The 209,823-nt window shown below is 41.5% G+C and overlaps 6 protein-coding genes across 9 annotated transcripts; 2 read left to right on the top strand and 4 right to left on the bottom strand.

Moving 5' to 3' along the window:
- Positions 1-607: 607 nt before the first annotated feature.
- akap1b (A kinase (PRKA) anchor protein 1b) lies at positions 608-44,566 on the bottom strand. 2 transcript variants are annotated; one of them, XM_060944043.1, is made up of 11 exons: positions 44,397-44,566; positions 28,452-30,091; positions 10,864-10,997; positions 7,054-7,180; positions 6,830-6,957; positions 6,444-6,621; positions 6,196-6,346; positions 6,045-6,112; positions 5,858-5,931; positions 5,704-5,769; positions 608-3,119 (listed from the first exon to the last, which is right to left on the bottom strand). In XM_060944043.1, the coding sequence occupies exons 2-11, from the start codon at positions 30,064-30,066 to the stop codon at positions 3,057-3,059; spliced, it is 2,604 nt and encodes an 867-aa protein (XP_060800026.1). In that variant the 5' UTR covers positions 30,067-30,091; positions 44,397-44,566; the 3' UTR covers positions 608-3,056. The 2 variants fall into 2 exon arrangements, with proteins under 2 accessions (XP_060800026.1, XP_060800027.1); XM_060944044.1 differs by lacking the exon at positions 44,397-44,566 and adding an exon at positions 43,389-43,983.
- A 9,955-nt stretch (positions 44,567-54,521) lies between these two features.
- On the bottom strand, positions 54,522-152,156 carry nf1a (neurofibromin 1a). 2 transcript variants are annotated; one of them, XM_060944048.1, is made up of 57 exons: positions 151,900-152,156; positions 148,756-148,899; positions 147,893-147,976; positions 146,645-146,835; positions 143,858-143,964; positions 143,650-143,717; positions 143,469-143,544; positions 140,674-140,831; positions 137,805-137,978; positions 137,592-137,720; positions 137,230-137,304; positions 135,701-135,832; positions 135,033-135,161; positions 134,690-134,803; positions 134,501-134,580; positions 134,274-134,397; positions 128,456-128,702; positions 127,449-127,522; positions 127,284-127,367; positions 126,778-127,122; positions 125,448-125,587; positions 125,123-125,245; positions 124,872-124,955; positions 124,664-124,780; positions 123,546-123,727; positions 121,801-122,012; positions 121,556-121,717; positions 110,588-110,691; positions 110,285-110,420; positions 108,871-108,933; positions 105,387-105,545; positions 105,205-105,302; positions 104,501-104,647; positions 103,730-103,876; positions 102,682-102,792; positions 77,933-78,365; positions 77,481-77,821; positions 76,867-77,069; positions 76,568-76,761; positions 76,269-76,409; positions 74,583-74,862; positions 74,133-74,347; positions 73,937-73,998; positions 73,686-73,827; positions 71,223-71,324; positions 70,694-70,834; positions 70,346-70,472; positions 69,910-70,041; positions 69,687-69,822; positions 68,737-68,894; positions 68,336-68,458; positions 68,100-68,218; positions 66,874-66,974; positions 65,216-65,358; positions 64,839-64,885; positions 64,229-64,445; positions 54,522-57,431 (listed from the first exon to the last, which is right to left on the bottom strand). In XM_060944048.1, exons 1-57 carry the CDS (start codon positions 151,957-151,959, stop codon positions 57,289-57,291), a joined length of 8,280 nt encoding a protein of 2,759 aa, XP_060800031.1. In that variant the 5' UTR covers positions 151,960-152,156; the 3' UTR covers positions 54,522-57,288. The 2 variants fall into 2 exon arrangements, with proteins under 2 accessions (XP_060800031.1, XP_060800032.1); XM_060944049.1 differs by lacking the exon at positions 108,871-108,933.
- LOC132901564 (mucin-2) lies at positions 81,061-89,073 on the top strand. Of its 2 annotated transcripts, none has more exons than XM_060944045.1 (2): positions 81,061-81,274; positions 85,058-89,073. In XM_060944045.1, the coding sequence occupies exon 2, from the start codon at positions 85,085-85,087 to the stop codon at positions 86,933-86,935; it is 1,851 nt and encodes a 616-aa protein (XP_060800028.1). In that variant the 5' UTR covers positions 81,061-81,274; positions 85,058-85,084; the 3' UTR covers positions 86,936-89,073. The 2 variants fall into 2 exon arrangements, with proteins under 2 accessions (XP_060800028.1, XP_060800029.1); XM_060944046.1 differs by having other exon boundaries at positions 85,065-89,073.
- Positions 92,222-95,168, top strand: omgb (oligodendrocyte myelin glycoprotein b). The gene is made up of 2 exons (XM_060944047.1): positions 92,222-92,235; positions 93,631-95,168. Exons 1-2 carry the CDS (start codon positions 92,222-92,224, stop codon positions 94,781-94,783), a joined length of 1,167 nt encoding a protein of 388 aa, XP_060800030.1. The 3' UTR covers positions 94,784-95,168.
- Positions 152,157-155,521: 3,365 nt separating the features above from the next.
- LOC132901567 (galectin-9-like) lies at positions 155,522-164,814 on the bottom strand. The gene is made up of 8 exons (XM_060944050.1): positions 164,732-164,814; positions 162,745-162,833; positions 160,199-160,406; positions 159,389-159,508; positions 157,209-157,238; positions 157,025-157,113; positions 156,570-156,726; positions 155,522-156,413 (listed from the first exon to the last, which is right to left on the bottom strand). The coding sequence occupies exons 1-8, from the start codon at positions 164,762-164,764 to the stop codon at positions 156,267-156,269; spliced, it is 873 nt and encodes a 290-aa protein (XP_060800033.1). The 5' UTR covers positions 164,765-164,814; the 3' UTR covers positions 155,522-156,266.
- An 11,561-nt stretch (positions 164,815-176,375) lies between these two features.
- Positions 176,376-194,783, bottom strand: LOC132901569 (galectin-9-like). The gene is made up of 10 exons (XM_060944051.1): positions 194,598-194,783; positions 187,528-187,616; positions 180,810-181,017; positions 180,413-180,532; positions 179,527-179,556; positions 179,267-179,296; positions 177,919-177,948; positions 177,728-177,816; positions 177,241-177,397; positions 176,376-177,043 (listed from the first exon to the last, which is right to left on the bottom strand). Exons 1-10 carry the CDS (start codon positions 194,634-194,636, stop codon positions 176,897-176,899), a joined length of 939 nt encoding a protein of 312 aa, XP_060800034.1. The 5' UTR covers positions 194,637-194,783; the 3' UTR covers positions 176,376-176,896.
- Between the last annotated feature and the right edge of the window lie 15,040 nt (positions 194,784-209,823).

Consider the following 209,823-nt stretch of genomic DNA (forward strand, 5'->3'; position numbering starts at 1 on the left):
AGATGCTGAGGTACAAACTTAAAGCATCACAAAAAGAGAATGATGAAGAAGCAAAGGATATGCAAACAAAGAGTGTCATTTATTTGAAGAGACCCTGTTCCAATACGACTTCTCACCTAAACATTGCGTGGTCTGCCACCAAAGGTGTCATGTTCCAAGTTGTTTAACACATCTAGATGTAAATATCAGGAAATGAAAGGTGAAATTCCAATCCATCATCTCATTCATCTTTTAATCTCAGACAGAAATGGCTACAGTATATCGGGAGGGGGACAAGAAGAAAAAAAGGGAAAAAGGAAAAACACCCCACACCCAAAAGAATTGGTCCTGCCAATTCCGATATTCTCTCTTTTGGAGGGAATTGTATTTAACCTCACAGTATTATGTCAATACATTATCCATTAACAGAATAAAGCCTGTATTATTCCTCCCCCAGTGACAGAAACTTGCATCCAACACTTTAAACCCCCCCCCCCCCCCCCAAAAAAAAAAAAAAAACTCCCGCATATAAAAAGTTAAAAAAAAAAAAAAAGTTACAGGTTTTGCAAATCATCAAAACTATATTTAATGAGTCTGTTAAATGCTATGTTACACAAAACACAAGGTGTATGTTTTAATAGTTTTATTCTCTTTTTATGTATATAATATATATAGAGAGATCTGTACAACCAAGATTCAAACCTTTTCATGAGTCTAGCAAAAACTGACCTGTACATGGTTATGCTGTGGGCAGGATTGCTTTGCACTCAAATAATTAAATCAACTAGCCAAGCAAAACACTTCAAACCAGTCCTATAAAACAGAAAAATGTAGTCGGGGTGAAGAGGGGGAAAAATATGATCCCTTTGTTCTCATACACGCTTCTCAGTGTCGTACAAAAGAACAGCAAACCTTTATTTACACAGACTTGAACAAGTATTCTGTTGAGGGGAGTTGATGAAACATGGCAATGGAAAAGCATGAGAAGAAAAGGCCATGAACATCAATCGTTAAATAACAGAACAAATGGTCAGAAATTTACTGGGAATTATGAAAATTGCAAACAAAGAGGCAGGGTGGGGGTGTTGGAAACCAAACAGTTCCTGCATTTAAGTTGCTGTGCTGCCTTATTTGTTTGACTGTATAGTGCAGAAATACCTTTGAATACATTCTCTAGTACATCGCTGCCTGGTGTGTTAATTTCTTTCTGTACAGCTTCAGACAATTACACCCAACAACCTGAGCTACAGGCAGGAAAAAAATAATTCCCATTCCACAGATATTACAGATCCGATAGTATTTCAGAGAGAGGAAGGTTATAGAAAAGTGTCCACCCCGTTGCAGTCTACAGAAACACATCGTCTTAACAGTTTACAAGGCTGCTGGGCTCACACAACAAATCTTTTTAGATCAAGAAGAAAAAAAAAAAAAACAACCCACACAACAAAATAGATCAAGGGAAAACACAATTCAAGTTTTTGAAGTTAGGTTGAAACCAGACAGATGTTGTCTTCAATTACAATAGCAGCACAAACATAACTGCATAAGAGCAAATCATTACGGGGAATTAATGTTCATGTAAAAAGAAAATCAGACCAAATGAAAAACAGCTTGTGAAATTCTATCAGGATCGGAATTGGCAACATTAGGATGGAAGTGGTATAGCAGCAGAAATCTGGATGAGTGAGCCCTGAATGCAACATACTCTGTGACACACAAAAAAACTTTATAATTTAAAAAAAAAAAAAAAAAGCACACACAACCTGAATGAAACTTCTTAAAGCTTTATCTTTTACAACAAACCAGTATTAGGAGTGCTTATTTTAGCAGCCAGCGTAATGGGACTGATTAAACCATGGACATTCCAAACATTTCACATTACAGACATTCGCTATTGACCATGACCACCATTTTGATCTAAGGAACCTGACTTTGGGTACAGTAGACTACAAACAAGTGACCAAACCTCCTCTGGTGTTTATGCAAAGCCATACGAGATAGTGAAGTGTAGGTTTATGTGACGTGTGGATCAAAGATGTGCTCTGAACAGGACGGCATGCATACAGATGACACAGCACACTAAATGCAGTTCATCTACCCAAACGAGGAGCCTGAGCTCTGATAGATACACCTCAGTGCTCTGATGTGGAAGTGTCATCACAAGTCAGGATAAACATGTAGTGAAGCCATGATCAAGTGAAGCACAGGCCAGTGCTTTAGGGTTTTCCTTGAGATACATGAGAAACTCTTCAATAAATGGACTTCAATAAGAGCAACAGAGAAACAAGCTGCATATGGAGGATGTTCACACTGAAGGCAATTTGCAGGACATGTCCCACAGACTGTGGGCAGCAGAGGGCAGGATTTTATTTCCCTCCATAAGGCCACATTGATGAACAAGACTCTGTGGTAGAGGATCGCACGCGCACGCACCCGTGTGCGCACACATACACACACCCCTTTGCACAGTGTGTTTCTTAGGACAAAGATGAGTCCTGTTCTAAACACTGAATGTGCACAGGTGTTTGGGACTTTGGGCCTTGCAGTAGTGGACCACTTGGAAATAAATCCAATAAATCACGTGAACTTGTGAGATAGAGCTACAAAAATATACACAAGTCGCTGAAATTAGTCCCAAACCCGAGCATCAACAGTCTTTACAAACTGCACCATTGTTACATTTTTAATGTACACCTTTTTTTTTTTCCTTTTTTAAATACAATTATAGCTCATAAATCCACAGTCTGATTTGTGCCAAAGGAGCCTCGTTGGACAGAAAACACAATCAATTTGATTTCATTATAAGATTTCCTTCAATTTACACCACCGAAGAGATTTCTTTTTTCAGTTTTTCTTTTACAAGACATTCTTTGATCAAAACTTGGCCATCTCCTTGTTTATTTCTGTCCTCCGCTACAGTACATTAATTGATTTTGAAAGGGAGTAGAAAGCAAAACCTTAAAAAAAAAAAAAAAAAAGTAATTTTCTGCTAGCCAGTGATGTGCACTTCAGGTAGTGCGGGGTCTAAAAAGTGAAGGAGGGGACGGAGGGTGAGAGAAGAACAGGAGGGCAAGGGATCAGAAACTGTCCACCCACGTAGCTAAACCTCGCTCTGCTAACGTACGATTCAGAAGAACCAGCTGCAAAGAGGAAAAAGAAGTTAAAATCAAAAAACAGGTACACATTGCTAAAATGTAAATCCTAGCAGGCAGAGAAAAGGAGGGAAAAAAAAAACACACACACACAACATCCAAGGACATGTTCTATTGGTTTGCAAAAATAATCTCACGCTGAATAAGAACGGATTTATTTGTAAATCATTCATAAGCACATTTAAGCAAGTAATTTGTTACTCGTAAAAAAAAAAAAAATCCTGGAATTTTTTTTGGGGGGGAATTTGTATCCTACTCATGCTCCTGTGTGCAAATTTGCACACAAGATGACGAACGAAAACCTTGACTGATCTGATCAAATCATAATCTGAATGAATAGCTGCACCTTTACACATGGAATACACCAAGTTTCAACAGATTATTTACAGTTACAGCATTTAGCAGACGTCCTTATCCAGAGCAACTTCTAGAAGTGCTTTGTAGTCTCCAGCAAAAACACCTCAGGCTAATTCGCCAATCCAGTGACCAACAACACAGTCGAGAAAATTTTACATTATTCTAATTAATTTTATATTACTGGCATTAATTAAAGATGAAAAAGCAAGTAAGCCAACACAATCCAGTAGGTTAAAACAAAAACTAGTCAGTCAGTCATTCAATTATGACTAAAAAGGCCGCCATATCAACAGAGGACGGGCCGGTCTGTCTGAGCATAGCTGTAAACAAACGCCTGAAGATTTCGCACCAGCTGCACTAACAAGGGAAAGGAGGTTTAAAGCCTGTATGCTTTTTTCCTCCCCCCTCCACCAGATGATAAAACCTGGATTATAAATCTGTTCTGTTCATTACTGCATCCTCTTATACCATCTTTTAATACAATTAATTGCATTTAAATGCACTAGATCCAGCAAATCAGCCGAGACACTTGAAACAACTTTATATGTAAAAAAAAAAAAAAAAACCTACACCACAATCTCACTTTGCAGTGTGATGTGCTTGTGATGCCAGGCACAGCGTAGCGCTTTTTCCTCCGCCGTTACTTTTTACAGCCATAGAAGTCAGTCAAAATAATATCCACGTCTGTCTTTCACCAATTTGTGTTTCCAGCTCTCTGTACTCTACTTTTTACAGAGTTTTGCGGGTGTCAATCCATGAGCAGTATCGGGCTTTGCACTTTACAGACGATCAACATACACATACCAGTACAAAAACAATTAAAAATAAATAAATAAAATCGATATTTTCTAAACTTTTGTAAATTTGGTGGAAGTTTTTACCTGGCAAACATTTATATTAGTGCTGTCAAGCGATTAAAATATTTAATCACGATTAATGTCGCGACTGTCATAGTTAACTCGCGATTAATCGCACATTTTTGTCACACGAAAAACCATTGTAATTCTCTTACCAGCATAAAAAAGTGAATGGGCTTGTTTTGTACCAATGTTTTTCTTATTGCAAAGCATAACACGTCTTGACACAGCCACTGCAAACTGAAACCTAAGCTGAGCACCGGGGCTCTTCGTCCCGAGACTAACAAGAGAACCATGAGTGAAGTGATCTACTGCTTGAGTTAGTCCATCAGAGAGACAGGTTACACAGTGACGGTAGGCTTGACATGCTTGATTATAATATAAAGTACACTATTATATTAACTTTAAGTTGTTCGTTGATAAATATTGCATTGAATCTGATCTTTACTGTTTCAGCTCACTTAACACATTTTGTACTTTTACACTTTCTGCCTGTTGATGCGTCGCGCTGTCCAATCAGAGGCGGCCAAATTTGCATATTACAGGAAGGATTTCTGGGATAGCATTGAGTTTACAGTTCAGAGGGATCTGGCTTCTTTAGACGCTGTCTTCTTAAAACTGAATAAATATTTAAAAAGAGCCAAATGAGCCAGTCTTTTGAACGGCTCTTTTCAAAGAACGGATCACAAAGATGCGGATCCCATCAAAGAGCCATAAATCCCATCTCTACTAGCGCGACCTGCCCACGCTGGTTCTTTGAGGGAGGAGGGTAGAGAACTCTGGCTGTGCGGGGTGTGGCTAGCTGCTATCGTTTTTCTAAGCAAAGTCTCTGTTCCAAGTTCCTGGCAGTTTCAAAAGCTTATGAAAAACCTACATCATGTCACAGAGCGTTAATCTCGCGATAAAAAAATTATCGCCGTTAAAATTGAGTCAAGTTAACGCGTTAATAATGTGACATTTTTGACAGCACTAATTTATATATAAAAATTTACGGAGAGAGAAAAAAAAAAAAACGCTAAATGAGGCCCAAGGTATGCAAACGCATGTGTCAAAGTTCAACAAGATAAAAGTTTACTTTGCATCAAATATCCACAACTGGGAGCAGAGGAGTTCGATCCTGTCCTTCATGTCCCGTTTTCTATGCCGGGCACATTTTAGTCTGAACACTGCCAAACCCTTCACCATCACCACCACAAAAAAAAAAAAAAAAAAAAAAAAAAAAAACCCACCCCACCTTTGGAAAAAAAAAAAAATTTTGAAGGAGACTTTTCTCTGCCATAAATTCAGGACAAATTAAAATTGACATTAACAGCATAAGTTATGAATGAAGAGCTATTCTCTAGTCAGAACGCACTCACCTCATCTCCAACCATGTTCCACATTTGTACTAATGGAAGGCCTGTGTTATTGTCATAATTTGTGACCTAAAACAAATGAAAAGTTTCTGGTAAGAAAAAAAAATAAATAAAATAAAATTACCAAATCCAACAAACCATGTTGATCAGCACTTGCCTGTGCAAGCAAAGGTAGCCCTCGTGTCATCTCCTCCAGTGCGGAGTTGGCTTCAGTTGAAAAGCTATCCTCTCCTACAGAAGGTCAGAGAAAGGCACGAGGCAGGTTATACAATGTGGGTTTAAAAAAAAAAAAAAAAAAAAACCCAAACAACTATTTATGCAACCGTTGCGATAAACACACCAACCGGGAAGAGGAGCGATGTTGTCCAATAACACTTCTGTCCCTTGGAACGGTAACGTCACAAAGTCAGACCTGCAAGAAACAAATTATTCATTAAGAGGAAAGCTAAAAACCCGGGGTGTTATACTTTAACACCCAACAAAAGGAGCGGTAACCTAATCTGACGAAGAGTATCAATCTTCACTCGGTCGTAGCCGCCGTAGTCCACGTATCGGATCTCCACTTCATTGGAATCCTTGTAGAAGGAGATGACCTGCGCTCGCCACCACGCTCCCTCCACTGCAGGAGCCGCACAGATCACACCGACTGGCAAACAGGAAGACCGGAGAGCAGACGAAATGCAGATTTGTCAAGAAGAAATGCACAGTGGGAGTCCACGATTGTGAAACGTCGCATTTCTTACTTTCAGCAGGTGAGGGCAGGGCAGGAGTGCCAGGCTGAGAGTAGCACAGGAACATCTGCTGGTCCAGACTGCGCAGAGCGTGGTATGTAGGGTGCGTGTGCTGCTGGACAAACACGTGGCCCGCAGAGACGATGTTCACCACTATCACCTCCACCGTTACGCCGTTAGGAAGCAGGAGCTTTAAGATGAACAAGGAAAAATAAAATTGTGCTGCACATGCAAGTTATATAGAATGATGAGAAAACCAGTTTTGAGAGCAGAGCGGGAAAATTATTTTTAAAGAAAATCCTGTTCGAGTGACTGACACTCCAACCCAACAAAAGACAGAAGGATTTTCCTGCCTGGGAAATTTACTAGAAAAACAAGAGAACCTGAATGACTCTTACCCAAGAAGTCATGGGCAGAGAGGGGAGAGAGAGAGGCAACGACGGAGGAGCATACAGGTTGGTCAGGTCCAGGTCTTTAAACTTCTTACCAATCAAGCCTACTGCTTTATCTACCTGCTGCTGGGTGCCTGAGGGGAGAGAAGATATTTGCCACACAGCACAATCCAAAGGAAACACCTAACAAGCTTGGTGGATCTGCTCATCTCATGGATCTGCACACTCACCCTCTATATGGCAGATCTGGAACTCTTGAGTGTAAGGCAGAGTTGAGATGTAGATCTTTGCACCAGAGCTCTGCTTCAGAAAGCTCACATACCTTCCCTGTTTTCCAATTAATCGACCAACTAGATGCTGAAAATGACAGATGAAGACATCAGAGCCGAGTGAGCTTTATCGATTAAGAAATAAGGGGTGTTCACACGGCAACTTTTACTCCGGTGTAGCACCAGGGCTGCCCCGGTAGAGCGTTCACACGGTACAAAGTTATACCGGTGTAGCCCCTGAAAGCTGCTTAAACTGGCACAAATCTAACCCTGCTCGGGAGGTGGTTTAAGAAATTTACTCCGGAGTAAATGCTAGTTTGCGGGGCAGCACCGATATAAAATGGGACGTCTGAACGCTACAGGGGTAGACTCGCTACGCGTGAGGAGAGTTGATTACATACGGGCATTGCATAATTTGCATCCTGGTATTTTGCGCTTCCAAAATGGCGAATATCAACAACAGCAGAACTGCGTGTCTTCCAGTGTTGCCAGATTGGGCGGTTTTAAGTGCATTTTGGCGGATTTGAACATAGTTTGGGCTGGAAAACGTCAGCAGTATCTGGCAACACTGGTGTCTTCATCCACGTTGTTTTCCCGGCGCTTGGTGATGCCATGACAACCGGGAAAAGGAAGTACATTTTCACGCATGCGCATATTTCATTTCCGCATTATTACTATCGTATAGCACGGTCGCAAAAACTGCCGTGTGAACGCAAGTGGGGATGCACCAGTGCCAACACGCTTCTCTCTAGTAAGCAGGTTTGTGACGTGTGAACGCTCCACAAAATTTACACCGGCGTAAGATATATCGCAACAAAATACATCGGTGCAGCATCGATGCAAATATGTGCCGCGTGAACACCCCTATAGACAACAATCTTCAGACTGTTACAAACACGTGCTTTATTTGGCACGTGCACTCAGCCTGTACACAGGTACAAAATACAATGAAATGAGATGTACAGTACCAGTCAAAAATTTGGTCATACCTAATTAATTTTAATTAAAAAAAACAACCCACACCACACTTCCTTTCCTAAATTAATGATGGATATAATTTCTCTTTATGCAGTTGAGCGGTTCTCAACATATCAATTACTACAGTTGTGGAATAGGCATATTTACTGTATTTTTATTATTTACTGTTTGATCTCAAACGCATCAAGGCAGCACGAAATTGCACTAATTAACTTTTGACGAGGCACCTGTTAACTGAAAAGCATTCCAGGTGACTCCCTCATGACACTGGTTAAGATAGATGCCAATTCTTGGGTTTCAGTCACATGACTTTTCTTGGCGATTTCACTTCCGGTAAAACAGCTGGTGGTCTAACAAACCAAAATGGCTGCTGTAGTGCAAACAACTAGCGATAAGTTATCAGAGTATGCTCGTAATCTTGAAGCCACTGCTCGCTTTAGATATATTCAGAAGATCGCTGTGTGCAATGGAATCGACCTGTACAGTCTGGGAGAGAAGGATTTGTCATACGATCTCGAAAACTACCCTTCAGTCGAGTTCCCCGACATCTCGAACTGTCTGGTGTTGCAGACGTTCTTCTACACCGCAAAACAGATGAAAGCGTGGAAGAGTATGGAGGCTTATGACTTTTTTTGTATGTGGCTGGGTAAAGGACCTCGATATCAAGTCACTGCCGAATGAATCCTGTATTGTTTTTACCTGTGCAAGTATGTTTTTTTTTTTTTTAAAAAGCTTTATATTCTCGTCTTTACAACGAAGCACTGCAAGTTGAAGTGTAAGCAAACAATTTGCTTGATTCTCACTTGTGTTGGCTCTTATCTCTCAGGTAAATCATTCACAAAGATCATCAGAAACCCCTTTAAAACCTGGATCTTAGTTAAACAAGACGGAGAAGTGATCACGGCGCATTGTAACTGTATGGCTGGGGAAGAATTTTGTCGCGACCTTCATGCATGTGGACTTTGTGAGGAGTAAACAAAAACAGCTGGGGACTTTAGCACTTCATGACTAAAGAAGCATCATAAAATAACGACACATAGCAAGAAAAGTCCTTGGAAAACACTAAGGACAGAGCTGAGAGGGAGATACAAACCTTTCACCAAGTGATCACTGCAAACTCGAGCATGCTTCGACTTGGCTCCCTTCGATTTCAGTGAGAGGTTCAAAAGCCACCTTTCTCGACGTCTTTTTGTGAAATCCTGCGTTCATTCACCTATTTTTAGTTCACAGGGAACCCTGAAGAAGCTCATCAGTTTCACGGTTTGATTGATTCGATCAACCTAAAACAACGCAAGCGTAAGGCATTTATCATGCGAGCAGTGTACCTTCTCCGTACAAATGCTTTGTCAACTGAGCTTTGGTAGACCACCAGCTAAAGTTTTGAATAACTAATGAGGCGGATGTGACGTCACGTGAAACCCAGTAAGTGTGCAAAGCATCAAGGTAAACGGTGGATACTTTGAAGAATCTAAAATATGAAACATTTAATCTTGTTTACCACATAATTCCATATGTTGCACATGTTCTTTCATAGTTTTGAGGTCTTCAGTATTGTTCTACAGTGTTGAAATACAGAAAAACCTATGAAAAAGCAGGCATACAAACTACATATCAAGAACTATAAAAACACTATCCAGACAGACAATATATGACCTGGGTAATGCGCACAAAACAAGAGCATACAACACACATCCAGCATGTATTATACAGACGCCCATACACCAAAATGACCTGTGCGTATGTGCTCTGTATGTATGTGTGTGTGTGTGTGTGTATATATGATGTCACTTGTAGAAGAGCTGAAGTGAGTTGGTGTTAATAAGTTCAAGCAAATGTACTGAGGAACACCGCAAAGACAACTTGCACAATAACAGCTTTCTAGACTTTAGAATAACGCTTGAAGAAACTAAATTATTCCATGAAATCGAGTCGTACATGAGCGGATAAGGCGCGTAGCGCCGAGTTGGCTATAAGCCATGTACGATGAGATTGAGTAGAATAACTTGCATCCACATTTCACTGGATTTTGAGAAACAGAGCATTTTTATTTTTGTCAAATTTGATAAATTAAAAACTTTATACAAAACGTCCAACAAAATTTCCACTCAGACTTAAAAACCAAATCGATGGCTGCATGAATTGACTTTAGTGGGTTTTTTTGTAGAAAGTGCCGTATTGCTGTCGTACCAAAGTATAGAATAGCTTTAGACATTTATTTAATTCTTCCTTGGACATTTCAGTTCAATAATTTTCAAACTTCTTTGAGCTTTTGAACCAAATCTCTTTTATAAAAGAAAAAGAACCCAAAAAATAAAAACAACTAATGCTTAAAAGATGAAGAATGTAAACAAGCCAGCGAAATGACAGTAGCACTTTGTGAAAAATGCTATAATTTTATTTTTTTTTTTGGGGGGGGGGGGGGGGGGGGGGGATTGATGTTCTTACCATCAAATATTTTTATTCCATATTTTGTTTGTATTTTTTTTGGGGGGGGGGGGGGGGGGGGGGGGGGTTCTTCAAGGTTGTTTTTGTTTTTTCATTTTGTCCTTGGCTGGTTGAGCAACACGCTCCGCCATTTTGCTTTTCTCTACTCACGGTATAGGAGCCGATATCCTAGTAGTAGAGTAGCCAATCAGAGTGCACGATTGCTCATATCCAGTGAATGTGGATAGAATAATACTCGTTACGCTTTTTTGACACCACTATCGTTATGGTTGAACAAACTATGAAAAACGTACTAACTTTGCTTTGTTACGACTGTTCAGAGTGGAACTTGATTTCAGCACCACTCACCTTTGGCACCTCTATTTCCCACACAATCAGCTCGGAGCTCTGGGTTTGACTGGCCTGGCTGCCACTCTGCTGACCGCTTCCTGTCCTCAAAGCGGAGCAGCTGTCTACTGAATCCATACTGTTTACATCCGAACCTACATCAAGACAAACACAACATCAAGTTTAACATTCCAAAGAGTCACGAGTGACAACTGAATTAAATCATTCATTCCATATTTATCTTTCAGTAGGCCTGACTCTTTTCAAGGTGATCCCAGCCTAGCTCTCACACACTACATTTTGCATCAGTAACTGAAGTTCATCTGGCATCCTCTGCATAGAACATGTGGATTATTTACATAAGTTTGCTGCAGAGGTCCGTGTTACACTTTTTTTGTTTTGTTTTGTTTTTTTTTGGGGGGGGGGGGTTTAGAAAGGTCAATCACTGACCGCTTCATAACAGCATACACATGATCTAGACGTATTCCACAGATACTCGAAACACATCAGGGCTCCAGAGGATGTAACTGGTAAATCTCTGATGCAAGTGTTTCAGCTGGTAGCTGTAGACTTGTGTACTGATGGTCTGTAAACAGCATTGTAGCCAGTGAGGCTCGCTCACTTAAAGGGGAACTGAAAGAATTTTGCTGATAAAATTGCCATTTCTCATTTCATAAAATGTAGGAATGCATTTCTGACAGCTATTTTGTCACTGCTATAGCAAGTTATGAGTGTTTGAAATATGCTCTGTAATATATCAGTCCATATGTCAAAGCAACGGCCGTAAACAAGATTCGCTAAGACCTGTGCGAGACATCGTAGGACGGAAGTAAAACGTACAGCAGAAGTCAAAGTGACCAACATGTGCCAACGCTGTCAAAAGACACATGCGCCCTCTTTCAAACACTGTTTTCGAACACTGTCATCATCAAGCCGGAAGTTTTCCCCGTGTCTGGAATCGCTCCCTACTCACTGTATAGTGTGAACGCCATTTTGTAGTGCTGTCCGAAACCTTAGTGAGGATTATGTGGGAAATGCGCTCAGTATAATATGGATTTATCACAAAAATACATGCACGCATTTATTATTTTGAAAACCCACCAGCCGTCTGATCTGGCACATTTTACTTGTGCGACAGTAATGACGTAAATACCAGCGCGACAGACTCGTCCTTATTCTGTCATCTTTCCATCTTTTCTCTACTCCACGTTGGTTTGAAGTCGTATGGAATAATCCCAAATCACTGATGAAGCTGCCAAATCTTGAAATTAATCTAAATTGGAATCATCTGGCCGCTGTGTAAACAGCTTTCAAAATGGCAGCGCTGACACTTGACGTTTGAAGTCTCGCACAAGTCTCGTGAAAATCGCGCGGACAAACGACGCCTGCTGTGGACCAAACGAACTACATTCAACATAGCTAAAAAAAACGAAAGGCCAATAAGTATAATATGCCAATACGAGTCATGATATAAGGTTAATAAAACCGAAAACGTAATTGAATAACATGTTAAATTAAGCAAGTTTAAAAATGACTTCAGTTCCCCATTTAAAATAACTGCATGAACTGGAGCTCATCAAGTCCACCAACCAGTCAGAGACCACCAGTTAACTACTTATTACATTGATGCATTCAAGGATTTGTTTAGATTTACAGTGGTATTAAGGACAGGTTGTAAAGATGACGCCAAGAAGGTGGAATATAAATAGCATTTACAGTTCATTTCTGGGTTCAGGTTTTTTGGGGCGGGTCAGAAGTCATGGCTTGATAACTCACTGGAACCAGACCTAAAATAACCCCTTTTAATGTTTACTTTGGATAATTCGCCATGTTGTATTTTCAAGTTCACACCCACTCGCCATTATGGATCGCTTATGTTTTCTTTCAAAATGGCAAGTTAACACTGGTTTCCATGGAACCACAGAAATAAGACTATATTGTTTGTTTTAATCTAATGTTTTTGTTAATCTAAATGTGTGCTGTCGTTTTTCCAAGTTTAGCTGCAACACTGGTGCGTCCTGCTCTTGTGCTGTGTTGCTAAACACCGGTTGAAAAAGGATTCATTTCACTGACTGGTGAGCTTCAACCGAAAAGACAAAAAAAAAAAAATAAAAAATTATATATATATATATATATATATATATATATATATATAGAGAGAGAGAGAGAGAGAGAGAGCTTATGGGGTTTTTTTCAGGCATGATTGAAGTTTTTGAGGCAGTCACCTCCGGTTCATAGCGATCATGTGCAATTCCGGCTGTTACAGGGGCCTAAAAACAGACCTGGCAAGGCTGATTGAAATATCAACTCCACTGAGGAAAGGTAAGAGAATTTAGCTGGTTTATTTCCTGCTTTTCCCGTTTGCAGAGAGTGAGTGTGATTTTGCTTGCTTTTCATGGTTGTAAATATTGGTCTCATGTCATTATTTTGCTTTTCAGAGCCGATTGGATAGTTAAAATCAAGCTTAACCTGCATTTGTACAACGCCCTCAGCGAACCCAAATCTTAAGCCTAAAATGAGTCATATATTATTGGACATCTTTCCATGACTGGGTGTGGTTTCAGTGCCTTCAGCGGCAGCGGTCTCAAAAGTAGCCGGTCACCGGCGGCAAATCGCCGGCTATGGCTTGTTATGCCGCCGGCTATTGTCAGTCGAGTCACAAAATTTAATATTAAATATTTCTGACAGCAAAAAAAAAAAAAAAAAAAGTTGTGAATGTAAATTACATCCACTATGTCATGTATGTCCGTTGCCGCGTCAACTGTGTTTACATCCTCGACACGAGTGCAGCCATTACTGCCGCCTGTGTTGCCAGATTGGGAGGTTTCCCGCCCAATCTGGGTGGTTTTAAGTGCAGTTTGGCAGGTTTTGAACATATTTTGGCCTGTAAAATGTCAGCAGTATCTGGCAAGATTTTTTTTACTTAATACAAGAAATTAATGGATGCCAACGTTTTTGCCAAAATGGTATTTTATTTTCCATTGTTTAGGCAGCTTCAGCATCATACTGTGAGATTCTGTTCAAATTGTTTTTTTTCTTCTATGAAGCCTGAGCCATTTATTTTATTAGTTTATAATTATTGTTTAATTTAGTCTTCAGGAGAGACTGCCTGCACACAGTACTAGTATTAATAGTTTTTTTCTTACATGAAAGCTGAGGCATTTATATTATATTTTAAGGTAACTTCATGTTGTGCTGTGAGGTTCTCTGCACTTTAACTTTTGAACCAACAGGAGCATTTGGATAAGTAAAGCCCATTTTTCTGCATTTTTGTAGTCCTGGTAATCTTTTATACTGGTCAAGTTGTTTATAGGACCATTTCTCAGTGTCTGTTTTTTTTAATCAATAGTTTTTCAGTAATAACTTAATATTTAACATATCACTCAATTTTAAACAACCCCCGCGCCTCCCCCATAGTCTCCAAAATTTCTGTGGGAAACACTGGCGTGCGTAACAACGCTAATCAAGCTTAAGCTAGACGACCCGCCTCAAATACCCGTCCCGGGTAAATGTTATCCCAATTTTAGATGGCCTGTTCCAAACCATCCCACCCCATGAAAAATTCGTACTTGCATATCTCTCTCTCATTCATATATATATATATATATATATATATATATATATATATATATATATATATATATATATATATATATATCCCTGCATGCTTTGCGTGCATTATGTTTGCCGCTGGCAGACATTTTACCATTTTGCACCCTGCTGTAAATTATTTGTATCCTGCTATTCTCCCAAACTTTGAAGCCCCTGCAGCGGACACGTCCCCAGCGTCACAGAGCTGAGAGCGCTGCTCATTTCACAATTCCATAAAACAGTAGATTAACAGAAAAATAGTTGCAATAGCACTAATAATTTAATGTTCATACAAACAAAAACTGCAAAGTTTGTGGTTTTGAATTAAAAAAAAAACTTGGTGAAATGACTTCAGTTTGTGCATCAGTCCTTTCTGAACATTCAGTTCATTAACAGTAATTGATACGTCACAATTATTGAAACATCCAAGTTTTATACTGTTATCTCTATATCCCACAGTGCATAAACAATTACCTCAGCATTTCCCACCGATACTCAAGCAGTGTACAATACAATAAAAGGCTTATATAATCAAATCACAACTAACAAAGACAAAATGTAAACAAGTTGTGTATTCACTGAGAACTAATGATTCAAGTTCATCAAAATTACAGGCACCAGAAAAGCGACGCAGTTATTAAAGGAGAACTGAAAGCAAATATTAAAATTCTTATTTTATTAAATATAGGAGGGCGGCACGGTGGTGTAGTGGTTAGCACTGTCGCCTCACAGCAAGAAGGTCCGGGTTCGAGCCCCGGGGCCGACGAGGGCCTTTCTGTGCGGAGTTTGCATGTTCTCCCCGTGTCCGCGTGGGTTTCCTCCGGGTGCTCCGGTTTCCCCCACAGTCCAAAGACATGCAGGTTAGGTTAACTGGTGACTCTAAATTGACCGTAGGTGTGAATGTGAGTGTGAATGGTTGTCTGTGTCTATGTGTCAGCCCTGTGATGACCTGGCGACTTGTCCAGGGTGTACCCCGCCTTTCGCCCGTAGTCAGCTGGGATAGGCTCCAGCTTGCCTGCGACCCTGTAGAAGGATAAAGCGGCTAGAGATGATGAGATGAGATTAAATATAGGAATGCATTTCTGACAGCTATTTTGTCGCTGCTATAGCAAGTTATGAGTGTTTGAAATATGCTATGTAATATACATCAGTCCATATATCAAAGCAATGGCCGTAAACGAGATTCGATGAGACCTGTGCGAGACATCGTGGGACGGAAGTAAAACGTACAGCGGAAATCAAAGTAACCAACATCTGCCAACGAGGTCAAAAGACGCGCGCGCCCTCTTTCGAATGCTGACGTAATCAAGTCGGAAGTTGTGTTTGTTTTGATAGTAGTCAGGAAAGTTTGGAAAAAAAAAAAGTCGGCAGTCATCGTTATTTAAACACGTTTTTGTGCAATATTTAATTTTGAAAACAAACAGTTTTCAAAATGGCGGCACTGACACCCGGCTGACTCTTAACGTTTTGAAGTTTCGCACAAGTCTTGTGAAGATCGCGCGGATAAGTGACGCCTGCTGTGGACCAAACGAACTCAATTCAACGTGGCTAAAAATGGAACAGGCCAATAAGTATAATATTTAAATTACAGTTAGTTGCCAATACAGGTGCGGCACGGTGGTGTAGTGGTTAGCGCTGCCGCCTCACAGCAAGAAGGTCCGGGTTCGCGCCCCGTGGCCGGTGAGGGCCTTTCTGTGCGGAGTTTGCATGTTCTCCCCGTGTCCACGTGGGTTTCCTCCGGGTGCTCCGGTTTCCCCCACAGTCCAAAGACATGCAGGTTAGGTTAACTGGTGGCTCTATTGCCGCTTTTCCACTACCAACGCGGCTGAGTTGGGCTGAGCTGTGCCGTGCTGAGTTGGGCTGAGTGGGGCTGTTGGAGTTGCATTTCGACTACAACCGCGCTGAACCGTGCTGGCTGGAAGTGGGTGGACACATTGGGTGGAGTTAGCGAAAGTGGGTGGACGTCACGTGATGTTGTTAGGCGGCGCAAACAGTGACATCAGTGAGCTTTTAAGCGGTAGTCTCACGACCCAGATAGTAAACAATAAACATGGAGGACATGGAGTCGTTAGTGTTGCTGTTCTTGGTGCTGTGGCTTGTTGTCACCGACAACGCCAACAGATACTGGCAAGAGCGTATAGATGAGGCGAGGCGCATAAGGCTTCAGAAATTCTCGTAATTCTTCTTCTTCCGGGTTTACGGTGTTTATAGATCCCAGCGTGCTCGCGGGGTGTGTGTGGGCATGTGAGGACACGCCTCCTCACCAATCAGTGCACAGGGGAGTGTCTCCTCACGCCCCTAGCCCCACTCGGCTTGGTTTGGCTCGCTTCAGCCCCACTCCAAAACCGTGCGAGTTTTGGGTGCTGAGTAAGGCTGCTCTGAGGTAGTCGAAACGCGAGCCGTGTCGGGCTGAAGTGAGCTGAAAAAGGGTAGTGGAAAAGGGCCATAAATTGACCGTAGGTGTGAATGGTTGTCTGTGTCTATGTGTCAGCCCTATGATGACCTGGCGACTTGTCCAGGGTGTACCCCGCCTCTCGCCCGTAGTCAGCTGGGATAGGCTCCAGCTTGTCTGCGACCCTGTAGAACAGGATAAAGCGGCTAGAGATGATATGCCAATACAAGGTTACTAAAACTGAAAACGTAATTGAACACCACATTAATTAAGAAATAAAAGTTTAAAAATGACTTCTGTTCTCCTTTAAAATGATGCATTGCTTTGATAGTGGTCTAGCAGCCAAGACTGGCCGACATCAGAGAGAATCCACTACACTTTCCAACCCTTCATGTAGTTTATGCTGAGGAGGAGGAGGAGGAGCGACCTGCATGGCCAATCTTGCTCATGACCATAACGTCTGTCATACCATCAGTGGTAACAAAAAATTGCAGACTTTGCATGATGACTAATCAAATGCCAGACTCCACAGTTTCTGCGGACAGCTTTGAGATCAGGATCACTTACTGCGCATCCCTAAACAATTGGTGCCGAGGTACCTTACTGTCAGCTCCTATCATAGCCCTGTGTACGAATTATACATTTAAAAACAAGTGCAATTACGTTTAACAGTGAATTTTTTAAATCATTATCATGAATTACTGCAACGAACACTGTACATGATCCTTTTTCATGTACATACAAAAGTATAGGACCAGATGCGGAGATCTTAACTTTAGTCATTTTCACAGCTCAAATGCTCAGACAAAAAAAAACAAGCAAGTCCATTAACTCCTCCGGGCTGATCACAACTTCATAAAGTTGTGTTTGTGGCCTCGACGAAACTTAATGGCAAGAAATGGTTGACTTTTATAACAAAGTTGTGTCGGCTCTCTCGTCCTTGTTTTCACTCTGCACGCATTTAAACGTGAGGCGATGGAGCAGTTAACTTCTCAAAGCTCAGTGAAGTGTTCTAAATGGCATCACTTTAATAAACACTGATTTTAAAGCACAAAGACAAAGCAGCTTCCTGGACTTAGAAAGGGCAAACAGAATATTACTTTTGTTTTAGGTCAGAAATTATGAACCGAGATACTACACTTAAGTTCACGTGTTATATTTTTCATGAAATTTGCTGAAATACTCTAAAGCTCGTCAGTGTCCTGATGGATTTTAATAAATAAATAAAATAAAAATATTAATTCCGGAATTGGCTTTAAAGGTCACAGATACAACATCGTTCTCTGCGGAGGATTTTGTGACGCATCTGTGCATCAATCAAATACACCAGTAATTAAAAGTGCAATCAGGCAGCACTTTCCTCATGATCATTCATTCACAAGGGCAGTTCTCAAACCATGAGTGGAGATACTTAGATGATGCTCATAATTCTAATCAGTTCCCCTTGTGACATAGAAAGGGGAGCCAAATCTGAACAGGCAGCCCCAAAAGAAACCGACTGCGTTGTCTTATTTCCGAATTTGTGGGTTGGTAGATACTCCAGATATTCAAACGTGTGTCCAAGCAATTAAAAAAAATAATAAAATAATTTCATAATACATGCCCCCTTTAAATTCACAATAAGTGAGAAAATGACAATGCCAGGGTCAGATCCCTGCATTATAAAGTCTTCCTCTCAATAGTCAAAGATCCTTGTACTGAGCTTATCTTCATGTTTACCATGTTAGATGCTGCATTAGGAGAGCAGTGTGATGGGTTGTCTTCTCTTTAGATATGACATCCAAGGACATTTTACCAAATCAAGCCAGGGTAGCCTGGGCCCGCCCATCCTAAGTGTGACGCAACACGGGGGGCTGTTGCGAACTTAGTCTGACAAGGCAAGCTATCTCCAGCTCTTCCAAGCTCCCGAAAAATCAGGAGCCAATCAACTTTGAGCATCTCCAACAGCCCTGGGTAGAGGCGTGTTCAAGGCAGTGACGTAGTAGAACTGCGACCGGAAGACATAGGTTGTTTACAGAATCTATGCCGGAAGCGCTTCATTCACTAGAAACATTACGAACATGGAGCAGCGGCAAGCCTTTGACAGCGGTAGATGCTCTATTGAAAGCATTCAACGGGAAGTTCTCATTGAAAACGGAGCAAAGAGCAGCCCTGGAGGTATTTATTGAAAGGAAGGACATTTTCGCCTTGCTCCCGACCGGCTTCGGTAAGAGTTTAATCTACCAGTTAGCCCCGCTGGTAGCCAAATCAATGGGGCTCAGCGAGAATCCTATCGTTGTGGTCGTCTCGCCTTTGATCGCGCTATTATCGTCCTCTTCAGCTCCTCCTTCTTCTTCTTCCTGTTACTCAAGCAGTTTCCGTCGCATCACATACGTCAGAGGAGAGAGTGATGTGATTGGTTTAAGCTTCATCACAGCCTTTTCTGGCTTCGACCAGTAGCAAACTGAGGCATTTCAGGGAGGCGGGTCAACCACGCACTTTGGGAAACGGTTGGGCTTAATATCTATGCCAGACCAATGCTCGCAGAGCTTTGAAGTTGTGTTAGCCAGACTACAGCCAGGGTGTTTAGGAGAAGAGAGTTTTTTTTTTTTTTAAATAAACCCAAAAAGTAAGAAACATTTTCAGGTTCCATCATCACATGTAGTCAGATCTTCGGGCTGGGTATTGGCACAAATTCCCCGATTTGATTCTGATTCACAGACTAATGATTTGATTCAATCTGAAGTGATTCAGATATCGATTCAATAGCAATGATGTGAAATGCCATATAACAGGTTTACATATTTGGAGAGATGCTTACATTTGCTTTATGAATTCACAGGTCCTTAACCTTTAAAAGTTAAACATCGGGGAGGTAATGATAGTAACTGGTTTCAGATTCAAAAGTGAATTTACCCATTACATATTACACTTAGCTCCTTGCCGAATCGAATAGTGTAGATCTGTAGAAAGGAGAATGTGCTCACTCATACTACTCCCAATGGGAAGGGTTTGAAATCAGAGCTGCCACAACACACATGCTCAGTCAGAAACACAGCTTCTAATTGGTCGACACGCTCAAAACAAATGCATGACGGGATCGCAAGTGGCTAATAGCCATGCTAACCATTTTCAGCACTGAAAAACTGATTTTACAAAGTCCCCCCCCCAAAAAAAAAGCACAGTTCAAGGCTGGATTTAAAAGCTTCCGAAAGGGATCATCTTTGCACCGACGTGCTCATTGGAATGGTACAATGCTAACCTTCTGCACAAAAAAAAAAGTAGGTCTCTAGCGCACACAGTTCCTGAGATGATTAAAGAGCGACGTCATTTTCTGTCATATATGACAGTCAAGTTCAGTTAGAGCCCGTCTATTTAATTCTCTGGCCATGTTTACTCATAGCAGAAATGAACCTTGAAAAGCATAAAAAGTATTTAAAAATGCATATCACCCTAAAAGATCGATCCATACATTTTACAGATCTCATCTCATCTGTAGCCGCTTTATCCTGTCCTACAGGGTCACAGGCAAGCTGGAGCCTATCCCAGCTGACTACGGGTGAAAGGCGGGGTACACCCTGGACAAGTCGCCAGGTCATCACAGGGCTGACACATAGACACAGACAACCATTCACACTCACATTCACACCTACGGTCAATTTAGAGTCACCAGTTAACCTAACCTGCATGTCTTTGGACTGTGGGGGAAACCGGAGCACCCGGAGGAAACCCACGCGGACACGGGGAGAACATGCAAACTCCACACAGAAAGGCCCTCGCCGACCACGGGGCTCGAACCCGGACCTTCTTGCTGTGAGGCGACAGCGCTAACCACTACACCACCGTGCCGCCCAATTTTACAGATACAGGGGTCGAAATTAACTTTTGAATGTACTTGCCCTCAGGGCAACCAACCCCAAAAATTTACTTGCCTGCATGCATGTATCAGTTGCCCTACTTTTTTGCAGGTTGACTGGGTAAGTAATTTGCATAAAAAGCAATCTGGATGTATATTATAGAGTATGCAATAAAATATTTCAACTTGTTTTGCCATTGTTTGATTACTGATTGATAGAAATAAAGTTATAACACTCGTATGTGTTTGGTGTTTATTTCATCATGATGAACAGTAAAACAACTAGGTATAACTACTAGTATCTTCTATTAAACATGTTAAACAGTCAGAAAACATCATGTCATCATGGTCAAGTGTAACTGATCAAATCAGAATTAAAAATCAGTCCAAAAAGACGCTTCGTTCGTTCTAGCCTACATGACAGTGGCGCCTCGCATGAATAATCATATCATGTAGCGCCATCTCACAAATGGAAGCGTCAACTACGGCAATGAACCAAAGTCAAGGACAAACGAAAGAGAAGATGGGAAAAATAAAAAGTTTTCGTTCTGTTTCTGTTAGGAATCACAACAACTTAATTTTTCTTGGTAAAACAGACATTCGAACAGTTGTCCGACGGACAACTAGTGATAATTTTATTGTTGCCCGAGTATGAGAATGACTTGCCCATGTCCGTCGGTACATGCTTAATTTCGACCCCTGAGATATATATCAAAAATCACCCATATTTAAAAAAAACAAAACGATATTTTCACAGCCCTATCAAATACATTAGATATGGAACGATACCATGATACGATTTTTTAGAAACACTTTAGTGTTTAACACGAACAAAAACCAGAAAAAAATCCTCAATTACAAATAAAAACAAATTGCACAAAAATGGAGCTTCTATTTAATTAAACTAACCCACTCCCATGACAAAAATGCTAAAGTATTAATAAAATAAAAATAGGTTCTAAACAAAAAGAATAATGTCTCTTGATATATCAACACTTCAAGGTGCAAATCCAGTTCCAACTTTCAATTTCTTACAAGACCAGACCACATATCTTTCCCTGCAAGTTTCAGTAGAAATCAAGTTTTGCCCTTCAGCCAGCCCCAAGGTCAATACATACATGCAACACTCAAGTTACCAACCACTCACAAGTAACAATGCTGACCGTGTTGACGTGCACACTGCAGACGTGACAAATAGCACGGGTCAGGTGTATGGCTCGAATCTGAATCCAGAACCCGTTACCAAAATGAATAATGGCACTCACAAAAGGAAATGCTCAAGAGATTGTGGGTTGTTGACTAGTGATCGAAAGACAATAGTGTTTGATAAGATGAAGCATTTCATAATAAAGCTCTTCATCATTTGTCTACTGGATGGGGCTCCTACTGAAAACAGTCAAGTTTACAGTAATGCTAATGAAGGTGGCAAAAACAGTCATGTGTGGCAATACTTAATCCTGAAGGAAACAAGTCCGAGAATTTTAACAACAGAACTCCATCTCCACACCTCTGTTTGGCACACTTGGTACCATGTACTGTATGCAAAGGGTAACTAAATTCAGCACAGGTACTTAGCTACAGTACTTGTTAGCAGAAACATCAATGTGCAGGGTTCCCGCTGGCGCTCGTCACTGACGAACATAATCCATCAGTGACGAAGAGAAAATTACTAGCAGTCGTCACAGTGATGAATGGGTCACACCATTATCATGTGTCATCTTTTTTTAGAAATCCCTTTCTAGAAAAAAACCAGTGTAAACAATGAGCATGTGCTTGTGACCAATTAGAAAAAAAAAAAAAAAAAAAAAAAACCACACTACACAATGACCAATGAACGCCAAGCTTTTGACCAACCGCAGTGCGTCTTAATCAGCCTGGTGTGGTGGTGCAATTATCTCTGTGTGAACCAATGGTGCAGTCCAAGCTGATGAAGTTTTTTGGGCGGACTTCAAGCACTGAAGAGGATTTCAGGGCTGAAACAGCCAGGGGGGTATGCTCAGAGCCCCTACTGTCCCCAAGCACATTGGATAGCATCAGTAATACAGGGGTCGGTTTAAACCCCCCAAAAAAGTCAAAGTGCTGTCAGCCAGCAAATGACTGAAGGCCTCCATGTTTCGGGGGTTGTGGCGTGGCAAACATATGATGTAAAATCAGGGTGTCTGCAGGCTTGAACAAGTTAAATTTAAGACTTTTTAAGACCTTTTTAAGACCATAGCAGGTTAAATTTAAGACTTATGCCGCACAAAAAAAAATAAAGAAAATTGGGAGAGCCTGAATTACTTTCGAAATAAAATGTATCATCATTCACCAATGAACTCATTACATCCCTAGGGTGCGCTCTTGCATTAATGAGGAACTAAGTTGCAGTGGAGCCAAAGACATCCCACAAATCACTTGAGGATGAGGCATTCGATTCCGTACGGTTTGCGTGTTGTAGCGTTACAGTTTGCACGGAGTTAGCTGATACACCGTCTCGAGATGTGCTTGGACCTGACAACGGTGAACAAAATTGAGTGATGGTATGCGATTGTTGCAGACTTTTATGGGCAGCCTGGTGCTTCTCTGCTTTCGCGTGCGATTCCAGTGCCTTTACACCCAGGGTGCTGAGTTTGAGTGTTCTTTTGCACAATGTGCAGTACGCCTCAAATGGATTGTTTGGTACACGTTTTAACCAGTCTACGAAATCATTGCGTTCAAGCCAGCAGTTGTTCAACTTGCATTTGCCCATTTTGCTACAAACCGTGACAAGAGGGCTGTGCGATATGGGAAAAAAATGAATATCCCGATACATTTTCTCCATTTCACGATATACGATATATATCTCGATATGTTTAAATCTTCTCTAAAGGACCCCATGAAATCTAACTTTTACTCTTTACTGTTTTCACTACAATCCCTGCAGATTAAATAACATTCTTGGTTAACTTTACAGGCGGTTTTCAACAACACATTTTAAATTTTCATGTTAGTGATTAATCACAATTGAGTTGAAATAAGACTATTTTTATTCAACAAAGATGAGGCACAAACTGCAAAAACAATCTTGAAAATTGCAACAAAGGGGCAAAACAATACAGAGCTGCTCAGAGCTCAAACCAATAAAGTGCAGCTCAACACTGAGAAAGACATTTAGCCTAAATAAGAAAAGTGCTCATTCATTAAATTATTTTTAAAATAGATCTCCAAGCTATTAACCTGACTACTGAGAACCACTGGAACATTCACAATAGAGAGAGAGAGAGATTGAGAGAGATCTGCAAAACATAATTTCTCTCTTTGCACACTTTTGAACTGAGTGTTTTCTGGCTCTGCCTCTCAGATGTGTATAATTCCGGTATTGCCTTCTCTGTAAAATGTCTGCGACCAGGCAACTCATGTTTGGGATCGAGTGTGTTTAGTAATTTTTGGAAGCCTGGTTTTTCCACTATACTAACTGGGATCATGTCTTTGGCAATCAAGTTAGTGATTGCATCCGTTATAGCTCTCCATCTCTGACTCGTTTTCTCATATGGGGGGGCTTTGGAGAATGAGGCCGCTATGGTCATTTGTTTAGCTTGTGTGTGTGTGTGTGTGTGGGGGGGGGGGGGGGGGGGGGGGGTGTTTAGCTCGTGGGCAAGTAGTTCGGAGTTTAAGAGACTCTGCATACTGTACCGGGGAGTTTCAGGTGATGGAACATATTTGTCGTGCTGCTGCCTTTCGTGATGACAGGTTTTTTTGCACACTTTACAAACTGGCATTTGCTGTTCCACGTCCTCCTCGCGATATCCAAAAAAATGCCAGATGACTGCCCCCTTACTAGTTCTTTTAGGAACCAATTCGTCCGCTTCCATTTTTAATTTGTCGCTGAAATTGACAGAGCTTACACGGTAGCCTACGCAACACCAGCGATTGCACAAACTGAGTCAGCGCTGTAAACCGGAACCAGGAAATCTTCCCGCCGGCAGTGTTGCCAGATACTGCTGACGTTATCCAGCCCAAAATATGTTCAAAACCCGCTAAAACGCACTTAAAACCGCCCAATCTGGCAACACAACCGAAACTAGAAAATCTTCCCGGAAGTTCCTTTCAGCACCGAGATGCCAACCAATCCCGGGTGACATCTAGGTGCTGAAAGGAACTTCCGGGAAGATTTTCGACGTGCAGAATAATTCTGCACGTAACCTAGGTCTTAAAATTACCCAAATGAGATTTTAGACCAACAGTGCAAAATATCTCTGTATTTTAGACTTTTTTAGGCCTAAAATTGAAAATGTGTAATTTTAGACTTTTTTAGACTCCGCAGACACCCTGTAAAATGCAGTGTCATTCTGCGTTTGGTTCGTAAATCGATGGGAAATTCAGATTCCTTCACTGTTTGTTGGTCCAAGATTCTTCTCAACTTTGTTTAATAATTGTAAATCAAATTTTGTGCTGAAGTAAAGGGGAGTCCTAATACCTCTTTTGAATCATTCCATGCTAAAATCACCTTAAGTAAGCTCAAACTAAAGAGGTTTATTTGAGCTTGATGGTGCACAGGTTGCCCAAAATCAAGTCTCTCAGAGGCTGGAGTGGAGCCCAAATCTTATACGTAATGAAGAGGCCTAGCTGTATCTGTACAAATATTTGAATTGTGCCAGTTTGGTTGGTATAAACCTGTATTAAGTCCACTTTGATAAGTCGGTAACTGGGGGGGGGGGGGGGGGGGGGGGGGGGGGGGGGGGGGCAAAAGTGAAGAATATTTTTCAAGGAGAAAAAGTAGAGAATTTTTTTTCAGAACCCAGGGGGATCCTTGAATGTGGGATCACAGATTTAATCACCATCTCTTGCAACATACTGTGCAGTACAGCAAAAGTGCTGCATTAAGTGTTTCAACTTTTAGCAGTTAATCGAATAAAACAGAATGCCTTTAGGCTAGGTAAAAGATTAGAATCATGTAGCATACTTTCATGCTTGGCACTATAAATCATCCTAATGCAACATTTCCCATCTATGAGAAGAGACTACAGTGTTGAGTTTGGCGTGGCCAATCATCCTTTCTTGCAGCTGAATTATGAAGGACACAGCTCAACATGGCCGAATCGAAGGCATACAAAGGCGCCGCTGGCAGCCGCCATACTACTCATACCTGACCACGGAACACAGCTCAGATATTCAATTTAGGAGTAGCCAGTTAACCCAACCACATGTCTTTGGACTGTGGGGGAAACCGGACCACCCAGAGGAAACCCACACAGACATGGGGAGAACACATCTGATGTAAATGGTGATTTTCCTAGACATACGGAGGTAAAGTTTGGTGTTCCACAAGGTTCTGTCTTAGGTCCACTGCTTTTTTCTTTTTTATATATTACACACACACACACACACACACACACACACACACACACACACATTTAGTATTAGTTTCCACTGTTATGCTGATGACACACAGTTGTATGTTTCTGCAAAACCAGATGAGAGACACCAGCTTAACAGAATTGAGGAATGTGTAAAGGACATTAGACACTGGATGCTTATTAACATCCTTCTGCTTAACTCGGACAAGATAGAAGTACTTGTACGAGGACCACATGCAGCTAAAAGTAGGTTTTCTGATTACACAGTAACTCTGGATTGCCTTTCTGTTTCTTCATGTGCAGCAGTAAAAGACCTCGGGATGATCATTGACTCCAGTCTTTCATTCGAAACTCACATTGATAACGTTACCCGGATAGCTTTCTTTCATCTCAGAAATACTGCCAAGATAAGAAATTTAATGTCACTACATGACACAGAAAAACTAGTTCATGCTTTTGTTACCTCCAGGTTGGATTACTGGAATACCTTACTGTCTGGATGTTCCAATAAGTGCATAAACAAGCATTTTGAACTAACTGGAGCAGCAGCAAGAGTCCTTACTAGAAAATATGACCACATCACCCCCGTCTTATCCACAATGCATTGGCTCCCAATCAAATTACATATTGTTTATAAAATACCACTATTGACCTTTAAGGCACTGAATGGTCTCATGCCACAGTACCTGAGCGAACTTCTGGACCTTTATGACCTGCCACGCCTACTTAGATCAAAAGGTGCAGGCTATCTGCTGGTACCTTGTATAGTGAAGGCTACATCAGGGGGCAGAGCCTTTTCTTACAAAGCCCCACAGTTGTGGAACAGCCTTCCAAGTAGTGTTCAGGAATCAAACACAGTGTTTAAGTTGAGACTGAAAACATATCTGTTTAGTCAAGCCTTTTGTTAATAGTGCTTATGAGGTAAAGGAGTAGATCTGGAGGGTCCTCAGACAGTGTGTTTTGGTAAACTGGGATGTATGGATGCTGTCAGCACCCCCACTCGCTTGCTCACTCAAGTTTGTTGACAGCATAGTGGCTGCTGCCCATGTCCCAGGGTCCCTCATGCCTGTGTTACCTTCTGGCTCTCCCCTTTTAGTTATGCTGTCATAGTTAGCTTTGCTGGGAGTCCCTGATTGCACTCAGAGCAAAACGTATACTCTTATCATCAGGTGACATTGGGCATACCCAACAACCCAACCCCCGTCTGTCCCCCTGAGTTACATGTCAATCCTGAGACCGAGATCCTGACGACCTCTGCTCCTTGGACCTGCCTGACCCATCCTGATGCCCTACGTCTGGTTGGAGTCTCATTGCATTGCTCCTGTGGAGGACGGCTCCATATGGACAGCTGAAAGTCACACTTGGAAGATGCTCTGGACACTTACAGTAATGCTTTTATGGCTGAGGACTACAGTTGACTTGCTAACTTTAGGACTGCAATTATCATGAACAGTTTTGCACTCAAGTTGCCATTAATGAAGAGTTATAACATCAACAAAACTGACTTCATGTTAAAACTGTTAATGTTATAATCACGTTGTCTGTTGTCACCCAAATGAGAATGGGTTCCCTTTTGAGTCTGGTTCCTCTCGAGGTTTCTTCCTCATGTCGTCTGAGGGAGTTTTTCCCTTGCCACCGTCACCACAGGCTCGCTCATTGGGGGTAGATTAGGGATAAAATTAGCTCATGTTTTAAGGTCACTAAAATTCTGTAAAGCTGCATTGCAACAATGCCTATTGTTAAAAGCGCTATAAAAATAAACTTGACATGGGGAGAACATGCAAACTCCACACAGAAAGGCCCCCCGTCAGCCACTGGGCTTGAACCCAGAACCTTCTTGCTGTGAAGTGACCGTGTTAACCACAACACCACCATGCGCCCCAGTGGAGGCAGAAGGAGCCAGGCAATTTGAAATAGGACAAACGACTAGGTGCTTCAAGCATCAATGTGTTTAAATGCCAATTTGGTCACAGGAGCATCATAGAGCAACAGCAGCTGGAACAATACCAGAACACAATAAATCATACCTAATAGTCAGTCAAACAAGTGCTTCCTTTAAACCAGAAAGCACACTACCCAAGACGCCTTCATTCACACTTTAGCTGAATCCTGAGAATCCCAGAAACAGGATTGAGAGCATGAAGACACAGTAGATGGGGCACCAAACCTACATTCATTCACACCCAAGGGCAAATTTACTGCAGCCCATCCAACTACCGCAAGGTCTTTGGGAGGTTGGAAGAAACTGGAGAACCTGGAAGAAGCCCATGTAAACAAGAAAAGGCTACGTCATGCTTCCCACCCTATCCTAAAGGGGAAAAGGACTTAACTTGCCGGTGTGAGCAATAAACTTCAGAAGGAGCAAACATTTTAATAATGTCTATGCTATGCAGACTTTCTGGAGAGTTTTTTTTTGCTAATAAGTTATTAGGAGAGCCATAAAAGTATTCTTTATACATCAGAAATAATTCCTCACCTCCAGACTGATCAGCCTCTGCTTCACTGGTTCCATTCCCAAGAGCTTCCCCGTTCACCTGTGCTCGTTCAGAGGTAGCCGTTACGTGCTCTGTGCTCAGCACAGTCTCCTCCTGGACTGCTGAATCAGAGCTTTCCTGATGCCCATCACCTTTTCCCTCTGAAGTCAAGATCCCTGAAATCTGAATCAAGTCCTCTTTGCTGTCATGCACTGCTGATGACAAATCTGTACTGATGACAAGGTCCTCGTTGCTGATGCCATCCTCTGACTGGCAAGTGCTACACCCAGAATCCTCTGTTCCTATCACAGCCTCCTCTTTGGCCTGAACCTTGGGCAAGATCCGAGTCGATTCGAACTGTCCCTGATGGTCACCGAGAGCAAACCTGTCCTGCAGCTCAGACTTCTCCCAAACAGAGGGAGTGAGGCAGCCATTGATGACGTCCTTGGCAATCTGTGCTGCGTGCTGCTCTACATGATCCTGGTCGCCTTCAGAAGACGAACCCACCTGAGACACATGCTCATCGTCTTCCCTGACCATTTCCTTTCCGTTTAAAGTAGATGTGATGCTGTGAGCAGCCTCTGGACCCTCGCTGAGCTGAGATGTGGAGCTGCTGACTGCCATGACCTCCTGGGCAGCTGCTGAAATGACTTCGGTGATGAGACCAGTTGCAAGGCGTTGCAGCTCCTCCATGCTGTCGCTGCTCTCAACTGGACGGCTCAGGTCTCCGTTCTCGTGGTTCTGGACTTGTATGAAATCATTCAAGACAGGTGAACTGGTGGAAATTGGAAATGAGTTAGGAAGCAGTGGACTATCATGACCAAGTGACTGCTGTGATGCGTCTTGAGGACACTGATCCTCAGTTGTTGGTGAAACAGCTGCCAAGTCATCTTTTGTAGATAGACTGTCTTTTGCCAAGTCTGCTTGGAAGTTCTCAGCAAATGGCACAACCAATACATCATCAGCCACCTCTCCTTCAGGCTCTGGGCGCTCTGCTTTGGACAACTCCACAGCCTGACATATAAGTGGCGGCATTTCCTTAGTGTCATTCTCCTGTTTGACAAGTGTTTGATCCCAAGACTGGCTGACTGAGCCAGAAGTGTCCAGCTCTGCTTTAGCAGCCAACAGGCTTGACTCATTTTTTAGAACAACCGACTCCGGTCTCTCATATGGAGGACTCTCCTCAACGAGATTTGACGGCATTGAGGATAAGATGGGAGATGTTTCCACGACCACTTCAAGGCTGCTCTGTTTGGAGTCTGTAGTTGCAATGCTACAGGGAGGAGGCATGGCCAGCTTTTCCACTACCACTGGGGAGCTGACTGGTTCTTCTACAGAGGTGCTTGTTGCCATTGTGTGAATCTGTGCTACAGTTTCCTGCTCAACAGACACCGGTTCTTTGGCACTAGGTTTATCCAAGCAGGGTCTGCTATGTGGGGTCTCCACCATTCCATTAGTGCCCTGAGCAGGTGAAGCCAGCAGGCCCACAACTGGTTCCTCCTTGCGGTCATGGCTGGTGATCCGTGCTTTCTTGCGAGAAATGTACCACCACCAGCCTATGAGTGCAAGCACTCCAGGAAGCGTGTATGGGACAAAGGACCGAAACCTGAGTGGCATCTCCTGTGGTTCCTAAGTACTGCTCCTGAGAACAAAAGAAGACAGACTTAAGTTAGTGCTCAGCAGGTTGCTGCATAAATAAATTAGCATAACACTGTAGCATGCATTACTGTTATTAACACAAGATTTCATGTGCATGGCTGCTCAAAAACGTCACTTAATACTCATGAAAGCATAAACTGCAGCTCAACTACAACACCCAGTCCCATCATAAGAGAATAAGTTATGATTAAATTAAGAATCCATACCATATCCATGCAATTATCTAAATAGCTATTGCTAAAATGTTTTATCTGCATGCTTTGCTAAATGTATGCTGCTAAATAAACTGAAAGGCAGCTTAATAAATCAAAATTGTATCCTAAAGTCATGTATCCAAGTCACAATAAAATAACATTTGGAGATTGCCAATGAGACATCACATGAAAACCTGACAAAACTTGACTACAAAAGATATGAAGCACTGTGGAAACACTAAATCGCATAACAGACAAAATACATAAAATAGCATCTCTGTTCAAAGGGCCAATCTACACAGTACTAACAAAGCTCCTCCCCCAACTTTTCAGAAAAGCATCAAAATGGAGACGGTTCATGCCAGCCATCATGCCAACCGCCACCAGGAAGATTTGGGGAGGGTCCATGCTGAAGCAGTACTAGCAGGTTCCCTCGTCTATAATTTAACCTAGCAGGCTGATTGGACTCCATACTGTGCTCTCTGGCCAGCAGTCAGTCCATGTTAAAAAAGGATACCCAGGCATGCCTTTCCTTAACTGAGCCAGAGAAGGCCAACCTGTGATCAGAAAGGAATGCAGGACAGGGGGCAATGTGTCTCCTCTCTGTATGGCTTCCGGAGACACAGCACTACAAAAACAGACACTGTGTTTATACTGTACATTATAAACTTGGACTAGGATCCCAGACAGATTTGCTGAAATGGGGAGTGTTAATACCATGGCACAGGGAAGGACACATGCCATGTGTCATATCAGCACGAGTGTGAAAGCAGACGACAACATGCAAAACAAACTAATTTTTCATCAAGCTTAAACTGGCATCATTGAGCTTCTATAATTCAGACAGTTAATAAACGACCTCTAGAAATGGAGACAAATATTGAAATAGTTGCCAGCCTTTTGTGAGGCAAAGTTATGCTTATCAAAACAAGTCAAACTGAAAATGCCAGGTTCAAACCCCCTCATCCAAAATAAATAACCCCACCCTTCCTCTCACTGGTCAAAGATGACTGTACTGAGCTTATTTTTCACATTAGCTATGATTAAGAGAGCAGGAGGATGGTTGACCTTTTTAGAAGACACCCAAGGACATTTTACCAATCAAGCCAGGGTGTTTAGGAAATTAATTAACGAAGATCAACAAACTATGTCCAGAACATGTGCATGCAAATGACTTGATTGACAGCTTCTCAACCAGTCTGAGGTTAAGGCTACATCCACACGACAAAGATTTTTTTTTTTTAAATATCGCATCCACATGGGCAACGTATCAGTAAAATATCAGGTTCATATGGCAACACAACGCTTGCTGAAAACGATGCAATACACATGCCACACCTCTACGTGCGCTGTAAGACAGTCCCATCGGAGACACCAGAACAATAGAAGAAGTAGACGCATGCGCATAAACCCCTTCTTCTGTAGCATCAGCCACAAAGTTTTGATTATTAATCAGTAGCGTAAAACAAAAGACGCGGAAAGAGGAATGAATGGGGGTAGATGGAAGCCGGTACGCCAACATTCTGATATCCTCCAGAATTCTATAATGGTCCGGAATAAATTGAATGCTACACGTTGATGGATTACTTTGTTCTTCTACGCCCTTTTTGAGGAATGTATTGTCAGACTTAAACCAACATCTGAAGAGGTGAGATCGCTCCTTTTTTTTCCCCCATTTTTGCTGGCGGGATTGTTTTTGGAAAGGGCACAGGCGGTGCGCGGTCTGGTTATACTCCGTACTTCCGCAGTGTTTGGACTAAAGACTCTGCCCTAAGGACTATTCTTTCACTTTGCACCATTACACAATAAATATTCACAGTGAAAATATTTTGTAAGCGCGTTTCATGAAACAAGTTATAGGATTTGTTGACAACTCGCATCAAGTTCGTTACACTTCTACCCGGCGTGGAGCACTGACAGTCATGTGGTTGTGACGTCATCGTAAACAAATCCGTTCTACTCATCCAGACGACTTCGCAACGGGGCCATTGCCAGATTTTTCCACTCTGGAACCCGTTCTCAAAAGATTTCGTTTTGGGGCACCCAAAACGCCGGTGCCATGTGGACGCCAGGCCGAAACGATAAACAATTTTATCAGATTCACCTGAATCCGTTGCCGTGTGGACAGGGCCCAATTCACTGGGTCTATTGAATTTTGCATATAGCCATTGAGACGTTAACAAAGCAAAAGGGCAGCACTGGTTGGGTGGGGAGAAAGGTGGGCAATCACATCTGTCTGAGCATGTCCAACCATTTTCCTCATCTGGATTCAGATCTTCATAAAATAGTACATCAGGGTCAATCCTGCAGCAACGATTAGGCACTAAACAAGTCCTGGCTCACCAAAACAGAATCCAATTACGTTAAAATGTACTATAGGTCAGAGGTCATCAACTGGCAAACAGCAGCCCTAATCAAAACCGGCAAAGCATTTCAGCAGATGAATCAGAGTCCTTGGGAAATATACTATAGCAGAGCAGATAAACTTATACAGCCGTAGTTCAGCAACTAGTTTTCTATCCATGAACAAGCACAATTTTGCGAACAGATCATCTGTTGCTGCTCATCCATTCACATGCATTTATTGTGAATTATTTAGTTGAAGGCAGTCTATGAAAACTCTCTGGTCTGATTAGAGAACTGATATGACTTTTAAAAAAAAAAGTCAATAGTGTGCTTAAAGGGGAACTGAAGTCATTTTTAAACTTGCTTTAATTATTTCTTAATTAACATGTTATTCAATTACGTTTTCGGTTTTCTTAACCTTATATCATGACTCGTATTGGCATATTATATTACACTTATCGGCCTTCTCAGTTTTTAGCCACATTGTAGTTAGTTTGGTCCACGGCAGGCGTTGCTTATCCGCGCGATCTTCATGAGACTTCAAACGTGAAGTGTCAGTGCCGCCATATCATTCCAATTAATTTCGAGATTTGCCAGCTTCAGTGATGATTATTCCATACGACTTCGAACCAGCGTGGAGTAGAGAAGACTTGGAAAGACGACAGGATAAGGACGAGTTCGTCACGCTGGGGTTTACATCATTACTGTCGCACAATTAAAACGTGCCAAATCAGGTGGCTGGTGGGTTTTCAAAATAATAAATACATGCATGTATTTTTGTGATAAATCCATATTATACTGAGTGCATTTCCCACATAATCCTCACTAAGGTTTCGGACAGCACTACAAAATGATGTCCCCACTATATAGTGAGTAGGGAGTGATTTCAGACACGGGGAAAACTTCCGGCTTGATTACGTCAGCATTCAAAGAAGGGCGCACACGTCTTTTGACAACGCTGGCAGATGTTGGTCACTTATTTCCGCTGTACGTTTTACTTCCGTCCTACGATGTCTCGTACAGGTCTCAGCGAATCTCGTTTATGGCCATTGCTTTGACATATGGACGGATACATAGCGTATTTCAAACACTCATAACTTCCTATAGCAGTGACAAAACTCTCAGAAATGCATGCCTATATTTTATAAAATGAGATAAATAGAATTTATTTTTTAAAAATTGCCTTCAGTTCCCCTTTAAATACAAAACAGAAATTTGTCTTTTTTTGTCCCCATGTTTAAAAAAAAAAAAAGTCTCATCTGTTCAAGTCAAGTTTATTTCTGTAGCGCTTTTAACAAACATTGTCGCAAAGCAGCTTTACAGAATTTGAACGACTTAAAATATGAGCCAATTTTATCCCTATGTTTAGAGATCATGACAAAAAAAACTGCAAGATGACATAACTATAAAAACCAAAAGGGGGGTGGGGTGTTTCAACTTGTCTTATAGCCATAAACTAAACTTACTGTTAAAGAAGAAACCTTTGTCACATGCACACTTCAAGCACAGTGAAATTTATCCTCTGCATTTAACCCATCTGAAGCAGTGAACACACACGCACGCGCACACACACGCAGAGCAGTGGGCAGCCACACTAGAGCGCCCAGGGAGCAGTTAGGGGTTAAGTACCTTGTTCAAGGGCACCTCAGACCAAGGCCGCCCCACATCAACCTAACCTGCATGTCTTTGGACCGTGGGGGAAACCGGAGCACCTGGAGGAAACCCACGCAGACACGGGGAGAACATGCAAACTCCACACAGAAAGGCCCTCGCCGGCCGCTGGGTTCGAACCCGGACCTTCTTGCTGTGAGGCAACCGTGCTAACCACTACACCACTGTGCCGCCCCAAAGTGCATATCGCGGGTAAATTCAGGAGCAAGATCAATATAATTCTCCTATTTTATATTAAACTTTGGTCAAATATCTGTAACATCCTGCATTTTGTGCAATTTTTTTTACCTTGCACAATACCAGAAAAATTAAGTTGAAATGAAGCCATTTGAGGCGAATTGGTCCGCCTCTGAAAAAACTCGGCATTTGGATTTCCCGGCAAACATTGATTTTCATGACGTCACATGCGGGACGCCTCCCTCTGAATCCTACGTCAGCGCAGGTTTGTTTATGAGAAAACGACCTGGTGGTTTTCTGCAAATTTCTTCAATGTTATCACGTAATTGTTAAAATGGTTAACAGATGTATCGTAGGAGGGTGTAGCAACACCAATCTTGATGGGATTAGTACTCATCGTTTCCCAAAAGACCGGACAATGAGAGAGAAATGGGAGCGCTTGGTCTACACAGGCTGTGCACTGAAACCGTGCAAAGCTCACGCAGCCTGCTGGCGCTTCCGCAGGTGACGTCATGAATCTGGCTCCAGACTCCCTTTGTTATTTTATTTTTTTCTGCTGTAGACAGATGGCCTTGTGCAAAATTACCCTTCTGGACGAGTATGTAAAGGGACATACTTTCATATAAAAAAACAAACAAAATTGGTCCAGAATATGCACTTTAAACTAACTGAAAGGTAACCTTTCACCATTAGATCATGTTAACTGCTTATGCCAGGATTAGACTACAGAATATATTTCTCTCTTTCATAATGATCACTCTGAGATTACGTCATCACAGTGCCATAAACTCTTGCTGTTTATCAGAAGACTGGCAAGACAAGTTTGACCCAGAGCAATCTTCGTTCACATGCTGGCGTGTTGTTGGGGAAGAGGGTCAAGAATTCGTTGCTCATGGATATTAGGGAACATACTGGAGGAGTCATTGAACTCAGGGTGTTGTGTGATGTCCACACACTTGAACACCACATCGCTGTTCTTTGATTACGTCACACTACAAGGCCTGTTCATCTTCTCCAACGTTCATATTCGAGCCTGACGCTGGAAAATGTCATTCACAACAAAACTCTCAAAATCCGGCTGAATTTCTGTAGTCTGTTCCCAGCATTATTTGGACTTTTGCAAGTAAGGAATTTTACATAGCTGAACTTTAAAAGGTAGACTGCCTTTCAGATTTTTCAAGCATAGGTCTTAAAAAGACCCCCCCCGACACCCAGTTATTTTTGTTTCGTAGACCGAAAGCTACCAAATTCGAAATCACAGACTTCCAGTTTCATTAGTTTTTTCCCCCCTAATAAAACATCCATCCATTATCTGTTGCCGCTTATCCTGTTCCACAGGGTCGCAAGCAACCTCTGCGACCCCTAATAAAACAATTAATGAATTTAGAGCCACGTGGCCCTAAATTCCCTGCTATTTTTTTCCTGCTTCACTGTGACCCAATTCAAGATACTACGTCATGCATCACGTGGTGGGCTTTCCCCGTTCGCGGGGCACGGTGGTGTAGTGGTTAACACTGTCACCTCACAGCAAGAAGGTCCGGGTTCGAGCCCCGTGGCCGGCGAGGGCCTTTCTGTGTGGAGTTTGCATGTTCTCCCCGTGTCCGCGTGGGTTTCCTCCGGGTGCTCCGGTTTCCCCCACAGTCCAAAGACATGCAGGTTAGGTTAACTGGTGACTCTAAATTGAGCGTAGGTGTGAATGTGAGTGTGAATGGTTGTCTGTGTCTATGTGTCAGCCCTGTGATGACCTGGCGACTTGTCCAGGGTGTACCCCGCCTTTCACCCGTAGTCAGCTGGGATAGGCTCCAGCTTGCCTGCGACCCTGTAGAACAGGATAAGCGGCTACAGATAACGGATGGATGGAATAAATATGTACATCACAAAAATACATGCATTAATTTTTTTTCATGGCCCGGCTTCCATCAAATCGTGTGCTCTGATTGGCTTGCGAGCAGTCCAGAATCCTACAATCCAGACCCCGGTTACGGACCTTTGGCAACTCGCTTGTTCACAACAACAAACATGGTAGCAATTTGTCGTCAACATTTATTTTCGCATTTCTCAGTATAATAGCATAAATTTTACAGCATGGATAGCGATAATGACAGTTTTCACAGCGAAAGCGAGTTTTACTACCCTGATGGTTTCCCTTTCGGGCGCTCTCATTTTCTATTAGAATTTGGTAAAGAAAAAAAAAAAAGTGTCCATTTCAGGTGGAGTTTCACTGACTAGCTAGCTTAACGTTAAACCACCATGATGGCACAGCATGAACTACTTCGTCGCACCATTATTTATGTCATTACTGTCACACAATTAAAACGTGCCAGATCAGTCAGCTGGTGGGTTTTCAAAAAAATATATCATTTACCAGCTTAAGGTCGGTCCGTATCGTGAAATACCGAGTTTTTGTAGGCTGCGATGTAGTTTGTTTTCGGCAAACATGTAAAACGAAACGAATATTTATTCCTTTCAGAAAACTGAAACATGGGTTCATGGGTGCATGCATTCTCCAGAAGAACCGCCTCTTTCTATTCTATCATCAACTGATTGTGTTCAAATAATGTTGCTGAGAAATCGTCGAACTTGAGTTTATACAGTCTATGGACGTGACGTGACCCTAGTGATTACTGATCGGCTGTCTCGGTGTCACCTGTGAAAAAAACAATCATGTTTTATAAAAGAAAAGAAAAAACATCCACTTTCAAAGCTGCTTCATAGTAACAGTCAGTACGTTTACATGCACATCCAAATCGAGCTGCTGTCGGTAATCGAGCAAAGGGTTCCAGCAGGGGTGCCAGAGAAATCCAATCCTACATGCACACAAGGAAATCGAGCTATTGTGTGAGGTACATTGTGCACCCGAGCCACAGGTGGCGCTACACGCCCCATCGTGTTGGTACACTTCCGGTTGTCGTCACGAAGAAGAGCTATTCAAGAGTGTAAACAAAGTTATCAGTTCCGTGTTCTCCATTGCGCGTTTTTCTCCCGTCCATGAATTTTAATATATTCAACTCCTTAAGCTGAATGAGCATGAACTCTGTCTCCTCATTGCTCCAGAAGTGCACATTTCTGCTCGCCATTTTCTCTTCATTTGTTCCTCCTGACCTCTTCTGCTGCTCGCTACTACTGTTGTCATGCCGACCGAGGCTGTCGTGTTTCCCGCTTGTGGTCTCGTCACCCCCGGAAGGGGCAGTGCTGAAGCAAGTAGCTCGAAAGGGTTTACATGCACTAAGTAGCTCGGCAAAAATCGCATAATCTAGGTTGTGTAGCTCGATTACGAGAAATCAAGTTCGATTCAATTTCAGCCTAGCTAAGGTGTTTCCATGGCATTTAGAACTTCGATTTCAGTCGAGCAACGGCAGAAATTCGATTTTCTCTATGTGCATGTAAAAGCACTCAATGACCTTGATAGAAATGTAGTGGAGTGAAAAGTACGATATTTGTCTTTCAAATGTAGTGAAGTTAAAGTCATAAGTTTCCAAAAAAAAAAAAACAACTCAAGTAGAGATACTCAAAAAGTGTACTTAAAGTGCATATTCTGGACCAATTTCATTTTTTTTTTATATGAAAGCATGTCCCTTTACGCACTCATCCAGAAGGGTAATTTTGCACAAGGCCATCTGTCTACAGCAGAAAAAAAAAATAAAATAAAACGCGTCTGGAAAAATCCCAAGGGAGTCTGGAGCCAGATTCGTGACGTCACCTGCGGAAGCGCCAGCAGGCTGCGCGAGCTTTGCACGGTTTCAGTGCACAGCCTGTGTAGACCAAGCGCTCCCATTTCTCTCTCATTGTCCGGTCTTTTGGGAAACGATGAGTACTAATCCCATCAAGATTGGTGTTGCTACACCCTCCTACGATACATCTGTTAACCATTTTAATAATTACGTGATAACATTGAAGAAATTTGCAGAAAACCACCAGGTCGTTTTCTCAAACAAACCAGCGCTGACGTAGGATTCAGAGGGAGGCGTCCCACACGCAACGTCACCAAAGTCAAATCAATGTTTGCTGGGAAATCCAAACGCAAAGTTTTTTCAGAGGCGGACGAATTTGCCTCAAATGGCTTGATTTCAACTGAATTTTTCTGGTATTGCGCAAGGTAAAAAAATTGCAGAGAATGCAGAATGTTACAGATATTTGACCAAAGTTGAATATAAAATAGGAGAATTACATTGATCTTGCTCCTGAATTTACCCGTGATATGCACTTGAAGTAAATAAAGTGCATATGGTGAGGGCGGCACGGTGGTGTAGTGGTAGAGCTGGGCAATATGGCCTAAAAAAAAAAAAACTTCGAATTTTTCACAAAAAAATCCGATTTTCATCGATCCTCCCCCACACACACTGAAATTGCTTTCCACCGCGCCCCATTCTGATCATAAGGCACACAATTCGAAAATGTGTCAGGGACAGTTGCTTGCTTTACTTTGGATGGTGCGCTCGTGCTGCAGCTGTTTTCATTCCGCTGGGAGCAGCACTTCTCCTGCTCCGCTGCATGCTTCTGTTTAAGGTGTTGGAATAAATTCATCATGCTGCTTCCTTCGGAAGCAACCGTTTTCAAAAACACACCTTACAACGAGGACTTGTTTGGTCTGCGTCCGATGCCGCAAAACCAAACCAATTCCAGATCACGGAGGAAGTTACTCCTTTCTTGGGCACAAGTTGCGGCTTTCCCGACAATCGCTACCATGTTGTTTGTGTGTGTCTATGACAAGCGTGCGGGAGGAGGGCTATAGTGTCAGTGCCCGATCCGTCCCTGCTGCCCGATCTGTTCTGCACATGCACAGAGGGGAGCGTCGGTGGCGGAAGTTACAACTGAGAGAAAACCGATTTTCATAAAAACACATCGTCCTTAACTGTAAATTCGAATTAATCGATAAAATTGATTTATCACCCAGCTCTATGTAGTGGTTAGCACGGTCGCCTCACAGCAAGAAGGTTCTCAGAAGAAGAAACCTTTATTCGTCACATGCACACTTCAAGCACAGTGAAATTCATCCTCTGCATTTAACCCATCTGAAGCAGTGAACACATGCACACACTCGGCGCAGTGGGCAGCCACACCAAAGCGCCCAGGTACCTTGCTCAAGGGCACCTCAGCCCAAGGCCGCCCCACGTCAACCTAACTACATGTTTTTGGATTGTGGGGGAAACCGGAGCACCCGGAGGAAACCCACGCAGACACGCGGAGAACATGCAAACTCCACACAGAAAGGCCCTCGTCAGCCGCTGGGTTCGATCCTGGAAGCTTCTTGCTGTGAGGCGACCGTGCTGCCCAAGAATCTGGGTTCTAACCCAGCAGCCGGCGAGGGCCTTTCTGTGTAGAGTTTGCATGTTCTCTTTGTGGGTTTCCTCCACAATCCAAAGACATGCAGTTAGGTGAACTTGCTGAGGTGCCCCTGATTGCTGCCCGGGTGCTGTAGTGTGGCTGCCCACTGCTCTGGGTGTGTGTTCGCTGCTTCAGATGGGTTAGACTACTGTTCAAAAGTTTGGGGTCACCCAGACAATTTTGTGTTTTCCATGAAAAGTCACACTTTTGGGCGGCACGGTGGTGTAGTGGTTAGCGATGTCGCCTCACAGCAAGAAGGTCCGGGTTTGAGCCCCGTGGCCGGCGAGGGCCTTTCTGTGCGGAGTTTGCATGTTCTCCCCGTGTCTGCGTGGGTTTCCTCCGGGTGCTCCGCACTGTAAAATATAATAAGTTGACTTTACTTAAAAAAAATATGCAAAGTCGTTGCCTCAAAAAAAGTCATTTATGTTGATTTAGATAAATTAGATTGGGTTAACTTATTTTTTGTGAGTTTGCAGTACTCAAATTAACTTAGATTAGTTTGATTACATTAACTTATTTATTTTGAGTTTGCAGTACTCACAAACTTATATTAATTTGATTACATTAACTTATTTATTGTGAGTTTGCAGTACTCATCTTATATAATTTTGATTACATTAACTTATTTATTTTAAGTTTACAGTACAAGTTAATGTAATCAAAATTATATAAGATGAGTACTGCAAACTCACAATAAATAAGTTAATGTAATCAAATTAATATAAGTTTATGTGAGTACTGCAAACTCAAAATAAATAAGTTAATGTAATCAAACTAATCTAAGTTAATTTGAGTACTGCAAACTCACAAAAAATAAGTTAACCCAATCTAATTTATCTAAATCAACATAAATGACTTTTTTTGAGGCAACGACTTTGCATATTTTTTTTTAAGTAAAGTCAACTTATTATATTTTACAGTGCGGTTTCCCCCACAGTCCAAAGACATGCAGGTTAGGTTAACTGGTGACTCTAAATTGACCGTAGGTGTGAATGTGAGTGTGAATGGTTGTCTGTGTCTATGTGTCAGCCCTGCGATGACCTGGCGACTTGTCCAGGGTGTACCCCGCCTTTCGCCCGTAGTCAGCTGGGATAGGCTCCAGCTTGCCTGCGACCCTGTAGAACAGGATAAAGCGGCTAGAGATAATGAGATGAGACGAGTTGTAAAATGAATAGAAAATATAGTCAAGACATTTTTCTGGCCATTTTGAGCATTTAATCGACCCCACAAATGTGATGCTCCAGAAACTCAATCTGCTCAAAGGAAGGTCAGTTTTATAGCTTCTCTAAAGAGCTCAACTGTTTTCAGCTGTGCTAACATGATTGTACAAGGGTTTTCTAATCATCCATTAGCCTTCTGAGGCAATGAGCAAACACATTGTACCATTAGAACACTGGAGTGAGAGTTGCTGGAAATGGGCCTCTATGGACCCTTTTCACGTGACGTCACGACAAACGCGGCCGCCATTTTGGACATGTACTACCAGTAGTTTACCACAGCCAGCATTGAGGAACGGCAGCAAAGAAAGTGTTTATTTTCAGCAAGACTTCCATCATGCCACTATATTGTTGTGCAACTGGATGTAGTAACCATCAACAAACAAGGCAAGGGTTATCATTTTATCGGATCCCGATGGAGAAGATGGATAGCGGCCATTAACAGATTGGCAGCCCTCGGCATACCAACGCTTGTGCAGTGACCACTTTGTTGGAGGTAAGACGAATAAAATTAGCCAGAAAAGGCATTACATTGCTGTTAACATTCTGTGGCGGCGAGTGTGTAACCAAATAGGTTAAAATAACCCATTGTAACCTCTTTGTTCTTCTGTAGTAGCTATTGTTGACTAGCTAATGTCAACAACATAGTAGCTGGTATGTTACTGTAGCAATGTTTACGTTCAGTCATTTGGATGACTGTTAAAACCTTTCAGTCTCAAGTTTTTCCTTTACTGGATTTACTAGTTTACTGTAATTATGATCCGGCAGCTATTTACACCGGATCCAGTGTAAATAGCTGCCGGAGCCAACGTCCGAGAATTAAGCAGCGCGGTCTGGCTTGCTCGCCCTCAAATTAAGCAGCGCGCTCCGGCTTGGTCCCGGAGTGCTCCGGAGCTCGCTCGCCCTCAAATTAAGCAGCGCGCTCCGGCTTGCTCTGGAGCAAGCCGGAGCGCGCTGCTTAATTTGAGGGCGAGCAAGCCAGACCGCGCTGCTTAATTTGAGGGCGAGCAAGCCAGACCGCACTGCTTAATTTGAGGGCGAGCAAGCCAGACCGCACTGCTTAATTTGAGGGCGAGCAAGCCGGAGCGCGCTCCGGAACCTCGGCCGGAGCACTCCTGGAGCAAGCCGGAGCGCGCTCCAGAACCTCGGACGTTGGCGTGTATGTGTATGGCGATGGGTTTTTAACGACATAGGTATACAGATCATGTGGGCCGAAGTCAGGTAAAGACGAGGGCTTCGTGTACTTCCGTACGTCAGTGAACAATCCTGGTGGAAGCAGGTAAACGTCGTTCTCTAAGCCTGCTAACCTCAATTTTTGCAAATACCTCTCCCTCTGCTCGCCCTGTAAATGCCCTACGTCGCTGGATAGCGAAGGTGTTTTCTGCATCTCGCTCCTTTTTCTTTTATGTTTTTCGTTTGTCGCCTTCCTCGCATTCAAACTGATCCGAGCCGAAGTCCACTACATGTCCAAAATGGCGGTCGCGTTTACGAAGGTCACGTGACTGAAAAGGGTCTATATACCTATGGAGATATTGCACCAAAAACCAGACATTTGCAGCTAGAATAGTCATTTACCACATTATAGAGTGGATTTCTGATTAGTTTAAAGTGATCTTCATTGAAAAGAACAGTGCTTTTCTTTCAAAAATAAGGACATTTCAGAGTGACCCCAAACTTTTGAACGGTAGTGTAAATGCAGAGGATGAATTTCACTGTGCTTGAGACAAATAAAGGCAGGGTTTGTAATAGTTCTGATTCTATAGAATCACTGCAGCTGTTTGGATGGTGAAAGGGTGACAGTGTAAACACTCAGGAGAAAAATTCGCCAGAAACAGGTGAGACTCTCAACACCTGAACTGGCCAGCTGCGCATGCGCGCGCATGCGCACTTACTGTAAGATATCTATTCATAATTTTGGCAGCTCGCGCTCGGTTCACCTTGGCCGAGGTTAAATAAACGCACAGGCGGCGGAGGGGAACATGGAGCCCGCTGGGGCTTTACAGCGGCCTGCACACACCGAGGCAGGCACCGCGCCGCCGCACGACCTTGGCGACAGATAACCGTTACCACCGGGGTCACTGTATATGTCTATAACGCGTTATAACGCTGCTCACTGTGCACACTGTGGCGTGCAGTGAGATTATCACACAGCCCGCATGCCGAGTCTGAGGTAATGTTAATAACATGCGCACACAAACACTAGCGGCTGAGCTAGAAAAAACACACATTCACACGGATTATGTTCACTACTTGCTTTCCAAGACGATTAATAGTTCACCTAGATATGTTTCTAAGCCTTTGAAATAACCAAACACTCAAAGTAATACAAAGTGGGTGTGTGAAAACTTACCAGATATAACCCAGTCAGTCAGTCAGTCATGTGGCGCCTGGTGTAGCAGCGTACTGGGACTCCATACACGCACTAACACACTAGCCGTCTCATGCTAACACTCTTAAAAATTGTACTTTCAAAAAAAGAAAAATTTTAACACTAGATAGCGGACACGAAATCTGCGGTTTGACTGTCAAAGCGCAGAGTTAAATACATGCGGCTAAGCTAACCTGATTTGACCTAGTGCAGGTTTATTGGAGTAGACCAGGCCAAAGGCACTGCGCGAGTGAACGCTGCACGGCAGCCAAGCAGCCGCCTACCTGCCCACTACCACTCACCCAAGTGTCCTGACTTTCAGTTAGCCATCATAGCCTCTGGAGAACATTCGTGGCGTCAGGTTAATTCTAGACGAGTTCCTAAAGTGTAAATAAACCCAGCCTTTCTGTAAAATGCTCAGTTGTTAGAAGATCGTCGAGATTTGCAGCATTACAAAAGGTTTGCTCTGATCGTGCAGCGTTCCCAGGCGCAGCTGCAAAGTGTCTTTTTGAATTACAGCTTCATGGAACACGAGCTGGAGACATGTCGATAGCACCATGTTCTTAAAATTTGATAGAAAAAATAAACAGTCGCTGTCTCGAATATCACCTTTGTATTATTATTATTATTATTAAACTCTAAGACTAGCTGGCTAGTTATCCAAATTTGATTTTTTTTTTTTTTATTGTGGCACCTAAAACTAATCAAGGCTCAGAGGGGGGAAATAAAATTCCTTTAGAAAGCCATACTTATTTAGTGCACATAAACGCAGTATTGTGAATGTTCCTGATGAGTCTAAAATAGCAGATGAAAGAAAGAAAGAAAGCCATGAATATGGTTAATGCTACATTCCGGACATAGCCACACTGCTAGCTAAATAGAGGACAACACTGAGACACTATCAGAACCTAGCTAGCAGGTTACCTAGCCAGCTAACAGTCCCATGTTCCGAATGAGGGAACAAACACTCGGTCCAACACAAAACCTCACCGTGTCTGTGTGTCCTTCCCACCGCCACTGTGGACCGCACAGCCGTGATAAAGCTCAGCAACTAATCCTCTACTCCAGGACCCAACACCATCCAAACGCGTCTCTGCTCGAGGTCTCTTTCTCTCCTCCCCACGTGTTGACCGACAGAAAGCACGCTAAACAGAGCCGGATCAGCTGTTCAAATCTCGCGATAACCGCGCTTTTCCCTGCGACTCGGAAGATCTCGCGTTATTTAGTTCCTAACTTCACGTCAAAGCTGCTCATAATAATAATATCTATAACAAGGACAATAATATCAATAAAGATGATACATTCTTCCTTTTCTTCTTACTCTTATTTATTATTAGTAGTAGGAACATTCATGAGAGTGTAGTGAAGATGCAAGGAGTAAAGTAAGTTGGTGAATTCAAGTACCTGGGGTCAACTGTGCAGGAATAGAATAGAGTGCCTTTATTGTCACTATGCACATGTACAATGAGATTAAAGCATCTCCAATAACAGTGCAAACAGCGCGGAGAGAGAGAGGAAGGGGGGCAGGAAAAAAAGGGGGGGTGTAAGGTGCACAGTCTGAGGTGTATGTGTTGTGTTACACATTATGGAGTGAGGTCTCATTCTCATTATCTCAAGCCGCTTTATCCTGTTCTACAGGGTCGCAGGCAAGCTGGAGCCTATCCCAGCTGACTACGGGCGAAAGGCGGGGTACACCCTGGACAAGTCGCCAGGTCATCACAGGGCTGACGCATAGACAACCATTCACACTCACATTCACACCTACGGTCAATTTAGAGTCACCAGTTAACCTAACCTGCATGTCTTTGGACTGTGGGGGAAACCGGAGCACCCGGAGGAAACCCACGCAGACACGGGGAGAACATGCAAACTCCACACAGAAAGGCCCTCGCCGGCCACGGGGCTCGAACCCGGACCTTCTTGCTGTGAGGTGACAGCGCTAACCACTACACCACCGTGCCGCCCCATGGAGTGAGGTATTGCACATATAAAGTATTGCACAGAGACAGTCACATTGTAAGATAAAATATTACACTTTTTTTTGTATTGCAAGGTAAGGTAAGGTAAGGTGCACAGACTTGGTGTATGTGTTGTGTGTAAGGTGCACACAACACATACATAAGAGAGTGCAGGCAGGGTGGAGCAGGATTTCAGGAGTCATTTGTGATAGGAAAGTCCCAGCAAAAGTGAAAGGTCAGATGTACAGTGGTGCTTGAAAGTTTGTGAACCCTTTAGAATTTTCTATATTTCTGCATAAATATGAGCTAAAACATCATCAGATTTTCACACAAGTCCTAAAAGTAGATAAAGAGAACCCAGTTAAACAAATGAGACAAAAATATTACACTGGGTCATTTATTTATTGAGGAAAATGATCCACTATTACATATCTGTGAGTGGCAAAAGTATGTGAACCTTTGCTTTCAGTATCTGGTGTGACCCCCTTGTGCAGCAATAACTGCAACTAAACGTTTGCGGTAACTGTTGATCAGTCCTGCACACCAGCTTGGAGGAATTTTAGCCCATTCCTCCGTACAGAACAGCTTCAACTCTGGGATGTTGGTGGGTTTCCTCACATGAACTGCTCGCTTCAGGTCCTTCCACAACATTTCGATTGGATTAAGGTCAGGACTTTGACTTGGCCATTCCAAAACATTAACTTTATTCTTCTTTAACCATTCTTTGGTAGAACAACTTGTGTGCTTAGGGCCGTTGTCTTGCTGCATGACCCACCTTCTCTTGAGATTCAGTTCATGGACAGACGTCCTGACATTTTCCTTTAGAATTCGCTGGTATAATTCAGAATTCAATGTTCCATCAACAATGGCAAGCTGTCCTGGCCCAGATGCAGCAAAACGGGCCCAAACCATGATACTACCACCACCATGTTTTACAGATGGGATAAGGTTCTTATGCTGGAATGCAGTGTTTTCCTTTCTCCAAAAATAACACTTCTCATTTAAACCAAAAAGTTCTATTTTGGTCTCATCCGTCCACAAACCATTTTTCCAATAACCTTCTGGCTTGTCCACGTGATCTTTAGCAAACTGCAGACAAGCAGCAATGTTCTTTTTGGAGAGCAGTGGCTTTCTCCTTGCAGCCCTGCCATGCACACCATTGTTGTTCAGTGTTCTCCTGATGGTGGACTTATGAACATTAACATTAGCCAATGTGAGAGAGGCCTTCAGTTGCTTAGAAGTTACCCTGGGATCCTTTGTGACCTCACCGGCCTATTATACGCCTTGCTCTTGGAGTGATCTTTGTTGGTCGACCACTCCTGGGGAGAGGAACAATGGTCTTGAATTTCCTCCATTTGTACACAGTCTGTCTGACTGTGGATTGGTGGAGTCCAAACTCTTTAGAGATAGTTTTGTAACCTTTTCCAGCCTGATGAGCATCAACAATGCTTTTTCTGAGGTCCTCAGAAATCTCCTTTGTTCGTGCCATGATACACTTCCACAAACATGTGTTGTGAAGATCAGACTTTGATAGATCCCTGTTCTTTAAATAAAACAGGGTGCCCACTCACACCTGATTGTCATCCCACTGACTGAAAACACCTGACTCTAATTTCACCTTCAAATTAACTGCTAATCCTAGAGGTTCACATACTTTTGCCACACAGATATGTAATATTGGATCATTTTCCTCAATAAATAAATGACCAAGTACAATATTTTTGTCTCATTTGTTTAACTTGGTTCTCTTTATCTACTTTTAGGACTTGTGTGAAAATCTGATGATGTTTTAAGTCATATTTATGGAGAAATATAGAAAATTCTAAAGGGTTCACAAACTTTCAAGCACCACTGTATAAGACCAGCTGTGATGTATGGATTGGAGACAGTACCCTTGAAGTGCATATTCTGGACCAATTTCATGTGGTTTTTTTTTTATATATGAAAGCATGTCCCTTTACACACTCATCCAGAAGGGTAATTTTGCACAAGGCCATCTGTCTACAGCAGAAAAAAATAAAATAACAAAACGCGTCTGGAAAAATCCCAAGGGAGTCTGGAGCCAGATTCGTGACGTCACCTGCGGAAGCGCCAGCAGGCTGTGAGAGCTTTGCACGGTTTCAGTGCACAGCCTGTGTAGACCAAGTTTAGCAGCTAGCGATTTTGCATTGAAATATGGAATTGTCATCTGAGCGCAATGTTACTTCACCTTTGGATGAAGAATATAATGAGATGTCAGAATTATTTCTTACCCTGGCAACAGTCAACTTGCGAATCGACGATTTTCTTGGTCTTTTTCTCAGCTCTGCTTTGGTCCTCGGCTTCCGGGTGCCTCGCACGAAGCGTTCCCATTTCTCTCTCATTGTCCGGTCTTTTGGGAAACGATGAGTACTAATCCCATCAGGATTGGTGTTGCTACACCCTCCTATGATACATCTGTTAACCATTTTAATAATTACGTGATAACGTTGAAGAAATTTGTAGAAAACCACCAGGTCGTTTTCTCATAAACAAATCCAAATGCTGGGTTTTTTCAGAGGCGGACCAATTCGCCTCAAATGGCTTGATTTCAACTGAATTTTTCTGGTATTGCGCAAGGTAAAAAAAATTGCACAAAATGCAAAATATGACAGATATTTGACCAAAGTTTAATATAAAATAGAAGAATTACATTGATCTTGTGGGGCGGCACGGTGGTGTAGTGGTTAGCGCTGCCTCCTCACAGCAAGAAGGTCTGGGTTCGAGCCCCGTGGCCGACGAGGGCCTTTCTGTGCGGAGTTTGCATGTTCTCCCCGTGTCCGCGTGGGTTTCCCTCACAGTCCAAAGACATGCAGGTTAGGTTAACTGGTGACTCTAAATTGACCGTAGGTGTGAATGTGAGTGTGAATGGTTGTCTGTGTCTATGTGTCAGCCCTGTGATGACCTGGCGACTTGTCCAGGGTGTACCCCGCCTTTCACCCGTAGTCAGCTGGGATAGGCTCCAGCTTGCCTGCGACCCTGTAGGACAGGATAAAGCGGCTAGAGATAATGAGATGAGATGAGACATTGATCTTGCTCCTGAATTTACCCGTGATATGCACTTTAACGAAGAGACAGGAGGCAAAGTTGGAGGTGGCGGAGTTGAGGATGTTAAGGTTTGCGATGGGAGTGATGAGGTTGGACAGGATAAGGAACGAGCACATCAGAGGGACAGCACATGTGGAGAGCTTGGGAATTAAGCTAAGAGAGATGAGACTGAGATGGTACGGGCACATCCTGAGAAGAGATGCAGAGCATGTTGGAAGGAGAATGTTGAGGATGGAGCTGCCAGGCAAACGAAAACAAGGAAGGCCAAAGTGGAGCTACATGAAAGTGGCAGGTGTGATAGAGAAGGATGTGGAAGACAGGGAGCAATGGAGATGAAAGATCCGCTGTGGTGACCCCTAATTGGGAGCAGCCAAAATAATAATAATATTAGTAGTAGTAGTAGTATTCATTCGTTTTCAGTAACCACTTTATCTCCGTCAGGGTCATAGTGGATCTGGAGCCTCTCTGGAACACTGTGCAAAGCAGAAACACATCGAGTAGGAAGCCAGTCCATCACACACTCCTTCACAATTCTGGACAATTTAGCCACCAGTGGACATGCTTCAGGAAGCTGGAAGAGAACGAGGTCGAAACACGGAATTGGAGCTGTAAGGCAGTAACAGTAGCTGCTACACCAGCATGCTATCCTATTATTATTATTAACTGGTAAACATCAGTTGATTTAAAAACATGAAATTCTATTTGAAAATTACATTAAAGTGGCATTCCACCATTGGATGTATTTTTTTTGGCATAAAATACAATATATTTTATGACAACATGACTAGACAGAGAAATCTTTTCGCTTCAAAATGATATATCAAACATAATTTTTTGACAACGACAAGTATATTAATTTTGTGACCAAAGTCACCTACCCTTTTAATTTCCGCGTGGTAGTGAAACGTTATGTCATCGGCAGGTTCCCCTTCTTGTGTACCACGTCACGTGTGACGTGCCACAGATTATCAGCAATGGTGGATAGAACGCGATTGTCAGCTTCGGAAAAGAAGCGAAGGAAAATAGCAAGTGATGCCCAAAGGAGATGGTCGATGGTGAATATCGGCACAGCAATCGACAAGTGGAAATCGCGTTCTATCCGCCATTGCTGATAATCTGTGCCACGTCACATGTGACGTGGTACACAAGAAGGGGAACCTGCCGATGACATCACGTTTCACTACCGCGCGGAAATTAAAAGGGTAGGTGACTTTGGTCGCAAAATTAATATACTTGTCGTTGTCAAAAAATTATGTTTGATATATCATTTTGAAGCTAAAAGATTTCTCTGTCTAGTCAAGTTGTCATAAAATATATTGTATTTTATGCCAAAAAAATACATCCAATGGTGGAATGGCACTTTAAGGTTTTTTGCCCCAACTATCAGTATTGCTCAAGTTCCTTAAGGAAGAGCAAATACATTTGTCAAGTTTGATATATGTAGGCTATGTGAAATTTAGCACCAGACAAGATAATCTTTTAATGAGAACAACTGGTTTGAATGGAAAATTTTATATATACACAGTGGTGCTTGAAAGTTTGTGAACCCTTTAGAATTGTCTATATTTCTGCATAAATATGACCTAAAACATCATCAGATTTTCATACAAGTCCTAAAAGTAGATAAAGAGAACCCAGTTAAACAAATAAGACAAATATATTATACTTGGTCATTTATTTATTGAGGAAAATGACCCAATATTACATATCTGTAAGGTGGCAAAAGTATGGGAACCTCTAGGATTAGCAGTTAATTTGAAGGTGAAATTAGAGTCAGGTGTTTGCAATCAATGGGATGACAATCAGGTGTGAATGGGCACCCTGTTTTATTTAAAGAACAGGGATCTATCAAAGTCTGAGCTTCACAACACATGTTTGTGGAAGTGTATCATGACACAAACAAAGGAGATTTCTGAGGACCTCAGAAAAAGTGTTGTTGATGCTCATCAGGCTGGAAAAGGTTATAAAACCATGTCTAAAGAGTTTGGACTCCACCCATCCATAGTCAGACAGATTTTGTACAAATGGAAGAAATTCAAGACCATTGTGACCCTGGGCGGCACGGTGGTGTAGTGGTTAGCGCTGTCGCCTCACAGCAAGAAGGTCCTGGGTTCGAGCCTTTCCGGGGCTTTCTGTGTGGAGTTTGCATGTTCTCCCCGTGTCCGCGTGGGTTTCCTCCAGGTGCTCCAGTTTCCCCCACAGTCCAAAGACATGCAGGTTAGGTTAACTGGTGACTCTAAATTGACCGTAGGTGTGAATGTGAGTGTGAATGGTTGTCTGTGTCTATGTGTCAGCCCTGTGATGACCTGGCGACTTGTCCAGGGTGTACCCCGCCTTTCGCCCGTAGTCAGCTGGGATAGGCTCCAGCTTGCCTGCGACCCTGTAGAAGGATAAAGCGGCTAGAGATAATGAGATGAGATGTTACCCTCCCCAGGAGTGGTTGACCAACAAAGATCACTCTAAGAGCAAGGCATGTAATAGTCGGCGAGGCCACAAAGGACCCCAGGGTAACTTCTAAGCAACTGAAGGCCTCTCTCACATTGGCTAATGTTAATGTTCATGAGTCCACCATCAGGAGAACACTGAACAACAAATGGTGTGCATGGCAGGGTTGCAAGGAGAAAGCCACTGCTCTCCAAAAAGAACATTGCTGCTCGTCTGCAGTTTGCTAAAGATCACGTGGACAAGCCAGAAGGCTATTGGAAAAATGTGTTGTGGACGGATGAGACCAAAGAAGAACCCTTTGGTTTAAATGAGAAGCGTTATGTTTGGAGAAAGGAAAACACTGCATTCCAGCATAAGAAACTTATCCCATCTGTGAAACATGGTGGTGGTAGTATCATGGTTTGGGCTTGTTTTGCTGCATCTGGGTCAGGACGACTTGCCATTGTTGATGGAGCAATGAATTCTGAATTATACCAGCGAATTCTAAAGGAAAATGTCAGTACATCTGTCCATGAACTGAATCTCAAGAGAAGGTGGGTCATGCAGCAAGACAACCCTAAGCACACAAGTTGTTCTATTAAAGAATGGTTAAAGAAGAATAAAGTTAATGTTTTGGAATGGCCAAGTCAAAGTCCTGACCTTAATCCAATGGAAATGTTGTGGACGGACCTGAAGCGAGCAGTTCATGTGAGGAAACCCACCAACATCCCAGAGTTGAAGCTGTTCTGTACGGAGGAACGGGCTAAAATTCCTCCAAGCCGGTGTGCAGGACTGATCAACAGTTACCGCAAACGTTTAGTTGCAGTTATTGCTGCACAAGCGGGTCACACCAGATACTGAAAGCAAAGGTTCACATACTTTTGCCACTCACAGATATGTAATATTGGATCATTTTCCTCAATAAATAAATGACCAGGTATAATATTTTTGTCTCATTTGTTTAACTGGGTTCTCTTTATCTACTTTTAGGACTTGTGTGAAAATCTGATGATGTTTTAGGTCATATTTATGCAGAAATATCGACAATTCTAAAGGGCTCACAAACTTTCAAGCACACCTCTGTGTGTGTGTGTGAGATATACACACACAACTCATTTCTCATACTACATCCAGGACATGGAGAAGTGACATCTCTGTATGTCACTCATAAGGAAATCAATTAAATGTTTTGATAAATTTGGGTACTTTGTGAATGTATCTAAATAATAAAAGGAAAAATCACACATTGGATTGAAGAAATGAAATTTATCTTCAAGTGGTGAAGAACCAATATTTTTCCTACAAAATACATCGTGGATCTAAGTGACATTTTCCAATATTCCACGCCAATGACATCAGTCCCACTGTTTTCCCGCTGACTAGATGCACACTGTCAAACTGGTTCAAAATTAAAATTCTTTTTATTAATTTGTGGGGGTTTTGTGGATGTGTCCACATTTATATCTTCATGCCACCATGTGGACCAATTACATGGTGGCATGAAAATATAAAAGTTTATCTTTTTGTGTTGGAAATATTTTCACTCATTCACTTTGCTTACTCGTGAAATATACATTCACCACGCGAACACAAACCGCATATCTTTACGCAACCATGTAATTTCCCATCCATCCATTTTAACATATTAGAATATTGTGAAAAAGTTATTTTTCATCATTTAAATAAAAAAGGTAGACTTTCATATATTCTATATTACACAAAGTGAAATATTTCAAGCCTTTTTTTGATTATGGCTTATAGCTCATGAAAATCAGAAGACTAGTATCTCAAAATATTAGAGTATTTCATAGAGTTTGAGTAAAACAGTATAAATACCATGTATCTTTCAGTCTAGTTCAGCACACACAACCACAATCATGGGGAAGACCGCTGACTTGATAGTTGTCCAGAAGATGATCGACACCCTCCAAAAGGAGGGTAAGCCACAGGAGGTCAAGCCACACGAGGTCATCGCTGAAAAAGCTGGCTGGAAAAAGTGCACAAGCAACAGGGATGACCGCGGACTTGAGAAGATAGTCAAGAAAAGTCAATTCAAGAACTTGGGAGAGCTTCACAAGGAGTGGACTGACGCTTGTGTGTCAGTGCATCAAGAGCCACCACGCAGACATCTTCAGGAAAGGGGCTACAACTGTCGCATTCCTAATATCAAGCCACTCCTGAACCAGAGAGACCATCAGAAACATCTTACCTGGGCTAAGGAGAGAAAGAACTGGACTGTTGCTCAGTGGTCCAAAGTCCTCTTTTCAGATGAAAGTAAATTTTGCATTTCATTTTGAAATCAACGCCCTAGAGTCTGGAGGAAGAGTGGAGAGGCACAGAATCCAAGGTGTTTGAAGCCCAGTGTGAAGTTTCCACAGTCTGTGATGATTTGGGGTGCCATGTCATCTGCTGGTGTTGGTCCACTGTGTTTTATCAAGTCCAAAGCCAATGCAGCTGTCTACCAGGAGATTTTAGAGCACTTCTACGCTTCAATCTGCTGACAAGCTTTATGGAGATGCAGATTTGCTTTTCCAGCAGGACTTAGCACCTGCCTACAGTGCCAAAACTACTACCAAATGGTTTGCTGATCACGATATTATTCTGCTTGATTGGCCAGTCAACTTCCCTGACCTGAACCCCATAGAGAATCTCTGGGGTATCGTCAAGAGAACCATGAGAAACACCTGACCCAAAAATACAGATGAGCTGAAGGCCGCTATCAAAGCAACCTGGGCTTCAATAACACCTCAGCAGTGCCACAGGCTGATCACCTCCATGCCACGCCGCATTGATGCAGTAATTTGTGGTAAAGGAGCCCCAACCAAGTATTATGTGTAGACATGAACATACTTTTCAGAAGTTGGACATTTCTGTACTGTAAATCCTTTGATTGATCTTAGGAAATATTCTAATAATTGGAGATACTGGATTTCTGATTTTCCTGAGCTATAAGCCATAAATCAAAATTTAAACAAAAAAAAAACCTTGAAATATTTCACTTTACGTGTAATGAATATCAAATACATGCAAGTCTACCTTTTTGAATTAAAATTACGAAAGAAAAACCTTGTATTCATTCTTTTGAGATGCACTCATATTTAAAAAAAAAAAAAATCTGAATAATTTTAAATGAAACTTCCTTTCATGTCAAACTTTACATTTCAGTTTTGTACTGAATTGTAGGCTTTTGCTGATCTGCACAGATCTGACCTGAGGATGAAAACATGCAAAAGATAAATCAACTTTCTGTAAGGCTATAAAAAAAGTACAAGGGGAAAATATAGTGAATTTCAAACCTGTTAAAACACTTAACTACTTTAGACTTCTGAGAACGGCATGAAAAAAAATCAATCAAACTGGAAATACAGATATAGGTGCTGAAACAGAAAATTATTCTTAAATACATGCACCATGAATTACTTCACAGGTAAACATTTTTACTTATGCGAAGATGCCATTCCTTAAATCTGCCATCTTCTAGAGACTGGTTTTATTATACTTCCCAGATTATGAAAATAATTAACTGCCTGACATGACTTTACAGAAACAAGAAAATCTTCAGAATTATTGTTGTTCTTTTAGAAAAACAGTCAGTCAGTCATTATTTTGGTATTACTAACCTGAGCGGACTCAAGCTCAATTAGACTGAAAATACAAAATCGGCAAAGAAAGAAAAACAGTACATTTAATGCATTTACTTGATATCACTGTGACAGGGTAGTGGACAACTTTTATTATGAACACAGGTATAATTAAATTGCCATGTTATACATGTACAGCAACTAACTGCTTTACAAAAAAAGCAATACAATGTTTTATTTACAATCATATAACTTCCAATTTTACACAAATATATTTACAGATGACTAATGTGCTGTTTACAGATGATAATTAAAACGCAGTAAATGCTTCAGACGAACACAGTTTTGCATTATAAAATACACATTGTTACTTATTTTCAATGTACGTAGAGTTCTTTGACCACAAATCGGGATGGAAATGAGTAAAAAGTTTGTTAATGTCATAGTTTAAACACATTTCAAGGGCAAGCATGCTACCAAATAAGTGATGTGCAGGCAGAAAATATCATTCCTGCATCTATAGCTTTAGATATTAGACTCCTGTAGATCCTGAGAACTTGTAGGTTTCAGTTTTGCTGTGTCCTATCAAATAGATGTCTGGGATTAATGAACTTGAGGGACAGAGTGGGAACGTCACAGGGTTAAACCAACTCATCCTTACCTACGTCAGTCCTCTGTGTGGAAATAGACATGTTCTAATGTATTCAAAGTGACCCTGCAACTGATATTACCAATCCGTCAACAAGTGAGAAAAAGGACAATGGTGCAAAACCACCAACTGAGAAGAGTAACACTATCACCTTTAAAATGGCCGCAGCTTTATATAGACACTGGTATAACACATGAGAAGCATAAAATACTGTAGTTATAAAGGTTAAACAATCAGACCAGAAAGATTAAAAAAAAAAAAAAAAATCCCACAAACTGATGAAAATAACTGCAAGACAGGTTTGGTCCCAATTCAACAGCAAAGCATGAGGTCACGGTAGGTAATTAATAATGACCAACACATGTATGACATGAGCAAACCATTTAAAGCCATTTGTTCAAGGCTGAGTGGTTGAAAATGGGTATAGTGGTTGAATAAATTTACCACAGAATCTCAATCAACAAATAACTTTGGTTTTCTTCAACAAGAACTGGGTAATGCATTTATAGGTTTCCTTTTTAGTGTTAAAATTTCCCTTTAAAAACAGTCAACAAGACACTGTCCTTCTTGGAGGAAGGGGGGGAATAGGGGGAGCTGGCAAAAATTATTTTCACCTTAAAAAAAGGGGGGGGGGGGGGGGGGGGGCTGTCAGAATATGTTTGAGAATATTGCACATAATCAGCAAACCTCCTCAGGCCTTGACCTTTCCGTTTATAATGCACTGTGGATTCTTCACTGTAGTGGCATTTGTAGTTAAAAGTGTAAGTAAATGGCACGTTTGTCCTCATATGAGGACAACAGACATGTATGCATATGTAGATAATGACGACATGTAACAAGCAAAAGAAAACAGGCCATAGGAAATGTTAAAGACATGACCAACAGTCATGAAGGAAAGCATGTCCTACTCTCCTTATTGCAATCCAAGTCACCATGACTCGCTCGCAGATCTGTACCGTTTTGCTAAATGCTTTCTGACTGAAGGGGTACCAATCGCAGAGTACACACACCCCATGTCAATTCTCTCTCTGTCTTATAAACGTAAAAACAGACAATACTATATATTCGCAAAGTCAGTTCAAATTACTTTTGCTCCCTAATGTCATTTTGCTATGCTCAATATTATGGGAATTTAATCATATAGCACTTGTTAATATAACTGTTCTTGTCAGCATAATTATTTGAATGACAGATGGTTAGAAAGACAGACATCGGTGATTATAAGGGACACCGTCACTGTGAGTTCGCTAACTTCACATAATAAATATGTACAGTAAATGCAGCAAGTAATGATACCTATATATTTGAGGATATGATTTTTTTTTTTAAATACACTGCAGCAATGTATGGACATATGTATAACATGAAGGACATTTCTCAATAATTAGTACCTGTTTTTCCCCTTCTTCAGCTTATCTTACAAACTATACACAGCTGGTAGACCTGACAAAGGCACACAATGGACAAAACAACAACCCAAAATGTGTGAGCGTCATTGTCATCATCATACACATCATTTCCATATATACATCTGCTCGGCATCAGAACGATGTCCGATCGCAGTCCAAATTTCAAGCTTGTTGATATCAGGGTCTGAGGACCTGCGCATTCAATCGTCCAGGACAAATGGACCCAGGTAAAATTCCTGCCTTTGAGGCCTTCGTTCTCCACAGTCAGTTTGGTCAGGTGTCGTAGTGGCTATTGAAGTCCGCCACTGATTTTATCGTCTCTTCAGACTCCACTCACCATGACAGGCCTTCAGATGGTTGGCCCCAAAATCTCAAAAGATGAGAGCAATCTGGTTCTACAGTCTGTATAATCTTCTGCTGATACTAAAGATTAAATTAGCAGACGCCGTCTTAACCATGTGGGTTCCCTCTTGTTCCCCTGACTTTCAGAGTAGAAGCTGAAAAGTCAGTAGGGTGTAAAAGCATACGACCTACAGGTTTACAACTTTTTCTCTTCATGCACCTGTAAAAGCATCTCGATTGATTCTAAACAGCACTGCTGAGATCACACTCCGCTCATGCAAACATCCTGCACAAGTAAACACTAGTCTTCTGGCTTCCACACCAAACTAAGGTCAAACTAAAGCAGTTCTCTTACGCAGGAACCATCTTAGACTGGAGAACATGGAACGGAAACAGTTTGTGAAGGATGGTGAATGCAGCCTCCTGAATGCCCAGTCAGGTCTCAGAGTGTGCTCAGACGATCTTCTTGATGCTGGTTCGTTTGAAGCTGCCAGTGCTTCGTTGTTTCTGGACCTGACTGGCTGATCCGTGGCGTGCCCTGCCACTGCTGCACAGGCTGGAGGTGGGAGACAGCTCCACGTTCTCCTTATCAATACCTGCAGGAGATAGACAGCGGTTCAAGACACATGCCTTCAAAACCCAGAAATGGCGTGCGTGCGCACACAAACTAGACTCAGATGGTTTAACTTGATATCATTTAAGCAGCTCTAGGTTTGCGTGGTGACCTAGGGAAACCTTTCCTGATCATGTTTGGAAATTTTCTACTATATATATATATATATATATATATATATATATATATATATATATATATATATATATATAGTTCTGAAAACTACAAGATTTCTTCAATTGAAATGTTTCTCTTTTGAATGAATCTCAAATCAGATGTTCCAGCATGTTAAAGTCGGTCCATTTATGTGCTATGGCATGTAACTATCCAACATCTTGATCAATGCATGACAGTGTGAGGAAATCCCACCTAGCTAGCAAAGGTTTAGACCTCTTTAAGCCTCGGTCACAACCGGCCATACGTGCTCCTACGGTTGGTCTACGTGCAAGAAACGCACAGAGGGTGCGCGCGTGACGTACGGAGGGTGCGCGCGTGTCGTACGGAGGGTGCGCGCGTGACGTGCTGATTTTCGAGCCGTAGACTGGCCGCAGAAGTTCGTCATGTCAAACTCACTCTACGGGCGCTTACGGTTTTTTCAGGTTGGAAGACAAACTTACGGCCAACGTACATCTTTCTCCATGACCAAAAAACCGCAGTGATTTGGGAAACGCCAAAAATTGCACGGCCAAAAAATCGTACGTCCGGTTGTGACCTAGGCTTTAGGCAGTCTGACTGCATTTAAGCTCACTTCCTTACCCAATGTCATCTTCGCAAGCAGACAACCAAGTCAAGGTTTAAAAAAAAAAAAAAAACTAAATAAATACCTTTCCATGGTCATTTTGGTAAAATACTCTATACTTATGTATTCAAGTAGAGATGTCAAAGGTGTATTACTGGCAGAAAAATCTATTTTGGTCCAAACCAGATTTATCACCACCACTTGTTTTCCAGAATTCAGCCACAGCAACATCAACAGGTTTTCCACACTGAGAGAAAGGTGTGTGCTGTTGAATCCCAAATGCTTTGAGCAGCCTAGTGCACTAGAGATACCCAAAGAATCCCATTAGATTATTCCCTACACAGAGAGCATGTGTATTAATAGGAAGCCATTTGGGATTTTACCTGATGCTTGGAGAGGTTTAACAAAAAGAACTCAGCATAAACACACAAGACGGATTAACATTATGGATAAGCAGATTAAACAATAGGATAAAAAAGTTGATCTCAATATTTTCTTTAAGACAGCAACAGTTTTTAATTTTTCAAGGTCCACCAAAGCATAAGACATTTACATCCCATATAACGTAATAATTTTAGTTACATTCGTTTAAAGTCCATAATGTAGACTGAACTTTACCACTGCTTGTGTTGAAATGTCAGCTACATGAATAGTTCTCAGGAGATACTTTCTTACACAAGTTATTAGTAGGATTTATTTTTCTTCAGGTAATGTGTTTGACTTATCACTTCTGTTTACAACTAGTACCAAAAAAATTTGATTACCGGAGTCTTGAGAAACATGATATTATTGACAAAATATTTCTTCTCACAAGTATCAGATTTCTTTATCAAATGTGTGTTTACACAATCCACAAATTGACAAAATGAAAAAATAATTGAATACAAAAATTTAGTTAATTTAAAAAAAACCCCACACTTATTTCCTGAAGTGTCAAGAGAGTTTTTTTTTTTTTTAAAGGAATACAAAATGTAAAGTAAATACATGCATGGGTTGGTAGCTTGTAAGAAAAAAGTTTCAGGCATGTTTGACCATTTATGAGAAAATTGAGATCGTTTTTGTATCACTGCCCTAATGCCACCAGTAGGCTGCCATGCAGCCTGTTGGAAGGGTGATGCATGATGTCACTTGGGTGCAAGGCTGAGGCCCTGTCCACACGGCAACGGATTCAGGTGACTCTGATACAATTGTTTATCGTTTAGGCCTGGCGTCCACACGGCACCGGCGTTTTGGGTGCCCAAAACGCAATCTTTTTGAGAACAGGTTCCAGAGTGGAAAGATCTGGCAATGTTGCCGTTGTGAAGTCGTCTGGATGAGTAGAACGGATTTGTTTACGATGACGTCACAACCACATGACTGAGTGCTTCACACCGGGTAGAAGTGTAACGAACTCGATGCGAGTTGTCAACAAATCCTATAACTTGGTTCATGAAATGCGCTTACAAAATATTTTCACTGTGAATATTTATTGTGTAATGGTGCAAAGTGAGAGAGAGAGAGAGAGAGAGAGAGAGAGACTCTGCCCTTAGGGCAGAGTCAATCCCGCCAGCAAAAATAGGGGAAAAAAGGAGTGATCTCACCTCTTCAGATGTTGGTTTTAGTCCTACAATACATTCCTCAAAAAGGGCGTAGAAGAGCAAATTAATCCATCAACGTGTAGCATTCAATTTATTCCGGACCATTAAAGACGCCACCTTCCGCGTAGAATCATATGTCATCCTCGCCGCCATATTGGATAGGTCAAAGCGGAGAATAAAGATTCATGTGCTGCGTTTAACTGTACCAACAGGTTTACCGTCTAAACGAGATCACATGGGATTACCTTTCATAGGTGAGAAACAACAAATTAATCCATCAACGTGTAGCATTCAATTTATTCCGGACCATTAAAGACGCCGCCTTCCGCGTAGAATCATAAGTCATCCTCGCCGCCATATTGGATAGGTCAAAGCGGAGAATAAAGATTAGCTGCGTTTAACTGTACCAACAGGTTTGCCGTCCAAACAAGATCACATGGGATTACCTTTCACAGGTGAGACTGGAAAAAATACTTTTCATTGTATTTGGTCATTATAATGTAATTTTACGAACAGATTTTCCTGACTTTGTGGCTAATATGAAGTCTCGCGCATAATAGTTTATGCGCATGCATCCTTACTTCTTCTATTGTTCTGGTGTCTCCGAAGGGACCGTCTTACAGCGCCCCTAGAGGTGTGGCATATGTATTGCATCGTTTTCAGCAAGCGTTGCGTTGCTATATGGACCTGATATTTTACTGATCGTTGCCCATTTGGACGCGATATATTTTTAAATAACATCTCGTTGCCGTTGTCGTGTGGGTGTAGCCTGAGTGTCGCTCTTCAGTACTGAAAGGGCAAAGCGTTAAGCAGCAATCAACTTCTGCAGACAAGATGGCAGAAAGTGACTTGGAAGGCTGACATCACTGCCATCAGTTCAGTTTTAGGGGGTCTTGAACAAATACACAAAGGGTCCAATACTCTGGAAAGAAATCAGAATTGCTCCTTCAAAAAGGCATTGTGATGTGGTTCGTGCTGAACGATAATAGGGCACTGAGCGATCAGTTAGCGCATTTGGTCTTCCTCATGCAAATAGATCTAAACAGACAGACTGACACTTACTTTTACAAGATAAAAACCTCTTTAATAATGCCCTCCCTTTCTCGTTTTCGTATCCTTAACACCGTACTTGCATGTTTTCAGAGCCTCGCCCTTGCTATGTTTAAATTCTGTTGGCACGGCATCTTCCTTCAATCGTCTCTGTCTATTCTGACCTTCCACCACACCGACGTACTTGGCGTACAAATCCTCCTTAAAACAGGTATCCAGAAAGTGTGCTAAACACAAGCAGGAATTCGTTGTCGGAACGAAGCCCACCCTTTTCATGTTGACTCGCCATTTCTCAAGCAAGCCTGGTTTTTCAGCGGAAAGCCATAGAACGTGCGGCCATGCTGCTGACCTGATCCAGTCCTGCACGTGCACCCGACCGCTGCACAGCTCGGCATTTTGTTCTCTCTCAGTTGTCAAACAGCCTTCTTGGAAAAAAGTTTCCTGCTTGGTAAGGCCTGTTTGAGACTAACAGTGTCCTTTAGGTCAGGAAAATGGTGAAAAGAATGGTTGATGTAATGGCCTACAGTCCCAATGCTTCAAGTCTTACTCGCCATGCGGCGCTTCCATGTGCTGCGCCCAAGTGACATCAGAGCATTGCCGCAAACGATCGGGGGGGATTTTTCCTGATTGGTTAAAATATTTTCATTGGCAGCATTTATGAAATCATCGATGATGGGGGAATCCTGCAGAGAAACAGACTTTCAGAGATGGCCATCTTTAGTTGTGTCGGCTCCTTATTTTCGATTATTCGCACGAATTGTTAGATTATGATGTAAGCCATCTTCATAACTGTATTTTAACCATGTGCTTTCTTTTCCTTTAATGAAAAAAAAAAGTAAAAATATAAAAATCTGATTTGTTTAAAGTGCAACTATGAAACTAAACTTAAAAATTAAGTAAATGTCAAAACATTTTAAATGTAATACTAAAATCAGTGAAAAATGCACTGTACTACTTTATACACAGTTTTTAGGCTCTGTACCAAATCTATTGAACAGAGTGCGAGTCACAACTTAATAAAGCCTTAATAACATGAATAAAAGCACGAGAGTTGATTCAACCGAGATGGATTTGGCAAAGAGACAGATTTTCCCTTAACATACAAGCAGTAAGAAGATAAGAAAAAGTTGCATGAGTAAGAACGGAAATAGATAATATTTAGACATGCTGAAATTGTAAAATAGGGAAACTGAGAATTTAAAAAAAAAAAAAAAAAAAAAAAAAAAAAAGGACAGCAAGTGATAAATGAGCCGACAGGAGTTACAGATATTAAAATGTGGTGAGAGCACAAACTGACTGGTTGCCTAAACTAAACATGACGCTTTCTGCTCCGAGAACACACTTCAGTGAATAAAATTCCTATTTGCAATAAATAAAGGCTTTTTCTTTATTCTACTGCCTGAGATTATATAAATCAAAAAAAGTTATTTTCCAACTCCATGTATATTCAATTTGAAATGCAGTTCAATTTTTAATTTTATAGGTTAATTTAGCTTGTGGTTTAAACCATATTAAATACCAGTATTGACCAGTAGGTGGTGCAAGATATGACTTCTGCAATGATGACTAGGTGTCTTGCTCCTGATGTGCAAACCTACAAACATGACGTTAACCTTTTAACATGTTTCAAAGAAACACTAAAACTGTCCAACATTTTTTCTTCACCCATGTGACAGAATTAAGACCGATAGAAACAAGTCGTGCTCGTGTTATCCTCTCATGACAAATTAGCTTCCCTTCACTGAGTTCTAGCTTCTTTTTTCTAAATAAGCACCAAGCTAAAAGGATGTGGTACAGCAGCAAAGGGTGAATACCTGGGAAGATGAGGTTTGGTGGGAACAACGCTGACTTAGAGCAAGGCAGAGAGGCTTCACACAGGCATGCACACGTGCACACACACAGGAGTGGAAAAGAAGGCAGACATGACTGATATTCACAACTCAAAATGGAGGCAATGATTGAAAGAAACTGAAATGAAAAACCAAAATAAATGAGCAGCCATTTAAAATCCTTTATGAACAATGAAAGGTGGATCGGATTGGTGATGTTAAGCAGTTTGACTCATGGGCATTAATGATTGTTAGATTTAATTGGTAAAAAGTAGAGAATCTACTCAAAAAAAAAAAAAAAAGTCAATGATGGATTCATATTGATCATCAAATCAAATATTAGGGAAATACAAGTATCTGACTGCTAATTTAAGACATGAATAAATCTAGATGCTCATTTTTAAACTGGCCACTTCCAAACATCTGCACCACCAGAAAAAGAAACGTAGATAAGTGATAATCACTTAAATCAGTTACCAAGGTGTGCAAACTATAGAACTGGACCTTTCGATTACATTCATTATGTCTTATATTGAATATTGTTAGTTTTTTCTTTTTTATCAGACATCTAATTTTTTAGGTTTGTTTACCTGACATGTTTCGACGTACGACTGTCGTCTTCCTCAGAGTGTCACCGGATGTTATTGGTGACGCATCTTTTATCAGCTGATGTTTCCGAAGGCGTGGCCTTCCTGTCTGGATTGACAGGCCGGTCACGCCTTCTACTGTCGGTTCGTCCCTTGCAAGATGGCACTCCAGGTATGGGAGAGCATGTATGCTCCCTCATCTCGGTTGATGGTCCTCGGGCTTCGCTTACGGATCTCTATGGCCTCCCTGATCCAGCGCTGATGTTTATTATCTTCTCAGGATCAGGGAGGCCATAGAGATCCGTAAGCGAAGCCCGAGGACCATCAACCGAGATGAGGGAGCATACATGCTCTCCCATACCTGGAGTGCCATCTTGCAAGGGACGAACCGACAGTAGAAGGCGTGACCGACCTGTCAATCCAGACAGGAAGGCCACGCCTTCGGAAACATCAGCTGATAAAAGATGCGTCACCAATAACATCCGGTGACACTCTGAGGAAGACGACAGTCGTACGTCGAAACATGTCAGGTAAACAAACCTAAAAAATTAGATGTCTGATAAAGAAAAAACTAACAATATAGAACTGGACATTAATTGCCCATCACAGTTCTATAGTTTAGGCTTGTACCAGCTGTTTGCGGTGGCATCTCTTCTGCTGTCCTGGCATGGGACAAAGTTGGGGAGTGTCTATAAACTATGGGGCCCTCTGAATTGACCGCATGTCCCAAATAAAGGAGAGAGCGTGCAGTGAGCTTAACGTTGATTTAAACGCACAGATGAGAATGCCCGCACACACTACGGTACATATTGGGAATATTACTAAAAAGGTTAGTGGCAATTCATGACAAAGTCTTATGTGTGAGCGTAGCAAAAGTAGCAAACACAAACATAATACAAGTCTCCGGACCTAAAGACGACCCTCTCAGCCGTGAGGAGAAACAGTTCAATGTGCATCTACGTGCTCCTGTGTGTGTGCATGCATGCAGAATTTCTAACCTGGTGAGTGCTGCGAGGTCGCCAACGAGGTCATGGAGTTGGACAAGTTGAGGTTGGCAGTGATGCTCAGCTGGCTCTGAACGATGGGTGGATACGGAGAGGTTGGTGTTCGCTGGGACTCCTCGCCTCCTTCCTCTTCAATACCCGGAAGGTAGGTATCAATCAGAGCATCCAGGAACTTGACTACTAGTTCAGCGTAATCCGGGATCTGTGTTTGCTGCAGAGTGAAAGAAAACAAGCAGCTTTTGTCGGGAGTTACACACTCGTTGGTCGCACTGTGGACTAAACTAAACGGATGGAGTAACTGATCCCAAGTCATTCAACAGAATGAAGGATCTGCTATCTGACTTCAATTTAAACAAGCGAGATTAATTTGATACGTTAGCAGGCCACAGAATGCTTCTATTGTAAGTGAAGGCTGTAGTGATATTGATTCTATGAGCAATACACAAATCAAAACTTTTTCAGCATAAATGTTCTACAGCAAAAGTGGATAAATTATGAAAAGTCCAAGGACAATATTCAAAGCAATGAATGCTTAGCAGGCTGAATTTCCTTCCTAAACCTCTTTAGGAAAATTAATGGCAAATATAGGAATGATTAATCATACCTTCGAGAAGGGGCCAGCAAACCTCCAAAGTCCATTAAAACCGAAGCCTTCAAGAGACAGAGATGGCAGCAGGACAATGACAGAACATGAGAGAGAAAGGAGGATGGGGCAGGGAGACGAAGGGAAGCAAGAAAGCGGAGGGGGAATAAAAAAAATGACTCAGTCAGTACATGCAGACAGCCAATAAATTACTTTAATTTAAAACTAAATACCACTTGGCTGCTATTAGATACCCACTGACGACTTCCAAATTAAGAAACACAAAAATATTTTTCCTTAATCACATTAACACTTTTAAAGTTGAATTTTCAAATGATTTTTCAATCTATCAAAAACAAAATGCCTGAGATTAAGAATAAGGACAAATCTTTCTTTACTCTGCAGGCAGGATGGCTGGTACTGAGGGGGAGACTCCTCGTGGTAGACTACACTCTGGACAATGCCATGGACAGGGTTCAGGAGGTTGGGGTCCTGGCACATGGACAGCAGCGTACTGATCTTGGAGTCCAGTAGATTGTGCCTGTTGCAATAACACCCCCCACACAAAACTAAATGAATGAGCCATTTTAATAGTGCGCGCACACTTCAGGCATGGTGCGACACGCTAGTTTGGTTGATGGTAGAACAATATTTACTAGGTGGAACAATAAGTGAACACGGATGATAAATTATCTTTTCAGAATGTACAACCACTGAAAACTGAGCCAACATCTAACACTCCTGCTTGGACAATAAACATAATATACCATCACACAGTTCAACAAAGATAAAATAGAGACTCCAAAATCAATAAAATGTTTACCTTCGATGTACCACAGCTCACTGCACAGCTCATTTGCCAATAACTTACTTTTTTGTCTCGGTCAAACACACAATGTGCTTCATCAAAAACATTAAAATCAGGAGAAGATATGAATTACGGCTACACAGTTGTCCTCTCTGCACGAGTTCATAAACTTGTTTCTCTTAGAATGAATTACTGCACTTAATTGGCAAAACTCATCTCATCTCATTATCTGTAGCTGCTTTATCCTGTTCTACAGGGTCGCAGGCAAGCTGGAGCCTATCCCAGCTGACTACGGGCGAAAGGCGGGGTACACCCTGGACAAGTCGCCAGGTCATCACAGGGCTGACACATAGACACAGACAACCATTCACACTCACATTCACACCTACAGTCAATTTAGAGTCACCAGTTAACCTAACCTGCATGTCTTTGGACTGTGGGTGAAACCAGAGCACCCGGAGGAAACCCACGTGGACACGGGGAGAACATGCAAACTCCACACAGAAAGGCCCTCGCCAGCCACGGGGCTCGAACCCAGACCTTCTTGCTGTGAGGCAACAGCATTAACCACTACACCACCGTGCCGCCCAAAACTAACTCACCATACTTAATATTACACTAGCTACCAGCCTAGTTAATTAGGTTTCTGGCAACCAACACGCGACTGGGCAAGCACACTGGAGCTCCACATGTCCAATGGACTAACTAATTAATTTGTGCACTCATTTTCTGTATAAACTGCATATACTAAAATCTATCATTTCCTCCACAGAGCATTCAGAAACTCATTATTTCCAGCTTTTAGAACAGATGGCTTCACTAAAGAACAGGGGGGAGGAGCTTGATTCGAGAGTGAGCTGTGGTTGCTATAACTATGTCTTCCTGTAACTGTAAACAGACAAAAATGAAAATTGTCAAGCACTTTATTTTTGACGACATCTGCTAAGCTTCTAAAAGAAAGTCTTAAAAAAAAAAAAAAAAAAAAGGCCACAAATTGAAAGACTATACAAAAGTGGCTAGTTCAGTCAAGCCAAGCACATGAATGGCGCATGAAAAGCTGCAAAAGTAATCAACTTTCCTTGATGTCAAAACCTAGTGTAAAACATTTCAAAACTCCAACAAAGCAAGCTTCCAGCTTAAAAGCTTTTTAAAATTCTCTGCAGATGAACTGTCCCTTTATGCTTGCCAACCTCTCTATTTGATGGGTAAAGAATGTAAATGTAATTAAAATGGGTAAGGAACACTCACACCACTGGGAACACCTTTGGAAAGACCACACTGGCTTCAGCCAAATACTCGTACAGAATCCTCTGGTGGAACTCATCAGTTGAGTACTTCACTTGTGTAGCCTGTAACCCAAAAGAAAAAAAAAAAAAAACCCAGCCCCTTATAACAAATGACGGCATAGAGCACAGCGTTTAAGAGCATTTGACAAATTATCTATGAAAATGTGAACAAATCTCCTTAACATGCAGCAGCCTACATCAATAGCTCTCAAAGATAATGGTTCCTCGTCTTGTCTCCTTCCGCTTTATCCGGGGCCGGGTCGCGGAGGCAGCAGTCTAAGCAGGGAAGCCCAAACTTCCCTTTCCCCAGACACCTCGGCCAGCTCCTCGGGAAGAACACCGAGGCGTTCCCAGGCCAGCCGAGAGACATAGTCCCTCCAGCGTGTCCTGGGTCTTCCCTGGGGCCTCCTCCCGGGGGGACATGCCTGGAACACCTCCCCAGGGAGGCGTCCAGGAGGCATCCGAAAAAGATGCCCGAGCCACCTCAGCTGATTCCTCTCGATGTGGAGGAGCAGCGGCTCTACTCCGAGCTCCTCCCGAGTGACTGTGCTTCTCACCCTATCTCTAAGGGAGCGCCCAGCCACCCTGCGAAGGAAACTCATTTCGGCCGCTTGTATCCGCGATCTTGTTCTTTCGGTCATTTCCCAAAGCTCATGACCATAGGTGAGAGTCGGAACGTAGATCGACCGGTAAATTGAGAGCTTCGCCTTCTGGCTCAGCTCCTTCTTCACCACGACGGACCGGTAAAGCGACCGAGATAATGGTTCCACTATTATTAAATTTATTTAGCCTGTGACCGGTCACTTGAATTAAAATGGGTTTAATCCAAAACACCAATAATTAAAAAAAAAAAAAAAGTAAACCTATAAATGATGTCAACTTGGGCCTAATGTGTTCTACCATGATAAAGGTCAGGAATTAATTATTTAAAAAAACAAAACACACCCAAATAAATGGCCAGAACATTACGATACACATTTGAACAAAGAGACATTAAGAAGATTTAAATAGTTGGATTGTGGTTAAAGATGTGCTGAGGAGGATTCTGTGGAATTTTAAAGGGGGTCCCAGACTCCAAAAGGTTTTAAATCCCTTGGTCAATCTGATCATGTTAGCGGAAGAAAGAGATGTTCTTAGACAGAAAAGATTGAGAGCAGAGAGGACGTGGACCTGGCCAGAGTTTCTTACCAGCACGGTTAAGAGCAGCATTTGGATCTTGGGGTCAGTGAGCACCTCTTCATCCAGCAGTACGTTGGACTCGGACACGGAGACCTTGCGCAAATGGGAGTTGGCTATTCTTTGAGACTCTGAAGGGGGACAGGTCAACATTGAGCTACTGCATTCACTCATTATTTGAGTATTTTTATTACATGCAGTCATGCCCAGTTTCCTGGTGAACTGCACAAAGCTCTGCAAGGTCTTACCAAGGTCATAGTCATTCTCAGCCACTCGCCTTATCTTCGGAGGAGTGGTGATGCCTGATTCCATCTCTGGTCTCTTTGGTGCTTTGGAATCTGAAATCAGATGGTCAAAACTCTTCCTGGTACCTAAGAAACAAAACCAACGTACAATTAAGACAAATCAGTACAACATTAATAGCACTGTAGCTCTGAGGTCAGATGATTCAGGATGGGAATACATAATTTATACACCAACCCATCAATTTATTTTCACTGAGTCATCCTTCACCACTCCATGAACTAAACATTAACCCAGGCAGAGGGGGGGGAAAAAAAAAAAAAAAAGTATATCCCCAGTCATCCCAGAGTGAATATTTATCATGAAACACTAAACACTTAAAAAGGCAGTAAGTATGCATAACTACCGAGTAGTTTCTTGGCATTGGCCTGTGATGGCTGCCCCATGTCGACGCTCATGGACTTGCGTGTGCGTGGGCTGGTCTGCCCCATTGTGGGATAATATGCTGCCAGGTAGCGTTCTGATACTTTGGGTGATGTCCATGGCTGACTCTCCTTTAGTGGTCTGCCACATCATAAACACAAAATAATAGACAGGCTTAAAAGTAATAAATACATAACATGCATACAAGTTGACTCAGTAGATCTCTTTCAACTAAGGAAGTTAACTGATATCTGAGTTACAAAAACACGTCTTGTGTCCACTTTATGCCACTATTATACGTTTAAGCTAATACACTGATTTCTTTGGATATGAAATAAGCTATACTGTGTCAATGAGTCATCTGATACTGATGCACAGATCACTGGACAAGTTGAGGAAATCACAGAAATCATCGCTAGAAAATCATAATCAACTGTAAAACTGCAGCTATGATAAAATGTAACTCATTATATTAATAATGAACCATCATCGCACCTTTCCCAAGCTCGATGTTGCTTCAAACAGCAAAAAAATCCTCATCTAAGCATTTCAATGGAGATGGTCAAAAAGAAGGATGTAAATCTTCCACATGTTGGCTAAAAATAGTTTCTCTCATGCTTGAAGTGTGGTTAGTTTACACTAACAATTTACACAGTTACAACCCAACAATAAAACCAAATCTAAGAACTGCGGAAACGACACATGGTCAACTCAAATAATTGAGGACAAGCAAGTACCTGGGGGGGGCGCTATAAGGAAAATTGACAAAAAATCATAACTGGAACTAGCACTGGGGAAACATTTCAAAACGGTAGAACAACAATACTCCAGTTAAATGGTATTCTTTTCAGTACTGCCTGGTCCGATTTAAAACTTTATAATGCGAAAACGGTAAAAAGGAACACCTTTGTTCAAACAAGTTGATGATCTCACCTGCACCCGGGCTCAGCGTGATAAACGGAGTAAGTGTCCACAGGGAAGTTCTCCATGGTAACATCTGAAAGAAGCAAAGACTTCCTGTGTTTGAGACTGCAGCGGCTGCGCACCTCCTCAGACACTGTGAGCAGAGCTACAAGAGGCATATGCGCGCACGTTAAAAACAGGACAGAAATGATTGTGAATATCTCATGGGAGGGTTTATTTTCTTTTGCCTCACCTGCCAGGTAGGCCACACTCTGAGTGTTCACTTCAAATTTGTCACAGTTGCGGTGTTTTCCCACCAGACCCAGGAGCGTGTGGAGGATACGCACTGTTCTTGCCACCGTGGTTGAAGATGGATGTCTGTAACCTTCAGAGAAATAAATAAATAAATAAATAAATAAATAAAAAACCCAGTAGAAGCAACAACAGTCATTAAAGAATATACAATTCCTATGCAATAGAACATACACCACTTTTTTTTTTCTTCAAGTTTAATCTCTACTGTAGTGGTATGGGTTTCCTGTTAATCTTTTTTTTTTCAAACATCTTTGTGTGAAAAACACAAATATAGTAACAGTGAATAATGAATGTACCATCAGATGTAGTATATAATAATGCTGGTGAGACTGATCTTGGTCCTGCTTGTGTGTGGCTTTTTTTTTTTTTTTTACCTTTCAGCAGATGTCCAACTAGTGCAAAATTGAAGTTGGAGTTGAAGTTAAGGCCAACAAAATGGTCCATTTGTTTACAATCCCATTCTAGAGGCTTCCGTATCTCCATAAAGACCTCCTCAGGACTCTGCAAAACAGAGTGGGGGGGGGGGGGGGGGGGGGGGGGGGGGGGGGGGGGGAATTGAGCCTATCAGACACATTAGCCACACTAAATGCTTTGTTCAAGCCAAGTTTTGCTATACAAATGTAGGCATGCATGTATATTATATATTCCATATGGAAGCAGACCTAAATGTGTAAATTGTGCGCGCGCATCTGTGAGCACGTCTCTCCCTCTGTATTTAATACCTTGTCATTAAACACCCGGAGGCTGTCGAGTGTGTGGAGGTTCTGCTCCAGCAGTGCAGTCCCAGCTGAGTATAGATTTACCTCATCTAGCTGCAGTACCGCGACCGCTACCCAGAACAGAGCCTTGTGCATGGGAGAGTCCTGAAAAAACACACACCCCTTAATATTCATTCACACTGTAGTCTGATCTACAATACTGGCCAGTCCTTTTAACCTTCATTGTAGATTTTAGAAGAAATTAGTGTCCCTCGTTGACTGCTCATAAAACGTCAGTGTAGCAATTATGTGCTTTGTAGTGATTAAAATTTGTGGGGTTTTTTTTTTAATTTGCTATACATTTAATTTCCCCTTGTATATAATATATTTAAAAAAAACCAACACAGTACTGACTCCAAACTGATGATCATTTCAGCGAACTCCATTATAAATATAACTAATATCTTGTCCATTCAGTGTAAGCTCAGGTCACAAAAACATGGACAATGTGAATTTTATCTCCAGTAATCACAACTTAAAAGCACCACAGTACCTGACTGAGTAGGGGTTGTAGTTTGGTTAGAGCGATGACTGTGGCTTCAATGAGAACCTGACTGTTGTAATTATCCGGCCCCTTTAAGCAGCTCTCCAGCCCCTGCAGAGGAAGAGCATTAATCTGGCTGGCCAGTGGAGCATAGCACCAACAGCTAGCGATACACTGCCAGAGTAAATGTCTCTTCAGCAGTCTCAACATGTTGCGTTCTGCAAATAGGAACCATCTGACACTCGCACAGAAACAAACAGCCTTTTTAAACTCTTCCAAGACAGAACAAGTTACAGAGCAGAAACTGAGCTCAAGAGTGACCGTTATTAAAGTGCGAGTTTGTCTAAAGAATGAATCGTGAATTGAATGATTGAATTCAAGAATGACAGCAAGTGACTCAGCAATATTCAGTGGCTGTTTTCCAAATTATTTTACATCTGAAATAAAGTAAAATAAAATTTGATGTGAAAAAAAAGTTAGAAATCTTATTTAAAAAAAAAAAAAAAGAATAAAATCCAGTACTGAGGAGCTGCTCTCTCTCTCTCTCACACACACACACACACACTAAGTCCTTAAAGGAAAACTCCACCCAGAAACATGTTTATACTGAAATATTTGTGATGAGCTTAGTGATTCTAGTGCCATTTTGTTTAGTGCTACATTTTCATTAATACTGGGAGAAACCAATTGTGCGCCACGCTGGCAGAGGGATACTGTTATCACTCGTAAGGGAAAAAAAAAAAAAAAAGGTTTCAGAAATCTCTCCGTTATCTCCAAAAAAACAAAAGAGCAAGGGCTTCTTTTCTCAGTCACCATTTCCAGCCACATTCAACATCATTTTACTGAGAACCAACAATTACTGGAGACAACAGAACACTGAATTAAAAAGTCCTAGAATGCAATGCAGTTGTTCGGATTTGCTATACATTTAATTTCCACTTGTTTAGAATATATATTTTTTTAAAATCCACACACTATGGCAGACACTCAGCTCAGTTAGTTGCAATATAACAAGGACATGACACTACTGACTATGGGATTAGCATGAAAGCTGAAGCCTGAAGCTTTGGAACCTGATCTCTTTGTACAGATGAGAAGGTAAGAGAGCTGGACAGATGAGCATGTTTGACCCCCAAAGTCCAGTTCGTTTGAATGTTATCGCTGCATTTTGCGCTCGGGTGCGGTTAACTTGGACCAGAAGAGGTGAGCTTGGGCGCGGTTCAGCTGGCTTGTGCAGTGTGATCGGTAACCACACAGAACTCAAAACACTCTAACACGGACTTTTCAATTCATTGGAGAATACTTGGGTTAATATAAGGTCTGGCTCTCACCTTATTGATGAACATAAATTGTAGTTGGCAAGTAAAGCTGATCATGATGACGCAAGTGTAATCAGGACCAGATCAATCACTCTTGGGAGCAATACAAGGCAAAATCAGTCCTAGTGCAAGTACGCTCTAAAGGACTAAAGCACTGCTGCATCACTCTTCAGGTAGAGACAAAGCAAGAGCTAAATGCCAATGCACCACTATCAGCAAGTAGTTGAACCGTATTGTGCATAATGTAGGAAAGAGAAAATGGACCAAATGTTGAAAAAAGTTCAGACTTTGTCATTTCAAAATTTCATTACAAAAATCAATCAAATCTTTTGCAAAATTCAAGATCACATGTTAACTACAAAGACTAACGCTACGTTCACACTGCAAGGCTTAATGCTCAATTCCGATTTTTTTGTGAAATCTGATTTTTTTTGTGAGGTCGTTCACATTAACAAATATATGCGAACTGTATGTGATCCTCAGTATGAATGAAAAGCGACCTAAAAGTGTTCCGCATGCGCATTGCAGGATACGACGACGTCACACGCAGTGAGCATGGCCAGTGTTTACGGAAGTAAAACCGCCCGGTTGTGGTATGACCCATCCAATCTAGCTTGAATAGCTGTATCCCCCCAAATGGAAATCAGCTCCCTAACCTCTGCGTCCTTCCATTGAGAAGATTCAGAACCTTCACAGCCCGAAGCGTCCCTCGCATTGATGTCATGCCATGTTGTTGTAACTTTTTTTGAGAGACCTGCCGCCTACTTCAGCGCAGAATAGTGACGTTTGTGGCTTGTTGATGACGTGTAAGTCAGATGAATGCGACCTGGCGGTTCAGACTGAAGTCGCATATGAAAAGAGCGGATAGGAATCGGAATTAGGACCACATATCCAAACGGCCTGGGTCGGATTTGAAAAAAAATCGGATCTGTGTCGTTCATATTGTCAATAAAAGATCGGATACAGGTCACATATGGGCGAAAAGATCGGATTTGAGTCACTTCAGCCTGCAGTGTGAACGTAGCCTAATATGCAAGTGAATTCAGGGTGGATTTTTCCTTCAACTCTGAAAACCAAAAGGACATTTTATCATCCTTCAGAGTACAGTAGTAGACTGAGCTAAAAAAAATGTAGGACAAGGAGAAGCAGTCACCCGGTCTATGCTGAGCAGAGGACTGGCTTTGCTGAGGATGCGGATGATCTGTTTGATCTGACCATGAGTTACACGTTTACTGATGCAGCCAAACACCACCAGCGCCCGCGGCTGAAGAGACGGGTTATACTGGAAGGCAAATCTGACCAAAGACACACAACAAATCAGTGAGTACGTTTAACATTCCATACTGTAGGTGAAAGTGGCCAAAGGGGGGAACCATTTACAGTAACAAATTTTTATTTACGCACTTCTGCGCTAACTCTGTCCACTGGTCTAACCATTTGCATCCAGGAATGTCCCTCATACAAGCCTAAGAAAGACAAGCGCAAGTTCAGCATTGAACCAAAAATGTACCAATCATGTTTCCATTGTGGCAAACATGGTGTAGAAGAAAAACATAACTAAGAACAGGAAGTTACACACACACACAGGACTCAGACAAACCTCCATAATTTCCAGCAGGGCTTCAGTGACCGTCTCTAGGGAGGACAGGGCAAAGGTTTCCCTCTCATAAGAGCCTGGAGAGAACGAGCGGTCTCTGTAGCTGGAGCGGAACGCTATGACCGCCGCTGATTTGACCTTACTGATGCCAAATAGCAGGTAGAACTTGGGCAAGGAGAATTCAGTGAGACTCAATCGCAGCACTTGTTTAGTCTCCTCTGCAGAGAACAGAAGAATTATATGATGGTAGAGGAGGTACTGTAACGGAAATGTAGAGCCCTGAAAGTGCGTTTTTATGAAATGAGATAGGTGCGGAAAGAAACAGGATTCACACAAGGCCTAGGAATTTGTTTTAAAAAATGGTGAAATCATACAAAACTGTGGTAGAGAGAATGTGTGCTTGTGCATATGCATGTGAAATAAACGTGAACACACGTGCTTGCGCATCCTCACCACTGAAGTTGAGCTGGGAACAGGTACACAGTGAGTGGATGATGTTAATGACCAGGCCGTGGGTGGAAGCTCTGAGGGACAGGGGTCCCGTAGCCACCAGCAGAGTGACCACATGGAAGAGGTAAGGCAAGTGGGCTGCCACATCCAGAGAGTTGTTAAAGGACAGCATGAGCATGTAGCGCGCCAGGATGGCAATGTCATCCCACATCAGGTGCTGCTCCAGAGTAGGAGTGGGAGACAGACACGTCTTATCAATTATCTTGCACATTCGGCCAATCACCTGTGTGGCACAGAAGAAAGATTTTGCTGGGATCATCTAATAGTGTCAGACAATCTGTTAAGACCACTGAACTCAGTATTTAATTGCCATTATGTTCCCCCCAAAATCAAGCAACTGTCATTGTAGTCGTTTTCAAGGTCCAGAGTCCTTTAAAAAAAAAAAAAAACTAGCATGTTTAGCCTGTAAAATATTCTAAAACAATGTCATTTTTGTCAGCATCTCTGTGTGTCATGTACCTAAACATTACTCTCCAGAGGCTTATGACCTCTTCGATAAGGTCATGTTTGGGTCTATATTTGACCTCTGAGTCTGATGTTGTGTGAGGCAGAGAGAAGGCAGATGTGGTGACTGGACAAAGCTTGCCCTTGTACTCCCAAACTGGCATGTAGTGACATCAGCAGTGGCTGGCACATGCTAGCCAAACAGTACTCAGCACCCACTCAGTGCAGCTATGAGCTTAAAAACATAGCTATGACAAATGGAGAAGTAAACGCCAAGACAGATCCTAATGCTTTTGCTACTTCATTCAAGGACCACAATGCCCGAGACACTTGAGGTGAGTGGAATCTAAATAAGAAGGGCCAGCTTGGTGCTATATTGCTTAACAATGATGTCCATTCACTGTAGTTGTTCATATAATAGGACGGTGTGTCTTGCTAACTTACTAGTGTGTTTGTGCAAGAAAGTGCATCTACGAATCAACATTTGTATACAAATCACTCAAGATAACGGAGTAGCAGAGCAAGCTCGGACAAGATCAGCGAAACGTTCCTAGAGCACAGCAGGCAAGGAACCTTAAAACGAACTCCTATTTTAGAGAGGCTCTGTAGGGTGCTGCTATAATAAAATTATTTCTTTGAGAAAATGAGACTTTATAGGTCCTTAAAATATGTAATTGTATTAAAACAAAAGCTCTGAAGGTAAACAAGCTTCATAATTAATTTTACTGTTGACTAAATGCATATCAGGTCATGCATGTCTGGCATTTAATTGCGTTTTGATTAGCAGCATGAGTAGCAACGGAAAATAGTTCATGTCTGGAAATAATTAATAATGGCTGTTAGCAATCAAAGATAACCCAAAACAGCATAGTGACGAACAGCATGATCACATTTTACACCACAGTGCCAGTGAATTCTTGAATCTGATTGGTCAGAGGGTGTTGATTAGTGAAGGCTAATACAAGCCACGTTTATGTGCTCCTTTTAAGATTTTTTTTTTAAATAACAGTTTGTTTGTATGGTGGATGTTCCACATAATCAAAAACCGATTTAAAAAAAAAAAAAGTCCTATTTAACAAAGGATAATGTACAATCATGACCTATGGGAAGGCGTCTTCAGTGTCCATGCTTTGCCATAATAAAGCATTCAAGACAGGAGAGTTGTGCTTCCTGGAAGCTCCTTACCTTGCTTGAAACCAATTTAACATTTCCAGATGCCAGAGCCACAGCTGTATCAGCCATTACTTCAGCTTTGATTGATCCCAGACCCCCAGTTGCGCTGGTCTTTATGAAGCTATCCAACACCACATCTAGCAGGTCTGAGATCTATAAACGAGGGGGGTAAGAAATAAACCACAACCCAAGTTGGGTTTATAACTCTTGTGGTGATGCAAGTTTTAAAAAGCCATGTATGCACGTATACAAGACCAGCATTAGACATTCTGTAGAAGGTGAAAAAAATCTGTGCACAAGGGCAAACCCACCTGACCCAGGCTGCCCCAGATTTTAGCTTGAATTGATGGATACATCTGCTTCTCATTGATGGTCATAGTGATCAGCTTATCCAGAATGGCAGTTACACGTTGACGCTTGGCATCATCATTGTGCTTACAGAAGCGAACCAGGTTGCGCAACCAAGGAGTCATGTATTCCAGACACAAGTGCTTCAGTTCAATACCTATAAGACCAGCAGACACAGGAAAGGAAGATTAATTAACTCAATCTGATGCACTCTATTTAATTGTCGAGATGTACAGATATGGCCAGTGTGTGTAGTACTGACTTGACTTGCTAAAACCACTGATACATTCTTCCAGAAACTCCAGGGTGAGATGAGGTTCATTGGCTGCTAAAGTCTTACTGATGGACACAATAAAAAGGGTGTTGTTGGCTGGGATGCATAAGCCAGATGTTTCCAGGAGTTGCCCTTCAATCTTGAGGTTGAAAGTGCAGGTTAAGGCACACAGAAGGTTGTATGCCGCTGACCTGTGGATGGCACCAAAATAGTATGTCACATAACTGCAGACAGATAGATCATGGTTAGTTAATGCTTCAGAAGAGGATTCTTTACTTATTCTCTAAGACAAGAAAGAGATGGGACTAACAACATCTGAATATTTATCAAAGAAATGAATGTTCAAGGTTTTGCATCTTCTTGGCTCTCAAGTAAATCATCTTTTCATTGCCTTGTCAATGGCACTTTCAAGTGCCTTCCAGTTGAACTAAAGACACACAACACTCACATTAGCATTTCTAATCAGCTCAAAGCAGCAAAGAAAGTAGCCGCTGAGCAAAAAGGAGCACTGTTACTATAAGCACTGAGATGCATTCAACAGAGTTTATCCATGACTGTAAAAAATGGCATAAGCACGTGACCATATTATTTGTGCATTTTACCTCAAGCTGGGGTCAGAACTGCCCAAGTTGAGAAGGGCAATGTTGAGCAAAGTTCCAGGCACATCTTTAGGCCTGATTTTGGTGTGCTGGGGGATGGAGTCGGGCTGAGAGAGCTCCCAGCGTGTACGGATATGGATTATGGACTGAACTATGGCATCACATTCCTGGTGCATAAAGGTGAGGGGTGTGCCTTGGTTGGCGATAGTCAGTGTGAACTGGTTTTCATCAACAAGGCAGATCTCTTCGATCTCTGAGGCATAGTAGATATCATTGAGGAAGACTGACTGGCCCAAAACACGGGTACGCTCAGCTGAGGTCACCTGTACAGCTGTGGAGCCAACCTGGGTAAAAAGTTGGAGAGATCTTTAATACAGGGACACCCCTAAAACAGTTTTACTTAATAGCAAGAAGCATTTAGTCAATTTCTTTAGTGAAGATTTCTCCAAGAATACCTTAATAGACACTTTTGTGTCTTTGTGAGCAAGCTTAAGTGCATTATGGAAAACTTTGAGGTCCTCCTCCAGGGCCAAGGTCGAAGCAGGAAGCTTCTGCTGGTCAGGTTCCACATATTCGGCAAGACGTGCAGGCGAGTCGATAAACAACAACTTCTTACTGCCTTTTAGACCAGTCAGTAGCCGCTCATGGTATTTGGTGTATTCCCGCACCCAGGTGTTGCAGTTATAGATAAAGACGGCAGCCACATTCTCATAGGCAAAGTTTGGAAACACAACAAACCACTTGGAGAGGAAGTCAGTCTTGAAGCGGTTGCTTGGGCCAACATGAGTGAGATCCACAACTATCTCGTAGTGTTTAGCATAGTATGGTTTGAGTGTGAGTAGTACATGGTAAATTAGAAGGTCACCATTGATCTGCCCTGTTTTGAACCTAAATGGAAGTAAGAGAAAAGGCAGAGGTTATAGGCCTTGTTTTAAAAGAAAAAAAATCACTTGAATTTAACTGTTCAGTATTTCATCACATTCTAAACCAAAAACTTTTGGTGCATTCAGCATAGATACCAAGCAGACAAGGACACAACGGCAGCGATCCACAAATGTGTTTTTACTCAAACTGGATTTGTGTACCTTGCCCAAATGTTCAAAAATCTTCCTAGTTATAAAAGAAATTTAAAGAAATAAAACATTCAAGATGGTAAATACATGTCTGTCAGACCAAAACTGTGTGTCTTGTAGTCATTCATGCTCCATTTTCTCTCCTAGCTCTAAGACATCTAAATTCAAAGAACCCTCTAAATAACTCTACTAGACGGGGACAGGAAGTGACTAACTATTTGCATCGTGGGCCATTTATACTGGCTTGACTCCTCTGTCAGTTTCAATAACCTGTGCAACCCAAGTTTTAAGCAGGTAAGTTCTCAATATCGCTTAACATTTATTTTTAATTGTGTGCCCACAGAACGTAGACATTTGTCTTTATCTATAGCACGATTAAGCAATATTTAAAATGTATAATGTATACTGTAGCATGACCTATACACACACTTGATCGTAATAGCTTTCCCTATTGATGGTAAATAACCAAATAACAAGAAAGCTATAAACCCAAATCCGAACGCAAAACAATTATGCCTGAAGTAAAATAACATTGAATAAAGTACAATGTTCATAATATTTACCAGTCATATATTATCTTTCTACTAGAAGCAGCAGAAAAAAAGTTTGCCTCTCAAAGAAGACCTGTCTGTTCTTTTTAGTGGTACGTCTTTTTCATTTCAGCACTCCATGACTTGACATGTACTTAGCTGGAAACACTAACAGCTTGTTTATTTTTAAACTAAAATAGGTTTTTCTTCTTCTAGTTTCAAAGCTGGTATGGAAGTTACTACAAATTTTCTCAAGACCACCTTCATCATCACTGATGGCTTACAGAACCAAACAGAAGCTCCAGCTAGCGTAACGCCTGCAGGGGGTACAGAGGGTTGTTTCATTGACCCTCAGCTAGCATTCATAGTAGTTGCATCATCTGGGAGTCTCATGCTTGTCCTAATAATATCTGTCTTGGTGCTGGCATGCAAGGTCATCGCTTTAAAGCGACAGTGCCAGGCCCGACGCTCAACCCGCAGTCATGTGGACCTGAGAGGATCAGGTCACTGGAGCACTGAACAAGCAGACGAAGGCATTGTTGGACCATGTGAGACCAACCTCCTGCTAGACGAAGTTCGGACCGATGCAGAGGAAGCAGTGGCGCAGGAAGAAGAAGAGGAGTCTATGTTGCATCAAAGCAACACCAAAAACAAGGATGAGCCAAAAGTCCTGGTCACTATGCAGAGCTCCACATCCAGAGATTCCTGCATCGATCCTGCTAAGGAACTGGAGGATATGCCTTTGGTGGTGTGAGCTTACGCACGTCTTCTCATTCAATGATAAATGCTAACCTAAAGGCAGCATCTTAAAAGATGCAATCCATGATTTAACAACATGCATTTTAAAATTATTCCCCCCCTTTCTTTTCTCTCTTGCATTATTTCATTTAATTTCAAGGGCTTGAACCTGGCATTTTCGTCTGTTAGATTAGAGGCTTGTAAAGGATGAGCTTTAACAAAAAGACAATAATAAAATTAAAATGATCTTTAAATTCACTTGAGCTTTAGAACATTTAAATGCCACAAGAACCCTTTTATATAATATCCATGGATTTAACTTGGCTAATAATACTGTTTTTCTCAGCTGATCAAGTAATACAGTGGGTCATTTTTTTTTTTTATAAAAGAGAAATTCTGGTTTTAGAAACTGTTGCTCATGCAAATACAGAAGTAGTGTATTAGTCACCCATCTTTTGTGACATCCAGCCTCCCTTTTGACCTTCGTATGAACCAGATAAGTTCTTAAAATACTTTTCATTCCCTTTGTAAATCAACCATGGCCAAATAAACCACTAATTAAAAATAATTTGATCTGTTTGCAAGTTGATTGACATTTGTCCATTAATTGTATACACTATAAATGCGGAGTTCCAAAGCACCAGAATATTCCCCAAATCACTACTGAGCACTCCCTCCCACATACTATCAAATTCTTACATTTTGTTTTAAAATGCTCAATTACTGCTGTTTTCAGATCCAACATGCGGCTATCCATGGTCACTTGTTCTTCCTTTAACTTACACTGTGTCCTGACTCCTTAGATGTCTAAACACACGGTCAGCTGTTACTACTGTAATACACTAGGACAAAAGTAATGGTAAGATCAACAATTAAAGTGAGAATAATTTGTTCTCAAAACATTGTTTTTGTTTAATACAGAGGAGACTACATTAATGCAAGTGAATAACATTTTCAGAGTCTTAAACTTGTGATTTGCCTTGCGAGACCATTTTTAACCAGAGACGTATTCAATACCTCAACTTACTGCTACTTTACAATTCACTAGCAGCATTTTGTCAACCAACAGCACATACGAATTAAATTTCTGACTCTGAAACATCGTGTTTTTCTGTTAAATACTCAACACTTCCTTCATATCTGTGCTGCGCTATCACTGCATTAATAGTGTTTTTATAATTGCAGAACAGTGACAGTTTAGTCAGAATAAAACAGTAGGTGAAGAGGAAAAAAAAAAAAAGCAATGGTTTCACAGCTCTCATTTCCTGTCAGTGATGTGCAAGTTCCTCATTCAACAAACTTCTAGCCATCACATTTCACCAAGACTGAAAACAAGGTGCAGTGGACTAGTGAATATGTATATCGTGTGATATCAGCATAACCGATCAGCAGATTTGATCAAATCCTTTGTGCAGAACAACATCTGGACTTCATTAGTAAACTGCATGTTAATCTGGTAAGTAACACTTGATACATGTCTGTATATTAGAATTATGAGAGGTCACTGGAAAATGTTAGTCATTTTTGTTTATTTGGTTGGCTAGCTACGTAAATCACATTTTATATTACTTGTCCTTAAGCAGTATATACTTGATTACATCAGGATTTCAGCACAGCCTTATCTTTATGTATGCACAATAGACCATGTTATATACATGGCAGTCACCAAGAACTACAACACCGAAATGCATTCTGCTCTGAACGTATAGATTGCGGTCTAATGAAGTACATCAAAACAGCAACATTTTATAGTGATGCTCCATGCAGATGGTACACTTTTATTCCTTTTGGTGTGAAATTTAGGTATGGCAGTTACAAATGTATGTCGCAATCTGCTTAAGTGACTACACAACTTGAATGCATTCCTTTAAGATTTACAAAGATAAGGGTTGTTTTACAATCAGGGTACAAAGTTTGTGTCACAGGGGTCCAAAATTCAAACTGATTCAAACTGGTTCTCGTACCAGTTTTTAAGTGAAGGACAAGTTAAAGAACAGATTTCAGGTAATTTTTTGACGTGTGTGTATGGTAGTTTTGTGTAATCTGCTATAAGATGGGAGAAACGAATGAAGTGATTCTCGGAGAGGACTTTTTTTTTTTTTTTGACAATTCAGAATCCACGACTTCCATAGTGCTTTTAAATATAAGGCTGTAAGCTTTGTGTTAGTTGTCTCTAATATGTGTGTCCCAATATCTTGACCACATTTCAGGATGAAATAATCATTTTAGATATGTTATTTTATATTGAAAAATTAGCTGTCTCGGAGAGGGCTTTTTTTTGACACAATTACATACTAATTTGATCAAAATAGTCTGAAACCTTACTGGCATTCAACATTAAAACTTAACTATGTTTCCAATGATATGGAACCAAATATGTGTTTTATGGTATAAAGAATGATTTAAGTGCATCCCTTTTGGAGCTACCTGTGGTCAAAAAAGCACTTTTTCTAAATGACACGTAATTTTGCTAAATATGACATATATTGCCATACATTCACCAAAAATAACGTTATCACCAAATTTTTTTTTGCATGGTAAATAGAGCTATCACAGGGCTACAATAAACAACCAAGTTTATTTAGTCAAGCCTTTTGATATTGAAGATAAGTGTTAAATATCATATTTAGCTTGCGTACCCTGATTGTAAAACAACCCATAAAAAATATTAATCAGAAACAGTCATGGGTGAAACCATGTTTTGCCTCGGTTATATTGTAAGGAAAAACAACTAACCGTACTCCTTCAGCACACAACAAACTATACATGCCTCTAGTGGCATGATGGCTACTGAAAAACGACACCAAGTCAATGATTACATATTTTACTTTGTTAAACAGCATGTATTATTTTAGTTTATTATTCCTCACAGACTATGTGGAATGGCCATTGTACAAGTCTCTGTGTATGAGCTATTACTACAGAAATTATAAATGTGTCAGAAGGAGTACATTTAACCATATGAACCTTTACATTTCACGTTGCAGCCTGAAATTGGCTGAGGTATGCTGACATACAAAAATAATGCACATTTACTAACAAATCAGATTCAAGCATTAAACCATGCTGTTGTACAAGTTGCTATACTGGGTAAAATTAACAAGGAACAACGTCTCAATCATGTTACAGCTGTTGCGACATGCTAGCACTTCCTTCAAGTTTCAGGAAAGACAGCGCTGTTGCCATGTTTCATAAAATATTTACTATAAATTTGCATAGTTTATTTTAACTTGAAAACAAACTCAATATTTTATATCCAATATTAAAAAAATAAATTCCTAAGGGGGGAGGAAGCCTAATTCCTAAATAGAAATTTTACGATAATGGTCCTTTAGAATTCTCTATATTTCTGCATAAATATGACCTAAAACATCATCAGATTTTCACACAAGTCCTAAAAGTAGATAAAGAGAACCCAGTTAAACAAATGAGACAAAAATATTATACCTGGTCATTTATTTATTGAGGAAAATGATCCAATATTACATATCTGAGTGGCAGAAGTATGTGAGCCTTTGCTTTCAGTATCTGGTGTGACCCCCTTGTGCAGCAATAACTGCAACTAAACGTTTGCGGTAACTGTTGATCAGTCCTGCACACCGGCTTGGAGGAATTTTAGCCCATTCCTCCGTACAGAACAGCTTCAACTCTGGGATGTTGGTGGGTTTCCTCACATGAAATGCTTGCTTCAGGTCCTTCCACAACATTTCCATTGGATTAAGGTCAGGACTTTGACTTGGCCATTCCAAAACATTAACTTTATTCTTCTTTAACCATTCTTTGGTAGAATGACTTGTGTGCTTAGGGTCGTTGTCTTGCTGCATGACCCACTTTCTCTTGAGATTCAGTTCATGGACAGATGTCCTGACGTTTTCCTTTAGAATTCGCTGGTATAATTCACAATTCATTGTTCCATCAATGATGGCAAGCCGTCCTGGCCCAGAGGCAGCAAAACAGGCCCAAACCATGATACTACCACCACCATGTTTCACAGATGGGATAAGGTTCTTATGCTGGAATGCAGGGTTTTCCTTTCTCCAAACATAACGCTTCTCATTTAAACCAAAAAAGTTCTATTTTGGCCTCATCCGTCCACAAAACATTTTTCTAATAGCCTTCTGTAATACTGTAATGTAATATTGGATCATTTTCCTCAGTAAATAAATGACCAAGTATAATATTTTTGTCTCATGTGTTTAACTGGGTTCTCTTTATCTACTTTTAGGACTCGTGTGAAAATCTGATGTTTTAGGTCATATTTATGCAGAAATATAGAAAATTCTAAAGGGTTCACAAACTGTCAAGCACCACTGTACGCAAACGTCTTTTCTTGTGATGTACTGATAAGTTTGCCTGAAATACAATAGTCTCTCCTACTATCCCTGTTCAGCAAGTAATAAATGGGGATCTTTGAAAATTCTGGTAGTTTTCTAGGCTCCACCAATAAAGAAAATTATCCTAGGTTGCTTGAATCTTCTTTCCTGAATGGCACGGTCCTGTCAACAGTGCCTCTTCATAAAAGCAGTTTACTAAGGTATCCCAGCTTGCTTGTACATCAAAACATTCCAACAATAAGAACTAAATTTAAATGGTGGTTTTGGTTCATTTAGCCACCTTAATATTACAGACTACAATTTACGAGACAGTAGTAACAAAGTGACTAAAACCTATATTTGACATTTTTCAACGTTACAAACAATTTGTCCACTTTTGTAGATAGAGGAGTGTCATTCAGTTTTACACAAGCTTGTTTGAGGTTGCTTGACACTGTCTGGGTCAAGTTTGTCATTCATGAATGTTTACACAACATAAAAGTGGGAGATACAAGCTTCCAGTACTTGTTAGCAACATTAGCCTAGTCTTTCCAATGCAAAACCAAGGTAGGAAACAAACATTACACACCATACAGGTCTTGCATGTCTTGGGACAATTGAAGATTTTGATTTTCTATCAAACCCTCACTAGAAAAGTCCCAATATTCGCGTCATAATTTACAATAGTCGAATCTGTAAAACAGGAATTACATAATGCAATTAGGGGTATTGGAGACACAACCAGTGAATGCTGATAAGCCAAGGGTAAGCACAACACAATATAGAGAACATCTATAATAAGAGCAAAAACCACTACAACCCACATGTATTTATGTTACTAGTAGTGGTTCTAACTGCATTTTAGTTCTAACAGAGTTAGGGTATTATTAGACTATCACGGATTATTAACAAACTTTTTCTGGTAGCTTACAGGCATCACCCATGAAGAAATCATGAAATCCATTCTCAGTACTTGGGCACTATTTTTAATGCTTCCATGGAAACTAACTGGTGAAACAACTCTCAGGCCAAGCAGCACCGGGCAGCATGAAGATACTTCTAAAGAACATGAAACAACCGTAAGGGCTGATGAAGTCACCATTTTCTCTCCAAAAAACATTGAAACTACTTTGAAACCACATGGTGAAACAACCCATAACCCAAGCAGCACCGGGCAGCATGAAGATACTTCTAAAGAACATAAAACAACCATAAGGGCTGATGAATTCACTATTTTCTCTCCAAAAAACACTGAAACTACTTTGAAACCACATGGTGAAACAACCCATAATCCAAGCAGCACCAAGCTGTTTAAAGGTACCTCTACAGATGATGAAACAGCCAGAAGGGGTGATGAACCCACCAGTTTCGTTCTAAAAAACCAAGATGAGTACACCACTGAGGAACGTGAAAATGCCTTCTCTACAAAACCGCTCCCACAAACTTCAGAGCCCCAACATGTTACAAGTATGAGTCATGCAGAGTATCTAACTCACACAACGACCATCTCTACAGAAGAAAGTACGCCCTCTTCACATCTCTCCTCCTTGTCTTTCGCGGCCGAATTTCCACAAAAAAAGACAGACCAAATTGCAATTACACCGCTGACACAGAATGTGCCAGAAGAGGTTATTACCACCAGAGATGACAATCAAACATTACATAATTTTAAGTTCACTGATAAAGGTCTTGATAGATACAATCAAGGAAATAAAACTACTGGATCTGCAGAGAAAGAATCCTTCAAGTCACAGACTGTTATTTCTACTCCGTTCCAAAAAACTTCAGAGGTTATTACAAAATCAGGAATAGAAGTACAAACTATAGAAACACTGAATACTAAAATGCCTTCACTTCACCAAGAAAAAAGGACACATCCTCCAACACTCATCACCAATTCAAATGGAACTTTGGGCATTACCAACGAAGAAAGTAATGGCACAGCCACATACCCAGTCAACACAACCACTGGTCTTAGTTCAACTGTTAACACAAAGGTTGGTACGACTGATGATATGGAAGCAACATATGAAATAACCACAGAAGGCATTAGAAATAGAAAAATTCCCAACCCTAATAGTGAGACAACCTCCACCACCAAAGCTACACCACCAAAACCTCCCATCAAAGATGGTGATAAAAAAAGGCATCCAGGACCCATAGTAGCCTCCTTGATTGGCAGTATTCTGCTTCTTATGCTTGTAGCATTTGCTGTGGCTTTCATAAGAAGTCATAAAATGAAGAAAAAGCAGATGGAGTATTCTGACTGGGCTGGCCCATCACCATTTATCGAAGCTGGTAGCCATTCTAACCTACCAACCATAAAGGAGGATGGATCATTCCACAATCTGGAGTCCAAAAGAATTTCTCTCCGTTCATTCATTCCCCAGCAGCTTTCCAAGCGGCTCTCCATGCTGAACTCCATGAACGAGGACATCCCCCTTCAGGACACTCAAGCAAGCAGTACGTTTGGGGAACATAATGCCCAACCACTAAATGGAAAAGCAACCCCAGACCAAATTCAGATACATGAAGCATACAATCCAGCAGCTGAGATCTCTTCAGACTCCATTCCAGAGACTGGAAGCATTCTTCCAGCTACTGAAGACAATGAGAATATCCAAACACCACCTAAACTTGATAATGATGATAGCACTCCATCTTCACCTGTAGAGATAAATAATGTAACTCCAGCTCCATTTGAAGATGTGGATCTTAATCTTTCTCCGGACAAGAATACTGAACCCACATCACCATCAGATGCTATACACATCCCTTCACCACCACCGCTGCCGCCATCTTAGAGATGTGGAAAAAACATCAGCAACCACAAGCTATTAAAGACAATATAGCATTTTGTGTACTTTTAAAACAAATGCTTCTGTCAAAAAAAACCAAAAAAAAAAAAAAAAAAAAAAAAAAACACCCCGAAACACATTTGTACATAGTACAGAAGTGGAGAAAAAGATGCAATCCCCAAGACATAAGCTTTGTCAATTAGTTCCCTTAGTGTTGGTGGTCATCACTTAAAGGTCAAAGGCAATGGTTGGAGGTGAAACGTAGAATATCAACTTTACTGTCGAGAAGAACAACCCAAAAAGCGAATTAAATCTTCCTGGTGTCTAATTTGCACCTTAAAATTGAATAAAATGGTTAAAATATACTGTTTTGGGCAAATTCCGAAGGTTTGTTTACATCACTTACTCGCACTTTCACCGCCAGGGGACCGTCGTTGTGACGTCATTCAGGCCAAACAGACTGGGAGCAGTTCTGAGTTTACTTGCGAACCGAGCACAGGTGTACGGACTTTGGTCATGAGAGGTTGTGTAAAATATCTGAAAGCGATAGCGATTTTGAGGTAGGAACTCTCCAAATTGAATATCAAGAGGTGAAACCATATATGTATGAACCTATGGCCATTGCGAAGCCATAGTGGATATAGGTAACAATTACTTGACAGTGCGCCAGTAGGCCACATTAGCCTGCCACCCGCGGTATTTCCCCGGTGTCAATATATTGGACCTGACATCTCATCTCGTCTATCAATTTTTTTTTCAACTACCGAGCATTTAAATGAAAACGGTAAAAATGTTTACCTCCAATCTTCTTTTTCTTGAGCGCTGCTGGTCCGTTTCTTCTTTGACTGCGCACAATCCACTCTCTCCGCTTCGTCTTATCTTTCGAAAAAAGTCAAGACTCCCACTTCACACGCACAATCCACTCTCTAAGCCTCGTCTCCTCTTCCAGAAAAAGCCAACCCTCTCGCTCCGCCTCTTCTCTTCCGGAAAAAGCCAATGCACTCTCTCTGCCTCTTCTCCTCTCTCGGAAAAAGACAAAAACTTCTTCCTGAACCGGTCCCGTTGTTACAGTTCACTGCACAACATAAGGCATGGTTTTTCTTTGTAAATTCCCGAACGCACGTCTGCACTCAAGCCGAACGGCAATGCAAATACACGGAAGTGGACTCAACTCAAGTGGTTTGTCTTGAATGACATCACGCGCCGAATGGTCACAAAAAAAAAATCGCCGAACAGAAATTCACTGCGATCCGCGCTAGCTTATTCTAACTTATTTTAATTATTACTTATTAACAATACTTCTTGGGACCTGAAGAAAATTAGAGGGTTTAACATATAAAATTTCAAATGTGCATAAATTGAAAACTGTTCTTGCTGTAATTCATGTAAAAATAAAGGTAGTAGTGGTATAAGTATTACAAATTAAGCCACACACACAGCGCCGGTCGTCGGAGTTTTTTTTTTTTAAGCCATCAGTTGGCTCTAACCAGTTTTATTTTACTTCACGCACTGAGTGTCTGACACTTTCTAGGTAGTAGTGGTATAAATAATATTACAAATTAAGCTACACACACACCTGGTGTGGAAATTTAAAAAAAAAAAAAAAAAAATTTTAAAACCCCCCCCACCCCATAAAATTAAAAGTTAAAAAAAGAAAGTTATGTTGAGTATGAAAACTCTTGTTCATTACATCTCAATCGCAACCGCATGTGTTGTATTCATTGTTGCAAAACTTGTTCTGTAAATAGTTCGTTTGCTATCATGATCAAAACCACTGATCTGAAGCTCAATGCTGATGCTGTCCTGTACATAGTTTTCTAATCAGCAATAAATATAACAATTTCTGATCAACCCACATCAATTGCATGCTTAAAATAACATACTGGTTAAAGCCCCGCCCGTTTCAAGACCAGACCCACTTCCGGGTTAAATCCCGCCCACTCCGAATATGGATACAGATAATGCTGTACTTGCTCATCCTTAATAGAAACTTGTATATGCTGGCTTTAAAGCAATAGTCAAAATGGAGCATCCCAAACAATCCATACATACAATCGGTTACATGTAAAGATGCTTTTCTTCAAAAGAACCAGGAAGAAAGAAAGAAGGGGAGAGAAAAACAAAACATACACCAATACAGTACAGGTCTAAAAATAAATAAATAATTTTATATATATATATATATATATATATATATATATATATATATATATATATATATATATAAAAACACACAGTATGTGTGTATATATATATATCAAGCCTCTTTGATTTTACTGTGTGCATGCATGTTTATAATGGAACAACATGGCTTCAAGAGCTTTTGTGTTGCAGTAAAAGGTAATACAGCCTCTATTTGAGGTATACACACACAATGATTGTATAAAACTGTTATTTCATGTGTTGATGTACGTTACTATTGGCAACATCAAGTTACAGATTTGTTTAGAGGAGTTGACATTATGAAGGATTTCACACATCTGCCCATATTGCTCTTTTTCCACCACCATTTGCACTAGCGAGGTGTCAGTTTCACTTGCAGTGCAAAAGGGAAACCCTTCACAAGCTAATGAAATGGACGACTATAATTATACCATGTTGAAATGGAAAGTTTATTCTCAGTACTGAAATGGGCTGATAACATATTTGCATACTCCTGTGCATGGGAAACACTGGTGAAGGACATCATTCCACAACTGTGATTTCATTTAATTTTTTTATATTTTACACACACAAAATATATATATATATATATATATATATATATATATATATATATATATATATATATATATATATATATATATGCAGTGTTTCACAAATAAAGATTAATGGGCATGCTTGCTTGCCAAAATGTTCTTGATCCCACTATGTACTGTCATATTAAATAAACCTTTACATTTCTTTGTTGGGGTGGCACAGTGATTAGCACTGCTGCCTCACAGCAAGAAGGTTGTGGGTTCACCATCAGGTCATGAATTTTGGAGTTTGCATGCTCTCCTCGTGCCCTCATGGGCTTCATCAGGATGCTCTGGTTTCCTCCCACAGTCTAAAGACATGTAGATTCGATCAAATTGGCTATTCTAAATTGTGAATGAGGGTTTGAATGGTTGTTGGTCTCTGTGTTGGCCCTGTGATAGACTGGCAACCTGCCCACGGTGTACCCCACCTCTCAACCAATGTCAGCTGGGACTGGCTTCAGCTTACCCCCATGACCCTGCCAGATAAGCAGTATAGAAAATGGATGGATGATTTCTTAGTTGAGAGATCTTGTTCCAAAAGGTAACCATCCATTTTTGATGACTTAAGACCACTAAATAACACTATGCGCACTCAAAAATATATGATGCATCATTAGAATAATCTTTCAAACAGAGATTATTATTTTAGTGTACTTGTACTGTTTTTGCATGAACTAAGACCAGTCCTTACAATACACATACATTATAAAAACAAAAACTACTGGTTAATATGAAGCACTGAATTTAAAAAAAAAAAAAAAAAAAAAAAAGCAAGAAGTCACTCATGCATTATGTAGATTTAATACAACGCAGAACTACACTACACTCACTGATATAATCTGAAACAGATGCATGTTTAATTAGCAATGATTTTTCAACACTGGGTCAGATATTACCATGACGCACCTTATATTCTGGTGTACACACACACACACACACACACACTCCACAAATGCAAAAGAGCTGTGGTAATTAAAAGGTATAATTCGTAATTCTGACAACTTCTGAGCCCGTTCAGTAGTCTGGCCAAACCACACCCTCAAACCATCAACATGCCCAGACCAGGATGCCTGAACACTAAAGCCTAAGAGGGGGAGCCATTTGAATTAACAGACAACATAACCAACAAGTACAGACGTCTGCCTCTTGGTCCTAAAATGCTGGATATTAGTGGTCCTCAAGGATCTAGAGTCCATCACTGGGCACAAATTGAGAGAATAGGATGATGATCCACAACAGATTACAAAAGTGTATGCGTGCGCACACACGGTAACTTCAATATAGGTAAATCCACATACCAGTTTTTGGAGAATGTGAAGAAGCTACAGATCATGGAAGAAAACTACATGGACATGGGGAGAACAAGCATAAATCTCCACACAAACAAGACCCTGGGGATGTGAGGCAGCAGCACATTATTTGTTTCTTCTCCTATTTCCAGAGGCAGGGGACCCACAGAGACTGGTGTTTTATCTCAGTCGATATTTCACCAACAGGTTCCAAGATGTGAGGGGACCATCAGAAATCTGACATTAAAGGGTGCTCCTATAAAATTTCTACCTTCAATTTTAATACTCATACTATAAATTAGGGGGGAAAAAAAAAGGGTAGCGGAATTAATGTGATATTTTCACCCAGACTTCAAGATTCACCGGGGGGGGGGGACTACCACGAAAATAAGTGTGTGCTGATTTCTGAAATGTTACCATTACAGGGCTTTCATTACATGCACAAAGTTGACACCTGCTGCAGTAATAAGCGTGTGGCTGTGCGATCCTGCCTAAACTGGAAAAAAGCTCACGTGATGTTTCATCAAGGTAGTCATTCACACTAAATAGTGCCACTGCAGTGCAGTCAAGGTTAGTGTATTAGTATGTGCTGGTGTGTACAAGAACATGTACACATGTTTATAGTGGTGAATGACAGAATGCCCATGTGTAGAAAGAGAGGAAAAGAGATGATGATTTCATTGAGCACACTGGTTGTGATTTAAAAAAAGGTTTGGAGTCAGCAGCTATCTCTCTCTCTAAACCCCCCCACCAGACCCGCAAACCTTGTCAGCAGCAACCGGGGCTGTCTCTATGCTGCATTTCTCCACCGTCTCTCCCACCTCCCTCCCTCCTGCTCACTCCTCATTTCGCCACATTCCAAAAGCTCAGATGCTGCTGGGATGAACAGCTTGCAACATTTAGGGTTTGAGCCATCGGAAGCTCATACACCACCACAGCACTGCCATGCCAGGAGGGGAGCCCAGCCATGGACATGGGTGAGAGCGGAGAACCACCTATTAACTCACTGATGCTTGGTGTAGTTGAGAAGGGAAAAGGGGAGGGGAAGAAATGAGCCTGATGGAGGGGGTAAGCGAGAGAGCACAGAAGAGTGAGAAACAGACTAAATGTGGATGAGAAAAGGACTAACCTGCCATGCAGAGTAGCAGAAAAAAGAAAAAGACAGTGACTGAAATTATCCTCTGCTGCTCTAGATAAGAGTTGAGCTAGGAAAAAGAGGCTGGAGCGTGGAAAAAGAAAGGACGAGAAATGACGGAAAATTGATGGAAAGGATAAGGTAAGGCATTTTCAATATTTAATAAATTCAGGGTTGACGTACGTAAACCAAAAGGGCTGTATACTGAATAAGTAAGTTGTCTTTGCTTCAAATATTTCTACCCTAGATACAAAAATATTAGTCCTGCACTTTTGCTCTTTGAATAAAATAATCTTCCACCAAAGACTCAAATAAAAACAGCAATGCATTCACCAATATCTCACATCACACATTCTGGCTGATTGCCATCAAGTAGAGAAGATAAGAAACTTCTAGAATACTAGACGGTATGGTGTGATCTGGACTCGAAATTTTCACTGTCACTAGATGGCAGCTAACAAGAAAAAGGACAGGATGGAGATGCTGGTAACCAGGCTAAATGCTAACTCCTCATTGCAGCAGAAACAGCAGCAAGGGAGAGTAGCTTCTGGCAGGGACTCAAACTCCAGCCACAGCTTGGGCAGAAGAGAGGACTGAGGTGCTCTGTTCACTTACCTCTCACTGTGCCAAACAGCAGATACAGCCTACACAAACAGCACAACAGGACCTTAGAGGAATACCCTTGATATTTCACTAGCTGCGCTTGAGATCAACATGAGGCTAGCTCTGATAGATATTCAAGGATAAACATTTTATATAGCTCATCCATGTGTAAAGCCAGAAGAAAAAAAAAAAAAATCAAGTAAAAATCAAGAGGCATATTAGGACATCATTAGTTTCTTTGGGTTACATACGTAATACAATATTTGCACATCTTCATGATTAAACATGGGCAGCTGGAATTAACATGGAGTGAGCAAGTTCAATTACGAGTCTCCAGCAAGTTTTTGTTTTGGATGAATTTGTGTCCAAAATCACCCAGACAATTTCTCTCTACAAAAGGAGCACAACTGTATCACTGGTAAACGAGGAAATTGCACCCCCTCTACTTGTAAAATATATATACACACACACCATCCTAACAAGGCTAAGGACAGGTTTTACAGGTTACATAACTTTGCTACAAGGCAGAAAGCTGGACACTCGGTTTGAACCAGAGGATACAGCTTGTCAGCTCATGTGCATCCATAAGAGGAGTAATCAAAAGAAGGCATAATGTAGAATAAACCGTTAACGTGCACCACACACTACTCCAATGTTAAGCTACTGAACATTATACACGGAGCCATTTGACACATGAAGCATTATTCCAGCTCCGGCTGTAATAATGTAATACCACCAACTGTGGCAAGCCAAGAAGGCCAAACAACCAGATACATATTTTAGCTTTTTGTTTCCAATCTCTCTCTGCCTTCAACCATACAAAGCTGGTAAATAACTAATCTAAATATACCATATGAAAAAATTGTAAATCAGTAGTCCTATAATTCTATCTATCCTTTTGATGTCCTATAACTGAATTATCATATCTTATAGGACAGCTCACACAATGTCTGCATCTATGCTGGCTTGCCTGCTGCTCCTGATGCTTTGTGCAGTGTCTGTGCTGGCTATCTGTCCCCCAATGTGTTCCTGTGGCAGGGGCCATCGAGTGGTGGACTGCTCTGCCCGAGGTCTTGTCCTGCTACCCAACAGCCTGCAGCACAACATTCATTTCCTCAACTTGTCCCACAACCGGCTACAAAATCTAGATGGACTCTTCAGCCATTTTGCCCATCTGAGAACTCTGGATATTTCCCACAACCATCTCGATCACCTTCCGGTTGGTCTGCCACGGGCACTGTGGGATATTCATGCATCGGATAACCGCATACGCCACCTCGAGAAAAACGACACTGCTTACCACTGGAACCTGCAGTCCTTAGACTTATCAAACAATCAGTTAGAGCGTGTGGTCTTCATTAACAACACGCTACCCAGTCTGCGAGCACTCAACCTCAGCCACAACAAGTTCTGGACTGTGCCAACCAACATGCCCTATAATCTGGAGATGGTGGACCTCTCCCACAACTTTCTGCTGCAGATTCTGCCTGGCTCACTAGACCGACTTCCCAGGCTGTCCCAATTCTACCTGCATGCTAATCGTTTTGCTTCAGTGAGCGAGGGTGTGTTCAATCAACTGGAAGCTTTGCAACTTCTTACACTTGGGGATAATCCCTGGGCCTGCGAGGATGAGGAAAACATCACGCATCTACTAAACTGGGTGCAGCAGACCCCAGCAAAAGTGCTGGGCTGCCCTTGCTACATCAGGCCTACGTGTGGGGAAGCCCACCTGTCCACCACCAGAACCCGGCACTCTGCTTCGTACACTGAACCTCCACTGGGCGCCGACACTCGTAATCAACCAGATGTGCATGCCATCACTTCGGGATACCTGTCCAAATCAGCATTGCTCAACTTTCCATACAACTGGAGTATTGAGAATTCCTCTGGGGCATCTGAGCAGGCACTTCTCACGTCCACCCCGTACAGTCTCTCAACTCAGACAAGCACAACAATCCGCGCACACAGCACCAAAAAGGCATTGCCTGGCAGAGCTCGCAGCACAAGCATCCAAATCCATCCCTGCAAACCTCATACTGTCGCATTAAACCTTTTGAGCACAGCAGTCATGCTCAGTATCTTCTGATTTTGCATCAAGCTGGAATAATTCCTGACCAAGGATTTGCAGTTGGTCTGGATTTAAAACAAAACCACACCTTTATGGATGTGCAAGGAAGGTCAAAAGAAGGAAGGTTCTTGTCTATTTGGTTTTGAACGACAGCTTGATTGTTCATGACTCTATGGGTATTCTCTACAGTATGTGTGTTGGCCTGGGGAAATCCCTTTGTTGCTGTAGCTGAATTCTGGAAAACGACTGAAAATGATGGAATTTTTTTTTTTTTTTTAATAACATGCTTTGACACCTCAACTTGCAGGAATCAGATCTATTTCAACAAAACAATATGGAAGTGTTTGCCTTGCCTAGGTTATCTTTTTGCAAAAATCATGTTGGATAAGGAGCAAGTTTAACAAATGCTATGGTAAAAACAATCAGTCGGCCTAAAAGTGTCTAAAGCACTTCACACTGTTACAGCACAGAGCTATCCAACAGTCTGATCAAAGTCTGACATTCACGGTGTGAGGAAATCACACTTGGCTAACATGGTTGATTATCTCAGAGTTAATGTCAGACTTTGATCAAGTTGTTGGATAGTCATGTGCTGTAACAAAGAAGAGTTGCAAACAGATACCAACTTTCAAATTAGTCACCTCAAATGTCAATTGGGAGAAAACTGCATGAAAGATTCTACTCTCTGTAGTGGGAAAGAAACCTTTAATGCAATTTCTTCCCCATTTTGACATCTGGGAGTAACCATACTTCAAAATGTGGTTGAGATACCTGCACAAGAACAACAGTTCAGGAAAGGCTAGAGTTCTCAGAGCTATTGATATGAGAAAATGTCACGAGGTGAAGGGGGTTTACCAAGCCACCACATATACATTCTCTGTCTGCTTCAAACAAATTGACCACTATTCTCTATGCGGTATGTCTGTCATGCATAGTTATCTTGACAAACTAATAGAAATGCAAACACAATTTACAACAATAGTGTGGAAGATTGATCTCTCCTGTATTATGCTTGTGCATAGAAACGGTATAAAATTCAAACACTTGGAATGCAGTCTACTGTGATTTTCATATAGGACACTTTCAAGGTTATACATGACCGGAATCCACATACAGTACTGCAGGATACCTTTATGTAAAATATCCTTAAAACATTAATCTACTTCATATTAAGACCAAGGCAGCAAGAGAGACTTGACTAAAATGAAAAAGCCTATCACGGAAATAAATCGGCAAACAGATGAGCTTGTAAATGATTACTCCACGTGTTGCGCTTGCTCAATCTCTAAAACAGTTGCGACTGATAAGACTCCCGAGTCTTAAAGGGGAACTGAAGGCAATTTTTTTTTTTTAATCAAAATTCTATTTCTCTCATTTTAAATATAGGAACACATTTTTGATAGCTATTTTGTCATTGCTATAGCAAGTTATGGAGTGTTTGAAATATGCTATGTAATATATCAGTCCATATGTCAAAGCAACGGCCGTAAACGAGATTCGCCGAGACCTGTGCAGGACGGAAGTAGAACGTACAGCGGAAATCAAAGTGACCGACATCTGCCAACGTTGTCAAAAGACGCGCGCGCCCTCTTTCGAACGCTGACGTAATCAAGCCGGAAGTTGTGTTTGTTTTGATAGCAATCAGGAAAGTTTGAAAAAAGTCGGCAGTAACCGTCATTTAAACTCGTTTTTGTGCAATATTTCATTTGGAAAACAGTTTTCAAAATGGCGGCACTGACACCTGGCTGACACTTCACGTTTCGAAGTCTCGCACAAGTCTCGTGAAGATCGCGTGGACAAGCGATGCCTGCCGTGGACCAAACAAACTACATTCAACATGGCTAAAAACCGAACAGGCCGATAAGTATATTTAATTGCAATTAGTTGCCAATACAAGTTACGATATAAAAGGTCAATAAAACGTAATTGAACAATACATTAATTAAGAAATAAAGCAAGTTTAAAAATGACTTTAGTTCTCGTTTAAGAACCCAGTGTCTAGGTGGGACACAGTTATCTAGTGCTCTCTAGTCATTTTCTCTTGGTGCATCTACTAAATGAAGGCACACCAGTGAGAGCTTTCCAAAAGCCCCACAATATCAAAGATCATACAGGCATTTAGCACTAGGTAAATGATTCCGTAAGAGCTGAGCAGCCTTTGCTAACAAGGCGCCAATCTTCCCCTGACCCAAAAAAAAAAACCCTTCAGCTACATAAGCTTTTATTATAAAGAAATATTCAGAGAATATTTTCCACCATTACACCATTCTACAGCAGTAAATACAAAATGGTCTTCTCCACAGTATGAACGTTAGTAATATAAACACCTATTCATACTTTATCAGGAGGATTTACAGCTAGCCTTTTATTATTTATAAAATACATTAGGACTGTCAAAATAAATGTGCTTATTTATAAAATATGAAAATCTCAATTCCATTTGTCCATAAAAAGTGTGGGGACTGTAAGCTTGACTGATTCAGTAAGTCTGAGTAATGTGCAATAATCAAAGTCCTTCCCATGCCACGAGGCACATCAGGCTGTGCCGGATCGCCGTTTCAGTAGCCCTCAGCCTCTCGCCCATTAAACAGCTAGGTTACAGCAGGAGGCCGATCCCCTGGTAACTGCAAGAGATTGACTCCCTACTCACATCTGTATTGCGATGTGCCTCCTCAAATAGCAGTCAGTACCATTTTTATGATGGTCTTTGGTGTGACCCAATCACAAGTAGAACTTACGATCTTCCGGTCAAAAGGCAGACACGCTAACCACTCGGCCAACTTGCGGCACAACGAGCAACAAACCCGATGCTTAATGGATGGTATTTAGCTTTAAATGGCTTTCAGATGGCTGCTTGGATAAAAAGCTGTGTACACATACTGCAGTGATGACCTGTTATCACTATTGCACAACGTGCTTGAGAAACTGAGTGCAAACCACACTCCCGCTTGTCTGTGCACATCATTTGCTGGACACATTTCCCAGGAATTACAAGAAAGAAAAACAATTGGTATTGAAACTAGTGACAAAGATGCTAATGTAAATGTACAGTTTCTCTAATTCCACTACATTTCTGCTAAAATGAAGAATCGAGGTTCAAGATTAAAGAAAATATATTATCGAAAAAAGTATTCCCACCCTTGGTACATTATCTTACAAAAGCCAAGAAAATGTGCAACATACAAACATTAAGTGTGAAAAAAAGGTGACAGGAAAACTGGCAAGTGCAAAGCTTATAGAGAGTGTGGACGTGACGTCACGAGGTCACGTGATATTTGTTTATCTGCCATCTTGGACGGCAAGGCCGCGCATAGAACTTAAACGAACCTGTTCTAATCAAGTGTGTGGGAGCAGATCTTTCGAGAATGGTTATATCTTGTTCAGCATTTGGTTGTACCAATAGACAGGGCCAAAAGGAGGGCCTGCCATTTTATAGATTCCCCGCAGACGAGGAGAGACGCGCAAAATGGGTGTCCGCTGTGCGAAGAGAAAACTGGTACCCCAGTTCTACCAGCCGAATTTGTAGTGAACACTTCATATCAGGTAGGTGTAATCTTCTAATTCAATACTCCTAGTACATCTGTTAAGTTGATTTTCGGATTGAATGATAACTGCATACTTAGAAACTAGACAGTACAGTGTTTGTGGCCGTTAGTCCGCTTGATCTCTAACGTTTAATATAGCTATGCCTAGCCCTACTACCCTGGCCTAGTCTATGACAATGTTTTATCTTTTTGGCTCATATATGCCTTTGAAAGGCCAATCCGTAGTAGGGATGGCGAAAACTAAAAAAAAAATCTTGACCGACCACCAAGCCTCATTAGCCGGTTAAAGTCGGTTAACCTATGAGTTTAAACAGGGATGCAAACGGCGGATGCGCCTTTTTCACGGCTGAATTGTGCAGATCCGATTTTTTGGGGGGGGGGGGGGGGGGGGCGTTGGAGTGTCTGAATAATTTCATCAAAGTAAATTCTGTATTAAAATTACTAAATGAGCAAAATGCCGTTACAGTCCATGAAACAGGAAGTATGAGAAGAAAACAGTAAATCAGAAAGCTGCGCACATTTGCGCAGCTTCCACGCAAACTTGCGCAGCTTTCTGATTTACTGTTTTTCAGACAAAAACATACATATTTACAACCCTGTCATTATCTGGAACTGAGTTTAGATTTCGAACATTCTTACGATAAAACGTCCTGCATAGTCTCTTTATGATAAACGTCTTAATGCCACTTACCCGTGAGGTTATCAAGTAGACATTCTTCTTCGGAACCTTCCAGAGGTATAGTTGGGATACCCATCCCGCAACAAAATATTTATAAGCTTCCAGGCTCTTGTAAGCTTTGAGGGCTTTGCCAGTGTAACACGATTCACGATTAACAAGAAAATTGTAAATGTCGTGGTAGGCCAGATCGGGCAAATCGCCGGCACCACAGCTCTGAATTTCCCTGAACAAGGATTGCGGCAAGTTGTACGGATCTGCAATCCCCAACCTGGAACACTTTTCCACGTAACGCTGCCTCACATCACCTTCAAGATGCTGAACAAACTTAGACAAGTTATCGCGCGATGTAGATGGGGTATTTTCCAAATTTTCTTGGGGATTACTCCCTGGATCCATTACGCTCGCGCAAGGTAAACAATCCTGATGCCGTCCAATATGGCGGAGTACACACGTGCGGGTCACGTGACTGCACATCCTCTATAGCAGGGGTGGCCAACCAGTCGGAGCCCAAGAGCCACAATTCTTACTGTTACGGCAAAGAGCCACATCGGCACATGAACATGGGCACACAAATATTACCCTTCCTTCTGCGCGTGCGGACACACACACACAGCCACATTGATGTCACACTCCAACTTAACCAATGCCCCACACCAACATGATAATGATACATTTACTGCAGTATCAAGACCACAGGCCAGTCATTTTCAACAGTGGCGACTGGTGAAGAAAATTGTAGGTGGGGCACAAAGGCAGACATTGTTTACATGTGGGGATTCCCCCCATTGGGGGGGTTCCGGGGGGCCTCCCCCGAAAAATTTTGGATTTCTTAGATGCAATTTCCTGTATTCTAGTGCATTTTGGAGTTACCTGTTTAACATCGAAAATGCAAAAGCCATTTTGATTCAGCTTGAATTCTCAATTGCATGACCTGCACAAGACCTGTATTCAAATAAATAAGTATTCAAATAAATACAGTCAGTCGGAAAATGGAAATTACAAAGTGCTAATTTAATTTCCTCAAACAGTACAAGCTCCATAGGCACTGGGAACAGTGATCAGTGCAAGTGCAAATATAGATAAAATATAATACAATGCTCAAATTTTTGAAAGAAGAACACACACGCACACACACAAATTGATAACTGGAAAACAAATGAACAAATACATAATGTATATACACTACATGCCAAAAGTTTGGACACACCTTCTCATTCAATGTGTTCTGTGTTCTCATGACTATTTACACTTACAGTATACTCTACTCTCACTCAAGGCATCAAAACTGAATGAGCACTCACCCACTTCTCAGGCTTGCGCGCCCAGCGCGTATCCCAAGCCTCAGCAGCAGGGATAGTACAATACTCACACACGCAGTTAGCATCACAAACAGTCACCCGCTACTTCAATGAGAAGGTATGTTCAAACTTTTGGCCTGTAGTGTATCTGAATTCACATCAGCACACATTCACATACTCAAATGTACACATATACACACACAGCAGCAGAAGTGCTACTTGTAGGGGAGTTTAGCATATCATCTCACGCACCTGCGCATTTGTCATGATGTGAAAATACCGTAATGAAACCAAGCGAAGCACCTTTAATAAAATAACCGTAATTAACTGCAGTGAAGCGAAAACGCACATAAAACCACAAACGAACACCAACTTGGACGTGAAGGTGAGAGCCGCATGACACCAGGCAAAGAGCCGCATGCGGCTCGCGAGCCGCGGGTTGGCCACCTATGCTCTATAGGTTCTCTGATCTCACAGGATATTACCCATCAAGGTTGACTGCACAAGCAAGTGTGCAGAGACCCCCCCAAAAAAGCTTAAATGTGAATTATCTGATGCTGTGTTCACATATATACGATATATACGATACTGGTACAACTGTATCGATACAAAGTATACCGGTACAGTTTAGTGCATCTGTCCACACTAGCGAGAAATGTTCGTGGTTTTCTTTCACGGTAGTTGAAATGCGTGTGTGCAAAATGTTTCCGTGGTTACCGAGTAACTTCCTTCCGAGAATATGGCGGATGAAACAACGTGTGTGTGCTTTTTGTTGTCAATGTACAGTCTATTTCTGGTGATCATTTATTCAGTCAAATCGTATAGAACTCGCGAGGCAGCTGAGAAAGAAAGAAAATGAATCCCTGTTCACCATTTTATTCAGCGAAGACATCGATTGAGGTGTGTTACTTTGCACATGCGCATTATATTTGTATCGATACAGAACCGCTTCATCTGTCCACACTACAGCGAAGCGCTACAGTACCGATACGAAACCCATACGTTTGTGGACAGGTGTTGCGGTACGAAAGTAGTATCGTATTGGTACAAAATCCCGAATGTGGACAGGGTATGAATGTATCTAGCAATTTGTCCCCCCCAACTCAGGCATGTGAAATAAAGGGTACGGACATTACAGCTTACAAAATGCCAGCAAGCATAAACCTCCATATTTCTATAAACTCCTGCCAATGATTCTGACGTTAGTGAAACACAACATACTTGACAAACACGCACTGATGTGAATTCTCTTCTAAATGATATGTATAGTCCAAATTACTGTGTGCAAACTACAACTGACCATGATGAGCGTTACGACTGATCTAGAAATGCTATAGGCCAGAATCAGTTACAAACTTAAGTGATAGCCATGATGCAAAAAGCCATTTAACTGGACATTCCCCTTCATTAATATAAACATTTTATGAATTACCACATTTGGACGCATTGTTAAATGCGTAAAGTGCTTTGATTTTCCAAAATCCTTCAAATTATTTTAGCAGTCATTTCTTTAGTACTGGATAAATAAATCAGATACAGCAAAAACACAAATAAACCCCTTGCTTAATTGCTCAAGCTTTGTGTTTGTAGAAGCTGACACATTACAGACCATCTGCCATCACGGAGACACAAAATACTGATTTAGTCAACAAGCATTATACCTATAGCTATTGTCACGTGTTTGGTTGAGCTATTAAGTACAAGACAACACAAATGAAAGCTGTCCTGCTAGTCAGAGTTTTAATGGCAGACAAGTTTGTCTACATTTCCATATTTACCCACTTTCCACCAATATAAACTAGGTGCTAGTTACAGTTCAGAGCTGGTTCAACTTGCAAACCTTCGAAGAACTCGTTTGCTTCTCCACAGGCTTGAGAATCATAAGAGCCACATCATTACGTCATTGTATTCGTCTCCTTGTTCCTTTTCCACTGTATATATCTCTTTCCCCAGCAATGCTAGTGCTAAGCTCAATAACAATGGTGGTCTTCTGGATAAGGCAGACTAGACATCTTTTTTAAAATGGCAATCACAAAGTTTTAGTTGGTCTTGGTCTTGATAATCCCACCCCCAGACCCTGACACAAGCATTTCCTGGTTCTAGACCAGCAAAGACTTGAACCAGTTTTACTGGCCGAGAGCCGGTTCTTTGGCTGTCGAAACATGAAGGACCGGTTCAAGATTGGGCACTGACTCTGACCTGGCCCTCAAACCTCCTTGGTGGAAAAGGGGTTGTGTATCATCCATTCCCCCCAAAACTATTAATTAGGTGTAGAAATAAAATTACAACTCAAACAAAGCCTCATTATCAAAGTCGTCTGATGTCTTAATTGGTTTGCAACAAATTTTATTATTATAGATCAATTTACAGTGTAAACAAGCCTAAAAAGCTTACCTTCGAGCAATGTAATAGAAGACAGGGTTGCCATTCTTAGATGTTCCTGCCTGGTAAAAGATATTAAGTGTCTTCAGAGCTTTAAATTCTTCTTTTTCATGGACCTGGTGCCTGGGAATAACGAGCAAGTTTTTATGACCACACTTTCACTGGACAGTTGGATTTAATGGCCAGGTTTTCATCCAACAAATATGAAAAAAATTAAATGACAAACAGTAACATGGTTAAGGAGGTATCATCCAGTTTTCCAAGTGCTATAGACACTAACCCATTTAACAGTAAAGCAAATAAAATCACCTTCCTATCAAATCAGTCACAGCAGTACGAGAAGGGTTTTTTGTTTGCTGTTTTTTTTTTGGGGGGGGGGGGGGGGGGGGAGCAGAATTAATGTTGCTACAATAGGAACACTTTCAACAAATGCTGTAACCAAGGAAATTACTAAAAGGTATAAAAATATTGACCGACTTTGCAATAACAAACTTTAAATTGCATCTTAAATCAAACTGGACTTAGTTAATTTTCCTTTTATATTCAACAGGTGAATGTACTAGTAGAAAGGCTCTCAGATCTAGGAGTTGATACATGAGCTTCAGAATTACACCTTAAATTCCTTAGTATCCTTAAGCTGCTTTCACATCAGGTGCGTTTTTCTCTAGAAAAGAAGCCACAGCACATTTTGTGCTGATGTGAAAAAAGGTGTCTCACATGACACTCAGCCTGTGACTAGAACAGTATTGCCACCACTTTTGCCTGCCAAATGTCCCAGCTAAGTACCTAGTGTACCTACCTTATCGGTTTATCTCTATGAACGAAGATATTTGATGCAAGGCCAGGTGTAACTTGGAAATTTTCTAGAAAGTTTTGTACATTGTCCGTGATCGGGTGGGGAAGGAAACCCTTGTCGGAAGTGCTTTTTCAAACTGGCTGCATTTCACCTGCCTTATGGCTGCTTCCCATGAAATTGTAAAACCCGTGCTGGACGCTGTGTGTGGGGGTGGGGGGTGCAAGTGTGAAAGCAGAAGTGGCCACAGAGCTAACAGGGAATTACCTGGTCATGAACTCCTCAAACTTAGAACTGGTGAGATTGAGACTGGACCAGTGAGTATCTGCTACAGGTTTGTGCTCAGGGGGGCCAAGATACGCCAAGAGCGTAGCCATCTTATCAAAGGGTCTTCTACCAACAGCTTTGTGGTCCCTGCCAAATACAAATCAATTCTCAGATTGAGGGTGGTGTTTGTGTCATGGTGAATACAAACAAACAAACAAACAAACAAACAAACAAACAAACAAACGAGAGACAACTTCAACACTGAACAGAAACTATTAAATGATCCACTTGCAAACAGATTCAGTGATGGACAAAGAGCCCCTCCCCCATATTACTTAATACTACAGACTATTACTACAACTACAAAATATTAGTTTGTCTATTATTATTATAAACTTCTGCCTTGATTAAGGCCAATGTATAGCAATGGTTTGTTTACCAAAAAGCAGAAATGCATAGCCATTTCAGGGAAGAGGAAGAGAGATACCAAAGAACTGGAGGAAAGTTTGAGGCCAAGAGACTTGAGGGAAATCAAATAACCTTAAATCCAGTCGGTCAATCAGTACACGTTCTATTCATTTTCAAAGCTTAAGCAAAATTTCACGAAACAGCAGAATACTTATGCAAAAAAAAAATTATTTATCCAAATATATAATGATCTTAGGCTCCTCAACTACATGTGATGCATGGAAAATGCAAATCTTTCCTCAACCACTCTTTTGTACCTGCACGTTAACGCTAAGGATTTTTTCTAGTCCAGTGTTAACATACCTGTTGCTGGATAAATACTGCCCAATCCTCTCCTGGTTGTTCCAGAGCAGACGGTGTAGGGCAAGCACATTACCATCACTGATGAAGGACAAGCTATGATTGACTGAATCACTAGGAGGGGAGTCAGATGCGATGTCCAAGAAAAATCTGCAAAAAGTAAGGAAGAAGCAACTACAGGTTATGCACAGTCACTCGACACTCAATTTTAAGACCACATACTGGAATGTTATATAATGGTGGTTTCATAAAATTGTGCAACAGATAAAGCATGAATATACTTTTAATTAATTTCATCAGTAAATTCAGGTTGTATGAATATGTAAATTGGAAAATCCCAAAGCTTGCGCGCGCGCACACACACACCTCTTCCCCTGGCTAATTTGTACTGCACTTGCATATTAGTCTCCATCTTAATACATGATATTGTATGACTGTCACACCTTCGATACTAACTCAGATTTACCCAATCCAATTTATGCCCCCACCATTTTTTAAATGACTACAACAAAACCACAGTAATAAATTTTCCACTCTTTGACCAGTTTGCACGCATTAACTTAAACCACCCAACCTTGTATTTTGATAAATAAATAAATAAGTCACACTTCAGAGATTTGTGAGATGTCAATAATAAAAGGTATTGGCAGGTGAGCAATGACTGGGCTTCCTTTTAAGGTGCTAGACAAAATTTCTTGTGCACATACCTCCTTGCTGCCTCAAAGTTGTTTTTGACAAAATCATTAAATGGCCTCATATGCTCTTCCTTGGTAAAGAGAACATGATTGGCAATACTCTGGAGAATCTACGAGAAAAGATAAGCAATAGCTATAAGCAATCATTTTGCTAAGTCATGACCACACTGCAACACACTGTCTAAATGCCTTACCTTAGACATGAGTTTGAGGCCTCGCTCAATCCGAGGAGGAGGCTTCTTATCCAAGATGCCTGCCTCATATGGAGAAACTATGGCAGGGTTGATGAAGCGCAGAAACATGGCACTGCCAACGGCACCAATGCTGTTCTGGGGAAAACGCTGACTCACCACCTGCACGGACACACAATGTGTGGAGGATGAGGAAGGAAAGAGAAAGAAAGGGTAAAGTGTAGATAAGGAAAATGTAATAAGGGGAGAGAGGAAAAATACAGAACCACAGAAAATGTTCACAAAAATACCTCAAGATCTACTCAAGTGTAACCTTTTTAAACCCACAAGAGAATTATTAATAAGCCCCAAAATATGTCTAAAGATTGGAAGACCAATCAAACAATGAAGAAACACATAGATGGCCAAACAGACATTATACCATATAGACAGTAGGCAGCGTTTTGCTGCAGATGGGGAGAATAAAGTCTGTGAATGAAAGATGTGGAATGATTCAAAACTCAAGTTCAACACTGCTCAGTGAATCTGAAGCAAAAAATAATGTATCCGATTTAACCCAATCAACAACTTAATATGGTCAAGCTTAATGACTCGACCCCTTTCAAGCGATCCAACGAGACAAAGTACGTTATTAAAACAGAACTTGCCCTGTCTTTACAGTAGATGAAATAAAACGTCAATATCAAGATTAACTGACCAACTAAAATAGCAAATGCCCCTCAAGACTCCATATCTAATGAAGGAACCACGATTCTTTTACAGTTGCATAAACAAAGACAAAATGGACGCCCCAGTATCCTCCCCCAAAGCCAGCCAACTACATCTTTTCAAACTGCTGCTCATGCTGCATCACAGGGCAGCCTATGGTTGACCGATCTCACCGTGATTGACAAAAGATAAAAAATGTGGCCAATTTTTTTGCTCTCTTGGCTCCCAGGCATGGATGGCTATGGCATCATCTGGATTCAAACTCTTGAACTCTCAACTACATGGAAAGCATTTTTCTGTGAAATGTTTTAATTTGACTACATTGTCTCTAAAATATTTATGCCTACACACTGGCATAATTAAAAATCCACAGCCTGTAACTGAGAATGCTAGATTTATTCGACAATTTTGCAGAAGCATAAAACCTCTTAAATTAAAAACACTGCAAACATGCACTTTAAATGCATGTATGAAATGCATACACTTGTGTACAACAGATTTCTGCCTTTAGATCTATGAGGTATAATAAGTGTTTAAAATACACAGATGAAAACTTGCATTTTCTTATAAAAGATTGATTATACAAGTCAAGAGAGATGATATACTCAAATTAAAACCTTTTAAATTGAAGGAGTTGTGGTGGAGAATTAAGAAAGCATGGTAAATCAACCACTGATGACAAATGCAAGTATGAGAAAGTGTGAAACATTCATGCAATCCATTTTTTTTCATAAATATCTAAGTAACGTAAAAGACTAATGTATACATTTCACACTCACTGTCAACTTTATTAGGAACACCTGTACATCCATGCAGTTATCTAAAATCAGTCAATAATGTGGCAGCAGTGCAATGGAAGGAAAAGGAAATAAGTAAATAAAAATAATAATAATGCACATACAGGTCAATAGTTTCAATTAATGTTCACCTCAAACATCACAAAGAAGAAAATGTGTGTGTTCCCTGTGACTTTGATTGCAGCATGGATGGTGGTACCAGCTGGGCTGGTTTGCGCATTTCAGAAACTGCTGATCATCTTGGATTTTCACACAACAGTCTCTAGAGTTGACCTTGCTGATAAGAGATCAGAGGAAAATGACCAGACTGGTCTGAGCTGACAGGAAGTCTAACAAAACTCATACCGTCTTTACAACTGTGGTGAGCAGAAATGTATCTCAAAATTCAAAACATTACATTATAGGAATTTAGCAGATGATCTTATCCAAAGCAATATACAGCATACCCAGAGTAGCCTAGGGAGCAGTTGGGGGGTTAGGTGCCTTGCTCAAGGGCACTTCAGCTATTCCTGCTGGTCCAGGGAATCAAACCAACAAACTTTTGGTCCCAAAGCTTCTTCTCCAACCATTAGGCCACATCAGACTGCACAAGACTGCACAGTTGAAGACTGGAAAAAGACCAGGTGATCCCCCCCCAATCTTCAACTGTCTAGATTTGGGCGAGTCTGTGCTGATGATGGCCTCAGATTCCTGTTCCTGCCTGACGGGGGTGGAACCTGATGTGGTCTTCTGCTGTTGTATCCCATCCCCCCTCATGGTTTGATGTTTTATGCATGCAGAGATGCTTTTCTGCTCACCACAGTTGTAAAGAGTGCTTATTTGAGTTACCACATCCTTCCTAGCAGCTCAAACCAATCTGGCCATTTTTCCTCCAACCTCCTCTTACCAATAAGGCGTTTCCCCCCCCACCACCAGACTGTGTCACTCACTCACTGCTTATTGTATCATTCTGTATAAACTCTAGAGACTGCTGTATGTGAAATTCCCAGATCAACAATTTCTGAAATCCTCAAACCATCCGATTGGTACCAATATCCATTCCATGATCAAAGTCACAAAGATGATATTTTTTCTTCATGTTAATGTTTGATGTGAACATTAAGTGAAGCTCTTTTACCTCCAGCTGCATGAATTTTTGCACTGTTGCCACATGATTGGCTGATTAGATAACTACATGAATATGGAGGTGTACCGAATAAAGTGGACGGTGAGTGTACACACACGAGAAGCATATTTACACCACTAATATGACTCATGCAATTGTGCACGACTAGTAAAACTGCTGATCCAAACCCAGTTTACCAACACAGAAGCACATGCTTTATTTAAAATTGCACACCAAGTATAAGGTCATTTCAGCTTCTCTGAAAGTCTGACTCATTATCAAACAAAAATAGGAAGTTTAAAACCAGATTCAAATCAGGAGTACGTGGTCTCAGAGTAGTATTCAGATTTACAATTTTAAAAATAGTAAGCAGTTATTCAGTTTATAAACGTCAGCTAAAATTCACTCCCTTATGAGCGGATCTTCCACAGTAAGGAGATTATATTGCAGTCAATAAAATTACATGACTCTTGGGCAATCTGGTTGAATTTATATTTTTCCTCCTCTCCTGGTGTGCAAGGATCTCCATGGCAGAGGTAGCAACTCCTATGTTATGGAGACTATCCAGTCAAGGGTCAACCTGATCTGTATACAGCCAAACGAAAAAGCTTAACCAATCCCAGTGGCCCACCACACAGCCAGCCCTCTCACTGTCCCAAACCAGATCTGAAGGGCTCAGGATACTGGTGATCCAAACAGCTATGCTGTTTCAACCATGACTTTGGAGTTAGTAAGAGGTTAGTAGGGCCATGTTGCTTATGAACATGTTTTGAGGCAAAAAAGCCAAAAAAGGAACAAAATAAATAGCTGATTTCCAGAATGAAAAGAAAAAAAAAAAAAGGTGGCTAAGAAAAAAAAAAAGTTCTGGGAGACTTACTGATTTTTTGTTTTCCTTTTTTTCTTTAACAGTGGCTTTATTCAGTAGGGAGTGGCAAGTAGCCTACAGGGCAGAGATGGGCACAGAAGTCACAGCAGCGGCTACACAACATTGAGCATAGCGCACACAGCCATAATGCAAACACATACAAGAGAGATCCCCCTCTGAGCTTTATGGTTCAGAAACTTGAAGCACAAAGTGAGTTGCAAGGATGCTAAGGTTTTACTGTAAGGTTTAACTGACTACTTACCATCCACTCAGGCCTAGTGCCTCAGCTATGTTGTAAAAATTCTTTACTACAGTACAACTCTACTAAAAACAAGCCATAGATTTAAAAAGACACACAAAAGTTACATAACCTTGATGTAAATACAAATTAGGAAAGAGAACAAGGTGTGGAATTGAGCTTTTCCTGAGAATGCAAGCTTAAACTTGAATGTGTTGGTGAATGCAAAGCGTAGCGTGGCGGACGGGTGGATGAGCGACTACTGGATGAGAGGAATATGTAAACAGAAAGGAAACAAGCAATAGGCGTTGGAGCTTCAGTCAGTCCTTCCTGCTCACAAACATCTGCTTTCAAGCTTTTCACATATTGCACACGCTATGCAGCGTTACAGCTGCGGCCACATTACTTCCCCTACAGTTCCAACTAAACTAAATATGATTAAATAAACATATTGAATGGTTACAAGTTTCAGTGGGAGAGGTGCCTATTTAGATAACTTTTCGTTACAGACCAGAGCAGCTCACTGACCACAAAGTAAGCTAGCATGTCAACAGACTTGATATGCTCATCAGTATTGCCAAATCTTTAATTTAGGCGGAGAAGGCCTATTCCATCATTAGTACAATTAGATGAAGGAGGTTTACAATTTACACTAATAGACTTTGAATATTATCAATCTACCATTATATCATGTTCTTATACCCTTCACTGAAGGACATCGTGTAATATATTCATTTTATATTGCATACAAGGTTTAAGCATTGACTTTTTTTGTTCGTTTAAAATGTTGAACCTTCACAGACGCAATTTTCATGCAGACACGAATGGGCATTTCCATCAAAGCCAACTTAAAAGTCAGCAATAAATCAGGATGACTGGGTGTTTAAGTGCAAACATTCAAAGCAACATCTACCAGATAAGCAGCCCATGCCTGTCCAACAAATCTCAAATTAAAAGACTTCAAAATGTAAATGCTAAACACACAAAAAGCAGCTATACAAGATGTTAAACAATGCTGCATAGATATAAAATGGAGGCAGGAAGACTGGGTGAGTGCTTCAGTTAGTCAAGTTTTTAAGCATGCTCTCCATTTTGAGAGCAACCAGTAGCAGAGTGATGGGGCAGCAAGTGTGAAGTAGCTCGGCATGAAGTGCCAGACAGCATGAGTGAGGACAGAGCAGAGCATACCTGATACAAACAATGGCATACGCTTCGCAGCTGAGGAGGAAACTCGCTGGAGGAATTTATGATGGCCAGGAAGAAACGGTCTGTGATCTGCAACAGGTTACGCTGGTTCTCCTCCAGGTTTTCAGTAGGTTCTAGTCTACAAAAATAGAAAATTACATAGTTTTAAAGAAATGCATCAAGTGTGAAAGCATGTCAGCTTGCTGTGAAAATTTCAAATGAGCTACACTGACGAATTACAAGTTAAATCTACTGCTTGTTAAATAATAACGATGCTTTAGCTCTAGAAAACTAGTGCAGATCTACCTGGTGGGGTCAACCTCAAAGCTTATGTGCTGCCACTCAGGAGATGTGATGACACCACGCATCAGAGGCTCGAGCAGCTTCTGAAGATAAGTAGCTCCATACACCTACATAAATAAAAGACAGGCAAGTGCTAATGGTTAAGTTATGGTCATGTGGAGTTGAGTAGGTGTATTAACTCCTAATACAGAAGCAGTCCTGGGGGGGGGATAAAAATAAAAAATCTCCCAGCATTACTTGCCCAATGGGCAAGCAGCACTCAAAACATTCTTGACATACTTGCCTGAAAAACAATTCTACTTGCCCAGAGCTTTATTTTGGACAGAATGCAGTTGATTTATTTTATTTAAATAGGTGAAGCATAATTACGATAAATCCACAAAACCATAAGCACCAATATATGCAGACACATTCAGAAAAGTTCTAGTCGCAGAAGAATTAATAATTTGGGGCATATTAAGCTGTGGAGAGTTTTGAATGAGGATAATAATCTCATATCATCTCTAGCCGCTTTATCCTTCTACAAGGTCGCAGGCAAGCTGGAGCCTATCCCAACTGACTACGGGCGAAAGGCAGGGTACACCCTGGACAAGTCGCCAGGTCATCACAGGGCTGACACATAGACACAGACAACCATTCACACTCACATTCACACCTACGCTCAATTTAGAGTCACCAGTTAACCTAACCTGCATGTCTTTGGACTGTGGGGGAAACCGGAGCACCCGGAGGAAACCCACGCGGACACGGGGAGAACATGCAAACTCCACACAGAAAGGCCCTCGCCGGCCACGGGGCTCAAACCCAGGACCTTCTTGCTGTGAGGCGACAGCGCTAACCACTACACCACCGTGCCGCCGAGGATGATGATGATGATAATAATAATAATAATAATAATGCTGGAGCTTTGTTTCGATTATCAAAGGAACACAGTCCTGTGCAAAATGGTACCGTGGAACCAGAGTGTAGAAAAGAACCTACAGTTCAAGAGAGTTACACGCGCACACGCACACAACTTTACAACAGCTACACACACGTGAAATGGAAATAAAATCAACTAAAAAGTGGGAAAAACTATTTTGGGTAAAATTGTTACGGTCCGTTAAACACTCATCAACCCATGTGACCCAGTTGTGGCTTTGAATCGAGAATTAATGAAAAGGGAACTGAACATTTACTGTTTATTTAAATTATTATTACAAAGGTGATTATATAGTTACTGTATGACTGTAGCCACAACTGGAACGTGCCGATTCTGTTAGCCTTTGTAATTATTGTACCATCCACTATTAGATAAAATTAAAATAAAAATCTTCGAGAGCAAGATATTTTGTTATTTTACAAACACCACTTCAGATATTGTTTTAACAATAACAAGCATCACTGTATAAATGACAGAGTGCAAAAAGCTCTGTAACTACTTGTCCTTGGGGTTGATGAGACACGCAGGGGTGGGGATACCATCTAGCCCACAGTTTAAGTCAGAGCCCTTTGATAGTAAATGCTTTGGCTTTCACAACATTCTGTTCCCAAAAGCTGATGTCAGGAAAGTCTCGACATAAAGAAGGTGGTTTTCTTGCTTCTGTAATTTTTATGCCTCCGCCACCGTAAGGTGCAGGAGGCATTATGTTTTCGGGTTGTCTGTCTGTCTGTGCGTCCCGAAACCTTGTGAACGCGATCTCAAAGGCTAATGAAAGGAATTTCACCAAGCTTTCACCATTTGTGCGCTTTGGGACAAACATGAACTGATTAGATTTTGAGATCAAAAGGTCTAAGGTCAAGGTCACTGTGAGGTCAAATGTCTATCCGGAAACCTTGTGAACACAATATGTCCAAGGCCAATACAAGTAATTTCACCAGGTCAAGATTACTGTGAGGTCAAATGTCCATCCCCAAATCACACCTTAATAAGGCGTGTAGTCTACCGGGCGGAGGCATCCCCATCGATGCAGAGTTCTATCTAGTTTTGAATTGTTCTTCTGTTCTACGATTTGATAGACACAGGTGAACTTTGTTTTGAGGCAGGGGCAGAGCTAAGGGGTGGCCGGGGGGGGGTCGTGGCCACCCCAGGGCACGCTTTGGCCCCACCCTGGCCACCCCAGGGCCGGACAATAAAATTTATAAAACCGATATATCCCACGAAATGTTAGTCCCGCCCGCTGGATTTTTGTTCCCCCTATTTGATTTCTGCGGGGATGCATATTACTGTAGCACAAACATTTCACGCGTTCAAGCAGCAGGTGGTATCAGATAGTCATGCTCTAGTCCGACAACACAACAACCTCCGAACTACGTGAACGTGCAATTAATTTTGGATGCAAGTTATTCATCTCTTATACTCTCTTCAAGTTCTCACTTTGTAGACATACAGTTACAATTCTGTCCTCAGACAATTCAAAGTTTCCAGAAACCTCCACTTTGCCTGGGGTTTTTGAAAGTATCCGTTTTCAGTGACTGAAACCTTCGTTTACATGTAAATGCAACCGTACAGATAAATATGCGTCTTTACAGATATCCGGCTACAGTGGGATTTGTGCTGTGTGCAAACAGACAAAGCAAAACGTCGGTGGTTTTCGATTGTACGACTCAAAAGAGAAAATTACGTCGGCACGTTAGCTGTCTGTGAATCACTTTGCTCACTCTAACCGCAGAATACAACTTTTAAAAGTTAATGTTTGTCTGTTACATGAAAATATAGAGATGTTGTGTGTTACTGGTGGGAGTACATATTGATTAATAATTGTCACACTCATACATATACAACACTCATGCATTCTCTCAACACACACTCTCCCCCTACCCCCTCATGCACCACATTTCTATATTTACATGTAACACACTCACAACACTTATGCACTCTCTTAACACAGTCTATCTCACTCTCACACACAATTTGTGCACTATATTTCTATATTTACATGCAACATTCATACACTCAACACAGACACACAACTCATGCACTAAATTTTTATATTTAAAATGTAACACTCGTGCACTGTCTTAACTCTCTTAACACACACTATGCCTTTCTCTCACTCACAACACACACCCTCTCTTACACACACACACACACACACACCACTCATGCATGATGTACTACATTTACATGTAACACACTCACTGGTATACACAACACTCATGCACTACATTTCTATATTCACATACAACACACAAAACACTCATGCACTCTGAACATACACTCCCTCACACACAATTTATGCACTTCATTTTTGTACATGTAACATATCTTCTCACACACACAAAATTCGTATACTACAGCTCATCTATATCTACATGCAGTGCACATACTCCCCCCCCCCCACACTCATGCACTACACCTCATCTACAGGGAGTGCAGAATTATTAGGCAAATGAGTATGTTGACCACATTACCCTCTCTATGCATGTTGGCCTACTCCAAGCTGCATAGGCTTGAAAGCCTCCTACCAATTAAGCATACCAGGTGATGTGCATCTCTGTAATGAAAAGGGGTGTGGTCTGATGACATCAACACCCTATATCAGGTGTGCAAAATTAGGCAACTTCCTTTCCTTTGGCAAAATGGGTCAGAAGAGGGATTTGACGGACTCAGAAAAGTAAAAAATAGTGACATATATTGCAAAGGGATGGAGCACTCTTAAAATTGCCCAGCTTTTGAAGCGTGACCATCGAACAATCAAGCGCTTCATTCAAAATAGTCAACAGGGTCGCAAGAAGCGCGTTGAAAAAAAAGGCGCAAACTAACTGCCCGTGAACTGAGGAAAGTCAAGCGTGAAGCTGCCAAGATGCCACTCGCCACCAGTTTTGCCATATTTCAGAGCTGCAACATCACTGGAGTGTCAAAAAGCACAAGGTGTGCAATACTCAGGGACACGGCCAAGGTAACAAAGGCTGAAAAACGACCACCACTGAACAAGACACACAAGATGAAACGTCAAGACTGGGCCAAGAAGTATCACAAGACTGATTTTTCTAAGGTCTTATGGACAGATGAAATGAGAGTGAGTCTTGATGGGCCAGATGGATGGGCTCGTGGCTGGATCAGCAATGGGCAGAGAGCTCCAGTCCGACTCAGATGCCAGCAAGGTGGAGGTGGGGTACTGGTATGGGCTGGTATCATCAAAGATGAGCTTGTGGGACCTTTTCGGGTTGAGGATGGCGTCAAGCTCAACTCCCAGTCCTATTGTCAGTTTTTGGAAGACACCTTCTTCAAGCAGTGGTACAGGAAGAAGTCAGCATCCTTCAAGAAAAACATGATTTTCATGCAGGACAATGCTCCATCACACGCATCCAAGTACTCCACAGCATGGCTGGCCAGAAAGGGTCTAAAGGAAGAAAGATTAATGACGTGGCCTCCTTGTTCACCTGATCTGAACCCCATAGAAAACCTGTGGTCCCTCATCAAATGTGAGATCTACAAGGAGGGGAAACAGTACACATCTCTGAACAGTGTCTGGGAGGCTGTGGTTGCTGCTGCACGCAATGTTGATCGCAAACAGATCAAAACACTGACCGAATCCATGGATGGCAGGCTTTTGAGTGTCCTTGTAAAGAAAGGCGGCTATATTAGTCACTGATTTGTTTTTTTGTTGTTGTTTTTGAATGCCAGCAATGTATATTAGTGAATGTTGAGTTGTTATATTGGTTTCCCTGGTGAAAATAAATGAGTGAAATGGGTATATGTTTGTTTTTTGTTAAGTTGCCTAATAATTATGCACAGTTATAGTCACCTGCACACACAGATATCCTCCTAAGATAGCTAAAACTAAGAAAGCCCTACTCCAACTTCCAAAAATACTCAGCTTTGATATTTATGAGTCTTTTGGGTTCATCAAGAACATGGTTGTTTTTCAATAATAAAACTAATCCTCAAAAATACAGCTTGCCTAATAATTCTGCACTCCCTGTATGTCATGTTACATCAGTGTAACACTTTCACTCACTCACACACGTGCACACATTTTGTAACTCAACACATTTAATTTGTACAGTACTTACAATGGACAATATCACGTTGTAAATGTTGTATGTATGAGTTAAGTATACAAGTATTTTCCTTTTCCTGAGCAAAGCACTCTTTATTCAAGTCTGACTACTTCCCAGGTGCCTGGGACAGGTGATATTTTAGTTTTTACTTTTGCATTTTAGTAGTGATCGTTAAAATCCTGATGCTTAACTAGAGTAAACTAGTTGGATGGTTTCTTTGTTTTGCAGTGAGTTAGCCACCAGATACGCCACCAGATACATCAGAATACAGGAAATCAAATCTAGCTAATTCAAAATTTCCCGGGGGAGGACCCCCGGAACACCCCCCCTCCCCTTTATTTAGTCACAGCATGGCCACCCCCTGTATATCCTTGGCCCCCCTTTGGCCACCCCATGTTAAAAATCCTGGCTATGCCACTGTTTTGAGGAGGAGTCAGATGTCATGATGCGCGATTCACTTTGCAGAAGAATAATCAGAGGTGGTGGCAGGAAGTTTTGGACTGGGGGGGGGAACGATGTGTCGCGTGCCAAAGGTGCGCCAAATCTAGGGACGTCCCCTGGGAAATTTTGGGATTTTTAACCCTCAAACGCCATTTCCTGCATTTTGAGAGGCAAATTTTGGTGGAGTAAAGCTAAGTTTAATGTCTCTATTAGAATACATTTTGTCCATGATAAAACTTCACACAGTGCTAGTCAAATATTTAAATGATTAGGTCAAATAGCCTTGGAAAATTTGTATAAAAACACATAATACCTAAAAACTGATCACATCTCTCGGCAATCCTGTTTTGACTGAAGAATAAGCCTGTGAAAGTAATATTCCCAATCCTTCAAGGACCGCTGTCAGCTCCTGGGAAATCCAACTGACTGGTAATGATCAGTCATGACCCCAGATCAGGTGCAAATGAATTTTTTCTGTTACATATTTTTGAAATAGGGGCGGCATGGTGGTGTAGTGGTTAGCGCTGTCGCCTCACAGCAAGAAGGTCCGGGTTCGAGCCCCGTGGCCGGCGAGGGCCTTTCTGTGTGGAGTTTGCATGTTCTCCCCGTGTCCGCGTGGGTTTCCTCCGGGTGCTCCGGTTTCCCCCACAGTCCAAAGACATGCAGGTTAGGTTAACTGGTGACTCAATTGACCGTAGGTGTGAATGTGAGTGTGAATGGTTGCCTGTGTCTATGTGTCAGCCCTGTGATGACCTGGCGACTTGTCCAGGGTGTACCCCGCCTTTCACCCGTAGTCAGCTGGGATAGGCTCCAGCTTGCCTGCGACCCTGTAGAAGGATAAAGCGGCTAGAGATAATGAGATGAGATTTTTGAAATAAAAACTGATATTGGTGCACTGAAGCATGTATAAATGACATATGGGGCTGTATCGGCAAATTGGAAAAACTACATTCCCTTAGTTTTCTCATGGATCCGCTCCCCCCCCCCACACACAAAAAACGCAAGAAAATTTGTCCTCAATGTCCTTGTTGAATTAAAGAGCTAATAGATTTATATACCTGCTCAGCTATGTGGTATAAAGCAAGAGCACAAATAACCGTCTTTCCTTTAATCTTCAGTGCGAGTAAACATTCATTTCTTGGTTTGCAAAATTTGACGTGGGATGGTTTTTTTAAAAAAATAAATAAATAAATAAATAAATAAAAATATTATACTGAAAACTTGCCTCATTATCATCAAGCAACTTGGATGGCTTTGTCAAGCCCAAAAAGTTTGCAATGGATATTTGTCTGAAACTCCTCTTCATACTGATTTTCAGTGAGTGGTCAGGGCAGCAAGCGAATTCATGACCACAGCAGCATCAAGTTTTTGGGCGCCCAAAACTGCTTGTACGCCTCGTGAACGCTATCTAGCCATCCGGACAAGACACGAGTTAGTCAGATACAAATGTAGTGATACTGTCATAGCCTTGCTGTCACAGGGTCCCCGCTTTGGCGCAAGTACCCAAGGAGAACAGACATGTCTAGACAGTTGCCACAGCAACAGGTTAATTAGTCCACAGAACATTCATAAAATCAGCTTGTCTACTAAAAGTGATGGGTTTTGCAGTTCTGCATAAGCCAAATAAGGAAAATCCCAGAAAGCAGAGGCAATCAGTGACATCAGGACCAGGCTAATTGGTATCGGTTTTGGTGCGAATGGGTGCTACCAACCTACAGTACAAAGGGATGCCACCAGGATGAAGGGACACAACAGGATTTAATAAGGGAAAACAAAAAGGTATGCAGTGGGCTGTTTATTCACACTACTTGATCACCCCCCCCACTGATGATAAATTATTGAAATATGCTACTGCCAGTTCAAACCTGCATCACAGAGCAGTTGCCGGTGTTGCCAGCACTAACTTTTGTCCTCTGATCGGACAATTACCATTAAAGTTTTACTCATCCTTGTACATACTTTAGTCATCTCGGATGATTGGACACGCGTTTTTTTGAACATTGAGAAGTTGTATACATCAGTATCCGTGTGTCAGAATTATCTACAGATCTATGTGCAACTTAGAATCTCAGTTATTCACTATTAAATTTGTTTTAAATCATGTTGTTTCACCTTGAAATTTGTGTTTTAGTTGCTGCAAACAATAAACAGCATTAATCTTCCATCTTTCTACTGCTACCTCCATCTGCATTTTTCATCTTTCTTAAGGTTCACGCTTTGTCACTGCCGGTACAGTTTACAATACATTTATTCAAGATGGGGTTATTTAAAGCAACTTACAACTGAATTTAAGGGCCTTGTTCAAGGACCCAGCAGTGCAGCTTATAGTGCTGGAATATAAACTCTAAACCTATTTAAGGATATACAAATTCTAAAATGTGCTCCTGTGGATGAGCTGGTGGCTCCACTGAAACGATTTCCAGATTCAATGAGACTCTTGAGTACAGAAGCTCATGTCCATTAACAGATCCCTCCTTATAGCGCAATGAAAACATCCTCCATCTAAGGAATGGTAATGTGTACAGAAAAGTCTAGTAGCTTTTTCCAGTGTGATAATGAGCTGAGAGTTGAACCACAATTGTGTTCAACTCCAACCTCAAAGGCATTTAATATCAAGTCTGGATCAGCCTCTGAGAATTAGCATATGCCGCAAACATGTTCAAAACTAGTTGCATGGAATGTACACTGCTGGTCACGACAGAATTCACTGTGCCACAGAGCAAGGATATGAACTGAATTTAGTGCCAAAAGAGAGAGAGAGATATATATATATATATAGAAAACTGTGGGAAACGACAGGAGTGTGATTAAATTAACAGGCCTGGACACACACCTACACGGCCATAAAAGTGATATGAAACTAATAAAGTTAAAAAAAAAAATTTATAAAATGTACAGCTGAATGTAGAACTAGCTTCATCTAGTCTGAAATGTTTTCATAATAATAAAAGTACATTTAGCCTGCTTTCCTCCTCCCTTATTCCATACTCCTAGTTGTATTAATCCTCAATAAAAAACAGCTACTGTTAGATGTTTATTTGAATCTTTGCTTTCTTCCCATTGCCAAGTTTATTTATTTAAAGCTCATAGGCAATAGTTTTCAATTTATGCACATTTGAAACTTTATATGTTAAACTAGATAGAACTCGACGCCAACGGTGTCGATGGGGATGCCTCCGCCTGGTAGACTACACGCCTTAAGTTGTGATTTGGGGATGGACATTTGACCTCACAGTAATCTTGACCTGGTGAAATTACTTGTATTAGCCTTGGAGATATTGTGTTCACAAGGTGTTCGGACATACATTTGACCTCACAGTGACCTTGGCCTTAGACCTTTTGATCTCAAAATCTAATCAGTTCATGTTTGTCCCAAAGCGCACAAATGGTGAAAGCTTGGTGAAATTCCTTTCATTAGCCTTTGAGATATCGCGTTCACAAGGTTTCGGGACAGACGCACGCACGCACGCACGCACGGAGACACAACCCAAAAACATAATGCCTCCTGCACCTTACGGTGGCATAAAAAAAAAAAACCCTCTGTAACCTTCTTCTGGTCCCAATAAGTATTGTTAATAAGTAATAATTAAAAATAAGTTAGTGTGGATCACGGCGAATTTCTGTTCGGCGATTTGTGACCACTCGGAGCGTGACGTCATTTAAGACAAACGAACCACTTGAGTTGAGTCCACTTCCATTTACTTACATTGCCATTCGGCTGGAGTGCAGACGTGCGTTCAGGAATTTCCAAAGAAAAACCATGCCTTATTGTTTTGCAGTGAACTGTAACAAAGGGACCGGTTCAGGAAGAAGTTTTTACCTTTTTCCGAGAGAGGAGAAGAGGCAGAGAGAGTGGATTGGCTTTTCCGGAAGAGAAAAGAGGTGGAGCGAGAGGGTTGGCTTTTTCCAAAAAAGGAGACGAGGCAGAGAGTGTGGATTGTGTGCTTGAAACAAAATCAAGCAGTCAAAGAAGAAAAACGGACCAGCAACGTTCAAGCAAAAAGGAGAAGACTGGAGGTAAACTTTTACTTTTGCTTGCAAGTGACAAGTCAAGAATCCTGAGGGATCCTGTACAATCATTGTGGAAATGAGACAAAGGGATATTTCCTCGCTTAGAGTAGGCTATAAATAGTATAATGCCGCAGATGGCAGGTTAATGTGGCCTACCGGCGCACTGTCAAGTAATTGTTACCTATATCCACTAGGGAGGGCGGTTTAATTATTCTTCAAAAGGGCTCTTATTTAGTATTATGACGAAAGTAGGAATTTATCATAACTACCAGGATAAATCGTTTGGGCGCGAGTCTTGTTGAGGTCCGGGATCACCGCGATCAGAGTCGGCCGAGTCGCTGTCCGATTCCGAGGCTGTCCGGTCAAACCAATGAGCCACATTCACCGATTGCTTCGCAACGGCCATAGGTTCATACATATATGGTTTCACCTCTCGATATTCAATTAGTAGACTTCCTACTTCAAAATCGCATTTGCTTTCAGACATATTACACAACCTCTCACAACCAAAGTCCATACACGTGTGCTCTGTTCGCAAGTAAACACAGAGCTGCTCCCGGTCTGTTTGGCTTAAATGACGTCACGACGACGGTCCCCTGGTGGTGAAAGTGCGCATAAGTGAGATGTAAACAAACCTTCAGAAATTGGGCAAAACAGCATATTTTAAGCATTTTATTCAATTTTAGGGTGCAAATTAGACACCAGGAAGATTGAATTCGCTTTTTGGGTCGTTCTTCTAGACAAAGTTGATATTCTATGTTTCACCTCCAACCATTGCCTAGGACCTTTAAAGAAATGCTGCACTTAAATGTGCCTCAGCTTTAAACTAAATGATGTGATTGCACTGTAATGAAACATCAATGCTTGTGTTAATCTTGACAAAATTACCATTTTAATAATAAAAACTGGCATTTTATGGGTTGAAAATAGCTCAAAAATGCCATTTACTGGGTTAAGTCATCTTGAACCTTGCAAGGCTGATGTTGACAGAGTCAACTATTTGGGACTTCTCCAAGTCATGAACTTTATAAAATGTTAACGCCCTCTAATCAGAACTGGGCGGCTCACCTGCCCCGGCCCTTGAATGGTAAGTGTGAAGAAAATTTTCAAATATATACTGAACAAGACTCCCTGAGCAACTCCTGCCTCACACATCCACACACACCCTTCCCCACTTGCAACTGGGAAGGGTGAGCTGGCCCCTTTAAGTCCTTGCTGAACAAGGGGGTGGTGGAGATGCAATTGAAACAGACCCCCCCCCCCAAAAAAAGGCCGCCTTGGAGATGTAAAAAAACACACACACGCAGAGCTAATATCAGTGATCTATATGGGCCACCCAAAATTAGACGAGCATCTATACATCACGAGTCTGAACTCCTGTGCCAATATTCCAAATGTTTCTGAGGAAAAATAATTGTGATCATTGAAAGAATGACAGAAGGACTGTCAAACAAAAAACTATCGCGGTTCTTGTTATCCAAGCGTGCTTTGTAGAACATTGCTTTGTAGGTCAGTTTATTAGCGTCAATTTACCTTGAAGCAGAAAGTCATGATCTTGCTAGCCAGACTGTTGCCTCTGAAGAGAGTCTGCATGGAGTCAGCCAGCTCCACCTCTTTAGAGAACATATTCCAGAGCAGCTGGTAGAGCAGGTGCCTTGAGTCGAACAGCGTCACCAACACCCTGGCTAGCTCATCCTGCAGATGACACCAGCAAAGTCTCAATATCCATTTCAATTTTTGTATCCAGTAACCCACAGTAGTGTATAGTGGTTACATACCCACTGGGAGCAGGGTACCACATTGGCCAGTGCCATGGCAATGGGAAGCTCCCCTTGATCCCCCATCATGGTGACAAGTTCCACCAGCCTCTCAAAGCGGTCAGCTAGAACAGTCTCAGCCAGCGTGTCAAACTCTGTGCCTTGTTGCAGAATCTTAGTCAGCACCTCCATGAATGTAGCCCTTGTCTGCAAGTCTTTATGGTAGCCCAGTCCTGCAGACAGACAGAAATTCATCTCTGCTACATCACTAGAGTCCACTGGAGATTCTGTGAGAACTAATTCCCATTTCACAGACTGACTAGAGAAACAAGAAAATAAAATGTAGAACATAACTAAAGGAGTCTCAAAAAAACCTAAAGGCCAAACACAGCATCACTAGTAGAGCAAAGCTCCATACGTTAGAGAATATGGTAATGCAGCCACCTAATTTTTGATGGCTTTTACAACGTACGTACGAATAACATACGTGGACCACCACAGGGAACCCTGTGGTGTAAGTGCAAGGCAACGTATCAAACATGATCACCGGACAACAAAATTTGTCTCTTTATTTACACTAGATGGGTTTTTATCCAGTGCTCATCTTTAATTTGCTTAAAAAAAAAAAGTGATTATTTATGAACATATATTTTACACTCATTGGGAGCTCCACTTGTAGGCAATGGCTAAATTATAACCAAAATTCATCGAATCTCATCTCCTCATGCTGCTCCAACTGTAAAACACATTGGGGTATTGCTTTTACAATGCAAAATTATCAAAGAGGAGAATACGGGGGCGTCGTGGCTCAGGTGGATAAGGCGCCATACCATAAATCCGGGGACCTGGGTTCGATTCCGACCCGAGGTCATTTCCTGATCCCTCCCCCGCTCATTTCCTGTCTCTACACTGTCCTATCCAATAAAGGTGAAAAAAAGCCCAAAAAAAATCTTTAAAAAAAGAGAAGAATACAGTGCCACACCAAGTCTAACGCTATGTTTTACAATCCCGTTGGTAATCTCTGCCTGCTGACAATTTCATTAGGACAGGAAGTACTTGTGAGAACATTGTAATTGCTGCCTTATAACAAAGGTGGTGCAAATTTTTCACTTTTACCAATATAAAGAAAGATTCAGAGCGGATTTAATCTCTCACCTCAGCCAATTCCTTTTCTCAGCAAATGAAGCCAGCAATCAGTTGTGCTACAAGCTTGCTTAACATCTTGCTAGCTTTAAAATCCTGTCATATTAGCTAACCAATTATGTTAGCAGTAAAGATGGAAAATGTAAACTGACAGAAGCACGTGTCAAATATGTATTTGCTCCAACTTTAGCCTGTTACAGTTTACTCATACTGTAGTATAACTTTTTTTGCAGACTAAAATGGGTTTTCGGGGGAGCTGGCATCAGAAACCAAATGTGCATTGCTGATAAAAGCAATCTATTTGAGATTCCTGCCAATCAGCTCAAGCGTAACCAATACTTTTAAGAAGAAAAAGAAGCAGCCTTCATCACTTATACAGCATTCTTTTCTTCACATATCCCAGCTTATTAGGAAGCTGGAGACAGAGCGCAGGGTCACTTATGATACGGTGCCCCTGGAGCAGACAGGATTAAGGGGTCTTGTTCAAGTACTAAGCAGTAGCAGGTTGGCAGTGCAGGGACTTGAACTCCTGACCTTCTGTTCAGTAACCCAGAACCTTAACCGTTATATCACCACTGTCCCCTTTTCACGTGAAAAATCATAGTGCTTCTATTAGGACTGACCTATCGAGTGCATGAGGCCGCTGTCCACGTTGGCGTTGAGCAGGTTGGACATGGCAAGTACAGTGCAGTGCCGTAGTGAGGCGAGACGTCGGGACATGCCCCGTTTTCTTTCGCCCACCTGCTGTCCATCTTCCTCCACCTCACTGCAGTCATTCAGAAGGTTCATGAACAGAGTGAAGTACCTGAAGAAGAGCAAAGACCCAAGATGATGGATAATCATCCAACTGTTAAAATGGACATTTCCATTTCTTTACATGTAAGCTTGCACCACAAATCTAAGGCTACGTTTACACTAGACCGTATCTGTCTCGTTTTCTTCGCGGACGCACTGTCCGTTTACATTAACCCCCCTGAAAAAGCGGGGAAACGGGAATCCGCCAGCGTCCACGTATTCAATCTAGATCGTATCAGCTCCGGTGCTGTGTAAACATTGAGAATACGCGAATACGCTGTGCTGAGCTCTAGCTGGCGTCTCATTGGACAACGTCACTGTGACATCCACCTTCCTGATTCGCTGGCGTTGGTCATGTGACACGACTGCTGAAAAACGGCGCAGACTTCCGCCTTGTATCACCTTTCATTAAAGAGTATAAAAGTATGAAAATACTGCAAATACTGATGCAAATACTGCCCATTGTGTAGTTATGATTGTCTTTAGGCTTGCCATCCTTCCACTTGCAAGTAATAAGTGATCTGCGCTGGGATCTCACACACAGCGGCTCAGTCCCGAATCGTGGCTTGTTCACTTCACTCGCGCGCTGTGTGAGCTGCGCAGGGCCGGAGTGCGCACCCTCCAGAGGGCACTCGCTGTTCAGGGCGGAGTGATTTGGAGCGCAGGATGCCTGCGGAGCCGAGCGTATCCGCGTATTGGCGTTGCTGTGTGCACGGCTAACGGTTTTAGTGTCAACGCGAATCGTTTTAAGAACGTTAATCTGATGATCCGCTGATTCGACGTAATGTAAACGTAGCCTAAAAGAGTATGGTGACTACACAAACATTACCATAAAGGAGTTTATTAGCATCTGGAGCAGCTTGAAGTCATAGTTGACACTGTGACCAAGCACACACACTAATGAGACTGAATAAAGGGGTATTGAAAGTGGAAACAATATTCCTACTTAAGAAAAAGCTGAGACTTGGCCTCCATCAGCTCCACTCCATCTCCTTCCTCAGGCTGTAGTGGTAAACCAGCCAGCAGAGACACCACAGCCTCCATACTGGCCTGGTCAAGGTCCCTACGCAATAAAAACACCAAATAACCTGTGTGCAACTACTAAGATGAAAGGTTAAATTCTAAAGAAAAGGCCTATAATTCGGAAACTGTACCGTGTGAGATATTTGACATCATCATCCGCTGCTTGATTGGAGGTGCCCATCACCCAGTCAGTCAGGTACTCCACCATCTTATTCCTGAGAGAGTGAAATGCATTTTACTCTCCCTCTCATTATATAAAAAGTATATACATCACATTATGAAATACAAATGACCCCTTACTCATCACTGTCCACTAAGTTGATAACATTTAAAAAAAAAAAAAAAAAAAACTATAGACAGACATATTTGACAGGATACTCACCTAAATTTCATCTCTTGGCAGAAGGAGAGATCATCTCTCCGTTCCATCATAACCTCTACAAGTTGACAAAGTTTAGTTTTAATCTGTATTGCATGGACCCCATTCCCTAAAATGCGCACATATCTGCAGGGACAGTGAGAAAATCCACCAGGACATTATATTAGACAAAGCTAAGCACAGTCCTGTAAATTGAACAATGTATGTAATAGAAATGGTTTCAATAACTGGTTCAGAGCACCTGAACTCCAACTATACAAATGATTTAAATGTCACAGTATTAACTGCAATGTTGAGCATTAAAGTAAAATCCTTCAGAAGGTCTGACCTGACCAAGTTGAGCATCATGGTCTCAATGCTAGCCTGACCAAGGTGCTCAGAGCTGCCCTCAGTGTGGCTGTCCAGAAGGTTCTTCATGATGGCAATAGTCTGCTCCACAAATAACGTATTTGTGTCATTTATGGGCACCTACAGGGAGACACACATGGAAATTAGATATGACGACAAAACTGTGACAGTAGAAAAATCATTAAACAAGCATAAATTACAACACTAACAAATTTACAATAAAAAAAGTTACCTAACAATTTACTGTATTATTTAACATTAACAAGCCATAAACCTCAATATTAATAAAATTTGCTATTCAGCCTCAATTACCAAACTCCTATGTTAAATACTGTTTCAATTTGGTCATTGTGGGCTTAAATATACTCATTAAAATGTTATGAGCATGGATTATTCAGTCTCGTCTCATTATCTGTAGCCGCTTTATCCTGTTCTACATGGTCGCAGGCAAGCTGGAGCCTATCCCAGCTGACTACGGGCGAAAGGCAGGGTACACCCTGGACAAGTCGCCAGGTCATCACAGGGCTGACACATAGACACAGACAACCATTCACACTCACATTCACACCTACGGTCAATTTAGAGTCACCAGTTAACCTAACCTGCATGTCTTTGGACTGTGGGGGAAACCGGAGCACCCGGAGGAAACCCACGCGGACACGGGGAGAACATGCAAACTCCGCACAGAAAGGCCCTCGCCGGCCATGGGGCTCGAACCCGGACCTTCTTGCTGTGAGGCGACAGCGCTAACCACTACACCACCGTGCCGCCCGGATTATTCAGTATTTGGTTTATTATTTTAAAATAGTTAACTATTAAGTAACTAGCAAATAAATGCTAGGTTACTTTGTTCATATGGTGCATTGCTGGTGACGGTAATGGTTTCTTCATATTAATGTGTTAACTAACGACAGTTAAGAGAATCTAATTGCCAAAAAGTGTTTTCTAAAATCTTATTCGCTGTATTGAAAGAAAAGCCAACTGAGCCACCTTGTGGTCAAAACCAATAATGCATCTTTGATGAAGTTTTAGATATGAAGTAGTCAAAGCCAATTTAACTTGTGCAGTAGCACCACAAGATACACAATGTCTGTCATGCTTAAAAACATCATGAGGTAACACTAACTTGCTTATGAATCATCTTCCTTGGCTAGATATTCAACTTAATTTAGTACTTTCTGGATGTTGGCAAAAAGAAAATGAAGTTTATAACAAATAAATAAATAAAACCACCCAGCTATATTCATTACAACGGTGTCCACACCAAATAATGCTTTTTAATGTTAAGTTTAACAAACAGTGTGACTCACAGGCCCTTGGGTGTCAAAGAAACGTCCAATGCTGTTACGCAGTTTGGTGAAGAGCATAGAGTAGAGAGCCGGGCTCAGCTCCAGTCCCAGCAGATCTTTAACATTGGTGCGGATGTGCAAGCCCACTTTTTCATGTGTGCACACCATGAGGGACAGCAGCCTCTCCAGGAACCTGCTAAGGGGCGTCTCACTGTTCACGTCACACGAACCCATGGAGATCATGGATCCCTTGCGCTCACTCATTGGCCCCATTGGTGGGCTGTAGGTACCAAGGCTGGGAGTACTGCGCTGCTGCAGACACACTCCACCCAGAGCACACAGGAAGCCCGTCATGTTGATCCACTCCTAAGAAGTGTGAGAGGCCTTGTGTTAGAGAAGTGTGTAAGCAAGGGGAAGGGGGGGGGGGGGAATATACCTACCACCACAACTGGTCTTGTGGTCAGAAAAATGATTCAGACAAAAGGATTGTTTGGGGAAAAAAAAAGTGGAATTATTGCATCACTCACCTGACCATCTTCAACTTTGTTCTTTGGATGGTTTAGTATTTGTTTCGTTGCTTGTTCCCATTTAGCATGCGTGTCCTCCCATGCCTGAGGTTGGTAAGCATAAAAGTTAGAAAACAAAACAGCTAAAAGCGACTCTTTAGAAATCAAAACAAATGAACTCTTCACCTCTATGTTGCCAGCTGTAGGATGCTCAATTCTCCTCAACAGTGCCATCACTCTCTTCTGGAGGGTAGAGCGACCTACACAAACACACACATAGAAACAGACGTGTAGTCAGCTACACAAGTTTGCACCCCCTATAGTTTCTAGGTGGTTACTTTTTATCTACTTTATATCTAAAAAAAAAAAAAAAAAAAAAAAAAACCACACCCAAACACAACATTACATGCAACATTTTTGGGGTATTTTATCCACTAGTAACACCGTATTGCAGCAGGTTATTTATAATAATGAAGGAATGTCTGGGAAACCGAACACTAAATGCCTGGGGTTTTTTTTTGGTGCACACGTTTGAAAAAAGCAAAGATGAATCAATGGAGAACTAAGAGTTGCACAATATCATACATTTATACAACACATATTCTATAAAATGAACAGCCTTCAAGTCTCGCCCTTGACCCATGTGCAGAAGCGTCAACAATGCGAACAAAAAAATCCTAGCAGGCAGAGAAGGAAAGACGCTATGCTCTTAAACACTGCAACTGCTTTAAATAGAGTATTGAGTTGTTCAAGTTTGTATGTTGAAGATGTACATCATTGAGATTTGCCAGAGATTACAATTTTATATTTATTAATAAGCAACACATTGAATTTTTAAACTGTTTAATGTTATGAAATGTCCATGTGACGCATGTCTTCAGAACAGCGCTTTCTGGTTTCTATACATCACAAGCTGTTTTTTTTTTTTAATTCAGCTGTGCAGTGGTATAGTGCCATCATTGTAATCAACACACATTATCTGTTAAAAGAAAAATTTGACCATCATTTCAGTAGGATACCAAAGTGCATGCCCAATGTATGCTGCTTAAAAGTACAGCACCAATGTCAAACACCTCCCCATATCCCTGTACTCAGTTTGTCCCCCCAAAATCAGCAACATGAATCCATTCCAGAAATCCAGAAAATGGTTAACCTAAATGTAGGTGGACCTCTGTCCTGGTTTTACTACTGACCTGTGGCCATCATGTTGCTGACTGAGGCGAACTCCATGAAAGTGTTGTAGTTGGGCAGAACTGTGTGTACAGGCAGCTCGTCTACGCTGCAGCGGATGTCCGCCTCCTCACACAGGTGCCGGAAGCAGGACATGGCCACCAGCACAGCCTCAGCGTCTGGGCTCCACAGAAAAGAATACAGGCACACTTCCATCTTGGTCTGCGATTGTCTGCTGATGGGGATTAGACTCCCCTGTGTGGCACTCTCCTGTGGTTTAATAAAGGGTCACAAATGAACTGCAGTATATAATGAACTCGTGGCCCTAACACAAAGCCAACGTTAAGAGCTACCCAAGTCCAACTTAGGACCATTTCCTGTCACCACACATCTGTGAAAAGTCTGTAGATTAGGGCTGCTCGATATTGGAAAAAATCAATATCACGATTTTTTCAGTAAATATCGATATCGCGATTTTTAAAACGATATTTATACACCTTTTTTTAAAGCCCTGATCATCAACACCTGAGGCACTGGGCCACATTTTTATAGTACAGGCCTCATAGGCTACCCGTCAACCCTTCCCGTTGTACCCTGAAACGCCTTTTACTTAAACTATTTACTGTGCAAGCGCGCACTTTGCGTAGGTCCTATCGCCTGCACAAGGCTCACGTTCTCCTCACTCAACATTTCCGATCACAGAGGATGGAGCCAGCGCTGGTATTACCAGTGATTACTGCGTAACGTCCACACTGGCTCGTAGCCAGCCAAGGATAAAATCTCTCTCTCACACACACACACACACTACAACGTAAGCTTGTGTGTTGTTAAGACACCAACATTAAACACGCACAATATAGAGACAAGTCCTTAAGAATTAACATACATGAAAATAGGCTTCTCTTCCTTCATCTTCCAAATGTGGACTCCGCTATCTTTTTGGCATGTCAGCATTGAAATACCATTTGCAGAGATATTTCACTCGCCATTAAGTAAAAGCAACACATGATTAGGGCTACATGATTAGCAGGGGGACACCGTTTTAAGCGCACGGAATTTTAAAAACAATGTAATTACATCTGAGTCCGTCTACATCGCGCAATAAACCCATCCTTAGCAGAACCTACTTCAAAGCATGATGCTAGCTGCAGATGCACAAGTCAAAATCAAATGAACCCAACATGCCACGGTGGGCAACATTAATAACCAAATTGCCTTACCTTAAAACGCTGCCTTGACCACAGGACGACTCGCAATTATTCCACTTAAATCCACACGGTTTAACACATCTAACACAGCTAGCAAGCTGGATATGTGCTAATATTGTTGTGCTTGTTTTCTTCCGTAGATGCCATTTTTACATTACCCAGTCCCACATCCAAAAATATGACGTAAATATATGTTAATTGTATTATTATAACTATTAGCAAGCAAATCAAACAACATATTAACAAATCAATATATCAAATCACCCGACACGTATGAAAACAGAAGAACTGATTTTTTACTGTTGCGGAGATATCGCGGGAGTAGAATGGATGACGTATGCAAGGCTACGGTGTGCCTTAGGGGACAGAAGGGTTCGTTTTACCTTACTGTCACGTCAATGTTATTGTTGTTTTATTGCCATTGTAGAAATATTGTGCACGTCCCTTTCGACAAATGACAAAAAATCGTTTCATATCGATATTATGAATTTTGATATCGTTTGACACCAATATCGATATCGTGATAAAAATACGATATATTGCACAGCTCTACTGTAGATAGAGCAATCAGGGTGTCTACAGGTTTGTCCAAGTTAAATTTAAGACTAATGCTGCATTCATGTGCTATGGGAAGATGATATTTTCCAGTTGGGAAGTGGTATTTACCAGTGTGTTGTGTTCACATGCTTTTGTTGTTGTTGACAAATTAAAGATGGTGGACCAGATTCAGAATCAGGCCTGTTATTTGGCTAAAACAATTATAGATTGCCTTGTTCATCAGCTGCAGCAGGAATATGAGTTATCAAAAGTCAAAAGGTAAATAATGCTGAATATTTCCTCATCATGACAAGTAGAGATTTTCTTAACACATTGAATGCCACGCAGTTTTTGGAAATTTGGCTGTAGCCACAATGAGAGTAGCCAGTATCTAGATCGTTGTTGGCGTTCTTTGGACAGCCACAGAATATTTTGTATTAGGCTATAATATACATATTATAATAATATAATATACATAACATGACTCGTTTAAAAGGTGAGAGTCAGCTTTCCGTAGGTGAAAACCACTTCTTTCTTGGTTCATAAGCTAGTCTTGTACCGCTCGCCGCCATGTTGAAAAGGTTAAAGTTCATCTCATCTCGGCAACTCGTGTATCAAAATTTTCTACGAGTTGCCCAGTGGAAAATACCACAAGAGGGGGCGTTCATGTGTGCTTTCCATGTCGGCGTTCATGTGTGCTTTCCATGTCGGCGTTTGGTATTTACCATAATTCCCATAGCACATGAACGCACCATAAGACTTTCATACCATGTTCCAAAAAAAAAAAATTAAGACCAAATCTAAAGTCACGCAAAAACGTACTCTTTTGAAAAAAAAAAAAAAAAACTATATAATTTAATGTAACTTATTGTTCTTGTAAACATTCACCAGAAAACACTATTCTAGTAGAAGTACTTCATTTCTTTTCCTTGACAGGCATTCACACACTCACAACACAATATAAGCATCGGATAAACTTGTAACTATGTGACAATCAGAATGCAGTCACAACGTTTGAATCCAATGTAACAATGTGAAGATGTGAATGAAGTCACACACACAGAATCCAATGCAACAGTTTTTTTAAATTATTATTTTCTCTGCTTGGGGAGTCACACTGTAAGCAAAATTGTTCAATTCCATCTTTGGTCAAACAACAAATGCAGAAAACAGTTAAACAATGTGAATGCACATACACCTGAAACTTCGGCTCACTCACTTGAAAGGTATGCTCACTTGCATGGATTAAAGCAAAAAAAAAAAATTATTTGACTGAAAATTTACGGGGGGTGGGAGTTATGGGTGGAATTCGATGAAATTCTGAGAATGGTTAACTTAGAACTGATAACTTTATTATCAATTAATTAATGGATTAATATATTCAAGTTATTGTTGAGTGATTCTTCACCATTGTTCGTTTTTGAGATATTCATTTTTGTTTGCAGCTTCATAGACAATTCTTTTTTGAATTGGGCAGCAATGCCATGCGTGCACAAATATGAGGCATGAGCATTTGACAGGGACAACCTAGAGAGGGCGCCCCTGTCTTCCGAGACCGATCGCATCAAATCGACCAATGGCTGCGATATGGTCAACGGCAGGTCATGCTGCGCTATAAAAGCACAGACAAGTATTTTCTGTGCACAGACACGATCAGCCATAGATGGACTGACCTCCGTTGAGGTGAGACTTGCTCCTGGTAAAGAAGAGGTGTGCTGAAGACCCCTTACATTGGCCTTGTGGCTGGCTTCCAGTTGATGGCGCGACAGCACTTTCTTCCCATTGCTTCCGTATATTATTTTTTTGTGGCAAACCACACAAATGCAAGCGCCTGGAATGTTTAATTTTTTGCACCATGAACTAAATGGCTTTCCGTTTTCACCTATTTCGTACAGCCAAGCCCACCTCCACTTGTTTTTTACACCTTTATCGATGGCAGACACATCAGTGCCTTCTTTCATGTAAAGCGCATCCATGCTGCCGAAACCGAAAGCAGAATGACATGCTCGACGTCAATATAGAAAAGAGTTTGGATCTTCGCTTAAATTAAAATTGGGGTTTGACCTTACTTTGTGTTGAATACGACTTCAAAAACAATTCAAGATTTTATTAAGAGAAATATTGTGGCCAACACGAGTGTTAAGTTACCTGAAAGATCACGTGAAGTTGGCTGCTATCTACTTTGCGTTCGTTCTCATTTTCCTCCATCATTTCATAGGCCAGAAACAGATGTTTTGACGTAATTTAACTTAGTAGGCTAGGATTATTATTTAACCGTAGTCTTCTAGACATTTTGACTGTTTGGGGCATTGAACGCTGGTGTATGATTTTCAGGGAATAAAGTTTAGCGCATGTCGGAACATCATTGCGCTCGCAGTCTCCAACTCCTCAAACGTCCTTTAAATTGTGATATAACGTAGGCTATAAGGCACGGTTCTAACATACCTTACACACTGGCCTAACGAAAATAATAATTGTTGGGGCGTCTGCTGATTTGTTAGCTATAAATTTAGGTTTAATTACTTCTGACAGTCTGCAAGCATTGCACCGTCGGGTCTTCAAGTCTGGCTGAAGCAGAGGAGCGGGCTTTCCGGGGTTTATTTTTTCGTTTTTTTTAACATGCTCTATTTCTATATGTCCAAGTTTGAACCAAGTCATTTTGGCAAGATTTAATTTAATACAAAACAGAAATGGTCAGACAAGCATGCCAAGCACATGGGAATGTATTTTGCCAATTTTGACAGCGCATGTTTTTTTTAATGCCGCATCGTAGACAGCGAACGTTTAAACATGATCAAACATAGGAAATGAACGACACAAAGCATGGCTCAAAAACAGTTAAATAAACCCTGCTGATAGTTGGTGGTGTTGCAACACAGTGTTATAACCCAATCTCTACCCAACCACCCGTCATTTTAATTCTCCTCGGATCAGCACCGACCTCACATTTGGCCTTGGGAGAGTTCAGTTGACGGAAATCCATCACACGACGGAAAACTTTAATCCACTGCACTTCTTAAAACACTTGGAACGATACCCACACAAACAATACTATTCTCTCACATGCACGCAATAGAATATATTCTCTCTCTCACACACACACTATCCTCTTACATCTCGCAGGTCTATCCTCTTCTCCACGACCGTTAGTGGTGGCAGCGCTGAAGTCGGATATTTGAGGCTGATGCTCGCGGCCTTTAGCAAAAGCACCGTGCTTGGCGCTCTTCATATGAGAGTCCACCGCTCTTATCCCCATTGTGCCCAACTTAAAAAGTCTTACAGTATGCCTCGTTGGCATCTTTGGGTACAGCTTTCAGCCACCACAAGTATTTTGCATCTTGCAGCCATTTATCATTAAATTTACATTTACCCATTGTGGCTCGGACTACCCTCCATCAACAGATCAGGCACTGAGTGGTTGTCAAGCACGCGTGTGTCTAGCAACCGGTGGATTCGGAGCCTGCGCGGTATAATTGTGAGCATCAAAAATGATTAAACTTTTTCCCCATCCAAAGTGTACCACATTTTAACGATATGACTGAGTAAAATCTCCATAAATTTAAGATTGAAAATTTAAGACCACGGGGTTTGAAATTTAAGACAATTTAAGACTTTTTAAGGACCCGCGGCCACCCTGGCAAATGGTCACAGCTAATAGATGGTATGCATGTACAATCTGCTCCTGCGTGACAGGAAATAACTCGCCATACCAGGAGGCAGCAATAGTCTGTATTTGTCATCAAAAAATGTTAAAACAGAAGACTCAGTACTGCAGAAAGAAAACATATGTCCCAAAAGACATATGGTTTTCTTTCTGCAATACCGGATGTTGACCTTCCGGTCACAGACCATGTGTACATTTTTATGGTGTGTTCGAGTGCAACTTTTGACAGAAGACAGAAGTTTTTTGACTTAATATGTTCTCCAACACAGCATGATCGTTATTTGAAGACCAGTGTTCTCTTTGGTGAGTAAAGATTAAAATCATATTCAAGGAGTAGTAACTATGCCGTTGGCTGCAGGGGGGAGGGAGGAAAAAAAGACTGGAGTTTTGATCCTTTTTTTTTTTGCAAATATATGTGTTCAGTGAACTCACTTTGTTCTTCAGGAGGAACTTATTCCTGCAGATGAGAATCTCTCTCAGCCACTTCAAGATCTCTGTACTGTTGATCATCTGGTGACCAATCAACTTCTTACAGATAAGAAACAGGACCTGAGAACTGAGAGGTTCGGTAGATAAGACATACGCTCCTACACACACATGCCTCCCAGTATAGCTTACATTGCCTCTAATGAGCCCAAGCTGTTCATTGAATGACTTACCTGATGTCCCAGAAGGTCTCAATTGGTGTATCAGGGTTCCACAGCTCAATGGTCTCAGGTTGATGCAACACCAAAAGTGCCTGAGGAAAAGGCATACTTAATATACCATGACATAGTGCAAAGAACATCATCCTCATAAATTAATTACTAAATAAAAATTACAACAACTGCAGAAATAGAGTCGTGCACCTCCATGGCCTCCTGAGAGAGCTCTGAAGTATGGGTCAGGGGTACAAGCTGGACGAGGCCTATGATGAGTTCAGCTGTGCTGTTCTGGATCTCCTGGCCCTGCTTCCCAGGGTTCTGAGAAAACACCCACGCACACAGTTTTCTTTACCTACTTTATCTGTTCTAGAACAGTAGCCCACAATCATATAGGGGATGATGATAAATAGTAATAATACTCCAATACAAGTAATCCACATGCATCACCAGAATTGTACAATTAGCTTTATTGGACAACCATCAGCTTTGTTAGTGATGTCACAACTGAAGTTGAACAGGATGACTGAGCCAGGTGATAAAGACGCACATGTAGCATTAGTTTGGGGTCGGCATGGATGAGTTTGACCAAAGCCAGGAGAAGAGAGCGCGAGTCCAGGTCTGCAGACTTTTCTTTAAATTTCAGGCTGGTTGTCATCTTCTCTTTGAATGTCAGACTCTGTGGAATAAATGTGTGTTCATTGTTTCATCAAATACTTAACATTTAAGGTTTAATTCAGAAATTACTGGATGTCGACACATTCCCCAATTATCAAGGATTATTTCTGTTCAAGTTTCACCTATTGTTTTAATTACCTTTGCTTAATTTATGGATTCGCACAGCAATCAACAGATGTATGAAAATGTTATTCAAAGCCCATGTGTTTTTCCCCTATTAGATTATGACTACAATGGTCATCATTCTAAAACGGTGCTCGGTTGAACCCCAAATAGTGCTGTGCATAAAATGAGTAAGCCATTTTATTGCACGAGGTATATAAGGAGTAGGAAGGTAAAGACGAAGCTCCTGAATAGCAAATAAAGAAACATACTAATGTGTTTAATAAATACAATTAAGTAATCAAATTATTCTCCCAAACCCAACTCGTACTTAAAAAGGCACATTCAGTTATACATGTAATGTAATGTATACAACAATGCTTTATGACACTCTATAACAAATTCGTGTGCAAGTGTTTGAAGGAGAGCGTGTCTCACTGGGGTCATCCTTAGTGGGGCGTGGGCACTAAGGCTCTGGACAACCCGCGTCTGTGTGTCTGCAAACATGGCACGCAGCTCTCCAGAGTAGCAGTAGATTGTGTCAATCTTTGGCCACCAATCCAAGTGAGACTGTACGTCAGAGAAAGATACAAAATGGGTGATAAGCACAAAAGATCCTGGCTAAAAAAAACTCAAAACAATAAATAAATAAAATAGACTAGCATTTTAATACATTTTGGAATCTGAATATGAGCCATTCCACCGAATCGGTGCCATTTCCGTCCCTAGAAAATTATATGTATAAATGCACATAAAAATGTACTTTAAAATACATTTCCTTATTACGCAGAATGCCCTGCACATTGATCTAATTACAAATTTAAAATATATAATTGTAAGGATTAATAAAAACTACCTAAAACATTGAAAAATAGCATGTGTTACCTGTCCCCGCACTCTAACTTTATACTTAACTATGAAACATTATGATTAAAATCCTTCAGAAACAGGTTTTTTTTTTTCACTGTTGTGTGACTCCATATCCTATCCATGGTTTAAATATATTTTCATAAGAAATCCACAATATCTTAGTTAAAATACACATTTTAGTCGCGTCCCTGGGTTTTCACTCAGTCCTGTTACCCAAACATATTACCCCATCTGACAAATTTAGAACATTCCATAAAATCACATGCTCAACAGGAAGTTACATCAGTTGTGTCTTCTGAAGGCCATGGGAAGACCAAAAGTTAGTTCTCATTTACTTTTCTGTACATTTGATGATTTTTTAACTTTGACTGATAAGGTCAATGTCAACATACTGCCCTGTTACTTAAATTATTTCTTAGATGATATTTGTTTATTTTAAAAACAGATTTTTGGTAAAATCACTAGAATGTGCCAAGTGTGGTCATGCTATTAGCGATGACGCCATGTGGCTTAATTCCATGTATTAGCTAATCCTAGGCTAAAAACTTAGTCCTGTTACTTTCAGAGTTTTGGTAACAGGACTGAAAAAAATGCAGCCATCTTTGACTTCCAAACCTTGTAACGTAACCTGAGGTTGACCAATACACATTTTGAATAGTTAAATGTGTGTGTTATTATAATCAGTGTTGAAAAGATAAATTAAGTTTAATTTGGGAGTGGTACAACAAGCAAATGGCACCCATTCAGTGGAATGTCCCATATACACCATATTAAACAAATAGTACTTAAATATCCATCAAAAATATTTGGGATTATTATAAATAATGAAAAAGTAAAGCATAAAAAAAGGACCTATGGTGTAAATTACCATGGACAGTCTCCATACAGTTCATTAAATAAGCGTTCAAACGTATTTAGTACATAATGCGTTTCATATTTTTTTCCATGTTACATTCGAGTAAATGAATACTATAAAGACAGAAAGAAAGCTTTACGACTAACAACTTGTCACATACTGTCAATATAATAAAGTTTCAGGTGTACATTATTTCTTCCTCATGACTGCTGAAATTGGCCATTTCTGCATTTACACTCACATTAGTAATGATTTTGTGCAGAGAGTTGACCAGGACAAAATGGAAGGTTGGTGGGGAGCTGGAAGCCAGACAGACCTGAAACGAGTTGCAAGAAACTTATTTACTTCGACAAATACACAGGAATAATACTGTAACAAAACTAGCCAAACACTGAACACACAAAAAGGAACATCGGTGACCCTTCAGCTACAGACAGACGCGCCCCAAACCCTGTCACTGTGATCTAAAAATTAACCAGCCCAATGTTTCTAATTTACAAATGGACACTTCACCTTGACCAGTCACTGTACAGTGCGTTTTGCTAAAATTACTCAGAAACCTGAGAGCCAGCAGTGAGTAAGCACTGTGAGAGCGCAAATGACCTTGAAGTGCTGGTTGTTGTGTGGGTTGATGCGGAAGCAGGACACAAAGCAGTCGATCATCAGGTCCACGTCAGCACTCTGGCACCCAGTGCCCCTGGAGAACGGCTTTGTGGGGTTGAACAGGAGAGCCTGAGGGTCCACACACACACTTCTTAGCTCAGCTCATTCAGAAAGGGGGTTTGATGGGAAAACATCAAACATTGATACACTTACTTTGAGATCCATTACTATCGACTGCACCAGAAGGAAGATGACAGAATGATCCTCCCAGTTAATGTACGTGCAGGCTTTCGACAGTTTGACACAGGCGATGGCTGCACTCTCAGTCAACTGCTTGCTGCTACTGTGACCAGCCAGGGCCTTCCTTAGACTCTCCAAAAACAACTTCTGCATGGAGACAGCACATTCAAATAAATCTGAGTCTGTCTGAAACTACTTTTATTTCTGGAAATCTGGGATAAGAAAATAAATATACTTCGACAAGTTAGAAAAAGGTTCCAAGGCAATAAAAATATATGCTAGAAGACATCAAATTAAAGTGAAAGAATTGAGACAGAATCAAAGTAAGAAGGGCTGTCTTAAGACCTTTTTTAAAAAAAAGTCACAGTAACACACAACACACCCACAGTATTTTAGTACAACATATGGTCACAGATGAAAAAAATGGTAGAGAAAAAAAAAAGGTCAATTTTGTGCGTGCATTTGATATACATGTTGAAAAATATATCACTTATTTGCGTCACTCACTCGTGATATATATATTCACCACTCAAAAATAAACATCATATCCTCACACAACCATATAATATCCTCTACGCAAGATATTAGATGGTTGTGTGAAGATATGTTTATTTTCGAGTGGTGAACATATTCACGAGTGAGTGAAATATTTTTCAACAAGATAAACTTCATATCTTCGCACAATCATGGAACGTTCTTTATATTATATGAACATGGACATCCACAAAAAAATAATAAATAATAATAATAATAATAATAATAATAATAATAATAAGCAAGTTAAAAGAATTTTAATTTTGAACCGGTTCGCCATGTTGACAATGCAGCTAGTCAGCAGGAAAACACTAGGAGTGACGTCATCAGAGAGAAATAATCGGAAATTATTATGCATATGTGAGACACTTTTTTTTACGGAATAAAAACATGTAATCTATTCCCTTCTAGCGGGTTTCATAGCATGCAATATTGTTAGCATATCGCTTATCCTACATGTATTATGCCACTCTACCCAATGGAGAACAAGGGTTGAATATGGTTTATGATACTGCATGGTTGTCAAGACATGACATCACACGTAGGAGCGGATCTGAATATCCAATGAGAAAAAGGTTTTCTACTACGCATAAGCATTTCTTTCTTCAACAGGAAAGAGACGCGTTGAACACCCAGGAGGCTACCAAAACTTGATTAGATATTACTCACACATATTTACAAGAGAAAAACATACCAATTGACATCGAAAAACTGGAAGGAAAGACACGGAGATGTAAAACTTCCGCACTAGCGAGCGACTGACAATTTGCGAACAAACATGGCTGCCAGGTTTGCTTCATTCTATAGACCCCTTTCACTGACGTCACCCGAAACCGGAAGTAAACAGACCCTGTGCCATTTTGGAAGACCAACAAACTCGTGATAAGGGGATAATAACGGCAGCGGTATGTGAACCCACGAGAATAAAGTGGAGTGGCAAACGACTTAAACAAATCTGAGCTGTTTTATGATTTATTGGCCCAACAGTAGACTTGAAAGAAACCTGTGTGAGACTTGGCAAAAAACTGTGGATATAACGGATAAGTCTGTGCATGATCTGCGGACACTTTGAGGTAAGCAAACGCAAGAAATTCAGATTTAAAACATGCTAAATTGGCCCCAAGTTGATAACTGTATGAGGAGCAAGCCTCCCAGACTTCTACAATTTAATAATAATAATAATTTAGGATGGTTTGGGGCTTGCTCGCTGCTGCCAGGTTGGTTGCTGGGTAGCCTGACTGTTTTTCCTTGCGTGTGGTATCATTGTTGATGCGAGGTTGTTTTTTGAACATGCCAATGTGGACACGATTTCCCCTGATGAGTTATGACTTCAGACGCGATGCGTGTGGAGTCCGCATGATATGTGCGCAAGATAGGCTTCTCATGTGTTTGGAGATCCGCACTCTGAGACAAGCGCAAGCACACACACCCCCAAGGGAAAAAAAGGGACCCCCCCGAAAATATCGGCATAGTTCGAACACTGAGTGTAGGCACTGGGTGTAAACAAAAATAGTTTACAATGTCTGGGTAGCAAACAGCAGGCAGAATTGGTGTCAGGTCCTCCTTATGTTTCCATTCTCCCTTGCCCCGAGTCTTATCATATGAGTCAAACCCATCAATCACAGCCAGTTTCTCCACATACCGTGCCCTTTCTGCAACTGGTAACGTACTCACATAACCCGAATTATCATCCATCGTGTCACTTTACTCTCACTCGTACTTTGTTTTATATTGTGAGTGCATGTACTTGGTCTTCCAATATGGCGCCTAACAAAATCTCGCGGCGCGGTGACATCATGTGAAAGGGGTCTATACCGAAGATTTTGAGAGAATTTTGAAAGAGGAGGACACGCTGAACACCCGAAAGGAAGGTGTCTGTAAAATAATAAATAATGGCTTTTTTCATGGTATATCAGGTACCATGAAAAAAGGTTCCATTCAGCTACTTGTATTCAACTTGCTCATGCTAGCTGAACAAACTACGTATATCTGACATCACTCAAAATGCCAGCCAATAGTATTTAAATTTCACTCAGAGCCGCAATGCATTTCGTATGAAAAATGTGAGTTTTTCCCAACATGAGAAGATAAACTTCATATCTTCAAACCGTGTGATTTTCTTATTATAGAGAGGCAAAGTACCAAAATTTATCAAAATTCATCGATTTCCTCACAAGTGAGGATATTGAAAAACGTGTGTTACTCTATATCCCAGATGTAGTTCAGATGAAATATGAGTGGAATATTTCTCAGTAAAACACTTGTGTCCATATAATATAAAATGATCGATATGACCGAGAATTTTGACCTTGTTAGCCTTGCTCTCCTCCACCACTTCTTTAGAGATGCTCTGTGTGATCTCAGGACAGAGAATGAGAAGGATGATTTGCAGTGGCCACACAGCAGCTTTCCGCTTAGCACTCTCTGCAAAACTGTCGACCAGGTCAAACAACTTCTCTGCAGAGTCTAGACAAGAGACATCACTTCATAGATTAGCCTTCATAAAATTCTAGAAAAAAACCTCACAAAAACACCTACACATGTAAGGCATGTACACACAAGTACATGTACAGTGCTCAGCGTAAATGAGTACACCCCTTTTGAAAAGTGACATTTTAAACAATATCACAATGAACACAATTTCCAAAATGTTGACAAGACAAAAAGTTTAATATAACATCTGTTTAACTTATAATGGGAAAGTAAGGTTAATACACATTTTTCAGTTTTACTCAAATTAGGATGGTGCAAAAATGAGTACACCCCACAACAAAAACTACTACGTCTAGTACTTTGTATGACCTCCAGGATTTTTTAATGACAGCACCAAGTCTTCTAGGCATGGAATGAACAAGTTGGCGACATTTTGCAACATCAATCTTTTTCCATTCTTCAACAATGACCTCTTTTAGTGACTGGATGCTGGATGGAGAGTGATGCTCAACTTGTCTCTTCAGAATTCCCCATAGGTGTTCGATTGGGTTCAGATCAGGAGACATACTTGGCCACTGAATCACTTTCACCCTGTTCTTCTTCAGAAATCCAACAGTGGCCTGAGATGTGCGTTTAGTTACGTTGGAAAAGTGCACGTCGCCCAAGGGCACAGAGTGATGGTAGCATCTTCTCTTTCAGTATAGAGCAATACATCTGTGAATTCATGATGCCATCAATGAAATGCAGCTCCCCGACACCAGCAGCACTCATGCAGCCCCTCATAAGGACACTGCCACCACCATGTTTCACTGTAGGCACCATGCATTTTTCCTTTGTATTCCTCACCTTTGCGACGCCATACAGTTTTGAAGCCATCAGTTCCAAAAACATTTATCTTGGTCTCATCACTCCAGAGTATAGAGTCCCAGTAGTCTTCATCTTTGTCAGCATGGGCCCTGGCAAACTCTAGGCGGGCTTTTTTGTGCCTGAGCTTTAGGAGAGGCTTCTTTCGTGGACGGCATCCATGCATGCCATTCCTCTGCAGTGTACGCCGTATTGTGTCACGGGAAATAGTCATCCCAGTTTGGCTTTCTACTTCTTTAGATAACTGCAGTGAACTTGCATGCCAATTTTCTTCAACCCTTCTCATCAGAAGACGCTCCTGTCGAGGTGTTAACTTCCGTGGATGACCTGGATGTCTCTGTGAGATGGTTGCAGTTCCATCTTTCTTAAATTTTTGTACCGCTTTTGCTACAGTATTCTGATTGATAAGTAAAGCTTTGCTGATCTTCTTGTAGCCTTCACCTTTGTGGTGTAAAGAAATTATTTTCTTTGGGGAATTCTGAAGAGACAAGTTGAACATCACTCTCCATCCAGCATCCAGTCACTAAAAGAGGTCATTGTTGAAGAATGGAAAAAGACTGATGTTGCAAAATGTCACCAAATTGTTCATTCCATGCCTAGAAGACTTGGTGCGGTCATTAAAAATCATGGAGGCCATACAAAGTACTAGATGTAGTAGTTTTTGTTGTGGGGTGTACTCATTTTTGCACCACCCTAATTTGAGTAAAACTGAAAAATGTGTAATCTAAGTTATATTATTAACCTTACTTTCACGTTATAAGTCAAACAGATGTTATATTAAACTTTGTCTTGTCAACATTTTGGAAATTGTGTTCATTGAGATATTGTTTAAAATGTTACTTTTCAAAGGGGGTGCACTCATTTACACTGAGCACTGTATGTTCACAAACAAATGATTTCCAGCCAAATGCTCTATAAGCATGTAGTCCTAATGCGCATACCGAGTTTGCACTTGTGCTCCCAAGGTGGTTATAAACCCATGTACTCAAGGGGGCTACAGAGAGTGCACCGTGTCAGTAAACTAAATCTGCCGTTATTATAGTATCCCCAGTAAGAAACATGTCAACAGGTTAGGAACACCCGCTCGGTGTTTGTTGTACAGGTGAAAAAAGGAAAAATAATAAAAGTTGATTGGGCAACATTTAAATTCTCTCCGGGGAAGAACAGAATAGGTCGATGTCTCTCCAATGTGTGGTTTAAACAGTTGAAACTCTTAATACAGCAATACGATAAGCTTATTCAGGGTCCAGCTCGTGTGTTACATAGGAGAAAACGCTGTGGCTCTGCAACAGAAAATACATTACGGTCCATAATCCTCACTATAGTGCTCTTTGCTACAATACTTTTATGAAGTACATTGGGACACATCTATATTTCACAATGTGTGAAATCCATCCTGATCAGCTCAAAGCATGTGCGAGACCCTGTATGAAGTTGCGCTCATACAAAAAGAAAGGAAAAGAATCCATTCATATTTATTTGCACTAAATGGTCAAGAGTGATGCCACAGTGAATTGTGTGTCAAAAAAAAAAACCCACACAGCGCCAGACATTTTGGTACAGCACACATTACCATAAACAAATATCAATTTGGTTAGATTCTTGTTTTGGTTTCGAGTTAAATGAAGTCAAATGCGCTGTGACAGCCATCATACCGGTGAAAAACAGCTAGTATATCATCTCAGAAACCAAACCAGCATCAACAATAACATTTACTCGACAAATCAGCATAAATTACTTGTGTGGAGCACGTTTCTGGATAAAGACGTCATATGTACATTTTAACATCAAGGCATTTCAACTCACCCGCCATGTCAGCCTGCGGTCTCTGGTAAAGCATAGTAAATTCATCAGGATAATACTCCACCCAGTTCCAGAAAGCCTAAACAGTGCGCGCGCACACAAATGATGGACAAATTAATAATCCAACACGTGCTGCATTATGGATCTACTAGAGAAATTAAAACTATTTTCTCCCCCCACAAACCTTCTCCAAACTGTTGATGACAGCGAGCTGTGCAGGCTTCTTTAGTGCTTTAAATTTTAGTACAGTTTCTGTTGTAATACAGACACCATGTGTTATTAAAGGAAATAAACAGTTTTAGATGATCCTTATGAACATGAGAAGACAAGCAAAGCTTAAAATTCTTCTACGCAAAGAGAAAGTTACAGACAGGTATCAGAGATTGGTTTACCTTGTAGTAATTTCTTTAACTTGGAGCAGTCAACATTGATATATTGAATAAGCTCTATGTCATGAACATCTACAGTGTCCTCTGTGCATACTGTAAGCTCCTGTAATCTGCAAACAGGACAGACAAAAACAAGTTTCAACTTGATATGAAAAAAAAAAAAAAAACATACATCAATATACCACAAAGTTTCACAAGAGTTAGATGGATACAAATGTGCACACCAATGCTTAGCCTCAAGGGTAATTCAGAGGCTCTCAATTCTAATTTGAGTCCAAGTCATCACACCCACACCCAAGTCAGGTCTAAAGTCAAGTCCAAGTCTTGAATGTAGTACCATAGACTTGGAAAGACACACTGGCTCTCTTAATAATTTTCAGTAGGTTTTAGTTGTGCAGTCTGGGAAGCATTAGAATTCAAATAAACAAATTATTTTACACATCAGAGTATGCACAGTTCAGTACAAATTAAAGTCCAAGTCAAAATCTAACTCATATGAGCTCATTCACATTATCTGTATTTCATTAAAATACAAAACACCAAGATAAGAAGTTGTACATCTTCTGTAGCTGAACCACTGCACAGGCACCAAGTACAGGACATTATATATTATGCTCTACACACAGAGCAAACAAACTGAATATGAAGCCATTTAGGATTTGACCTAACTCAAAAGGCAAGCCAAATACTGGCAAATTTTTAATAAAAATTAATCCAAACCATTATTTTATAGGAAAAACATTGCAATGCTGCCTCTTCAATCTGCCAGAAAATTGATCTTTTAAAAGAGAAAGAAACTTTGTCAGGCCATCACTACACTACTCGTAATGATTGCTATGCCAGACTGCCTGTTCAGAAAGTTATCCAGAGACATTAACAAGGCAATTCTGTAACAACTGCATAAGAACAACGGTCTGCACTATTTCTAAGTCTATCCATATGTCTTCACTCAGCCTGCGTGCTACCTGGACAGGAGAGGCAAACCAATTTCAGCATGAGTGCTTCAGTGTGCAGATAAATTATAGGATCACCAGTGATTTTGAAAAGCCATAAAGTCATGAATTCCATCACTTATGTCGAAGTCCATGACTTGAATACTCATCATTACGAAGGATGTGTACTGTACAGTGGTGCTTGAAAGTTTGTGAACCCTTTAGAATTCTCTATATTTCTGCAGAAATATGACCTAAAACATCATAATCAGATTTTCACACAAGTCCTAAAAGTAGATAAAGAGAACCCAGTTAAACAAATGAGACAAACATTATACTTGGTCATTTATTTATTGAGGAAAATGATCCAATATTACATATCTGTGTGGCAAAAGTATGTGAACCTTTGCTTTCAGTATCTGGTGTGACCCCCTTGTGCAGCAATAACTGCAACTAAACGTTTCCAGTAACTGTTGATCAGTCCTGCACACCGGCTTGGAGGAATTTTAACCCATTCCTCCGTACAGAACAGCTTCAACTATGGGATGTTGGTGGGTTTTCTCACATGAACTGCTCGCTTCAGGTCCTTCCACAACATTTCCATTGGATTAAGGTCAGGACTTTGACTTGGCCATTCCAAAACATTCACTTTATTCTTTAGCCATTCTTTGGTAGAACGACTTGTGTGCTTAGGGTCGTTGTCTTGCTGCATGACCCACCTTCTCTTGAGATTCAGTTCATGGACAGATGTCCTGACATTTTCCTTTAGAATTCGCTGGTATAATTCAGAATTCATTGTTCCATCAATGATGGCAAGCCGTCCTGGCCCAGAGGCAGCAAAACAGGCCCAAACCATGATACTACCACCACCATGTTTCACAGATGGGATAAGGTTCTTATGCTGGAATGCAGGGTTTTCCTTTCTCCAAACATAACGCTTCTCATTTAAACCAAAATGTTCTATTTTGGTCTCATCCGTCCACAAAACATTTTTCCAATAGCCCTCTGGCTTGTCCACGTGATCTTTAGCAAACTGCAGACGAGCAGCAATGTTCTTTTTGGAGAGCAGTGGCTTTCTCCTTGCAACCCTGCCATGCACACCATTGTTGTTCAGTGTTCTCCTGAGGGTGGACTCATGAACATTAGCCAATGTGAGAGAGGCCTTCAGCTGCTTAAAAGTTACCCTGGGGTCCTTTGTGACCTGGCCGACTATTACATGCCTTGCTCTTGGAGTGATCTTTGTTGGTCGACCACTCCTGGGGAGGGTAACAATGGTCTCAAATTTCCTCCATTTGTACACAATCTGTCTGACTGTGGATTGGTGGAGTCCAAACTCTTTAGAGATGGTTTTGTAACCTTTTCCAGCCTGATGAGCATCAACAACGCTTTTTCTGAGGTCCTCAGAAATCTCCTTTGTTCGTGCCATGATACACTTCCACAAACATGTGTTGTGAAGATCAGACTTTGACAGATCCCTGTTCTTTAAATAAAACAGGGTGCCCACTCACACCTGACTGTCATCCCATTGATTGAAAACACCTGACTCTAATTTCACCTTCAAATTAACTGCTAATCCTAGAGGTTCACATACTTTTGCTATTCACATATGTAATATTGGATCATTTTCCTCAATAAATAAATGACCAAGTATAATATATTTTTGTCTCATTTGTTTAACTGGGTTCTCTTTATCTACTTTTAGGACTTGTGTGAAAATCTGATGATATTTTAGGACATAATTATGCAGAAATATAGAAAATTCTAAAGGGTTCACAAACTTTCAAGCATCACTGTGTATGATTGTGTTAGATGTTTAAGGAAGTATACGGAGTTAACAGTTGTGCACCCAAATCACCACCTTGTGGAGATGCGGCTGAAGACGGCATTGAAGTTGTTGCAGCTAAGAGAGAAGAGCACAGCTGAAGCAGAGCTGCGCAGCTGGGTGGCGTGCTGTTGGCCCTCACGACACGAGTGCAGGAAGTGGCAGATCTCAGGGAGCAACTGCTTCACCAGCATGGCCTCATCTAGACGCAAGCAGTCCTTGGTTTGCTGAACACCAACACACACACACACACCTTAACATCTGGTAAATACGTTTAGACTAAATGTGGCCAAACTAGTTTATGGCTTCTGCATAAATTTGGTGCACCTGATATCATTACAGTTACTACTATGGAAAGAACACATGGCAAGGTAGAAATTTTATATTTCTCAAGTCCACAAAGTACCACAGGGAAAGCTCCAATTTCATGTTTAGAGAAATTTTACCCAGTAAAACATGAACATGCGCATCCATTTATCTCAACATTAGTGAATGTCTAATGTCTCCATAGTAATGAAGGGACCAGGGTCTACATTAAATCCTACACTTTAATGTGGACCCAGGAAATTAAATTAAATGCTTAAATTCATATTTAATATTCCCAACATTTCCATGATTACTCCCAAGAGAAAATTCCTCTACAAATAAACCATCCTAGCTCTATTATATTATCTGCATGTACCTGATCAAATTCATATAATAGCATGTTCGTTTTCTCTCTCTCTCACCAGGAAATACACTGATAAGAGACAGATGTTTAAGGAAGCATACTCAACACATAAACAGACCAATGTGCTCACACTGATGAAGCAAAATTCAGCAAACCCACCCATCTGCTATACGACGATAATCTTTCTAGACAGAAAGCAATGACAAACTGAGGAAGGGGAACAGCTGTGTCGTATCCGACAGAGCATTAATAAAATATCTATAGAGGAAAATCTTGTCGATCCCTCTGGAAGCAAAGAAAATTCTAACTCAAGCTCAGGAAACATCTGCAAATGTAATCTGTGCAGGCAAACCCAGAGTAATCTTTCTAGACAAGGAGAGGAGAGACAACAAGCTCTAATTGTATCAACAGACCCCTGTGGTTCAAACATAAGCAAGACAGAGGAGTGATTTAAGATGGATACATGTTCGTCTACTTTTGTATTTCAAGACCTACTTCAGCGTTCACAGCATCATCTGTTGTACAGTCAACTTTACCCTAGTAGTACAAAATATTATAACTTCATAAGTAAATGGAGAACTGTAGTCAAAAGTGAAACATGACTGGCGACTCACCCCTGCCAAGCACTTCTCCAGAGTGTCCAGGATGATAAGCTGTGAGAGGTAGAGGTTCTTTTCAGCAGCTTCGCCAATTATCCGCTGGGAAGGAAACATATGCACAGACTATTTAAAATGTTGCATAATGGTCAGAGAATCTGGACCAGTTTCCCACGTCAATCAAATTCATGCAACTCCACATGACACCAGTAATCACAGTGTCGAGTTTCTCTGTGGGAACGAGGTCGTCATATGGTTTCACAAATCCCAAAGTAGGAGCTGACAAATCACTAGCCTGGGACAAGCAGAGATTGCGTGTAGGCTATGCAGCTTCTCCCCCCCCCAAAAAAAAAAAAGAAAGAAAGAAACCATGTTTGACAGACAAGTGAATCTGGCTGCTGCGATATTACTACTAGTCATTTTTCCTCCTCAGCGTCAATCAGAGAAACACTCTGCTCTTAAATTCACTTGGAAAGAAAACTGGCCTGAGTTTCCCAAAAGCATCATAGCACAAAGATCACTGTTAAATGGTAGAGTAAGCAGCACAATGAGTGCGTTCTCTCCTAGTTAAGATGCTCTTAGTGTTAAGAGGTTTTTAGGAAACCCACTGCTGTTCATTTGATATTTCTGAACAGAAGATGCTCCAGTTAGTTTTATGGGCAGCACACGGTACATGTTTCGAATACCATACCTAGAGATTAACACTACAGAAATTAACTAAACACGCATTCCGGCTACTGCTATGAACCATCTTTATTGGTCAGAGAACAACTACTGCAATCATGCAAATAACAGCAACTATAGTTTTAGCCAAGATGGTCAACCAAACATGAGACTGGCCAAGCAGATATATTTGTAACAGAACACACACACCAACTTACCATATTGTTAACGTTTTTGAGGATGTTGGTCAGGCCATTGATGACAAGGGAAAACTTGTATTTGGAGATGTTGATCAAGCATTCCTTGTTGTGCTCTGTGCTGACTTTGGTGTGAGTGTTCTGCTGTCCTGTCTTAATAGGAAGCTAAAAAACATAAGCGAGATATTTGCAGCACAACCATTAAGAGCATATTTAGGTGGCTGATAAGGGTGAAGTTAATATTAAAAAAAAAAAAAAAAAAAAAGCGAGAGCGCCATAGTATGACATATGGAACGGGGGAAAAAAAATAGCTGAACACAGATTATTCAAGACCCACCCATCCTTTCCAACCACAACCTCCCACACCTAAGAAACTAAAACAAAAGAATTAAAGTGCACCCAGACTTGTGATTCCCGCCCTCAGAGTTTGGCTGCACACCTGCATATCAACACATCTGCTAATACACAGACACAGCATGCTGGAGCCAGACATGCTGTAGCATTTGTACAGAAAGCACACTAGGCCTGGCTGTGTTAATGAACCATAAGGAGACTGAGGGGGTGGGGAGACTTTCTTACTGCTAAATGCTCCCTGATGTGGAATCAGTTTCTTGTGCACTGCTTTCACATTTCTGGGTCAAAAAGCAGTCATGAAGCTCTCAGGCCATAACATGTACAACAATTCCAAACAAGTAGACATTTTTAGAAAAGAAAAGGAGCTCCTGCAACAATACCCACCATTCTGGACTTGCTTAGGAAATGAACAGCCGGCGGGGGAATCCGAGCTAACAGATATAAAATTTGGAACATCTGGCATACATTTCAGTTTGGTTTCGCAAACATTTATCTGCCCTAAACTGCTGATATGAATAGTTCAACACTCCGCAAGGTCTGACAAGTCGTGGCTAGAATGTCTTTGAAAATACCAGGAAGAGAGAAAGGGAACCCCAGGGGCCTCTCCTTTCTTTCTCTCTCTCTCTCTCTCGCTCTCTCTATTGGATAGCCCTAAGGGAAAAGCATGTGGCTGCAAATGAAAGTCCCAAGACCAGAGAAGAGTCAGGCTTCTGGCACATGTACGCGCGCGCACACCGCACACACACCCCAGCTCTGTTGACATCCATTTTAATGCAGGATGCCAAGAGACAGCGAGCACTTTGTTTCCCAAGCACGGTTTAAAATTCCATAAAGGTCAATCATTTCCCTTATGTGCACTTCAGCAATATCTGCTACACTCATATATGCAGTATGAATATTACATATCCATATAGACAATATATAGGCTAAAATAACATAAGGAAAGCCATGTCGAAATTTTTGCACGTTTGTAAATACTCAAAATGAAATACTTCATCTTTACACTTGTCTTTATTACTACAGTGTTTATGAATGCAAGTCTCCTATTGGCACTCCAATTTAAATAAACATTTCATGTTGTGCACGTTATTGATCTTTAGGGAAATTGTAAAGTAGGTACACGCATGTACACATGTATCCAAGAAAATGAAACCTTTCTGGGCCCTTATTTCAAACAAAATTTATTTTCCAGCTCTAATTCAGTAAAATTCAAATTCAGGAATCTGCGCTTCGATGAATAATTCAGTTAAATTCATTGATCAACTCCATCCCTTCTACAAGTGGAAAAAAAATCAATCATTTTTAATACAGACTTAAAATATGTATTTTTGGTTAGCATGCATCAACTATACTCGAACATCTGAAAAATATAAAGTAGAATAACAAGCTGTTGGAAAAAGCTTAAAGCCTCTCCAGCGTTTGACAAAACGGGTACAACGACTATAATTTCAGAAAACCGCGATTCATGTCATTTTAACTTTATAGAATACAAATCTACCAGCTCCTGTTTCCGAGCTGTCTGAACCTTCCCTGGAGAGGACAGATTGGTTTTCCATGACCACGCACAGGCAATCGTGAGGTCATTGTTTCAAGGTGCTTTCTGGATTCATACCGCTGACATGGCAATCCCCACCGTCTCTGATCACAAGCAAAAAGGCAAGAAGGAAACGAAGCTGGTACTATGCAACTACAATTATTGCAGTGTAAATAAAAGGTGATACTGGCTTGTTTTGCAGCATCATAGTTGCAATTAATATTTTCCCTGCAGCACTATAATATCTTGACCCTACAGAAATCAGCTGGGGGGGAAAACCCCGAACAAATTAAACAAGAATTGAAGGGAAGATGCAGAAAAGCATGGCTTGCACATGAACTCTGAACAACCGCTCAAAGTCTTTGATTTTAAGAGCTCTAAGCTGGCTTAACAATGAACACAGAACAAATCCCTCATTACATTTTCATCAAACTCTTATGAGCTTCATGCAGCCATTAAGCCCCTACACAAGCACAAACGAATAGCACCAACACTGTGGCTCTGTGAAGGAAATCAGAAAGCTGCTGGGATTAATAGAGGTTAGTGACACTCAAAGCCTGGTGTAGTCAATCTGGAAAACCAGCCTGGTTCTACCAAGGACCTTTTAAATAGGCAGAACTTTTATTCAACTAGCCATGTGAAGGTTAGTGGGTATTATTATTATTATTATTAATTTAAAAGCAAGACTTGCTCTTAACCACAGCCTCTGGCTAACACACTGAATGGGAAGCACTGCTAGCTAGCTAACACAGCTGCCTGGCAGAACCGAGTTTGTCAACACACACACACACACACACACTGCGTGGCCACTACCTTTGTTTATATTTAGCCACAGCTCCTCTTGAAGCTGAAATGCCACCCCAAATAAATAAAAAACATAACCGTACAACATTCCAGGTTAGTATGAAATACACACACTTCCACAGAAACGTGAAATGTTACAGAATAAAAGCCAAATCCTACGACATGAACTAGCTAGCTAGCTATGTTCAAACCCACACACACACACACTACAGTACTAAATAGTACATAGTACGTTGAAATACTATTCCTAAACCAATTCCTGCATACTATTTTTTACATACTATTTAGCATGCAGGGTATTTATTAGCATTATACACTACTGACAGGCTATTACTGTGCTACACGGTGAACTTATAGCTACATCCTTACAGTTTCATACACAACCCAGACTGTAACAAAAACAATGCTGAATACACAGTGTCCTTCTTGCTGACTTTATTCCAAATACCACCATGATATATCTGCCTCTTTACCTGCTCGTCGAATCGGTTAATTACGGCCTGGACCCACTCCACGGGCTTGTGTGCCGCCATGGTCAGGCGGATGTAAACCGCAGGCTCTCCCCCGCCTGGCAGCCTCGAATCCGAACCGCTTCGTCTAACGCAGCGCACTAACCAGCTCCAGACACAGCGAGCTCTTACAGCGAAAAAGCATAAGGAGCAAGGTTTAGCTTTTTCGCTACAAGTATACTCCACCGCGCCGCCATGACACACAACCGGAAGTTTGAATCTCTCCCTCTCTCTCTCCTCCCGGATTTGGTGCTACGCATGCGCACTAGCACTGGTGTTGGGCAGACTCATACATTGAGTACTCTCTATGGAGACTGAATTTATGAAGGAAACAGGCCAAGGAAGTAAATTTCTCTCTGGAAGGCTGAGAGCTTCTCAATTCATAAAGTATTAGGTCGTGTTACATTTCTTAGCACTCCTACACAACGTTTTCTTTGGCCCTGGAGCAACTGCAGGGAGTTAAACTCCCAAATGTCTGAGTTTTAACACTGAACTTTAACTTTTGTCCAAGAGAAGAAGGCTTTATTTGTCACATGTACACCCAAACACAGTGAAATTCCTAAACCATCTGAAGCAGTGACCACACATGGGTGGCACGGTGGTGTAGTGGTTAGCATGGTCGCCTCACAGCAAGAAGGTTCTGGGTTCGAGCCCAGCGGCCGGTGAGGGCCTTTCCGTGTGGGGTTTGCATGTTCTCACCGTGCCTGCGTGGGTTTCCTCCAGGTGCTCCGGTTTCCCCCAAAGACAAGCGGTTAGGTTAATATGGGATGGCCTTGGGCTGAGGTGCCCTTGAGCAAGGCTGGGTATGTGATCTGATTAGATTAGATAAAACTTTATTGATCCTCTTGGGAGGGTTCCCTCAGCGAAATTAAGATTCCAGCAGCATCGTTACAGAGAAAAGAAATAGAGAAAACTTCTAGATAAATTAAGTATTTACATATACAAATATGGGCGGCACGGTGGTGTAGTGGTTAGCGCTGTCGCCTCACAGCAAGAAGGTCCGGGTTCGAGCCCCGTGGCCGGCGAGGGCCTTTCTGTGCAGAGTTTGCATGTTCTCCCCGTGTCCGCGTGGGTTTCCTCCGGGTGCTCCGGTTTCCCCCAAAGACATGCAGGTTAGGTTAACTGGTGACTCTAAATTGACCGTAGGTGTGAATGTGGGTGTGAATGGTTGTCTGTGTCTATGTGTCAGCCCTGTGATGACCTGGCGACTTGTCCAGGGTGTACCCCACCTTTTGCCCGTAGTCAGCTGGGATAGGCTCCAGCTTGCCTGCGATAAAGCGGCTACAGATAATGAGATGAGAGATGAGATATACAAATATAAAAAGAATAAGATATGGGGAAGAGAGGAGGGGGGGCACAGCAGGAGAGATATTGCACATTGTCTGGTATTGCTTATTGTTAGGCTAGGCTACTGCTCCTTCCCGTCCTCTGTCCTCCTGTTACCCTTCCTCCCCCCCAGAGAGGTGTTGTACAGTCTGATGGCATGAGGGACAAAGGAGTTTTTGAGTGTGTGCTGGGTATGTAGCATGGCTGCCCACTGCTCTGGGTATGTGTGTGTTCACTGCTTCAGATGGGTTAAATACAGAGAGGAAATTTTACAAGTGTGTGATGAATAAAGTTGTGCTTTCTTTCTTCACATGCACACACAGAGCAGTGGGCAGCTATGCTACAGCGCAGTTGGTGCCTTGCTCAAGGCATGATACAAAGGGAAGGGAAGATGCTATTCATTCACTCAACTCCCTTCACATTTTTCCTGCCGGTCCCAGGAAATGAACCAGCAACCCTTTGCTGCTTCTCTGACCTTCAGGCCATGGCTGCCCCAATAAACACACTGCTCAAACCTATTTTAATTTGCAGCCTTTTTGAAATCAGTTAATAAAGAGGCAATACTGAGCTATAAACTTCTAACTATAGCAGCATCAGTTAAATATTAAACTGTATAAATGCCAGTTTTCTATTGTTTAATTAGTTATGTGTGTAGGTTTTACATTGCATTCATTTTTATGAGAAACATTGCCTGTAGGGTGGCACGGTGGTGTAATGGTTAGCGCTGTCGCCTCACAGCAAGAAGGTCCGGGTTCGAGCCCCGTGGCCGGCGAGGGCCTTTCTGTGCGGAGTTTGCATGTTCTCCCCGTGTCCGCGTGGGTTTCCTCCGGGTGCTCCGGTTTCCCCCACAGTCCAAAGACATGCAGGTTAGGTTAACTGGTGACTCTAAATTGTGAGTGTGAATGGTTGTCTGTGTCTATGTGTCAGCCCTGTGATGACCTGGCGATTTGTCCAGGATGTACCCTGCCTTTCGCCCGTAGTCAGCTGGGATAGGCTCCAGCTTGCCTGCGACCCTGTAGAACAGGATAAAGCGGCTAGAGATAATGAGATGAGATGAGATATGGGCTGCCTAAGATTCTGGGGATGGAGCTTTGTGAACATGAGCAGGAATCATTCAAATGTTGAACCCACCTAACCATGAGAGACCTAGTTGTTGTTTTTTTAAGGCTAATTTTACCTAATTACCCTTTAAGTGCTGTTTATTAACTCATTTAATCTCTGAGATTATTTGTCAGTATGTACATTTTTACCCATTGATCAGCCTTATGGATGCGAAACAGTTTTTGGTAAAGTTAGTAGGAAAAGTATGTTGTATTCTTGACCACAGTTCTGACTGGTTGGAAACTACAGTTAAAAATCCTAAACACTGACACCTGTACACTAACAGACATTTTAACTTGCAGACAGTTCATTTTCTATGCCGCTTATCCATTGCGGGTCCGGGTGAGCTGGAGCCAATCCCATCTGACACTGGGAGAGAGGCAGGGTACATCCTGGACAGATCACCCACCTATTGCAGGCCTAACACAGAGAGACAGACAGCCATTCACACCTATGGGAAACTTATAGCGGTCACTTTGGTTAATCCACATGTCTTTGGCCTGTGGGAGGAAACCCACACGGGCATGAGGAGAACATGCAAGGCCTTGGCCGACTGGCAGGTTCAGACCCAGAACCTGCTCACTGTGAGATGACAATGCTGACCATTGCACCACGGTGCTGCCCCAACAAAGATAACAATAACAATTTATATTTATATCATTTAACTTACCCCATATGTTGTAGAATCTTATTAAAATACCAATCCACTTAATAGTATATGTAGCAAGCATAGCAGCTGTATCTATATTATAATGTATTTTATTTTAATTTATTTATACCCTTTCAGAACAAAAGAAACTTTCAACAATGATTGTGCTGCTCAGTCAAAATTGTTAAAGAGATATTCAGTAGATTAATGCAGCCAACGTATCCGGGCTGCAGTGCTCTAGTACAAATAAATAAAAGAAAAATGGACAGCAAAATTGTGAGTTTGTGAGCTGCAAGCATGTACTTCAGTTTAAGCTAAAACTAAAACCCTAAAAGAATGGGATTAGCACATGATAGTCTTTATTATTACAGCATCAGTTCTTAGAGAGTACAAACTATGTGATCATGGTTCTCATTTTCTCTTCTTCGGATTTCCCAGTCAGTCTGATCAACTGTCAAATTATAAGTGAAGAATTAATAATAATTGAAATAACACCAGACACATCTTGAATAACGTCAGATAAATGGAGATTTTACTGTCATCTTTTTTTGTACTGACATTTACTACTATCTTCAGGAAAGACATGAAATAACAAAGCAGAATACTGACAGATATGTAACACCAGATGGCGCTATTTTACTTGTCTATGTTAATACTAAGGCAATAAAACTAACAAGGTATCATTGCAGTTTCATATGTAAAGATGATGGTGGCTCAACAGTTAAGGCACTGGGTTGTTTATCAGGACATTGAGGGTTTGAGACCCAGCATTGCTTCGCTGCCACTGTTGGGCCCTTAGGCAAAGCCCTTAAACCTACCCGCTTAACCCTACCCAAATCAACCCCGCAGCAGTAGGGCAAAAGATGTAGAAAACCACTGCAATTTCTTATGTCTGAGTGGGTTTCTTCTGGGTTTTCAGTTTACACAAAACATTCCAGTAGGTGTATTTACTGCTCCAAATTGTCTCCAAGTACGAATGAGTCTGACCCCACAAAAGTGTGTTCTGCCTGGGCCTGATGTACCAGTGTATTGAAATACAGAGTAAAAGTGCATAGAAAAATTCTCAGTAATTATATTTTAGTCATGGGTTAAACAGTCATTTATTTTAATGATCACATTTCAGCCTGAAAAAGAAGGTGTCTATGAATAGTGTTGCTTTAATTTGAAATCCATCAGTTCACTGTTTACAGATAAAATGTAACTACGACTTGGTTAAAAATGTGCCAGAAAAAATATTGCACACACAAAAAAAAAGTTAAACATTTACACCAGTCAAGCTCAGGTCACCAGACACCTCCAGAACATCAATCTCCCACAGGTTAGTGAAGCGGTGGTTGTAGGTGTGTGTTTGTTTACCATTGACAAACACGTTGTAATGCTGAGGATTGCAGGAGATGATCACCTGAAAGGAATGTGACACAGGTAAAGGATATGATATGCTGTTTTAATTTAATTTTCCCTTCAAGTAAAACAATTTGAATCAGCCACAACAAACATATTTCTCTTGAACATGTGATTAAAAAAAGAGCAAAATTCCCTTTTAATTTGCAGTACATACCTGGAAGGTTTGTCCCTTGTGAAACGGCATTTCTCCGGAGCGCTCCTCTGAGCCCCACTGCTCCATTGTTTGGGTATTGCGCACGACCAAGTTCTCATCAAAGCGAGGATTGTAATGAAAGGCAATCCCATTTCTGTGACGCAGGTTTATCACAAATCTGGTGACATAAATACCAGATAAAATTCAAGAAATATTTTGCAAATCTATTATGCCAAAATATTCTAGGCCTAAAATTTGACATGTTGATCTGCAGGTGGTGCTCTTCCCCAAAACAGACTACCTTGAAAGTTTAGACTAAATTTGGAGAAAAGTCCAGGAAATAGTTGGTTTGGATCAAATCTGGCTCTCTTTCAATCAAGTTTTCAAGATGCTTAGTAACACAGTTTCAGCTCTAACAGAAAAGATAAGTATGTAGACTGATTATGCAAAGTAGCAGAATAAGACTAACACCTGACCTGGAAGCCTGATGATTCACCACCCCTTGGATGGAAATGTTTTTGTTGGGCCACAGGCCACCATTGATGGTGGTTTTGTATGGCACACTCTAATGATGAAGAATACAGGACATGGTTATTACGAGCTCATCACTTTCAGGTAAAACATAATGTTAATTTAATATGCGAAGTATTGTCCTCTTACATAGCTTGCTTGGGCAGCAGCTGAAGGCACCTATAGAAGGGAAATATATGAAACTTTTGAATAAGTAGGTCATTTCTTTGTGAATTCATATGTAAAGGGATAATGTACTTTTAAAGCAACACAGTTTCAGAAGGAGATGAAAAACAGGAAGCTATTGGTTGTGGTCAGTGTTCAAGTGACCTCAGAGGCATGTGATTAAAGGAGTTCACTATCACCATATACTCTAGATATGCAAATAAAAATCTCATCTCATCTCATTATCTGTAGCCGCTTTATCCTGTTCTACAGGGTCGCAGGCAAGCTGGAGCCTATCCCAGCTGACTACGGGCGAAAGGCGGGGTACACCCTGGACAAGTCGCCAGGTCATCACAGGGCTGACACATAGACACAGACAACCATTCACACTCACATTCACACCTACGGTCAATTTAGAGTCACCAGTTAACCTAACCTGCATGTCTTTGGACTGTGGGGGAAACCGGAGCACCCGGAGGAAACCCACACGGACATGGGGAGAACATGCAAACTCCGCACAGAAAGGCCCTCGCCGGCCACGGGGCTCGAACCCAGGACCTTCTTGCTGTGAGGCGACAGCGCTAACCACTACACCACCATGCCGCCACAAATAAAAAATATGTTTACTAAATGATGTGATCCTGGAATTTAACTAGAGTGTACTAGCAGGGTAGTGCAGTGTGTAGTGTTGCTGTCTCACAGCTCCAGGGACTCTTTCTAAATTTAGATTACGGTCTATGCATATACTGTTCATGTTCTTCTCATCTCATTATCTCTAGCCACTTTATCCTTCTACAGGGTCGCAGGCAAGCTGGAGCCTATCCCAGCTGACTACGGGCAAAAGGCAGGGTACACCCTGGACAAGTCGCCAGGTCATCACAGGGCTGACACATAGACACAGACAACCATTCACAGTCAATTTAGAGCCACCAGTTAACCTAACCTGCATGTCTTTGGACTGTGGGGGAAACCGGAGCAAACCCACGGGGAGAACATGCAAACTCCGCACAGAAAGGCCCTCACCGGCCACGGGGCTCGAACCCGGACCTTCTTGCTGTGAGGCGACAGTGCTAACCACTACACCACCGCGCTGCCACATTTTAGAATCAATTGTTTGGAATTTTTGGTGTTTCCCATGATGGCCAAAAAGTTAAAATTTTAGTCTCATCTGACCAGAGAATCTTCTTCCATGTGTTTGGAGAGTCTGCCACATGCTGTTGGGCAAACTCCAAACGTGTTTTCTGAAGCAATGGCTTTTTTCTGGCCACTCTTCCATAAAGCCAAACTCTGTGGAGTGTACGGCTTAAAGTGGTCCTATGGACAGATACTCCCATCTCCGCTGTGGATCTTTGCAGCTCCTTCAGTGTTGTCTTTCTTGCATCTCTGATTAATGCCCTCCTTGCCCGGTCTGAGTGTTTTGGTGGGCGGCCTTCTCTTGTCAGGTTTGTAATGGTGTCATATTCTTTCCATTTTGCTATAATGGATTTAATGGTGCTCCCTGGGATATTCAAAGTTTGGGATATTTTTTATAATTCAACCCTGAGCTATACTTCTCCACAACTTTGTGACCTGTTTGGAGGCTCCTTGGTTTTCATGTTGCTTGCTTAGTAGTATAGCAGAGTCAGGGTCCTTCCAGAACAGGTTGGTTTATACAGACATCACGTGACAGATCATGTGACATTTTGATTGCACACAGGTGGATCTTAATCAACTAATTATGTGACTTATAAAATGAATTGGTTGGACCAGCTCTTATTTAGGGGTTTCATATGAAAGGGGGTGAATACCTATGCACACTCCAGATTTCTGGTTTTCGATCTTAATTATTGTTTGTCACAATAAAACAACAATGTGCACCTTTAAAGTGGTAGGCATGTTGTGTAAATCAAATGGTGCTAACCCTCCAAAAATCCATTTTAATTCCAGCTCGTAATGCGACAAAACAGGACAAACACCAAGGGGGATGAATACTTTTGCAAGACACTGTATGTATAGGAGCAATGTGTTTTAAGCAAAAATCATGATCAAACATCAAGGTAACAGAATAGAAATATTGTTATAATTAGTTCCATAGTCATATCCATAAAACAGTGTTTCCACTACACTAAGAATCAACATCAATATTATGTACAGTATATTTAAGTTAAGATTATGGTCCTGCTCACCTCGGCATCCTGGAAACTGATAGTATTAACTGCCACCATCCCATCCACTGCGATAGTGTCCACCATGTTGAATGGGATATGGTGCTTGTAATCCGTGACATGGATGCCATTGACACTTATCTGTGAAAAGATCAGCATGTAACTTAAAATTCTGCATTACTGTGTTATATTCGGGGCAGAAGATAAGCAAGAAAATACATTGAGATAAATACCCTCAAGGGCAATTCTTCAGCAGAGAGGCCAAAATTATGAAATTATTAAGACTGCCTTAACTTGTCAGCTCAGTGATTTTGCTAAAGTATTGGAATCCAAAGTAAAATGTACTGAAAACCATATTTAAAAATCACCCCAATTATAGCAATGTTGCTTCAGAGAAATCTTGATTTGAATTTTAAGAAATGAAAGTTCAGTTTTTTCCTGACGTAATTCTGTTACTGACTTTTCCTTGCTCATAAAAGATTTTGCTTTCAGAGTTAAACATAGCCAATTTTGTATGCTTTTTTAGGGTCAAAAGATACCTCATACAGTGTGCAAATTTTATTTATTACCATTATCTTGAGTACTGCAACTAAAAAAGTTCCCACATTTTGCCGTGAATGTAATTCTGTTATCAAAGAACTACCCTCAAACACTTATAACCCAAGAACCATTGTCCAACTTAAGCTAAATGGCTAGTCACGCTGAAGTCTTGAGCCTGTTCTTTTAGGGTAATGTAAGCAAGCAAGCAAGAATACTGAACTTAGATATGAACTAACCTTGTATCATTCCATTTCTATTAATGTGAGGAAAGTAGAAGTGAAAGTAAGTAACCTTGTATGAGTGGTGTTTGACCAGAATCTGCAGGTTGAAAGGGCTTCCCATGGGGAAGAGGGCCTGGTGTATGCGTTCCTCTGTTCCCCAGCAGTTATTCTGCTTGGTGTTGATTACTATGTATCCTGAACTGGAGTCATAGCGTGGGTTAAAGTGCAGGGCAATGTTAGCATCTGGTCTGGAACCAGACTGGAGATTCACATGGAACCTGTATAGGAAAGTTATTATGAGAAGAAGAAACCTTTATTTGTCACATGCACACTTCAAGCACAGTGAGATTCATCCTCTGCATTTAACCCATCTGAAGCAGTGAACACACACACACACACACACACACACACACACACACACACACACACACACACACACACACACCCAGAGCAGTAGGCATCCACACTACAGCGCCCGGGGAGCAGTCAGGCGTTAAGTATCTTGCTCAAGGGCACTTCAGCCCAAGACTGTCCCATGTTAAACTAACTGCATGTCTTTAAACTGTGGGGGAAACCAGAGCAAACCCACACAGGGAGAACATGCAAACTCCACACAGAAAGGTCCCCGCTGGCCGTTGGGCTCAAACCCAGAGCCTTCTTGCTGTGAGGGGACAGTGCTAACCACTACTGTACATCACCGTGCCACCCTGTGTTACTGTGAATACGCTAGAGTATTTACAATAGTAACACTTTTTAGTTTGGCAGTTCTATTTTATTTTATTTTTTACAACCCCGATTCCAAAAAAGTTGGGACAAAGTACAAATTGTAAATAAAAACAGAATGCAATAATTTACAAATCTCAAAAACTGATATTGTATTCACAATAGAACATAGACAACATATCAAATGTCGAAAGTGAGACATTTTGAAATTTCATGCCAAATATTGGCTCATTTGAAATTTCATGAGAGCAACACATCTCAAAAAAGTTGGGACAGGGGCAATAAGAGGCTGGAAAAGTTAAAGGTACAAAAAAGGAACAGCTGGAGGACCAAATTGCAACTCATTAGGTCAACTGGCAATAGGTCATTAACATGACTGGGTATAAAAAGAGCATCTTGGAGTGGCAGCGGCTCTCAGAAGTAAAGATGGGAAGAGGATCACCAATCCCCCTAATTCTGCGCCGACAAATAGTGGAGCAATATCAGAAAGGAGTTCGACAGTGTAAAATTGCAAAGAGTTTGAACATATCATCTACAGTGCATAATATCATCAAAAGATTCAGAGAATCTGGAAGAATCTCTGTGCGTAAGGGTCAAGGCCGGAAAACCATACTGGGTGCCCGTGATCTTCGGGCCCTTAGACGGCACTGCATCACATACAGGCATGCTTCTGTATTGGAAATCACAAAATGGGCTCAGGAATATTTCCAGAGAACATTATCTGTGAACACAATTCACCGTGCCATCCGCCGTTGCCAGCTAAAACTCTATAGTTCAAAGAAGAAGCCGTATCTAAACATGATCCAGAAGTGCAGACGTCTTCTCTGGGCCAAGGCTCATTTAAAATGGACTGTGGAAAAGTGGAAAACTGTTCTGTGGTCAGACGAATCTAAATTTGAAGTTCTTTATGGAAATCAGGGACGCCGTGCCATTCGGACTAAAGAGGAGAAGGACGACCCAAGTTGTTATCAGCGCTCAGTTCAGAAGCCTGCATCTCTGATGGTATGGGGTTGCATTAGTGCATGTGGCATGGGCAGCTTACACATCTGGAAAGACACCATCAATGCTGAAAGGTATATCCAGGTTCTAGAGCAACATATGCTCCCATCCAGAGGACGTCTCTTTCAGGGAAGACCTTGCATTTTCCAACATGACAAGGCAAAACCACATACTGCATCAATTACAGCATCATGGCTGCGTAGAAGAAGGGTCCGGGTACTGAACTGGCCAGCCTGCAGTCCAGATCTTTCACCCATAGAAAACATTTGGCGCATCATAAAATGGAAGATACGACAAAAAAGACCTAAGACAGTTGAGCAACTAGAATCCTACATTAGAGAAGAATGGGTTAACATTCCTATCCCTAAACTTGAGCAACTTGTCTCCTCAGTCCCCAGACGTTTACAGACTGTTGTAAAGAGAAAAGGGGATGTCTCACAGTGGTAAACATGGCCTTGTCCCAACTTTTTTGAGATGTGTTGTCATGAAATTTAAAATCACCTAATATTTCTCTTTAAATGATACGTTTTCTCAGTTTAAACATTTGATATGTCATCTATGTTCTGTTCTGAATAAAATATGGAATTTTGAAACTTCCACATCATTGCATTCCGTTTTTATTTACAATTTGTACTTTGTCCCAACTTTTTTGGAATCGGGGTTGTACATACCATCACCAACCCTTTCTTTATTTCTCTCCTACAGTATTTCTGTTTAAATCTACAGATTGCTATAGAGTATTTTAAAAAATACTTAAAAAAGCTATTTCTTTATAAGTAAAAAAAAAAATAATAATGGAACTTGTGAGACCTTTAAAAAGGGGGTGGATGGGGTGGCAGGAAAAAGTTGAGTGAAATGATGTATCTATCGACCCACTCGAAAAGTTTATCTTACCTGTTGGCTCCTGGTAAAACTCGTCCATTTACAGTGATACTCTTGCCATCCCTCAGTCCTCCTTGGATTGACCCAGTAAAAGGGATTTGCTATGGAAAACCACACAATGATAAAGTGTGTCACATCACCAGAAGTTACTGGAAGATCTTAAAAATTAAAAAGAAAAAAACTTCTTTAAAAAAACCTTGAATAAAGCTTCTTAAAAATGTTTGAAGCATAGGTGCATAATGCACAAAGTTAAATATCAGCTATGATGAATTAACCATATAGTGCCAATTGAAGTATTGCCAAGTCCAAAAGGGGCCTCGAGCTGTATCTGTATTTTTCGAGATGTTTTAAAATGAGAAATTAACTATTTTTAAATGAATGTGTGCAGTGACTCTTATTGCTTTTAATTTTTCTGGTGATGACACCTAGGCCTGTCAGGCAATGCAGAAGTGCATCTAGGCTCTTATTTGTTAGGTAGGATGCATGTATATGATGCCTGGCAAATTTGAAAGTGGAGTAGTGGAGCTGCTAAGAGTAAACAAAGCAATACAAAAAAATGAGAGAGAGATATGAGAAAAATGAGATGAGAGCAGCATTGGCTGATGTACCAGTGATATCAATAAATTTTAAACCAGTAGATGTTGGGGAGAACAAGCACTGTGGCTGATATTACTGAAATCATGATCAATGCCAAGCATATTATTGAGACGAATGTTGATGCGAACACCACCAGTATTAACATTGCAGCTTGTAGTGAAGGAGAGTTAATTAACACAGACTAGCTAGTCATGACTCTCCATTCCCCTGAGCTTCTACTGATAGAGATTTTCTGCATTTCTCATTTTTAGACCATCCATCCATCCATCCATTATCTGTAGCTGCTTATCCTGTTCTACATGGTCGCAGGCAAGCTGGAGCCTATCGCAGCTGACTACGGGCGAGAGGCAGGGTACACCCTGGACAAGTCACCAGGTTATTGCAGGGCTGACACACAGAGACAAACAACCATTCACACTCTCATTCACACCTACGGTCAATTTAGAGTCACCAGTTAACCTAACCTGCATGTCTTTGGACTGTGGGGGAAACCGGAGCACCCGGAGGAAACCCATGCGGACACGGGGAGAACATGCAAACTCCACACAGAAAGGCCCTCGCTGGCCGCTGGGCCTTGGGGTTAGGTCCTAACCCTAACCTTCTTGCTGTGAGGCGACAGTGCTAATCACTACACCACCATGCCGCCCTCATTTTAGACCATTTTTTATAAACCGCAGTTTACTGTCTTATACAGCTGCAGTATCCTTGCATCTGAAATGTTCTTTTATCTACTTATGATGTCAATACAGAAGCATACATTTTATGTCTTTAGCCTTGTAATGCATTTCACTGACTGGGTTGTTAAACTGTTAAATATTATATTATTCATATAAAATGTGTTTTGTGAAAAAAAAATGCTAAGGGCTGGAGATTCAGGAATAGAATTTGCATGTTCTTGGAATTAATGTTGAGATTTCTTATTCTCAGAGTATCATAAGATCTAGCAAGTTTTTAATAACTTTATAACAATAACAACCCAGGGATGGGGATCCAGGGTCCCTCCATTGTGTATTAGAGACCACAGGCTTCTATAAGCTCATTATCTGTCTTTAAAAATCATGTATCTAGTTCTATATTGTTGTTCTTTTTTAATGCAGTTGTTTGTGTTGTAATTGTTCCATTTTATAGTGAACAGCTATATGATTATCACTGTCCTTGCAGCCAAAAGATTATGAAGATCTGGAGGAAAAATTACTTTCAGTGATTGAAATCTTGTCTTATTTGCTCATTTAGCAAAATAATACAGAAATGGAAATGATATAGAAATTATATAGAAATGTATACATTAAATATCACAATTAGATATAAATATTGAAGCTTTCACAAAGAATAATATTGTGGCTGCCTTATATTATCAAGTTTTCAATATGAGAATAAAACAAAAGTATATCAAGAAACTTACAGGGCTGTAAAAAGGCTGTTGCTGGTACGCCATTTTCCAGATGTCTTTTATAACTGTAAACCAGCCTGCCTGATTATCCCCTTTTAAATCTTATAAAGAGGAACTTTGTAACTAGCATGATTCATTCACGGGGTTTGGCCACTGGTCATATGATTGGTCATATCAGCAGTTTGAGCCAATCAATATTAACCACAGGTCAGTTTATTGTTTATTTTGGGATTAAAGAATATGAATAGGCGAACTGCATATAGACTGTCCACATAAAATAGTGTATGCTTCAGTTGTATTTAAACAGTCTTGCATTTAAACATCAATTAGGCTATACATTATATGAGTTAGGCATATGCAAGCTAACAAACTTTGTCAGGAAAAAAAGAAATGAGGCTGTAGCAATTCCTGGAAACCTTGCCTTATTGCAAAACTTATCGCATGGTGCAATCACCTCCAGTAAGAATGATGTACAGTCATGTTTCACATCACTGATTGTGAAAAGCTACAGAGTTTGATTTTTGGAAAACTGTTAATTTAGTTCCTTTTGCTAACAAAATCAGGGTCAATAAGTGTTATGTGTAAGAGGATCTAGAACCCCTTTTAAGAACAATAAGGTTATTTGTGATGATTTTAATTTGAAGAGTTTTATTGCAAATATTAATTAAAGTTTAATTTTTTAATCATTTTTTTATCTAAAGAAATTATTCTTATGGAGACTATACTTCTCCTGTAATTTTATTATTATTATTATTATTATTATTATTATTATTATTATTATTATTATTATTACCTGTTGGCAGTTTAACATTCAATAAATTTTATTTGTTTTTATTTTATTTGTGTGTGTATTTATTTATTTATTTATTTTTAAAGGGTCAATAAGTGTTTTCCACAATGTAATTGTGTCCACAATGTGTAACTCTTAGTGTAATTGATAATGTGTTAGGGGTGGTGGAGGTGTGGTGAGATAAGGATCCACAAGCAGAACACAGACAGTAGTCCAATAAATAAGGTGCTTTAATCCAGGGAAAAGGGCGTGGCAAAAACGGGACAAAAACAAATGGCAAAAATAGTCCAGGTAAAAAGAGACAAAAAACTTGACAAAAACACGAGACAGACAAGGACAAAATACGCTAGAGCAAAAAAACCCATAAACAAGAAAAAACCCTAAGTGCAAAAACCGTGAACAAGAAAAAACCCTTAGTGCAAAAACCATGAACTAGAAAAATAGCTTGAGCATGTCATGGTCCTACCTGTGGGCTTCTCTCTTCAGGTAACATCTCCACTCAGCATTACCGGCCATGCCCGCTCTCACTTCCTCTTATTAACTTTCAGTGACTGTTGCCGATCACCTGCTTCTCCCCTGTGTGCATTTAAGCTGCAGTTCTCCCAAGCCTCAGTGTCAGATCATCTGCAACTTCCGGCGTGATAACCTGCTCTGTGTTCCTACTACTCTGGCTCCTGACGATATTCTGTTCCGTCTGACTCTGTCTGCTCTCCAGCCCCGGTAACCTGATCTGCCTTCTGTCCTGTCGACTCTGCCTCTTGCCTGCCTCTCCTGTACCTTCGCCTGATCTCCAGCTTGCCCAGCCCTGCTGCTCGCCTGACTCTCCATCAGCCCGGTGTGAGCAGCCCTGCCTGGAGCCCTACTCTTCAGCCCCAGTAACTTGACCCTGCATTTCTGTCCCCTATCTTGCTATCTGATCTGTGACTCTGTGTTCCAGCCTGCTCACTAACTCCAGCCTGCTGAGGGACTACTGCTGGGAGACTGCCTGAAACCCAAGTGCTGTCAACCTACAGCCGCACCTCTCTGACAACGCCTGATCCTGTTGGACCTCAGAAGCCAAGCAGGGTCAGGCCTGGTCAATACTTGGATGGGAGACCTCAGACATCACCACCACGCTCCCACCAGCCATCCCTGCCTCTCAGTCCTCCTGCCACTGAACTTCACACATTCTCCCAACTCCCTTTTCCCCTGTTATTATTAAACTGTGGTTTGAGTGCATTTGATCTCCTCTCCTGTCTGGTCCTTGACAGAACGATCTGACCAAGACATGGAGTCAGCGCCCGAACCCTCTGCCCTAGACCGGCTGCAGTGCACCGAAGGAGATGTCTGCCGATGTTGCAGCCCTGATCCAGCTTGGTCATCAGCAACAACAACTGGACCAAGCACTCCAGCTGCTCACTGCCAGAGGTGGAAAAACCCGGGTGCAGAAAGTAAAAACCCTGCCACATTTTTGCTCCAGCCAATTCAATGAACCAGCTGATCCTAATTACCACATCCCCTAAGCCAGGTTGATGAGCTAACTGGTGAAATCACCTGTGTTGAGAGCACAGGCAGAAGGAAAACCTAAGCAGGACTTTTACTTTGTCAATCCAGTTTTTCCACCTCTGCTCACCGCCCTATCACCCCCTGCTCCTCCGAGTCAACCATCGCCGCCCCTCGTTGCATCAGCCCCTGTCATACCCGCCGCTGACTGGCCAGCTCCGGGAGGTGCTCCTGCTGCACTCGATGCCCCGGAACCCAAGGTCGGCAGTCCGGAACGTTTTGACAGTGACCCCTCCCAAGTCCGTGCTTTCCTCACCAGCTGCCGGTTGCTGTTCGACCTGCAGCCCAGAACCTTCGCGTCGGAAGCAGCGAAGGTGGTCTTCGTCATCACTCGTCTGACTGGCCGCGCCCGCCTGTGGGGGACTGCTGAGTATGAACGCCGGACACCAGCGTGTGCCGCCTCCTCCCTGTTTGCAGCGGAGATGATTAAGGTCTTCGACCTGAGCTCGTCGGCGGTAGAGGCATCCGGAGGACTGATGAGTATTCGCCAAGGCAGACGAACAGTGGCTGACTACTCGATCGATTTCCGGACCTTGGCCCAGCGCAAGTGGAACATGCAGGCGCTGGTGGACGCCTTTCTGCACAGCCTGGCCGACTACATGAAGGACGAATTGGTCTCGTACAAACAACCGTCGACACTCGATGAGGCCATCGCCCTGGCCGTCCGCATTGACCGCCGGGTCCAGACCCGTCGACGAGAGAGGGCCCGCCAGACTCAGTCAGTCATCAGCGCAAGGAGAAGCCTGAGCTCACTGGACATAGGAGGGCCCCGGCTGAGCTCAATGATCATCCAATCCTCCACCAGCCAGAAACCTATGCTCCAAGTTTGCCTTCGTCTGTCGGATTCCACCCACACCCTGGCCGCCCTGGTTGACTCTGGCACCGAGGCTAACATCATGGACACTGAGCTTGCACGCCAGTTGGGTCTGCAAAGCCATTGCTTATCCTCTCCCGTTCCAGCCAGGGCGCTGGATGGCCATCTCCTTGGCACCGTCACCCGCCTCACTGCCCCTGTCCTGATGACTCTGTCAGGCAACCACCACGAAACCATCCAGTTTCACCTGCTCCGTTCCCCCGGCCAACCTCTCATCCTGGGCTATCCATGGCTCCGCCAGCACAGTCCTCACCTTGACTGGGCCACTGGAGCGATAAGAGAATGGGGCAAGGACTGCCACCGGACCTGCTTACGAGCCTCCACTCTAACCCCTCGTACTCCACCTGCCAGCTCTGCCCCCGACCTCACTAATGTCCCAGTGTGTTATCACAGCCTTCGGGAGGTATTCAGCAAAGCCAAGGCCACTTCCTTGCCTCCTCACCGGCCCTACGACTGCGCCATTGATCTCCTCCCAGGCACTGCACCACCCAAGGGTCGTCTCTACTCTCTGTCTGCCCCAGAAAGGAAGGCGATGGAGGCCTACATCAGTGACTCTTTGGCTGCCGGCCTCATCCGTCCATCCTCTTCTCCTGCTAGCGCTGGGTTCTTCTTCGTGGGAAAGAAGGATGGATCCCTGCGCCCCTGCATCGATTACAGGGGTCTCAATGACATCACCATCAAGAACCGATACCCTCTCCCACTGCTTACCTCCACCTTCAAGCTGCTCCAGGGAGCCACGATCTTCACCAAACTCGATCTCCGGAATGCCTACCACCTGGTTCGGATAAGGGAGGGAGACGAGTGGAAGCAAAAAAAAAGCAAAGGGGAGTCCCATATACGATTCGTACATTGGGGGAGTGCCTGTTAGAGAGCGCACTTGTCCTGGGCCATCAGCATAGTGAGGTAGGGTGGCCAGTTCCTTTCCTCGCTGCCTTTAACTTCCCCAGTGTTTCCACCAGGTCCCCATTCACTGCTGGGTGGACAGGGAGCGAGCCCCAGATCCCCGTCGAGCCAAGGCTCAAACCAGGGACCGTTCGCTTAGCGGTCAAGCGCTCTAACCACTTGGCCACCTGCGCTCCTAGACGAGTGGAAGACCGCGTTCAACACCCCCACCGGTCACTGTGAATACCGGGTGATGCCGTTTGGCCTTACCAACGCGCCAGCGGTATTCCAGGCTCTGGTGAATGATGTCCTGTGAGATATGTTGAACAAGTTCGTGTTTGTTTTCCTCGATGACATCCTGATCTTCTCAAAAACCCTGTCCGAACACACCCAGCATGTCCAGCAAGTGCTCCGTCATCTCCTTGAAAACTCCCTCTTCGTCAAGGCAGAGAAGTGTGAGTTTCACGCCAAGTCTGTGGTGTTCCTGGGGTACATCGTGGCAGAGGGGAGCATCCAGATGGACCCTGCCAAAGTCTCAGCAGTGACTTCATGGCCAGTACCAGAGAGCAGGAAGAAGCTTCAGCAGTTCCTGGGCTTCGCTAATTTCTACAGGAAATTAATTCGTAATTACAGCACCGTTGCATCACCCCTCACTGCCTTGACCAGCACCAAACAGCCCTTCACCTGGACTCCGGCTGCCAACGAAGCCTTTGCCACCCTCAAGGCTCAGTTCACCACTGCTCCTGTCCTCCAGATGCCAGATGTGGAGCGGCAATTCATCGTGGAGGTGGACGCCTCAGATGTGGGAGTTGGGGCAGTGCTCTCACAGAGGTCAGCGGATGACAACAAACTCCACCCCTGTGCATTTTTCTCCCGCCGGCTATCGCCGGCCGAACACAATTACGACATAGGCAACCGGGAACTGCTGGCGGTCAAGCTCGCCCTGGAGGAATGGCATCACTGGCTGGAGGGGTGCATAGTCCCATTCCTGGTCTGGACAGACCATAAGAATCTGGAATACATCCGCACCGCCAAACGACTCAACCCCAGACAGGCCCGCTGGGCTCTCTTTTTCACCAGATTCAAGTTCACCCTTTCATACCGGCCGGGATCTCGCAACACCAACCCTGACGCACTCTCCCGCCAGTTCCAGAAGGATGATGCCTCCTCCAAGGATCCGGCTCCCATCCTACCTGACCCCTGTATCATTGCTGCTCTGACCTGGGACATCGAAGAATGAGTGTGGGAAGCCCTCCGTGACCAACCCAGCCCCAGTGCATGCCCTGCAAGTCGCCTCTTTGTTCCTGAAGACCTACAATCTCAGGTTATACAATGGGGACACGACTCCCGTCTAGCCTGCCACCCTGGTTCCACTCGCACCTACCACCTGCTCGCCCAACGGTTCTGGTGGCAGTCTATGAGCAGGGATGTGCGAGACTTCGTCTGAGCCTGCCCTACCTGTAATCAGAATAAATCCTCCAGCCGGCCTCCTGCCGGTTTGCTCCAGCCTCTGCCCGTGCCTATGCAGCCCTGGTCCCACATTTCCCTGGATTTTGTTATGGGTCTGACCCCTTCTAACAGGATGACTGTCATACTCACCATCGTGGACCGTTTTAGCAAGATGGCACACTTTGTTCCCCTCCCAAAACTACCGTCGGCCAAAGAGACCGCCCAGATCGTCCTGCAGCAGGTCTTCCGCATCCATGGGCTGCCCAGGGACATCGTTTCGGACCGAGGGCCGCAATTCACCTCCTCTTTCTGGAAGGAATTCTGTCACCTGCTCGGGGCCACCGCCAGCCTCACCTCCGGATTCCGACCCCAGTCCAACGGCCAGTCTGAGCGGATTAACCAGGAGTTGGAGAAGGCACTTTGGTGTATGGCGTCACGCAACCCTAGGGCCTGGTGTGAGCACCTGCTGTGGGTGGAATACTCTCTCAACTCCCTCACCAGCTCAGCCACTGGACTGTCCCCATTCCACTGCATGTATGGCTACCAACCACCCCTGTTCCCCAGCCAGGAGGGAGAGGTCACCTGCCCGTCTGCCCTCACCTATGCATGCCAATGCCGCCTCACCTGGTCTCAAGCCCACGCTGCACTCCTCAAGTCAGTCACCAGCTACTCCATTGGAGCCAACCGGCAGAGGACGCCTGCGCCCACCTACCGGGTGGGCCAGAAGGTGTGGTTGTCAGCCAAGGACCTGCCCCTCCAGGTGGAGTCTCGTAAGCTGGCACCTTGGTTCATCGGACCATTTCCGATCCAGAGGATAATCAGCCAGTCTGCTGTCCGGCTCCGACTGCCCAAGTCTATGAGAGTGCACCCCACCTTCCACGTCTCAAAGATTAAGCCAGTGCACGAGAGCCCGCTGGTACCAGCTGCACCTTCTCCTCCTCCTCCTCGTCTCATCGATGGTGGCCCGGTCTACTCCGTCCGACGACTGCTGAAGTCACGGCGCAGGGGCAGGGGCCTCCAATACCTGGTGGATTGGAAGGGCTATGGTCCTGAGGAGAGGATGTGGGTTCCTGCTGGGAGAATTTTAGACCGTACCCTCATCAGCACCTTTCATCGCCTGCATCTGGACCAGCCGGCCAACCGGAGGGGTCGACCAAGGGGTCCTTGTCAGAATGACGATGCACCAACTGCTACTGTCCCCGAGTCTGATTCTGAACCAGATCCTGAGGCCTTGGACACTGACCGGTCAGAGGAGTTCTGACCCTCCACCGGTATTCCCCCTCCTCCCACCTGTCTTGGTGGATCTGTGGCTAGGGACTTCTGGAGCCGTCCCTTGAGGGGGGGGTTCTGTCATGGTCCTACCTGTGGGCTTCTCTCTTCAGGTAACATCTCCACTCAGCATTACCGGCCATGCCCGCAATCACTTCCTCTTCTTAACTTTCAGTGACTGTCATTGGCTGTTGCCGATCACCTGCTTCTCCCCTGTGTGCATTTAAGCTGCAGTTTTCCCAAGCCTCAGTGTCAGATCATCTGCAACTTCCAGTGTGATAACCTGCTCTGTGTTCCTACTACTCTGACTCCTGATGATATTCTGTTCCGTCTGACTCTGTCTGCTCTCCAGCCCCGGTAACCTGATCTGCCTTCTGTCCTGTCGACTGTGCCTCTTGCCTGCCTCTCCTGTACCTTCGCCTGATCTCCAGCTTGCCCAGCCCTGCTGCTCGCCTGACTCTCCATCAGCCCGGTGTGAGCAGCCCTGCCTGGAGCCCTACTCTTCAGCCGCGGTAACCTGACCCTGCATTTCTGTCCCCTATCTTGCTATCTGATCTGTGACTCTGTGTTCCAGCCTGCTCACTAACTCCAGCCTGCTGAGGGACTACTGCTGGGAGACTGCCTGAAACCCAAGTGCTGTCAGCCTACAGCCACACCTCTCTGACGATGCCTGATCCTGTTGGATCTCAGCTGCTAAGCAGGGTTGGGCCTGGTCAGTACTTGGATGGGAGACCTCAGATGTCACCACCATGCTCCCACCAGCCATCCCTGCCTCTCAGTCCTCCTGCCACTGAACTTCACACACACACATTCTCCCAACTCCCTTTTCCCCTGTTATTATTAAACTGTGGTTTGAGTGCATTTGATCTCCTCTCCTGTCTGGTCCTTGACAGAGTAAAAACTATGAAACGCGATAAAGGCACAGAAATGGCTAGAATAGCAAAACAAGGCTTTCTAGCAAAGTCAGGGTCTAAGAATGGCTTATTTACAACCCCAAGTCCAAAAAAGTTGGGACAAAGTACAAATTGTGAATAAAAACGGAATGCAATGATGTGGAGGTTTCAAAATTCCATATTTTATTCAGAATAGAACATAGATGACATATCAAATGTTTAAACTGAGAAAATGTATCATTTAAAGAGAAAAATTAGGTGATTTTAAATTTCATGACAACAACACATCTCAAAAAAGTTGGGACAAGGCCATGTTTACCACTGTGAGACATCCCCTTTTCTCTTTACAACAGTCTGTAAACGTCTGGGGACTGTGGAGACAAGTTGGTCAAGTTTAGGGATAGGAATGTTAACCCATTCTTGTCTAATGTAGGATTCTAGTTGCTCAACTGTCTTAGGTCTTTTTTGTCATATCTTCCGTTTTATGATGTGCCAAATGTTTTCTATGGGTGAAAGATCTGGACTGCAGGCTGGCCAGTTCAGTACCCGGACCCTTCTTCTACGCAGCCATGATGCTGTAATTGATGCAGTATGTGGTTTTGCCTTGTCATGTTGGAAAATGAAAGGTCTTCCCTGAAAGAGACGTCCTCTGGATGGGAACATATGTTGCTCTAGAACCTGGATATACCTTTCAGCATTGATGGTGTCTTTTCAGATGTGTAAGCTGCCCATGCCACATGCACTAATGCAACCCCATACCATCAGAGATGCAGGCTTCTGAACTGAGCGCTGAAAACAACTTGGGTCGTCCTTCTCCTCTTTAGTCCGAATGACATGGTGTCCCTGATTTCCATAAAGAACTTCAAATTTTGATTCATCTGACCACAGAACAATTTTCCACTTTGCCACAGTCCATTTTAAATGAGCCTTGGCCCAGAGAAGACGTCTGCGCTTCTGGATCATGTTTAGATACGGCTTCTTCTTTGAACTATAGAGTTTTAGCTGGCAACGGCGGATGGCACGGTGAATTGTGTTCACAGATAATGTTCTCTGGAAATATTCCTGAGCCCATTTTGTGATTTCCAATACAGAAGCATGCCTGTATGTGATGCAGTGCATCCTAACGACTCTCTAGGCTGTTAACACCATTCACACCTGACCCTCAGGGACCTACACTTACAGGATGACTCAACGATCCATGTGACCTCAACGACTCTCCTTTGGGTTGCTTTTGGTCCACTAGAGGATAAATACCTGGAACTCCCCACTAGTCAGACAGAACTGAAGAAACCTTTTGGATGAGAAGTGAAACGTCTTCAAGAATTTCAAGCAAGTCCAGTTGTCTTCTTTAGCAACCATGGTTTACTCTCAGTCATTCTGTAGATGTTAGGGTCCCTGGAGGCCAGGGGTGAACTGTGTTAGCAGCCTAGAGGGTCGTTAGGGTGATCTGTGGGTTTTTGGTCCTCTCTGCCATCATGTGAGTCATTGAAGTCAGCTGAGTCTTGGTGTGGATGCGTATTCAATTTTCTGGAAAGTGTGCCAAAGACTGCCTTGTATATGGCTGATAAGTGGTGTCTCAGACCACCTCCCAGCTGGAACTGTTACAAACTTGCCTGGAAGAAGACCCAAGTTTATTTTGCCCCCACGTACAGTGAGGAGGATGATCAGAGAGGCAAAAAATCCCCAAGGATCATTGTTTACAAGAAATACTAAAATCTTGGGGGCGGCATGGTGGTGTAGTGGTTAGCGCTGTCGCCTCACAGCAAGAAGGTCCTGGGTTCGAGCCCTGGGGCCGGCGAGGGCCTTTCTGTGTGGAGTTTGCATGTTGTCCGCGTGGGTTTCCTCCAGGTGCTCCGGTTTCCCCCACAGTCCAAAGGCATCCAGGTTAGGTTAACTGGTGACTCTAAATTGACCGTAGGTGTGAATGTGAGTGTGAATGGTTGTCTGTGTCTATGTGTCAGCCCTGTGATGACCTGGCGACTTGTCCAGGGTGTACCCCGCCTTTTGCCCGTAGTCAGCTGGGATAGGCTCCAGCTTGCCTGCGACCCTGTAGAAGGATAAAGCAGCTAGAGATAATGAGATGAGATGAGACTAAAATCTTGGGGTTTCCAAGTCTGCAAAACCACCATCAGATGCCACCTCCATGCCAATGGATTATTTAGAAGGTTTATTAGAAAAAAAACCTTTTCTGTTAGTTAACCACAAATGTAAGCATCTGAAGTTTGTAAAACGCTACTACAACTTTGACAGGAACCGTGTTTATTGGTCTGATGTAACAAAAATGGAGCTTTTTGGCAGTAGACACTCAAGGTGGGTTTGGTGTAAAAATAAGGATGGCTATCATGAAAAGAACCTGATCCCAACTGTAAAATATGGTGGAAGTTCTGTTTTGTTTTGGGGCTGTTTCTCCTCCAAAGGCCCAGGAAACCTTGTTAGGGTACATGGCATCATGAACTCCATAAATATCAGGACATTTTAAATCAAAATCTGGCTGCCTCTGCCAGGAAACTAAAACTGGGTCATCTCTGGATCTTCCAGCAGGACAATGATCTGAAGCATATGTCCAAATCAACACAAAAATGGTTAACTGACAACAGAATCAAGCTTATGTCATGGCCATCTCAGTCCCCTGACCTGAACCCCATTGAGAACCTGTGAGTAGAGCTGAATAGGAGAGAGCACAAGAGATGGCTGAGGACCCAAGATGATCTGGAGAGATTGTGTAAAGAGGAATGGTCTCCGATGCCCTGCTCTGTGTCTCCAACTGTCACATCTGCTCCAGCTCTCACACAATACTCCACTTCCCAGAAGTCACAATGGTCTTCAAATATGGCTGCCACAGACTACAATACCGACTCTGCACCTCACCGCTCACAGTCACCGGAATTTTAATCATTTGCACCTGTTCACAATCATCACAGCCTCATTAGTGTGCAGCATATAAGGATTCTCATTACACACAAACTTTATGAAGTATATGCGCTTTCCTTGTGTCTGACATTACCAAGCTTTTTATAGTCTGTACTGCTTGTCTGGTTTGACTTTGGTTTGTTTATTTGGATTCTCCCTTTTGTTGGAGCCTCTGATTATTACTTGCAACCATCTGTTGCCTGTATTCCTGACACCAACCTTATAAAATGTTACAGGAGAAGACTCTGTGATGTTTTACTGGCAAAGGGAGATTGTGCAAAGTATTAAATGCAGGGGTGCCAATAATAGTGGATATGTTGAAAATAAACTTCTTGATGAGGGATTTGTTTTACTCTGAATAAACTTATTTTAATTAAAGGTTGAATTTTTAAATTTTTTTCAGTGTGAGATGAAGTTACTTCATCAAAAGGTGGATTTTTTTTTCTAACCCTTTTGACTAATCTTTACAAAGGGTGCCAATAATTGTAGAGGGCACTGTATTGGTCAGCCTGCAAGTGCTTGATGTTCTGTATCACTGTGCTATCTGATATGCTACAAATGCCCCTTTTAAAACATATCACTGTGCTCTTTATCCCTAGCCACTGGTTCATGCTCCTTTATAAAACCCTCCTTGGTCTGTCTCCTCCTTATTTGTGTCACACTATATCTGCTGCTTATAAAATCTGTGCTGCTCATCTTATTTTACTGAAAGTTCTCAAAACAAATACCATGGTTGGTCTGTTGTCATTCCAAGCTACTGCAGCCAAAGACTGTAACAATCTGCAAAAAACCCTAAAACTGGATAACTTGTCCCCATGTCAGCTTTCAAGGACTCTGTTGTGGACATGATACATGCTACAGTTTTGCTCACTGACTAATATCAGTAAATGTTTACTGTTGTTTCTCATATACTCTGTATTTTCCCCTTCTTACTGCTTGTATATGTTACATCTGTCTTGAATGTTGCACTGTCTGATGCTGCTGTTTGTTAGCCATATGTTTGTGTGTTAGATTGCATGGCAGTCAAGTACGTCATGGAATGGCAGGTTGAGGTAGGACGCAAGTGCAGGAAAAATGTGTTTATTAAAAACAGCACAAACAAATCCAAAAAAAACCACAGAACAAACTTGTTCTTAGTGGCTTGCCTGGCTAAATAGAGGTTAAATTTAAAATAATAAAAAACACTTTTAGATATTTACTGTCATCTCTCAGAAAGACACAACAGAACGAAGCAGAATTGTTAGAGATATATAGTACCAGATGGCACTGTTTTGTTGCTTTTGTTAAATGTAAGGAAGGACAATTAACAGGGTATCATTCCAAAATCTTTCATGTAAAATAATTGTAATTTAAAAAGCATATTTTAAAAAGCCCTTAAAAATCATAGTAGAAAAGTGGTTTATTTGAATTATTACATTCCCTTCATTATGTTGATATAATTGTAATACAAAGATTATATTTGAACATTGCCAGATTTATTTGCATTTTCCATAGCAATCCACAGACTTTAATAACTGGTTGTTTATTTTAAAAATGTAACTGTAAACTGCGATTTGGTAAAAATTTGGCTAAACAGTTACAGCAGTCAAGCTCAGGTCACCACACACCTCCAGAACATCAATCTCATGTAGCCTGGTGAAGCGGTGGTTGTAGGTATGCACTTGTTTCCCATTGACAGACACGTTGTAATGATGGGGATTGCAGGAGATGATGAGCTGAAATAGAGATTACCAAATGTGACACACATATATAGGCTATGGAGCACTTTTTGCATTCATTTTTAGTTGAAGCACCTATTCTTAAAATAAACTGCTATATTAATCAGGCACTTAAACAAACAAGCATACATATGTTGTTTAAAAAAAAGAAAAAAAAAAAACAAAGTTACCAACTTTTAATTTACATTATGTACCTGGAAGGTTTGTCCCTTGTGAAATGGCATGCCTCCGAAGCGCTCCTCTGAGCCCCACTGCTCCATTGTTTTGGTATTACGCACAACCAAGTTCTCATCAAAGCGAGGATTGTAATGAAAGGCAATCCCACTTTGGTAGCGCAGATTAATGGAAAATCTGGTGGTACAAAAAACAAAAGAAATTTAAGAAAGTTTTTGCAGCTTATGCTAAAAATTGTGGTACTCTCTCCTTAAACAGAAAGCCTTAAAAAGATTGGCATAAAACTGAGAAGTCCATTTAATAGTTGGCTGGGATCTGCGGCTGCAGGAATTGGGAAGTTGAACTTTGTTCACAGTCAGTGCTTGGCCTTGCAAGATATGTAGCAAGTTAAAATGAGCAAAAACACTAATTGAGGCAAGAAGATAAATAATTTTTCCCCTAATAGCTAAAATTATACATCTGTAGGCTCTAATTATTCAAAGTAGCGGAATAAAGCTAACGTCTGACCTGTAAGCTTGAGGATTAATTACACCTTGGATGAAAATATTTTTGCCAGGTTGCAATCCACCATTGATGATGGTTTTGTATGGCACACTCTAAGGATGAAGAATACAAGAAAGAAGTGGTTATTAACAGCTCATCACTTTAAAGTAAAACAGAAAGTGAGCTAAGTATGTGAAGTGGCCTTGTGATCTTACATAGCTTGCTGGAGCAGAAAATGCAGGCACCTATACAGAAAAACAAGAAGGGAATAGGCCATTTCATTGTGAATGCATGTCTCATCTCATCATCTCTAGCCGCTTTATCCTGTTCTACAGGGTCACAGGCAAGCTAGAGCCTATCCCAGCTGACTACGGGCGAAAGGCGGGGTACACCCTAGACAAGTCGCCAGGTCATCACAGGGCTGACACATAGACACAGACAACCATTCACACTCACAGTCAATTTAGAGTCGCCAGTTAACCTAACCTGCATGTCTTTGTACTGTGGGGGAAACCAGAGCACCCGGAGGAAACCCACGCGGACACGGGGAGAACATGCAAACTCCACACAGAAAGGCCCTCGCCGGCCACGGGGCCTGAACCCGGACCTTCTTGCTGTGAGGCGACAGCGCTAACCACTACACCACCGTGCCGCCCATGAATGCATGTGTAAATTGAAAGTATAACTCTGAAGAAACAAAGTAGCTTTGTAAAGAGATGCTGTGTCTGACTGAAAAACAGGATATTGCAGTCTGAAAGTGACAAGCTCAAAAGCATGTGATCATGTGACTATAGTATTTTACAATAAAATTAAATTCATGCCTCTTACTTTTTGATCTCAGTAATCTGTAAGGTTAACTGAGTTCTTTTACAGCATGTCCTCTGGAGGCTACAAATATGCAAATAATCTAAAAAATAAAATAAAATAGAGACCTGTGCAGGTCTGAGCTCAGTCTTTGATTTGGAGACAGAAGCTATGGTACATAAATAGAAAAAACAGCCCGCTTAGAAATATGTCAATGCCAGGATTCAAACCGACATTACAATACCTGTCCTGTTTCTGGATAGTACACGTAGACTGCTCAGCTACAGGGGATTACTTTATAAGCTAAGGTTATGGCACTTATATAGTCAGTATGCAGTGGCACCACACTGGGACTGTGGAATTGCTACCTGAGGCTGGCACGCCAATTACATTCTTAAACACACTCAAACTCAGTTAAACATACACCTACAGACAGGTGCCCCTATAGGCTTCAGCCAAAGGCTGAGTCAAAAACTTATGGGAACAAGCCTGGAAGAGTACTCATTTCCAAAGAAAGGAGAAATGTTATGATTTGCCAACACATGTAGGGGGTCAGTGACCAAATATCCTCGTGTCATTGCCTCAACAAGAAGAGAGGAAAAAAGAATCATTATGAATCAAAAATGTTAATTAAAACTGTTATAAGCACTGTATTACATTTGTAAATTATGTTTCCAATAAAGTAATACTTTCTGATTTTTAGGGAGGATAAGAGGTTATAAGAGCTTTATTTTTCTGATTAAACTTGAAGTTACTTACACCATATCCAGGAGGATAAGCAAACTGTGGCTACAAATATAACAGGAGATATAACATTAGAAATGTCATTTTGAGGTAACCAACTATGAAATTAAAAAAGAATATATATATAAATTATATTATTAAATTAAATTATAATTACATAATATATAATCAATATTAAATTGGCAAATTATCAGCCTTTACTAAACATATTCGTCTAACATCTTTTGCAAATTTTTGAAAATTGTGGAGTACAGTTGAAAAATACTACCAGTTACCTGGAATCCAGCTTGGGCAGGGATAATGCCCTACAAAATGAAATCAAAACCATTAAAAAAAACCCAAGCCTTTGCAAAACAGTTCTGTCAGATCACCACGACATGTAAAGACAGATGTCAGAACATATATTATGTATATGACAGCAGTTCTCTTTGTCACTAGTAATGTCAGATGTGACTCTTTGCATGTACGTTTCAAAAACAGAGTGTGTCAGTCAGTCAATGATATAAAATTTCTCTTCTAGACTACTGAGTGGTCTAGGAAAAGCGTTACCCTTTCTATTGGGGAGATTAAAAATATTTCCCAGAAACACTTCATATTTCTTGTATTGTTTTGTGACTCTATGTAACCAGATTTTTTAAAATCATGGTCCTTTAAAGTAAATTTCTCCCTGACAGAAACAAAACAGGAGTATTCCATCCATCCATCCATTATCTGTAGCCGATTATCCTGTTCTACAGGGTCGCAGGAGCCTATCCCAGCTGACTATGGGTGAGAGGCGGGGTACACCCTGGACAAGTCACCAGGTTATCGCAGGGCTGACATATAGAGACAAACAACCATTCACACTCACCTACGGTCAGTTTAGAGCCACCAATTAACCTAACCTGCACGTCTTTGGACTGTGGGGGAAACCAGAGCACCTAGAGGAAACCCACACTGACATGGGGAGAACATGCAAACTCCACACAGAAAGGCCCTCACCGGCCACGGGGCTCGAACCCAGGACCTTCTTGCTGTGAGGCGACAGTGCTAACCACTACACCACTGTGCCGCAAAGCGGGAGTATTACTTCATTTATTTCCTCAGTCATTTCTATAAATCTATCAGGATTTGTTTAAGTAACAAGATGTAAAAGTATGTTGTTCTTTAAGTTGTTCTCACCACAGGTTCCTGGAAACCAATGTTATTAACCACCACCATCCCATCGACGACGATAGTGTCCACCATGTTGAATGGGATACGGTGCTTGTAATCCATGATATGGATTCCATTGACACTTATCTGTGAAAGCATATTGTATTACACATTTATTCAGAGTCTTATTTAGGAGAAGAAGATGAGCATGTTAGCACACTGGGACAAAATTTAACACTTATAACCCAAAAATCAGTGTCAGAATCAGATCACTGTGGTAACAGAATCGGTGTTGTAGTAACTTAGGTTGAAAAAGTGCATGATATATGTTCTACAGTGACTTATAATACGAACAAGAAAGCTGAGCTAAGTGCTACCATTTTTGTTTACTAATGTGGGTAAAAAAGAAGTGAAACTAAGTAACCTTGTATGATTGGCTTGTAACCAGAATCTGTAGGTTGAAAGGGCTTCCCATGGGGAAGAGGGCCTGGTATATGCGTTCCTCTGTTCCCCAGCAGTTATTCTGCTTGGTGTTGGTTACTATATAACCTGAACTGGAGTCATAGCGTGGATTAAAGTGCAGGGCAATGTTAGCATCCGGTCTGGAACCACACTGGAGATTCACATGGAACCTGGAACAACAAACAACTTGGAAACTGTTTGGGAAACTGCTGATTCTAACCAAGAAAGACATATATATTACATACATCTGTATATAATATATATACACTATATGGCCAAAAGTATGTAGACACCTGAATAATCACACATATGTGCTTCTTGAACATCCCTTTACAGATTTAGTTTTCCATTTGTTATAATTTTAAATTAGAATACAATTCATAATTTTAATATAATTTATCTTATAATTTGTTATAATAGCTTCCACTCTTCTGTAAAGGTTGTGGTAATTTGTGCCCATTCTGTCACACAAGCATTAGTGAGGTCAGGCATCGATATCAGCCGAGGAAGCCTGGCACGCAGTTAATATTCCAAATCACCCCAAAGGTTATCAGTTGGTTGAGCTAAAGGCTCTCTGGAAGCCAATCAAATTCTGGCAACATTACACAGTGGTAAATGCTTTATCACCTCAGTTTTTTTTTTAAATGTGTTGAAAAAAATCAAAATTGAAATGTGTTTATTTTGAAAAAGCAATAAAATTCATGAGGCTGAACATCAAATAATGTGCTGTTGTATTATTTTGAGTACAATATAGGTAAAAGTTTACAATCATTGTTTTCACTTTTAATTTCAATTTTAACATATCGTCCCAACTTTTTCTGATTTGAGGTTGTACATAGCAGGTTAAAAATTACATATGCCCACTTAAATTATTAATTCAACAGTGCTGAAAGTTCCAAAATGTCTTTTAACTTGCCATATCAAGTTAGTGATCATGACTGACTATAGCTGGTAGCTTCTCTGTGGCAACAAAATAAGGGTTTGTTTGATAGCACTCATTGGATTAACCAATACACAGTACAATGGGAGAGTCCAAGGAGCTCAGTGCAGATCTGAGAAAGAGGATCTTTGACAAAACTCAGGAATGTCTCTTGAAGCCATTTCTAAATAACTGCAGATTCCATTGTTTTCAGATCAAACAATTGTATGCAAGCAGAGGTTATTGGGGGGTGTAGCTACTTTGCCAAGACACTTTGCTGGAAGAAGACCCAAACTGTCACCCTCAGCCAAAATTAAATTGGTTTGGATGGTCAGGAACAACCTAGGAACCACTAAGGCACAGGCCTGCCATGAACTGGAAGCTGCTGGAACACTGTCTCCAGTCAAAGGAGTTTTACATCGCCATGAACTGAGAGGGTACCATCCAAGAAAGAAGTCCCTGTTCCAAAATCAACACCTTCAAGCTTGACTAAGTTTGCAGCTGACCACATGGACAAAGAAAACGCCTTCTGGAGGAAAGTTTTATGGTCAGATGAGACAAAGATTGAGTTGTTTGGTCAGAATGACCAGAGGTACAGATGAACTGTCAAGGGGGTTGCAGACAGATGGAATTGCGGGAAGGTGTTTATTTACAGGTGTGCACAAAACCATAAAGCAAACAATAGATAAAAGTGTGAGGCAGAGATAGAGTCATAAGAAACAAAACAAAAAGCAGAGTCAGTAACCAGCATAGCACAAAACATAGAGCAAGGCTAGGAAACAGGGTGTTATATCGTGAATACATCACAAAGTCCTAGTGCAAGAAGGAGTCCTTTTATGAGCATGCTAATTGTGCTCAAAACAACAACAGGTGATTTCAATAATTGGTCTTTGCTGTGAGAGCGGCATGCTCATTCCAAATACAAATGCACATGGGCGCGAGCAATCGCTCAAGGCTCGCCAAGCTCAAGAGCACGCAGACGTGACAAAATCCCCCCAAATAGCTCCCTCCAGGAGCTAAAAACTTCCTTTTGTCAGCCCCAGAGCTAAGGGCCTGGCACTGGACAATGTCCCCTCAGAGCTCTGCTCTGGCTGGATGTGCCACTGGAACCTGGGTTTAGGTGGAGGCTTAGGTTCCAGTCGGGCCTTGAATGGGGAAAGGACGCAGGTGGACATGGCTGGTTTGGTTTGGGTTTAGACACAAACATGGACACGAGGATGGTCGGGAGCTCAGGAATAGACATGGGCTTAGGTATACACATGAGTGTGGACTCCGATGTAGGCATGGGCTCAGGCATAGGCTTGGACTTGGGCTTAGGCATAGACTTGGGCACGATTGTGGGCTCAGGCATAGACATGGGCTCCAGTATATATGTGGACCTGGGCTCTGGCATAGACATAGGTTCAGGCATAGACGTGGGCCTGAGTATGGGCATGGACCCTGGTGTTGACATGGGCATGGACTTGAACATGGGCATGGACTCAGGTGTTAGTATGGGCATGGAATCAGGTGTGCACCTAGGCTTAAGCATGGGCATGGACCCTGGCATCAGCAGGGGCATGCATTCCAATATGGGCATGGACTCAGGCGTGGATCTGGGCTTGGATTCAGGCATGGACTCAGAGACAGGTCAAGACTTTATTTGAGTGATAGTCTCATCCTCACTGAAGTTCGGCAGTGGAGCGACAGTCTCGTCCTCGCTGAAGCCAGGCAGACCAGCGACAGTCTCGTCCATGCCAGGTGCATGCCAGGAAACACACTAATTACTCATTTCGATTCCTGAAGTACACTTAAAATATACTTCAAACAGAAAGGAAGCTATTAAAGAAAAACTATTTTCGATATTTGACCATGTAATCCACCGTATTTAGATCAGTTCCAAAATCAGTTCATCTGCTAGTTACAATGATACTCCCATTGTAGAACCAGAGCAGGTGGGTGGAGCACAGAAGCACGGCAGGCCAGAACTGAGTTCTCAGAAACTTTTATTTTTTTCTGTATATGTGGCTTTTCCGCTCATTCACTCTCTCACACGCACACACACATGCATTCTGGTCGGGAGAGAGAGCTCCCTTCCTCTGCTCTCTCTCTCTCCTTTTATAGGGCACAGTTACTGGGGAAGACACACAAACACAGGTTAATTCACGTCAGGTGCAGTGATTCTGCCACTTACCTTCCCTGACTCTGCCCTCCATTCACAGACTGACGCTTGATCATGACCCCGCTGCCACACTCATATAAATCCTACAAATGATTAACCACTTGATCTTGAGATATTGTGCTATTGAGAACCTCAATGGATAGATGGACTACCATCATACAGCCTGCATTATGTTTTTTTCTTTGAAAAGTAGTCTGTTATATGCGCTATTTCCTTTACTAATAAACAAATATATTCCTGGAAAATTTCTCTCTTTTTTCACTGATGTATTAATGCAGAAGACATCAAATAAGCACTGAAGATTTTTTTGAAAGACTGTTGCACAGTATTATGTGTAGAAGAAGAAGAAGCATTTCTTTGTCACATGCATACTCGAGCACATGGGCGCCGCCAGGGGGGGAAAGGTTAGAACAATTCTAGGGGCCCAGCACTGCCATGGGGCCCTTTAAGGGGCTGATAATATGCTTTTAATGATTTTAATAAGACTTTTGAAATAACAACAATGCAATATTCCATCTGGTAAAATGAGCTAATTGAACAAGGTTGTCTATTTCTTGAGTTCTTCAACATATTGTCATTTAACCCTCCCCCTTTTGCGAAATGGTACGGTCCAGTTCTAGTAGAAGCGCGATGCGTTAAGTCTGTGTGCTGATCAGTGCAACGCTACTTGCTGCTGTGTCGCGGTGCAGCAGCCAGCCAGCCAGCAGTGGAGCGCGTACAGTCTATGATCGCTAAATATGAAGAGTGGCTGTCAAAAACGTAAAGAAAGGCAGCTGAAAGCTGAGAGGGACCGGAGAGGCAGGCAACTGGTCACTCAGTTTCTCCCAAAGAAAGGTAGCTATCGCTCACATGTGTGTTCAAAATATTAGCGAATGGTAAATGAACAGTATGAACGTGGTTGGATTAGCCTATCAAGAGAACACTTTTACAGTTTGTACAGTGACATTTTTTCCATTTTAATAACTGAACTGACTTGTGTGATAAACAAGATGAAACATTATGTTATGCTGGTGCTAATAACTAGTGCTAATAACCAGTTTCATAACTAATGGGGTGCCCTAAATATGCACAGATTCAGCCTCAGGGGGACCTCCGCCCTACCAAACCACTGAACCCCCCTTTGGAGAAGGAGGTAAGCAGCAATACAACCCATAAATGCTTTAGGATTGAAGTTTTTAATGAGCGAGCGCCATATACAGTTTGCTAGATTAAAGTGTTGCTAATAACGGACACCAGTCAAGTGTTTGACATGGTTACATGTGTGGAATGTTCACACGTTCTAAACCATTGGTTTCAAATTGAAAACTTTTTCTATGATTTATTAGCAGTCACATCACACATTTCACTACCAATTGTCCTAGCACAAGAAGCCATGTGGCAAAATCTTGAATTTTCATTTGTGATTGTAAATGCACCAGAATTAGTCACTGACCAGTTTTCATCTAGTCCCTGGTAGGTTAATACATAAAATGTAATAACAAAGTCACAAACTCAAGGTCCATGGGCTATCAAAAGTCAAATAATGACAATAGTGCAATTGTGACGAGGGTGGGCAAAGTTGGGGGGCCCAAAATTCTAATCTTTCATGGGGCCCAAAATTTCTGGCGGCACCCCTGCTCGAGCACAGTGAAATTCGTCCTCTGCATTTAACCCATCTGAAGCACTGAACACACACATGCACACACACAAGTGATCAATGAGCACACACACATACCCAGAGCAGTGGGCAGCTATGCTACAGTGCCCAGGGAGCAGTTGGAGGTGAGGTGCCTTGCTCAAGGGCACTTCAGCCCAAGGCCGTCCCATGTTAACCTAACTGCATGTCTTTGGACTGTGTGGGAAACTGAAGCACCCTGAGGAAACCCATATATACCGTAAATCCTCTAATACTGGCCTGTATTCCATTACTGGCCGGGACTCTAATATTGGCCGGTCTCGCTGTCGGAGGAGGTAAATAATGGCCGGACTCTAATACAGGCCGGGGCTATAACCAACGATGTTTCTGAGATCATAGTGGCCTTACACAATCGTTCCGATCTGAAAGACAATTGTGATCAGTGGCGCCGCCAGGCGTATGGCCGTACGCACTAGGCGTACCTTGGGAAGAGAGATATTTTTTTTTTAATTATAATTGTTACCTGAATGCTTTGGCAATGCAACATAATTTGAGAAAGAGAGAGAGAGAGAGAGACGTGTGTGTGCCGGCGCATTTGTGTGCTTCAGGAGTGGGCGGGGTGTGCGTGACCAAGAAAGCTCATTGGTCAGTGCAGATATACTTTTCTTGCACCACTGAGATTCTCTCCAGTTTTGAGAAACGGAGACAGACAATCGTCAGTAGTCAGAGCTTGTGCGAGAATTTATTGAGAAGCGAGTCAAAAATGAGTAAACGAACCCTGAAACAAACGAGCTTGTTTCAGACTTTTACGAAAAAGTCCAAAAGCAGTGATCCAGGGGTGTCATCTGCTTGCCAGTCCTCTCCAGTATCAGCTAGTAACACGGCACCGGCAGCTTCCACTCCTCCGCAACCTAGCAGCAGTACGCTGCAGCTGGATGCTAGCTCAGTTCCTTTGAGGGAATTGCCTTCATCTACCTCTGAGTTTGAAACTAGCCATACATCCAGTGAATTTCATATAAGAACACCTACATCTCCCCATGTCCCTTACGATCAGAAGTAGATGGTTGCTCCACCTTGCTGACAAATGAGCCATCAGATAGCTTTACTAATGAGCCACGAGTCAGCCCGCTATCACTGACATCACATTTATCAGACATAGGTAAACTTCAACCAGATGCCTTAAAATGTGCACCGGACTCTGTAAAGCTCAATGTCCTACAGAACCGCTTCAAACCAGACAGAGGGTGGGTGGCTCCTTCTACTCTGATTTTCGGTAAACTCAGAAAAATACCCGAGGAGTTTTTCAACGAGTCTATGTACCCCACGTTGCGCTACAGTGTGTGTCAGAGTCGTGCGTGCGGTAGTGCTGAGCAAGTTCACTAGATTCTAATCGAGGCTATAAAGAGTTTATTGTTTATTGTCGTGTGTAGTTCACATATGTTGTTCAAATATCAGCCTGTGTTCATGGAAGGCTATTGTTCAATTTCAAGTTAAAGTTCTATCGTTGTTTTGTGTATAAGCCTATAGATCGACTCTTCATAGAAACTGCAGCACGCAAGCGTTTTTTTTTTTTTTTGGGGGGGGGGGGGGGGGGGGATTACACCGCTAGTGCGTACCTTACAGTTCAACCCTGCAGGCGCCCCTGATTGTGATTACCCGTAGGTCTGGTGGTAACCAGGCAACCAAGCATCAACCTATTTTATAGGTTCAAATAGACACAAAATCTCGTTTTTATTCATTCCACTGGTAGTCTGTTTTGCTCAAATAGAAATAGAGGCCTGCCTCTAATTCTGGCCTCCTTCCAATAATGGCCTGGACCAAGATGCACTTGAGTGAAATAAAGGCCCCGGCCTATATTAGAGGATTTACGGTAAACACAATTTCTGGAACTACGACAATCTCTACAAAGGGATGGACAGGGTAGCAGGAAAAAGTTGAGCTAGTCATGTTCCATCTTCCCACAAGAATATAAAACTTTGTCTTACCTGTTGGCTCCTGGTAAAACTTGTCCACTTACAGTGATACTCTTGCCATCCTTCAAGCCTCCTTGGATTGAACCAGTGAAAGGGATTTTCTGTTGAATAATAAAGTGTGTCACTCCAATGTAAAACAAAAAGGTCCTGGTAGATTTTTTCAGAGTTCTTTCTCTCACATGCTGAACATTTAAAAGTGCATCTATCTATCTATCTATCTGTCTTATACTATATCAAGGGAAGTACTTTGGGTAAGTAAAATAAAATCTCTCTCTCTCTTTATATCTTCCTTTCTCTTTACCTTTTTCTCTCTTTCTGTGTGCCTGCATTAAATATATTTTAAACTTTCTAATCGTTGCATTTATTTTGAATTTTTAATTGTTACTTTGCAAGCACTAGTATTTCCTTCAAAGTCAAAGTATCTTTATTGTCCCAAAACAGGGAAATGGGTTTGCAGCCAGAAAGATACACACAAAGATATTCACACACAATACACAATGACAGAGAACACGTCATGGGCAGGGTCTGTACAAATTAAACATGAGCACTAGACAATTACTGGACAAACATGGAACTAACTGCCATTCAGCACCTAGATGGCAGTGGGGAGAAAGGAAACCTTAAATCTCTTAGGCCCTGTCCACACGGCAACGGATTCAGGTGACTCCGATACAATTGCTTATCGTTTAGGCCTGGCGTCCACATGGCACCGGCGTTTTGGGTGCCCAAAACGCAATCTTTTTGAGAACGGGTTCCAGAGTGGAAAGATCTGGCAACGTTGCCGTTGTGAAGTCGTCTGGATGAGTAGAACGGATTTGTTTACGATGACGTCACAACCACATGACTGTGAGTGCTTCACGCCGGGTAGAAGTGTAACGAACTCGATGCGAGTTGTCAACAAATCCTATAACTTGGTTCATGAAACACGCTTACAAAATATTTTCACTGTGAATATTTATTGTGTAATGGTGCAAAGTGAGAGAGAGAGAGAGAGAGAGAGAGAGACTCTGCCCTTAGGGCAGAGTCAATCCCGCCAGCAAAAATAGGGGAAAAAAAAGGAGCGATCTCACCTCTTCAGATGTGGGTTTAAGTCCTACAATACATTCCTCAAAAAGGGCGTAGAAGAAATTAATCCATCAACGTGTATCATTCAATTTATTCCGGACCATTAAAGACGCCGCCTTCCGCGTAGAATCATACGTCATCCTCGTCGCCATATTGGATAGGTCAAAGCGGAGAATAAAGATTCATGTGCTGCGTTTAACTGTACCAACAGGTTTACCGTCCAAACGAGATCACATGGGATTACCTTTCACAGGTGAGAAACAACAAATTAATCCATCAACATGTATCATTCAATTTATTCCGGACCATTAAAGACGCCGCCTTCCGCGTAGAATCATGTCATCCTCACCGCCATATTGGATAGGTCAAAGCGGAGAATAAAGATTAGCTGCGTTTAACTGTACCAACAGGTTTGCCGTCCAAACGAGATCACATGGGATTACCTTTCACAGGTGAGACTGGAAAAATACTTTTCATTGGATTTGGTCATTATAATGTAATTTTACAAACAGATTTTCCTGACTTTGTGGCTAATATGAAGTCTCGTGCATAATAGTTTATGCGCATGCATCCTTACTTCTTCTATTGTTCTGGTGTCTCCGAAGGGACCATCTTACAGCACCCCTAGAGGTGTGGCATGTGTATTGCATCATTTTCAGCAAGCGTTGCGTTGCCATATGGACCTGATATTTTACTGATTGTTGCCCATTTGGACGCGATATATTTTTAAATAACATCTCGTTGCCGTTGTCGTGTGGATGTAGCCTTAGTCCAAAGAGCAGGCACCTTCCACCGACGGCCTGAGGGCAACAATACAAATTCAGACTGAAGAGGATGATCTACACACTCTAAGATCAAAGAAGCCTTCCTGAACACTTGTCTGTTATACAGATCAGTTAACTGAACTTGACTCCTCCCTGTAACCTTACTGGCCACTTTAACAAGGTTACCAAGCCTCTTTTTATTGGCCAGGGTCAGATTTCCATACCAAGCAACAATGCAGAACATAAAAACTGATTCAATAAAACATCTATAAAAGAGGGTCATCATCTCTGAGCAAACATTAAAAGAGTAAATTTTCCTCAAAAAATAGAGCCGTTGCTGAACTTTTTTTTGCTGTGGAAGCAACGTGAGCATCAAAGCTTAATTTGTTGACCACAACCACTCCCAGGTATTTATAGCTGTTTACCAGCTCAATATCTACACCTTTAATGCTGGTTACTACAGGACAAGGACGAGACGTTCTAAAGTTGATCATCATATCCTTTGTTTTAGACTCATTTTTAGTTGGAGAAAGGATTCATCGCACCAAGATACAAAATCATTTACAACAGGCCCATGAATTGGCTCCTCCCCTTCAAGAAGACTCACAATGACAGAATCGTCAGCAAATTTAATAATGTGTCTATTTGCATAGTTGCTGTGACAGTCATTAGTGTACAGAATGTATAGTAATGGGGAGAGACAACAACCTTGAGGAAATCCAGAGGAGGACTGCGGCTGATTTGAAAAGCAGCCATTAACCCTCACACACTGGGACCAATTGGTCAAAAAATCCAGTATCTAACCAACAAGATTAAAATCCAATTTAAAAAGACTGATTAGCTTCTCTGCTAACAGATGTGGCTGGATAGTGTTAAAAGCAGAGAAATCTACAAAGAACAGTCTTGCCTGAGCTTTGGATCCCACAAGGTGGCAATACAGAAAATGTAGCAGTGTGATGGTGGCATCCTCCACACCTATACCTGGCCTATAAGCAAATTGTAGGGGGTCCAAAATTTTTTCTACCTGTAATAAAACTTCCTTTTTAATGAGCTTCTCCAACGTCTTCATAACTAAAGATGTCAGTGCCACAGGCCTGAAATCATTTAATGTAGAAGGCTTATTAATCTTTGCAACAGGGACAATAGTGGAATGTTTCCATAACTTAGGGACCTTTTGTTGCTGGAGAGACAACATAAAAATAAAATGGAAAATGTTGCACAACGGGCAGCACGGTGGTGTAGTGGTTAGCGCTGTCACCTCACAGCAAGAAGGTCCGGGTTCGAGCCCCGGGTCCGGCGAGGGCCTTTCTGTGTGGAGTTTGCATGTTCTCCCCGTGTCCGCGTGGGTTTCCTCCGGGTGCTCCGGTTTCCCCCACAGTCCAAAGACATGCAGGTTAGGTTAACTGGTGACTCTAAATTGACCGTAGGTGTGAATGTGAGTGTGAATGGTTGTCTGTGTCTATGTGTCAGCCCTGTGATGACCTGGCGACTTGTCCAGGGTGTACCCCGCCTTTTGCCCGTAGTCAGCTGGGATAGGCTCCAGCTTGCCTGCGACCCTGTAGAAGGATAAAGCGGCTAGAGATAATGAGATGAGATATATATAAAACCAGAGATCATTTTCGTTTTGTGTTGTTGGAGTCGAGGAGAAAGTGGCTACATTTTGTCTGTTAGTGTGGCTTTAGGTCAGGTCTTTACCCTGAATGAAGTGCATTGTAATTATTTAAACAAGGATTACACAACGTTGTCTACACATTATTAAAGTTAAGAGGTATGGGTATGTACATTATTAAAGTTAAGGGGTATGGGTATGTACATTATTAAAGTTAAGGGGTATGGGTATGTACATTATTAAAGTTAAGGGGTATGGGTATGTACATTATTAAAGTTAAGGGGTATGGGTATGTACATTATTAAAGTTAAGAGGTATGGGTATGTACATTATTAAAGTTAAGAGGTATGGGTATGTACATTATTAAAGTTAAGAGGTATGGGTATGTACATTATTAAAGTTAAGAGGTATGGGTATGTACATTATTAAAGTTAAGAGGTATGGGTATGTACATTATTAAAGTTAAGGGGTATGGGTATGTACATTATTAAAGTTAAGAGGTATGGGTATGTACATTATTAAAGTTAAGGGGTATGGGTATGTACATTATTAAAGTTAAGAGGTATGGGTATGTACATTATTAAAGTTAAGAGGTATGGGTATGTACATTATTAAAGTTAAGAGGTATGGGTATGTACATTATTAAAGTTAAGGGGTATGGGTATGTACATTATTAAAGTTAAGAGGTATGGGTATGTACATTATTAAAGTTAAGAGGTATGGGTATGTACATTATTAAAGTTAAGAGGTATGGGTATGTACATTATTAAAGTTAAGAGGTATGGGTATGTACATTATTAAAGTTAAGAGGTATGGGTATGTACATTATTAAAGTTAAGAGGTATGGGTATGTACATTATTAAAGTTAAGAGGTATGGGTATGTACATTATTAAAGTTAAGAGGTATGGGTATGTACATTATTAAAGTTAAGGGGTATGGGTATGTACATTATTAAAGTTAAGAGGTATGGGTATGTACATTATTAAGGTTAAGAGGTATGGGTATGTACATTATTAAAGTTAAGAGGTATGGGTATGTACATTATTAAAGTTAAGGGGTATGGGTATGTACATTATTAAAGTTAAGGGGTATGGGTATGTACATTATTAAAGTTAAGGGGTATGGGTATGTACATTATTAAAGTTAAGAGGTATGGGTATGTACATTATTAAAGTTAAGGGGTATGGGTATGTACATTATTAAAGTTAAGAGGTATGGGTATGTACATTATTAAAGTTAAGAGGTATGGGTATGTACATTATTAAAGTTAAGAGGTATGGGTATGTACATTATTAAAGTTAAGAGGTATGGGTATGTACATTATTAAATCAAATCAAATCAAGTTTATTTGTATAGCGCTTTTAACAATAAACACTGTCGCAAAGCAGCTTTACAGAATTTGAACGACTTAAAACATGAGCTAATTTTATCCCTAATCTATCCCCAATGAGCAAGCCTGTTGCGACGGTGGCAAGGAAAAACTCTCTCAGACGACATGAGGAAGAAACTTCGAGAGGAACCAGACTCAAAAGGGAACCCATCCTCATTTGGGCAACAACAGACAGCCTGACTATAATATTATAATATTATAACTTTTATATTATTAAAGTTAAGGGGTATGGGTATGTACATTATTAAAGTTAAGAGGTATGGGTATGTACATTATTAAAGTTAAGAGGTATGGGTATGTACATTATATTATTAAAGTTAAGGGGTATGGGTATGTACATTATTAAAGCTAAGAGGTATGAGTATGTACATTATTAAAGTTAAGAGGTATGGGTGTGTACATTATTAAAATTAAGAGGTATGGGTATGTACATTATTAAAGTTAAGGGGTATGGATATGTACATTATTAAAGTTAAGAGGTATGGGTATGTACATTATTAAAGTTAAGAGGTATGGGTGTGTACATTATTAAAGTTAAGAGGTATGGGTGTGTACATTATTAAAATTAAGAGGTATGGGTGAGTACATTATTAAAGTTAAGGGGTATGGATATGTACATTATTAAAGTTAAGAGGTATGGGTATGTACATTATTAAAGTTAAGAGGTATGGGTATGTACATTATTAAAGCTAAGAGGTATGGGTATGTACATTATTAAAGTTAAGAGGTATGGGTATGTACATTATTAAAGTTAAGAGGTATGGGTATGTACATTATTAAAGTTAAGAGGTATGGGTATGTACATTATTAAAGTTAAGAGGTATGGGTATTTACATTATTAAAGCTAAGAGGTATGAGTATGTACATTATTAAAGTTAAGGGGTATGGGTATGTACATTATTAAAGTTAAGAGGTATGGGTATGTACATTATTAAAGTTAAGAGGTATGGGTATGTACATTATTAAAGTTAAGAGGTATGGGTATGTACATTATTAAAGTTAAGAGGTATGGGTATGTACATTATTAAATCAAATCAAATCAAGTTTATTTGTATAGCGCTTTTAACAATAAACATTGTCGCAAAGCAGCTTTACAGAATTTGAACGACTTAAAACATGAGCTAATTTTATCCCTAATCTATCCCCAATGAGCAAGCCTGTTGCGACGGTGGCAAGGAAAAACTCTCTCAGACGACATGAGGAAGAAACTTCGAGAGGAACCAGACTCAAAAGGGAACCCATCCTCATTTGGGCAACAACAGACAGCCTGACTATAATATTATAATATTATAACTTTTATATTATTAAAGTTAAGGGGTATGGGTATGTACATTATTAAAGTTAAGAGGTATGGGTATGTACATTATTAAAGTTAAGGGGTATGGGTATGTACATTATTAAAGTTAAGAGGTATGGGTATGTACATTATTAAAGTTAAGAGGTATGGGTATGCACATTATTAAAGTTAAGAGGTATGGGTATGCACATTATTAAAGTTAAGAGGTATGGGTATGTACATTATTAAAGTTAAGGGGTATGGGTATGCACATTATTAAAGTTAAGAGGTATGGGTATGTACATTATTAAAGTTAAGGGGTATGGGTATGTACATTATTAAAGTTAAGAAGTATGGGTATGTACAATGGGGCGGCACGGTGGTGTAGTGGTTAGCATGGTTACCTCACAGCAAGAAGGTTCCGGGTTTGAATCCAGTGGCCGGCGAGGGCCTTTCTGTGTGGAGTTTGCATGTTCTCCCCATGTCTGCATGGGTTTCCTCCGGGTGCTCCGGTTTCTCCCACAATCCAAAGACATGCAGTTAGTTTAACGTGGGGTGGCCTTGGGCTGAGGTGCCCTTGAGCAAGGTACCGAACCCCTGACTGCTCCCCGGGCGCTCTGGTGTGGCTGACCACTGCTCTGAGTGTGTGCGTGTGTTCACTGTTTCAGATGGGTTAAATGCAGAGGATGAATTGAAGTGTGCATGCGACGAATAAAGGTTTCTTTTTTATATATAAATATTATATATATAAATCCTATTATCATTCCTTTATTATTTGTGCGCATATATATTAGTTTTAGAACAGGATAAAGCGGCTAGAGATAATGAGATGAGATGAGAGATATATATTAGTTTTAGAACAGGATAAAGCGGCTAGAGATAATGAGATGAGATGAGATGAAACTTATTTAAAACCGTTATCTTTGCAACCATAACGTTTTCAACAATGAAAAGAAAAAGAAAGAAAAAACACTTACTGGGTTGTAAAATGGCTGTTGCTGGTAATAAAATGCCATTTCCCTGATCTCTCTTCTAATTCAGATGCAGTCCAATGGATTATTGTTTGTGATCCAGAATTATGGATTCCGCCTATTGTAATCAATATTTTAATGTTTTATCAGTGCAGCTGCGTGATTCCTGTGCCTCGCTCACAAACCAGCCGTCTGTAGGTTTTTGGGGAAATGGGTGGAGTCAGTGACCCTGAATCACAGATCATTTTCGTTTTGTGTTGTTGGAGTCGAGGAGAAAGTGGCTACATTTTGTCTGTTAGTGTGACTTCAGGTCAGGTCTTTACCCTGAATGAAGTACATTGTAATTATTTAAACAAGGATTACACAACGCTGTCTACACATTATTTAAAGTTAAGGGGTATGGATATGTACATTATTAAAGTTAAGAGGTATGGGTATGTACATTATTAAAGTTAAGAGGTATGGGTATGTACATTATTAAAGTTAAGAGGTATGGGTATGTACATTATTAAAGTTAAGGGGTATGGATATGTACATTATTAAAGTTAAGGGGTATGGATATGTACATTATTAAAGTTAAGGGTTATGGATATGTACATTATTAAAGTTAAGGGGTATGGGTATGCACATTATTAAAGTTAAGAGGTATGGGTATGTACATTATTAAAGTTAAGAGGTATGTGTATGTACATTATTAAAGTTAAGGGGTATGGGTATGTACATTATTAAAGTTAAGAGGTATGGGTATGTACATTATTAAAGTTAAGGGGTATGGATATGTACATTATTAAAGTTAAGGGTTATGGATATGTACATTATTAAAGTTAAGGGGTATGGGTATGCACATTATTAAAGTTAAGAGGTATGGGTATGTACATTATTAAAGTTAAGAGGTATGTGTATGTACATTATTAAAGTTAAGGGGTATGGGTCTGTACATTATTAAAGTTAAGAGGTATGGGTATGTACATTATTAAAGTTAAGAGGTATGTGTATGTACATTATTAAAGTTAAGGGGTATGGGTATGTACATTATTAAAGTTAAGAGGTATGGGTATGTACATTATTAAAGTTAAGAGGTATGGGTATGTACATTATTAAAGTTAAGAGGTATGTGTATGTACATTATTAAAGTTAAGGGGTATGGGTATGTACATTATTAAAGTTAAGGGGTATGGGTATGCACATTATTAAAGTTAAGGGGTATGGGTATGTACATTATTAAAGTTAAGAGGTATGTGTATGTACATTATTAAAGTTAAGGGGTATGGGTATGTACATTATTAAAGTTAAGAGGTATGTGTATGTACATTATTAAAGTTAAGGGGTATGGGTATGTACATTATTAAAGTTAAGAAGTATGGGTATGTACAATGGGGCGGCACGGTGGTGTAGTGGTTAGTACGGTTACCTCACAGGAAGAAGGTTCCGGGTTTGAACCCAGTGGCCGGCGAGGGCCTTTCTGTGTGGAGTTTGCATGTTCTCCGTGTCTGCATGGGTTTCCTCCGGGTGCTCCGGTTTCCCCCACAATCCAAAGAGATGCAGTTAGGTTAACGTGGGGCGGCCTTGGGCTGAGGTGCCCTTGAGCAAGGTACCGAACCCCTGACTGCTCCCCGGGCGCTCTGGTGTGGCTGACCACTGCTCTGAGTGTGTGCGTGTGTTCACTGTTTCAGATGGGTTAAAGGCAGAGGATGAATTGAAGTGTGCATGCGACGAATAAAGGTTTCTTTTTATATATATATATATAAATCCTATTATCATTCCTTTCATTATTTGCGCGCATATATATTAGTTTTAGAACAGGATAAAGCGGCTAGAGATAATGAGATGAGATGAAACTTATTTAAAACCGTTATCTTTGCAACCATAACGTTTTCAACAATGAAAAGAAAAAGAAAGAAAAAACACTTACTGGGTTGTAAAATGGCTGTTGCTGGTAATAAAATGCCATTTCCCTGATCTCTCTTCTAATTCAGATGCAGTCCAATGGATTATTGTTTGTGATCCAGAATTATGGATTCCTCCTATTGTAATCAATATTTTAATGTTTTATCAGTGCAGCTGCGTGATTTCTGTGCCTCGCTCACAAACCAGCCGTCTGTAGGTTTTCGGGGAAATGGGTGGAGTCAGTGACCCTGAATCACAGATCACTTTCGTTTTGTGTTGTTGGAGTTGAGGAGAAAGTGGCTACATTTTGTCTGTTAGTGTGGCTTTAGGTCAGGTCTTTACCCTGAATGAAGTGCATTGTAATTATTTAAACAAGGATTACACAACGTTGTCTACACATTATTAAAGTTAAGAGGTATGGGTATGTACATTATTAAAGTTAAGGGGTATGGGTATGTACATTATTAAAGTTAAGGGGTATGGGTATGTACATTATTAAAGTTAAGGGGTATGGATATATACATTATTAAAGTTAAGGGGTATGGATATGTACATTATTAAAGTTAAGAGGTATGGGTATGTACATTATTAAAGTTAAGAGGTATGTGTATGTACATTATTAAAGTTAAGGGGTATGGGTATGTACATTATTAAAGTTAAGAGGTATGGGTATGTACATTATTAAAGTTAAGAGGTATGGGTATGTACATTATTAAAGTTAAGGGGTATGGATATGTACATTATTAAAGTTAAGGGGTATGGATATGTACATTATTAAAGTTAAGAGTTATGGTTATGTACATTATTAAAGTTAAGAGGTATGGGTATGTACATTATTAAAGTTAAGAGGTATGGGTATGTACATTATTAAAGTTAAGGGGTATGGGTATGTACATTATTAAAGTTAAGAGGTATGGGTATGTACATTATTAAAGTTAAGAGGTATGGGTATGTACATTATTAAAGTTAAGAGGTATGGGTATGTACATTATTAAAGTTAAGAGGTATGGGTATGTACATTATTAAAGTTAAGAGGTATGGGTATGTACATTATTAAATCAAATCAAATCAAGTTTATTTGTATAAGGCTTTTAACAATAAACATTGTCGCAAAGCAGCTTTACAGAATTTGAATGACTTAAAACATGAGCTAATTTTATCCCTAATCTATCCCCAATGAGCAAGCCTGTTGCGACGGTGGCAAGGAAAACCTCCCTCAGACGACATGAGGAAGAAACCTCGAGACGAACCAGACTCAAAAGGGAACCCATCCTCATTTGGGCAACAACAGACAGCCTGACTATAATATTATAATATTATAACTTTTATATTATTAAAGTTAAGGGGTATGGGTATGTACATTATTAAAGTTAAGGGGTATGGATATGTACATTATTAAAGTTAAGAGGTATGGGTATGTACATTATTAAAGTTAAGAGATATGGGTATGAACATTATTAAGGTTAAGGGGTATGGGTGAGTACATTATTAAAGTTAAGGGGTATGGATATGTACATTATTACAGTTAAGGGGTATGGATATGTACATTATTAAAGTTAAGAGGTATGGGTATGTACATTATTAAAGTTAAGGGGTATGGGTATGTACATTATTAAAGTTAAGAGGTATGGGTATGTACATTATTAAAGTTAAGAGGTATGGGTATGTACATTATTAAAGTTAAGGGGTATGGATATGTACATTATTAAAGTTAAGGGGTATGGGTATGTACATTATTAATGTTAAGGGGTATGGATATGTACATTATTAAAGTTAAGGGGTATGGATATGTACATTATTAAACTTAAGGCGTATGGATATGTACATTATTAAGGGTAAGAGGTATGGGTATGTACATTATTAAAGTTAAGAGGTATGGGTATGTACATTACTAAAGTTAAGGGGTATGGATATGTACATTATTAAAGTTAAGGGGTATGGATATGTACATTATTAAAGTTAAGGGGTATGGATATGTACATTATTAAAGTTAAGAGGTATGGGTATGTACATTATTAAAGTTAAGAGATATGGGTATGAACATTATTAAGGTTAAGGGGTATGGGTGAGTGCATTATTAAAGTTAAGGGGTATGGATATGTACATTATTAATGTTAAGGGGTATGGATATGTACATTATTAAGGGTAAGAGGTATGGGTATGTACATTATTAAAGTTAAGAGGTATGGGTATGTACATTATTAAAGTTAAGAGGTATAGGTATGTACATTATTAAAGTTAAGAGATATGGGTATGAACATTATTAAGGTTAAGGGGTATGGGTATGTACATTATTAAAGTTAAGAGGTATGGGTATGTACATTATTAAAGTTAAGAGGTATGGGTATGTACATTATTAAAGTTAAGGGGTATGGATATGTACATTATTAAAGTTAAGGGGTATGGGTATGTACATTATTAATGTTAAGGGGTATGGATATGTACATTATTAAAGTTAAGGGGTATGGATATGTACATTATTAAACTTAAGGCGTATGGATATGTACATTATTAAGGGTAAGAGGTATGGGTATGTACATTATTAAAGTTAAGAGGTATGGGTATGTACATTACTAAAGTTAAGGGGTATGGATATGTACATTATTAAAGTTAAGGGGTATGGATATGTACATTATTAAAGTTAAGGGGTATGGATATGTACATTATTAAAGTTAAGAGGTATGGGTATGTACATTATTAAAGTTAAGAGATATGGGTATGAACATTATTAAGGTTAAGGGGTATGGGTGAGTGCATTATTAAAGTTAAGGGGTATGGATATGTACATTATTAATGTTAAGGGGTATGGGTATGTACATTATTAAAGTTAAGGGGTATGGATATGTACATTATTAAAGTTAAGGGGTATGGATATGTACATTATTAAAGTTAAGGGGTATGGATATGTACATTATTAAGGGTAAGAGGTATGGGTATGTACATTATTAAAGTTAAGAGGTATGGGTATTTACATTATTAAAGTTAACAGGTATGCGTATGTACATTATTAAAGTTAAGAGGTATGGGTATGTACATTATTAAAGTTAAGGGGTATGGATATGTACATTATTAAAGTTAAGGGGTATGGGTATGTACATTATTAAAGTTAAGGGGTATGGGTATGTACATTATTAAAGTTACGGGGTATGGATATATACATTATTAAAGTTAAGGGGTATGGATATGTACATTATTAAAGTTAAGAGGTATGGGTATGTACATTATTAAAGTTAAGAGGTATGTGTATGTACATTATTAAAGTTAAGGGGTATGGGTATGTACATTATTAAAGTTAAGAGGTATGGGTATGTACATTATTAAAGTTAAGAGGTATGGGTATGTACATTATTAAAGTTAAGGGGTATGGATATGTACATTATTAAAGTTAAGGGGTATGGATATGTACATTATTAAAGTTAAGAGTTATGGTTATGTACATTATTAAAGTTAAGAGGTATGGGTATGTACATTATTAAAGTTAAGAGGTATGGGTATGTACATTATTAAAGTTAAGAGGTATGGGTATGTACATTATTAAAGTTAAGAGGTATGGGTATGTACATTATTAAAGTTAAGAGGTATGGGTATGTACATTATTAAATCAAATCAAATCAAGTTTATTTGTATAAGGCTTTTAACAATAAACATTGTCGCAAAGCAGCTTTACAGAATTTGAATGACTTAAAACATGAGCTAATTTTATCCCTAATCTATCCCCAATGAGCAAGCCTGTTGCGACGGTGGCAAGGAAAACCTCCCTCAGACGACATGAGGAAGAAACCTCGAGACGAACCAGACTCAAAAGGGAACCCATCCTCATTTGGGCAACAACAGACAGCCTGACTATAATATTATAATATTATAACTTTTATATTATTAAAGTTAAGGGGTATGGGTATGTACATTATTAAAGTTAAGGGGTATGGATATGTACATTATTAAAGTTAAGAGGTATGGGTATGTACATTATTAAAGTTAAGAGATATGGGTATGAACATTATTAAGGTTAAGGGGTATGGGTGAGTACATTATTAAAGTTAAGGGGTATGGATATGTACATTATTACAGTTAAGGGGTATGGATATGTACATTATTAAAGTTAAGAGGTATGGGTATGTACATTATTAAAGTTAAGGGGTATGGGTATGTACATTATTAAAGTTAAGGGGTATGGATATGTACATTATTAAGGGTAAGAGGTATGGGTATGTACATTATTAAAGTTAAGAGGTATGGGTATGTACATTATTAAAGTTAAGAGGTATAGGTATGTACATTATTAAAGTTAAGAGATATGGGTATGAACATTATTAAGGTTAAGGGGTATGGGTATGTACATTATTAAAGTTAAGAGGTATGGGTATGTACATTATTAAAGTTAAGAGGTATGGGTATGTACATTATTAATGTTAAGGGGTATGGGTATGTACATTATTAAAGTTAAGGGGTATGGATATGTACATTATTAAAGTTAAGGGGTATGGATATGTACATTATTAAAGTTAATGGGTATGGATATGTACATTATTAAGGGTAAGAGGTATGGGTATGTACATTATTAAAGTTAAGAGGTATGGGTATTTACATTATTAAAGTTAACAGGTATGCGTATGTACATTATTAAAGTTAAGAGGTATGGGTATTTACATTATTAAAGTTAACAGGTATGCGTATGTACATTATTAAAGTTAAGAGGTATGGGTATTTACATTATTAAAGTTAACAGGTATGCGTATGTACATTATTAAAGTTAAGGGGTATGGATATGTACATTATTAAAGTTAAGGGGTATGGGTATGTACATTATTAAAGTTAAGGGGTATGGGTATGTACATTATTAAAGTTAAGGGGTATGGATATATACATTATTAAAGTTAAGGGGTATGGATATGTACATTATTAAAGTTAAGAGGTATGGGTATGTACATTATTAAAGTTAAGAGGTATGTGTATGTACATTATTAAAGTTAAGGGGTATGGGTATGTACATTATTAAAGTTAAGAGGTATGGGTATGTACATTATTAAAGTTAAGAGGTATGGGTATGTACATTATTAAAGTTAAGGGGTATGGATATGTACATTATTAAAGTTAAGGGGTATGGATATGTACATTATTAAAGTTAAGAGTTATGGTTATGTACATTATTAAAGTTAAGAGGTATGGGTATGTACATTATTAAAGTTAAGAGGTATGGGTATGTACATTATTAAAGTTAAGGGGTATGGGTATGTACATTATTAAAGTTAAGAGGTATGAGTATGTACATTATTAAAGTTAAGAGGTATGGGTATGTACATTATTAAAGTTAAGAGGTATGGGTATGTACATTATTAAAGTTAAGAGGTATGGGTATGTACATTATTAAATCAAATCAAATCAAGTTTATTTGTATAACGCTTTTAACAATAAACATTGTCGCAAAGCAGCTTTACAGAATTTGAATGACTTAAAACATGAGCTAATTTTATCCCTAATCTATCCCCAATGAGCAAGCCTGTTGCGACGGTGGCAAGGAAAAACTCCCTCAGACGACATGAGGAAGAAACCTCGAGACGAACCAGACTCAAAAGGGAACCCATCCTCATTTGGGCAACAACAGACAGCCTGACTATAATATTATAATATTATAACTTTTATATTATTAAAGTTAAGGGGTATGGGTATGTACATTATTAAAGTTAAGGGGTATGGATATGTACATTATTAAAGTTAAGAGGTATGGGTATGTACATTATTAAAGTTAAGAGATATGGGTATGAACATTATTAAGGTTAAGGGGTATGGGTGAGTACATTATTAAAGTTAAGGGGTATGGATATGTACATTATTACAGTTAAGGGGTATGGATATGTACATTATTAAAGTTAAGAGGTATGGGTATGTACATTATTAAAGTTAAGGGGTATGGGTATGTACATTATTAAAGTTAAGGGGTATGGATATGTACATAATTAAGGGTAAGAGGTATGGGTATGTACATTATTAAAGTTAAGAGGTATGGGTATGTACATTATTAAAGTTAAGAGGTATAGGTATGTACATTATTAAAGTTAAGAGATATGGGTATGAACATTATTAAGGTTAAGGGGTATGGGTATGTACATTATTAAAGTTAAGAGGTATGGGTATGTACATTATTAAAGTTAAGAGGTATGGGTATGTACATTATTAAAGTTAAGGGGTATGGATATGTACATTATTAAAGTTAAGGGGTATGGATATGTACATTATTAAAGTTAAGGGGTATGGATATGTACATTATTAAAGTTAAGGGGTATGGATATGTACATTATTAAAGTTAAGAGGTATGGGTATGTACATTATTAAAGTTAAGAGGTATGGGTATGTACATTATTAAAGTTAAGAGGTATGGGAATGTACATTATTAATGTTAAGGGGTATGGGTATGTACATTATTAAAGTTAAGGGGTATGGATATGTACATTATTAAAGTTAAGGGGTATGGATATGTACATTATTAAAGTTAAGGGGTATGGATATGTACATTATTAAGGGTAAGAGGTATGGGTATGTACATTATTAAAGTTAAGAGGTATGGGTATGTACATTATTAAAGTTAAGAGGTATGGGTATGTACATTATTAAAGTTAAGGGGTATGGATATGTACATTATTAAAGTTAAGGGGTATGGATATGTACATTATTAAAGTTAAGGGGTATGGGTATGTACATTATTAAAGTTAAGAGGTATGGGTATGTACATTATTAAAGTTAAGAGATATGGGTATGAACATTATTAAGGTTAAGGGGTATGGGTGAGTACATTATTAAAGTTAAGGGGTATGGATATGTACATTATTAAAGTTAAGAGGTATGGGTATGTACATTATTAAAGTTAAGAGGTATGGGTATGTACATTATTAAAGTTAAGAGGTATGGGTATGTACATTATTAAAGTTAAGAGGTATGGGTATGTACATTATTAAAGTTAAGGGGTATGGGTATGTACATTATTAAAGTTAAGGGGTATGGGTGAGTACATTATTAAAGTTAAGGGGTATGGATATGTACATTATTACAGTTAAGGGGTATGGATATGTACATTATTAAAGTTAAGGGGTATGGGTATGTACATTATTAAAGTTAAGGGGTATGGGTATGTACATTATTAAAGTTAAGGGGTATGGATATGTACATTATTAAGGGTAAGAGGTATGGGTATGTACATTATTAAAGTTAAGAGGTATGGGTATGTACATTATTAAAGTTAAGAGGTATAGGTATGTACATTATTAAAGTTAAGAGATATGGGTATGAACATTATTAAGGTTAAGGGGTATGGGTGTGTACATTATTAAGGTTAAGGGGTATGGGTGTGTACATTATTAAAGTTAGGGGTATGGGTATGAAAATTATTATGGGTAAGGGGTATGGGTATGTACATTTATTAAAGTTAGGGGTATGGGCATGAACATTATTAAAGTTATGGGTATGGGTATAAACATTATTAAAGTTAAGAGGTATGTACATTATTAAGGTTAAGGAGTATGGGTATGAACATTATTAAGGTTAAGGGGTATGGGTATGTACATTTCTAAAGTTAGGGGTATGGGTATGAAAATTATTAAGGGTTGGGGTATGGGTATGAAAATTATTAAGGTTAAGGGGTATGGGTATGTACATTATTAAAGTTAGGGGTATGGGTATGAACATTATTAAAGTTAGGGGTATGGGTATGAAAATTATTTAGGGTTACGGGTATGGGTATGTACATTATTAAAGTTAGGAGTATGGGTATGTATATTATTAAGGGTAAGAGGTATGGGTATGCACATTATTAAAGTTAGGGGTATGGGTATGGACATTATTAAAGTTCGGGGTATGGGTATGGACATTATTAAGGTTAAGATATGGTATGTAAGGTTAAGGCATGTAGCCTGTCGTACATTTTCAGGACCATGAAAAAAAATTATTATTATCTTATTTCCCAGCGAGAGTCGCCTATTGCATAACCAACAGAAGGATTGGCTATAAACCCGAATTCACATCTGTGAGCAGTCTCAAGTTCGCCTCCAAGCCCCCAGTAATAGGGTGGGGCAGGGAAACTGTGGGGGGAATATAATAAATATAACATTGTAATATGTCCCTGATGTGGGTGGAGTACAGAAGCATGGCAGGAGGGAGCTGATGTTCACACACACACACACACACTCTTTATTTTCCTTATTTTTCTGCTTTTCAGCTTTACTCACTCACTGCTCACACATACGTGTTCTGGTCGAGAGAGCCCCCTTCTCTCTGCTCTCTACCTCCTTTTCTATCCTCTGTCATTGCAACAACACAGACATACTAGATTAATTAACCACAGGTGCACTGACTTTGCCACTCACCTTCCCTGGCCCCGCCCTCCATTCACAAACTGACGCTAGGCCACGCCCCTGCTGCCACATACCCCCACCACCTGACTCAGGCCAGGGAGCCGTCTGGTCTGCAGCTGACCCCCCATGGGGCAGGAAGTCCGCCACTACCATCTGTGCCTCCGGCCTGTGGACCACCTCGAATTTAAATAGCTGGAGGGCTAGATACCAATGGGTGATCTGTGCATTGGCATCTTTCATGCGGTGGAGCCACTGGAGGGTCACGTGGTCTGAACAGAGGGTGAAAGGGCACCCCAGCAGGTAGTACCAGAGGGTGAGGACTGCCTACTTGATGGCCAAGCACTCTTTCTCAATGGTGTTGTACTTACTCTCACGCATCAAGAGCTTGCGGCTGATGTACTGTTAGGACTAGGACTGTTTTGGCCTCTAGAGGCCGCTGTTATTTCCTTTTCATGTCGTGTTTATTTTGGCCTCTAGAGGCCGCCACTGTTCCTGTGTTTTGTGTTTGTGTTAATTGCCTAATTATCTTCACCTGTGTCCTTAATTAGTTTGTCTATTTATACCCCCTGAGTTCAGTCCTCTTGTCACGGAGTCTTTGTGCTGTTATGTTTATCTCCAGTTTCCTTTGTACTGTGTTTTTTGATCTTCTTAGCTTTTGTATTTTTGCACTTTGCTTTTCTTTTGGATTTTACTCTTTGGTTTTTTTTTGTCTTTTGTTTTGCCCTGTATATAGTGTATATAGTTTAAATAAACCTTTTGATTCTTTTTCTACTTCCGCCTCACGCCTCTGCATTTGAGTCATCCCCCTGGTGGCCTAGTGGGGGTTTGCTGGATTATCACACCAACGAACCAGGTTCGAATCCCAGCAAAACCCTAACAGAAAGACTCCGTCATGACCGACTCAGCAGAGGCTGCTTCAACTGTCTACCCGGCCAACCTTCAGGGAATTATGGCAGCTTTGACACGCTTCGGAGCGACCATGGACGCTCATGGACGTACGCTCACCAGCCAACGTGAGGCCCTCGCTCGCCACGAGGAACTGCTTCAGCAAATTGGGAAAACCCTGGCACAGCTGACATCTCTGCCTGCATCTCCTGCTCCTGATCCAGTTCCTGCTCCTGATCCAGCTCCCACTCCTGCTCCAGTGCCTCCTGCAATGCTGCCTTCTTCACCTCGCGAACCCAGCCTTCCTGCACCACAGAGGTATGACGGCAAGCACAGTGAGTGCCGAGAGTTCCTTACCCAGTGTCAACTCACCTTTGAGCTTCAGCCTACCACCTACACTACGGATCGCCGCAAGATTGCCTTTGTGATCACCTTATTAGCTGGTAAGGCGCGAGCCTGGGCTACTGCTATCTGGCAAAGACAGGGACCTGAGTGCTTTGATTTCCAGCTGTTTTCTGAAGAGATGCTTCGGGTCTTCGATCAGGCAGACATCAGTACCGACGCAGCCCGAAAGCTCATGTCCATCCGGCAAGGAGGAAGCGTCGCAGATTACGCCATCTCGTTCCGAACACTCGCAGCAGTAAGTGGATGGAACGAGACTGCCCTGGTGTCAGCCTTCCACCATGGTCTGTCTGACCCCATCAAGGACGGTCTGGCCTCTATTGGATGCCCAAGTGACCTCGAAACCCTCATCTCACATGCTATTCGTCTGGACAACAGGATGAGAGAACGCCACCAAGCCTTGAGCCCCCCCAGCCTCCCTACCTCTACCTGGAGACCGTCTACCTCCTTCAGTGACTGTCCAGAACCCATGCAAGTGGGTCGTACTCGCCTCTCCGCATCTGAGAGGGAGCGCAGAAGGAGGGACAAGTGCTGCATCTACTGTGGCAAGCCTGGTCACTTCCGAGCATCATGTCCCGAACTCTTGGGAAAAGGACCGCCCCGTCCAGCCGAGGGAGGGTTGTGACGGGGCCTACCCTCTCTCCCGGACTCCCTGGCCAAGGAATCTACATCCCGGTCTCCATCTCCTGGGGTGAGTCTGTCCACTCTTGTCAAGCTTTGATAGACTCAGGGGCGGCTGGGAACTTTATGGATATTCACTTCGCCCAAAGCATCAATATTCCGACTGCACCTCTTGAAGTCCCACTGTCTGTGTCTGCCCTCGATGGCCAAGCGTTAGGTGATGGAAGAGTCACCCAAGTTACTTCTCCAGTCTTCCTCCAGTCTCAAGGTCACAAGGAAGAAATATCCCTGCACCTGATTCCTTCACCTGAGTTCCCAGTTATTCTAGGCCTTCCTTGGCTTACTCGCCACAACCCTCGCATAGACTGGGTAACAAGCCAGGTTGTGGAATGGGGCCCTGCATGCCATGCCTCTTGTCTGCTCTCTAGCTCTCCTGTGTCTCCTGCCGAGCCCCCTGATCTCACCGAGTTATCTCAAGTTCCCACAGAGTACTGGGATCTCAAGGAGGTATTCAGCAAGAGCAGGGCCGCCGTTCTTCCTCCGCACCGGGCCTACGACTGTGCCATCGACTTGCTCCCTGGGACTACCCCTCCTCGTGGCAGACTGTTTTCACTCTCTCAGCCAGAACGCAAGGCCATGGAGGAATACCTCAAAGATGCCCTGGTCTCTGGGTTTATTCGACCCTCCACTTCACCTGCTGGAGCCGGCTTCTTCTTTGTCGGCAAGAAGGATGGGGGGCTCCGACCATGTATTGATTACAGGGGCCTGAATAAGATCACTGTGCGCAACCGATATCCCCTTCCGCTGATGTCCACAGCTTTCGACCTGCTCCAAGGCGCCACCGTCTTCACCAAGTTGGACCTACGGAACGCATACCACCTCATCCGTATCCGACAGGGAGACGAGTGGAAGACTGCCTTTAACACCCCGTCTGGGCACTACGAATACCAGGTGATGCCCTTCGGACTCACCAACGCACCAGCTGTTTTTCAGGCCCTAATCAACGACGTCTTAAGGGACATGATTAACCTATACGTTTTTGTCTACCTCGACGACATCCTTATCTTTTCCAAGACCGTGCAGGAGCACCGCCACCATGTCCGCCAGGTTCTCCAGAGGCTGCTACAGAACAATCTGTTCGCCAAGGCCCAGAAATGCGAATTTCATGTTCCCGAGGTCTCCTTTCTGGGATTTATTGTACGGACAGGCCAACTCCAAATGGACCCTGCCAAGACCCTGGCCGTCCGGGACTGGCCTACTCCCAAGTCCGTTAAGGAGGTTCAGCGGTTCTTAGGATTCGCTAACTTCTACCGCAAGTTCATCAGGAACTTCAGTTCTGTGGCAGCACCCATGTCAGACCTCACCAAAGGGACAGGTGGATCTTATGGCTGGTCTCCTCAGGCAGAAAAGGCGTTCAAAGACCTCAAGGACCGCTTCTGCACGGCACCCATTCTGGTTCTCCCGGACACCTCCCAACCATTCATCGTGGAAGTGGACGCCTCGGACAGTGGTGTCGGCGCGGTGCTCTCTCAACGTTCGGAAGGAAAGCTGCACCCCTGCGCTTACTTCTCCCACCGCCTGAGTCCTGCTGAGTCCCGGTACGATGTGGGGGATCGAGAACTGCTAGCGGTCAAACTGGCCCTTGAGGAGTGGAGGCACTGGCTGGAGGGAGCACAACATCCATTCCTGGTTTGGACTGACCACAAGAACCTGGAGTACCTCCAGCAAGCCAAGAGACTGAACCCTCGACAGGCTAGGTGGGCCCTGTTTTTCAGTCGGTTTGACTTCACCCTCTCATACCGCCCCGGCTCCAAGAACACCAAGCCTGACGCACTGTCCAGACTGTTCTCTGCCACTAACAGGGAGAATGAAGTCGGGCCTATTATCCCTGTGTCCCGGATTGTGGCCCCTGTCCGCTGGGGTATTGAGGAGGCTGTCCGACGAGCCCAACGCCAGGACCCCGGTCCTGGGACGGGGCCACCAGGCCTCTTGTACGTCCCACATCAAGCCCGGGCCAAGGTTCTCCAGTGGGGTCACTCTTCCCCTCTCACCGCCCACCCGGGAGCTCGGAGGACCCTGGACTTCCTGAAAAGACGCTTCTGGTGGCCTAACATGGAGAAGGAAGTAAGGTCATTTGTCCTGTCCTGTGAGGTTTGCACCAGAACCAAGAACCCACGACAGCGTCCCCAGGGTCTCCTGCATCCTCTGACCATTCCCCGGCGTCCCTGGTCCCACGTGGCAGTCGACTTTATCACGGGTCTCCCTGAGTCACAAGGTAACACGGTCATTTTGGTCTTAGTTGACAGATTCTCCAAGGCCTGCCGCTTCATACCACTGTGCAAACTCCCCTCTGCTCTTGAAACTGCAAAACTTTTGTTTAATCATGTCTTCCGAGTCTTTGGTCTTCCACAGGACATCGTCTCAGACCGAGGGCCCCAGTTCTCCTCCCGAGTGTGGCACGGGTTCTGCAAGGTCATTGGAGCCACTGCCAGCCTCTCCTCTGGGTTTCACCCACAGTCCAATGGTCAGACGGAGAGGCTCAACCAGGACCTGGAAACCACCCTGCGAGGCCTGGCTATGGATAACCCGACATCGTGGAGCACCTGGCTGCCATGGGCGGAGTACGCCCACAACACCCTGCAGTCATCGGCCACCAAGCTGTCGCCATTCCAGTGCCAATTCGGGTTCCAGCCACCTCTGTTCCCGGACCAGGAGGAGGACGCGGGGGTGCCCTCGGTCAACCAATATGTGAGACGGTGTCGCAAGACCTGGAGCAAGGTCAGGAAGACCCTCATACAGACCTCCAGAACCAACCAGACTCAGGCCAACCGCCATAGAAGACCTGCACACGCTTTCCGCCCTGGGCAGCGTGTTTGGCTGTCCACTAAGGACCTTCCACTGCGGGTGGAGAACCGCAAGCTTGCTCCTCGCTACATTGGCCCCTTCAAGGTGGTGCGCAGGGTGAACCCTGTCTCCTACCGGCTCCAGTTGCCCCGGACTCTGAGGATCAACCCCACTTTCCATGTTTCCCTGTTACGGCCCGTACTGACATCTACGTATGCCCCTGCCCCTAGGAACCCCCCACCCCCCCGCAT

This window comes from Neoarius graeffei, chromosome 17 (assembly GCF_027579695.1).
Source record: "Neoarius graeffei isolate fNeoGra1 chromosome 17, fNeoGra1.pri, whole genome shotgun sequence".
NCBI lineage: Eukaryota > Metazoa > Chordata > Actinopteri > Siluriformes > Ariidae > Neoarius > Neoarius graeffei.

What these genes read in the sequence shown, in the direction of transcription:
- akap1b (XM_060944043.1), bottom strand. Translation starts at nt 30,066, where the DNA reads ATGCCACTCAGGTTTCGGTCCTTTGTCCCATACACGCTTCCTGGAGTG. An exon ending in AGAGGCTGATCAGTCTGGAG is followed by an intron (nt 10,998 to 28,451) that starts GTGAGGAATTAT and finishes GTCTTGATGTAG; the next exon opens with GTTCGGATGTAAACAGTATG. An exon ending in CTCTGCCCATGACTTCTTGG is followed by an intron (nt 6,622 to 6,829) that starts GTAAGAGTCATT and finishes TTCATCTTAAAG; the next exon opens with CTCCTGCTTCCTAACGGCGT.
- LOC132901564 (XM_060944045.1), top strand. Translation starts at nt 85,085, where the DNA reads ATGAAATCCATTCTCAGTACTTGGGCACTATTTTTAATGCTTCCATGG.
- nf1a (XM_060944048.1), bottom strand. Translation starts at nt 151,959, where the DNA reads ATGGCGGCACACAAGCCCGTGGAGTGGGTCCAGGCCGTAATTAACCGA. An exon ending in CTACAGCTGGCAACATAGAG is followed by an intron (nt 127,368 to 127,448) that starts GTGAAGAGTTCA and finishes TACCAACCTCAG; the next exon opens with GCATGGGAGGACACGCATGC. An exon ending in AACTTTGAGGCAGCAAGGAG is followed by an intron (nt 104,648 to 105,204) that starts GTATGTGCACAA and finishes TACTTTTTGCAG; the next exon opens with ATTTTTCTTGGACATCGCAT.
- LOC132901567 (XM_060944050.1), bottom strand. Translation starts at nt 164,764, where the DNA reads ATGGCGTACCAGCAACAGCCTTTTTACAGCCCT. An exon ending in AACAGCCTTTTTACAGCCCT is followed by an intron (nt 162,834 to 164,731) that starts GTAAGTTTCTTG and finishes GGTTTTCCATAG; the next exon opens with CAAATCCCTTTTACTGGGTC. An exon ending in TCAGTTTCCAGGATGCCGAG is followed by an intron (nt 157,239 to 159,388) that starts GTGAGCAGGACC and finishes TCCCTTCTATAG; the next exon opens with GTGCCTTCAGCTGCTGCCCA.
- LOC132901569 (XM_060944051.1), bottom strand. Translation starts at nt 194,636, where the DNA reads ATGGCATTTTATTACCAGCAACAGCCATTTTACAACCCA. An exon ending in AACAGCCATTTTACAACCCA is followed by an intron (nt 187,617 to 194,597) that starts GTAAGTGTTTTT and finishes ATTATTCAACAG; the next exon opens with AAAATCCCTTTCACTGGTTC. An exon ending in CTGCCCAAGCTGGATTCCAG is followed by an intron (nt 179,297 to 179,526) that starts GTAACTGGTAGT and finishes TTATATTTGTAG; the next exon opens with CCACAGTTTGCTTATCCTCC.